This window comes from Salvelinus alpinus, chromosome 23 (genome assembly GCF_045679555.1).
Source record: "Salvelinus alpinus chromosome 23, SLU_Salpinus.1, whole genome shotgun sequence".
Taxonomy (NCBI): Eukaryota; Metazoa; Chordata; class Actinopteri; order Salmoniformes; family Salmonidae; genus Salvelinus; species Salvelinus alpinus.
In genome coordinates this window covers 23,289,221-23,577,578 of record NC_092108.1, presented here as the reverse complement: position 1 = coordinate 23,577,578, position 288,358 = coordinate 23,289,221, and the positions used below count along the sequence as shown (strand labels likewise).

At 42.1% G+C, this 288,358-nt stretch overlaps 8 protein-coding genes, 2 long non-coding RNA genes and 1 pseudogene across 18 annotated transcripts in view; 7 read left to right on the top strand and 4 right to left on the bottom strand.

The window, feature by feature from the left end:
- Positions 1–33,402: 33,402 nt before the first annotated feature.
- LOC139550613 (coiled-coil domain-containing protein 178) lies at positions 33,403–56,529 on the bottom strand. 3 transcript variants are annotated; one of them, XM_071361610.1, is made up of 20 exons: positions 56,319–56,529; positions 56,050–56,133; positions 55,087–55,223; positions 54,414–54,472; positions 53,803–53,888; positions 53,288–53,491; positions 52,869–53,089; positions 52,635–52,777; positions 49,275–49,428; positions 48,961–49,056; positions 48,705–48,841; positions 48,428–48,611; positions 47,661–47,723; positions 47,325–47,486; positions 47,111–47,224; positions 46,705–46,850; positions 46,264–46,423; positions 40,242–40,391; positions 37,444–37,578; positions 33,403–34,600 (listed from the first exon to the last, which is right to left on the bottom strand). In XM_071361610.1, the coding sequence occupies exons 2-20, from the start codon at positions 56,105–56,107 to the stop codon at positions 34,424–34,426; spliced, it is 2,586 nt and encodes an 861-aa protein (XP_071217711.1). In that variant the 5' UTR covers positions 56,108–56,133; positions 56,319–56,529; the 3' UTR covers positions 33,403–34,423. The 3 variants fall into 3 exon arrangements, with proteins under 3 accessions (XP_071217711.1, XP_071217712.1, XP_071217713.1); XM_071361611.1 differs by lacking the exon at positions 48,961–49,056; XM_071361612.1 differs by lacking the exons at positions 33,403–34,600; positions 37,444–37,578; positions 40,242–40,391 and adding an exon at positions 41,981–42,180.
- Positions 56,530–61,360: 4,831 nt separating this feature from the next.
- On the top strand, positions 61,361–95,133 carry LOC139550612 (dystrobrevin alpha-like). 4 transcript variants are annotated; one of them, XM_071361607.1, is made up of 21 exons: positions 61,361–61,599; positions 67,482–67,549; positions 67,876–67,956; positions 68,324–68,537; positions 70,700–70,785; positions 71,385–71,539; positions 71,753–71,858; positions 72,410–72,576; positions 72,929–73,053; positions 74,290–74,373; positions 81,410–81,497; positions 81,925–82,019; positions 82,375–82,488; positions 84,089–84,185; positions 84,885–84,905; positions 90,541–90,700; positions 90,809–90,898; positions 90,994–91,093; positions 91,205–91,339; positions 91,455–91,488; positions 91,666–95,133. In XM_071361607.1, the coding sequence occupies exons 2-20, from the start codon at positions 67,483–67,485 to the stop codon at positions 91,465–91,467; spliced, it is 1,998 nt and encodes a 665-aa protein (XP_071217708.1). In that variant the 5' UTR covers positions 61,361–61,599; position 67,482; the 3' UTR covers positions 91,468–91,488; positions 91,666–95,133. The 4 variants fall into 4 exon arrangements, with proteins under 4 accessions (XP_071217708.1, XP_071217710.1, XP_071217707.1 ...); XM_071361606.1 differs by lacking the exon at positions 61,361–61,599 and adding an exon at positions 63,469–63,689; XM_071361608.1 differs by lacking the exons at positions 61,361–61,599; positions 84,885–84,905 and adding an exon at positions 63,470–63,689.
- Positions 95,134–107,439: 12,306 nt separating this feature from the next.
- LOC139550611 (microtubule-associated protein RP/EB family member 2-like) lies at positions 107,440–119,779 on the top strand. Of its 2 annotated transcripts, none has more exons than XM_071361605.1 (7): positions 107,440–107,579; positions 114,357–114,484; positions 115,043–115,188; positions 115,398–115,617; positions 117,139–117,302; positions 117,781–117,939; positions 118,233–119,779. In XM_071361605.1, exons 2-7 carry the CDS (start codon positions 114,364–114,366, stop codon positions 118,317–118,319), a joined length of 897 nt encoding a protein of 298 aa, XP_071217706.1. In that variant the 5' UTR covers positions 107,440–107,579; positions 114,357–114,363; the 3' UTR covers positions 118,320–119,779. The 2 variants fall into 2 exon arrangements, with proteins under 2 accessions (XP_071217706.1, XP_071217705.1); XM_071361604.1 differs by lacking the exon at positions 107,440–107,579 and adding an exon at positions 112,242–112,542.
- Positions 119,780–139,781: 20,002 nt separating this feature from the next.
- LOC139551245 (nuclear pore complex-interacting protein family member B11-like) lies at positions 139,782–183,615 on the top strand (annotated as a pseudogene).
- A 224-nt stretch (positions 183,616–183,839) lies between these two features.
- LOC139550610 (uncharacterized) lies at positions 183,840–189,708 on the top strand. Its single transcript, XR_011670090.1, has 4 exons — positions 183,840–183,969; positions 187,903–187,988; positions 188,620–188,673; positions 189,593–189,708. It is a non-coding gene; the product is annotated as an uncharacterized lncRNA (long non-coding RNA).
- A 581-nt stretch (positions 189,709–190,289) lies between these two features.
- Positions 190,290–191,844, bottom strand: LOC139550606 (CCAAT/enhancer-binding protein delta-like). The gene has a single exon (XM_071361601.1). The coding sequence runs from the start codon at positions 191,581–191,583 to the stop codon at positions 190,660–190,662; it is 924 nt and encodes a 307-aa protein (XP_071217702.1). The 5' UTR covers positions 191,584–191,844; the 3' UTR covers positions 190,290–190,659.
- A 1,402-nt stretch (positions 191,845–193,246) lies between these two features.
- Positions 193,247–203,792, top strand: LOC139550605 (DNA replication licensing factor mcm4-like). Of its 2 annotated transcripts, none has more exons than XM_071361600.1 (17): positions 193,247–193,355; positions 193,936–194,042; positions 194,128–194,283; positions 194,654–194,817; positions 194,943–195,044; positions 195,184–195,279; positions 195,429–195,524; positions 195,784–195,922; positions 197,771–197,991; positions 199,164–199,284; positions 200,289–200,548; positions 200,927–201,292; positions 201,550–201,677; positions 202,083–202,290; positions 202,629–202,857; positions 203,189–203,322; positions 203,493–203,792. In XM_071361600.1, the coding sequence occupies exons 2-17, from the start codon at positions 193,979–193,981 to the stop codon at positions 203,583–203,585; spliced, it is 2,577 nt and encodes an 858-aa protein (XP_071217701.1). In that variant the 5' UTR covers positions 193,247–193,355; positions 193,936–193,978; the 3' UTR covers positions 203,586–203,792. The 2 variants fall into 2 exon arrangements, with proteins under 2 accessions (XP_071217701.1, XP_071217700.1); XM_071361599.1 differs by having other exon boundaries at positions 193,249–193,355; positions 193,961–194,042.
- A 414-nt stretch (positions 203,793–204,206) lies between these two features.
- LOC139550607 (ubiquitin-conjugating enzyme E2 variant 2) lies at positions 204,207–207,345 on the top strand. 2 transcript variants are annotated; one of them, XM_071361603.1, is made up of 4 exons: positions 204,207–204,361; positions 205,735–205,883; positions 206,225–206,350; positions 206,504–207,345. In XM_071361603.1, exons 1-4 carry the CDS (start codon positions 204,307–204,309, stop codon positions 206,648–206,650), a joined length of 477 nt encoding a protein of 158 aa, XP_071217704.1. In that variant the 5' UTR covers positions 204,207–204,306; the 3' UTR covers positions 206,651–207,345. The 2 variants fall into 2 exon arrangements, with proteins under 2 accessions (XP_071217704.1, XP_071217703.1); XM_071361602.1 differs by having other exon boundaries at positions 205,735–205,904.
- A 1,020-nt stretch (positions 207,346–208,365) lies between these two features.
- Positions 208,366–226,867, bottom strand: LOC139550608 (uncharacterized). Its single transcript, XR_011670089.1, has 2 exons — positions 226,616–226,867; positions 208,366–208,739 (listed from the first exon to the last, which is right to left on the bottom strand). It is a non-coding gene; the product is annotated as an uncharacterized lncRNA (long non-coding RNA).
- A 47,045-nt stretch (positions 226,868–273,912) lies between these two features.
- Positions 273,913–276,794, bottom strand: LOC139550604 (zinc finger protein SNAI2-like). The gene is made up of 3 exons (XM_071361598.1): positions 276,549–276,794; positions 275,730–276,251; positions 273,913–275,112 (listed from the first exon to the last, which is right to left on the bottom strand). The coding sequence occupies exons 1-3, from the start codon at positions 276,625–276,627 to the stop codon at positions 274,931–274,933; spliced, it is 783 nt and encodes a 260-aa protein (XP_071217699.1). The 5' UTR covers positions 276,628–276,794; the 3' UTR covers positions 273,913–274,930.
- A 2,715-nt stretch (positions 276,795–279,509) lies between these two features.
- LOC139550599 (gamma-1-syntrophin-like) overlaps positions 279,510–288,358 on the top strand; it is a 37,125-nt gene continuing 28,276 nt past the window's right edge. Inside the window, exon 1 of the mRNA XM_071361582.1 lies at positions 279,510–280,327. The gene's annotated coding sequence lies outside the window, so the exon portion shown is untranslated. The remainder of the gene's footprint in view (positions 280,328–288,358) is intronic.

Sequence of the window (288,358 nt, the reverse complement as noted above, 5' to 3'; positions counted from 1 at the left end):
TCTCAAATTACCCCTTCACCTGATGTCTAACTGTAAACTCCATACTACCCCTGCACCTGAGGTCTACTGTAATCTCAAATTTCCCCTGAATCTGTGTACTGTAATCTCAAATTGACCCCTGCACCTGCCTTCTGTAAACTCAAATTACCCCTTCATCTGTCTACTGTAAACTCAAATTTCCCTTGCACCTCATGTCTACTTTTAAGTCAAATTACCCCTAAACCTGTCTACTGTAAACTCAAATTACCACTGCACCTGATTTCGACTGTAAACTCAAAATAGCCCTGCACCTGATGTCTACTGTAACCTCAAATGACACCTGCACCTGATGTCTACTGTAATCTCAAATTACCCCTTCACCTGTCTACTGTAAACTCAAACTACCCCTGCACCTGTCTACTGTAATCTCAAATTACCCCTTCACCTGTCTACTGTAACCTCAAATGACCCCTGCACCTGATGTCTACTGGAACCTTAAATTACCCCTGCACCTGATGTCTACCGTAACCTCAAATTACCCCTGCAATTTATATCTACTGTAAACTCAATTTACCCCTGCACCTGTCTACTGGAACCTCAAATTACGCCTGCAACTGATGTCTACTGTAACCTCAAATGACCCCTGCACCTGTCTACTGTAAACTCAAATTACCACTGCACCTGATTTCGACTGTAAACTCAAAATAGCCCTGCACCTGATGTCTACTGTAACCTCAAATTACCCCTGCACCCGATGTGTACTGGATCCTCAAATTGACCCCTGCACCTGCCTTCTGTAAACTCAAATTACCCCTTCACCTGTCTACTGTAACCTCAAATTACCCCTGCACCTGATGTCTACTGTAAACTCAAATTACCCCTGCACCTGTCTACTGTAATATCAAATTACCTCTTCACCTGTCTACTGTAAACTCAAACAACCCTGCACCTGTCTACTGTAAACTCAATTTACCCCTGCACCTGTCTACTGGAACCTCAAATTACGCCTGCAACTGATGTCTACTGTAACCTCAAATGACCCCTGCACCTGTCTACTGTAGTCTCAAATTACCCCTTCACCTGTCTACTGTAAACTCCAACTACCCCTGCACCTGTCTACTGTAATCTCAAATTTCCCCTGAATCTGTGTACTGTAATCTCAAATTGACCCCTGCACCTGCCTTCTGTAAACTCAAATTACCCCTTCATCTGTCTACTGTAAACTCAAATTTCCCTTGCACCTCATGTCTACTTTTAAGTCAAATTACCCCTAAACCTGTCTACTGTAAACTCAAATTACCACTGCACCTGATTTCGACTGTAAACTCAAAATAGCCCTGCACCTGATGTCTACTGTAACCTCAAATGACACCTGCACCTGATGTCTACTGTAATCTCAAATTACCCCTTCACCTGTCTACTGTAAACTCAAACTACCCCTGCACCTGTCTACTGTAATCTCAAATTACCCCTTCACCTGTCTACTGTAACCTCAAATGACCCCTGCACCTGATGTCTACTGGAACCTTAAATTACCCCTGCACCTGATGTCTACCGTAACCTCAAATTACCCCTGCAATTTATATCTACTGTAAACTCAATTTACCCCTGCACCTGTCTACTGGAACCTCAAATTACGCCTGCAACTGATGTCTACTGTAACCTCAAATGACCCCTGCACCTGTCTACTGTAAACTCAAATTACCACTGCACCTGATTTCGACTGTAAACTCAAAATAGCCCTGCACCTGATGTCTACTGTAACCTCAAATTACCCCTGCACCCGATGTGTACTGGATCCTCAAATTGACCCCTGCACCTGCCTTCTGTAAACTCAAATTACCCCTTCACCTGTCTACTGTGAACCTCAAATTACCCCTGCACCTGATGTCTACCGTAACCTCAAATTACCCCTGCAACTGATATCTACTGTAAACTCAATTTACCCCTGCACCTGTCTACTGTAAACTCAAGTTACTCCCGCACCTGTCTAATGTAAACTCAAATTACCTCTGCACCTGATGTCTAACGTAAAATCATATTAAGCCTGCACCTGAGGTCTATTGTAAACTCAAATTTCCCCTGAATCTGTGTACTGTAATCTCAAATTGACCCCTGCACCTGCCTTCTGTAAACTCAAATTACCCCTTCACCTGTCTACTGTAAACTCAAATTTCCCTTGCACCTCATGTCTACTTTTAAGTCAAATTACCTCTAAACCTGTCTACTGTAAACTCAAATTACACCTGCACCTGATGTCAACTGTTAAGTCAAATTACCCCTGCACCCGATGTGTACTGGATCCTCAAATGACCCCTGTACCTGTCTACTGTAATATCAAATTACCTCTTCACCTGTCTACTGTAAACTCAAACAACCCTGCACCTGTCTACTGTAAACTCAATTTACCCCTGCACCTGTCTACTGGAACCTCAAATTACGCCTGCAACTGATGTCTACTGTAACCTCAAATGACCCCTGCACCTGTCTACTGTAGTCTCAAATTACCCCTTCACCTGTCTACTGTAAACTCCAACTACCCCTGCACCTGTCTACTGTAATCTCAAATTTCCCCTGAATCTGTGTACTGTAATCTCAAATTGACCCCTGCACCTGCCTTCTGTAAACTCAAATTACCCCTTCATCTGTCTACTGTAAACTCAAATTTCCCTTGCACCTCATGTCTACTTTTAAGTCAAATTACCCCTAAACCTGTCTACTGTAAACTCAAATTACCACTGCACCTGATTTCGACTGTAAACTCAAAATAGCCCTGCACCTGATGTCTACTGTAACCTCAAATGACCCCTGCACCTGATGTCTACTGTAATCTCAAATTACCCCTTCACCTGTCTACTGTAAACTCAAACTACCCCTGCACCTGTCTACTGTAATCTCAAATTACCCCTTCACCTGTCTACTGTAACCTCAAATGACCCCTGCACCTGATGTCTACTGGAACCTTAAATTACCCCTGCACCTGATGTCTACCGTAACCTCAAATTACCCCTGCAATTTATATCTACTGTAAACTCAATTTACCCCTGCACCTGTCTACTGGAACCTCAAATTACGCCTGCAACTGATGTCTACTGTAACCTCAAATGACCCCTGCACCTGTCTACTGTAAACTCAAATTACCACTGCACCTGATTTCGACTGTAAACTCAAAATAGCCCTGCACCTGATGTCTACTGTAACCTCAAATTACCCCTGCACCCGATGTGTACTGGATCCTCAAATTGACCCCTGCACCTGCCTTCTGTAAACTCAAATTCCTGATGTCTACTGTAACCTCAAATTACCCCTTTACCTGACTTCTACTGTAAACTCAAATACCCCTGCACCTGATGTCTACTGTAAACTCAAATTACCACTGCACCTGATTTCGACTGTAAACTCAAAATAGCCCTGCACCTGATGTCTACTGTAACCTCAAATGACCCCTGCACCTGATGTCTACTGTAATCTCAAATTACCCCTTCACCTGTCTACTGTAAACTCAAACTACCCCTGCACCTGTCTACTGTAATCTCAAATTACCCCTGCACCTGTGTGCTGTAAACTCAATTTATCCATGCACCTGTCTACTGTAAACTCAAATTACCCCTGCACCTGTCTAATGTCAACTCAAATTACCTCGGAACCTGATGTCTAATGTAAACTCAATTTACGCCTGCACCTGAGGTCTATTGTAAACTCACATGTCCACTGAACCTGTGTACTGTAATCTCAAATTGACCCCTGCACCTGCCTTCTGTAAACTCAAATGACCCCTTCACCTGTCTACTGTGAACTCAAATGACCCCTGCACCTGATGTCTACCGTTACCTCAAATTACCCCTGCAACTGATATCTACTGTAAACTCAATTTACCCCTGCACCTGTCTACTGTAAACTCAAGTTACTCCCGCACCTGTCTAATGTAAACTCAAATTACCTCTGCACCTGATGTCTAACGTAAAATCATATTAAGCCTGCACCTGAGGTCTATTGTAAACTCAAATTTCCCCTGAATCTGTGTACTGTAATCTCAAATTGACCCCTGCACCTGCCTTCTGTAAACTCAAATTACCCCTTCACCTGTCTACTGTAAACTCAAATTTCCCTTGCACCTCATGTCTACTTTTAAGTCAAATTACCTCTAAACCTGTCTACTGTAAACTCAAATTACACCTGCACCTGATGTCAACTGTTAAGTCAAATTACCCCTGCACCCGATGTGTACTGGATCCTCAAATGACCCCTGTACCTGTCTACTGTAACCTCAAATTACCACTACACCTGATGTCTACTGTAACCTCAAATTACCCCTTTACCTGACTTCTACTGTAAACTCAAATACCCCTGCACCTGATGTCTACTGTAAACTCAAATTACCACTGCACCTGATTTCGACTGTAAACTCAAAATAGCCCTGCACCTGATGTCTACTGTAACCTCAAATGACCCCTGCACCTGATGTCTACTGTAATCTCAAATTACCCCTTCACCTGTCTACTGTAAACTCAAACTACCCCTGCACCTGTCTACTGTAATCTCAAATTACCCCTGCACCTGTGTGCTGTAAACTCAATTTATCCATGCACCTGTCTACTGTAAACTCAAATTACCCCTGCACCTGTCTAATGTCATCTCAAATTACCTCCGAACCTGATGTCTAATGTAAACTCAATTTACGCCTGCACCTGAGGTCTATTGTAAACTCACATGTCCACTGAACCTGTGTAGTGTAATCTCAAATTGACCCCTGCACCTGCCTTCTGTAAACTCAAATGACCCCTTCACCTGTCTACTGTGAACTCAAATTACCCCTACACCTGATGTCTACTGTAACCTCAAATGACCCCTGCACCTGATGTCTACTGGAACCTTAAATTACCCCTGCACCTGATGTCTACCGTAACCTCAAATTACCCCTGCAACTTATATCTACTGTAAACTCAATTTACCCCTGCACCTGTCTACTGTAAACTCAAGTTACCCCTGCACCTGTCTACTGTAAACTCAAATTGTCTCTGCACCTGATGTCTAATGTAAACTCTAATTACCCCTGCACCTGATTTCTACTGTAAACACAAATTACCCCTGCACCTGTCTACTGCTACCTCCAATTACTCCTGAACCTGTCTACTGTAAACTCAAATTACCCCTGCACCTGATGTCTACTGTAACCTCAAATTACCCCTGCACCTGATGTCTACTGTAAACTCAAATTACCCCTGCACCTGTCTACTGTAATATCAAATTACCTCTTCACCTGTCTACTGTAAACTCAAACAACCCTGCACCTGTCTACTGTAAACTCAATTTACCCCTGCACCTGTCTACTGGAACCTCAAATTACGCCTGCAACTGATGTCTACTGTAACCTCAAATGACCCCTGCACCTGTCTACTGTAGTCTCAAATTACCCCTTCACCTGTCTACTGTAAACTCCAACTACCCCTGCACCTGTCTACTGTAATCTCAAATTTCCCCTGAATCTGTGTACTGTAATCTCAAATTGACCCCTGCACCTGCCTTCTGTAAACTCAAATTACCCCTTCATCTGTCTACTGTAAACTCAAATTTCCCTTGCACCTCATGTCTACTTTTAAGTCAAATTACCCCTAAACCTGTCTACTGTAAACTCAAATTACCACTGCACCTGATTTCGACTGTAAACTCAAAATAGCCCTGCACCTGATGTCTACTGTAACCTCAAATGACACCTGCACCTGATGTCTACTGTAATCTCAAATTACCCCTTCACCTGTCTACTGTAAACTCAAACTACCCCTGCACCTGTCTACTGTAATCTCAAATTACCCCTGCACCTGTGTACTGTAACCTCAAATGACCCCTGCACCTGATGTCTACTGGAACCTTAAATTACCCCTGCACCTGATGTCTACTGTAAACTCAAATTACCCCTGCAATTTATATCTACTGTAAACTCAATTTACCCCTGCACCTGTCTACTGGAACCTCAAATTACGCCTGCAACTGATGTCTACTGTAACCTCAAATGACCCCTGCACCTGTCTACTGTAAACTCAAATTACCACTGCACCTGATTTCGACTGTAAACTCAAAATAGCCCTGCACCTGATGTCTATTGTAAACTCACATGTACCACTGAACCCGATGTGTACTGTAATCCTCAAATTGACCCCTGCACCTGCCTTCTGTAAACTCAAATGACCCCTTCACCTGTCTACTGTGAACTCAAATGACCCCTGCACCTGATGTCTACCGTTACCTCAAATTACCCCTGCAACTGATATCTACTGTAAACTCAATTTACCCCTGCACCTGTCTACTGTAAACTCAAGTTACTCCCGCACCTGTCTAATGTAAACTCATATTACCTCTGCACCTGATGTCTAACGTAAAATCATATTAAGCCTGCATCTGAGGTCTATTGTAAACTCAAATTTCCCCTGAATCTGTGTACTGTAATCTCAAATTGACCCCTGCACCTGCCTTCTGTAAACTCAAATTACCCCTTCACCTGTCTACTGTAAACTCAAATTTCCCTTGCACCTCATGTCTACTTTTAAGTCAAATTACCTCTAAACCTGTCTACTGTAAACTCAAATTACACCTGCACCTGATGTCAACTGTTAAGTCAAATTACCCCTGCACCCGATGTGTACTGGATCCTCAAATGACCCCTGTACCTGTCTACTGTAACCTCAAATTACCACTACACCTGATGTCTACTGTAACCTCAAATTACCCCTTTACCTGACTTCTACTGTAAACTCAAATACCCCTGCACCTGATGTCTACTGTAAACTCAAATTACCACTGCACCTGATTTCGACTGTAAACTCAAAATAGCCCTGCACCTGATGTCTACTGTAACCTCAAATGACCCCTGCACCTGATGTCTACTGTAATCTCAAATGACCCCTGTACCTGTCTACTGTAACCTCAAATTACCACTACACCTGATGTCTACTGTAACCTCAAATTACCCCTTTACCTGACTTCTACTGTAAACTCAAATACCCCTGCACCTGATGTCTACTGTAAACTCAAATTACCACTGCACCTGATTTCGACTGTAAACTCAAAATAGCCCTGCACCTGATGTCTACTGTAACCTCAAATGACCCCTGCACCTGATGTCTACTGTAATCTCAAATTACCCCTTCACCTGTCTACTGTAAACTCAAACTACCCCTGCACCTGTCTACTGTAATCTCAAATTACCCCTGCACCTGTGTGCTGTAAACTCAATTTATCCATGCACCTGTCTACTGTAAACTCAAATTACCCCTGCACCTGTCTAATGTCAACTCAAATTACCTCGGAACCTGATGTCTAATGTAAACTCAATTTACGCCTGCACCTGAGGTCTATTGTAAACTCACATGTCCACTGAACCTGTGTACTGTAATCTCAAATTGACCCCTGCACCTGCCTTCTGTAAACTCAAATGACCCCTTCACCTGTCTACTGTGAACTCAAATGACCCCTGCACCTGATGTCTACCGTTACCTCAAATTACCCCTGCAACTGATATCTACTGTAAACTCAATTTACCCCTGCACCTGTCTACTGTAAACTCAAGTTACTCCCGCACCTGTCTAATGTAAACTCATATTACCTCTGCACCTGATGTCTAACGTAAAATCATATTAAGCCTGCATCTGAGGTCTATTGTAAACTCAAATTTCCCCTGAATCTGTGTACTGTAATCTCAAATTGACCCCTGCACCTGCCTTCTGTAAACTCAAATTACCCCTTCACCTGTCTACTGTAAACTCAAATTTCCCTTGCACCTCATGTCTACTTTTAAGTCAAATTACCTCTAAACCTGTCTACTGTAAACTCAAATTACACCTGCACCTGATGTCTACTGTAACCTCAAATGACCCCTGCACCTGATGTCTACTGTAATCTCAAATTACCCCTTCACCTGTCTACTGTAAACTCAAACTACCCCTGCACCTGTCTACTGTAATCTCAAATTACCCCTGCACCTGTGTGCTGTAAACTCAATTTATCCATGCACCTGTCTACTGTAAACTCAAATTACCCCTGCACCTGTCTAATGTCAACTCAAATTACCTCGGAACCTGATGTCTAATGTAAACTCAATTTACGCCTGCACCTGAGGTCTATTGTAAACTCACATGTCCACTGAACCTGTGTACTGTAATCTCAAATTGACCCCTGCACCTGCCTTCTGTAAACTCAAATGACCCCTTCACCTGTCTACTGTGAACTCAAATGACCCCTGCACCTGATGTCTACCGTTACCTCAAATTACCCCTGCAACTGATATCTACTGTAAACTCAATTTACCCCTGCACCTGTCTACTGTAAACTCAAGTTACTCCCGCACCTGTCTAATGTAAACTCATATTACCTCTGCACCTGATGTCTAACGTAAAATCATATTAAGCCTGCATCTGAGGTCTATTGTAAACTCAAATTTCCCCTGAATCTGTGTACTGTAATCTCAAATTGACCCCTGCACCTGCCTTCTGTAAACTCAAATTACCCCTTCACCTGTCTACTGTAAACTCAAATTTCCCTTGCACCTCATGTCTACTTTTAAGTCAAATTACCTCTAAACCTGTCTACTGTAAACTCAAATTACACCTGCACCTGATGTCAACTGTTAAGTCAAATTACCCCTGCACCCGATGTGTACTGGATCCTCAAATGACCCCTGTACCTGTCTACTGTAACCTCAAATTACCACTACACCTGATGTCTACTGTAACCTCAAATTACCCCTTTACCTGACTTCTACTGTAAACTCAAATACCCCTGCACCTGATGTCTACTGTAAACTCAAATTACCACTGCACCTGATTTCGACTGTAAACTCAAAATAGCCCTGCACCTGATGTCTACTGTAACCTCAAATGACCCCTGCACCTGATGTCTACTGTAATCTCAAATTACCCCTTCACCTGTCTACTGTAAACTCAAACTACCCCTGCACCTGTCTACTGTAATCTCAAATTACCCCTGCACCTGTGTGCTGTAAACTCAATTTATCCATGCACCTGTCTACTGTAAACTCAAATTACCCCTGCACCTGTCTAATGTCATCTCAAATTACCTCCGAACCTGATGTCTAATGTAAACTCAATTTACGCCTGCACCTGAGGTCTATTGTAAACTCACATGTCCACTGAACCTGTGTAGTGTAATCTCAAATTGACCCCTGCACCTGCCTTCTGTAAACTCAAATGACCCCTTCACCTGTCTACTGTGAACTCAAATTACCCCTACACCTGATGTCTACTGTAACCTCAAATGACCCCTGCACCTGATGTCTACTGGAACCTTAAATTACCCCTGCACCTGATGTCTACCGTAACCTCAAATTACCCCTGCAACTGATATCTACTGTAAACTCAATTTACCCCTGCACCTGTCTACTGTAAACTCAAGTTACCCCTGCACCTGTCTACTGTAAACTCAAATTGTCTCTGCACCTGATGTCTAATGTAAACTCTAATTACCCCTGCACCTGATTTCTACTGTAAACACAAATTACCCCTGCACCTGTCTACTGCTACCTCCAATTACTCCTGAACCTGTCTACTGTAAACTCAAATTACCCCTGCACCTGATGTCTACTGTAACCTCAAATTACCCCTGCACCTGATGTCTACTGTAAACTCAAATTACCCCTGCACCTGTCTACTGTAATATCAAATTACCTCTTCACCTGTCTACTGTAAACTCAAACAACCCTGCACCTGTCTACTGTAAACTCAATTTACCCCTGCACCTGTCTACTGGAACCTCAAATTACGCCTGCAACTGATGTCTACTGTAACCTCAAATGACCCCTGCACCTGTCTACTGTAGTCTCAAATTACCCCTTCACCTGTCTACTGTAAACTCCAACTACCCCTGCACCTGTCTACTGTAATCTCAAATTTCCCCTGAATCTGTGTACTGTAATCTCAAATTGACCCCTGCACCTGCCTTCTGTAAACTCAAATTACCCCTTCATCTGTCTACTGTAAACTCAAATTTCCCTTGCACCTCATGTCTACTTTTAAGTCAAATTACCCCTAAACCTGTCTACTGTAAACTCAAATTACCACTGCACCTGATTTCGACTGTAAACTCAAAATAGCCCTGCACCTGATGTCTACTGTAACCTCAAATGACACCTGCACCTGATGTCTACTGTAATCTCAAATTACCCCTTCACCTGTCTACTGTAAACTCAAACTACCCCTGCACCTGTCTACTGTAATCTCAAATTACCCCTTCACCTGTCTACTGTAACCTCAAATGACCCCTGCACCTGATGTCTACTGGAACCTTAAATTACCCCTGCACCTGATGTCTACCGTAACCTCAAATTACCCCTGCAATTTATATCTACTGTAAACTCAATTTACCCCTGCACCTGTCTACTGGAACCTCAAATTACGCCTGCAACTGATGTCTACTGTAACCTCAAATGACCCCTGCACCTGTCTACTGTAAACTCAAATTACCACTGCACCTGATTTCGACTGTAAACTCAAAATAGCCCTGCACCTGATGTCTACTGTAACCTCAAATTACCCCTGCACCCGATGTGTACTGGATCCTCAAATTGACCCCTGCACCTGCCTTCTGTAAACTCAAATTACCCCTTCACCTGTCTACTGTGAACTCAAATTACCCCTGCACCTGATGTCTACCGTTACCTCAAATTACCCCTGCAACTGATATCTACTGTAAACTCAATTTACCCCTGCACCTGTCTACTGTAAACTCAAGTTACTCCCGCACCTGTCTAATGTAAACTCAAATTACCTCTGCACCTGATGTCTAACGTAAAATCATATTAAGCCTGCACCTGAGGTCTATTGTAAACTCAAATTTCCCCTGAATCTGTGTACTGTAATCTCAAATTGACCCCTGCACCTGCCTTCTGTAAACTCAAATTACCCCTTCACCTGTCTACTGTAAACTCAAAATTCCCTTGCACCTCACGTCTTCTTTTAAGTCAAATTACCTCTAAACCTGTCTACTGTAAACTCAAATTACACCTGCACCTGATGTCAACTGTTAAGTCAAATTACCCCTGCACCCGATGTGTACTGGATCCTCAAATGACCCCTGTACCTGTCTACTGTAATCTCAAATTACCCCTTCACCTGTCTACTGTAAACTCAAACTACCCCTGCACCTGTCTACTGTAATCTCAAATTACCCCTGCACCTGTGTGCTGTAAACTCAATTTATCCATGCACCTGTCTACTGTAAACTCAAATTACCCCTGCACCTGTCTAATGTCATCTCAAATTACCTCGGAACCTGATGTCTAATGTAAACTCAATTTACGCCTGCACCTGAGGTCTATTGTAAACTCACATGTCCACTGAACCTGTGTACTGTAATCTCAAATTGACCCCTGCACCTGCCTTCTGTAAACTCAAATGACCCCTTCACCTGTCTACTGTGAACTCAAATTACCCCTACACCTGATGTCTACTGTAATCTCAAATGACCCCTGCACCTGATGTCTACTGGAACCTTAAATTACCCCTGCACCTGATGTCTACCGTAACCTCAAATTACCCCTGCAATTTATATCTACTGTAAACTCAATTTACCCCTGCACCTGTCTACTGGAACCTCAAATTACGCCTGCAACTGATGTCTACTGTAACCTCAAATGACCCCTGCACCTGTCTACTGTAGTCTCAAATTACCCCTTCACCTGTCTACTGTAAACTCCAACTACCCCTGCACCTGTCTACTGTAATCTCAAATTTCCCCTGAATCTGTGTACTGTAATCTCAAATTGACCCCTGCACCTGCCTTCTGTAAACTCAAATTACCCCTTCATCTGTCTACTGTAAACTCAAATTTCCCTTGCACCTCATGTCTACTTTTAAGTCAAATTACCCCTAAACCTGTCTACTGTAAACTCAAATTACCACTGCACCTGATTTCGACTGTAAACTCAAAATAGCCCTGCACCTGATGTCTACTGTAACCTCAAATGACACCTGCACCTGATGTCTACTGTAATCTCAAATTACCCCTTCACCTGTCTACTGTAAACTCAAACTACCCCTGCACCTGTCTACTGTAATCTCAAATTACCCCTGCACCTGTGTGCTGTAAACTCAATTTATCCATGCACCTGTCTACTGTAAACTCAAATTACCCCTGCACCTGTCTAATGTCAACTCAAATTACCTCGGAACCTGATGTCTAATGTAAACTCAATTTACGCCTGCACCTGAGGTCTATTGTAAACTCACATGTCCACTGAACCTGTGTACTGTAATCTCAAATTGACCCCTGCACCTGCCTTCTGTAAACTCAAATGACCCCTTCACCTGTCTACTGTGAACTCAAATGACCCCTGCACCTGATGTCTACCGTTACCTCAAATTACCCCTGCAACTGATATCTACTGTAAACTCAATTTACCCCTGCACCTGTCTACTGTAAACTCAAGTTACTCCCGCACCTGTCTAATGTAAACTCATATTACCTCTGCACCTGATGTCTAACGTAAAATCATATTAAGCCTGCATCTGAGGTCTATTGTAAACTCAAATTTCCCCTGAATCTGTGTACTGTAATCTCAAATTGACCCCTGCACCTGCCTTCTGTAAACTCAAATTACCCCTTCACCTGTCTACTGTAAACTCAAATTTCCCTTGCACCTCATGTCTACTTTTAAGTCAAATTACCTCTAAACCTGTCTACTGTAAACTCAAATTACACCTGCACCTGATGTCAACTGTTAAGTCAAATTACCCCTGCACCCGATGTGTACTGGATCCTCAAATGACCCCTGTACCTGTCTACTGTAACCTCAAATTACCACTACACCTGATGTCTACTGTAACCTCAAATTACCCCTTTACCTGACTTCTACTGTAAACTCAAATACCCCTGCACCTGATGTCTACTGTAAACTCAAATTACCACTGCACCTGATTTCGACTGTAAACTCAAAATAGCCCTGCACCTGATGTCTACTGTAACCTCAAATGACCCCTGCACCTGATGTCTACTGTAATCTCAAATTACCCCTTCACCTGTCTACTGTAAACTCAAACTACCCCTGCACCTGTCTACTGTAATCTCAAATTACCCCTGCACCTGTGTGCTGTAAACTCAATTTATCCCTGCACCTGTCTACTGTAAACTCAAATTACCCCTGCACCTGTCTAATGTCATCTCAAATTACCTCGGAACCTGATGTCTAATGTAAACTCAATTTACGCCTGCACCTGAGGTCTATTGTAAACTCACATGTCCACTGAACCTGTGTACTGTAATCTCAAATTGACCCCTGCACCTGCCTTCTGTAAACTCAAATGACCCCTTCACCTGTCTACTGTGAACTCAAATTACCCCTACACCTGATGTCTACTGTAATCTCAAATGACCCCTGCACCTGATGTCTACTGGAACCTTAAATTACCCCTGCACCTGATGTCTACCGTAACCTCAAATTACCCCTGCAATTTATATCTACTGTAAACTCAATTTACCCCTGCACCTGTCTACTGGAACCTCAAATTACGCCTGCAACTGATGTCTACTGTAACCTCAAATGACCCCTGCACCTGTCTACTGTAGTCTCAAATTACCCCTTCACCTGTCTACTGTAAACTCCAACTACCCCTGCACCTGTCTACTGTAATCTCAAATTTCCCCTGAATCTGTGTACTGTAATCTCAAATTGACCCCTGCACCTGCCTTCTGTAAACTCAAATTACCCCTTCATCTGTCTACTGTAAACTCAAATTTCCCTTGCACCTCATGTCTACTTTTAAGTCAAATTACCCCTAAACCTGTCTACTGTAAACTCAAATTACCACTGCACCTGATTTCGACTGTAAACTCAAAATAGCCCTGCACCTGATGTCTACTGTAACCTCAAATGACACCTGCACCTGATGTCTACTGTAATCTCAAATTACCCCTTCACCTGTCTACTGTAAACTCAAACTACCCCTGCACCTGTCTACTGTAATCTCAAATTACCCCTGCACCTGTGTGCTGTAAACTCAATTTATCCATGCACCTGTCTACTGTAAACTCAAATTACCCCTGCACCTGTCTAATGTCAACTCAAATTACCTCGGAACCTGATGTCTAATGTAAACTCAATTTACGCCTGCACCTGAGGTCTATTGTAAACTCACATGTCCACTGAACCTGTGTACTGTAATCTCAAATTGACCCCTGCACCTGCCTTCTGTAAACTCAAATGACCCCTTCACCTGTCTACTGTGAACTCAAATGACCCCTGCACCTGATGTCTACCGTTACCTCAAATTACCCCTGCAACTGATATCTACTGTAAACTCAATTTACCCCTGCACCTGTCTACTGTAAACTCAAGTTACTCCCGCACCTGTCTAATGTAAACTCATATTACCTCTGCACCTGATGTCTAACGTAAAATCATATTAAGCCTGCATCTGAGGTCTATTGTAAACTCAAATTTCCCCTGAATCTGTGTACTGTAATCTCAAATTGACCCCTGCACCTGCCTTCTGTAAACTCAAATTACCCCTTCACCTGTCTACTGTAAACTCAAATTTCCCTTGCACCTCATGTCTACTTTTAAGTCAAATTACCTCTAAACCTGTCTACTGTAAACTCAAATTACACCTGCACCTGATGTCAACTGTTAAGTCAAATTACCCCTGCACCCGATGTGTACTGGATCCTCAAATGACCCCTGTACCTGTCTACTGTAACCTCAAATTACCACTACACCTGATGTCTACTGTAACCTCAAATTACCCCTTTACCTGACTTCTACTGTAAACTCAAATACCCCTGCACCTGATGTCTACTGTAAACTCAAATTACCACTGCACCTGATTTCGACTGTAAACTCAAAATAGCCCTGCACCTGATGTCTACTGTAACCTCAAATGACCCCTGCACCTGATGTCTACTGTAATCTCAAATTACCCCTTCACCTGTCTACTGTAAACTCAAACTACCCCTGCACCTGTCTACTGTAATCTCAAATTACCCCTGCACCTGTGTGCTGTAAACTCAATTTATCCATGCACCTGTCTACTGTAAACTCAAATTACCCCTGCACCTGTCTAATGTCATCTCAAATTACCTCGGAACCTGATGTCTAATGTAAACTCAATTTACGCCTGCACCTGAGGTCTATTGTAAACTCACATGTCCACTGAACCTGTGTAGTGTAATCTCAAATTGACCCCTGCACCTGCCTTCTGTAAACTCAAATGACCCCTTCACCTGTCTACTGTGAACTCAAATTACCCCTACACCTGATGTCTACTGTAACCTCAAATGACCCCTGCACCTGATGTCTACTGGAACCTTAAATTACCCCTGCACCTGATGTCTACCGTAACCTCAAATTACCCCTGCAACTGATATCTACTGTAAACTCAATTTACCCCTGCACCTGTCTACTGTAAACTCAAGTTACCCCTGCACCTGTCTACTGTAAACTCAAATTGTCTCTGCACCTGATGTCTAATGTAAACTCTAATTACCCCTGCACCTGATTTCTACTGTAAACACAAATTACCCCTGCACCTGTCTACTGCTACCTCCAATTACTCCTGAACCTGTCTACTGTAAACTCAAATTACCCCTGCACCTGATGTCTACTGTAACCTCAAATTACCCCTGCACCTGATGTCTACTGTAAACTCAAATTACCCCTGCACCTGTCTACTGTAATATCAAATTACCTCTTCACCTGTCTACTGTAAACTCAAACAACCCTGCACCTGTCTACTGTAAACTCAATTTACCCCTGCACCTGTCTACTGGAACCTCAAATTACGCCTGCAACTGATGTCTACTGTAACCTCAAATGACCCCTGCACCTGTCTACTGTAGTCTCAAATTACCCCTTCACCTGTCTACTGTAAACTCCAACTACCCCTGCACCTGTCTACTGTAATCTCAAATTTCCCCTGAATCTGTGTACTGTAATCTCAAATTGACCCCTGCACCTGCCTTCTGTAAACTCAAATTACCCCTTCATCTGTCTACTGTAAACTCAAATTTCCCTTGCACCTCATGTCTACTTTTAAGTCAAATTACCCCTAAACCTGTCTACTGTAAACTCAAATTACCACTGCACCTGATTTCGACTGTAAACTCAAAATAGCCCTGCACCTGATGTCTACTGTAACCTCAAATGACACCTGCACCTGATGTCTACTGTAATCTCAAATTACCCCTTCACCTGTCTACTGTAAACTCAAACTACCCCTGCACCTGTCTACTGTAATCTCAAATTACCCCTGCACCTGTGTGCTGTAAACTCAATTTATCCATGCACCTGTCTACTGTAAACTCAAATTACCCCTGCACCTGTCTAATGTCAACTCAAATTACCTCGGAACCTGATGTCTAATGTAAACTCAATTTACGCCTGCACCTGAGGTCTATTGTAAACTCACATGTCCACTGAACCTGTGTACTGTAATCTCAAATTGACCCCTGCACCTGCCTTCTGTAAACTCAAATGACCCCTTCACCTGTCTACTGTGAACTCAAATGACCCCTGCACCTGATGTCTACCGTTACCTCAAATTACCCCTGCAACTGATATCTACTGTAAACTCAATTTACCCCTGCACCTGTCTACTGTAAACTCAAGTTACTCCCGCACCTGTCTAATGTAAACTCATATTACCTCTGCACCTGATGTCTAACGTAAAATCATATTAAGCCTGCATCTGAGGTCTATTGTAAACTCAAATTTCCCCTGAATCTGTGTACTGTAATCTCAAATTGACCCCTGCACCTGCCTTCTGTAAACTCAAATTACCCCTTCACCTGTCTACTGTAAACTCAAATTTCCCTTGCACCTCATGTCTACTTTTAAGTCAAATTACCTCTAAACCTGTCTACTGTAAACTCAAATTACACCTGCACCTGATGTCAACTGTTAAGTCAAATTACCCCTGCACCCGATGTGTACTGGATCCTCAAATGACCCCTGTACCTGTCTACTGTAACCTCAAATTACCACTACACCTGATGTCTACTGTAACCTCAAATTACCCCTTTACCTGACTTCTACTGTAAACTCAAATACCCCTGCACCTGATGTCTACTGTAAACTCAAATTACCACTGCACCTGATTTCGACTGTAAACTCAAAATAGCCCTGCACCTGATGTCTACTGTAACCTCAAATGACCCCTGCACCTGATGTCTACTGTAATCTCAAATTACCCCTTCACCTGTCTACTGTAAACTCAAACTACCCCTGCACCTGTCTACTGTAATCTCAAATTACCCCTGCACCTGTGTGCTGTAAACTCAATTTATCCATGCACCTGTCTACTGTAAACTCAAATTACCCCTGCACCTGTCTAATGTCATCTCAAATTACCTCGGAACCTGATGTCTAATGTAAACTCAATTTACGCCTGCACCTGAGGTCTATTGTAAACTCACATGTCCACTGAACCTGTGTAGTGTAATCTCAAATTGACCCCTGCACCTGCCTTCTGTAAACTCAAATGACCCCTTCACCTGTCTACTGTGAACTCAAATTACCCCTACACCTGATGTCTACTGTAACCTCAAATGACCCCTGCACCTGATGTCTACTGGAACCTTAAATTACCCCTGCACCTGATGTCTACCGTAACCTCAAATTACCCCTGCAACTGATATCTACTGTAAACTCAATTTACCCCTGCACCTGTCTACTGTAAACTCAAGTTACCCCTGCACCTGTCTACTGTAAACTCAAATTGTCTCTGCACCTGATGTCTAATGTAAACTCTAATTACCCCTGCACCTGATTTCTACTGTAAACACAAATTACCCCTGCACCTGTCTACTGCTACCTCCAATTACTCCTGAACCTGTCTACTGTAAACTCAAATTACCCCTGCACCTGATGTCTACTGTAACCTCAAATTACCCCTGCACCTGATGTCTACTGTAAACTCAAATTACCCCTGCACCTGTCTACTGTAATATCAAATTACCTCTTCACCTGTCTACTGTAAACTCAAACAACCCTGCACCTGTCTACTGTAAACTCAATTTACCCCTGCACCTGTCTACTGGAACCTCAAATTACGCCTGCAACTGATGTCTACTGTAACCTCAAATGACCCCTGCACCTGTCTACTGTAGTCTCAAATTACCCCTTCACCTGTCTACTGTAAACTCCAACTACCCCTGCACCTGTCTACTGTAATCTCAAATTTCCCCTGAATCTGTGTACTGTAATCTCAAATTGACCCCTGCACCTGCCTTCTGTAAACTCAAATTACCCCTTCATCTGTCTACTGTAAACTCAAATTTCCCTTGCACCTCATGTCTACTTTTAAGTCAAATTACCCCTAAACCTGTCTACTGTAAACTCAAATTACCACTGCACCTGATTTCGACTGTAAACTCAAAATAGCCCTGCACCTGATGTCTACTGTAACCTCAAATGACACCTGCACCTGATGTCTACTGTAATCTCAAATTACCCCTTCACCTGTCTACTGTAAACTCAAACTACCCCTGCACCTGTCTACTGTAATCTCAAATTACCCCTGCACCTGTGTGCTGTAAACTCAATTTATCCATGCACCTGTCTACTGTAAACTCAAATTACCCCTGCACCTGTCTAATGTCAACTCAAATTACCTCGGAACCTGATGTCTAATGTAAACTCAATTTACGCCTGCACCTGAGGTCTATTGTAAACTCACATGTCCACTGAACCTGTGTACTGTAATCTCAAATTGACCCCTGCACCTGCCTTCTGTAAACTCAAATGACCCCTTCACCTGTCTACTGTGAACTCAAATGACCCCTGCACCTGATGTCTACCGTTACCTCAAATTACCCCTGCAACTGATATCTACTGTAAACTCAATTTACCCCTGCACCTGTCTACTGTAAACTCAAGTTACTCCCGCACCTGTCTAATGTAAACTCATATTACCTCTGCACCTGATGTCTAACGTAAAATCATATTAAGCCTGCATCTGAGGTCTATTGTAAACTCAAATTTCCCCTGAATCTGTGTACTGTAATCTCAAATTGACCCCTGCACCTGCCTTCTGTAAACTCAAATTACCCCTTCACCTGTCTACTGTAAACTCAAATTTCCCTTGCACCTCATGTCTACTTTTAAGTCAAATTACCTCTAAACCTGTCTACTGTAAACTCAAATTACACCTGCACCTGATGTCAACTGTTAAGTCAAATTACCCCTGCACCCGATGTGTACTGGATCCTCAAATGACCCCTGTACCTGTCTACTGTAACCTCAAATTACCACTACACCTGATGTCTACTGTAACCTCAAATTACCCCTTTACCTGACTTCTACTGTAAACTCAAATACCCCTGCACCTGATGTCTACTGTAAACTCAAATTACCACTGCACCTGATTTCGACTGTAAACTCAAAATAGCCCTGCACCTGATGTCTACTGTAACCTTAAATGACCCCTGCACCTGATGTCTACTGTAATCTCAAATTACCCCTTCACCTGTCTACTGTAAACTCAAACTACCCCTGCACCTGTCTACTGTAATCTCAAATTACCCCTGCACCTGTGTGCTGTAAACTCAATTTATCCATGCACCTGTCTACTGTAAACTCAAATTACCCCTGCACCTGTCTAATGTCATCTCAAATTACCTCGGAACCTGATGTCTAATGTAAACTCAATTTACGCCTGCACCTGAGGTCTATTGTAAACTCACATGTCCACTGAACCTGTGTAGTGTAATCTCAAATTGACCCCTGCACCTGCCTTCTGTAAACTCAAATGACCCCTTCACCTGTCTACTGTGAACTCAAATTACCCCTACACCTGATGTCTACTGTAACCTCAAATGACCCCTGCACCTGATGTCTACTGGAACCTTAAATTACCCCTGCACCTGATGTCTACCGTAACCTCAAATTACCCCTGCAACTGATATCTACTGTAAACTCAATTTACCCCTGCACCTGTCTACTGTAAACTCAAGTTACCCCTGCACCTGTCTACTGTAAACTCAAATTGTCTCTGCACCTGATGTCTAATGTAAACTCTAATTACCCCTGCACCTGATTTCTACTGTAAACACAAATTACCCCTGCACCTGTCTACTGCTACCTCCAATTACTCCTGAACCTGTCTACTGTAAACTCAAATTACCCCTGCACCTGATGTCTACTGTAACCTCAAATTACCCCTGCACCTGATGTCTACTGTAAACTCAAATTACCCCTGCACCTGTCTACTGTAATATCAAATTACCTCTTCACCTGTCTACTGTAAACTCAAACAACCCTGCACCTGTCTACTGTAAACTCAATTTACCCCTGCACCTGTCTACTGGAACCTCAAATTACGCCTGCAACTGATGTCTACTGTAACCTCAAATGACCCCTGCACCTGTCTACTGTAGTCTCAAATTACCCCTTCACCTGTCTACTGTAAACTCCAACTACCCCTGCACCTGTCTACTGTAATCTCAAATTTCCCCTGAATCTGTGTACTGTAATCTCAAATTGACCCCTGCACCTGCCTTCTGTAAACTCAAATTACCCCTTCATCTGTCTACTGTAAACTCAAATTTCCCTTGCACCTCATGTCTACTTTTAAGTCAAATTACCCCTAAACCTGTCTACTGTAAACTCAAATTACCACTGCACCTGATTTCGACTGTAAACTCAAAATAGCCCTGCACCTGATGTCTACTGTAACCTCAAATGACACCTGCACCTGATGTCTACTGTAATCTCAAATTACCCCTTCACCTGTCTACTGTAAACTCAAACTACCCCTGCACCTGTCTACTGTAATCTCAAATTACCCCTGCACCTGTGTGCTGTAAACTCAATTTATCCATGCACCTGTCTACTGTAAACTCAAATTACCCCTGCACCTGTCTAATGTCAACTCAAATTACCTCGGAACCTGATGTCTAATGTAAACTCAATTTACGCCTGCACCTGAGGTCTATTGTAAACTCACATGTCCACTGAACCTGTGTACTGTAATCTCAAATTGACCCCTGCACCTGCCTTCTGTAAACTCAAATGACCCCTGCACCTGATGTCTACCGTTACCTCAAATTACCCCTGCAACTGATATCTACTGTAAACTCAATTTACCCCTGCACCTGTCTACTGTAAACTCAAGTTACTCCCGCACCTGTCTAATGTAAACTCAAATTACCTCTGCACCTGATGTCTAACGTAAAATCATATTAAGCCTGCATCTGAGGTCTATTGTAAACTCAAATTTCCCCTGAATCTGTGTACTGTAATCTCAAATTGACCCCTGCACCTGCCTTCTGTAAACTCAAATTACCCCTTCACCTGTCTACTGTAAACTCAAATTTCCCTTGCACCTCATGTCTACTTTTAAGTCAAATTACCTCTAAACCTGTCTACTGTAAACTCAAATTACACCTGCACCTGATGTCAACTGTTAAGTCAAATTACCCCTGCACCCGATGTGTACTGGATCCTCAAATGACCCCTGTACCTGTCTACTGTAACCTCAAATTACCACTACACCTGATGTCTACTGTAACCTCAAATTACCCCTTTACCTGACTTCTACTGTAAACTCAAATACCCCTGCACCTGATGTCTACTGTAAACTCAAATTACCACTGCACCTGATTTCGACTGTAAACTCAAAATAGCCCTGCACCTGATGTCTACTGTAACCTCAAATGACCCCTGCACCTGATGTCTACTGTAATCTCAAATTACCCCTTCACCTGTCTACTGTAAACTCAAACTACCCCTGCACCTGTCTACTGTAATCTCAAATTACCCCTGCACCTGTGTGCTGTAAACTCAATTTATCCATGCACCTGTCTACTGTAAACTCAAATTACCCCTGCACCTGTCTAATGTCATCTCAAATTACCTCGGAACCTGATGTCTAATGTAAACTCAATTTACGCCTGCACCTGAGGTCTATTGTAAACTCACATGTCCACTGAACCTGTGTAGTGTAATCTCAAATTGACCCCTGCACCTGCCTTCTGTAAACTCAAATGACCCCTTCACCTGTCTACTGTGAACTCAAATTACCCCTACACCTGATGTCTACTGTAACCTCAAATGACCCCTGCACCTGATGTCTACTGGAACCTTAAATTACCCCTGCACCTGATGTCTACCGTAACCTCAAATTACCCCTGCAACTGATATCTACTGTAAACTCAATTTACCCCTGCACCTGTCTACTGTAAACTCAAGTTACCCCTGCACCTGTCTACTGTAAACTCAAATTGTCTCTGCACCTGATGTCTAATGTAAACTCTAATTACCCCTGCACCTGATTTCTACTGTAAACACAAATTACCCCTGCACCTGTCTACTGCTACCTCAAATTACTCCTGAACCTGTCTACTGTAAACTCAAATTACCCCTGCACCTGATGTCTACTGTAACCTCAAATTACCCCTGCACCTGATGTCTACTGTAAACTCAAATTACCCCTGCACCTGTCTACTGTAATATCAAATTACCTCTTCACCTGTCTACTGTAAACTCAAACAACCCTGCACCTGTCTACTGTAAACTCAATTTACCCCTGCACCTGTCTACTGGAACCTCAAATTACGCCTGCAAATGATGTCTACTGTAACCTCAAATGACCCCTGCACCTGTCTACTGTAGTCTCAAATTACCCCTTCACCTGTCTACTGTAAACTCCAACTACCCCTGCACCTGTCTACTGTAATCTCAAATTTCCCCTGAATCTGTGTACTGTAATCTCAAATTGACCCCTGCACCTGCCTTCTGTAAACTCAAATTACCCCTTCATCTGTCTACTGTAAACTCAAATTTCCCTTGCACCTCATGTCTACTTTTAAGTCAAATTACCCCTAAACCTGTCTACTGTAAACTCAAATTACCACTGCACCTGATTTCGACTGTAAACTCAAAATAGCCCTGCACCTGATGTCTACTGTAACCTCAAATGACCCCTGCACCTGATGTCTACTGTAATCTCAAATTACCCCTTCACCTGTCTACTGTAATCTCAAATTACCCCTGCACCTGTGTGCTGTAAACTCAATTTATCCATGCACCTGTCTACTGTAAACTCAAATTACCCCTGCACCTGTCTAATGTCAACTCAAATTACCTCGGAACCTGATGTCTAATGTAAACTCAATTTACGCCTGCACCTGAAGTCTATTGTAAACTCACATGTCCACTGAACCTGTGTACTGTAATCTCAAATTGACCCCTGCACCTGCCTTCTGTAAACTCAAATGACCCCTTCACCTGTCTACTGTGAACTCAAATTACCCCTACACCTGATGTCTACTGTAAACTCAAATTACCCCTGCACCTGATGTCGACTGGATCCTCAAATTACCCCTGCACCTGATGTCTAACGTAACCTCAAATTACCCCTGCAACTGATATCTACTGTAAACTCAATTTACCCCTGAACCTGTCTACTGTAAACTCAAGTTACCCCTGCACCTGTCTACTGTAAACTCAAATTGTCTCTGCACCTGATGTGTAATGTGAACTCAAATTATCCCTGCACCTGATGTCTACTGTTAACTCAAATTACCCCTGCACCTGATGTCTACTGTAAACTCAAATTACCACTGCACCTGATGTCTACTGTAAACTCAAAATAGCCCTGCACCCAATGTCTACTGTAACCTCAAATGACCCCTGCACCTGATGTCTACTGTAATCTCAAATTATCCCTTCACCTGTCTACTGTAATCTCAAATTACCCCTGCACCTGTGTACTGTAAACTCAATTTATCCATGCACCTGTCTACTGTAAACTCAATTTACCCCTTCACCTGATGTCTATTGTAAACTCACATTTCCACTGAACCTGTGTACTGTAATCTCAAATTGCCCCCTGCACCTGCCTTCTGTAAACTCAAATGACCCCTTCACATGTCTACTGTAACCTCAAATTACCCCTGCACCTGTCTACTGTAAACTCAAATTACCCCTGCACCTGTCTACTGCAACCTCAAATTAATCCTGAACCTGTCTACTGTAAACTCAAATTACCCCTGCACTTGATGTCTACTGTAACCTCAAAAGACCCCTGCACCTGATGTCTACTGTAACCTCAAAAGACCCCTGCACCTGTCTACTGTAAACTCAAATTACCCCTGCACCTGTCTACTGTAATCTCAAATTACCCCTGCACCGGATGTCTACTGTAACCTCAAATTGACCCCTGCAACTGAAGTCTACTGTAACCTCAAATTTCCCCTGCACCTGATGTCTACTGTAACCTCAAATTACCCCTGCACCTGTCTACTGTAATCTCAAATTACCCCTGCACCTGTGTACTGTAAACTCAATTTACCCCTGCACCTGTCTACTGTAAACTCAAATTACCCCTGCACCTGTCTAATGTCAACTCAAATTACCTCTGAACCTGTCTACTGTAACCTCAAATTACTCCTTTACCTGATGTCTACTGTAACCTCAAATTACTCCTTTACCTGATGTCTACTGGAACCTTAAATTACCCCTGAACCTGATTTCTACTGTAAACTCAAATGACCCCTGCCCCTGATGTCTACTGTAAACTCAAATGACCCCTGCACCTGATTTCTACGGTAAACTCAAATTAACCCTGCACCTGATGTCGACTGGATCCTCAAATTACCCCTGCACCTGATATCTACTGTAAACGCAAATTACCCCTGCACATGTCTACTGTAACCTCAAATTACTCCTGAACCTGTCTGCTGTAAACTCAAATTACCCCTGCACCTGATGTCTACTGTTAAGTCAAATTACCTCTGCACCTGTCTACAGTAACCTCAAATTACCCCTGCACCTGGTGTCTACTGTAAACTCAAATACCCCTGCATCTGTCTACTGTAAACTCAAATTACCCCTGCACCTGTCTACTGTAAACTCAAAAGACCCCTGCACCTGATGTCTACTTTAACCTCAAATTACCCCTGCACCTGATGTCTACTGTAACCTCAAATTACCCCTGCACCTGTCTACTGTAATCTCAAATTACCCCTGCACCTGATGTCTACTGTAAACTCAAACTACCCCTGCAACTGTCTACTGTAAACTCAAATTACCCCTGCATCTGTCTACTGTAATCTCAAATTACCCCTGCAACTGATGTCTACTGTAACCTCAAAAGACCCCTGCACCTGATGTGTACTGTAACCTGAAATTACCCCTGCACCTGATGTCTACTGTAAACTCAAATTACCCCTGCACCTGTCTACTGTAATCTCAAATTAGCCCTGCACCTGATGTCTACTGTAACCTCAAATTGACCCCTGCAACTGATGTCGACTGTAACCTCAAATTACCCCTGCACCTGTCTACTGGAACCTCAAATTACGCCTGCAACTGATGTCTACTGTAAACTCAAATTACCCCTGCAACTGTCTACATTAACCTCAGATTACCCCTGCACATGATGTCTACTGTAACCTCAAAAGACCCCTGCACCTGATGTCCTGTAACCTGAAATTACCCCTGCACCTGATGTCTACTGTAAACTCAAATTACCCCTGCACCTGTCTACTGTAATCTCAAATTACCCCTGCACCTGATGTCTACTGTAACCTCAAATTACCCCTGCACCTGTCTACTGTAATCTCAAATTAGCCCTGCACCTGATGTCTACTGTAACCTCAAATTGACCCCTGCAACTGATGTCGACTGTAACCTCAAATTTCCCCTGTACCTGTCTACTGGAACCTCAAATTACGCCTGCAACTGATGTCTACTGTAAACTCAAATTACCCCTGCACCTGTCTACTGTAATCTCAAATTACCCCTGCACCTGTCTACTGTAATCTCAAATTACCCCTGCAGCTGTGTACTGTAAACTCAATTTACCCCTGCACCTGTCTACTGTAAACTCAAATTAATCCTGCACCTGTCTAATGTCAACTCAAATTACCTCTGCACCTGTCTACTGTAACCTCAAATTACCCCTTTACCTGATGTTTACTGTAACCTAAAATTACCCCTGCACCTGATGTCTACTGTAACTTCAAATTACCCCTTTACCTGACTTCTACTGTAAAGTCAAATTACCACTGCACCTGATTTCGACTGTAAACTCAAAATAGCCCTGCACCTGATTTCTACTGTAACCTCAAATGACCCCTGCACCTGATGTCTACCGTAAACTCAAATTACCCCTGCACCTCTCTACTGTAAACTCAAATTACCCCTTCACCTGTCTACTGTAAACTCAAATTACCCCTGCACCTGTCTACTGTAAACTCAAATTGTCTCTGCACCTGATGTCTAATGTAAACTCAAATAACCCCTGCACCTGATGTCTACTGTTAACTCAAATTGCCCCTGCACCTGATATCTACTGTAAACTCAAATGACCCCTGCACCTGTCCCACCTACCTCTTCGTTTAATCTCTCACTGTATGCTTTCATTAAATCTGATAAGAGCTTCACAACTGGAGTTATATTGTTAGTGTGAATAAAGAAAATTGAAGATGTAGTGGGGTACAAATCCAGTTCACTGCTCCAGAACCCTATTCATTGTTAATTGTCTCAGACACTAGTTTACCAGTTGAATCATCTGTCCTTTGCACAGTCTAGTCATAAAAAGAGCAGGTGGAGTTTGCTGGAGACAAAATCATTCCATTTATAAAATTCAGTTTTTCGATAAGGCCCGTTATTGGCCTGAACTGTTTTTGAAAATGATCCATAACCATAGGAAGGAGATTCATTGTTTATAGATTGAAAGGTGCTGTTGTCTGTATAGCACCAGTTGCTAATTATTCACTTTAAGGAGAACTAAAGCGGTGCACTAAATAACATGATAAACTCCTGTACCATGTAGACCATAACCCTTGTGAATTATCAACATATCTACAGTACAGCTTCCCTTCAGCTTCCCTTCAGCTTCCCTTCAGTTCAAAGTTAGTGTTAGTACTCATCCAAAGTCTACTGTGTATTAATTATTGTGCTCTTATTGGTTGCTGTTTCAAACCACCAGATCTTCACACATGACATAGTGTAGGCACCACAGACACATGGCGTAGTGTAGGCACCACAGACACATGGCGTAGTGTAGGCACCACAGACACATGGCGTAGTGTAGGCACCACAGACACATGGCGTAATGTAGGCACCACAGACACATGGTGTAGTGTAGGCACCACAGACACATGGCGTAATGTAGGCACCACAGACACATGGCGTAGTGTAGGCACCACAGACACATGGCGTAATGTAGGCACCACAGACACATGGCGTAGTGTAGGCACCACAGACACATGGCGTAGTGTAGGCACCACAGAAACATGGTGTAATGTAGGCACCACAGACACATGGCGTAGTGTAGGCACCACAGACACATGGCGTAGTGTAGGCACCACAGACACATGGTGTAATGTAGGCACCACAGACACATGGCGTAGTGTAGTCACCACAGAGACATGGCGTAGTGTAGGCACCACAGACACATGGCGTAGTGTAGGCACCACAGACACATGGCGTAGTGTAGGCACCACAGAAACATGGCGTAGTGTAGGCACCACAGACACATGGTGTAGTGTAGGCACCACAGACACAGACAAGGCTCACAGAGTCAGCCAGCAGCCGGGAGGTGAGCAGAGGGATGAACAGGCGGTGTCCCCTCCAGACTGAGCACAGAAGCATACGTGTGTGTGTGTGTGTGTGTGTGTGTGTGTGTGTGTGTGTGTGTGTGTGTGTGTGTGTGTGTGTGTGTGTGTGTGTGTGTGTGTGTGTGTGTGTGTGTGTGTGTGTGTGTGTGTGTGTGTGTGTGTGTGTGTGTGTGTGTGTGTGTGTGTGACTGAGGCATTCTATTCTCAAATGACAAAGGAGAGTGGATGAGCAATAGAGGAGGGAGAGAGGGAGGGAACAGGGAAAGTTGTACGGAGGGAGTGAAGACTCACCTTGGGAGCGGCTAGCTGGACTACTGGGACAGGAAGAGGTGTGGGGGAGACTGGAGAGGACACCAAGGTGTGGAGGACTGGGCACAGGGGGCCAAGCCAAACCATGGTGGTAGTAGTCTAGAGTGGAGAACTGTGTGGGGGCTGGGGGGAGTAAGGGGGTGCCGATGTGCATTCTCCCCAGCGTGATGCATCTACCTTCAGGGTGGCAGCAGGCGTGGAGTGGGGTGCGGTGGAGCGAGCACAGGCTCACTGGCGCGGTCACCTAGGGACGCTGGAGCTGCTGTTGCATGACTGATAGTTATTCCTTGGGAGAATTGGGAGATGAGCCCCATTGTATTACCATCTCCCCCCCACTAACACAACCCAAATTGTATCAATGCTGTTGAGCCTTGAAAGTGTGATTTTTTTAGGGGTCCAAAGAAATTGTGGTATCCACAAAGAAAATGGTGTATTCCAGATTTTTTTAAATGATGCATACTTTTTTAACCATATTATATAATCAATAATTTCATTTACAGTATGAATGTCAATGAAAACCATAGTAGTATGAAAGGGGATGTATTGCATAATTTGGTATCTCAAAGCCGACTGAAAATATAACCCCCTTAGTAAATTCCCTTGGCAACAAGGAAATTTTTGCCACTACTTTTGTTTCTGACTCTCGCAGTCGTATCTTCTAGAAAATTCTCTGTGTCTAATATGGTCAGCACTCCCAATTATTCACTCCACTGACAAGTGAAACAAACAGGGGCCAACCAGTGCATTCTGTATTATCGACTCCCCTTGGATTCCTCCGACAATAATTAAGACAATGGCAAGCCGCTGTTACCGACCCCGGCGACATAAGCTCAAGAACATAAGCTCTCCCATTTAGAACAATTGTCGAGAAGAAACTACTACCTCCAGCTACACGTGAGGTTATAGCTAATGATGTAGTCACCACACAGTCCGTGAGGTCATCATAGCTAATGATGTAGTCACCACACAGTCCATGAGGTCATCATAGCTAATGATGTAGTCACCACACAGTCCGTGAGGTCATCATAGCTAATGATGTAGTCACCACACAGTCCATGAGGTCATCATAGCTAATGATGTAGTCACCACACAGTCCGTGAGGTCATCATAGCTAATGATGTAGTCACCACACAGTCTGTGAGGTCATCATAGTTGATGATATAGACACCACACAGTCCGTGAGGTCATTATAGCTGATGATGTAGTCAGAAGTCTGTGAGGTCATCATAGTTGATGATGTAATCACCACAGTCCACACCATGGACAGACATGCCTGTACAGTCTGGTTTCCTGTCCATAGAATGGATATAAATCCCATTACAAGAGCTCATTAATAACATGAGGTTATTACCAGGTTATTACTCACACCATTACATAGCTAATGCTGTGGCTCTGGTGGATGCCAAGAAACATATGAATACAGCCTGACCATAAATATACAGTACAGTACATACAACTTCCAGCAACTCAAGCAGGGTCACCACTGACCACCACAGAGGCATGGTGCTGTACATACAGGCGCATAGGTAGCACAATCACACATAAGAGCACAGCATAGACAGACACAACACAGACATATAGGACATAAATATAACACACGCTCAAAATACAAGCACACAATCACAATATCAACACACAAGACATAAAGTTTGAGGGGTTGTGGTAAGAGTTGCCATTACACTTACTGCAGATAAAGCTTTTCCTATATAAAATCAAAGGATTACTTGTAATGTGTTGATCAACCAACCAATATCGACATGCAGTTTTACCATGGGAGATGTTGAAAGGTTTATTTAAAAAATGATTGTGGATCACTTTTTTCCCTTCCAACATCCATTAAAAGAATGTCACACCATGTTTAAATCCTCACAGCAGGACTTGGCATCAACAGAAAGAGTGGATGGGTTTCTCTTTAACAGCTGTAATTTGTGTTTTCCAATCACCATGCTGATTTCTGCTCATTATACTCTGGGTTCACATCGGTAAGTGAGCAAAGTTTGGATTGATTGACTCTAATTAACAAAAAAATGTTCCGAGCCATGGATTTATTATCATGCTAGCTAGCCACAATGTCACAGACATTCACAAATTACTATCCTGTTAAGATAAATGTCTTGGAAATCAAAGGAGTGTGTAAACACAGGGAACATGTAATATTATTTCCGTGATCATTTTTGTTTGGCATGTTTTCCATGTGGTTACCACACGATGGAAAAAGTAGCCTACAAAGCTTATATGCAGATTTCACATTTATTCTCAAAATATGACAAGATTGGTATTAGTATCAATGAATGGAAACTTGTGTACTATCCAAACTTCAGTTGTCTAAGTCGTACAGTGCTTTCCAACTCCGGTCCTCAAGTACCCCCAACAGTAGGTAATTTTGTTGTGGCCCCAGGAAAGCACACCATATTCTACTTGTCAACTAATCATCAAGCCCTTGACAAGTTGATTCAGGTATTTTTGTCCGGGGATACAATAAAAAGGTATGCTATATGGGGTACTCGAGGACCGGAGTTGGGAAACACTGGTCTAAGAAACGACAAATGGCAATTTGTAAATGGTTTCCCACTGAGACGATGGGAAGACAGAAACTGACAACTCTGCTTAGCTCCACTGTCTGCACGACTAAAAGTTTGAAACAGTTAATCTAGGAACCTTCACAGTACTATTTGGTCATCTCTTTGTCAAGTCCAGGCCCTATCCTTGTTGTGTCCACTAAAACAAAGCAGTGTCTCACTCATTGATATGTTAGACACAGTAGTACCTCTCTCCACTCAATTATTCCTTTGCCCCCATGGCTCAATTCTCTACTCTTAGAAAAAAGGGTTCCAAAAGTGTTCTTCGGCTGTCCCCATAGGATAACCCATTTTGGTTCCACATAGAACCCTTTTGGCTCCCAACTCTGGCCATTTTGAAAAGTACATAAATCCATATTGTGTTCTTTCTGTAAATACCCTGCTGAAGGCTTGCACTGAAACACGTTGGCTTTAACAATAAATACATACTTTTTTTAAGCAACATTCAAATGTGCATTGTATATATTTACTGTATTTTGTATGGAAGTGGTGTTGGAAGGCCAGTAGGAGGCACTCTTTCCTCTTGCTAAAAATTATAATACCCCAATGCCCCAGGGCAGTGTTTGGGGACATTGCCCTGTGTAGGGTACTGTCTTTCAAATGGAACGTTAAACGGGTGTCCTGACTCTATGTGGTCACTAAAGAGCCCATGGCACTTATCATCATGGCCACCTAATCATCCCCAGCTTCCAATTGGCTCATTTATCTCCACTCCCCTGTAAATATTCCCCAGGTCGTTGCTGTAAATGAGAATGTGTTCTATGTCAACTTACCTGGTAAATTTTTTTTTTTAAAGCATACTGTCAAATATGCTGAATAATTTTTCATCTTCAACTTTTTCTCTTTCACAAACAACTAGAGATGATGGCTCGAGGGTACGGGTAGCAAACTGACCCCCATTATCCATGATTCCAAACAAACACCCAGTAATAGATAACCTGTAAATCAGGTCCTACCACAATATCTGTACAACCTGTCTGTGTGCTATAGTGAAAGCCCCTTCACTGACTGGCATGTCACAAATGATTACAATGAAATACCAGAGGTACTGTACAGTGTATGCCCGCTGTGTTGTTTGTGACGCATTTTCTGAATTGTATTTACTCATCATAGACTTTACATAATAACACCAGTGTGTATAACATGTAATAAACATAAAATACTGTACAGTAGGCCTAGCAATTTTTACATCAATATCTCCACACACTACAGTAGTACACACACACACACACACACACATACTAAAAAGTAGCAACATTCAGGTGTGTGTACCTAGTCTTGTCTCCAGACAAATGTGATGACAGCCAGCTCTGGTTCAGTGTCATTTATTTGGGGGATTGATTAGATGCAAGGAAAGGTGATGAATGTTTTGGGATGTAGCCTTCATTTGAGATATTGCTATAATGTTTAAGAGATACAGATGTAGGATCTTGATTTGATCACCCTGTTGCAGGAGAACTTTAAAACTTGTAGTGTATTTAACGTTTAAAAAGGCTTTTGAAGCAAACAGGCTCAAATTAGGATCATACATCTGTAGCAGAGTCAGTGCATTTTTCTAAATACTCCTATTTTCTCAAGGTGTTTTGGGGGAAAGAGCTGGATCCCAGCTTAGTAAGGCGCTGATCTGAAAGACTGTGTTAGATCCATTAACCTGCATGGCCATCTTAGACAACAGGCCTGTTGAGGAATCACACAATACAACAAGCTATAGTAAACTAATTTGCTACCCTTGACATGTGATGAAAATAACACAACTCAGTAGTAGTGCACCTAGAGTGCCTTACTCCCCAAACAGGAACATCTTTAAACTACTGGTCTTTACAGTCAAAAAGATCCTAGTAAACACACACTTTCATAAGGCCAACTTGACTACCAGGTGATTCAATAAGATGCTATTCTATGGCATGGCAGTGGAAATGGAGCATGTGTTGCTAAAGTCAATGGTGATTTCAATAACCACATTTCCATCCATAGGTTTTTATGTGAGTAAAGTCATAATTCTATTTTAAAAAACACCACAGCTGTGATAGAAACAGGACGTTTCCGTACAATTTTATAAATGGCAACAGATAATTCCTTTGTTTGACATCTTTTTATCTGTAAAATTAATTTTGCGAGAAATGGACGTGGAAATGCCTTTACGCACAAATATTGATATAATAATCATCATATGGAAGTAAAGTTGGGAGTCATGCAATATGTTGTGTGGTTCAAACACGAGGACTCGGGAAACCATGCAGTTTATTAGGCTACAGATTCAATCACTTATGATGAACTTCACAGGGTGGTGAAAGTGCACGGTAATCTTGATGCTCCTTTTCAATAAATATCGATGGTCTGATTCTGGTGACATGATGATCGATACTTGACTGCCGTTTGACAAATAAAAATATTATCCATAATAATCTCATTATGTAGGCCTAGAGCACCTGTTTCTGCGACTTGTTGACTAGAGAGCAAGTGCTTAGACCAGAGCAGGCAAATGTTCTATTTTAACGCAACAGAGTTGAAAATGTGAGGGAAACATTGAACTTTTGAACATATTTTCTTTATGCAGATTTTTGAAAATTAGCATGGAAATCTTTCCCCAATTGGATGGAAACCGAGCTACTGTCTCCCTCTCTCAGCTTGTTGTTTCATACTGCCCCCCTCTGCCCTGGCTGGCTGGAAGGGAGGAGATAGGTGTCATCAACATACAAACGTCTCTATCAACCAGAAGACTGCAGACCCGGACCAACAATATCTATCACCTGGCTGAGTGACCTGATAGGAAATCACTGTCACTACTAGAGGTGAGTTCAAGAACATCTTGGTGAGAACAGATCTTACATGAATCCAATGGCCATCTCCATAGCTTAATAGCCCATTTCAGCCATAGTCTGAAATTGTCCCATCACAATAATCAAAATATAAACAATGCAGTGGTAATAATACTTGTATCACTAATGTTTATGAAAGAGGAAAAAAAAACTTTTGAAGTGTGTTTAATAAATATGAATGTGCCACATCATTGTTAGGCCTGTGAAGCAATGGGAACATGCTTGATGAAATAATAAACATATTTTTTCTCTTCCAAAGAAATACTACGTGTGATTCAGGTGAGATGTGGCAAATTGAAAGCAGCGTTACCTGGGGGTTCTTCCGTTAGAAAGCCAGTAGGCTACTGCACCCCGCTACACAACATCCTTTGGTAATGTGCACACTATTTACCCCTGGATTGCTCCAGGCTAATGTCTCAATAATGTTCACTCCTTTCTCAGGTCCTTCCCACAAAGGACTTAACTAATGATCCATGGACAAAATGAAGCATTTAAATTTATTCATTAATCATTCATCTCCAGCTCATTGAAAATGCTAAACTTCCACAAAATTAAGATTGAATATTGAAAAGTGATTGAGGGAGACAGCTTTCTAGAAGAGGGAGAGAAAATGAGAGGGAGAAAAAAAATGAAACAACAAAAACAAGTGTGCTTGTCTCCTGAGAGGAAGTGTTTTGCTCAGGCATTGGTCCGGGTGGTCGAGGTAGTGTACTAAGTGGTAGTTAAGGTCACGGTGGGTTTTAGTAGTCCTGATTAGATCTCCAAATCTGGAGAAGCTTAGAATTTCTGTCAACACTGCCTGTAATTATTCTCTTTTCCAATTAATGGTGACATAGATTAATTATCTGATGAGGCAAAGCCAATTGCAATCATTCACCCTGCTAAAATTAGATCAGTCCTGGCAGCAGCATGAAAGTCACCTGTTTCATTGTTATGGATCTGCTGCTAGTAAGAGAGAGAGAGAGAGAGAGAGAGAGAGAGAGAGAGAGAGAGAGAGAGAGAGAGAGAGAGAGAGAGAGAGAGAGAGAGAGAGAGAGAGAGAGAGAGAGAGAGAGAGAGAGAGAGAGAGAGAGAGAGAGAGAGAGAGAGAGAGAGAGAGAGAGAGAGAGAGAGAGAGAGAGTGAAGCGTGCTGGGGTAAGTAAGTTGTCTGGCACCAGGTGAATGTCCAATTACACTGTTATCTGAACTGTAGGCATCTTCTTCTTGTTCAACCCAATGGCATCCAGACCCGCTTGTTTGTTCCCTGCTGCTGTCTCCATCGTCGCAGCATCATCACTGGTTGTTGAGTCTTCTGCCAGAGAGTGCAGAAAGGCAGAAATGCGCCGGATTGCTTCTGACAACTCCTCCTGTTTGAATAAGGGAGCAAATAGAATCAATGAATACATTCTAATTAAGAAAACAGAGTGACGACAGTAGTCAGACGACGTTGAGTTGGGGAGATTAGAGAGGGAGAGCAGCAGCTTTGATGACAGACATACAGGAGACAAAGACAACTCCAGTGTTGATGTGATGCTTTCTCCGTTCTCTGTCTGTTTCACTACTTGCTGCTTGCTCGACGTGCTGTCTAGAGATAGTGAGAGTAAGTTACGCCCAGCGTCTTGTTCTTTATTTTGTGGAAGGAGAGAGCGAGAACAAGTACAAGAGAGAGAGGCTCCTGGTTGAACCATGGTGCAGGTTCAGTGCGCCTGTGTTTTAAAAATCTCAGCATCCAGTTTTTCTATTAAACTGCCTGGCACTGTCAACCAACTTGGGAATCTGAACCGGCCTAGCCATGCAGAAATTCTCTGACTAACAATTATATCAGAAACAGGATCTTGGATTACTGTCCCTGGAGACTGGGGCTAGTGGGCGTCTGCTACTTTCATTACTGGCCATTCAACAAGCACTCTGTACTGTGAGCCTCGCCGCTGTTAGCCATTGTCAATTATGCCATCCCTGGTGTAAACTGGCAGAACACAAAAACTCAACTGCCAGTTCTGGCAGCGGTGTTACAGGATGACAGCGCCCCCACCACCACACACACCCACCATCCCACACCCACCATCCCACACCGCCCATTGCCTCCTCCTCTGTAGCTACTGCAAAGCAAGAAAATAAGTTACATTTGGCTTCATAATGCTAGTGTGCCTTGGTGGTGGAAGTGCAGACCTGACCTTTCTGATCTTCTGCCAAATAGGTTAAGTGGACATGATGGATTTGTATAGTACCCAGCAGGATTCAGTCCATGAAGACTCCATTTTGGTACATTTGTTTCATTATGGTTTGTTCTGTTGGTGGTAACTGCTATGAGGCCATCACCATCAGTATGTAAAATATGCAGTGCATCACTGAGGGGCTTTTGGTTTTAACATAAACGTTACTCGGAGGGTCTTTCTGTTAAAAGTATGCACTGCATTATTTGTAGGTGTGCACTACTTAGAGGGTCTTTGATTTTTAAGTGTGTACTACTCTGAGGGTCGTTGTGCTTAAAGTGTGCACTACTCTAAGGGGTCTTTCTAAGGGGTGTGCACTACTCTTAGTAAGGACCCTGAGTAAGGAAGCTTAGTAAGGAAGCTGTGCATAGTGCGTAGTAAAGCCTGCTTTAGTCAGCAGGAGCCGGGTTGGGGGTTTAATGTGAGTAGCTGCTCTGCTCTGAGGGACCCTGTGCTGGGCTGTGACGGGTGACGGTGCGCTGCGCTTCAATACACCAGCTCTTTTGTCCTTCACACTCTGCAGCTCCCAGATAGCTCCTCCCTCCTCCTCCTCCTTTTCCTCCTCCTCCATGCTCCACTCCTCCCTGCTCTGCTCTACCCTCTGCTCTGTGTTCAGCTGCCTAGGGCCTCCCCTCCTCTCTTCGGGGCTAGACCTGGGAGACATGACTGCTCCCTCCCTCCCTGACTGACTGGCTGTAATGTCTGGCTGGATAAGACCAATCAAAAAGCATGTCGGCAATACAAAGGGGGAAGGAATGGATGGATAGGGAAATAATGACTGAATGTGTTATTGCTCACTGTGTAGAGAAGACTAGACACAGAGGGTCTGAAATGATGTCAAATCAATTCTATCTGGGAAGAAGTCTGATCGAATCAAATCAGTTGAATTATAATTTGAATCGCAATGAAGACCTAGACAAAACTTGTATTGTCTAAGTCTGTGGGACTGTGACATAGGTAATGGTAGTGCTAGCTTGGGAAAAGCTGCCGATAAACATGGCTGGCTGTCACACCTGGATAGAAAGCAGGGGCAAGGAAACAATGCTGAATGTAAACACCTCTGTATAAAAAATATAATGGGTGAGAGAATGTGAATGGTTCCATGGTTGAATGGCACCTGCCTGCTACACTATGATGGTCGGTGAGGGTGCTACAGGACAGGACATTTGATAAAGATTCATCACTCTACTTCTGTCCGCTTTGACCTCCTCTCAAATCTCACTACATATTAGCCACCCATTATCCAGTAATTGAAGATCTCCACTTCTCCATGCACCCCTGCAGATTCAGAATACGTGCCTACTACTTTTTCAGCAAAACATGAGAAAGGTAGCTAGGGGTTATTCAACATAGGAACACAGGAGGGTTTGTAGTTGTACCATAGATAGTTATCCAGTAGTAACAACACAATAAACATAAGGCAGCCACACAGCCAAACGTGAATAAATATGCGCCCTAACAGAGTGAATGTATAGTTCTCTGGAGAGGAGAAAGGGCTAGCTTCAGATGCCGGGTCGCAGCTTGTCATAGGCACTCACACCGAAACATCGTCAATCACGTCACTGTGCCGGCGTTGTGACGACTGGATATATGGAGGAAGGGTGATGGTGGTGTCTTTAACTCTAGTGTGATGACACTACAGACGGCTGTGGTGACTGGTGAATGTTTTACTGTGGGTTAGTGGACTGGTTAGTTCCCTGCCAATGGAGGCATGACGCTCAGCTCAACATGTTTTAACTTTGGGATGCCACACATGCTCAGCATTACATGAAGGCATTACATGAAGTCATTATACTGTCATAAATTATTATACTCCCATTAAATTAATAAAATCTACTCATCCAATGAATCCTCCCAACGCTTAAAAAAATGATTGTGATATACTGCAGGACTAGGCAGGCGGATTGAAGAATTGAAGAAAACTCCATTGAACTGGAATGGTTGTAATGTTGTATGTGTGTGGATTCACAAGGAAAAAGTCTGTGAAACATACATACCTGGACAGTTTTTATTTTCTGGTTGTTCTCATTAGAGAGGGTCTGGAAGCGGGCCAGTTCAGCCTGGCTATAGAGGTTGCGTTGTCTGAAGTATTTCACCACAGCTTTGTGCATCCTCTTCTGCAACAAAGAAATCTAGGAGGGGGCAGACAGGAAGAAAGAAGGAAGGGAAGAGAGAAGAGAGAAAAAGGAATTGGTAAGGCAGGAGAGGAAATTAATGGCAGTGTTCAAGAAGAATGATGGAGGGGAATAGAGAAAGCAGTCAATAGCCCATTCTGCAGTACACAGGCCTGACAGGAATTTCACAGTCTCTTGGTTTCTCTGCCCACTCGTGTGCAGTCATCAGAATCCAGTCACATCTGGCTGCCAGGATGGGGGGTTAATTTTCTCTAAATGCTTCAGCAGTTTTGTTCTAGCTGAGGCAAACTCTGTGACTGCAAAGCTGATGAGTAAAATATTTCTACTTCACCCAGTTTAACTTTATATCAATCCCCTCAAGACATATTTTACACATACACACAGAGTCATGAACCCCCCACCGAAACTAGAAATTATTCCTAGTCTATTGGAAAGACATGATGCTCGCTTGCTTTATTATTTGAACACAGTTTCAAGCAAAGAGGTTTCTTTCAATTCTGATAGATGCCATTGCTTTTTCTCCCTCCATCTCTGTTTTCTTCCTGCAAAGCTTATCATTGCTTGGCAATGTGTTCCCCAGTGCATAGAGAAACTAAAGCGAATTAGCTCAGCCATCTACTGCTGAAGGAAAGACAATAACAGGAATTTTCTTCATAGCATGCCCTGTTAAAAACCTGTGCTGAGAGCTCCATCCACATAAACAAAACAATGCTTACATGCAGTGATGAGGCCACTTAAATGAACCATAAGGTAACTGATGCTACTGGAGGAGAAATAACACATCGCCATTGAAAACCACTTTTAGGTTAGTGCTATCCTAGTAGATGGGGGTAGGTATGGTAGGTAACCATTATACAAAATATATTGCTAAATATATTGCTATTGATAATGATATTGCCTAACATTTGAGGAAAGTGTTGGGTTGGAGCATTGAAGCATTCAGCTATGTGCAGGTGATTAAAACATGTACCAATTGTAACAGGAACTTACTGTATAATGTCAACTAATAACAAATGCCATACATTCAGAATGTATCTTTGTGTACAATGTCTTATTACTATGGTGCTAACTACGTCTGTATTATAACAGGCCAAAGCCTGTAAACCTTGGCTCGCTGAGTCAGGCCAGTAGAGCGCCTTAGCAGGAGCTTCCATTGGCTCCCTCTGCTGAATATCAAATATTTTACAGGCTCTTCAAACAACTGAGAGCTTCTTCCATGTTTGGAGTGAATCAAGTCATTCCAGTACACAGTATTGCTATGGGCTGTCAAAACATGTGTGTTATGTTATGATCCCACCAGTGTGCTGGGTCCTTTGAAGCTAGTCTTTCTTCTCTGGGACAGAAGCAGGTGAGTTAGCCACTATGAATAAAACCCTGTAACATTGGGTATTGAGAATAACAACTGTTAGAAATTAGATTGTCAGAGGGATATGAAAATCAGCAACAAAAAAACTAAAAGGAATTACATTACATTAAATCTGTTTCTATTTAGAATGAGAAAATGAGAGATGTTGGTAGGTGGTTCTGTACTAAATGTCTATGTCTAGAGCTGAAACAAACAGAAATGGTTAAGGAAGGCTAAATCAGGCTTTGATCATGAGCGTGGAGAATCCTGCCCACAGGATTTTATTTCTGCATTTTTCACTTGATAACATTCATTCAGTTAGATGAGGAATTGCTCAAGTAAAGGTATTAGTCATTTTGGAGAAACAAATCATGTCTATTGCTTATTGCCTGAAGCAGTGCATGTTTTATTTCCTGTTTAGGCTATAGAATATGGTCTTCACTTGCAATTTCTTTTAAGATCAAAGTTAAATTGCGTCCCGGACCATAAAAACCGAAACAGTTGAAATGTTGTTTTCTGTAGCCTCTCTCACAATGATTCAACACCTTTAGGAGTAGACGTTGTTCTGTAGTTTCCATTTAAGACCTTTGGGAGTATTAGCATTGAGAGTGTATTCTCTTTTTCTATTATTGACCTGTGCCTGCTATGTGTCTCCCTCCCATTGGCCAACCTAGCCCATTGGCCAACCTAGCCCTTTGGCCAACCTAGCCCATTGGCCAACCTAGCCCTTTGGCCAACCTAGCCCATTGGCCAACCTAGCCCATTGGCCAACCTAGCCCTTTGGCCAACCTAGCCCATTGGCCAACCTAGCCCTTTGGCCAACCGAGCCCATTGGCCAACCTAGCCCATTGGCCAACCTAGCCCATTGGCCAACCTAGCCCATTGGCCAACCTAGCCCATTGGCCAACCCAGCCCATTGGACAACCTAGTGAACAGAAGCAAACATAATGAAACATGTCACCTTGGAACACCTGTATAGTGAGCTTAGTCTTTATGTGTTTGCATGAATTACATCCACCTATCCTCTCTCTAATCTCCCCCTGGGCAGAAATACTACTATATCACATCCATCATCCTCCTACACTAAGGTTATCTCATCAAGATCAGATTACTGCAGTCATCTCATTGGTTACCCAACTAAAACAATCTGAAAATGACTGACCATGCTAAGAAACATTCCAATCAAACGGCAAACTGGATATAATATCATATAATGATTTAAATGTATGATTCAATGATAGTGATTATGATTCAATATGTAAAGCTCTATAATTTTATAACATTAGGAAGTAGACACGTTCAGTAGAGAGCCTACCTGTTTGTGATCATAAAAAGATGCCTCTGCTCGATTCCTCTCGTCAAACACCCCAACAGCCCCCTGCTTGGCGATCATCAGGACTTTCTGAAGGGCTCTGTACTCGTGGGCCAACTCAACGTTCTCTCTTAGGGCTACCTTTAGGTCAGACTACAACACATACACATACAAACACACGTTCAGTTACACGGTTTCACATATATTGATAACAAGGTGTCCTGACAATTTTAAGCACTTGACAGGACTTATGAGTGTGGTCCACAGTCAGAAAATATTGAGGAGACATGGCAGGTTGCAGCATAGTATGACTGAGGAGGCCATCATGGTGGATGGTTCCATCAACCCCTAGTGGAGGAGAGCTGCCAAGGACCAAGGAACAATACATGCTGAAGTAGCAGTTATACTGCACTGTATACAGTACATGTTGAATGTCAGCTACTGTTATGAGCGATCAAAGATATGGATCACTGTCCCAGGCTATGGCTATAGATAAACATTCTTATGAACCAATAGGCCTGGGAGTGAATCCATAGATGTACAGTGTGTATTTAGGGCATACTGTATACTCAGAATTATGACAGACTTAAAATGAATTTCCAATAACATATTTTGTCATAGGTTATTTAGTAGGGGGAACAAGTACACCTGTGTGAGACTATATGTGTGTGCATACTACTGGATGTGTGAGTCTTACAATCTAGGGCACACAGGGACAAATACAGACAAACACTGACTGGACACTATTCTGGAAATCAAATAAATAACAATGACTGAGTAACTGTCTCTCTCTCTGCCTGCCCTCTTGTCAAGTCTCAACACCATTCATTCCCAGAGTATTTGATCACTGTGCTGCTGTATCCATTGTGCTGCTGTATCCTGTTGGTCTCGACTGTACTGTGCTGTACCTGCAGAACGAAGGAACATAATGATGTGTGTCTCTGCAGTAAAACACAACAGCAGCACTAAGGTGATGAGTTTAACCCAGCAGAAAGAGGGGGGGGGGGGCTGTAAACATGACAAATGCTTTCTATTGATTCCAGTTTTAATTACAGCAGGCAAGGCATGCAGCACTACTGACTAAGCCCATCTGATGGCTGCTGTTATCTGAAGTGTAAATGGAACGAATTACACTTCATTGCCCAGAAGAAACTTATGGAGTCTGTAGTTTGGTTGCGTTGTTTACTTTATCCACGGTGACAACTACACAGAACGCCAGCTAGCTGTTTGATTACATTAATGAAGGAAGACACTATGTTGATGGTGGAAACGCTTTGGAAACGTTTGGGTTTGAAGATCATGACAGACATTTACAGTGCCTTCCGAAAGTATTCATACCCATTGACTTATTCCACATTTTGTCGTGTTGCAGCCTGAATTCAAAATGGATTAAATAAATAAAAAAATTCTCATCCATCTGCACACAATACCCCATAATGACAAAGTGAAAACATGTTTTTAGAATTTTAGCTAATTTATTGAAAATGAAATACAGAAATATCGAATTTAGAGTATTCACACCAGAGTCAATATATGTTAGAATCACTTTTGGCACTGATTATAGCTGTGAGTCTTTCTGGATAAATCTCTAAGAGCTTTGCACACCGGGATTGTACAATATTGGCTCATTATTATTTTCAAAATTCTTAAAGTTCTGTCAAATTGGTTGTTGATTATTGCTAGAGTCTTGGCATAAATATAATGACACAAGGCGAAACCCAGATGCAGACACGGGAGGCAGATGGTTTGAGCTCTGATATTTATTATAGTCCAAGGGGTAGGCAAAAGGCAGGTCGGGGACAGGCAAGAGTTCATAACCAGGTCAGAGTCCAAAACGGTACAGGGCGGGAGGCAGGCTCGAGGTCAGGGGCAGGCAGAATGGTCAGGCAGGCAGGCTCAGAGTCAGGACAGGCAAAGGTCAGAACCAGGAGGACGAGAAAAACTGGGGAAAAAAACAGGAGCTAGTAGAAAAACGCTGGTTGACTTGGCAAACAAGACGAACTGGCACAGACAGACAGAAAACACAGGTATAAATACACAGGGGATAATGGGGAAGATGGGCGACACCTGGAGGGGGGGGGGGGGGGGGTGGAGACAAGCACAAGGACAGGTGAAACAGATCAGGGTGTGACAATAGATGTCAAAGCAGATTTATGTCTAAACTAACTCGGCTATAAAATTGCAAAATTACAGATAGATTGTGGATTCTATCATTGTAATTGTTTGCATAATTTCCAATCCCCCATATATACTGTATATATTTTTTTATTTACTGTCTTCTTGGCAAGCAACTCCAGTGTAGATTTGGCCTTGTGTTGTAAGTTAATGTCCTGCTGTGTCTGTTGGAAAGCAGACGAACCAGGGTTTCCTCTTGGATTTTGCCTATGCTTAGCTCCATTCTGTATTTTTTTTTATCCTGAAAAACTCCCCAGTCCTTGATTACAAGCATACCGATGACATGATGCAGCCACCACTATGCTTGAAAACATGGAGAGTGGTACTCAGTAATGTGTTGTATTGAATTTGCCCCAAACATAACACTTTTTAGTTAGGACAAAAAGTGAATTGCTTTGCCACATTTTTGCAGTATTACTTTAGTGTCTTGTTGTAAACAGAGTGCATGTTCTGGAATATTGGTATTCTGCACAGGCTTCTTTCTTTTCACTCTGTTAATTAGGTTAGTACTGTGGAGCAAATACAATGTTGTTGATCCGTTCTCAGTTTTCTCCTATCACAGCCCTTAAACTCTGTAACTGTTTTATAGTCACCATTGGCCTCATGGTGAAATCCCTAAGCGGTTTCCTTCCTCTCCGGCAACTAAGTTAGGAAGGACGCCTGTATCTTTGTAGTGACTGGGTGTATTGATACACCATCTAAAGTGTAATTAATAACTTCATCATCCTCAAAGCAATATTCAATGTCTGCTTTTTTTATTTTTACACATCTACCAATAGGTGCCTTTCTTTGCGAGGCATTGGAAAACCTCCCTGGTCTTTATGGTTGAATCTGTGTTCGAAATTCACTGCTCGACTGAGGAACCTTACTGTCACGCCTGCTCCCGCTCCCCCTCTCTGGCGCTCGAAGGCGCCAGGCTGCCCATCATTACGCACACCTGTCACCATCATTACGCACATCAGCACTGCATTGGACTCACCTGGACTCCTTCTTTTTGTTGATTGCCCCCCCTATATCTGTATGTTCCTCAGTTTGATCCCATCAGCATTAATGTTGTTTTGTTTCCCCTGTCCAGACGCTGTCCGTGTTTTGTTTCATGTCCGTTATTTATTAAATGTTCACTCCCTGTACTTGCCTCTAGTCTCCCAGCATCTGTCCTTACACTTACAGATAATTGTATGTGTGGGGTACAGAGATGAGGTAGTAATTAAAAAATAATGTTAAACACTATTATTGTAAACAGAGTGAGTCCATGCAACTTATTATGTGACTTGTTAAGCACATTTTTACTCCTGAACTTTTTTAGGCTTGCCATAAGAAAGGTGTTGAATACTTACTGACTCAAGACATTTCAACTTTTCATTTTTAATTAATTTGTTAAAATTTTGAAAACCATAATTCCACATTGACATTATGCGGTATTGTGTGTAGGCCAGTGACACAAAATCGAAATTAAATCTATTTTAAATGCAGGCTGTCACACAACAAAATGTGGGAAAAGTGAATACTTTCTGAAGGCACTGTACCTGCTGAATAATTGGACTTCAGCTGATTTTGATTCATTTAATTTCAATTGACTCAGTGTATGGGGCGACTTCATGAGTTCAATGGAACTGTTTGTAGATACACAATAGTATTTTGGTGAAAATTAGGTTAAGATTAGGGTTAAGGGTTTTGTTAAGGTTAGTGTTAAGGTAAGGGTTAGTTATATATTTTGGCTAGTTGGGCTGTCAATGGGATGCAGGTCAGAAAAGTCCCCTTAGTGTCTCCCCACACACAAACACAAGCCTCCTCTGAGCTGTTAGCAATACTAATGTGCTCTACCTGACATTTAACATCCCAACAGTCAACATCCATGGTGACCTCTGGGGCCTTCCAATGACAATATGAGGTCAGCATCTTTCTCCTGTGTAATTTTATATCTCAATGTGTCCAGTCATTACTGTGTTTACTCGTTCACTGAGTCACGCACGGCGGTTTCCAAATGCTTAGTGTGCTTATTACGTTATGCTAATGTGGACATTATGTGTGTGCTTTATATTCAAATCAAATCGAAGTGTATTGGTCGCGTACACAGATTTGCAGATGTTATTGCAGGTGCGATTTGCAGCTTGTGTTTCTAGCTCCAACAGTGCAGTAATAATACCTAGCAATACAAAACGATTACGCACATAATCCAAAAAGTAAAAAGAAAGAAGTTAATACATTTCAGAACGCGTATAGAAAGTATGGACAGTATATGAATAGAAACTGTGTACAGCATTAGTTATATAGGACCTAATGAACATAATGATCAAATTAACCAATTTCCTTATAACTTAACACTCGCTCTAACTCTTGATCTTTTTATTTGGTGAGAGGGGCGATAGGCCTATTGTTGTTTCCATTACATTTTTTCAAGTGAAAAAGGCTAAAGCTATTTTTGCATGATTGCCTTTTATCAGGCTAATGGGACTTGTGTCTATGAGGAAGACTTCCTAATTCTTAAATTGTCTCACGCCAACAACTTCTTTAAAGTTGCTGCGCTCGCGGATGCATGGCGGCCTAGCTCCATTGCCTTTTCTTGTTTTGAACTAATGCATTCTTGATCACCGTTTAATGAAACTCTATACCACATGGCGATTTCACATTAGATAAGCCATGTGAGACTCCCATCAGCCACGAGGCGGTGGCTGGGCTGATAATCCTGCATGCTGCAGATGAAAACCTTACAATAAATTGGGCTCTCCCATTAAAGTGGCAATCTGCAGTTGCTACATCCATTTTTGGACTCATAAATTAATGATATATACCTATAAGTTTATTGAAGAATATAACTGATAAATGCCTCATGAGCTTAATTCAACTGTCTTACCCCACCAGAACCCAAAATATAAGCTTGTTTTACTGCAATGTTTGTAAACAAAGTAAATGTAAACAAACTCTATAGCCTCTAAACATGGTTAAAACTATAATGTTGATATCATTGATGGTCACTCCTTGCATCCATAGCTCTGTCTATGAATTTGAGAGTGGTAACATTTCTCCAGTCCCATTCCTCACCTTTTTACCGAAACAGGAGCGGGGACACCCTTGGTTTTTCTTTCAACTGCTGATTGCCACTTTAAAACAAAGCTTAAATATAAAATAATGTACACCACAGACATTTTTTACACTCCTTTTCGAGGTGAATACAAAAAATATTACATTGGTAAAAATGTGTTTTGTCAATGGTGTGAGGTTGGGAAGAATAGGTTTGTATTTAAATTAATATGATGATTAAACATACAGGTAACTGAATACAGCAAATGTCCAACCAAGAAAGATTCACCAATACAGGAGAGGCCTTCCCACTGGGCACAAACTGGGTGAATCAACATTGTTTTCACAATTACATTGAACCAACGTGGGATACATGTTGAATTGACGTCTGTGCTCAGTTGCTTATCAGTTTGGAAAAATACTTTCCAACAGTTAGTTGTCACTCCTTTAAAAAACACAACACGATTGACCTTGACTTATAATTCTAATTGCTTAGGACGCTGTTGTGGTCTTCTCACAACGGATTGTAGCGAGTAATTCTAGTGACACTAATCCACAAATAACTACACAATAAGCTGAGGACCCTTTCAGACTTTCTCTTGTGTTTGTTACCAATATACCACTTTGAAGACAATTGCCAATGGGCATGTTTGGAAACTAACAAATATTTTTAGCCTACCTGCTTTTAGCCTACCTAAATGTTACTGTGCATGGTCTCAATTCCAGTAAGATTAGCTGTATGAGGAATAGCAGTAACACTAACATCAAATACAATGAGTACAACATAAACCAAACCACCTTGTATTAACCAAATGACCCAGTGTTTTACCTTGGTTTCCTCCATTTTTTGCTGTCTGGTTGTGAATAGAGTAGTGTGAGTTTGCACTGCTTGCTCAATCCGTTGTTGACAGTTGGTGATATCACGGTCTAAGGTGTTCATGATCAACGTAGCTGTTTGGTTTTTGAACTCTACGGCATCAAAGACGGACCTGATAAATACAGGTGAACGACAATCAATTGATTTGGAATAATACCAAGCTGATTCCTGTGCTAATATCAATGATGGAAAAGCCAAGGCTTCAAAGTTAATGGTGACGCTTCACGCTCTGAGCACAGCATGAATCAAACTAATACATTCAAGCTTTCCAGGGTCTCTGGTGCAGCAGGCTTACAATGATAATACATTCTAAATAATCTAGATAGGGTAGAAGACCTATTATATTATATTGGCAGAGCAGAGGGTGGTTGTGAGGAGAGGAGAGATTCTTACTGTAGTTCTTCAATGACATCTGGCATTGTGGCTGCTGTTTCCTCCATCCTGTCAGACTCTGTTCTGTACTCTTTGGACTTAGCAGTGAGGACTGTGATTCTGCTCAAGGCGTGGTCAAACCTCTTGGTAACATCTTGGTGTAATTCCTGTCAACAATAAACAAGATTGAAATGAATGAACCATGCGCCACAATGAAACTTGGCAGCATGATTTCAACATCAATAACTTTTATTAAGTCCCACCACCCACCTTGTGATTTCAAATACATTACACTATCACTTGTAAATCATGCGTGTGTATTAGGTGTAATACATTATATCATGAAATGTGTTGTGCTAATATCTATTACATTTCTCACCATTTTTTAAAATATGGTGACTGAGTGTAAATCCTTGCTTTATCTTACCTTGACTGTATTTAGATGGTCAAGTTTCAGGTTTCTTTCCTTTTTCAGACAATTTGTAGTGTTTTTGTGTTCTGTTAGAACATCACAGAGTTTCTCCCTTAAACGTTCAATTTTCTGAAACAGAGAAATGAATAATCAATTGAATTTAAAACACTCAACATATCTCACTAAAACATTTGAAATACAGTAAACTGAACATAAAATGTTAGATTACCTCAGATTTATCATTGTAAATCTTTCTCAGTTTTTCCATTTCAATTTCCAGTTGTTTTGTAGCTGATGACACCTCTTCAAATTCCTTATGAAGTTCCCATCTGGCGTTTTCTGTGTTGGTTTGCTCCTGATGTAATTCTGCTTTAAATGTTGTTAATGTATCCTGAAATACAGTTTAAAAACGTAACAAAACTGTTGTACACAAGGAATCATATCACCTTCCAAGATCAGTCTTACGAGATTACTGGTTTTAGAACACAGCTGATTGCAAAAAGATGCTTGACAGAACCAACCATGAAAGTCGAAACTCTACAGAAGACAGACAGAAGAGATTTACCTTCAGAATGGCCATGGCTTTCATCTCGCTCATCATGTCTTTCTTCAGATTCTCAATCACTTTCTGAGGAGATATGTATATGTGTTGCATCAGTAACACTAGTAAAGAAGCCCACTTCATCATGGTACATGAATCTACTAGTGCATATCTGAATGTCTATCTGCAAGGGCTCTTTTCACAAACCCACCTTGATAGAGCCTCCAAGCATGGATGAATCTCTAAAAGCATGTGCTTCTGTCACCGACAACTAATGCAGATTATGTGATTGACAAAATCTAACGGAATTTGAATCTAAACATCAGACACTTGTGTCAATGAGGATATGCAACCTTCTCTTTATGTAGGATTCATTTATAAATCAGTGTCTCTCTAACTTACCCTCATAAATTCTGATAAAATGGATCTCTAGTTATGTGCATGGTACTACAGGTAAGAGTGCATGGATCTCTACAGATGTAAGATCTTCATTTGAGCCAGTTTGCTACAGCAGGAAATTAATCCTGCAGCAACAAGAAATGTAAATTATTATGTGGATTATAATTCATGGACATTTTTGTAGTGGTTGATACAATTTTCATAAGGGAAAATCAAGTCTGAAATCTCAAAGTGGAAATTACAAACCTCACAAGCCTTTTTAAACCTCAAATACACCACAAGTTTTAAATGTCCTGCATTGCAAATTAAGATCTTACATCTGTAGCCTTGATCATACTACAGGTAAGAGTGTATGGATGTCGAGTTAAGTGCATGTCTCTTTCCACACGGACCCTCATCCTCTGCTCCGCCATGAAGGTCTGCTGCTCCAGCTCCTCCAGGTTGACCTTGGTGTTAGCGTGCATTGCTGCCACCTGGGACAACTCCTCCTTGGCCTCTTCTCTCTGTTCCTCATTCACACTGATCTTCTGTAGCATGCGCTTCCTCTCCTTCTGAAGCTGCTTCACTGCCTGTTCACTGATGGACACACACAGACGTACGTAAGTATGCACACACACACAGCTACGTAAGTATGCACACACACACATACACACAAATTACATGCAGTACCTCTCATAGATCATGTTACTGTAGTCCTCAGTCTCTAGTTCATACTCTTTGTTTTCCTCGTGGAGAGCCAAGATGTCCTGATGTTTCTTACAGAACACCTCCTCGGAGTGAGAGACCGCCGCTTCACCTGCAAGTCTCTGGAATATGCCCCGGATGCAACGTTAGGAAGCAATAAATATGCAATAAGTCGTATGCAATAAATAAAGTATTGTGAGAAATATTCAACATCAACAATAACTATCATGACATCACTTACAGTTGCATGGACTTCTTTCTGCAGCTCTGAAATCTCTTCCTTTAATTGTGCAATTTTTCTACCTTCAACCTCAATAAATATGTTCAACTCCACAACCTGTGACCAAAAAATAACTAGACATTGTATTCTCAATGTGTAAGGAACATTGGTGCATGTTTCAGCATATTCCTTAAGTAAAATTCCTCATTCATTCGTTCATTCATTAATTATGATAAATGCAGTTGTTCACAGTGATGAAAATCATTTAAGTTACAGACTGGCTCACATGTGCTGATGTAACATACAGTACACAGTTAGCACAGTACAGTACTCACCAGTTCATTGACTGCAGTCTCCTTCACCTCTAGCACAGGGATACGTTGTGACATGTCTCCCCACTCCTCCTCCTTCAAAGCCACCATCTCCTCTGTCTCCTTCAATGTAATGCAGTAGCCATCCCAATAATCTATCAGCTGCTGGAATTCAGTTCTGGACAAAATAATACAATCATCTTTTGAAGTGAAATTATTAATAAACTGCAAGCATGGCGCAACAGTTGTAAGTACTTTATAGCAACACTGTCAGGTTAAGTTACCGCGTGATTACAGAAATATTTGAGATTTAACAGGACAGATTACTTGGACAATTATTCCTTTGGTTCCTTCTGGTTCCTTCTAACCTTTACCTAAAATAGGTTAGGTTGGGTAAGGTTGGGTAACTGTCAGATACTGTATGTGAGGACAGACACTGGGAGATGAGAAGAAGGTACAGGGAGTGAACATTTAATAAATAACAAACATGAAACAAAACACGGACAGCGTCTGGATAGGTGAAACATAATGACATTAATGCTGACACAGGGATCAAACTGAGGAACAGATGCAGTTGAAGTTGTAAGTTTACATACAATTATGTTGGAGTCATTAAAACTTGTTTTTCAACCACTCCACAAATGTCTTGTTAACAAACTATAGTTTTGGCAAGTCGGACAGGACATCTACTTTGTGCATGACACAAGTATTTTTTCCAACAATTGTTTACAGACAGATTATTTCACTTATAATTCACTGTATAAAAATGTCAGTGGGTCAGAAGCTTACATACACTAAGTTGACTGTGCCTTTAATTAGGGCTAGGCCCCTTTTTTCTCAATTTCTGCCTGAATGACGTGCCCAAAGTAAACTGCCTGTTGCTCAGGCCCTGAAGCCAGGATATGCATATAATTGGTACCATTGGAAAGAAAACACTTTGAAGTTTGTAGAAATTTTAAAATAATGTAGGAGAATAACACAATAGATATGGTAGGAGAAAATCCAAAGAAAAACCAACCAGAATTTTTGTTTTTTGAGAGACCATCCTCTTACAATGGCAAGAATAAGGTCATACTGATAATTAGCTCCCTGGATGCTTCCACAGGGTGTCAGCAGTCTATGTTCAAGGTTTCAGGCTTGTAACTTCAAAAACAAAAAATAAATATCAGTTTTAGGACAGGGACACAGTCTTGGAAATTTGTGTTTGGGCGCGCCATGAAGACCTGCTAAAATCGTTTTCCTATTTAACATACTTCTTTTCGTAGAAATATTATAGTTTGATTACATTTTAGGGTACCTGAGTAGTAAATAGAAACGTATTTTGACTTGTTGAAACAAAGTTTCGGGGTAGATTTTCAGATTCCTTTCTCCGCATGTTGAACGAGTGGACTACTCAAATCGATGGCGCCAACTAAACTGCCTTTTTGTGATATAAAGGATTTTATCTAACAAAACGACACTACATGTTATAGCTAGGACCCTTTGGATTACAAATCAGAGGAAGATTCTCAAAAAGTAAGTAAATATTTAATCGCTATTTGTGAATTTATGAAACCTGTGCCGGTGGAAAAATATTTTGATATGGGGCGCCGTCCACAAACAATCGCATGGCATGTTTTCGCTGTAATAGCTACTGTAAATCGGACAGTGCAGTTAGATTAACAAGAATTTAAGCTTTCAACCGATATAAGACACTTATATGTACCTAAATGTTTAATATCCATCATTTTTGGGATTATTTATTTGAAGTGCGCGCCCTCCAGTTTCACCGGAGGTTGTCCCGCTAGTTGGACGCATAGCCCTAAAAGGGCCTATAAACAGCTTGGAAAATTCCCGAAAATTATGTCATGGCTTTAGAAGCTTCTGATAGGCTAATTGACATAATTTGAGTCAATTGGAGGTGTACCTGTGGATGTATTTCAAGGCCTACCTTCAAACTCAGTGCCTCTGCTTGACATCATGGGAAATCAAAAGAAATCAGCCAAGACATCAGAAAACAAATTGTAGACCTCCACAAGTCTGGTTCATCCTTGGGAGCAATTTCCAAACGCCTGAAGGTACCACGTTCATCTGTACAAACAATAGTACGCAAGTATAAACACCATGGGGCCACGTAGCAGTCATACCGCTCAGGAAGGAGACGCATTCTGTCTCCTAGAGATGAACGTACTTTGGTGCGAAAAGTGCAAATCAATCCCAGAACAACAGCAAAGGACCTTGTGAAGATGCTGGAGGAAACAGGTACAAAAGTATCTATATCCACAGTAAAACGGGTCCTCTATCGACATAACCTGAAAGGCCGCTCAGCAAGGAAGAAGCCACTGCTCCAAAACCAACATAAAAAAAAGACTACGGTTTGCAACTGCACATGGGGACAAAGATCGTACTTTTTGGAGAAATGTCCTCTGGTCTGATGAAACAACAATAGAACTGTTAGGCCATAATGACCATCATTATGTTTGGAGGAAAAAGGGGGAGGCTTGCAAGCCGAAGAACACCATCCCAACCGTGATGCACGGGGGTGGCAGCATCATGTTGTGGGGGTGTTTTGCTGCAGGAGAGACTGGTGCACTTCACAAAATAGATGGCATCATGAGGTAGGAACATTATGTGGATATATTGAAGCAACATCTCAAGACATCAGTCAGGAAGTTAAAGCTTGGTCGCAAATTGGTCTTCCAAATGGACAATGACCCCAAGCATACTTCCAAAGTTGTGGCAAAATGGCTTAAGGACAACAAAGTCAAGGTATTGGAGTAGCCATCACAAAGCCCTGACCTCAATCCTATAGAAAATCTGTGGGCAGAACTGAAAAAGCGTGTACGAGCAAGGAGGCCTATAAACCTGACTCAGTTACACCAGCTCTGTCAGGAAGAATGGGCCAAAATTCACCCAACTTATTGTGGGACATTTGTGGAAGGCTACCCAAAACGTTTGACCCAAGATAAACAATTTAAAGGCAATGCTACCAAATACTAATTGAGTGTATGTAAACTTGGGAATCTGATTAAAAAAATAAATGCTGAAATAAATCATTCTCTCTACTATTATTCTGACATTTCACATTCTTAAAATAAAGTGGTGATCCTAACTGACCTAAAACAGGGAATTTGTACTAGGATTAAATGTCAGGAATTGTGGAAAAACTGAGTTTAAATGTATTTGGCTAAGATGTATGTAAACTTCCGACTTCAACTGTAGATATAGAGGAAGCAATCAACAAAGTAAGGAGTCCAGGTGAGTCCAATGAAGCGCTGATGTGCATAATGATGGTGATAGGTGTGCATAATGATGGGCAGCCTGGCGCCCTTGAGTGCCAGAGAGAGGGAGTGGGAGCAGGCGTGACACTGTAATACTATTTAATATGCTGTATACTGTACTCACAGTCTGTCATTTAGCAGATTCCTGATGCCCTTAAGTTCATTGAACATCAAACCTCTATCCTCATCTGCTTTCAGTTCTTCCTTTCTCATGTCTTCTTGAAAACTCTTCAGTTCACTGAAGGTCTTTGAAAATGTCTCAAGGGCCTAAAATAAAAATATATATAAATATATGCAATATATATGTGACAATAACAGTGTAGAAAAAAACTAGAACAAAATTCATTGTGAACAGTACCTTACGTTGAGCCGTATTAATTTGGATCATGAAATCACTCTCCAGCTGCAGTTTTTCCTTCACAAGAGGCCCATTTTTCTTGATGAAATCAATGTCCTCATTTAACCGCTGATTCAGAACCTCTGTCTTGATCATTCTATCTGTCACTTGGTGAAGTTTATCTCTTCTCAATTTCAGATGCCATTTCAATTCACTGATGTCTCTGGTACAGGCCTCATGCTCTGGAGAGAAACAGCACATATCCAGGTTTCAAGTAAAGTTGCACTGTAAGCAATATATAAAGAACTTACCAACTACTAGATTACAGTTTATTTTGTCTTCAACAACAAGTGTTACAGAATAATACTCCTAATAAAAGAGTGATAATAACATGAATGACCTTTCTTTTAGGGATCTTTGTCTTTATGCCACTGACTGACCTTTCTGGACAGCTACAGGGAACTCCTGCTGCTTCCACAGTGAAATACTATACATTTTCCCCCCTAAAGTTCTCCTTCTCTTCTTCTCCGACTGTAGAGCCTCCTCTGCATCCTGGCGATCAGCTTCCAGACGTTCAATCAGATACACTACTTCTACCAGGACGTCCGTGGTTTCCTTACGCAGCGGAGACAACAGGTCACCCTCTGTATGAAGGAAGAGAGATGCTCGTATAGTATACCAGTAGCCTTATCTATTGAAAAAGATTGATAATTGTCACATAACCTAAGCTAAAATATAATAAACTACAAGAGGACTCATAGTACAGAAAGCATCTGCAAACAATAGGGGCTGTACTGTATATGGTTGATTCAAAATAGTGCGCATGTTATAGATGCCATTACACTGTACATTTTTGTTCCTAGACACATTCTGTTGTGTTCATGGACTTCATCACGTGACACAAGGCTGTGTACTGTATCCCTCTCATTTGAGAAAATAAATAAAAAATATTTACCTCTTTCACCTCTTGCACTTAGTCCAATGCCTTCGATGTATAACTCTGTAGGTATCATTGAAGACACAGATTCACTGGAAATCAATCTGGAAAACATGGAACACATTTCTTCACATACCTGAAGAAATAGGAACATTCAATGCTGTAAATGTAAAGCTTAAAATGAAGACTAATAAAAAAAAAATGGAATCAAATTGTATTCATCAGGTACATAGTTTAAAGAAGGTTTGAAAGGGGCAGTGAAATGCTTGTGTGCTAACTCCCTCAACATTACAGTACAATAATCAATAATAAATATCAATAATAAGAGTCAAGTCAAAAACAACAAGTAATAGAAGAGGTAGTATGCATAGATCAGTATAGATCATGAATGTGCTATGTCCAGTATGACTGTATTTACAAATATCCTGTCTTGGTCACTCAGTTGACAATAGTATATAATAGAACACCACCGTTGACTCTGTGTGTGTGTGTGTGTGTGTGTGTGTGTGTGTGTGTGTGTGTGTGTGTGTGTGTGTGTGTGTGTGTGTGTGTGTGTGTGTGTGTGTGTGTGTGTAAGGGTTGGAGGTGACACATAGGACATAACATAGGACCAAAAAGATACATCTTACCTAAAAGTTTTGCTTTTTTGCTGTTTTTCATGAGACATCTGATGCTGAACATTTCCTGACTGGTAGAGGAGACAGGCAGACAAATGACAGAAATGTTTTTTTTTTATTGTTTTTTAAATATTTTACCCCCTTTTCTCCCCAATTTTCGTGGTATCCAATCGCTAGTAATTACTATCTTGTCTCATCGCTACAACTCCCGTACGGGCTCGGGAGAGACGAAGGTCGAAAGCCATGCATCCTCCGAAGCACAACCCAACCAAGCCGCACTGCTTCTTAACACAGCGCGCCTCCAACCCGGAAGCCACCCGCACCAATGTGTCGGAGGAAACACCGTGCACCCGGCCCCCTCGGTTAGCGCGCACTGCGCCCGGCCTGCCACAGGAGTCGCTGGTGCGCGATGAGACAAGGATATCCCTACCGGCCAAACCCTCCCTAACCCGGACGACGCTAGGCCAATTGTGCGTCGCCCCACGGACCTCCCGGTCGTGGCCGGCTGCGACAGAGCCTGGGCGCGAACCCAGAGTCTCCGGTGGCACAGCTAGCGCTGCGATGAAGTGCCCTAGACCACTGCGCCACCCGGGAGGTCCACCATGTTGTTGTTTTTTAAATATATTTTTGGCCCATAATAATTAACTCAAAAAGCTTTTTTGCATGATCACACTTTGAATCTTACCTGTTGACACCAGTTCTCCACTTTCCTCTTCAGCTCCTGAATATGGCAAACAGCTTTGTTGACGCACGGTGAGGGGGTGTTAACCAGGGCACAACTGCGACGTCTGCTGGGGCACACTGCTTGAAGATCTACCTGATCTTAAAAGATATCAGAAATGACCAGCCGTAAATCAAATTGAAGAGTTAGACCTATGCCCCGATTCATGATCATTTTGGGTTGGCTTGATGAAAAGCCAAAAACACATTACTGCTTCCATAAATATGATACATACAAACAACAGTATGACAGTATAACATAAGGAATAATTAATATGACATTTGTATCCCTTAAAATCTGACACAAAGATATAGTATATCGGACACGTATTCCACCTTGTGTGAAAGAGACTTACTGTACACAGTGTTATGACAATACGACAATGATCTTATGTCATTTTCACTATCACCCATAAATGTCCATATAACCAATCAATGTATTGTAAGCATCAGTGAATAGGCCAAGGGCCAGGGAAGCCTAATTTGAGCCTCCTGTGGCAGACTCAAGGGCGATATAGGCTTAGCGGTGGAAGGGTGCCATCTGGCTGCAGTATGGCTCCTGGCCTAAATGCACAATATTGAAACAGATATCCTACTCAGGCTAACATACACTTTAGGCCAGTGCTTTCAAGGCACAACATAGCCCACTCTATGTAAGATGATGCTGCAGCTGGAGCGCTCATAGGAAATATGATTAAGCAAGTGGGCGACTTTCACCTTTTGTTATGGACTGTAATGTGAGAGTACATTACCTGCTGTTGTGGCAATCTGTATCAAGTGTCTCTTTAGAAGCAAGACAATGTGTGATGACAGACAGTATCCCCATTGTATAACAATGCTACCACCTGTATCTCTGTTCTGTTTCAATTGCCTTTCAAGTGTTTAGGTGTGTGAGGGGGTTATTATTTGTGCAAAATTTCTTTCAAACCTTGTAAACTTGGCCCGTCCTCCCTTGATGGAAATCTGAGTGGTTCAACTTCAGGCATTGTCGCAATATGCAATCTCCACAATACTGTACAAAAAACAAATTATTGTTAGTTAGATCAATGTTGGTGAAATTAAATCACTTTTTGCTACCTTTACATCTTGCCACTGTGCAAACTAATGGAAAAAAGCAGGCTAGCTGTGTGTCATGTCTTATGTTATGGCATGGAAGAAAGTCGAAGCGTGAGCGAGTTGGCTATCAACTTAACTTACTTGTTCCCAGAATGGATAGGCCTTCGTTCTTTTAAAATTATAACATCCTGATTCAGGCGCTACTGTAACTACCACCGATACGTTATCTGGAAACAATATATCCGATGAAATTTTCAACAAACTTTATTTTATGACCAGAAAGTTACAAAAAATTAGTTGTTATGTCCCGTATGATTCTATTCCGTCTTGAATGGCTGCGTAAACTACCCGTGTCACATGGTTGCTAAGCAACAAGCAAAGGGCTGCATTCAAGAGCAGTAGCAGAGGTTTGTTCACTGTACTTTATAAAATGACAAATAATAACCCCTTTTGTAGTTTTTCACGGCTTCTCGAGGCCCTTTGCATGGCACAGGCATTGTTCGTCTGCCATCTAAGTTATAGGGACATATTATGCGTTGTATTAATTCAGAGGAACGTTTTCACCAAGGTTAGGCTAAAGTCTAGACATTTTGAGACACTATAACAGCATTTTAGGATGATAAGTTGCAGGAAGTTTTGGCTGACTAGATTAACAAATGTAATTATACTAGGGTAAGTAAGGCTTGTTGTAGAAATGAGTCATGAAGCGAGTTAGCATATGAATGAAAGGACAATGGGGCATCACATTTGTGCTGAAGCAGCAATTGCACATGTATTCATTACAAGTACAACATAAAAATGATCTGTTTGTTGATCATTAATTGATGAGATACCAACACAATACATGTCACTTCCTACTGGCAATCAATGCCATTTCCACTTAAAGCACAATTGAATGCTCTAGAAGTTAAACAAAATAAGGAGCAGATATTATATGCCTACCATTCTTAGATCTGTGAGACAGGTTCTAAGATAGGGCAGGGTCAATAAGACCTTAACTGGATACTGGTATGGAGGCATGCAAGACAGGACTATCACAAAATATATAGATTGTATTACAAATATAGTACAGTACGCCAGTTTACTGGGCAGGTGTAATTTGGATGTCACCAAAGGTAATTTACAGTTTTACAAAGGCCTGAAACAAAACACAGCAAATTTTAAGTGGAAGCACAGCAAAGGTCTAACAGACTAAAGTGTTACTTGCATAAAACTGCACGCTCTCTCAATCTCCCCCCCCAAAAAACAGTAAGCTATTAAACACAATACACACCTCTGCTGCCTCAGCTGTCTCAAGTCCACTCCACTCGACACAGCCACCATTTATTCTTTAGGTTGTTTTTTAACCTTCATTTAAGCAGGGAGTCATGCTGAGAACGCAGTCTCTTTCGCACATGAGCTCTGCATGAACACATCAATAAACAACAATTACACTATACATATCTATAAACACATCAATTACACCCCACTGGCACAGACGTCAATTCAACGTCTATTCCACGTTGGTTCAACGTAATTTCCTTGAAATGACGTGGAAACAACGTTGATTCAACCAGTGTGTGCCCAGTGGGACAAAATATGAAAAGTAAAACAACCATATGAAACAAACACATTCTTCAGTAAAGTTTCAAGTTGTAATGTCACGTGCACAAGTACAGTGAAATGTCTTTCTAAACCCAACAATGCAGTAATCAATATCAATGTAGTACTAAAAATAACATAAGGCAGAACAAAAACACACACATACAAAGAAATAAGAAGAACACAATAAGTAAGTAAGCTATATACAGGGTCAGTTCCAATCCCATATTTACAATGTGCAGGGATACTGGAGTAATAGACATCAGGATACATGATTAACAAAGTAGCAGCAGCGTTTATGATGATTTTATGTGTGTGTGTGTGTGTGTGTGTGTGTGTGTGTGTGTGTGTGTGTGTGTGTGTGTGTGTGTGTGTGTGTGTGTGTGTGTGTGTGTGTGTGTGTGTGTGTGTGTGTGTGTGTGTGTGTGTGTGTGTGTGTGTGTGTGTGTGTGTGTGTGTGTGTTGGAGTGTCAGTGTGCATGAGTGTGTAGAGTCCTGTGAGTGTGCATAGAGACTAAAATATAAAATACAAGGGTCAACAACCCCATGTGTAACTCTGTTGTGTGTGGCACTGCTTTGCTTTATCTTGGCCAGGTCGCAGCTGTAAATTAGAACTTGTTCTCAACTGGCCTACCTGGTTGAATAAAGGTGAAATAAATCAAATAAAAAACTCCGTTTGTGTAGCCATTTTGTTAGCTATTTAGCAATCTTATGGCTTGGGGATAGAAGCTGTTCAGGAGCCTGTTGGTGACTTGATGCACCGGTAGCTGTGCTGAAGCAGAGGCCCTCTGACATCAAAGCAGAGGCCCTCTAACATCTGCCTAAATTGGAAACCTGGTCTCAGAGCATTTTGTGTTATTCTGTACGTAAATCTGAGACATTTGGGCTAAGTTTAGGAGTTAGGTTAAAGGGTTAGGGTTAGCTAAAAGGTTAAGGTTAGGGTTAGGGGAAGGATTAGCTAAAAGGGTTTGTCACGTTCTGACCATAGTTATTTTGTATTTTCTTTGTTTTAGTGTGGTTAGGGCGTGAGTTGGGTGGGTATGATCTATGTTTTCTGCTTCTATGTGGGGTTTCTCGTTTGGCCTGATATGGTTCTCAATCAGAAGCAGGTGTTAGTCATTGTCTCTGATTGGGAACCATATTTAGGTAGCCTGTGTTCTATTGTGTTTTGTGGGTGGTTGTCTTCAGTCTTTGTGTGTCTGCACCAGATAGAACTGTTTCGGTTTTCACGTTTGTTGTTTTTGTATTTGTAGTGTTCAGTTTTGAATTTATTAAAATAAGATGAACACTAACCACGCTGCGCTTTGGTCCGATCCTTCTACCACCACAGACGATCATTACAGGGTTAAGGTTAGCTAACATGCTAAGTCCGTAATGAGATTCGACCTCACAACCTTTGGGTTGTTAGACGTTTGTGTTATACGCCCACCCAGTTGCTAATTAGCTAAAATTCAAAAGTTGTCCATGATGAGATTTAAACTCATAACCTTTGGGTTGTTAGACGTTTGTGTTGGGTCACTAGACAGTTGTTAATTAGCTCAAATGCAAAAGTTGTCCATGATGAGATTCGAACTCACAACCTTTGGGTTGCTAAACGTTTGCGTTGGGTTGTTAATTAGCTAAAATGCTACAGTTGTCCATGATGAGATTTGAACTCACAACCTTTGGGTAACTAGACATTTGTGTTATACACCCACCCAACCACCCTACTTTAGTTTTTGGCTTAAGTAACCAACTGTCTTATGTAACCATGCCAAACGTAACATATCATACTCTTTTGAGTATCCCGGGTGTACATTTACTATGTTATGTCTGGTCTATGAGACCAAGCTGGAATTGACCTACAGGCACCAACTCCACCACCGTTAAGGACTTTTGGAGATCATTCCATATGAGGGGCGCAAAAAAAACCTAAAAGCAGATATACCTAACTCAGTAGAGATTGACGGGATCTCCAGTGTTTTCCATCCCTGAGTCTGGTAACTTATGTCTGAAGGTTAACAATGAGGTAAGATATGGTGGAAGTTTATGCAAGAGGGCTTTATTGACAAAAATACTGCAATGCATCCGTCTACGAGACTTCAAGGATGACCAGCCTACTTTCTGATACAAAACATAATTATGTGTACTGAACCTATCGGCCGTAATAATGGCTTCGATACAGCATTCATATAGACGATATCGCCATATAATAATAACCAGAATGAATGTTGACAAAATTATTTGTTTCCTACTATTTAAGAAAAGACAGGACCTGTTCCTATAGAAGAAGCCTATTTTAATGATTAATTTCTTAACTCATCAACATGCTTTTTAAAAGATAGCTTTTTGTCAATCCAGATACCCAGATGTTTATAAGCAGGGCGATCAATGAGGGCACCATCCAAAGTACCCATGCATAAATCATCAGATACATTTTTACTTGATTTGGAAATAACATATACTTGGTTTTACCTGCCCCAGTGCACAACTGAGCAAGAGGACAAGTACATTAGAGTGTCTAGTTTGAGAAACAGACGCCTCACAAGTCCTCAACTGGCAGCTTCATTAAATAGTACCCGCAAAACACAAGTCTCAACGTCAACAGTGAAGAGGCAACTCCGGGATGCTGGCCTTCTAGGCAGAGTTCCTCTGTCCAGAGTCTGTGTTATTTTGCCCATCTTAATCTTTTATTTTTATTGGCCAGTCTGAGATAATGATTTTTCTTTGCAACTCTGCCTAGAAGGCCAGCATCCCAGAGTCGCCTCATCCCTGTTGACGTTGAGACTTGTGTTTTGCGGGTACTATTTAATGAAGCTGCCAGTTGAGGACTTGTGAGGCGTCTGTTTCTCAAACTAGACACTCTAATGTACTTGTCTTCTTGCTCAGTTGTGCACCGGGGCCTCCCACTCCTCTTTCTATTCTGGTTAGAGCCAGTTTGCGCTGTTCTGTGAAGGGAGTAGTACACAGCATTGTTCGAGATCTTCAGTTTCTTGGTAATTTCTCGCCTTCATTTCTCAGAACAAGAATAGACTGACTAGGTTCAGAAGAAAGGGCTTTGTTCCTGGCCATTTTGAACCTGTAATCGAACCCACAAATGCTGACGCTCCAGATACTCAACCAGTCTAAAGAAGGCAAATTTGATTGCTTCTTTAATCAGAACAACAGTTTTCAGCTGTGCTAACATAATTGCAAAAGGGTTTTCAAATGATCAATTAGCCTTTTAAAATTATAAACTTGGATTAGCTAACACAACGTGCCATTGGAACACAGGAGTGATGGTTGCTGATAATGGGCCTCTGTAAACATATATATTCCATAAAAAATCTGCCGTTTCCGGCTACAATAGTCATTTACAACATTAACAATGTCTGTATTTCTGATCAATTTGATGTTATTTTAATGGACAAAAAATGCGCTTTCATTTAAAAAACAAGGACATTTCTATGTGTCCCCAAACGTTTGAACGGTAGTGTATATATAATGATAATAATACAACAATGTGATGGGGATTGTTTCCAGACACGGCACGTATACTTCCTGTGCATTGTAGTCATGGTGGGTTGAATCATTATGTGTTTTATGTTTCTTTTGTCAACTTCTTAACGCAAGTTAAGAGATTCCGCATTACGTCATCGGCAGAGGCCACATACTCGAAGCAAATGTTGGGTAGTGCTAACGTTACGCGAACATTTCGAATACAGCACCACTGCAAAAAGCGTTAGTAATAACAGGATTAGCAGCGTTCTAGGTGTAATGGTGAATTGATCTAAATGAATCGTAATCATATATATGGATACGGCTAACACTTCAATTCCTGGATGTAAACAATGCAGTTTTATGACCATGCCTCGATGTTCTGGTAAGTATAGACAGCACAAATGCACTGCAACATCGGTAGTGAAACGACATTATCACTCGTTTAAAATCCAAGTTACTGTGTAGTGGGAACTAGTGAGATCGAGATTTTTTTTTATCACGAGGCAAAATGCATGCCAATTAATAGGGTTAAACTATTGACTATTTGGATGTTGTAAAAATGACACCGTTATATCGCTCATTTGTAGAGATGCTTCTGTCGTTACAGGGATACAGGTTATTTTGCAATCGATGTGCATATAAATCTGTCATCTGCTGCCTGTTGCCTTTCTTCACTCATCATGTGTGTTTGACAGAAAACATTGAAATATCACACGGTTTCTCAATTATCTCTGAAATACACGAGAGCTGAGCATGATCCATTCTAGATCAAATAATCTCGTCATTGACATGGCCGTCATGGCTGGTTGTAAAACTGTAATGGCATCATTAACCAACAGTTTGGTATATAGCGCATACATTTCCTACCCATCCAGTTGTTTCTGTTGTTGCAGAGATTACCTGAAGCAGCTTCACTAATCACCAGGGTAAAGCTGCCAGTATCAGAGTTTTTTTTTCCTCCACCAAGGAGTTCACGTTAGAACACAGTGTCAGTTCAGGAACCACACAGTTCTATTCAGGAACAACAACCATAAACACGGAACACAGTGTCAGTTCAGGAACCACACAGTTCTATTCAGGAACAACAACCATAAACACGGAACACAGTGTCAGTTCAGGAACCACACAGTTCTATTCAGGAACAACAACCATAAACACGGAACACAGTGTCAGTTCAGGAACCACACAGTTCTATTCAGGAACAATAACCATAAACACAGAACACCGTGTCAGTTCAGGAACCACACAGTTCTATTCAGGAACAACAACCATAAACACGTCAAGAACACTCAGGAGTTTTTGTCTTGTGGAGCAATGACCCATGGCCTCTTTGCAATGTCTTTGAGTTGTACCAGTTCAGTGCTGTCTGCCCAGGCCAGAGGCCCCACAAGCAGATAACTGACTGGTGCAACTCAGAGACAGTGCAGTGTCCAGTGTAATAGACTCCCAGACAGACAACATAAGACCGTTTAGACTTCTTATTAACTGACTATATAGGCTGCTATAAATACACCATTTCAATATGTGATGGGTGTTTTTGTTGGTGATTTCTGTACAGTTAACTTCATAACTGAACAAAGTAGACAGCTCTACACTGTGGTTGGAAATCAGATGCCAACATCAATTATATTCTAATGATGTAAAAATAACACTGGGCAATCAGTGGATGAAAGTCAATACATGAACAGCTGCAATATGTAGCTTATGACTCAGTCTGCTATGGGGATATGCAGGGTCACAACTCAAGCAACTGCTCGTGTCCCGGAAATACTGTATGACAACCTGATCCAAGTAGTTTAAGAATATAAATTAAAAACACCACAGTCTCCTGTGCTTTTCTTTCTTCGCCTGTGGTAAAAATAGAGCCATAATATAAATAAGAGACTTATAAGGGAATGGTTCAGTGGGCCTGGAACTCAGTTAATAACTGGGCAAGAGAGTATCTAACCACTGCAGCAATAAATGTGATCATTTTAATAACGCTGAGAGAAACTGACTTTATAGCCTCAGTTTGATTCTGGCAGAGGTGGAGAGTTACAAGTCATCTGCAATATTTAGTTTATGGTGTACGATGATTTGCTCATTTCAGGGCAGTTGTTTTCTAATACTGCAAGTGTATTTGACACTGGCACAGAGCAAGAGTAATGCTTGCTGGGCAGGCGCCAAGCGAGAGGTTGGAAGGGACTGCAACTGGAGAGCCAGCAAATCTGTACAAGAATGTGGAGCCTGCTCATTTGAAGTTAAAGATAGAGGCAGCAGCACAAGCTGTGTCCTGACAGTTTCTAATTTCAGATATCTGACTGTAGCTAAGCTAACCACCGTCCAACTGAGGCTGGCTGCTTTTGTTGTCATGCTTGTCTGGTTGAGAGGGCTTTATACTCTGTACAGTTGTTGTTAAGAAAGACAAGCCTTTGGAGTAGCACACAGACAGACAAGGAGAAGGAAACAGAGGAACATGGTACATTCTGAAGGGTAAGTTCAACATTGACAAGTTTGTCATCTCCAGATTTGTGTTGTTGAGAAGTTTGTAATCTCCTGATTTGTGTTGTTGAGAAGTTTGTAATCTCCTGATTTGTGTTGTTGAGAAGTTTGTAATCTCCTGATTTGTGTTGCTTGTAGTTTTCAATCTTCACCAGGGGAATAGTAGTTGTGTCAATCTTAGCTATTTATTTCACAGTTTAAAAATAGCCTTTGTAAGGTCAAATACTTAGCACAAGAACTTGTCTCTTACTTTTGTAATATGAAAAGGGAGTTTGAGTATGTTAACATGTTATTATTAGTTAGTTATGTGTTTCTGCACTGCTGTATATGAGACATCTACCGTAGATTGTTCTTGGATGATTAATTAATTATTAACTGAAAAGTGTTTAACATTGTTGTAAATTACTTAAACTAAAACTTTACATAACAGACAGATAGTTTTTGTTTACAGTCATCTTTATTCTATAAATACAGTGTCTAATGAATTCAGTATTTTTTTAACCAATTTTACCCAGTGTTACCAGTAACTCTGCAGAAAAGGACCTGTGTGCAGAAAAATAGTTGTCATCTTTGTTTGTGTACAGTACCTTGAATTAGAATTTGTAATGAAATATTTAGAAGTTCCTGCATGTAACCTGAGGCCACTGCATAATATTTGCATATTTATCACTTTCAATTATATAAATTCTAAAGCCTTATTTGTTGAAAAGTGGCCAGTCTAAGTAGAACGAGTGTAATGAGTCAAAGTTGTTTATAATGTCTGTTCTCATTGTATAATAGACAAGTTCTATTCTAGTTTTATTCTATTTGTAATTACAATGTATTCAAATCTTGATTCAAACATTAATGGTGCCTGTTAGATCTTCAAGAGAAGATGTATGACGAGAGGGTGATGAAAAACATTGCTCCACAAACTTGGACCATTCTCTAAGGGGATACGAAGACATTGCACCCTATTTTTTTTTAAATGGACAATGGAGTGACTAGATTCTTTGCTACTATGGCAACTTAGCACATGACTATGTGTATTAGATTGCCTTGGACAGTGCAGCGAGGCATGATGTGAGCGTTCGCTAGCTCTGCCACTCTGCCCCTGTGAAACACTCTTCCTTGTCTGACTCAAGTTTTTCAATGCCCTGACTTTTGTTTACATACTTACATTTTTTAGTGTGTCCTGAAGGTCAACCGGTAAGAACTTATCTGTCATCAGTGTTTCCCCTAGGATTTTAGAGTCCCTCTTGGCTGCACAGACTGTTTTTTTGCTGTTTTAAAGCTCATTTCCTGCAATTCTACACATTTTACCATGGGGCAAAGATAATATTTTACAGTTTTAAAGCTAGTTTCCTGTAATTCTACAAAAAAAAGAACATTTTCAGTTAAAGCTAATTTCCTGCAATTCTACACATTTGGACTTTTGAAGTAACTGTCCAGTGAAAATCTAACTTTTAAAAGTTCATATTCTGTTAACTCATACCCAAATAATGTTGTTGACTCAACCTATACTCGCATTTGTGGCCAAAGCATAAATTGGAGATGAACCCCATCTCAAACAGACTGTTTAAAAAATGCTTGCTATTTTCTCTTAAGCCTTGTTCACATTGGCAGTTTGAAGGGACTCAAATCCTATTTTTTGGCATATCCGACTCGAATCTGTTCTTTTTCCTGCATTCCGAACAGCCAAAAAGCACATGGAATTGTATATTTCAAGCCACATTTCAAACCACTTTCGTAGGTTCTTTTGAAATCAGATACAAATTTGATTCCTGGCCATACGGCTTGTGTCTGAACGGTCAAATCTGATTTATTTGCCCTAAAGTGGGTTTTTGACTGTAATTTGGTATATCTTGTTGCTTGCTAGTTACTCTGTTGACAGTCTGACAAGAACATGTGGTAGCTAACTAGCTTGTTCATTGTTTACAAACAAATTAGTTAATGTGCTAGAAAGCTAAACAGCTACCTAGCTAGATAGTTGACTGCTGTGGCTAGACAAAAATGACTCATTTTGAAAGTTGGATCATCTTATCCTTTGAGGCTTTAAAAGTGTTCTTATACTTTGATTTTGAAAATTCAAAGCAACTGGGACTCGTCCATGGCAGGCATTGTTGTCACCTTAGTTTGCTACAGAACTTCTGAGTGATAGGAAGCACGAGCACCACCACCAATCAGCCTACACCACTGCGCACACACCCGTCATTACTCTGACAACTAGCGTAGCCATGTTAGCAAATAACTGCTGTCTGAACACACACAAATCCCATTTGCCACTTGTAATTTGCCATTTGGACAGTCAATATTCCAAAACCGATTTGAAAAACAAAACCGATTTGAGCATTAAGTCCTGCAGTGTGACCAAGGCTATAGAATATGATGTCATACTCCTGAGGAAGATAAGCTGTCCAATCAGTGGTCTTGGGGAGGATGAGCTGGCCAATCAGTGGTCTACTGTATTAATATTTTTAATGACTGGTATATGCCCACACCATTCTGTTGTTGGGGTACACCCATTGTAACGGCTGTTGGAAGGAGAGGACCAAGGTGCAGCGTGGTACGTGTTCATATTATTTATTGAACACTGAAATAACAAAAATAACAACGAGAACGACCGTAACAGTTCTGGCTGGTGCAGACACAAAACAGAAAACAACTACCCACAACACATAGGTGGAAAAAGGCTACCTAAGTATGGTTCTCAATCAGAGACAACGATAGACAGCTGCCTCTGATTGAGAACCACACCCGGCCAAACACATAGAACTAGACAACATAGAACAAAACATAGAATGCCCACCCCAACTCACGCGCTGACCAAACCAAAATAGAGACATAAAAATATCTCTAAAGTCAGGGCGTGACACACATACCATTCCGACATAGAACATCTGATTTTTAACATACTTAGCTACCAGTTTTTGGAAGGAAAACTATTTCACTCATATTGTAGGTAATTATAGGTCATATTTCATAGGAATCTGGAAACACTGGACAGTTTTGTTAGTTCTCAAAGATGACCTTATTTAAAATGCATAGCTCCATTATCTTTTCTACATACGTTACAGTATATCTGGTTTTAGTCGTTTAAGTTTACAATGAAAACATTTTACATAATATTTTTTGGTGTGGCGGACACAATTTAAGTAAATATAGAGGAAACACTGGTCATGCATGCCACCATTTATTCAAGTGAAGATGGGCAGTGTGAGGAGGCCAAAAATGCTCAGCATTGATGAAAAAAATTACCCTAAGTGTCAATAATTTTACAGATAATGTTTAGTGATGGCCTCTTGGAACTACTGATACAGTATCTTGTGCGGATTCAGGCAATGAAGTGAATTTAGAAAATAGTGTGTGGATAGTGACATCAAGTGGATGATGATACAGTATGTAGAGTGTAATGGTGGTGATAGCCAAGGGGATAGTGTTGCGCTTGTTGAATAGTGTGTTTAACTCTGTACTGAGGGCTTGCTAAATGCATCGAGTCAGTCAGTAGGACCGTAGGACGTACATTACATGATAGAAGTTACAGCTGAGCAGTAGCACTACTATGTGAATAATACTACAACTACTAACAAGCTGTTGAGTTAGTAGTGTTACATTCATGTATTCTAATGACAAAATTATTACCTGGGAAGCACTATATTTTGCTGCACACAATATTTTGCTGCACACATTCATCCATTACAAAGGTATCACTATTAAAAAGTAAACTGTCATGGCCCAGTAGGTGTAATCCTGCTAAGTCATTACTAATGAATAGTCACTCTGTTTTCCTCTCCTTCTGATCAGAATGATTGAAGATTGTGGGAGGAGTGGCGACATCATGGCGGAGAGACGACAACTGTTCGCAGAGATGCGTAAGTGTCCAGGGCCATCTCTAAAGAGAGACACACATTCAAAGTATTATAACTATAGTATACATAATAATGTTATTAATGACATTTACCAAGTCATTTACTAGGTTACTTCTACAAAATATGAATATCATTAACATCCAGTATAGGCCTACACAGAAGAACAGCGTTCATTGGGAAAACTAGACAGACATCTAGTGTTAATGTCCACATGAATAGCCTATGAGCAACACTTTTCTCCCAAGAGCCCCGCACAGTCTATCCTCAGCAGCATTCCTGTGTTACTGTCTTTCATATTGCCTTTCACAATTAATGTATTTTTACTACAGGGGCGCAAGAGTTGGATTCCATAAGATTGTCCACGTATAGAACTGCTTGCAAACTCAGATTTGTTCAGAAGAAATGCAATCGTGAGTATGGTGTGATATCCTATGTTTGATAGTAATAGTCGTGAGTATGGTGTGATATCCTATGTTTGATAGTAATAGTCGTGAGTATGGTGTGATATCCTATGTTTGATAGTAATAGTCGTGAGTATGGTGTGATATCCTATGTTTGATAGTAATAGTCGTGAGTATGGTGTGATATCCTGTGTTTGATAGTAATAGTCGTGAGTATGGTGTGATATCCTGTGTTTGATAGTAATAGTCGTGAGTATGGTGTGATATCCTGTGTTTGATAGTAATAGTTGTAAAGTTCTCTCTAAAAAATTACCGCTAAAAGAGAACAGTGTCCATGCATTTCTATTGGATTCTACTCCATTCTGTTCTTTTACAGTCCATTTGGTGGACATATGGAACGTGATCGAGGCGTTCAGAGAGAACGGTCTGAACACCATGGACCTCAACACAGAGTTCACTGTGGCTCGCCTGGAAGCAATACTATCGACCATCTTCTACCAGCTCAACAAGCGCATGCCCACCACACACCAGATCAATGTGGAACAGTCCATCAATCTGCTACTCAACTTTCTCCTGGCTGCCTATGACCCGTGAGTATCCACCATCACCTCATTACTGTGGGACGTTCACTGAGCATGATGATGGGCCGTTTATCTCTAGTTGAGAGTGTGTGTGCGCGTGTGTCATTTAATTGAAGTGAAGTGTTGATATGTGATAAATCTGTCCACAGTACACACAGTCTTTCATGGGAGAATGGAAGTCCAGACTGACTGTTGTTATAACGATGCAATGGTCTCACAATGTTCTTGTGCCATTGATTCTTCTTTACTTCTGATGAAAGACAAGAGAAAGTAAACAGTAAAAAGTGACGTGCAATTGGGTCCTTTTTGCTTGTTTTAAGTGTTTTTTTGTTTTTTTTAACTAGGCAAGTCAGTTAAGAACAAAGTCTTATTTACAGCCTAGGAACAGTGGGTTAACTGCCTTGTTCAGGGGCAGAAGGACAGATTTTTACCTTGTCAGCTCGGGGATTTGATGTAGCAACCTTTCAGTTACCGGCTCAACACTCTAACCACTAGGCTACCTGCTGCCTCAGGCAGGCTGCACAGGTTGCACAGAGCAACTTAAAGGGATAGTAAGGATTTTGGCAATGAAGTCCTTTATTTACTTCCCCAGAGTCAGATGAACTCATGGATACCATTTTTAGGTTTCTGAATCCAGTATGAAGGAAGTTAAACATAGTTTTGTGAACCAATGCTAACTACGGTTAGTGCAATGACTGGAATTCTATGGTATTTACTAGCATGCTAGCAGTTACCATAGACTTCCAGTCATTTCTCTAATGCTACACTACATGACCAAAAGTTTGTGGACACCTGCTCGTCGAATATCTCATTCAAAAATTATGGGAATTAAAATGGAGTTGGCCCCCCCCTTTGCTGCTATAACAGCCTCCACTCTTCTGGGAAGGCTTTCCACTAGATGTTGGAACATTGCTGTAGAGACTTGCTTCCATTCAGCCACAAGAGCATTAGTTAGGTCAGGCACTGATGTTGGGTGATTAGGCCTGGCTCGCAGTCAGCGTTCCAATTCATCCCAAAGGTGTTTGATGGGGTTGAGGTCAGGGCTCTGTGCTGACCAGTCAAGTTCTTACACACCGATCTCGACAAACCATTTCTGTATGGACCTCGCTTTGTGCACGGGGGCATTGTCATGCTGAAATAGGAAAGGGCCTTTCCCAAACTGTTGCCACAAAGTTGGAAGCACAGAATCATCTAGAATATCATTGTATGCTGTAGCGTTAAGATTTCCCTTCACTGGAACTAAGGGGCCAAACCATCCGACTGTCAGATTGTGAAGCGTAATTCATCACTTCATAGAATGCGTTTCCACTGCTCCAGAGTCCAATGGCGGCTAGCTTTACACCACTCCAGCCCTTCACTTGGCATTGCGCATGGTGATCTTAGGCTTGTGTGGGGTGCTCTGCCATGGAAGCCCATTTCATGAAGCTCTCGACGAACAGTTCTTGTGCTGATGTTGCTTCCAGAGGAAGAGACGATTTTTAAATATATATATTTTTAAAATCCTAATACTGTGCCAGGTTGAAAGTCACTGCGCTCTTCAGTATGTTTGTCTATAGATATTGCATGGCTGTGTGCTCGATTTTATACACCTGTCAGCAACGGGTGTGGCTGATATAGCTGAAACCACTAATTTGAAGGGTTGTCTATGTAGTTTTGTATATATATTGTAGCTCTGGCACCCCAATGGTGGAACAAACTGCCTCACGACGCCAGGTCAGCGGAGTCAATCACCACCTTCCGGAGACACCTGAAACCCCACCTCTTTAAGGAATACCTAGGATAGGATAAAGTAATCCTTCTAACCCCCCCCCCCCCCCCCCCCCTTAAAAGAGTTAGATGCACTATTGTAAAGAGGTTGTTCCACTGGATATCATAAGGTGAATGCACCAATTTGTAAGTCGCTCTGGATAAGAGCGTCTGCTAAATGACTTAAATGTAAATGTAGTTAGCAGTTATGCTAACGCTAGTTAGCAACTTCCTACAAACTGCACGCAGAGACATAAAAATGGTATTGACGAGTTCATCTGACTGTGGGGAAGTAGATAAAATCTTGAAGTATTCTTTTAATGTTAAAGTGTTTAAATCATTGCACGTATTATTCTCAAACTGTATATTCTTGACCTGTTCAAATTATAAAAGTGCACAAGTACTAAACACATTTCCTCTTTTAGGGAAGGCCTCGGAAAAATGTCTGTCTTTGTTGTGAAGATGGCCCTGGCAACCATCTGCGGAGGAAAGATTTTGGATAAATTAAGATGTAAGCTCACCCGTTCATCTTTGTTAAGAATAATACATTGGAGAGAGAATTAACCATTTGCAGAGAATTAATTGTCAATGTTAGCTTTTTGTTAACTTATTAATAGTTATCCTGCACAATTTAAAATGTGTTTAGTCAGTGAAGTCTCTCTCTATTGAGGAATTTAGTGATACAACAAAATTTGGTTCCAGTGGGTTTTTTCCTTGAAGTCTGTCTGCCTGCACTATTGTTCCTAGATGAAAAAGAGAACAGTGGCCCTTAACACTCCACGGCTGTGAGAAGTCATTATTTATAATTTGAAGGATAGGGTTTATTACATAATCCACCAAATCTAGTGCATCAGACAGCCGCAGCAACTCATGGGGAAAGTAAATGGAAGGTTAGGGTATTTTAGCTTATGTTTTGTGGTAATTACTATGTATTGCTACACAGCTTTAATTTGTTTTTGTTCTTTGTAAATGCAATACACAGCATGATTGCACTGTCTAATGCTGCAATTAGCTAACAATGGTGACAGCTGACAATTAATTTGATACATTTTTTATATATATATATTTATATATTTTGCAGTAATGCCTCCCCTCCCATTTTCTTCCCAGATATTTTTTCACAGATATCAGACCCTGGTGGCATAATGGTGTATTCCCAATTCGACCAGTTTCTGAGGGAGGTTCTCAAATTGCCAATGACTGTTTTTGAGGGGCCTTCCTTTGGCTATACTGAGCAAGCCACAAGAACCTGCTTTACACAGCAGGTAAGAGTCCTCATCTACACTGAAAATGAACATACATTTTCAAGTAAATGAATGAATGAATGAATAACACACTCTAGGTATAGAGACTGGATGTATGTTGTAATTGTGTATAAAACATCCTTTATAAAACTATATTTTCTTTGTAGTACTAGCTACCCCATATGCATAACCTGCATGTGATGTGTAACCCTGTCCTCTACTGCATGTCGACAGAAAAAGGTCTCCCTCAACACATTCCTGGACACGATGATGTCAGATCCTCCTCCTCAGTGTCTGGTGTGGTTACCACTCATGCATCGCTTGGCTAATGTGGAGAATGGTGAGCCATCACCGCCACCACGGCATATTTAACACGTTACTGGGTAGCACTGGGTATGAATTTTGTCTCACACCATCACATTGAGCCACCACATAGTAGACACACTTGCTCAAACACACACACACATACACACCCTTCCACCATCACATCACCCTGCACAATCCCTCGTGATTGACAAGGTACAGAATTAGTCATTAGTCTCACCACACACACTGATGTTCACAGAACACCCTTCTTTATTTGAAGAATGCTGTCTGAGAGACCTGCAAAACATCCCAGTGCTGTTGTCTTATATAAAGATATCAGTTGCAAACCAATTTGTGTTTGTATTAACAACTTTTGGGGTGTGTGTGTATATGTACGCCGTGTGTCTGTGTGTGTGTGTGTGTGTGTGTGTGTGTGTGTGTGTGTGTGTGTGTGTGTGTGTGTGTGTGTGTGTGTGTGTGTGTGTGTGTGTGTGTGTGTGTGTGTGTGTGTGTGTGTGTGTGTGTGGACATGCATGCACATGTTGGTGTGTGTGCCCCCCCACCTTGCTCCCTCCGCCCCTGCAGTGTTCCACCCGGTCGAGTGCTCCTACTGCCACAGTGAGAGTATAATGGGCTTCCGCTACCGCTGCCAACAATGTCATAATTACCAGCTCTGTCAGGACTGCTTCTGGAGGGGGCATGCCAGCGGTTCCCATAGCAACCAACACCAAATGAAGGAGTACACGTCATGGGTAAGGGGGGTGACCAGCCAGCCAGCGATTTCTGCTCCGCTTCACCCAACACAATACAGTGCTATGGGGATGATGATGAGACTGTGGTTTGATTCCCTCACCTGTGGCAAGGAATATTACATGCAGTGTATTTCCCTTGATCTCTGATGTTCTACATGTGGCCAGATACATTTAAATGATATGGATAGGCAGTGGAGAAATGCATTTTAGATATGGATTGTACTGTATGTGCTGTGACATTTTGGTCAGTGGCATCTACTCCTATATAATATTTTGAACGTAATTACTCTGTTTTAAGTACCTCTTCTTGCCCTCGGAAATCATACATAGCATATGTTTGTGTTTCTCCCAGAAATCGCCTGCTAAGAAGTTATCTAATGCTCTCAGCAAGTCACTGAGCTGTGCATCCAGCAGAGAACCTTTACACCCCATGTTTCCTGACATGCCAGAGAAACCTCTGAACCTAGCCCACATTGTGTAAGTATGGGGCTATTCTATTCATACAGTATCACTTGTATTCAAGACCACAGTCATCCTTTTAAATTCCAGTCAATTTCAGATCCATCCCATAATCCCATACTACAGCCCCGTATCCCCAAAGTAATAACCACAATTGGTAAAACAGATGTTTCATCTTTGCTCCATTTTTCTTTGTGTTCTGGAAAAGAACAATGACAATATGAAGCCACGGTCTTGTAGTGCTACAGTATCTCTTTGATGCGTTACTTTTCCAACCCTTAACAGCTAAACCAAGTCATATGTAGGGTTGCTAAATCCCGGGAACTTTCAATAAATGTCCTGGTTTTCCCGAAATCCCTGTTGGAAGATACCCGGAATCAGGAGAGAATAAGCAGGAAATGTAAGCCTCCAACCAGGATTTCTGGAAAACCAGGGAATTTATTGAAAGTTCCCAGAATTTAGCAAACCTAGTCAGATGTCTAAGCTGTAGTGTGGAAAGGAGTGGCAATGCATTCTAAGGGCTGAGAATCTGAGACAAATGTTGATTTTGACACCTACGTAGATTATTTTCATGTGAAAGTGAATTCAGTTGTACCACTCACTGTGGCCGTTGTAGTGCATGCATGGGTGATTGTAACAAATCTCTTTGTTCTTTTCTTGCTGCAAAATAGAGATACTTGGTAAGTTTGCTTTGAATACTTGCTAGAATATGTAGAATATGCTGCTATTCCTTTTAATTAGATCAACTCAAGTTCTATAGAAGGTAGTGTATTATATTACTAGTAGCTAGTGCCATATTATTTTGTCTGTTGTTTAAATCGGATCATGTTGATCCTCCAGGGTCAATCCTTATATACTATGCCCTGTAGTTCCTCAAAGTGGCACCTTCATTTTAACACAACCAACTTGTGTGCAGTTCACTACAGGTTTCTGCATCAATTATCCCGTTCCTCCTTTGCGCCACATGTGAATACCTTTTTAGGTCATGTAAACAATAAGATTATGAGGAGTTAATGACCTTCGGATGAGTGAGGAGGAAATCCACACGCAGCACACATTCTTTATGTGACGTGTCACAATCAGAAACTGCAGCTATTGTGTCCCGACTCCCTAGCCCCATTCAATGCTCTTTCGGCCCTCTGAGATCTCGATGCACGCACACACAGACAAACACACACAGTTATGCGACAGTTGCTTCTCTTCCATATGATGATGGCTGTTTGAACATGATCATGTTTGTCTCCTGCACTACAGGCCTCCCAGACCAATGAATAGCACCAATGACTTCATGCTCTCCCACTCCATGCCCACGTCAGGGAACCCTTACTCCACTAAGAAGTGAGTATCTGATATATCAGTCAGAAAGACTGCAATAATGCCGGGTATGCTGAATTTTCAAAGACAGAATCAAGTTAGGTTACCTAACTGTACATATTTGTCATGAAAATGAACACTTCTAAGCCCCCTTAAAATCCACACGTCAGTATGAATCCTACTAACCAATCTTTATTTTTCTAAACATTTTTGGATGTATGCAGCTAATTTGTGGAGGTTTGTGTTGTATCACTCTTTTGTCTGGTGTAAATAGCTGCCTTATAGTACCAAGAATAATGAAGTTGAGCAGAAAAAAAACATTGGCTAGGGCTGCTTCAGATCTGTTGAAAGGAAGGGGGTAAGTGACCCAAGCGGGCGTACTGCCTTGGAGAATGGTTTGGTGGTATCAGGGATCAAGGTAAGACCAAGTGCAGACTGTGTGAAGTAACAATGTTTATTGTAACAGGGGCAGGCAAACGACAGGTCAAGGCAGGCAAGGGTCGATAATCCAGAGTAGGAGCAAAGGTACAGGACGGCAGGCAGGCTCAGGGTCAGGGACAGGCAGAGTTCAGTAATCCAGAGGTGGAGCAAAGGTACAGGACGGCAGGCAGGCTCAGGGTCAGGGACAGGCAGAGTTCAGTAATCCAGAGGTGGAGCAAAGGTACAGGACGGCAGGCAGGCTCAGGGTCAGGGACAGGCAGAGTTCAGTAATCCAGAGTAGGAGCAAAGGTACAGGACGGCGGGCAGGGTCAGGGTCAGGGACAGGCAGAGTTCAGTAATCCAGAGGTGGAGCAAAGGTACAGGACGGCGGGCAGGGTCAGGCTCAGGGACAGGCAGAGTTCAGTAATCCAGAGTAGGAGCAAAGGTACAGGACGGCGGGCAGGGTCAGGGACAGGGACAGGCAGAGTTCAGTAATCCAGAGGTGGAGCAAAGGTACAGGACGGCGGGCAGGGTCAGGGACAGGCAGAGTTCAGTAATCCAGAGGTGGAGCAAAGGTACAGGACGGCGGGCAGGGTCAGGGACAGGCAGAGTTCAGTAATCCAGAGGTGGAGCAAAGGTACAGGACGGCAGGCAGGCTCAGGGACAGGCAGAGTGGTCAGGTGGGCGGGTACAGGGTCAGGACAGGCAAGGTTCAACAACCAGGAGGACGAGAAAAATATAGGCTGGGAAAGACAGAAGCTGACAGGACAAACGCTGGTAAGCTTGACAAACAAGATGAACTGGCACAGACAGACAGAAAACACAGGTATAAATACCCAGAGATAAGTGGGAGAGATGGGCGACACCTGGAGGGGGTGGAGACAAGCACAAGGACAGGTGAAACAGATCAGGGCGTGACAGGTAGCTCAAATGCGTACGTGAACTAATTTAAATGGATAGAGGCTGGGGCCGAAATGGCATGCTATTCCCTACAGTATATAGTGCACTACTTTTGACCATGGCCAGGACTGGTCTAAAGTAGTGCTCTATTGTAGGGAATATGGTGCTTCTTCAGATGCAGACATAGTCATTATAGAGCATACAGTGGAACCAGTCACTCTTCTGATTTCCTATGTGTTTACAAAGTGATACTCAAGGATATATCTGAAATATGCTAGATGGTGCATGCATAGTAAAGACCATTAACCGTTCATTAGGGTAGAGTATCTATTACAATACTTTTCATAGGCATCCCACATTACCTGGGAGAATTAAACTAACTGCTACAAGTCACTAATATTAGCTTTGAGTCTCTCTCAAGTTCCTTTTTTCTGTTCTCAGTATACTGAACATGTACTTAACTTAATCACTCTCTGTAATTCTTTACAATGATTGACATACAACTACAGTCCTTTTTACATACTTGTAAGTTATTTTATTTTCTGTTTTGCTGGCTCGTAAATGTCAGCTTTGGACTCAGGAATAATATAAGTACACGGTAGATACACACGCACACACATACTTTAGATTTGTGTGTATTGTTGTGAATTGTTAGATATTACTGCACTTTTGGAGCTAGGAACACAAGCATGTTGCTACACCCGCAATAACATCTGCTAAATATGTGTATGTGACCAATAACATTTGATTTGATTTGACTGAGCGAGCCAGGTAGAACCAAGGAAAGTTACAGGAGAAGTTACACACATAGTTTTCTGGCATCAGTGAGTCCTCCATCTCTACATATAGGAACTGTACCTGCGCTTGATGAGACAAAGGCTACATTGGTTTAAACACGGACTCCATTCATAGAGCCAGGTTTGTAAAGATATGTACCTTCTAGGGATGGGCTTTGACATTGTTTGACTGTTCAAGTATTTGAATTTTTTTAATTATATATTTTTAGAACTCAAGGCCTGCACTGGAAATAAATATGTCCGCATTTATCTATATATAGGCCTATGCCAATAGTGCTCGACGATGCCAAATTGATCATGACCATTACAAATATCAAATCCTAATTGCTAAATTGCTCCATATATATATTCAGTCAATAAAAAAGCAAGTGCCATTTAAGATACATTTATTGAATCCTTGATATCAACTAGTTATATTATATCTTGAACACAATCTTCAAAAAGGCAGTAACCTCAGCAGTGGCGCTTGCTTGTAGAAGAAGCCTGTGACCGTGCAATTGCATAGCCTTGCTTTTTTAATTTAGCAGACAAGACGCTCTTATTTCCCGAGCCCTTATCACAGTCAAGACACCTATTTTATAGTAAAAAAAACGATGTAATATAACAGAATATTTTCCAAAAGGAAAAAAGATGCCACTGCGAAGTGATGCGCATCTCCCGTCTGGAAAAGTTATTCTCAAAGAGTGATACTTTATTATCACAGGCAAACTACATTTTCTTCATATGATGTTTCTTTAGACCTCTCTAAAATAAATAATAGATTTATTGTGATGGTGTAGGCTATATTACATGGATTGTTTTTACTTTTAAAAATGTAGATGTTCCAAAGGTCAGCATCAGTGTCTTGTAGGCTATGTGTGGAAGACAGAAGATGCTAAATGTGTTTATCTTAATTAACGGTCAATTACCATGAGGCCAACAGTTATTTGCTTGACAATCACCGGCTGACAAAATGTCATGACCGCCACAGCCCTAATCATGCTGATCCATAGTACCTTGCGTGGATGTGATGATTAGTAGAGTTTGAATGGTGGCATGTTCTCTTCTTCTGGCATTTCAGGGCTGTTGACAACGTGGTTAACGTTGGGTTTTGGTCTTGGGAGTCTGTAGTAAGCAAACAGTACTTAGCAAAAATCACTCATTCAATCTTGAAATGCTTATTGAAATCATTAGCCTTATTAGACAGAGTGGCAGTTAGTGCATGACTAGGCTTTGCATCTTGGAGCTATAGGTCACTTGGGAATTTTTCTAAATGTCAAACCAATGACATATTAAAGTTTTGACATTAATTTACTTACAATACTTTCACTGTTGAAAACACAAACACTGACTATTTAGATCAAATTCCCATAAGGAGATTATGATACAAGATATAAATGCCTATTTTTTCTGTCTGTGTACTGTAGATTATTTGAAAATGCAGTACAGGTTCAGTATCACATTCATATCTATAGTATTTGTTTCACAGGAGAATTCAACAGACGTATCCCAAAGGGATAGCTTAACACAGCTTTGTTTTCATCTTTTGACTCATTCAATGACAGACAAGGCATATTGCTCTCTCCAGACCTGTGCTTGCCCAGTACTCTCTTCCCCTCCCTATTCTCATCATGTGTGTCATTTGTGTTCTGAAACCCTACACTGTTCCAGGTTAAACTACAGCCTTGATGTGGCCGATAGACTGGCTGATGAACATGTTCTCATTGGGCTGTATGTGAATCTCATGCAAAACAACCCCACGTCATGGTTAGTCTGGATTCCTCTGTCTGTAAAGTAAACACAGTGGGAACTACTAGCTAGAGTATTCACACAGTATTTACACCACCCCTGGCACTGTTCTCCCTTTTTTTAATTTAGCTACAAGCATTAATACTCCATACACTACTCACATCAAACTGAATAAAGGAAGTACAGTGCCTTCCAAAAGTATTCATCCCCTTGGCGTTTTTCCTATTTTGTTGCATTACAACCTGTAATTTAAATAGGTTTTTATTTGGATTTCATGTAATGAACATACACAAAATAGTCCAAATTGGTGAGGTGAAATTAAAAAAATAACTTGTTGAAAAAAATCTAAAAAGTAAAGTTATGCATACATATGTATTCACCCCCTTTGCTATGAAGACCCTAAATAAGATCTGGTGCAACCAATTACCTTCAGAAGTCACATAATTAGTTAAATAAAGTCAACCTGTGTGCAATCTGTGTCACATGATCTGTCACATGATCTGAGTATACCACTAAGCAAGGGGCACCACTAAGCAAGCGGCACCATGAAGAGCAAGGAGCTCTCCAAACAGATCAGGGACAAAGTTGTGGAGCAGTACAGATCAGGGTTGGGTTATAAAAAAAATATCTGAAACTTTGAACATCCCACGGAGCACCATTAAATCCATTATTATAACCTTCCAAGACTCACAGACCAGGCATGGAGGGCATTAATCAGAGAGGCAACAAAGAGACCAATGATAACCGTGAAGGAGCTGCAAAGCTCTACAGTGGAGATTGGAGTATCTGTCCATAGGACCACTTTAAGCTGTACACTCCACAGAGCTGGGCTTTACAGAAAAGTGGCCAGGAAAAAATCCATAGCTTTTTTGGGGAAAAAATAACCTTTTGGTGTTTACCAAAAGGCATGTGGGAGACTTCCCAAACATATAGAAGAAGGTACTCTGGTCAGATAAGACAAAAATGTAGCTTTTTGGCCATCAAGGAAAACGCTATGTCTGGCTCAAACCCAACACCTCTCATCACCCCGAGAACACCATCCCCACAGTGAAGCATGGTAGTGCCAGCGTCCTGCTGTGGGGATGTTTTTCATCGACAGGGACTGGGAAACTGGTCAGAAATGAAGGAATGATGGAGCTAAATACAGGGAACATCTTGAGGGAAACCTGTTTCAGTTTTCCAGAGATTTGAGACTGGGACAGAGGTTCACCTTCCAGCAGGAAAATGACCCTAAGCATAATGCGAAAGCAACACTTTAAGGGGAAACATTTAAAGGTCTTGGAATAGCCTAGTCAAAGCCCAATCCAATTGAGAATCTGTGGTATGACTTAAAGATTGCTGTACACCAGCCGAACCCATCCAACTTGAAGGAGCTGGAGCAGTTTTGCCTTGAAGAATGGGCAAAAATCCCAGTGGCTAGATATGCCAAGCTTATAGAGACATACCCCAAAAGACTTGCAGCTGTAAATGCTGCAAAAGGTGGGGGGGGTGAATAGTTATGCACACTCAAGTTCTGTTTTTTTGTCTTGTTTCTTGTTTGTTTCACAATAAATAATATTTTGCATCTTCAAAGTGGTAAGCATGTTGTCACAACCATCGTAGAGAGGAGACCAAGGCGCAGCGTGATTAAAATACATACTTCTTTTAATAAAGAAATATACTGAACAAACTAATAGAAAACGAACGTGATCGCTATAAACACTGAGTGCAGACATGCAACATCACATAGACAATAACCCACAAACCAAACTGGAAAATGGCAACCTAAATAGGATCCCCAATCAGAGACAACGATAAACAGCTGCCTCTGATCTAGGCCACCATAGACCTACATATGCCTAGACTACACACACACACATAGACAAACAAAAACCCTAGACAATACAAAACAATCATATCCACCCTCGTCACACCCTGACCTGACCAAAATAATACAGAAAACATAGAATACTAAGGTCACTAAGGTTTACACGTGTAAATAAAATGATACAAACCCACAAAATATTCATTTTAATTCCATGTTGTAAGGCAACAAAATAGGAAAAATGCCAAGGGGGTGAATGCTTTCGCAAGCCACTGTATGTGCATTCACAAACCATTGACTTGTCTTTTAAAAGTTGGCATACAGTAATGTAGCTAAACACTTTTCATAAACTATACTGCTTTCACCAGCTGTTACTAAGCAAGAGGTTTTGAAGGCTAAATTAACGCTATTTTGCTCATTAAGTTGTTACAGGGCTGTACAAAGTTGCATTTGTTTTGCTCTTCATATAGTAAAAACCTAGTTTCTTGCCCTAGAATTGTCATTTTAATGTGCTTATGATGACAGATTAGACTTTGCTGCGTTTCCTTATTTGCTGTGGCAGTAATCAGTTATTTGTAGAGAATATCTGTGTTTATGTTTGTCCTTTATTATAACATCTTGGACTGTTACAGTAAATACTTTGATTGGATTTTGTTTCTTGGACTTTAATGCGTCTTTATGAGTTTCAATAAATGCTGTATGATAAATCTCAACTATTTCTACCCGTAATGTTGTTCATTTCTCTGAAAGGAAACTCAGACCTTTACAAAATTATCACATGGAAGCTACTGACCATTTACTGAAGTAGCCATCTGAAAGGACTATTTCGTGAGGGTGCTAAGATTAGTAGGAATCATCTGCTTGGGTCCTTCCTGCTCTTCTCTCCTGCTTCGCTCCGCCTCTGTGGACTCTGTAGTAGCATCATCTTAGAGATCTTTCTGCAGATGGAAAATACTTACAGATTCAACTGCATGTAACTTTCCTTAGCATTTGTATAAGCTGAATGTTGTTCCTTAGTGCTTATAGTGTGTGTGCGTGTGCGCGTGTGCACGCACGCATTGGTATGTAGCTGCTATAAGGCTTCAGCAAAATGGCTGTGATTTTGTCCCAAAAATGTGCAGCCGAGACCCTTTTTATAGATTTATCTGTAAATAGCATCAACAATTGACATGGGAGTCAATACAAACTACTCTCCAGTGTTTGCATGTAAATACATTATAATTAACTAACCAATCATACAGATACTGTTCCAATTATCATTTGAAATTGATGTACAGTAATGTAAGTAAGTACAGAACTACTCTTTATATTTGGCAGCAGTATTTTGTGTCTGTGTGTCTAGTTACCTCACTGCAGTAGATATGTAGATGACAGATGACTGTCTCCCCTCCTCTCTCCACCTGTTGATTAGTTTGCTGGAGAGCAGTTCCCACCAGGAGGAAGAGCACAGTCTCGTCGCCCGCTACGCTGCTAGACTGGCCTCTGACGCAGCCGCCGCGGTGAGACACACATGCTATCTGAGGTCATAGTGGGAGAAAATACCATGAATAGCATCCTGACATGTGCTCAGCACAAATACACATTTGTTCCAAATGCCTGTTTTCCTTAGTCAGGTTATCCATTCAGGAAAAGCTTGTGCCTGTAATCTTGACCCATCTGTGTTCGCTGTGGCTGCTTATGTCACTGCTATGTAGTAGTGTATAAGGAAATAACATCAGCCAGATGACCTCAGTACTGTAGATAATGTAATGTGTCTCTGTATGTAATGATAATGTCATGTCTCTGTGGGTAATGATGGTGTCATGTGTCCCTGTGTAACGATGATGTCATAATGTCCCCATTTGTAATGATAATGGTATGTGTCCCTGTGTGTAATGATAATATCATGTGTCCTTGTGTGTAATGATAATGTCATGTGTCTTACAGCAACAGCAGCAGAGGGTCCCCAACGACATCTTTTTCTCTCTGGATGCCAACAAGCAGCAGAGGCAGCTTATTGCTGAGCTAGAGAGCAAAAACAGGTCAGGGATGGTTTCCATCTGAATTTGCTTTTCTCTCTCTGTTCACCTATTCTTTCCAGCCCTGCCATCGTTCCAAATTACATGAAAGGAATGTGATAGGTTATTTAATGTGGTACTCAATGTGCCAAAGGGCTGTAGCCCTGTTTGCATGGTAGTACCAGAAAAATACAAAAGCAACTCAAGTCTTAATGTCGTCAAGCTAGCTGGTAGACCCCCCTGTAATCCATCACACCATCTAAATCACACAAACAAAACTACTTCAGAAAGCCTACATATGTGACATACTATAAATTTTTCAATCAATCAATCAATCAACATACTAGTTTCAACTGGCCTGTGTTTGTGTGTGTCACAGAGAGATCCTGCAGGAGATCCAGCGTCTGAGAGTGCAGCACGAGCAGGCCTCCCAGCCTCCCACATGCACGTCCCAACAGAACCCCACTCTGCTGGCCGAGCTACGGCTTCTCAGGTAGACCCATCTCAAATTTTTCTACAAAACAATCTGACCATTTAAATGGACAATTAAATGCGTATATAAACTCAGCAAAAAAAGAAACGTCCTCTCACTGTCAACTGTGTTTATTTTCAGCAAACTTAAGATTCAACAACTGAGACATAAACTGAACAAGTTCCACAGACATATGACTAACAGAAATTGAATAATGTGTCCCTGAACAAAGGGAGGGTCAAAATCAAAAGTAACAGTCAGTATCTGGTGTGGCCACCAGATGCATTAAGTACTGCAGTGCCTCTCCTCCTCATGGACTGCACCAGATGTGCCAGTTCTTGCTGTGAGATATTACCTCACTCTTCCACCGAGGCATCTGCAAGTTCCCGGACATTTCTGGGGGGAATGGCCCTAGCCCTCACCCTCCGATCCCACAGGTCCCAGATGTGCTCAATGGGATTGAGATCCGGGCTCTTCACTAGCCATGGCAGAACACTGACATTCCTGTCTTGCAGGACAGGTACAGGACAGGTACAGGATGGCAACAACAACTACCCGAGTTACACCAGGAACGCACAAGCAGTATGGCTGGAGGCGTTGTCATGCTGGGGGGGTCATGTCAGGATGAGCCTGCAGGAAGGGTACCACATGAGGGAGGATGTCTTCCCTGTAACGCACAGCGTTGAGATTGCCTGCAATGACAACAAACTCAGTCCGATGATGCTGTGACACACCGCCTCAGACCATGACGGACCCTCCACCTCCAAATCGATCCTGCTCCAGACTACAGGCCTCGGTGTAATGCTCATTCTTTCGACAATAAACACGAATCCGACCATCACCCCAGGTGAGACAAAACCACGAGTTGTCAGTGAAGAGTACTTTTTTCCAGTCGTGTCTGGTCCAGCGACGGTGGGTTTGTGCCCATAGGCAACGTTGTTGCCGGTGATGTCTGGTGAGGACCTGCCTTTACAACAGGCCTACAAGCCCTCAGTCCAGCCTCTCTCAGCCTGTAGACAGTCTGATAGTCTTGTAGACAGTCTGAACACTGATGGAGGGATTGTGCGTTCCTGGTGTAACTCGGGTAGTTGTTGTTGCCATCCTGTACCTGTCCCACAGGTGTGATGTTCGGATGTACCGATCCTGTGCAGGTGTTGTTACACGTGCTCTGCCACTGCGAGGACAATCAGCTGTCCGTCCTGTCTCCCTGTAGCACTGTCTTAGGCGTCTCACAGTACGGACATTGCAATTTATTGCCCTGGCCACATCTGCAGTGCTCATGCCTCCTTCCAGCAGACCTAAGGCACGTTCACGCAGATGAGCAGGGACCCTGGGCATCTTTCTTTTGGTGTTTTTCAGAGTCAGTAGAAAGGCCTCTTTAGTGTCCTAAGTTTTCATAACTGTGACCTTAATTGCCTACCGTCTGTAAGCTGTTAGTGTCTTAATGACCATTCCACGGGTACATGTTCATTAATTGTTTATGGTTCATTGAACAAGCATGGGAAACGGTGTTTAAACCCTTTACAATGAAGATCTGTGAAGTTTTGGATTTTCCGAAATATCTTTGAAAGACAGGGTCCTGAAAAAGGGACGTTTATTATGGTTGTTTTTCCTCTACCAGGCAACGCAAAGATGAGCTGGAGCAGAGGATGTCTGCTCTGCAGGAGAGTCGCAGGGAACTCATGGTACAGCTGGAGCAGCTGATGCTGCTGCTGAAGGTGCGTGAGAAGTCATACAGTTTCATTTCTACTGTAATGTAGGCCTGCTAATGAGAAGGGTAGAAAATCCAACACACTTTTCATTATCCCACCACTAGAGAGAGCACTTCTTCAAATCTCACTGGGCTTCATCATAAGGAATTTTCCATATCTTCAGTAAATCCTGAGTTGCTCTGGTTTGACAAGTCTTCCTTTCTCATCTTCTTACCATAATCCATACGCCTCTTTACAAAAAATGTGTTTGTGTTCCCCAGTTTCTTCATGTTAAAATGTTTGAGATATAACCTTTTCCAGACCTTCTACTGGTCATTCTACTAAGGACAGTGTTTTGATCATATGTTATGACCACTGACAACATACAAACAACAAAACTCACATAATAAAACTGGATATAGGATACAATTCAGTCAGTCAGACACAACAACAGTCAATGGAGAAATGGTTTAAGAAGCCTTACATAAACTGCTTACTGTACTGATTTAAGTGGTAAGGCTATCAATCTAATTACTCCAATGAAGGGATCAATGCTAATCCAGTTAGCCCCACCTAGCATAACCATGCTAGCATCAGACTTGCTAAAGCCTACTATATGGGGGAAAATCCCAATAAGTTTTTACATATGAAAGAAATTGTCTTCATTGAATGATTATACTATTGTGTGCTTTTGGGACAGTACATGAATAACGTTTTTCTCAACAGGAGGAGGAAAGGAAGCAAGCTGTAAGTTTGTCAGTGAAACCTAAAATAACTAATGCTTCTTACAAAGAAACTTCTGAATGTGATGTTTGTGGTTTTGCTGACAATATTTGATCAGTTCTCATGGGAACTGAAAATGCAGCAGTCAGATGAACTAACAGCATGTTAGATATTTAAATAATATTGACTTAATGTAAAGTGCTGCTAAATGGACCTAAAATGCATTATGGCACGTGCTCAATGTCTGTTGCTCACCAACCATGGATGTGTTTTTGGATAAACATGCTTAACGTAACAGCTTTTTCAGCAGAAAATTCTATTAGCCTGAACTTGAGCAATTTTTGCTCCATTACTGGGTCTTATAACATTATAAATCTGATTGGTTTATATACTGTCAATTGAGAAATATTGTGACTAAATATGTACAGTTGAAGTCGGAAGTTTACATACACCTTAGCCAAATACATTTAAACTGAGTTTTTCACAATTCCTGACATTTAATCCCAGGAAAAATTTCCTGTCTAGGTCAGTCAGGATCACCACTTTATTTTAAGAATGTGAAATGTCAGAATAATAGTAGAGAGAATGATTTATTTCAGCGTTTATTTCTTTCATCACATTCCCAGTGGGTCAGAAGTTTACATACACTCAATTAGTATTTGGTAGCATTGCCTTTAAATTGTTTAACTTGGGTCAAACGTTTCAGGTAGCCTTCCACAAGCTTCCCACAATAAGTTGGGTGAATTTTGGCCCATTCCTCCTGACAGAGCTGGTGTAACTGAGTCAGGTTTGTTGGCCCCCTTGCTCGCACACGCTTTTTCAGTTCTGCCCACAAATGTTCTATACGATTGATGTCAGGGCTTTGTGATGGCCACTCCAATACCTTGACTTTGTTTTCCTTAAGCCATTTTGCCACAACTTTGGAAGTATGCTTGGAGTCATTTTCCATTTGGAAGACCCATTTGCGACCAAGCTTTAACTTCCTGACTGATGTCTTGAGATGTTGCTTCAATATATCCACATAATGTTCCTACCTCATGATGCCATCTATTTTGTGAAGTGCACCAGTCCCTCCTGCAGCAAAGCACCCCCACAACATGATGCTGCCACCCCCGTGCTTCACGGTTGGGATGGTGTTCTTTGGCTTGCAAGCCTCCCCCTTTTTCCTCCAAACATAACGATGGTCCTTATGGACAAACAGTTCTATTTTTGTTTCATCAGACCAGAGGATATTTCTCCAAAAAGTACAATCTTTGTCCCCATGTGCAGTTGCAAACCATATAGTGTGGCTTTTTTTAATGGCGGTTTTGGAGCAGTGGCTTCTTCCTTGCTGAGCGGCCTTTCAGGTTATGTCGATAGAGGACTCGTTTTACTGTGGATATAGATACTTCTGTACCTGTTTCCTCCATCTTCACAAGGTCCTTTGCTGTTTTAGGATTGATTTGCACTTTTTGCACCAAAGTACGTTCATCTCTAGGAGACAGAACACGTCTCCTTCCTGAGCGGTATGATGGCTGCGTGGTCCCATGGTGTTTATACTTGTGTACTATTGTTTGTACAGATGAACGTGGTACCTTCTGGCGTTTTGAAATTGCTCCCAAGGATGAATCAGACTTGTGGAGGTCTACAATTTTTTTTCTGAGGTCTTAGCTGATTTCTTTTGATTTCCCCATGATGTCAAGCAAAGAGGCAGTGAGTTTGAAGGTAGGCCTTGAAATACATGCACAGGTACACCTCCAATTGACTCAAATGATGTCAATTAGCCTAACAGAAGCTTCTAGAGCCATGACATAATTTTCTGGAATTTTCCAAGCTGTTTAAAGGCACAGTCAACTTAGTGTATGTAAACTTCTGACCGACTGGAATTGTGATACAGTGAATTATAAGTGAAATAATCTGGAAGTAAACAATTGTTTGAAAAATGACTTGTGTCATGCACACAGTAGGTGTCCTAACCGACTTGCCAAAACTATAGTTTGTTAACAAGAAATTTGAAATGACTCCAACCTAAGGATATGTACATTTCCGACTTCAACTCTATATACAGTACCAGTCAAAAGCTTGGACATGGACATCCCGAGTGGTGCAGTGGTCTAAGGCACTGCATCGCAGTGCTAGCTGTGCCACTAGAGATCCTGGTTCGAGTCCAGGCTCTGTCGCAGCCGGTCGTGACCGGGAGACCCATGGGGCGGCGCACAATTGGCTCAGCATCGTCTGGGTTAGGGGAGGGTTTGGCCAGCAGGGATGTTCTTGTCACGTACTAGTGCCTGTGATGGGCTGGGTGCAATGCATGCTGACATGTACTGTCGCCAGGTGTACAGTGTTTCCGTAGGTAGTCTTCATGAGGTAGTCACCTGGAATGCATTTCAATTAACAAGTGTGCCTTGTTAAAAGTTAATTTGTGGAATTTCCTTCTTAATGTGTTTGAGCCAATCAGTTGTGTTGTGACAAGGTAGGGGTGGTATACAGAAGATAGCCCTATTTTGTAAAAGACCAAGGCCACAAGAACAGCTCAAATAAGCAAAGGGAAACGACAGTCAGTCATTACTTTAAGACATGAAGGTCAGTCAATGCCGAACATTTCAAGAACTTTGAAAGTGCAGTCGCAAAAACCTATGATGAAACTGGCTCTCATGAGGACTGCCACAGGAAAGGAAGAACCAGAGTTACCTCTGCTGCAGAGGATAAGTTCATTAGAGTTACCAGCCTCAGAAATTGTAGGCCAAATAAATGCTTCACAGAGTTCAAGTAATAGACACATCTCAACATCAACTTTTCAGAGGAGACTGCGTGAATCAGGCCTTCATGTTTGAATTGCTGCAAAGAAACCACTACTAAAGGACAACAATAAGAAAAAGAGACTTGCTTGGGCCAAGAAACACAAGCAATGGACATTAGACCGGTGGAAATCTGTCCTTTTGGTCTGATGAGTCCAAATTTGAGATTTTTGGTTCCAACCGCCGTGTCTTTGTGAGACGCAGAGTAGGTGAATGGATGATCTCCGCATGTGTGGTTCCCACCGTAAAGCATGGAGCAGGAGGTGTGATGGTGTTGGGGTGCTTTGCTGGTGAGATTGTATAGAATTTATTTAGATTTCAAGGCACATTTAACCAGCATGGCTACCACAGCATTCTGAAGCAATATGCCATCCCATTCCAGCAATCCAGGTGAAGCTGGTTGAGAGAATGTCAAGAGTGTGCAAAGCTGTCATCAAGGCAAAGGGTGGCTACTTTGAAGAATCTAAAATATAATTTGTTTGAAATGTTTTGGGTTACTACATGAGTCTATATGTGTAATTTCATAGTTTTTATTTATTCACTATCATTCTACAATGTAGAAATTAGTAAAAAAAATTGAAAAACACTTAAATTAGTAGGTGTGTTCAAACTTTTGACTGGTACTGTATATTTTACCAAAACAAAATAAATGATAAAAATAATGACATTATGGGCAGAAAACCCAAATAATCGTTCATTGAAGTTGATGGGTCATTTATCACAAAACCTTTTGATATAGACAATCATTTCAATTACTATTTCACCGGTGAAGTGGACAAACTGAGAAGTGAAATGACAATATTGAACAGTGAACCATCATATTTGTGTATTGAAGATCTAATAATGAAAGAGAATGATTGCTGTTTTGGATTTTGACAATGTTGTGTGAAAGAGGTGGAAAAACAGTTGTTATCCATCAATAATGATAAGCCACCAGGTATAAATAACCTAAATGGGAAAATATTGAGAATGGTTGCAGACTGTATTACCACCCCTTTCGCCAAAGCCTAAAGGAGTGTGTGTCCACAGGCGTGGAAGGAAGCTAAAGTAATTCCACTGCCTAAAAATAGTAAAGCACCCTTTGCTGTCTCTTACAGCCGCCCAGTCAGTTTGCTGCCTGTTCTTAGTAAACTGATGGAGAGAATTGTGTTTGAACAAATACAGTGCTATTTTTTTTTTTTAAGTTAACTACTGACTTTCAGTATGCATATAAGGAAGTGCACTCAACTTGTACTGTACTGACTCTGATAGTAAGATTATAGTTGGAGCTGTAGTGTAAGATTTCAGTGCAGCCTTTGATGTTATTGATCATAATTTGTTATTGAAAAAGTTCACTTGTTATGGCTTTACATCACCTGTCATCACATGGTTGGAGAGTTACTTATCCAACAGAACTCCGAGGGTATTCTTCAATGGAAGCTTCTCGAACATCAGATATGTACAGTGTGGTATCCCTCAGGGCAGTTGCCTTGGGGCGTTACCCTACTCTATTTTTTACAAATGATTTGCCACTTGACTTACAAGAAGCCAAAATTACTATATATGCTGATGATTACACACTCTACACATCAGCACCTACAGCCAGTGAGCTCAATGAGACTCTTAGGAGTTATAGTCAGTGTCAGAATGGGTAATTAACAATAAACTGGTCTTACATACATCTTAAACCAAAAGCATTGTATTTGGTTCAAAGCAGCTGAACTCCTAGGAGTAACATTGGATGGTCAGTTATCAGGGTCAAGTCATATTGACAAAGTTATTGTGAAGATGGTAGAGGTATGTCTGTTTTGGGTTTGTTTTGTTTTGGGTTTGACACAAAAATCAACTGTACTAGTTGTTCAGGCTTTGATCTTATCTTGTCCGATCTTGATTACTGTCCGTATGGTCAGGTGCAGCAAAGAAAGACCTAGCAAAGCTGCAGCTGGTTCAAAACAAAGCAACAAGCCTTACCCTTAACTTCACAAACTGAGCTAACATCAACAACATGCATGATAGTCTCATGGTTGAGGAGAAATTGACGACTTCTCTTCTAGTCTTATTAAGAATCATTTGTGTGTTGAAAATGGCTAATCACTTAAATAATCTATTTGCATACACTTTGAACAGACATACATACCTCACCAGACATGCCACTATGGGTTTCTTCACGGTACCCAAACCAAAAACAGATTTAGTTTTGTATAGAGCCATGTCATTGTATAATGCTCTGCCACCAGATGTTTATCTTTATAAAACAGATACAAAACATATTGTACCACAGCGCCTCTCCTCTTTCTATAGATCTAATTTAACTGAGGTGAAGGTCGAGTCATGCGTCCTCCAAAACATGACCCGCCAAGCCGCACTTCTTAACACCCGCTCGCTTAACCCAGAAGCCAGCTGCACCAATGTGTTGGAGGAAACACCGTTCAACCGATGACCGAGGTCAGCTCGCAGTAGCCCGGCCTGCCACAAGGAGTCGCTAGAGTACGATGAGCCAAGTAAAGCCCCCCCGGCCAAACCCTCCTCTAACACTGCTCGACACTGGGCCAATTGTGCGCCGCCCTATAGGACTCACAACACTGTGATGTAGTGCCTTAGACCGCTGCACCACTCGGGAGGCCCCTATTTTATATTTAATGTAATATCTTATGTTGTTCTTGTCTATTACTGTTCTGTACCTCGTCATGTATGTGTACCCCAGGAAGAGTAGCTGCTGTAGCTAATGAGAGTCCTAATAACTGAGTCATTCAGTGTAGAAATAGCTCCACAAACATTAGATAGATCAATGTGGATGATCACTGGTTGTTACTGCACTGGTGTACTACTGCTACTACTGACACAGTGACAGGAAGTGACACCTAGAGTCACACTAAACCCATGCTTCCTGTTTCCTGTTTCAGACTCAGGGACCTGGCTCCCCCCGCTTGTCTCCCAGCCACACAGTCAGTCGGTCCATCCCCATGCCAAGCCAGTCAGAGTCTGCCGGCACCACACCCACTCACACCCCTCAGGACTCACTCATGGGTGTGGGAGGGGACGTGCAGGAGGCCTTCGCTCAGGGTAATACACACACTCACACACCTTTACAGTTAGGAGTGCAGTAGCCTCCTCAGGTTCTGGAATGCCAGTGTGTGTAGGCTTATGTACCAGCCTCTGTTCTATCTCCAGGCCCCAGGAGGAACTTGAGAAATGACCTCCTTGTTGCTGCTGACTCCATCACCAACACCATGTCTTCATTGGTTAAAGAGCTCAATTCAGGTGATACTATAGTCTCACTGTGTCTCTGACTTATGAAAATATACCTTTCATATCCTCTGAGCATTTTCAAGCTGTGTGTGTTTTGTCTTCTCCAGAGGCTGGAAGTCAATCAGAGAGCAACATGGACTCTCAGACAGATGAACTGTTCTCCTCTCCCACTTCCGATCTTCCAGCACAGATGACCACTAAACCACGGTAATGGTATGAAGTATGCACAGTGTGTAGATATGCTGTATGAATCTCTATAAAAGCTCAAAATCATATACAGAAGATTGCAGTATGGTAATGTTGGATTTACCTCCATAGTGTTGGTGGCAGGAACCCTGGTGGAGTTGAGGAGGAGTGCTATGAGAACGACTTGGTTCAGGTGCTGGAGGATGAGCTGAAGATGGGGGAACTACTAAAACACAGACGGGAGCAAGAGAAAACCCATATGGTGACCTATGGTTTGAGTTATTATTATGGAAAATAAGTGCATTTCAAAACACATTCCTTACAAATTCCTTGAATTATTCTCTCTTAATTTTGGTTGTTTTCTTGGTGCGGTACAGGTGACTTTGCAGCAATGACCTTGTTTAACAAGTCTCCTGGTAAGAAGACTAATTCATTTATTTGACATGTTCTTACCATTTGATGTTCACTGCGCAAAAATAATAACTATTCCTCTTCTGTGTCTATTTGATTCACTGCCTGGAATGTATTTTTTCTCACTACGCTATATTCCAGTACAAATGGGCAGAGTATTTAACTCCCTGTCCTCTCAATAGGTAAGCAATATGAAAAGCCACAAAAGTAGAAAAACACTGGAAGATGGATGAGAAGAGAAGGCATATAGAGAAGGCTGTGAAGAGATGATGGTCCACATGCATGCAAGACGAGCTAAAAAAGAAGTGACAAGGAGGAAGGATCAAAGTTATGACACTGCTAAATCCAACAATAGAATACATAGTTATATTATGTAAAAATCTATTTTTTAAACCAACAGCATTTTTAAGTGAATACTGTGAACCGATATGGAGGGATTATTAAACAAAACAGCTGTCTATTATACCACCGGTGCCATAAAATCAAATAACTTTGTTGAGAATTATTTGATTTTTAATCATATTATTTTTGGGTATGAGTCGTTGAAGAATTGTGCAAGTATATGCTGTAGTTCATTTTTCCCTGGAGCCACATTCGGTCTTCAACGAGGGTCGCACTGAATTGTTTAAAATATTTCCTTGATGTCTAAATTTGCAAAAAATTGTCCTCTATCCATAATTTTCGGAATTTTCTATGCTCTCTGACTGTTTAGTGTTTATTAGCAAGCTGGACTGTCAAGAAACTGTATGAGTATAGGTCCAATATCATTTCTACACAGTTTTGCTTAGATTTTAGTCCTTTTTTTCATTTTAAAGTATATTTTTACTCAAACCACCCACGGGCCTGATTGGACACCCTCCGACCTGCGGGCCGTATGTTTGACACTCCTGCTGTATTTGTATTGCTGGTGAGATTGCTTTTTAAACCAAATAGTAAACTTGGTATATGTGTAAACTGAGGCACAACTGTCTATAACCCAGAGGGTAGCTACAGTATGTCTGACGCTATGACCTGGTTGGCCCATCAGTCGAATGATACTGGTGTTGTATCGCTTTTGTATTTGTTGTTTGACCGTTTAGCTTTTTGATTGACCTATTGAAAGAGTGGCTTGTCAGATAGTTTATTTTATTTGCCTTAGCTGGTTAGCCTAGCTCACCTTTGGATGGGGTACAGTCAGACCATCAATGCAGCATGTACTGTAGCTAACATTGTTCCAGCCACTGATAAATTTACATTCACTGTCAAAATCACTTTGTTTATTTCACCCACAAGTATTGCCTAGTAGTTAATAGTACTGTATTACGTAATACAACTTTGCAGCAGAGGAACAATGTTATTTGCCTTCTTCTGCATGTTGTGTTTGCCACATTGCAAATTTTATTTAATTCCTCCTGGAGTATTAAGCCGTTAGGCGATACTAAGAGAATGAGACAGTAAAAGACAAAGAAGCTGAACCTATGATACATCTAATGCTGGAAAGTGATATTGTCTACTGAAGGATTTTGTTAACTAATAGCTATACATTGATTAAGAGTTATAGTTGAGTTTATTTTATTAATAGCTGCTTGAGATTTGAAGATGTGACGACATAAATTAAATTGGAGTAGGGAGTACAGTACGTAGACAGTACATAGAATGGACAGTACAGTACATACAGTGAGGGAAAAAAGTATTTGATCCCATGCTGATTTTGTACGTTTGCCCACTGACAAAGAAATGATTAGTCTCTAATTTTAATGGTAGGTTTATTTGAACAGTGAGAGACAGAATAACAACAACAACAACAAAAAAACGCATGTCAAAAATGTTATAAATTGATTTGCATTTTAATGAGGGAAATAAGTATTTGACCCCTCTGCAAAACATGACTTAGTACTTGGTGGCAAAACCCTTGTTGGCAATCACAGAGGTCAGACGTTTCTTGTAGTTGGCCACCAGGTTTGCACACATCTCAGGAGGGATTTTGTCCCACTCCTCTTTGCAGATCTTCTCCAAGTCATTAAGGTTTCGAGGCTGACGTTTGGCAACTCGAACCTTCAGCTCCCTCCACAGATTTTCTATGGGATTAAGGTCTGGAGACTGGCTAGGCCACTCCAGGACCTTAATGTGCTTCTTCTTGAGCCACTCCGTATGTTTTGGGTCATTGACATGCTGGAATACCCATCCACGACCCATTTTCAATGCCCTGGATGAGGGAAGGAGGTTCTCACCCAAGATTTGACGGTACATGGCCCCGTCCATCGTCCCTTCGATGCAGTGAAATTATCCTGTCCCCTTAGCAGAAAAACACCCCCAAAGCATAATGTTTCCACCTCCATGTTTGACGGTGGGGATGGTGTTCTTGGGGTCATAGGCAGCATTCCTCCTCCTCCAAACACGGTGAGTTGAGTTGATGCCAAAGAGCTCCATTTTGGTCTCATCTGACCACAACACTTTCACCCAGTTGTTCTCTGAATCATTCAGATGTTCATTGGCAAACGTCAGACGGGCATGTATATGTGCTTTCTTGAGCAGGAGGACCTTGCGGGCGCTGCAGGATTTCAGTCCTTCACGGCGTAGTGTGTTACCAATTGTTTTCTTGGTGACTATGGTCCCAGCTGCCTTGAGATCATTGACAAGATCCTCCCGTGTAGTTCTGGGCTGATTCCTCACCGTTCTCATGATCATTGCAAATCCACGAGGTGAGATCTTGCATGGACCCCCAGGCCAAGGGAGATTGACAGTTCTTTTGTGTTTCTTCCATTTGCGAATAATCGCACCAACTGTTGTCACCTTCTCACCAAGCTGCTTGGCGATGGTCTTGTAGCCCATTCCAGCCTTGTGTAGGTCTACAATCTTGTCCCTGACATCCTTGGAGAGCTCTTTGGTCTTAGCCATGGTGGAGAGTTTGGAATCTGATTGATTGATTGCTTCTGTGGACAGGTGTCTTTTATACAGGTAACAAACTGAGATTAGGAGCACTCCCTTTAAGAGTGTGCTCCTAATCTCAGCCCGTTACCTGTATAAAAAGACACATGGGAGCCAGAAATCTTTCTGATTGAGAGGGGGTGAAATACTTATTTCCCTCATTAAAATGCAAATCAATTTATAAAATTTTTGACATGCGTTTTTCTGGATTTTTTTGTTGTCATTCTGTCTCTGTTCAAATAAACCTATCATTAAAATGATAGACTCATAATTTCCTTGTCAGTGGGCAAACATACAAAATCAGCAGGGGATCAAATACTTTTTTCCCTCACTGTATAGCGGACAACATTGTTCATAACACTCCAGATTCTAAGGTTTACACTTGCAAGAACAGAGGACATTGTTTGTTTACCATGTTTTAGAATCAATATCCTCTGTTTTACCATAGATTTTGAAGTTGCATTGTCATTTAAATGTTCAGACAAATTATTAGCGTTCTTATACTCACTCACACACAAATCTCTCAGCAACATACACTTAAAGACACTCACAGTCACACACTTGGTAACCAAGCTCATTGTGTGCAAATGATACCCAGTTACTTTAAAATATGTGGTGCAAGCCAATAAATGTGTGAAATATATCTAGTATGATTTTCAAGCTAGTTCGTATAAGTGATTTTGCATGGTGGTGATGATGCATAATAAAGAATTGACACAACATGATAATGTTGTTGCCTATGAGCTCTTTCTCTTCTTTTTATCCATCACTTATAAAAGGCACCTGCATAGCCTGGAATCCAAACTGATATCTGTTTGAAACAATGATGAAACTGAGAAAATCCGTTTGGATTCCAGGATAGCACTATGAATTCCAATAGGTTTGCTTTACTGCCCCACAATTTATTATCTGTCACTAGTTCAATGCTCCCAGCTCACTGCATTTAATTCATCACACACCCTCCCAGTTAGAACAAAAGAGCAGACAACCATTGCTAGATAAGATCACTACTTGTGTATAACCTCACACAAACTGTAGGTGTATCCCTTGGCTACTGTCAGTAAGATAGGGTCTCTGTCGAATTCAGAAGTAGCCTTCAAGTTGACATGATTCCCTAAGAATTTATATCAGTAGAAAAATTGCACGCAGCAGCTGGGTACTGAACGTTTGAAAGTATGTCAAATAACCCCTTGGGCCAAAGAAAAGGCCTTTGCCGAAGCATTTCAGCCAAGGTAATCTTAAATGCTAATGACATTTCATGCTTTCTTGCTCCTAACTTATTTATGAAACTGACACCATCGTTTCATTGCTTTGCCTGCTCTGTCCTCTGTTTCTGCTCTCCTGCTATTGCTTGACATGCCACTCTATTGTTCTGTCTTCCTCCCTCTAGGTAGGACTTGAGTGCCCCCTGCTGTTCAACAAGTATCTTCTTCTTTGGTATTATGGCTGTCCGCAAACAAATGTTATAGGTGCATCACTCCGCCTGCTTTCTTGGCTGTATATCAGCCTAATATTCTGGAGAATGAATTCATTACACTTTGTGAAAAAGTTGCCCTACCAACTAACCCTACACCCATTAAAACCTCATCACTATTCCACTACTTTGGCTCTATCTGATCCTACATCAGGCCAACAGCCTGGGAGGACAGGACACTATCGTTCAAAACACCTTGTAACTCTTCTGCAGTAAAATCTCATACACCCAAGTACTTCTCCGCAGCGGCCATCACAACATCTATCCTCTGTGATTTATGTTCCATTCCTGCTGTACAGTTGACAACCATGGCCATGAACGCCAAAAATACCAATCTTACTGAAGCATATTTTATTCCTATCACTCTCTATTGACCTCTGCCTACTCACAGGGGATCCTCTTAGGATCTCTCACCCTGGACCCATTTTCCTCTACTACTCTCATCACTGCCTCAGCATACGACACCTTCTGCACTACTTTGATCCTAGTAACCTCAACATGTCTTTGTCTCACCAGACACCTCTGATCTCCAACACCATGCGTAACCCTACAGTTTACACACAACTTTTTCCACCGTTACTACAAATTCCTTTGCCTCATGTCCTCCTGCACACTTCTCACATCTAGAAATTTCCCTCCTACAGACTGTTGCCAACACCATAAGCTTGACATCTAAAACACCGTAATGGGTTTGGGACAAAATCTCTCACGGGATAACTCGCACATCCTACCTTGACTTTATCTGGTAAAAACTCTGCATCAAACTTCAGTAGTACAGGCAGTGTCTTCTCTGTTTCACCACACTCTCCACCGGGTCTGTGTCGCACCAAACGGTGGTCATCACAGACACCGGGAATCTTCAACTTCATCTTCAACAAACCCTCCTCAACACTTAATGCCAGTCCAGTTATCACTCCTTTCAACAGAGGCGCCCTGCTCAGGAGAGAAAAACATGTCACAGTTCTTGTCCCCAGTCAATTTTGCTGTGACTCTTACATGGATGATGTTAAAAATATTTGTTGGTCTAATGTGATTAATAAGGAGCATCCAGACGCTGCACTTGATGAATTTGCTTCTTCCAATTATTGATAAACATGCACCTATTAAGAAACTGACTGTTAGAACTGTTAAGGCTCCATGGATTGATGAGGAATTAAAAAACGGTATGGTGGAAAGAGATGGGGTAAGAAGAGTGGCTAATAAGTCTGGCTGCACATCTGACTGGCTTACTTACTGCAAATCGAGAAATTATGTGACTAAACTCAACAAAAAGAACAAGAAACTGTATTATGAAGCCAAGATCAATGATATAAGGAATGCTGGGGAAAATGTTGAGTATTTCAATTAAATTATGATCAGAAAGACTAATTCAACTCCATCTTTCATCGAATCAGATGGCTTATTCATCACAAAACCATTTGATGTTGCCAATTATTTTAATGATTACTTCAAGTGGGCAAACTTAGGCAGGAAATTCCAACAATGAACAGTGAGCCTTCGTATTCATGCATAGAAAAACAAATAAGAAAGAAAAGCATTGCAAGTTTGACTTTTGTAAAGTTAGTGTGGGATAGGTGGAAAAATTATTGTTATCGAACAATAATGACAAACCTCCTGGCATTGACAATTTAGATGGAAATCTACTGAGGATGGTAGCTGACTCTATAGCCACTCCTATCAGTCATATCTTTAATCTGAGCCTAGAGGAAAGTCTTTGTTCTCATGCCTGGAGGGAGCCAACGTAATTCCTACCCAAGAGTGGTAAAGAGGCCTTTACTGGTTTTAACAGCAGACCTATAAGCTTACTACCAGCTCTTAGCAAACTGTTGGATTTATTTTTCTTTCTCTGTAAACAAATTAACAACAGACTTTCAGCATGCTTATAGAGAAGGGCACTCAACATGTACAGCACTGTCACAAATGACTGATAATTGGTTGAAATAAATTGATAATAAGAAGATTATGGGAGGTGTACTGTTAGATTTCAGTGCACCCTTTGATATTATTGACCATAACCTGTTGTTGAAAACAATTTATGTGTTATGGCTTTTCAACTTCTGCCATATTGTGGATTCAGAGCTATCTATCTAATAGAATTCAACGGGTTTTCTTTAATGGAAGCTTCTCTAATGTCAAACATGTAAAGTGTGGAGTACCGCAGGGCAGCTCTCTAGGCCCTCTACTCTTTTCTATTTTTACCAATGACCTGCCACTGGCATTGAACAAAGCACGTGTGTCCATGTATGCTGATGATTTAACCAAATACGCATCAGCAACCACAACTAATAAAGTCGCCAAAACCCTTAACAAAGAGTTGCAGTCTGTTTTGGAATGGGTGGCCAGTAATAAACTGGTCCTGAACATCTCTAAAACTAAGATAATTGTATTTGGTACAAATCATTCCCTAAGTTCTAGACCTCAGCTGAATCTGGTAATGAATGGTGTGGCTGTTGAACAAGTTGAAGAGACTTAATTACTTGGTGTTACCTTAGATTGTAAACTGTCATGGTCAAACATATAGATTCAATGGTTGTAAAGATGGGGAGAGGTCGGTCCTAGTTAAGCTGCAGCTGGCCCAAACAGAGCAGCATGTCTTGCTCTTCATTGTAATCAGAGGGCTGATATAAATATGATGCATGCCAGTCTGTCTTGGCTAAGAGTTGAGGAGAGACTGACTGCGTCACTTCTTTTTTATAAGAAGCATTGTGTAGAAAATCCCAAATGTTTTGCTCCCTCTGGATGGCAGAAATGCAAAAATTCCACATGATTCAACTTCGAGTCACTTTCACTGACCCAACATTGCCCAAACTCTTCTCCACCCAACCTGACACCACATATGGATCAGCCAGAAGGCAAGGATCCATATTCTCCAAAAATCTCACTCGCACTGGGCAAAAAACATCTTTATCACCATAAGGACGAGGCTCGAACTTGGCGGTCTTCACTGCACCTGCCACCATAGTTAATTCATTCTCACTCTTGTCATGTTAAATTTCTTTCTGCAGGACTCCATATTTATTCTTAATATGGACCATAGTCTTTTTAAATTATTTCCTGCCTGCCTTCTTACCGACCTCTATGGGTTCCTCTGACTCCATCCCCAAGTCCGACAACCATTCGGGGACGTACCTGCCATCTTGTCATGTCACGGCTGTCGTAAGAACGGGACCAAGGCGCAGCGGATGTTGAGTTCCACATATTTAATTCAAAAAGAGAAACTTAAACAAAACATATTAATACACGAACAACTAAACGTGACTACGTGGTGCACATGCACAAACACAAAACAATATCCCACAAACACAGGTGGGAAAAATAGCTACAACGATTACCAGCTGCCTCTAATTGGGAATCATACAAAACACCAACATAGACTAGAACACAACAATATTATACTAGAATACCCCCTAGTCACACCCTGACCTACTACACCATAGAGAAACAAGTGCTCTCTATGGTCAGGGCATGATATGTCAACCACGCCTCTCCGTTACGTGGGTTTAATGACAAGACCCAAAGAGGGACAAACATTTTTTTTAACAAGTATCTCAGCCCCCAGAACCAAATATTGTCTGCCACGAGAGACCAACAGGGTTTTAACAAGATGGGATACAGGTTTAGTCAGATTTGACTTTTTGTAGCAGGTTAGAAGTACTTACTTACCTAGCAAGTTAGGAGAATTAGGTTAAGGTTATAAAAAGGGTTAGGGTTAGCTCACCAAGTGAGGAGATTATGTATGGAGGTCAATGAGGGTGTCAAATTTGGTTAAAAAAAATGTAATGGCTTATTTGCTTGAATATACTTTTTCTAATGCTTAGGTTGTTATGCGTGTACTGATATAAGTAGGACACGTGACATCCCGGAGACTTTGAGAAAAAAACACTTTCTATTGAAGATTATGGACATACTGACAAGATGCATGTCTCACCTCCCTTTTTTGAATATTCAATGAGAGTAGTTGACATCAACCGCCTGTATTCAATGGAGAGATGCTATGCTACTAGCCTCATACCATGAATATGCATAGCCATCTCTAGACAACTCCCACATAAAGGGATGTTAATCAAACTTTCCGGGACATCACGTGTCCTACTTATATTAGTACACTAGCAACAATTTAAGCATTACGAAACTTCTATTCAATCAAATAAATATAATGTAGCAAATAAGCCATACATACTCCTTGCTTGGCCGAAACAACGAGTCACCTGCTGGAGGGAGACAGATTTTACCCAGAGTTGGGCCTCTCTTCCTCTTCCTCTCTGTTTATATCGGAGGTCATGTTAGTGTTATCTACAATCCTTGGGACGTACCTACCCTAAATCCTAACCCTAACCTTAACCCTTACCCTAACCAGTAGCAATTTTAGCATGTAAATCTTGGTGGGGCAAACTCCCCCAATTTTTTTTAGATGCATGCCAGCTAAGCCATTACACAACACAACACTGAACAATACATTAATTGCACTATAATGGTGACAAATGATACCCACAAACTGTTAGGGCCTACATAAAGCTGCCCCAACAGCAGAGCTTTCTTTTCAGCACCTTTGAATTAATCCTTACCACTTCTTCACTTGACTATCAGCGGAGCCTTGTCTGGCAGCGAAACAGTTAATTCAGTCTAATTTACTGCCTTTAAAAAACATAGCTGATATGGCTGACTTGCTTAAACAAATGTGGTTTCTACTGACAATTGAGATGTAAAAACTATGGCATAAGGGGCAAATAAGAGGTAATCTGTAATTTCCATTAAGACATTATTAATGAGCGAGCTAGGACGAACATAGTCAATAACTATACGTTCAGCACTTTTGAAATGTACAGCGACAGAATTCAAATCAAATCAAATGTTATTAGTCACATGCGCCGAATATAACAGTAGACCTTACAGTGAAATGCTTATTTACAAGCCGTTAACCAACAATGCAGTTTAAAAAATATGAATAAGAATAAGAAATAAAAGGAACTGGTAATTAAAGAGCAGCAGTGAAATAACAATAGCGAGACTATATACAGGGGGTACCGGTACAGAGTCAATGTGCGGGGGCACCGGTTAGTCCAGGTAGTTGAGGTAATATGTACATGTAGGTAGAGTTATTAAAGTGACTATGCATAGATAATAACAGAGAGTAGCTGCGGCGTAAAAGAGGGGGGGGGGGGGGGGGGGGGGGGGCAATGCAAGTAGTCTGGGTAGCAATTCGATTAGATGTACATGAGTCTTATGGCTTGGGGATAGAAGCTGTTTAGAAGCCTCTTGGACCTAGACTTGGTGCTCCGGCACTGCTTGCCGTGCAGTAGCAGAGAGAGCAGTCTATGACTACGGTGACTGGGGTCTTTGACTATTTTTAGGGCCTTCCTCTGACACCGCCGGGTATAGAGGTCCTGGATAGCAGGAAGATAGACCTCAGTGATGAACTGGGCCGTACGCACTACCCTCTGTAGTGCCTTGCGGTTGGAGGCCGAGCAGTTGCCATACAAGGCAGTGATGCAACCCGTCAGGATGCCTTCGATGGTGCAGCTGTAGAACCTTTTGAGGATCTGAGGACCCATGCCAAATCTTTTCAGTCTCCTGAGGGGGAATAGGTTGTGTCGTGCCCTCTTCACGACTGTCTTGGTGTGCTGGGACCATGTTAGTTTGTTGGTGATGTGGACACCAAGGAACTCGAAGCTCTCAACCTGCTCCACTACAGCCCTGTCGATGAGAATGGGGGCGTGCTCGGTCCTCCTTTTCTTGTAGTCCACAATAATCTCCTTTGTCTTGATCAGGTTGAGGGAGAGGCTGTTGTCCTGGCCCCACACAGCCAGGTCTCTGACCTCCTCCGTATAGGCTGTCTCGTCGCTGTAGGTGATCAGGCCTACCACTGTTGCATCATTGGCAAACTTAATGATGGTGTTGGAGTCGTGCCTGGCCATGCAGTCATGAGTGAACAGGGAGTACAGGAGGGGACTGAGCACACACCCCGGAGGGGCCCCTGTGTTGAGGATCAGCGTGGCGGATGTGTTGTTACCTGCCCTTAGCTCCTAGGTATGGCCCATCAGGCAGTCCAGGATCCAGTTGCAGAGGGAGGTGTTAAGTCACAGGGTCCTTAGCTTATTGATGAGCTTTGAGGGCACTATGGTGTTGAACGCTGAGCTGTAATGAATAGCATCCTCACATATGTGTTCCTTTTGTCCAGGTGGGAAAGGGCAGTGTGGAGTGCAATAGAGATTGCATCATCTGTGGATCTGCAAATTGGAGTGGGTCTAATGTTTCTGGGATAATGGTGTTGATGTGAGCTATGACCAGCCTTTCAAAGCACTTCATGGCTACAGACGTGAGTGCTACGGTTCGGTAGTCATTTAGGCAGGTTACCTTAGTGTTCTTGGGCACAGGGACTATGTTGGTCTGCTTAAAACATGTTAATATTACAGACTTGGACAGGGAGAGGTTGAAAATGTCAGTAAAGAAAGACAGTTGCCAGTTGGTCAGCGCATGCTCGCAGTACACGTCCTGGTAATCTGTCTGGCCCTGCGTTCTTGTGAATGTTGACCTGTTTAGGGTCTTACTCACATCGACTGTGGAGAGCGTGATCACACAGCTCTCCGGAACAGCTGGTGCTCTCATGCATGTTTCAGTGTTATTTGCCTCGATGCGAGCATAGAAGTAGTTTAGCTCGTCTGGTATGCTCGTGTCACTGGGCAGCTCTCCGCTGTGCTTCCCTTTGTAGTCTGTGATGGTTTGCAAGCCCTGCCACATCCAACGAGCGTCAAAGCCGGTGTAGTACGATTCGATCTTAGTCCTGTATTGATGCTTTGCCTGTTTGATGATTTGTCGGAGGACATAGCGGGATTATTTATAAGCTTCTGGGTTAGAGTCCCGCTCCTTGAAAGCGGCAGCTCTAGCCTTTAGCTCAGTGTAGATATGGCCTGTAATCCATGGCTTCTTGTTGGGGTATGTATGTACGTTCACTTTGGGGGCGATGTCATCGATGCACTTACTGATGAAGCCAGTGACTGATGTGGTGTACTCCTCAATGCCATCGGAAGAATCCCGGAACATATTCCACTCTGTGCAAGCAAATCAGTCCTGTAGCTTAGCATCTGCTTCATCTGACCCCTTTTTTATTGACCGAGTCACTGTTGCTTCATGCTTTAATTTTTGCTTGTAAACAGGAATTGGGAGGATATAATTATGGTCAGATTTGCCAAATGGAGGGCGAGGGAGAGTTTTGTACACATATCTCTGTGTGGAGTAAAGGTGGTCTAGAGTTTTTTTCCCTCTGGTTGCACATTTAACATGCTGATAGAAATTTGGTAAATCTGATTTCAGAACATGGGAACATGGGCTATTCTTACAGTATTCTGCCTGAATACCAAGTCAGGCCTGTAGGATAAATAAAGGGGGCATATAAGAAGACAATGCAAGCTCTTATAATATTCGATGATGACATTTCTCTAGAACAGGCTATAGACTACAGGTGCACCACCAAGTCAGAACAGTAGGCTAAGTTACGAGGGGGAAATGGACTTCAATTGGTATGATGTGTTACGTTTCATATCAAATCAAATCAAATGTATTTATATAGCCCTTCTTACATCAGCTGATACAGTGGGGCAAAAAAGTATTTAGTCAGCCACCAATTGTGCAAGTTCTTCCACTTAAAAAGATGAGAGAGGCCTGTAATTTTCATCATAGGTACACTTCAACTATGACAGACAACATGAGAAACAAAAATCCAGAAAATCACATTGTAGGATTTTTAATGAATTTATTTGCAAATTATGGTGGAAAATAAGTATTTGGTCAATAACAAAAGTTTATCTTAATACTTTGTTATATACCCTTTGTTGGCAATGACAGAGGTCAAACGTTTTCTGTAAGTCTTCACAAGGTTTTCACACACTGTTGCTGGTATATTGGCCCATTCCTCCATGCAGATCTCCTCTAGAGCAGTGATGTTTTGGGGCTGTTGCTGGGCAACACGGACTTTCAACTCCCTCCAAAGATTTTCTATGGGGTTGAGATCTGGAAACTGGCTAGGCCACTCCAGGACCTTGAAATGCTTCTTACGAAGCCACTCCTTCATTGCCCGGGCGGTGTGTTTGGGATCATTGTCATGCTGAAAGACCCAGCCACGTTTCATCTTCAATGTCCTTGCTGATGGAAGGAGGTTTTCACTCAAAATCTCACGATACATGGCCCCATTCATTCTTTCCTTTACACGGATCAGTCGTCCTGGTCCCTTTGCAGAAAAACATCCCCAAAGCATGATGTTTCCACCCCCATGCTTCACAGTAGGTATGGTGTTCTTTGGATGCAACTCAGCATTCTTTGTACTCCAAACACGACGAGTTGAGTTTTTACCAAAAAGTTCTATTTTGGTTTCATCTGACCATATGACATTCTCCCAATCTTCTTTTGGATCATCCAAATGCTCTCTAGCAAACTTCAGACGGGCCTGGACATGTACTGGCTTAAGCAGGGGGACACGTCTGGCACTGCAGGATTTGAGTCCCTGGCGGCGTAGTGTGTTACTGATGGTAGGCTTTGTTACTTTGGTCCCAGCTCTCTGCAGGTCATTCACTAGGTCCCCCCGTGTGGTTCTGGGATTTTTGCTCACCGCTCTTGTGATCATTTTGACCCCACGGGGTGAGATCTTGCGTGGAGCCCCAGATCGAGGGAGATTATCAGTGGTCTTGTATGTTTGCATATTGCAGTTTATACAAAATGTTACGAATTTGCTAAATGTATGATATGTTACGAATTCCAATGTGTTGTTGCTAACGTTAGCTAGGTGCCTAGGTTCGGCTTAAGGTTATAGGGTTAGGAGTTAGGTTAAAGGGTTAAAGGGTTAGCTAACATGCTAAGTAAACTCAGCAAAAAAAGAAATGTTCTCTCACTGTCAACTGCGTTTATTTTCAGCAAACTTAACATGTGTAAATATTTGTATGAACATAACAAGATTCAACAACTGAGACATAAACTGAACAAGTTCCACAGACATGTGACTAACAGAAATTGAATAATGTGTCCCTGAACAAAGGGGGGGTCAAAATCAAAAGTAACAATCAGTATCTGGTGTGGCCACCAGATGCATTAAGTACTGCAGTGCATCTCCTCCTCATGGACTGCACCAGATGTGCCAGTTCTTGCTGTGAGATGTTACCCCACTCTTCCACCGAAGCATCTGCAAGTTTCCGGACATTTCTGGGGGGAATGGCCCTAGCCCTCACCCTCCAATCCAACAGGTCCCAGACGTGCTCAATGGGATTGAGATCTGGGCTCTTCGCTGGCCATGGCAGAACACTGACATTCCTGTCTTGCAGGAAATGATGCACAGAATGAGCAGTATGGCTGGAGACATTGTCATGCTGGATGGTCATGTCAGGATGAGCCTGCAGGAAGGGTACCACGTGAGGGAGGAGGATGTCGTCCCTGTAACGCACAGCGTTGAGATTGCATACAATGACAACAAGCTCAGTCCGATGATGCTGTGACAAAACGCCCCAGACCATGACGGACCCTCCACCTCCAAATCGATTCCGCTCCAGAATACAGGCCTCGGTGTCAACGCTCATTCCTTCGACGATAAACGCATATCCGACCATCACCCCTGGTGAGACAAAACCACGACTGATCACTGAAGAGCACTTTTTGCCAGTCCTGTCTGGTCCAGCAACGGTGGGTTTGTGCCCATAGGCAACGTTGTTGCCGGTGATGTCTGGTGAGGACCTGCCTTACAACAGGCCTACAAGCCCTCAGTCCAGGCTTTCTCAGCCTATTGCGGACAGTCTAAGCACTGAGGAGGGATTGTGCGTTCCTGGTGTAACTCGGGCTGTTGTTGTTGCCATCCTGTACCTGCCCCGCAGGTGTGATGTTCGGATGTACCGATCCTGTGCAGGTGTTGTTACACGTGGTCTGCCACTGCGAGGACGATCAGCTGTCCGTCCTGTCTCCCTGTAGCGCTGTCTTAGGCATCTCACAGTACGGACATTGCAATTTATTGCCCTGGCCACATCTGCAGTGCTCATGCCTCCTTCCAGCAGACCTAAGGCACGTTCACGCAGATGAGCAGGGACCCTGGGCATCTTTCTTTTGGTGTTTTTCAGAGTCAGTAGAAAGGCCTCTTTAGTGTCCTAAGTTTTCATAACTGTGAACTTAATTGCCTACCGTCTGTAAGCTGTTAGTGTCTTAACGACCGTTTCACAGGTGGATGTTCATTCATTGTTTATGGTTCATTGAACAAGCATGGGAAACAGTGTTTAAACCCTTTACAATGAAGATCTGTGAAGTTATTTGGATTTTTACGAATTATCTTTGAAAGACAGGGTCCTGAGTTTAGTTGCAAAGTAGCAAGTACTTCCAAAGTTGCTAATTTCCCAACATTTTTGTTTTTGCCTTAACCTTCTGTCTTGTGTAACCATACCAAACATAACAAATCATACTAATTTGAGTGTCCCGGATTTACATTTACTATGTTACATCTAGTCTTGAGACCAGGCTGTTCCTACAAGCAGTGGTCCAACCAGTTGTTGGGTCCAATACAAATTCTAAAAACGACAAAAAAACATTCTCAATGGAGATGATTTATTGAACTTAATTTGTGCCTAGGAACTGGCACCAAGAGTACATAATTTTGATAATGATACATCATGACTTGTCAAATATCTGAGATACATTTTTAGTGCCCCTTATATAATTGCTGTGTGCTAAGGGAAATGCTAAGGGGAAATCTGAACTGCTAAACTGTTAACTTCTTACAAACAAATCAAGGTGCTCAGTATGCAGACCACTTATTGCAGTCAAGCACAGTCAATGCTGAATGCTGAAATATGCTCTTTGACTCAAATCTCTAGCAAGTCTGCTTATTAACCTACACATATAATGGAAACTGTTTGTAGATAAGATCTCAACCAAGGAACTGTGGACCTTACGTCTTGCACACACTTGTGGGAATATCTCATTTGTTTTGTTTGACATATTTTGATATGATATTAAATTAGTTGACCAAGTCAGCTCTGGTGAATGTTTACTTTTTGGCCTGAAACCAAATTCCTTACAAGCCTCAAATCATAGATTCCTACTAAATGTGTCTGAAAGCCTTTGCTCTGGACCACAGCTTCTCTCTCCAAGGAGATTGATTTGTGATGAGAAAAATCTATATATGGTTTTCCTAGCCTCACACTATACATTTTAAGTTTGTTTTAGAGCTTGATTTTGCACATTTGGAAACAAGATAAGTCTTATCATATCCAATGTGGTATAGGAACCTTGAAGGTGAAACCCTTCATTTGAAGTACAAAAGTACTAGTTGGATAATTTAAAATAAAAAATGTAATATATAAAAAATAAGAATTAAGAAATTCAATGACATACTGCATTTTCTCTGTATACATTGCATATTGTCTTATTGTGTAATACTAAAAGGAATGCAGGAATACATTATCATGTTACTTAAAAAGGAGAGTGCAGAGGCAACTTCAATGCCCACGTACATTAGCTGTCAGTTGTGTCAGTTGTACTCAATGAGCAACGCATCAAGTTATGACTGGTCGAAATCACACCAGATGTTACAATCAAGCCAATCGACTTCAGCAACGCTAGTTCCTTGTCGAATGAAACATGTGTACGTTGTCGGCGTCATCAGCTCCTACAATGAGTGGAAAGAGGGTGGGGTGACTCAGGAAAATAGCAGCTTTTGAACACCGAATAACCTGAAATCTGAGTTCACTGGTGAGTCAAAAAATCTACGGTTGCAATGTGTAATTTTTTGTCAAACTTATTGAACATGTTTTAGGGCATGTATGGCGGGCTGTACACCTCAGTATATTGTTGAATTGTACTCGATGTAATGTGGTTAATACTGTATATGTTGGCTACCGGTTTCTGTCAAAGTGGGCTTGTAATTATTGCTAGCTTGCTAGTCCAGCAGTGTACGTTACCGTGGTTAGTGCTAGCTACCGGTATACATTGATTAGCCAGCTAGCTAGCTAGCATGCTAGCTATGTTTGGTTTGACTGCTAGCCACCTACTAGTTTGGAAGTTTCACTCACTACTCCACTTTCACTTTGGTTTGTGTGTGTCTTTTTAGCATGTGACATTTTGCACATTTGAACCACTTCCCGCGAGAAAGGGGACTGCAAATTGTAACCAAAACTCTCTACAACAACGTGGATATCAAACAAGATAATGCTTGTAAAAAAGATATTCAGCTATGAAGTCCTTTGACAAGTCTCAGCCACCAGAGAGAAACTTCTTCATTTGTGCACTGTACTGACTGCTGCTCGGGTTTAACACAACAACAGCATGACACCACAATGGTACAGTGCAAATCAATACAGTAATTCAGTACCAGGCAGCTAGGTGTCCAAGACAGCTGATGCCCCTAAGCAGCTGCAAAAGAGATCTGAAATGGCATATTCAACTTGGCATTTTTTCCTTATGTTATGATTTCTGCAGTCATCATTATCCATATTTGCCCGGTGTAGATTTGAGATGGAGAACAACTATGTGTTTAATCATCAGAACGTTTTCATGTTGTGTCTTTGGCAATGTTTTCATTCCTGCTTTTCTTGAGGGCATATGTGCACTGACTGAATATTTATTCAGTCAGTGCACAGAGGAGTACACTGTGTTCTAGTTGTACCAAGAATAAACAGTGTGTGCACTGTCAGAGGATTACTACTCAGGCTGGCTTATATTTCATTCATATACAGTACGAGTCAAAAGTTTGGAGACACTTGTTCATTCAAGGGTTTTTCTTTATTTGTACTATTTTCTACAGTTTAAAATAATAGTGAAGACATCAACACTATGAAATAACACACATGGAATCATGTAGTAACCAATAAAGTGTAAAACAAATCAAAATATATTTTAGATTCTTCAAAGTAGCCACCCTTTGCCTTGATGACAGCTTTGCACACGCTTGGCATTCTCCCAACCAGCTTCATATGGAATGCTTTTCCATCAGTCTTGAAGGAGTTCCCACATATACTGAGAACTTGTTGGCTGCTTTTCCTTCACTCTGCAGTCCAACTCATCCCAAACATCTCAATTGGGTTGAGGTCAGGTGACTGTGGAGGCCAGGTCATCTGATGCAGTACTTCATCACAATCCTTCTTGGTCAAATAGCCCTTACACAGCCTGGAGGTGTTATGGTAGCCATGCAGGTTGTGTCCCTTGAATTCTAAGTAAATCACATGGTGTCACCAGCAAAGCAACCCCACACCATCACATCTCCTCCTCCAGGCTTCACGGTGGGAATTACACATGTGGAGATCATCCGTTCACCTACTCTGCGTCTCACAAACACATGGTAGATGGAACCAAAAATCTCAAATTTGGATTCATCAGACCAAAGGACATATTTCCACTGGTCTGATGTCCATTGCTTGTGTTTCTTGGCACAAGCAAGTCTCTTCTTCTTATTGGTGTCCTTTAGTAGTGGTTTATTTGCAGCAATTTGACCATGAAGGCCTGATTCACGCAGTCTCCTCTGAACAGTTGATGTTGAGATGTGTGTTACTTGAACTCTGTGTGAAGCATTTATTTGGGCTGCAATTTCTGAAGCTGGTAACTTTAATGAACTTATCTGCAGCAGAGGTAACTCTGGGTCTTCCTTTCCTGTGGCAGTCTCATCATAGCACTTGATGGTTTTTGCGACTGCACTAGAATAAACTTGAAAAGTTCTTGAAATGTTCCTCGTTGACTGACCTTCATGTCTTAAAGAAATGATTGACTGTTTGTCTTTGCTTATTTGAGCTGTTCTTGCCATAATATGGACTTGGTCTTTTTACCAAATAGGGCTATATTCTGTATACCACCCCTACCTTGTCACAACCGATTGGCCGATTGGCTCAAATGCATTAAGAAGGAATGAAATTCCACAAATTTAACTTTTAACAAGGCACACCTGTTAATTGAAATGCATTCCAGGTGACTACCTCGTGAAGCTGGTTGAGAGAATGCCAAGAGTGTGCAAAGCTGTCATCAAGGCAAAGGGTGGCTACTTTGAAGAATCTCAAATAATAACACTTTTTTGGGTTACTACATGATTCCAAATGTGTTATTTAATAGTTTTGATGTCTTCACTTTTATTCTACAATGTAGAAAATAGTAAAAATAAAGAAACCTTTGAATGAGTGTGTGTCCAAACTTTTGACTGGTACTGTATACAAATAAAAAGGTATATTGTTCCCTGAGGTATATAAATTCTGCATGACTGTAACAGTGTGTTTCTGTCATGGAGACTCAAGGCATGCAGGCTTTTGTTCTAGCCCAGCACTAACACCTGAGGGTTTGGCAGGGCGGCAGTTAGAGGATGGCTGGTAATCTGAGGGTTGCAATCATAGTTTATGTCTGACACTGGGAGAATCTTGCGGGATTCACAGTAATCAGTCAACTGCATCACTATCTCTGGTGCAACCTACAACCATTGTGCCCTAGAGCAAGGTATATCTTAAACCAGGCTGGAAAGGCGTCGGTTTCCACTTCAAGTCGATTTAATGGGCCACCAGCCTAAAAAAACAGAGGAAAATATGCGTTCTGTCTTAATAAAACACTTTTCACCACCATGTTAGTGGTTAATGCTGCTTCCGGATGTTGTGTACCGCATTCAGCTAATCAGGTTCTAGCAGTCTGTTTACCCCTGCTGAACAGTGTACGCAACATCAGGAAGTGGCATTAGCCACTAGCATGGTGGTGGAAAAAGGGGTTTTATTAAGAGTGTATGTATATTTTCCCAGTTTTGTTTTTAGACCGGCGCACCATTAAATCAAATCAAGGAGGAAACCAAGTAACCGACGCATTTGCAACCTGAATGGAGGATGTTTTATGAACGAACCGGTCGCCGGGGGACACGAGTGTATCACCATCTCGGCAGATTACAGTAGGACACCAACTTGACAAATGAGGGGTACAGCCTGCCATGTGGTGTGTTAGTGGGCCAGTGCAGCCCTCTATCTATATAAAAATATGGTTGTGGTAGGTACTGTCTCAGCAAAATGACAAGTTTCAGTTGAGCTAATTGATAAACTGGCTTATATACAGGTATTCTGTTTCAACTAATCTATTTATTACCAGTAGTTGAATCAGAGTTAGTGCTGGGTTGGAACGGAAGCCAGCACACGCTCAGTAGCTCTCCAGGACCAAGGTTGGTGAGTGGTGACCTTATAGTATGGCTAACAACAAAGGCTTTTGTTCTGCTACTTGTGTTTGCAGTACAGCACTTTAGAAGGCAATCCTTTTAAGCCATAGTGCGGAGCGATTAGTCCTTTTTTGAGGTCGGTTTTGGTTCGATTATCAAACTAAAAAAATCAGGTTTTTGGTTTCAATTTTGCTTTTTTTACATGAAATGCACTATGCATTATGTGGTTGAATGCTGTAACAACACAGAATAAAACAATTAATACAAGTCCCATGATGGTAGTGACTGCCAATTTCTGCTTATCACTTATTAACCATCATTTATTCACATTACTTTTATAAAATATTTCAGTTCTGCATATTGCATTTGTTTTTGTCAATGACTTTATTTTATTGCAAGTCATCTCATCTCTAGAGCTACTGCCTATGCTGTCTGACAACACTATTTTAGTAGTTCTTCAAAGTAAATAAAGCATACTTTTATGACTGCTGGATACCAACTATCAAATACTTGGATAATGTATTTTCAGGGAGAGATACCTTGTGAAGCAACTGCTCACTATCCCTCTCCATCGCATTTTTCTCTCTTCTCAGTGTCTGTCCCATTTAATGTAGCAGGCATAAAATAAACACACTGGACAAGTAGGTGTGCAGTAGATGATGGTCATTGTAGTTAATTACCACATTTTCTGAGCTAAACTATGTAGACTGTTGGCCTGTTATCTAAAGCATTGAGCTCACAGGAAAAAAAGAACAAAATGGAATTTAAGTAATTGAACCAACATCAATCAATTAGTTGTTTAAAAAAATAATAAAAATAAATTGGTTAATGCTCAGCACTAGCCATCACTGGAAGAGGGTTGGTTTTCAGTGCAACATTAATGAAACTGCTTACCAGTATGCAAAATAAAAAATTAACTAGAGTTCCAGTTCAGAATTGGTCCCATATGTCCCGGTCACAGATCCACTATTATTCTTCTGCATTTCAACAATATAATAACCATTAATATTGTTATGTAAATTAAATCCAACAAGCAATAGAATTCTCACTAGCCCAAATAATGAGAAGATAGAAAACAAAGAAGCACAATAGATGCATAATTTTATAATAAAGACCTGGCATTTAAATGTCTACAAGTAGGCCAACTCCGAGGCACGAAATAAACAAACATTTTGCGTTTGAGAGAAAGGGTGAGAAAGGGTCCCAATGTCCCTTCATTTCTATTAGTGGAATTCGCCGTCCGCCTTCCAAGAAGCGCACCGCAACCCCATCAGTCACGTGATTGGTTAGGGTGCAGTGACGTCACCAGAGACAGATTTGTGAAGAATAAGCAGACTAGAGAACGAGCCCGAGGTGCGTCACTTTATATTGCATCGTCCTTTCATAGAGAGAGAGCAGATAATCTGTTCAATATTTTAGAGACCCAATGCCTGGTCCCACCCAAGCACTGTCCCCAAATGGAGAGAATAACAACGACATCATCCCAACGGACGGATCCAACTGCATTCCTTACAGAAAAAATACAGTGCGAGGAGAGCGCGCCTACAGGTAAATCAGTGCAAATGCCGCAGTTGGCGTGGTTTCATAGCAAGGCTTTGAGCACAAGGTTGCTGCAAAACCCAGAACATTTGTTTCACGAGCATTGAATGTTTTCCATGCCACGGTCTAGCGCTATTTCGATTCCGTTACAATGAATCGGCTCGTGCAATAGTGCATGTATTGCCTTCTCGTTGACTTGTCATTATCAAATCCAACATGTACGTGCTGTTTCTTCACCATGGGTAAATCGTTTTGAGGAGGCCTCTGCAAGTTAACAATTCTGCCAGAGCGAAATATGTGACATTTACTGTGATAAAACGGCACAAATTATGTGGCGAGTTGGAAATAAGACCGTTGTCAAAGAGACTACCCCGTTAGCTTGCTTCATTATCACATACACAGTCACTGTCTTGACTATAACGTTAATGATTGCAAGTAGCTGCTATACTATTTTTGTTGGTCCTACCCTACCTAATCGTGTGTTCTGGGAAAAGGTGCACCTTTACTGTGTTAGTTATTCCTTGTATTATATGACATGGTTTTAAAACCAGTCTGTTCAAATGATAAACTCTAATGTCTAGGTCAAGTATAGCCAATGAGCTAACTGGCTAACAAAGCTAGCAGTACATCGGCTTTGTTGACACGAGAACGGCTGTCCTTTTTATCCGTGCGCAATCAATGAAAGAGGATAGTTCGAAACCGAAACTCCAGTCCAAATTTGGTCATTGGAATAAATTACGCGCTTGATGTGATTGTAGCCTAACGTTAGCTGTTACGGTAATGGAAATGCATTGTCCGTCTGCCGCTAAGTGGCCAGCCCTCCTTGTTATCTGTGACAGTGGGATGTAAGATTATTAGCTAAGTGTTTGGTATGGTGGAGCGATAGAACACTAGACATTAGTAGGCCCGTTTATTATTTCTGATACCAATCTGAGAATATGAAATGGTGCAATAACAACTCGGGTCTTACATTTTGACATTATGGGCTCCAGCCTCATCATTTAGAATGAAATAATTCCAAATACCTAAAAGCGGTGAAAAGCCTATTTTGTTGCACTTTACAATGTTCTTGCATAATGTAGGCTACACTCGTCAAAGACCATGTTTGAAGTTACTGTGATCACTATGGTGATCAACAGTTTCACACGTTATACTATTCATGCTTTTTTTTGCACTGAGAGCTTACACTACTTTCATTTCACTTTGCTCCATTGATGTTTCTTAACACTCACAATAGCCAGCTTCATTATGAAGATACGTTTTTTTTTATCCTCATGCAATGTCTCATCACATGTAGATTTTGTAGTACAACTATACTCAAACTTCGCTCAAATTCAATACTCTCCTGAATGCTTTTTTCATATTTGTTTGAGCCCTCTCCTGTTATGATTGTATTTGCATGTTTAGTGTTGATAGTGTGTATCCATTGCTGTTAAATTGGACATTCTTTATATTTGCGTTACTAAGATGTTATCATATTACTAGACCTAACATGGGATATGTGTGGCTTAATTTCGTACAGTATCTAGTAGCTGTGGTTATATGCCTAGGTTTACTTGCTTTCTGTCAAATCAGTGAGTTTCCCTTTGATGGTTTGTATTGTCGTCTGCCTTGCTTACTCTTTGCTACTGCATCTCTCTGTTTAATGGCAGTAGTTGAAAATTATATGCAGGTTTTTATCTGTTGGTCAACAATTGTGTGTAAAGAATGTTGGCTAACCATTATGTAAAAGAGAGACACAAATTTTTCCTTATTTTGAGATGGTAATGTTTTGTAGAAAATGAATTATAACTGACTGAGAGATGCCTTCCTGTCTTTTGCAGTTGGGGGATGGCGGTCAACGTATATTCTACCTCAATAACCCAGGAGACTATGAGCAGGCATGATATCACTGCCTGGGTTAACGATCTTCTCGGTCTGAACTACACTAAAGTGGAGCAGCTCTCCTCAGGTAAGAATAATTACCCTGTTAACTCTGCTGCAAACTGTGCTTCCTCCCAGAACCAAGGACCTCAGGATATAGGCCTAGCATAAGAAGGGAGATCCAGGATGATACTATAGGTATTGGATGAGAAACAGATGGCCATACTTTTCCTCTCTTATATGCCCAACTTCTGCTGATAACCCTCTAATAGGCATAGTAATATGTATAATCAAAGACACCTGGTGTAACCCCAACCTTAACCTAACCTTGCTCTGACAGAGAAGACGGACTGTGCTATTAATAAAATTAGTTTGCGCACTTGCTGTGCCTACCATGCCATGGCTACCCCAAGTAATCCAATCTCTCCTGAACCACACACTATCCTGTCGCAAGGTGTGCTAATGGTACTAATTCCATGGTCTCTAGTCTGTCTTTCAATTGAAAGGATGTGTCGTGCACAGGTTTGCTAATGGCAGTACCGTGAAACACTTCCATCAAGCATATGCCTGAAAAATAGAATTAGTTTGCACTTGTATCAGAAGAGAAACAAGCAGTAATTTTTGTCACATCTTCATTCCCTTCTAGGAGCGGCCTACTGCCAGTTCATGGATTTGCTATTCCCTGGCTGCGTCCATCTTAAGAAGGTTAAGTTCCAGGCTAAATTCGAGCATGAGTACATTCATAACTTCAAGCTGCTGCAGGCCTCTTTCAAGAGAATGAATGTGGACAAGGTGAGAGGATGAGGTCAAGTAGTGTCCTGACGGGACCTACCGTAGCTGCTAATGACAGTTAGTTGCATTGGCAAGGCTATATTAGATAGAACACACACAACGTTCATTTTTTTTCTTCTAATTTGTCATGTCACATGAAGTCCAGATTATTAAACAATTACCCCAATTATTTTATCTTGATCATTTATTTCCACTTCTCCTCTTTAAAGATTATTCCTGTGGAGAAGCTTGTGAAAGCCAGATTTCAGGACAACCTTGACTTCATCCAGTGGTTTAAGAGGTTCTTTGATGCCAACTATGACGGTAAAGATTATGACCCACTTCAGGCCAGACAGGGTCAGGATGCCATCCCCCCACCTGACCCCGGTGAGCAGATCTTCAACCTGCCAAAAAAGTCCCAACACCACGCAGCCAGCTCCCCCACTGCAGGTAAGACCATCTACCTGAGGCGTCTAATAGAAAGCAGGATCAATGTGTTAGCCAGATAACTTGCCTAAATATTAGCATGATCTAACTGACTCAACAACCAAAAACACATAAGTTTAGCTTTCTTAATGAACCAGAACATTTGTTTAATTCTGGTTGTTTATCAAAGTTAGCCTGCTAACTCATTGATCCTGTTTTGTAGGACACCCCTCTGGACAGCAGACATTGTTTATGTAGATTAAGAAACTGACTGAGGGTGTTTTCACTTATAGTCCTCTTTAACCTATATCAGTCCTCTTTACTCTGGGGTAAAATAAAAAGCTAAATAATTATGTTCTCTTTGTATTCACACTGCCCTTGCCTTTGAATAAGGACTCAACTCTTTTGCCAGTTCACTTGACCTGGTCTGAGTCCTCTTCGCATTCACATTGCTATGTTTATAAAGGAACCAAGAACTTTTTTCAAAATTCACTCAATGCACTCTGGGTTTTTACAAAGCCATTCTATCAGATCATGTTATTGGACATCTAGATATACTTTTTGGAAGCTAATAGATTGCATTTAGTTAAAAGATGAGATTTATAATTTGAAGATAATATTAACATGTAAAAATGATTGGTAACAGAATAAATGGTAGAAGAATACAGCAGATTAAATAATGCTGTGATTGAACATTTTACACCCAATATAGGCCACTGGCCCTTTACGAATGACTAGTTAAATAAATAAAAAGAGCTAGCGTTGATTTTATGGTTAATGCTATCGAGGCTCTTTGGGACGTTCCTATCCTAAACTTAACCCTTACCTTTCCTTAACCCTTAACTATTTTAAATGTCAACTTCCATGGGGTAACGTCAGAGTTGGGACGTCCCAACGATCCCGGATAGTACGTCTCTTGATTTTGTATCCTATGTTGTGATTATCGCCAAATATGTTGTCTTCTCACATTATTCAAACCCCACAAACAAAATAAACAGCGTATGAAGCTTTCTTAGCCTATAGATCACATAGTGCAAACAAATAATCTGAACGTCGTGTCAGTACAAAACTCCACACATAATTTGGAATTTCTGTGCGTTCTTGACAATCGCTAATCAATATCCAAAAACGGCACACGTTTTCTTCCACTAACCTTATCATCTTTTCTCTTTTGTAGCACCAATGTGAGGGATTATGGCAGGGGAAACGGTGTTGCATTAATGTAGTGCAGTAATAATGACAAGCGAACCTGGGAAGCTTTGTGTTCGCATTGCCCTAAAAACGGGAACCGGACCACGGAATTCAAGCGAACTGAACTCAGACCACCTCTTGTTGGTCTCAGTTTGGTTCGCTTCGGGGGCTCTTTTGAGGGTCTGACTTCCTTTTTTAAATTGTACCTTTATTCAACTAGGCAAGTCAGTGTTCACACTGAACAAAAAATTAACAAACCGCGTTGAGTTCACACAAATTGGCTGAAAGGGACCAAGTGTGAACACCCTGGCATGACCAGATTATTTACATTTTCTAACCTATCTTTGTGTTCAGGAGCCACCAGGGCAAGTGCAACAACCCCGAAACAAAACCCCTGCAGCCCCCATCCATCCTCCAGACCCTCTTCAGCGAAAAGAATCCCAGTTGCAACTCCAACGACAACTCCGGCCAAAGGAGAGCGGGAACTGGAAGCACAGGTCACAGGGCTCAACGACCAGGTATAAAGTCACTACTACAGCATAATTACAACTTAATATATGTAATTTACTACAACAGTGTCATTACAATTTAATATATCTAAGTTCGACTCACTGTTTAGATTCGTAAGAAGGATGTGTATGTATTGTTTTTGGCAAAACCAAAATGACAAGTAATTACAAACTGCATTGAATGATCATTCCATAGGATTAGATTACTGTTAAACCCTAAACATGAAAACGATTCAAGTAATAAGCAGTTGGGGATCAGAGGAACAGTGGTGTATTACAGCTAGATTTTTAAGATGATGCGCTGTCCAACTTTGTGACCATTTTGTATTTTATTGACAATGGAAAAATCATTAATACTGCTCATCATTATACAAAACAGTTTCCACACAAAGAAAATGTGGTGTGTGAAGTAAAACAAATAGATGATGATAAGAATATCAACTTGTCTGTGCAATACTAATACTACTTTGCCTCATTTTGTGTACAGGTGAACACATTAAAACTTGCACTTGAGGGTGTGGAGAAGGAGAGGGACTTTTACTTTGGAAAGTTGCGGGATGTGGAAGTGTTGGCACAGGAACAAGGTCAGGAGAGCGCCCAGTTTGTGGAGCGGCTAATGGAGATTCTGTACTCTGCAGACGAACAGGTCAGTCGGCTGTATTTGATTGGCTCTTCATTGATTGATCATTCATAGGAATTTCCCAGAGGCGATTGGGTGTGGGTTGCTGTTATGCAACATTTGTTTTAGGTTCCAGAAGGTTGGTACTGGATTGGATAGCAAATGTTTTGCTAATCGTTCAAGGACCTCATTTTCTTTGTAATCACAGGCCTTTGTTTGATTGATCAATTGATTTAGGTTGCTGGTGCTGTTAATTACTTGAAAATATCTATGGTGGCTCTGGCCCTGACATTTTGCTATGACTGCTTGTGTCCCTTCAGGAAGGTGCAGGAGAGGTGGAGGGAGAAGATGTGGATCTAGGGGTCCATGAAGAGGATGTTCCTGATGATCAGCAGGATGAGTACTGACTGCCATCACTCCCTGTCCTTGCTCCTGGCCACAGCCCTGGCCCCACCACAACACCATGCCCTTTTGTTTTGTGAGAATTTTGTTACAGGTTTTATTTTTTATTTGTTTCTCATTTGTATTTTTTCCCCTCGTGGTTTGTTTATTTTTTTGTTCTCCTGAAGACTGAGCACATGAAACAACCTCATGCAAAGAAACACGACCCTAGTTTTTTAAAATATATATTCCTCTGCTGTTCTACATTCTGTGTGTTATTGTGACTGTTGTGAAATGCTGTGGGCAGGTTGCAAGCTCAGAACATCACAGAAGTTTCCAAGGACAGTGACAAAGGGTGAAAAAAATAAGTCATCCAAATTTCTAGATGTGACAAAATGTTGTAGTATGGAGTGGACAGATAGTGTTTTTATCTGTCAGCAAGTGTTATGTATGTTGCCAGCTTCGGTCGGTCCCGTGATCCTTCCATTATGTACGTTGTTTCAAAGTTATTGTTTATTTTATTTTTTATTACATATCAACCATATTAATCATGAGAATGCAATAAGAAAATGCCCTGAAGGGCTCGTAGTATCTCCTATTTAACCTTCCTCCATATGTTGCACTGACATTTGACTCTGGAATGGATAATACTGTATGTCCATAGACTCACAATTCACACAATTACAAATTAATTACAAAAACAATTAAAGCTTAGAAGACTCGATATTGCCTCTCTACATGAAGTGAGCCACTACGGTCCATGAGAATCATAAATGAAAAGCAGTAGTGAGTTAGTCACATACTAGTCATAATTTGTCTATCTTCATGAATTCTAAGAATTCTGATAAATTGATCGGTGTACTCAAAAATGCCTAATTTGCACCAGATTTGGGGCTTCAGTGACAGAAACAAGGTTGTTTCAGTATGGCTTCATCATAAGGGAAGGGAGCTCATTTTAGTGTAGCCTAGTATGACCACAATGAACATTATTTTCAACTTTAGTTTTAACAGCAACTAACCACCTTCGTATTCAGTGGAAGTCAGGTATATTTCAGATGTTTTCATAAGACTTTTGAACCACATGTCTTAGGGAAAGTTGTGAGTCAGTTCACTGAGTAATTTGACATACTATATTCCAAGTACGTACATTGTATACTTTTTTTTATGTTGCATTTATTCTTATTGAACTTGGCAGTGCACCATAATGCTTTAGTCATATATTGTGTAAATGAAAAGGAATGTAAACATGTGCTGTCAATAATTATATATATTTTTTCTGACGTCCCACTCATTATGCATTCCCCAAAACGTGTTGCATGTTTGCATTTTATTTGTGAATAACTTGACCTGCTTTTTAAATATTTAATAATAATAAAAAATAACTATGTGAAGTGAGATGTGTTTTTGTATGTTTAACCTGCGTTTTGAAAGCTGTTGAGATTTGGATGGATTTACTGTAATAAAACCTTTCACCTTTTCAGTCAAATTGAGTTTTTCATTATGTTGTATCATCCATCAAAATACCAACCTTCAATATAATTCACTGCGACAGTTGAGATTTTTTTTTAAATGTAAGGAACGAAAACTATTCATTTGGATTTGGCAGTGCAGTGGTCAATGACGTATTGATGCCCAAAACAGGCTCTGTCTGTTTGATGTGTTTACTGAAGGAACCGACTCCATTTGGGTTTGCTTTGCACCAAAATAGTACACTTTGTCTAGTGTTTCTGTTCCAGTCTATTTATTTTTTATTTATTTTTTATTTATTTAACCTTTATTTAACTAGGCAATTAAGTTAAGAACACATTCTTATTTACAATGATGCATTGCAGTAACAGTAGGGCACTGTAGAGTTGATTGAAGTCATTAAAATTACATTTCCTCAATGAATCCTCTAACATTTGCCAGCTTAGAACCAAGTTCTCTGCTGCAAACTCAGAGGCCTGACAAGTGGTAGATATATAGCCTCTTGCTATTTACCTACTAAGTAATTAAACATAAATCAACAAATAATGGAGTTTTTCAGTGTCGAACTGCTTCCAGCATTTTCTATTTAATGAACGTAAGCACTGTACTACAAGCAAATGACTGGAGTACAAGGTGCGTCACCAACGTTTAGTACTACATTTCCCAGAAGTCAACAAAAAGTCAATATCGTAAAAATTCATGAAAACAAAATTGTGCTTATTGGTCTTCATTTAAGGTTAGGCATAAGATTAGGAGTGTGTTTAAGGTTAGGTTTAAAATCTTATTTTAAGAAGAGAAACTGTATAATTGCCAGGGTTTATGACTTCGTGGCTGTGGAACCACAAACAGAAGGGGTAACCCAGACAAGGCACAGGGGCTATAAAGCTGACGCATCTGTTCAGAACGTTTTCTCACCACCAAATGTGGTAGTGAGAGGAAGTCTGGGACTTTTCTCATCGATGAAACATCTGATCTTAATAAATGTTTCTATTTACAGCACAGTGCACAAAGTTTTATAGACTTGAGGCTTTGCCAACGTTTTTAAAAAATTGCGCGATTTAAGAAAGAGAGCAAGGTCGAATTGAGTTTGTGCACACGCGCACTTCACCGAGGAGGCGTTCCCTAACGGAAATATGCAAAGATATGCTACAACGCGCCAATAGGTTCTCGCAAGCTTGCCACGCTTGTTTTGCCCACTATGCATCATTTGCTCCCACTGCAAACGACACAGATGAACTGTCTTGGGTTAGTTATAAATATATTTGATGGGACCTTAGAAAATGTAACCACTTCTTGAACGCGGTGCGCCAATAAGAAAAGTTGTGGACAGTCAGCTGGTCATTTCATATTAGTGCTGGGCGATTAAATGAATTGTCAGTTATTTTTTGTTTTTTAAACAACTGATTGACCGATGTCGGTTCAATTATTTGAATTCCGTTTCGTTCATTTTTTTAATGTAAGCTTAATGCGCATATTGCACAGTTTGGTTTCTCTAGAGAAAAATCTACTCCATCATGAACTCTGCGATTTAGTAGGGAGTTGTAGTTTCCAACAGACCAATATTGTATATAGTTTAGAGCAGTAAACGTAGTTATTAACTACAATGACCGTAATCCATTGCGCATCTACTTGTTCTGTTTTTATTTTATGCCAGCTAAAGAGGAGCCAGAAGAATGCGCAATCATGAGGGAACAGCTGCTGCTTTGCGAGGTATCCCCACATATCTCATAGTTTTTTTCTGTTGTGTCCCTACCTGAAAATACATTATCTAAGTGATTGATAGTTGGTATTCAGCAATAAAAAATATGCCTTATTTACTTAGAAAAACTACAAAATAGTGATTTTGTCAGAAAGCATAAGCAGTAGCTCAGTAGATATGAGATGACTTAGAATGAAATAATGAAATCATCAAATAAAACAAATGCAATATACACAACGACAGAAATATTTTATTAAAGTAATGTGAATAAATAATGGTTAATAAGTAATAAGCAGTAATGGGCAGTCACAACCATCATGCGACTTTTATTAATTGTTTTATTCTGTGTTACAGCATTTAACTCAAATAATTGATACGTAAATAAATAAACTAACCGAAACCGAACCGGCCTCAAAAAGCATTAATCGCTCAGCACTATTTCATATAGTCCTACTGGCTAAACTGTCGTATCTCACAAAATTGAGGTATGATTAGACCTATCATGTCCTATAACATAAACTCACCCAATTCCGTACAAATGTGCGCAACCGCAACATTCAGACGAGGCTACAAAGAAGACTAATGGGACTGTGTTGACTTCAAAATCGGGGGTGTGAACTAGGTTTCTATTCAAGCGTTGATCGACATGGTAATGGCTCTATAGTATTGGAGAAAAGTTGAAAAAATGGACCCTCCGTTACATCGTGACGTGTCATGTCGTAACGTACAGCAAGCATAAAGCAACTATTTCTGTCTTACAATCTCTCTCCACCAGGTGTAGCACTTCTCTCATCGTTTAAAAATAAGAAATTGACAGTGACGGGGGTCATTCTCAAAGCCGCTGATTACTTCTAAGATCACTTTAGCACCGCCCTAAAAACCCGATTCAAATTCGACACAAACCTTCAAATAGGTATGTAATGACACATTATATAAACTCTTTATAGTGTTTTATTTACATTTTAGAGGTGATAAGGTGATAAGTTGGACAGATCGAGTGAAAAAAAGCAATTTTCCCACACAACATCTCTCCTTCTGACTATCACGCATTAGTTTCGCTTCCCCACCCGCCATTTTTAAAAAGACCCGACGGGGCTCATTGCCTGCTTGAATTATGCAGAAACGGGCAGCGTTTAGGTCATGTAATTGATCATGTTGGAAAGGGGAGAAGTTGTGCTTTACAATGGTATTGACATTACAGTTGATCTGGAAGTATTACGTTTTTGGGGCGCTAAAATAAGGGCAATTGTACGGACCAAGGCGATGTACGAGTTTACGTGAGTTTACGTTACCACTCACACAAAATGGCATGTAGCTATTTGCCAACATTACTTTTCAAGGAAAGGTAATTTTCTCTGAATATTCTGCTTTCTTTCTAGCTAACTGTTAGCTAACTTTATCTTGCTCTGGTTCCATTGCGCTGCGACAACAAGGCTCCATTGATTCTTTCATAGAAAATAAATTTTGTTTAGTGACATTATATCACCAAAGTGAAGAAGTGTCTAAAGTGTTAGTCAAGGTAGTTGAGGTAATATGTACATGTAGGTAGAGTTCAAGTGACTATAAACAGAGAGTAGCAGCAGTGTTGAAGAGGGGGGAGGGGGCAATGCAAATAGTCTGGTTAGCCATTTGATTAGCTGTTCAGGAGTCTTATGGCTTGGGGGTAGAAGCCTTTTGGAACTAGACTTGGCGCTCCGGTACCTCTTGCCATGCGGTAGCAGAGAGAACAGTCTATGACTAGGGTGGCTGAAGTTTTTGAAAACACCACCTGGTATAGAGGTCCTGGATGGCAGGAAGCTTGGCCCCAGTGATGTACTGGGCCGTACGCACTACTCTCTGTAGTGCCTTGTGGTCGGAGGCCGAGCAGTTGCCATACCAGGCAGTGATGCAACCAGTCAGGATGATCTCGATGGTGCAGCTGTGGAACCTTTTGAGGATCTGAGGACCCATGCCAAATCTTATCAGTCGCCTGAGGGGGATTAGGTTTTGTCGTGCCCTCTTCACGACTGTCTCGATGTGCTTGGACCATGTTAGTTTGTTGGGGATGTGGACACCGAGGAACATGAAGCTCTCAACCTGCTCCACTACAGCCCTGTCGATGAGAATGGGGGCGAGCTCGGTCCTCTTTTTCCTGTAGTCCACAATCATCACCTTTGTCTTGATCACGTTGAAGGAGAGGCTGTTGTCCTGGCACCACATGGCCAGGTCTCTGACCTCCTCCCTATAGGCTGTCTCGTCGTTGTCGGTGATCAGGCCTACAACTGTTGTGTCATCGGCAAACTTAATGATGGTGTTGGAGTCGTGCCTGGCCGTGCAGTCATGAGTGAACAGGGAGTACAGGAGGGGACTGAGCATGCACCACTGAGGGGCCCCTGTGTTGAGGATCAGCATGGCGGATGTGTTGTTAGCGACCCTTACGACCTGGGGCGGCCCGTCAGGAAGTCCAGGATCCAGTTGCAGAGGGAGATGTTTAGTCCCAGGGTCCTTAGCTTATTGATGAGCTTTGAGGGCACTATGGCGTTGAGCTGTAGTCAGTGAATAGCATTCTCACATACCCTACCGTTCAAAAGTTTGGGGTCACTTACAAATGTCCTTGTTATTGAAAGAATAGCTAATTTTGTCCATTAAGAATAACATGAAATTGATCAGAAATACAGTGTAGACATTGTTAATGTTGTTTATGACTATTGAAGCTGGAAACGACAGATTTTTTCTGGAATATCTACATAGGTGTACAGCGGCCCATTATCAGCAACCATCATTCCTGTGTTCCAATGGCAAGTTGTGTTAGCTAATCCAAGTTTATAATTTTAAAATGCTAATTGATCATTAGAAAACCCTTTTGCAATTATGTTAGCACAGCTGAAAACTGTTGTTCTGATTAAAGAAGCAATAAAACTGGCCTTCTTTAGACTAGTTGAGTATCTGGAGCATCAGCATTTGTGCGTTCGATTACAGGCTCAAAATGGCCAGAAACAAATAACCTTCTGAAACTCGTCAGTCTATTCTTGTTCTGAGAAATGAAGGCAATTCCATGCGAGAAATTGCCAAGAAACTAAAGATCTGGTACAACGCTGTGTACTACTCCCTTCACAGAAAAGACGCAAACTGGCTCTAACCAGAATAGACAGATGAGTGGGAGGCCCCGGTGCACAACTGAGCAAGAGGATAAGTACATTAGAGTGTCTAGTTTAAGAAACAGATGCCTCACAAGTCCTCAACTGGCAGCTTCATTAAATAGTACCCGCAAAACACCAGTCTTATCGTCAACAGTGAAGAGGCGACTCTGGGATGCTGGCCTGTCAGGAGGATGGATTATCTTGGCAAAGGAGAAATGCTCACTAACAGAGATGTGAACAAATTTGAGAGAAATACGCTTTTTGTCTGTATGGACAATTTCTTTTATCTTTTATTTTAGCTCATGAAACATGGGACCAACACTTTACATGTTGCATTTATATTTTTTTCAGTGTAGTTGGTTGGTTTAGTTATATACTTTGCAGTATTTTACAAAGGTGGTCATTTATTTTTCTGAGCAAAATGGAGGTGCAAAATATATTACAAGGACATCAATTGTATGTTCTGTGGTTAGTGTCAGAAAAGTGGGGAGAGAGCCTTCAATCACTGCCACTTCTGCTACCAAGTCCTGGGAAAGATGTGTAGCCAGCTTTTTGGACACTCCTGTGATGTACGGTTGAAGTCGGAAGTTTACATACACCTTAGCTAAATACATTTAAACTCAGTTATTCACAATTCCTGACATTTAAACCTAGTAAAGATTCCCTGATTTAGGTCATCAGTATGGATCACCATTTTATTTTAAGAATGTGAAATATCTGAATAATAGTAGAGAGAATTATTTATTTCAGTTTTTATTTATTTTATCATATTCCAAGTGGGTCAGAAGTTTACATGCACTCAATTAGTATTTGGTAGCATTGCCTTAAAATTGTTTAACTTGGTTCAAACGTTTCAGGTAGCCTTCTACAAGCTTCCCACAATAAGTTGGGTGAATTTTGGCCCACAGGGCTAGTGTAACTGAGTCAGGTTTGTAGGCCTCCTTGCTCGCACACGCTTTTTCAGTTCTGCCCACAAATGTTCTATAGGATTGAGGTCAGGGCTTTGTGATGGCCACTCCAATACCTTGACTTTGTTGTCCTTAAGCCATTTTGCCACAACTTTGGAAGTATGCTTGGGGTCATTGTCCATTTGGAAGACCATTTGCAACCAAGCTTTAACTTCCTGACTGATGTCTTGAGATGTTGCTTCAATATATCCACATAATGTTCATTCCTTATGATGCCATCTATTTTGTGAAGTGCACCAGTCCCTCCTGCAGCAAAGCACCCCCACAACATGATGCTGCCACCACCGTGCTTCACGGTTGGGATGGTGTTCTTTGGCTTGCAAGCCTCCCTCTTTTTCCTCCAAACATAACAATGGTCATTATGGCCAAACAGTTCTATTTTTGTTTCATCAGACCAGAGGACATTTCTCCAAAAAGTACGATCTTTGTCCCCATGTGCAGTTGCAAACCGTAGTCTGGCTTTTTTATGGCGGTTTTGGAGCAGTGGCTTCTTCCTTGCTGAGCAGCCTTTCAGGTTTTGTTGATATAAGACTCTTTTTACTGTAGATATAGATACTTTTGTACCTGTTTCCTCCAGCATCTTCACAAGATCCTTTGCTGTTGTTCTGGGATTGATTTGCACTTTTCGCACCAAAGTACGTTCATCTCTAGGAGACAGAAAGTGTCTCCTTCCTGAGTGGTATGACGGCTGCGTGGTCCCGTGGTGTTTATACTTGCTTACTATCCATTCGTATTGAAAATGCATCATTATTATCCATTATTCATGAACATCCATTATCACTCTGTATCGCTTGAGACTGACTGTCTTTCACCTTGTCCACCCCTGTGTGTGTCTAATGTAGTGCTGTGTGATGAGAACCCATTGCACATCGCCTGGAGCTCCAGTGAGTGAGCTGTCTCACAGTGAGGCCCAGGCCCAACAGCCTTCACCATCCCCAGCAGCAATGTGGCTCAGGACACCGCCGGACCCGGAGACATGCAGCCCCCACTCAGTTCTACAGTAGAGCCCTATGCATGCTCAGCACTGGAACAGGCACTTAAAACATGGGTGAAATGCTTATAGTGCTCTGTTTGCATTCTGCTTGCATCACTTGCAAGGCTTTATCCATCATATGACACAATCTGTGGTTGGTATTTTGTTTTCAATATGTATTTGTCTTTGAATGATATTCAGAGAACATTCATCACTGCTCCTTCATCAGTGCAAGTATTGCAGTGAAGAAAGTTTGTAATTAAGAATTGAATATACTGCGTATGTTCATCATTTCATCAGCCGCACATGATAATGTTTTAAATTACATTTTTAGAGGATCTTCCGACAATAGACATAGATAGTGATGAGGCTGAAGATAAAGATGAGAGAGAAGGAGAAGGACAGTGTGGGGAAAATCTCTGACTGTGAGTCGGAGTCCTACGCTGAGGAACCAAAATAATCATCACCTAAACCTACGACGGTGAGTAAACTAGAGCTTTACTCAAAAAACCTTACCAATGCTATATAAAACAGCAAGACAAAATATATATAAACACATCTAGATTTTTTTTAAATCATGTTTATTTAAATAAATAAAAACGCAGACATTTCACATAGTGGTTTAAGACAAATATACTATTTTTTTTAAATCCATAATGATACACAAACAATACAGTACACAAACTTTACAGTACAGACTACAAAAATGTACAGCGGTGAATGAAGAGGCATGGCATTCTAAGTTTCAGTCATGTTCAATGACACTAGGTGGTGCTATGCACCTTCCAGTGCATTGTTTTCTTCCTTCTGCGTTTATGTAACAGTGTGACGTGCTAGATGTATCATTATCTATCCAGTTGAATCTATTTGTAAATATCCTTCCTTCACTCAGTATGAGCATAATGGTAAACATGTGCACGTGTATAGCAACATGTAATTAGTGTCATAGTGGTTTCCCGTAACACATGTTAGATGTCATCAGGGCCACATTAGGCACATTCCCCATTAGGCTATAACTGATACATTTTTGGCATATGCCCTACGCAGCTCATATCAAGACACATGTAAACAGAGATGTACACAACAACACACCACTGTTATATACCTTTAAGGCAACATGACTTTGCATTTATACATTTAAGGCAACATGATTATTTAATCTTAACATCAACAGGGTCTAGGTAATTATATTTATATGTAAGACCTTTTTAGATATTCTACCATTGGGTGGATTATTCAAAAACAAACTGACAGTCTAAGTCTGGCAGGCCAATACCAACACAGTTCAACATAGTGCACTTTCCTTTGTAGCTTAGTTGGGAGTGCATGGCTCTTGCAACACCAGGATAGTGTGTTCAATTCCCCGGACCACCTGTATGTAAAATGTATGCACGCATGACTATATGTAGCTTTGGATAAAAGCATCTGCTAAATGGCATACTGTATATTATATCTTCAGGTCATGCTCTAAATTGTCCCAGTGGTGTTGCTGAATGGAGCACTGTCTATGTAGGGAGAGGGTAGGGCACATTCCAAAATAGCAACCAGCCACTTAACCCTTTACACTCGTGGGAATTGGCCTATATGGATAGGGCTACATTGAAATGTTCCTTAAATAATAATTAAGATAAGCATATGCATAACCATGGTAGCAATTGAAAGGGAACAGTTTGGAGATAATGTGAAAATTATTAGACCAAAGGTGAGGACACAAAAGTTCACCTGACACAAGACTGAATCCAAACATTACATTGTACATTTTATGTGCATTTTACATTTACTGTACTTTTCGTCGCATTTGTTGATAACGAAATCTGAAAATACTCTGGTTACATTCAGTAACATGATAAGACTATTCCAGGAAAATGTGGGGTAGGTGCAACATAACAAATAATGTTTTTTTTAAAGTACTAAATTACAAGACAAATCATTTTACGCAATCCAAAAAACAGTCCATTATAAATCGCTATCTGGTTCAGGTGGGCATGATTTGAAAGCGTGTTCTATTGCCAACATGACTAGCTAATTTATCAAATACGATCTTACAGTGTTAGGCTTCCACAAGGCATTTCAGAGAAACATTGTAATTTTGGTGCGCATAGAAAGGAGTCTTGTGCATTCAGGTGTCTGTGGCCCGACAAATTTTCTTCACAATAAACAAAAATAGGCTAATTCTGTTCAGAACAACCCAGGTAAATTCAATTCATTGGACATGATTTGGAAAAGCTCACAACTGTCTGTATAAGGTCCCACAGTTGACAAAAACCAAGCCATGAAGTTGAAGGAATTGTCCGTAGAGCTCCGAGACAGCATTGTGTTGAGGCACAGATCTGGGGAAGGGTACCAAAACATTTCTGCAGCATTGAAGGTCCACAAGAACACAGTGGCCTCCATCATTCTTAAATGGAAGAAGTTTGGAACCACCAAGACTCTTCCTTGAGCTGGCTGCCTGACCAAACTGAGCAATCGGGGGAGAAGGTGACCAAAAACCCGATGGTCACTCTGACAGAGCTCCAGAGTTTCTCTGTGGAGATAGGAGAACCTTCCAGAAGGACAACCATCTCTGCAGCACTCCACCAATCAGGCCTTTATGGTAGAGTGGCCAAACGGAAGCCACTCCTCAGTAAAAGGCACATGACAGCCCGCCTGGAGTTTGCCAAACGGCACCTAAAGGACTCTCAGACCATGAGAAACAAGATTCTTTGATCTAATGAAACAAGACGCAAACTGGCTCTAACCAGAATAGACAGATGAGTGGGAGGCCCCGGTGCACAACTGAGCAAGAGGATAAGTACATTAGAGTGTCTAGTTTAAGAAACAGATGCCTCACAAGTCCTCAACTGGCAGCTTCATTAAATAGTACCCGCAAAACACCAGTCTTATCGTCAACAGTGAAGAGGCGACTCTGGGATGCTGGCCTGTCAGGAGGATGGATTATCTTGGCAAAGGAGAAATGCTCACTAACAGAGATGTGAACAAATTTGAGAGAAATACGCTTTTTGTCTGTATGGACAATTTCTTTTATCTTTTATTTTAGCTCATGAAACATGGGACCAACACTTTACATGTTGCATTTATATTTTTTTCAGTGTAGTTGGTTGGTTTAGTTATATACTTTGCAGTATTTTACAAAGGTGGTCATTTATTTTTCTGAGCAAAATGGAGGTGCAAAATATATTACAAGGACATCAATTGTATGTTCTGTGGTTAGTGTCAGAAAAGTGGGGAGAGAGCCTTCAATCACTGCCACTTCTGCTACCAAGTCCTGGGAAAGATGTGTAGCCAGCTTTTTGGACACTCCTGTGATGTACGGTTGAAGTCGGAAGTTTACATACACCTTAGCTAAATACATTTAAACTCAGTTATTCACAATTCCTGACATTTAAACCTAGTAAAAATTCCCTGATTTAGGTCAGTATGGATCACCATTTTATTTTAAGAATGTGAAATATCTGAATAATAGTAGAGAGAATTATTTATTTCAGTTTTTATTTATTTTATCATATTCCAAGTGGGTCAGAAGTTTACATGCACTCAATTAGTATTTGGTAGCATTGCCTTAAAATTGTTTAACTTGGCACGTTCAGGAGCCCACGCCCCCGTCCTGGCTCCCCGGCCCCACCCCGGTCACCACCCCGCGGCTCTCACCCCCTCCTCCCCCGACACCCGGCGGCGCAGGCGTGTCCGCACACCGGATAACGGTTGGGGTGAATTTTGGCCCACAGGGCTAGTGTAACTGAGTCAGGTTTGTAGGCCTCCTTGCTCGCACACGCTTTTTCAGTTCTGCCCACAAATGTTCTATAGGATTGAGGTCAGGGCTTTGTGATGGCCACTCCAATACCTTGACTTTGTTGTCCTTAAGCCATTTTGCCACAACTTTGGAAGTATGCTTGGGGTCATTGTCCATTTGGAAGACCATTTGCAACCAAGCTTTAACTTCCTGACTGATGTCTTGAGATGTTGCTTCAATATATCCACATAATGTTCATTCCTTATGATGCCATCTATTTTGTGAAGTGCACCAGTCCCTCCTGCAGCAAAGCACCCCCACAACATGATGCTGCCACCACCGTGCTTCACGGTTGGGATGGTGTTCTTTGGCTTGCAAGCCTCCCTCTTTTTCCTCCAAACATAACAATGGTCATTATGGCCAAACAGTTCTATTTTTGTTTCATCAGACCAGAGGACATTTCTCCAAAAAGTACGATCTTTGTCCCCATGTGCAGTTGCAAACCGTAGTCTGGCTTTTTTATGGCGGTTTTGGAGCAGTGGCTTCTTCCTTGCTGAGCAGCCTTTCAGGTTTTGTTGATATAAGACTCTTTTTACTGTAGATATAGATACTTTTGTACCTGTTTCCTCCAGCATCTTCACAAGATCCTTTGCTGTTGTTCTGGGATTGATTTGCACTTTTCGCACCAAAGTACGTTCATCTCTAGGAGACAGAAAGTGTCTCCTTCCTGAGTGGTATGACGGCTGCGTGGTCCCGTGGTGTTTATACTTGCTTACTATCCATTCGTATTGAAAATGCATCATTATTATCCATTATTCATGAACATCCATTATCACTCTGTATCGCTTGAGACTGACTGTCTTTCACCTTGTCCACCCCTGTGTGTGTCTAATGTAGTGCTGTGTGATGAGAACCCATTGCACATCGCCTGGAGCTCCAGTGAGTGAGCTGTCTCACAGTGAGGCCCAGGCCCAACAGCCTTCACCATCCCCAGCAGCAATGTGGCTCAGGACACCGCCGGACCCGGAGACATGCAGCCCCCACTCAGTTCTACAGTAGAGCCCTATGCATGCTCAGCACTGGAACAGGCACTTAAAACATGGGTGAAATGCTTATAGTGCTCTGTTTGCATTCTGCTTGCATCACTTGCAAGGCTTTATCCATCATATGACACAATCTGTGGTTGGTATTTTGTTTTCAATATGTATTTGTCTTTGAATGATATTCAGAGAACATTCATCACTGCTCCTTCATCAGTGCAAGTATTGCAGTGAAGAAAGTTTGTAATTAAGAATTGAATATACTGCGTATGTTCATCATTTCATCAGCCGCACATGATAATGTTTTAAATTACATTTTTAGAGGATCTTCCGACAATAGACATAGATAGTGATGAGGCTGAAGATAAAGATGAGAGAGAAGGAGAAGGACAGTGTGGGGAAAATCTCTGACTGTGAGTCGGAGTCCTACGCTGAGGAACCAAAATAATCATCACCTAAACCTACGACGGTGAGTAAACTAGAGCTTTACTCAAAAAACCTTACCAATGCTATATAAAACAGCAAGACAAAATATATATAAACACATCTAGATTTTTTTTAAATCATGTTTATTTAAATAAATAAAAACGCAGACATTTCACATAGTGGTTTAAGACAAATATACTATTTTCTTTAAATCCATAATGATACACAAACAATACAGTACACAAACTTTACAGTACAGACTACAAAAATGTACAGCGGTGAATGAAGAGGCATGGCATTCTAAGTTTCAGTCATGTTCAATGACACTAGGTGGTGCTATGCACCTTCCAGTGCATTGTTTTCTTCCTTCTGCGTTTATGTAACAGTGTGACGTGCTAGATGTATCATTATCTATCCAGTTGAATCTATTTGTAAATATCCTTCCTTCACTCAGTATGAGCATAATGGTAAACATGTGCACGTGTATAGCAACATGTAATTAGTGTCATAGTGGTTTCCCGTAACACATGTTAGATGTCATCAGGGCCACATTAGGCACATTCCCCATTAGGCTATAACTGATACATTTTTGGCATATGCCCTACGCAGCTCATATCAAGACACATGTAAACAGAGATGTACACAACAACACACCACTGTTATATACCTTTAAGGCAACATGACTTTGCATTTATACATTTAAGGCAACATGATTATTTAATCTTAACATCAACAGGGTCTAGGTAATTATATTTATATGTAAGACCTTTTTAGATATTCTACCATTGGGTGGATTATTCAAAAACAAACTGACAGTCTAAGTCTGGCAGGCCAATACCAACACAGTTCAACATAGTGCACTTTCCTTTGTAGCTTAGTTGGGAGTGCATGGCTCTTGCAACACCAGGATAGTGTGTTCAATTCCCCGGACCACCTGTATGTAAAATGTATGCACGCATGACTATATGTAGCTTTGGATAAAAGCATCTGCTAAATGGCATACTGTATATTATATCTTCAGGTCATGCTCTAAATTGTCCCAGTGGTGTTGCTGAATGGAGCACTGTCTATGTAGGGAGAGGGTAGGGCACATTCCAAAATAGCAACCAGCCACTTAACCCTTTACACTCGTGGGAATTGGCCTATATGGATAGGGCTACATTGAAATGTTCCTTAAATAATAATTAAGATAAGCATATGCATAACCATGGTAGCAATTGAAAGGGAACAGTTTGGAGATAATGTGAAAATTATTAGACCAAAGGTGAGGACACAAAAGTTCACCTGACACAAGACTGAATCCAAACATTACATTGTACATTTTATGTGCATTTTACATTTACTGTACTTTTCGTCGCATTTGTTGATAACGAAATCTGAAAATACTCTGGTTACATTCAGTAACATGATAAGACTATTCCAGGAAAATGTGGGGTAGGTGCAACATAACAAATAATGTTTTTTTTAAAGTACTAAATTACAAGACAAATCATTTTACGCAATCCAAAAAACAGTCCATTATAAATCGCTATCTGGTTCAGGTGGGCATGATTTGAAAGCGTGTTCTATTGCCAACATGACTAGCTAATTTATCAAATACGATCTTACAGTGTTAGGCTTCCACAAGGCATTTCAGAGAAACATTGTAATTTTGGTGCGCATAGAAAGGAGTCTTGTGCATTCAGGTGTCTGTGGCCCGACAAATTTTCTTCACAATAAACAAAAATAGGCTAATTCTGTTCAGAACAACCCAGGTAAATTCAATTCATTGGACATGATTTGGAAAAGCTCACAACTGTCTGTATAAGGTCCCACAGTTGACAAAAACCAAGCCATGAAGTTGAAGGAATTGTCCGTAGAGCTCCGAGACAGCATTGTGTTGAGGCACAGATCTGGGGAAGGGTACCAAAACATTTCTGCAGCATTGAAGGTCCACAAGAACACAGTGGCCTCCATCATTCTTAAATGGAAGAAGTTTGGAACCACCAAGACTCTTCCTTGAGCTGGCTGCCTGACCAAACTGAGCAATCGGGGGAGAAGGTGACCAAAAACCCGATGGTCACTCTGACAGAGCTCCAGAGTTTCTCTGTGGAGATAGGAGAACCTTCCAGAAGGACAACCATCTCTGCAGCACTCCACCAATCAGGCCTTTATGGTAGAGTGGCCAAACGGAAGCCACTCCTCAGTAAAAGGCACATGACAGCCCGCCTGGAGTTTGCCAAACGGCACCTAAAGGACTCTCAGACCATGAGAAACAAGATTCTTTGATCTAATGAAACCAAGATTGAACTCTTTGGCCTGAATGCCAAGCTTCATGTCTGGAGGAAACCTGGCATCATCCCTACAGTGAAGCATAATGGTGGCAGTATCATGCTGTAGGGAGGTTTTTCAGCAGCAGGGACTGGGAGACTAGTCAGGATCGAGGAAAAGATGAATGGAGCAAAGTACAGAGAGATCCTTGCTGAAAACCTGCTCCAGAGCGCTCAGGACCTCAGACTGGGGCGAAGGTTCACCTTCCATCTGGACAACGACCCTAAGCACACAGCCAAGACAACACAGTAGCGGCTTCGGGACAAATCTCTGAATGTACTTGAATGGCCCAGCCAGACCCCGTACTTGAACCCGATCGAACATCTCTGGAGAGACCGGAAAATAGCTGTGCAGCGACGCACCCCATCCAACTTGGTATTTGGTATTTTATTAGGATCCCCATTGGCTGTTGCAAAAGCAGCAGCTACTCTTCCTGGGGTCGCTGCACCCCTCCATATACCCCTTATATACCCCCCCTCTACTGTGGGAAGAACTGCATTCGGGTCTCATGTGCAGTCTGGCAGTGTCAATTATGCGTGTGGTTTGAATTGATGGCGACTTTGTGTAAAGTAAATAAGATAGGCTAAAGGCTTCCAACAACCTGTTTGGATAATATACTGTTTTATTTTTTTGCCAAAATGCTGCTATGCATGTTGTGTATTTTGTGAAATTGCATTAGTGTGACATTGGGGGAAAGCTTTGTAATTTCCCGGGTCTTGACATTTAATTTTGTGGGAAAATGTGAAGAATGGGCCTGGGACATGATGGTTACCGGTGTTAATCCCTAATTCATTGTTTTCTAAAGTTCCAGAATATTCTACTATTTGGCTTTGGGTATGTTCAGTTACAGTGTTGACAAGTCAAAATGTGACAAGCCTCTTGAGGGGCTCTCTGTAAGTATACTGAAGAAAATGTAAATGCAATAAATGCAATAATTTCAAAGATTTTACTGATTTACAGTTAATTTAAGGAAATCAGTCAATTGAAATAAATTCATTAAACCCTAATCTATGGATTTCACATGACTGGGAATACAGATATGCATCTGTTGATTACAGATACCTTAAATAAAAATGTAGGGGCTTGGATCAGAAAACCGTCTTGGTAAGCAAATTCAGTGTATATTTGGCCTTGTGTTTTAGGTTATTGTCCTGCTGAAAGGTGAATTTGTCTCCCAGTGTCTGTTGGATAGCAGACTGAACCAGGTTTTCCTCTAGGATTTTGCCTGTGCTTAGCTCTATTCCGTTTCTTTTTATCCTAAAAAACTCCCTAATCATTGCCGATGACAAGCACACCCATAACATGAAGCAGCCACCACCATGCTTGAATATATGAAGAGTGGTACTCAGTGAAGTGTTGTGTTGGATTTGCCCCAAACATAATACTTTGTATTCAGTACATTAAGTTGATTTCTTTACCACATTTTTTGCAGTTTTACTTTTGTGCCTTATTGCAAATAGGATGCATGTTTTGAAATATTTGTATTATGTACAGGCTTCCTTCTTTTCACTCTGTCATTTAGGTTAGTATTGTGGAGTAACTTCAATGTTGTTGATCCATCCTCAATTTTCTCCTATCACAGCCATTAAACTCTGGAACTGTTTTAAAGTCACCATTGGCCTCAAGGCCAATGAGTTAGGAAGGATGCCTGTATGGCCAACTGAGTTAGGAAGGATGCCTGTATCTTTGTAATGACTGGGTGTATTGATACACCATCCCCCACCATCCCGCAATGCCATCGGCGGTAAACCAAATAAAAATGTGATTCACATTTAAAAAATGAAATAAAAAATCTATTTATATTTTCCAACGGGGCTATACATTTGGGTGAGTACAAATTAATTTAAAAAAATCTCGCCTGAGTAGCCTCGTTTCACTGCCAAAAATAAAATGAAACCATCTAGTGTTCAGCGAAATAACAACACAATGTCAAATACAGGTAGCCTTGTCAAATAATTAACATCCAATCACATTAACCGTTATTCTCTCGCGGGAATTCCACTAACGGTCCGTATGTAGCCAAACGTAGCTGCAGCTCATGTTGGTATCTGTACTGATGGCGCAAAAGCCATGACAGGCAGTTGCTCCCGACGCCACTTGTGTCACGGCTGTTTAAAGAAGAGGACCAAGGTGCAGCGTGATGAGCGTACATTTTCTTTTAATAGTAGATGTCGCCAAACAAAACAATAAACACTACAAAAACAAACCGTGAAGTTAAAGGCTATGTGCCCTAAACAAAGTCAACTTCCCACAAAGACAGGTGGGAAAAAGGGCAGCCTAAGTATGGTTCTCAATCAGAGACCATCAGAGAATTGAGAACCACACCCGGCCAAATACAAAGAAATAGAAAACATAGAAATAAAGAAACTAGAATGCCCACCCTAGTCACACCCTGGCCTAACCAAAATAGAGAATAAAAGCCTCTCTATGGCCAGGGCGTGACAACTTGGGTACACTGCAGCATCCACGAGAGGCTCTTGCTGCCAAGGGAATGCCTGACAACTTGAAAGACGTTTTGGACACTACAGTGAAAATGGTTAACTTTGTTAAAGCAAGGCCCCTGAACTGTCGTGTATTTTCTGCACTATGCAATGATATGGGCAGCGACCATGTAATGCTTTTACAACATACAGAAGTGCGCTGGTTATCAAGGGGCAAAGTATTGACACGTTTTTTTTAATTGAGAGACGAGCTTAAAGTTTTCTTTACCGACCATAATTTTCACTTGTATGACCGCTTGCATGATGACGAGTTTCTCACACGACTGGCCTATCTGGGTGATGTTTTTTCGCGCCTGAATGATCTGAATCAAGGATTACAGGGACTCTCCACAAATATATTCAGTGTGCGGGACAGAATTGAGGCTATGATTAAGAAGTTGGAGCTCTTCTCTGTCTGCATTAACAAGGAGAACACACAGGTCTTTCCATAATTGTATGATTTTTTGTGTGCAAATGAACTCAAGCTTAAGGACAATGTCAAATGTGATATAGCGAGTGAGTTGGGTGTGCAATTATGCAGGTACTTTCCCGAAACGGATGACACAAACAACTGGATTCGTTGTCCCTTTCATGCCCTGCCTCCAGTCCACTTAACCGATATCTGAACAAAAGAGCCTCATCGAAATTGCAACAAGCGGTTCTGTGAAAATGTAATTTAATCAGAAGCCACTGCCAGATTTCTGGATTGGGCTGCGTTCAGAGTATCCTGCCTTGGCAAATCACACTGATGCCATTTGCAACCACGTACCTATGTGAGAGTGGATTCTCGGCCCTCACTAGCCTGAAAGCTAAATACAGGCACAGACTGTGTGTGTAAAATGATTTAAGATTGAGACTCTCCAATACAACCCAACATTGCAGAGTTATGTGCATCCTTTCAAGCACACCCTTCTCATTAACCCGTGGTGAGTTATTCACAATTTCCGATGAACAAATAGGTTTTATGTGTAAGATGGTTAAATAAAGAGCAAAATAATTGATTATTATATTATTATTTGTGCCCTGGTCCTATAAGAGCTCTTTGTCACTTCCCCCGAGCTGGGTTGTGACAAAAATTCACACTCATTCTTATGTTTAATAAATGTATTGTATAGTGTGTGTGTGGCAGGCTTACAATGATGTCAAAAAACAACATTTGAGAGTGCACTGACCCTGGTGCTAGAGGGGGTACGCAGCTGGAGGTTGAATGTTTGAAGGGACTATATGGGACTATGAAAAGTTTGGGAACTGCTGCTCTAAGGGATATTCAATGTCAGATTTTTTCATTTTTACCCACGAATCGGTACGAATGGGTGGCATTCTTTGCGAGGCATTGGAAAACCTCCCTGGTCTTTGTGGTTGAATCTGTGTTTGAAATTCACTGCTCGACTGAGGGACCTTACAGATAATTGTATGTGTGGGGTACAGAGATGAGGTAGTCATTAAAAATCATGTTAAACACTATTGTTGCACACTGAGTGAGTCCATGCAACTTATTATGTGACTTGTTAATCAAATGTTTATTCCTGAACTTATTTAGGCTTGCCCATAACAAAGTGGTTGAATACTTATTGACTCAAGACATTTCAGCTTTTCATTTTTAAATAATGGGTAAAAATATGTAAAAACATAATTCCACTTTTACATTATGGGTTATTGTGTGTGTGTTGGCCAGTGACACAAATCTCAATTTAAATTCAGGCTGTAACACAACAAAATGTGGAAAAAGTCAAGGGGTGTCACTACTTTCTGAAGGCACTCTATTAGTGTGAAAACTACTACTTTTGATATGAATGGATGCAGACGTAACGATGGCCATTATTTATAAACTAAAAGCGAGTGTTTCCACATCCTATTCTACTCAGTGGCTATCAGTTTCCCTTTCCTTTGAATACAGTTTGGGTCAGTAGGGTAAGAGTTAGTTGTTTTCTACTCTCTGCGGAGGATGGGATGGTTACTGCCGATAGTAAATCAAATTCAATCTAACAGGATATAGATTTTGAGATCTCAAATTCATTGTTTCATTTCAAGCTGAAACAAAACACACGGCTCGGCTGACTCACTTTATCTGTGTTTGCCATGCCAGTGTAGTGCTCTTTAATTTGTATTATTGTTCTAGAACTCTGTGGTCGGTAGATAAGAGGAGGAGCATGCATGGTGACAATGTATTTCAAGGCCAGAGAGTTAGCCACTTGCCAGATGAAGGCAAATCCACACCCAAGCCTAATCGTCCAAAGCCAAGACCTAGGTTCAAAAACAATTTGAAATAATTTCAAATAACTGTGCTTGATTGAGCTTACTGGTTGCAATGGAACCAAAAAGGTCCCAAAAGTACAAGCACCGCCCATCTGGCACTCCAGGCACTAAAGCAATCACTCAAACTATTTGAAAGAGAGAGTTCAAATAGCATTTGAACCCAGGTCCGCCGCAGCCTTTCTGCAGCCAACATGGTTAATAAGTTCATCAGTACCACATCTAGGCGGTATCAGCAGGGTTGTAAAGCAGCCTTTTACTACTGTTGGTTCAGCAACAACATGCTAGTTAGGAGGCAGGTCCTGGCCCTCATAGGTCGAGAGAGAGGGAGAGCTGTGTGAGCTGTGTACTTACTTCCAATGCATTCAGTGCAGACAGGGTAAATGAACACATGTTTTAGCACAAGCCAGGAACATCGTGTTCCTGCTCTCTGTAGCTAGTTAGAGTGTGACGTCTGCTGGCACTTCGCCTAGCAGGGCCAAGTTGATTCAAATAAGAAAGCGTGCTGCTGGGCTGCTGCTGCGTGGGCTAGGGTGGGTTGCTGACAGGGTAGGGGGCTGGTAGGCTGCACTGGGGTGGGTGGGTGGCTGACAGGGAGAGGGTTGGTAGGCTGGACTGGGGTGGGGTGGGTGGCTGACAGGGAAGGGGGCTGGTAGGCTGGGCTGGGGTGGGGTGGGGTGGGTGGCTGACAGGGAAGGGGGCTGGTAGGCTGAGCTGGGGTGGGGTGGGTGGCTGACAGGGAAGGGGGCTGGTATGCTAGTCTTGTCTGCACATGACAGGGTGGAGAGAGAGTGTCTTGGATTTTTCCACATGGGAACTTATATCCAGGTATGCTGTGTGTGCCCAACAAAACAGTAGTAAAACACAGTGTTCTGTTATTGTTAGTGTAACAGCATGTTCCTTTGTGCCCATCCTTTATAATTCCACATGAGTTCCTTAATCCTCATTGATGACAGTTTAAGAGAGGTTTTTGATCCTATTGTACATAATACTTTATACGTGATAAAATGCCACATAAAGGCATCCAAGTGTTGGATCAAATATTTGAATGAAGGAAAAGACCTGCCAAAACAATGACAGTTGGAATGAACATATTACATTGATATCATGGTATGATGTGTAAAGCTTTTAATAATAGACTAATGACAGACACTGACATCTCCAACTACCCGTCTGATGGGGAGAGAGAAGGAAAGAGCAATGACACCCTGACCCAGAGCAGACTGGAAGCTGGGGTGGTGCTGAGTGTCCTATGCAGACTGGAGGCTGGGGTTGTTGCTGAGTGTCCTATGCAGACTGGAGGCTGGGGTTGTTGCTGAGTGTCCTATGCAGACTGGAAGCTGGGGTTGTTGCTGAGTGTCCTATGCAGACTGGAAGCTGGGGTTGTTGCTGAGTGTCCTATGCAGACTGGAAGCTGGGGTTGTTGCTGAGTGTCCTATGCAGACTGGAAGCTGGGGTTGTTGCTGAGTGTCCTATGCAGACTGGAAGCTGGGGTTGTTGCTGAGTGTCCTATGCAGACTGGAAGCTGGGGTTGTTGCTGAGTGTCCTATGCAGACTGGAAGCTGGGGTTGTTGCTGAGTGTCCTATGCAGACTGGAAGCTGGGGTTGTTGCTGAGTGTCCTATGCAGACTGGAGGCTGGGGTTGTTGCTGAGTGTCCTATGCAGACTGGAAGCTGGGGTTGTTGCTGAGTGTCCTATGCAGACTGGAGGCTGGGGTTGTTGCTGAGTGTCCTATGCAGACTGGAGGCTGGGGTTGTTGCTGAGTGTCCTATGCAGACTGGAAGCTGGGGTTGTTGCTGAGTGTCCTATGCAGACTGGAAGCTGGTGTTGTTGCTGAGTGTCCTATGCAGACTGGAAGCTGGGGTTGTTGCTGAGTGTCCTATGCAGACTGGAAGCTGGGGTTGTTGTTGAGTGTTCTATGCAGACTGGATTCTGGGGTTGTTGCTGAGTGTCCTCTGAAGACCGGAGGCTGAGGTTATGGCTGAGTGTCCTCTGCAGACTGGGGAGGGAGAGGGCAGCAGATGGTCAGTCACTGACTGGGTCAGGTCCACTCAGGCAGTGCGGCAGACGCCCCAGAAACATACCAACAGGAACTCCAAGGACCCATAGGACTCCAACAAAAAGAAAAGGACATTTCAAAGGTTTGAGTGCTAAAGCCAAAATTAACATTTTACATACATACACTTAGGTTGGAGTCATTACAACTCGTTTTTCAACCACTCCACAAATTTCTTGTTAACAAACTAAGTCATTTTTCCAACAATTGTTTACAGACAGATTATTTCCCTTCTAATTCACTGTATCACAATTCCAGTGGGTCAGAAGTTGACATACACTAAGTTGACTGTGCCTTTAAACAGCTTGGAAAATTCCAGAAAATTATGTCATGGCTCTAGAAGCTTCTGTTAGGCTAATTGACATCATTTGAATCAATTGGAGGTGTACCTGTGGATATATTTCAAGGCCTACCTTCAAACTCAGTGCCTCTGTGCTTGACATCATGGGAAAAACAAAAGAAATCAGCCAAGATCTCAGAAAAAAAATTGTAGACCTCCACAAGTCTGGTTCATCCTTGGGAGCAATTTCCAAACGCCTGAAGGTACCACATTCATCTGTACAAACAATAGTACACAAGTATAAATGCCATGGGACCACGCAGCTGTCATTCCTGCTCAGGAAGGAGACGCGTTCTGTCTCCTAGAGATGAACGTACTTTGGTGCGAAAAGTGCAAATCAATCCCAGAACAACAGCAAAGGACCTTGTGAAGATGCTGGAGGAAACGGGTACAAAAGTATCTATATCCCCAGTAAAAGGAGTCTTATATCGACTTAACCTGAAAGGCCGTTCAGCAAGGAAGAAGCCACTGCTCCAAAACCACCATAAAAAAGCCAGACTACGGTTTGTAACTGCACATGTGGACAAAGATCGTACTTTTTGGAGAAATGTCCTCTGGTCTGATGAAACAAAAATAGAACTGTTTGGCCATAATGACCATTGTTATGTTTGGAGGAAAAAGAGGGAGGCTTGCAAGCCAAAGAACACCATCCCAACCGTGAAGTACGGGGGAGGCAGCATCATGTTGTGGGGGTGCTTTGCTGCAGGAGGGACTGGTGCACTTCACAAAATAGATGGCATCATGAGGTAGGAACATTATGTGGATATATTGAAGCAACATCTGAAGACATCAGTCAGGAAGTCAAAGCTTGGTTGCAAATGGGTCTTCCAAATGGACAATGACCCCAAGCATACTTCCAAAGTTGTGGCAAAATGGCTTAAGGACAACAAAGTCAAGGTACTGGAGTGGCCATCACAAAGCCCTGACCTCAATCCTATAGAACATTTGTGGGCAGAACTGAAAAAGTATGTGCGAGCAAGGAGGCCTACAAACCTGACTCAGTTACACCAGCTCTGTCATGGAGGAAGGGGACAAAATTCACCCATCTTATTGTGGGAAGCTGTATGAAGGCTACCCGAAACATTTGACCCAAGTTAAACAATTAAAGGCAAAGCTACCAAATACTAATTGAGTGTATGTAAACTTCCGACCAACTGGGAGTGTGATGAAATAAATAAAAGCTGAAATAAATAATTCTCTCTACTATTATTCTGACATTTCACATTCTTAAAATAAAGTGGTGATCCTAACTGACATAAGACAGGGCATTTTACTATGATATAATGTCAGGAATTGTGAAAAACTGAGTTTAAATGTATTTGGCTACGGTGTGTGTAAACCTCCGACTTCAACTGTATGATCTCTCTCATAATAAGCTAGATCTTGGACATTGAGAAACAATGCGAGGGAAATAATCATCATTGCATGGCACGCACACAAACATACACAACGTCTGCAGATGTTTCCAGGACGATGCTGCTGATCAAACGGCTACCTGGGTGACATCATGTCGGTGCCACATGTCACTATCATAGTTAAGACCCTTAGATAAGACATCCTTTCTCCACAGAGTATAACTACTAGCCTAGCTAACTACTTTCTTTTGAAATTCTACAGTTTCATGTACAGAATCATGTATGTGGACTTTTCACAAATCCATTTAAAGTACCTCAACCTGAATTGAGTGCTATTTATGTTCAGGATACTGAAGGTGGGGTCTGTGTGTGATGCTGTGTGTTGTTTCCTGCAGGGGCGGCCTGGCGGAGCGACTGAACAGGCTCCAGTGCAGACAGAGGTCAGCCATCAGCTTCTGGAGGCACCAGTCCATCTCTGACATTACTACTACAGCCACAGGTAATACAGACAACAAATGAACAAACAAACTGTAACCACATGTAATATAGACAAACCCCAAAATATTTTTTTACCTTTAGTATGCATGTAAAAACAAGGAAACAACAAACATACAGAAGTAAAATGAAACTGTTGTAGCCACTTGCATGATCACAGACATTGAATATTAGAGCAGCACATGAATAGAACACAGAAATTGGTTATAAGAAAAGCACAAACATTAACATTTCCATTACAAAACATAATTGTGCAGGGTGGGGAAAGAAACCTAGTGGTGCTTATGAAAGGGTCCTCATTCTTACCACACGTTCCTACATACGCTGGCTACTCTCTGTTTAGGGTTCAAAATGAACTTTGATTTTATGCTCTCTCTCAAGCGGGCATGATTTTCTGCTCTGATCTGTGGTCTCGTGAAGACTGAGGGCGCATGGAGGAAATGCTGGTTGCGGCAACAGTAAACTTGGTCGCGGCCAGTATGTAGGTGACAGGAAACGTTCTGCTTGCTGACTTGTTTTTTGTCTTTCCATGGTGTAACCGAAGCACAAGTTTGTCACTCAATGTCATTGGCTCTCAGATAATTAGGTTGAACAACTATTGTAACGTGACAGTTGATCGTGGAAAAAACAACACAAAAAACGCCCACCTTTTCCAACTCACGTTCAGTCAGTACGGATGACTTGGTTTTCTTTTGACAGAGTGAGAGAAGAACATGAATATAGATGTTCAGGTAAAGAGTTTGCACAAATTTCGCAGAGTTTTTAGCAGGGCTGGGAGTTGCCAGGGATTTCACAATACAATATTATCATGATACTTAGGTGCCGATATGATATGTATTGCGATTCTCACGATTCTATATGTATTGGGACTTCGATTTTATTGCGTTTTGATGTTCCAAACATATTGCTCACTATACAGTGCATTCAGAAAGAATTCAGACCCCTTGACTTTTACCACATTTTGTTACGTTACAGCCTTATTCTAAAATGTATTAAATACATTTTTTCCATCAATCTACACACAATACCCCATAATGACAAAGCGAAAGAGGGTTTTAGAAATGTTTGCAAATTTATAGAAAAAACTAAGACAGAAGTACCTTATTTACTTTCAGACCCTTTGCTATGAGACTCAAAATTGAGCTCAGGTGCATCCTGTTTTCATTGATCATCCTTGAGATGTTTCTACAACTTAATTGGAGTCCACCTGTGGTACATTCAATTGACTAGACATGATTTGGAAAGGCACACAACTATCTATATAAGTTCCCACAGTTGTCAGAGCAAAAACCAAGCCATGAGGTCGAAGGAATTGTCCGTAGAGCTCGGAGACAGGATTGTGTCGAGGCACAGATCTGGGGAAGGGTACCAACAAATTTCTGCAGCATTGAAGGTCCCCATTAACACAGTGTCCTCCATCATTCTTAAATGGAAGAAGTTTGGAACCACCAAGACTCTTCCTAGAGCTGGCCGCAAGGCCAAACTGAGCAATCGGGGGAGAAGGGCCTTCGTCAGGAACCAAGAACCCGATGATCACTCTGACAGAGCTCCAGAGTTTCTCTGCGGAGATGGAAGAATCTTCCAGAAGGACAACCATTTCTGCAGCACTCCACACTTTTTTGAATTTTTTTGAATGAATCCTTTATTTTACTAGGCAAATCAGTTAAGAACAAATTCTTATTTACAATGATGGCCTACCAAACCCTCCCCTAACCCGGACGATGCTGAGCCAATTGTGCTTCCCTTGGGCCTTTACGGTAGAGTGGCCAGACGGAAGCCACTCCTCAGTAAAAGGCACATGACAGCCCGCTTGGAGTTTGCCAAAAGGCACCTAAAGATGCTCAGACCATGTGAAACAAGATTCTCTGGTCTGATGAAACCAAGATTGAACTCTTTGGCCTGAATGCCAAGCGTGACGTCTGGAGGAAAACTGGCACCATCCCTGCGGTGAAGCATGGCGGTGGCAGCATCATGCTGTGGGAATGTTTTTCAGCGGCAGGGACTGGGAGACTAGTCAGGATCGAGGGAAAGATGAACAGAGCAAAGTACAGAGAGATCGTTGATGAAAACCTGCTCCAGAGTGCTCAGGACCTCAGACTGGGGCGAAGGTTCACCTTCCAACAGGACAACGACCCTAAGCACACAGCCAAGACAACGCAGTAGCGGCTTCGGGACAAGTCTCTGAATGTACTTGAATGGCCCAGCCAGACCCCGTACTTGAACCCGATCGAACATCTCTGGAGAGACCTGAAAATAGCTGTGCAGCAACGCACCCCATCCAACTTGGTATTTAGTATTTTATTAGGATCCCCATTGGCTGTTTCAAAAGCAGCAGCTACTCTTCCTGGGGTCCACACAAAGCATGAAACATGACATAATACAGGACATTAATATACAAGAACAACTCACTCAAGGACAGAACTACATAAATGTAAAAATATTTTCAAAAGGCACACATAGCCTACATATCAGTACCAATACATACACACAAACTATCTAGTTCAAATAGGGAAGAGGTCCTGCTTTATCTGTTTTTTTTAAACCAGGTTTTCTGTTCATTTGAGCAATATGAGATGGAATGGAGTTCCATGCAATAATGGTTCTATATAATCCTGTACACTTTCTTGAATTTGTTCTGGATTTGGGGACTGTGAAAAGACCTCTGGTGACATGACAGAGCTTGAGGATCTGCAGAGAAGAATGGGGGAAACTCCCCAAATACAGGTGTGCTAAGCTTGTAGCGTCATACCCAAGAAGAGTCGAGGCTGTAATCGCTGCCAAAGGTGCTTCAACAAAGTACAGAGTAAAGCGTCTGAATACTTATGTAAATGTGATATTTCTGTTTTTGTTTTTTTATACATTTGCAAAAAACAAAACAATTTTTTTTGCTTTGTCGTTATGGGGTATTTTGTGTAGATTGATGAGAGAAAAAAAAGGGTTCTGAATACTTCCTGAATGCACTGTATATCTGCTGCAGATAGACAAAAGAGAGCCTGAGAAAACGATCAGTCAAGGTAATAATAGTGCTGAAAACATTTTAGCTCACTATTTAAAAAGAAGATGGAGAACAAGCTATAGGACGACAAATACCAGAGTTTTGGCACAGGTACAGCCGAATTGCGCTAGCTAACGCTATCTATTATTAAATATTAAAAATAATATTGCGATATGTAACTGTATTGATTTTTTCCCCCCATCACTGGTTTTTAGAGTCATGTGACATCTAGTGAGTATTTGGTTTTCCTGGATCTTGCTATACTACTGTTGACACTTGTTTGCTGACTTTCTCGCGTTGTATTACGAGCAACTTCTCGTAAACAATTATACCGGCAGTTATTAGAACATGACTAGCTTGAGCTATTATAAGACCCCTGTTTGCGTTCATTCTCACAGGAATTAACTGTATGTGTGTGTCTGTCATTTATGTTATTTCTTCACACACACTTAATTAGATTGATTCATTAGTTTATTACAGAAAGAGGACTCAGTTCACTCTTTCCTGTATTCACCTGCTGTCTAATAAAGCAGGGGTTCCCAAACTTTTCCACTCGGGGCCCACCTTCCAACATTGGGGAACGGCAGAGTTGCAAAGAAAAAGTCATATCTCAGACTGGCCAATAATAATAAAATATTAAGATGGGCAAAAGAACACAGACACTGGACAGAGGGCCAGCATCCCTGAGTCGCCTCTTCACTGTTGACGTTGGGACAGGTGTTTTGTGGGTACTATTTAATTAAGTTGCTAGTTGAGGACTTGTGAGGGGTCTGTTTCTCAAACTAGACACTCTAATGTACTTGTCCTCTTACTCAGTTGTCCACCGGGGCCTCCCACTCCTCTTTCTATTCTGGTTAGAGCCAGTTTGCGCTGTCCTGTGAAAGGAGTAGTACACAGCGTTGTACGAGATCTTCAGTTTCTTGGCAATTTCTCACATGGAATAGCTTTAATTTCTCAGAACAAGAATAGACTGACAAGTTTCAGAAGAAAGTTATTTTTTCTCGACGTTTTCAGCTTGTAATCGAACCCACAAATGCTGATGCTCCAGATACTCAATCAGTCTAAAGAAGGCCAGTTTTATTCCTTCTTTAATTAGAACAACAGTTTCAGCTGTGCTAAAATAATTGCAAAAGGGTTTTCTGATGATCAATTAGCCTTTTAAAATGATAAACTTGAATTAGCTAACACAACGTGCCATTGGAACACAGGAGTGATGGTTGCTGATAATGGGCCTCTGTACGCCTATGTAGATATTCCATAAAAAATCTGCCGTTTCCAGCTACAATAGTCATTTACAACATTAACAATGTCGACACAGTATTTATGATCAATTTTATGTTATTTACAAGGTTACAAGGACATTTCTAAGTAACCCCAAACTTTTGAATGGTAGTGTACTTTATTCATTCACAACATCTCTCGCCATAAGAGATATTACATCACGAGTGACACTGACAGTGAAACTGTTATGAATTGATTTTTCTGATTCAGAAATTGGAATTGCTATTCCTCAGTTGAAAACTGAATTGACCCCAACCCTGCAATACAAGGTGCCCCACACAGACACTGACACCATCTGTGCTGTTCTTGTCCTTTCTCCATTGCCTGGAATTCTGGAGGTCCTGACAGTCCAGGTGGAGACCTGCATGCAGCTGGCCCTGTGTGAGCAGCACTACCCCCCTGCTACGGACCACCGCAGACCCCCTCTCACCACCAGAGCTAACCAGAACCACTCCCCCTGCTACGGACCACCGCAGACCCCCTCTCACCACCAGAGCTAACCAGAACCACTCCCCCACTACGGACCACCACAGACCCCCTCTCACCACCAGAGCTAACCAGAACCACTCCCCCACTACAGACCACAACAGACCCCCTCTCACCACCAGAGCTAACCAAAACCACTCCCCCACTACGGACCACCACAGACCCCCTCTCACCACCAGAGCTAACCAGAACCACTCCCCCACTACGGACCACCACAGACCCCCTCTCACCACAAGAGCTAACCAGAACCACTCCCCTACTACAAACCACAACAGACCCCCTCTCACCACCAGAGCTAACCAGAACCACTCCCCCACTACGGACCACCACAGACCCCCTCTCACCACCAGAGCTAACCAGAACCACTCCCCCACTACAAACCACAACAGACCCCCTCTCACCACCAGAGCTAACCAGAACCACTCCCCCACTACGGACCACCACAGACCCCCTCTCACCACCAGAGCTAACCAGAACCACTCCCCCACTACAGACCACAACAGACCCCCTCTCACCACCAGAGCTAACTAGAACCACTCCCCCACTACAGACCACAACAGATCCCCTCTCACCACCAGAGCTAACCAGAACCACTCCCCCACTACGGACCACCACAGACCCCCTCTCACCACCAGAGCTAACCAGAACCACTCCCCCACTACAGACCACAACAGACCCCCTCTCACCACCAGAGCTAACCAGAATCACTCCTCCACTACGGACCACCACAGACCCCCTCTCACCACCAGAGCTAACCAGAACCACTCCCCCACTACAGACCACAACAGACCCCCTCTCACCACCAGAGCTAACCAGAACCACTCCCCCACTACAGACCACAACAGACCCCCTCTCACCACCAGAGCTAACCAGAACCACTCCCCCACTACGGACCACCACAGACACCCTCTCACCACCAGAGCTAACCAGAACTACTCCCCCACTACGGACCACCACAGACCCCCTCTCACCACCAGAGCTAACCAGAACCACTCCCCCACTACAGACCACAACAGACCCCCTCTCACCACCAGAGCTAACCAGAACCACTCCCCCACTACGGACCACCACAGACTCCCTCCCTCCACCTTCACCACTCCCAGCAGCAGAGCCCGGGTCCTGGTACTGTTTATTAAGGAGACTGCTGCCCAGCTCATGCCTGAACCTAGAGACATCATCGATGTGTACCCACCATGGTGAGAGTGCACCAGTCTGCAGTAGTTACTGTATTGGTAATGCACAGCTATGGTGTCATGTTATAATTTTAATGGCACGGGAAATGCCAGAGTCATTATGTCATCTATCATCGAGCACGTATCCTCCTCATGCAGTAAAGCTATGGTCATATCTCACGTTGAACCCAGTTTATATGTTTTTATATAGGCCTACCAGTACTTTTCTGTTTTAAAATGTGTTGTAACGGGAAGCACTATTCGGCTAGTGAGAGGCCCAATAACCCTCTGGTGTGGTGCAGTAGTGTTATACACACAGAGTAATTGGGGGGTGTGAGGTTGTTTTGGAACAGGAGAAAGGCAGAGGCTGGTTCCAGCTGTTGAGGGTTTACTTTGGGAGTCCAGCGGTCAGCTCTGGAATATCCAGGCTGGGGCCTGGCCTGGCGGAAGCCCAGGGGCCTACTGTCAGCTCTGGAATATCCAGGCTGGGGACTGGCCTGGCGGAAGCCCAGGGGCCTACTCTAAGCTCTGACGTCACCAGCTGCTCCAGGGAATGATGCTTCACATTCCTCTTCCTGGCAGTAGAGTAGTTAGGTCATTTCCAGCAAGCCGGCCTGGGAAAAAACACACTGGGATTATTTTCTGGAGCGTTTGGGAACAATGTGGAAGAAGCCAAAAGGACCGGATTAAAAACACATGCTGCTCTGCTGCACACACACACACGAATGTGCGCACATGCACACACACACACACACACACACACACACACACACACACACACACACACACACACACACACACACACACACACACACACACACACACACACACACACACACACACACTGTGTAATGTACTGTAGAGAACAGTAGTCTCCCGCTGACTGTTATTGAAAGCAAAATAATTTCAGCATTTATAAACAAGTTCATTTATTTATTTGAATGCTCTTTCTACTCATTGTCCTTGCCATTGTCCTATTTTGTAAATTAAAATATAGGCCTACAAATTTTCCTTAAATACCCCCCCCCCCCCCCCCCCCCCAACTTTACTCAAAATATCCTATTGGCTGTTTGCAGAAAGAAATAGAGATTTTTAGAACGTCCAAAAGGGGAAAACGCACGTAATTCATAGAATCCTCGATGCTGGTTAAATTTATTTTTCTTATCTACCAGCTTCCTGTGTGACATGTGAATGGTTCCCACCCCCATACTCCTTCACTGATTGGGCCCCTCCATCCGCCTAGCCGCCTACCACTCCTTGTGAAACAGTGGAGCGGAAATACCTGCCAGCATTATTCACCTTTGCTCTGACGACAGCAGCCACTCCTTAACCTAACTACCTGTCTGATGACACATGTACTAGTTCCCAACAGTCACCTGCACTGTGCAGGGTAACACTTCCTGTACTGTTGTTCCTCCAAGAAAGCCTTTATCACTGATAGTTGAGAGATTTAGGTACAGATTCAATTTACAATATGGAGTCTTTGAAACCTTGATACTGACACTGATTGAGTGTGATGAGGCACCCTATATACCCTTTATATTAAGAGGGTTTATTAACATTGAGAAACCTTAGGCTAAACTATAACTAAAACATTGCACGTGTGTAGCTAGAGTGTGTGCTGCACTCGTTCACTTCTGGCCAACATCTCAAACATTAGTCTATTCTTGATCATTTCCTGATGATTCGACACAACAGAAATGTACACCTTTTGAATAGCAGATAACATATTATTATTTTTTAAGTGAACTCGATTACATGAAATTGCTCATTTGTTATATTGACAGCAACTGTAACCTAAATTTTTATGAAGTGTGATTAATTATCCTGCCTCCTCTATCATATCACCAGTCAGAGGCAGGCTGGAACATGTAGGCCTAGCTGGATCCACAGAGCCTGTGGTTGTCTCTGAGTCAACTATAAGCCATGTTGTTATTACCTGTGCCACATCCCCCAAAAATATTGAGTCAGAACATTGCCTTATCCACATAATAGAGAGGATGCGATCTAAATAAGATTGCTTGTTTTTAAAGGCTGGATATTTCTTGGTAATATTGACGTTCAGGAAAGCTTAAAGTGAATCTCCTCTACGAGCTGTAATGCTTGACTGTTGATTTAAAAAAAGTTTATTCTCTCAGTATTTTATTAATATGAGCATTTGTTCTCCTGGTAAAAAAGCAAGACCACATGTTTCTCCATGATTAGCCTCCCCAAAAAATATAATAATTTAATTTCACTGCAGCTATCATTGCACCTATGGTGCATTTGGAAAGTATTCAGACCCTGTAACGCTCGTCGTTAGGTGGAAGAGAGGAGGACCAAATCGCAGCGTGGTACGTTTCCATATTTATTGGAACACTTTATAAACACGAACAAAACAATAAACAGAATGAAACCAACGACGCTACAGACCTGAACATGAGAACCTAGTGAAAACAAAGAACGCAATGAACAGGAACAATCACCCACAAACAAACAGTGAACACAGCCTACCTAAATATGGTTCCCAATCAGAGACAACGTAATACACCTGCCTCTGATTGAGAACCATATCAAGCCAATCAGACACACCTAAACCAATGAAACACAAAACATAGAATATACCCACCCAGCTCACGTCCTGACCAACTAAACAAAGACTAAACAAACGAAATAAGGTCAGGATCGTGACAGACCCCTTGACCTTTTCCACATTTTGTTACGTTATAGCCTTATCCTAAAATTGATTAAATGAGTTGTTTTCCTCATCAATCTACACACAAAACCCCATAACGACAAAGTGAAAAAAGGTTTTTAGAAATGTTGGCAAATGTATTAAACAATAAAAACAGAAATACCTTATTTACATAAGTATTCAGACCCTTTGCTATGAGACTCGAAATTGAGCTCAGATGCATCCTGTTTCCATTGATCACCCTTGAGATGTTTCTACAACTTGATTGGAGTCCACCTGTGGTAAATTAAATTGATTGGACATGATTTGGAAAGGCACACACCTGTCTATATAAGGTGTCAGAGCAAAAACCAAGCCATGAGGTCGAAGGAATTGTCCTTAGAGCTCCGAGACAGGATTGTGTCGAATTGTATCGAAAAAATGTCTGCAGCATTGAAGATCCCCAAGAACACAGTGGCCTCCATCATTCTTAAATGGGAGCCGTTTGGAACCACCAAGACTCTTCCTAGAGCTGGCCGCCCGGCCAAACTGACAGAGCTCCAGTGTTCCTCTGTGGAGATTGGAGAACCTTCCAGATGGACAACCATCTCTGCAGAACTCCACCAATCAGGCTTTTATGGTAGAGTGGCCAGATGGAAGCCACTCTTCAGTAAAAGGCACATGACAGCCAGCTTGGAGTTTGCCAAACGGCACCTAAAGGACTCTCAGACCATGAGAAACAATATTCTCTGATCTGATGAAACCAAGATTGAACTCTTTGGCCTGAATGCCATGTGTCACGTCTGGAGGAAACCTGGCACCATCCCTATGGTGAAGCATGGTGGTGGCAGCATCATGCCGTGGGAATGTTTTTCAGCGGCAGGGACTGGGAGACTAGTCAGGATCGAGGGAAAGATGAACAGAGCAAAGCACAAGAGCGATCCTTGATGAAAACAGAATCAGGTTCACCTTCCAACTGGACAACTAAGCACACAGCCAAGACAACGCAGGAGTGGCTTCAGGACGAGTCTCTGAATGTCCTTGAGTGGCCCAGACAGAGCCCGGACTTGAACCCGATCGAACATCTCTGGAGAGACCTGAAAATAGCTGTGCAGCGAGGCTCCCCATCCAACCTGACAGAGCTTGAGAGGATCTGCAGAGAAGAATGGGAGAAACTTCCCAAATACTTGTGTGCCAAGCTTGTAGCGTCATACCCAAGAAGAGTCGAGGCTGTAATCGCTGCCAAAGGTGCTTCAAAAAAGTATGAGTAAAGGGTCTGAATACTTATGTAAATGTAAAATTTCAATTGTTTATCGTTATACATTTGCTAAATCTTGAATAACCTGTTTTTGCGCAATATCAACCCAGAGCATATTGGACTGCTTTTCTCTATCACATCACCGGATTCCTGCCGCAAGCTCTGGACCATTCCACCGGATCATCGCAGCTAGCTAGCCTCAACCGAGTGGCTATTGCTGGCTAACGCCTCTGTCCCGAAGCAAGCACCAGTTAGTCTTGAGCTAGCCTCGAGCTAGGCCCATCTCCCGGCTAGCCGAAGAGGTTTACCAGCTAATTCTTGGGCTACAATACCTCTTTTGCCAATTGGCCTGGACCCTTTATTGCTGACACGGAGCCCCGCCGATCCATCATGACTGGTCTGCCAGTGAAATCGTTCGAGGTGGTTTCAACAAGCTTTTCCGTTGCGATGTCGCCGAAGACCCATCTGCTAGCCCCGGCCCACTAGCTTTCTGAATCGCCGTGTCTCCCGCTCGCCTAGCATAGTAGCGACTACCGAACGGCTCCCTGACTCACCTATTGCTGCTCATTGGACCCTATGATCACTCGGGCTACACATGTCTCTCCCTAATGTCAATATGCCTTGTCTACTGCTGTTTCGGTTAGTTATTATTGTTTTATTTCACTGTAGAGCCCCCAGCCCCGCTCAACATGCCTTAGATAGCTCTTTTGTCCCACCCCCACACATACATGCGGAGACCACACCTGGCTTAACTGGTGCCTCCAGAGACACAATCTCTCTCATCGTCACTCAATGCCTAGGCCGCCACTGTACTCACTACCTACTATACCCTTGTCTGTACATTATGCCCTGAATCTATTCTACCACACCCAGAAATCTGCTTATTTTATTTTCTGTTCCCAACGCACTAGACGACCAGTTCTTATAGCCTTTAGCCGTACCCTTATCCTACTCCTCCTCTGTTCCTCTGGTGATGTAGAGGTTACCCCAGGCCCTGTAGCCCCAGCACTACCCAGACGCTCTCATTTGTTGAATTCTGTAACTGTAAATGCCTTGATTTCATGCATGTTAACATCAGAAGCCTCCTCCCTAAGTTTGTTTTATTCACTGCTTTAGCACACTCCGCCAACCCTGATGTCCTAGCAGTGTCTGAATCCTGGCTTAGGAAGGCCACCAAATATTCTGACATTTCCATCCCCAACTACAACATTTTCCGACAAGATAGAACTGCCAAAGGGGGCGGAGATCTTCTGTCATACTATCCAGGTCTGTGTCCAAACAGTTCGAGCTTCTACTTTAAAAAATCCACCTTTCCAGAAATAAGTCTCTCACCATTGCCGCTTGTTATAGACCCCCCTCAGACCCCAGCTGTGCCCTGGACACCATATGTAAATTGATTGGCCCCCATCTATCTTCAGAGTTCGTACTGTTAGGTGACCTAAACTGGGATATGCTTAACACCGCGGCCATCCTACAATCTAAGCTAGATGCCCTCAATCTCACACAAATTATCAAAGAACCTACCAGGTACAACCCTAAATCCGTAAACATGGGTATCCTCATAGATATCATCCTGAACAACTTCCCCTCTAAATACACCTCTGCTGTCTTCAACCAGGATCTCAGCGATCACTGCCTCCATTGCCTGCGTCCATAATGGGTCCGCGGTCAAACGACCACCCCTCATCACTGTCAAATGCTCCCTAAAGCACTTCAGCGAGCAGGCCTTTCTAATCGACCTGGCCTGGGTATCCTGGAAGGATATTGACCTCATCCCGTCCGTAGAGGATGCCTGGTTGCTCTTTAAAAAGTGCTTTCCTCACCATCTTAAATAAGCATGCCCCATTCAAAAAATGTAGAACTAAGAACAGATATAGCCCCTGGTTCACCCTAGACTTGACTGCCCTTGACCAGCAAATCAAATCAAATTTTATTAGTCACATACACATGGTTAGCAGATGTTAATGCGAGTGTAGCGAAATGCTTGTGCTTCTAGTTCCGACAATGCAGTAATAACCAACAAGTAATCTAACCTAACAATTCCACAACTACTACCTTATACACACACACAAGTGTAAAGGGATAAAGAATATGTACATAAAGATATATGAATGAGTGGTGGTACAGAACGGCATGGCAAGATGCAGTAGATGGTATAGAGTACGGTATATACATATGAGATGAGTACTGTAGGGTATGTAAACATAAAGTGGCATAGTTTAAAGTGGCTAGTGGTACATGTATTACATAAAGATGGCAAGATGCAGTAGATGATATAGAGTACAGTATATACATATGAGATGGGTAATGTAGGGTATGTAAACATTATATTAAGTAGCATTGTTTAAAGTGGCTAGTGGTACATTTTTACATAATTTCCATCAATTCCCATTTTTAAAGTGGCTGGAGTTGAGTCAGTATGTTGACAGCGGCCGCTAAATGTTAGTGGTGGCTGTTTAACAGTCTGATGGCCTTGAGATAGAAGCTGTTTTTCAGTCTCTCGGTCCCTGCTTTGATGCACCTGTACTGACCTCGCCTTCTGGATGATAGCGGGGTGAACAGGCAGTGGCTTGGGTGGTTGTTGTCCTTGATGATCTTTATGGCCTTCCTGTGACATCGGGTGGTGTAGGTGTCCTGGAGGGCAGGTAGTTTGCCCCCGGTGATGCGTTCTGCAGACCTCACTACCCTCTGGAGAGCCTTACGGTTGTGGGCGGAGCAGTTGCCGTACCAGGCGGTGATACAGCCCGACAGGATGCTCTCGATTGTGCATCTGTAGAAGTTTGTGAGTGCTTTTGGTGACAAGCCGAATTTCTTCAGCCTCCTGAGGTTGAAGAGGCGCTGCTGCGCCTTCTTCACAACGCTGTCTGTGTGGGTGGACCAATTCAGTTTGTCCGTGATGTGTACACCGAGGAACTTAAAACTTTCCACCTTCTCCACTACTGACCCGTCGATGTGGATAGGGGGGTGCTCCCTCTGCTGTTTCCTGAAGTCCACAATCATCTCCTTTGTTTTGTTGACGTTGAGTGTGAGGTTATTTTCCTGACACCACACTCCGAGGGCCCTCACCTCCTCCCTGTAGGCCGTCTCGTCGTTGTTGGTAATCAAGCCTACCACTGTAGTGTCATCCGCAAACTTGATGATTGAGTTGGAGGCGTGCATGGCCACGCAGTCGTGGGTGAACAGGGAGTACAGGAGAGGGCTCAGAACGCACCCTTGTGGGGCCCCAGTGTTGAGGATCAGCGGGGTGGAGATGTTGTTACCTACCCTCACCACCTGGGGGCGGCCCGTCAGGAAGTCCAGGACCCAGTTGCACAGGGCGGGGTCGAGACCCAGGGTCTCGAGCTTGATGACGAGTTTGGAGGGTACTATGGTGTTAAATGCTGAGCTGTAATCGATGAACAGCATTCTCACATGGGTATTCCTCTTGTCCAGATGGGTTAGGGCAGTGTGCAGTGTGGTTGCGATTGCGTCGTCTGTGGACCTATTGGGTCGGTAAGCAAATTGGAGTGGGTCTAGGGTGTCCGGTAGGGTGGAGGTGATATGGTCCTTGACTAGTCTCTCAAAGCACTTCATGATGACGGAAGTGAGTGCTACGGGGCGGTAGTCGTTTAGCTCAGTTACCTTAGCTTTCTTGGGAACAGGAACAATGGTGGCCCTCTTGAAGCATGTGGGAACAGCAGACTGGGATAAGGATTGATTGAATATGTCCGTAAACACACCAGCCAGCTGGTCTGCGCATGCTCTGAGGACGCGGCTGGGAATGCCGTCTGGGCCTGCAGCCTTGCGAGGGTTAACACGTTTAAATGTTTTACTCACCTCGGCTGCAGTGAAGGAGAGCCCGCAGGTTTTGGTAGGGGGCCGTGTCAGTGGCACTGTATTGTCCTCAAAGCGGGCAAAAAAGTTGTTTAGCCTGTCTGGGAGCAAGACATCCTGGTCCGCGACGGGGCTGGTTTTCTTTTTGTAATCCGTGATTGACTGTAGACCCTGCCACATACCTCTTGTGTCTGAGCTGTTGAATTGCGACTCGATTTTGTCTCTGTACTGGGACTTAGCCTGTTTGATTGCCTTGCGGAGAGAATAGCTACACTGTTTGTATTCGGTCATGCTTCCGGTCACCTTGCCCTGGTTAAAAGCAGTGGTTCGCGCTTTCAGTTTCACGCGAATGCTGCCGTCAATCCACGGTTTCTGGTTTGGGAATGTTTTAATCGTTGCTGTGGGTACGACATCGTCAATGCACTTCCTAATGAACTCGCTCACCGAATCAGCATATTCGTCAATATTGTTGTTGGACGCAATGCGGAACATATTCCAATCCGCGTGATCGAAGCAGTCTTGAAGCGTGGATTCAGATTGGTCGGACCAGCGTTGAACAGACCTGAGCGCGGGAGCTTGTTGTTTGAGTTTCTGTTTGTAGGCTGGAATCAACAAAATGGAGTCGTGGTCAGCTTTTCCGAAAGGGGGGCGGGGGAGGGCCTTATATGCGTCGCGGAAATTAGTATAACAATGATCTAGGGTTTTTCCAGCCCTGGTAGCACAATCGATATGCTGATAGAATTTAGGGAGTTTTGTTTTTAGATTAGCCTTGTTAAAATCCCCAGCTACGATGAATGCAGCCTCAGGGTGTGTGGTTTCCAGTTTACAAAGAGTCAGATAAAGTTCGTTCAGGGCCATCGATGTGTCTGCTTGGGGGGGAATATATACGGCTGTGATTATGATTGAAGAGAATTCCCTTGGTAGATAATGCGGTCGACATTTGATTGTGAGGAGTTCTAGATCAGGTGAACAGAATGACTTGAGTTCCTGTGTGTTGTTATGATGATCACACCACGTCTCGTTAATCATAAGGCATACCCCCCCGCCCCTCTTCTTACCGGAAAGATGTTTGTTTCTGTCGGCGCGATGCATGAAGAAACCAGCTGGCTGCACCGACTCCGTTAGCGTCTCTTGAGTTAGCCATGTTTCCGTGAAGCAGAGCACGTTGCAATCCCTGATGTCTCTCTGGAATGCTACCCGTGCTCGGATTTCGTCAACCTTATTGTCAAGAGACTGGACATTGGCGAGTAGTATGCTAGGGAGTGGAGCGCGATGTGCCCGTCTCCGAAGCCTGACCACGAGACCGCCTCGTTTTCCCCTTTTTCGGCGTCGCACAGGGTCGCCGGCTGGGATCAGATCCATTGTATTGGGTGGAAGGCAAAACACTGGATCCGTTTCGGGAAAGTCATATTCCTGGTAGGAACGATGATGAGTTGACGTTAATCGTATATTCAGTAGTTCCTCCCGACTGTATGTAATGAAACCTAAGATTACCTGGGGTACCGATGTAAGAAATAACACAAAAAAACAAAATACTGCATATTTTCCAAGGAACGCGAAGCGAGGCGGCCATCTCTTTTCGGCGCCGGAAGTTGGACAAACGCATCCTGTGGCGTAGTGCATTAGCATCGAATAGCCCCCGCGATATGCAACTTTTCAGGGAAGTCAGGAACCAATATACACAGTCAGTTAAGAAAGCTAAGGTAGCTTTTTCAAACAGAAATTTGCATCCTGTAGCACTAATTCCAAAAGGTTTTGGAACACTATAAAGTCCATGGAGAATAAGAGCACCTCCTCTCAGCTGTCTACTGCACTGAGGCTAGGAAACACTGTCACCACCGATAAATCTACGATAATCGAGAATTTCAATAAGCATTTTTCTACAGCTGGCCATGATTTCTACCTGGCTACCCGTACCCCAGCCAACAACTCTGAACCCCCCGCAGCAACTTGCCCAAGCACCCCCCGCTTCTCCTTCACCCAAATCCAGATAACTGATGTTCTGAAAGAGCTGCAAAATCTGGATCCCTACAAATCAGCTGGGCTAGACAAACAAATTCTATCAGCATATCGATTGTGCTACCAGGGCTGGAAAAACCCTAGATCATTGTTATACTAATTTCCGCGACGCATATAAGGCCCTCCCCCGCCCCCCTTTCGGAAAAGCTGACCACGACTCCATTTTGTTGATTCCAGCCTACAAACAGAAACTCAAACAACAAGCTCCCGCGCTCAGGTCTGTTCAACGCTGGTCCGACCAATCTGAATCCACGCTTCAAGACTGCTTCGATCACGCGGATTGGAATATGTTCCGCATCGCGTCCAACAACAATATTGACGAATATGCTGATTCGGTGAGCGAGTTCATTAGGAAGTGCATTGACGATGTCGTACCCACAGCAACGATTAAAACATTCCCAAACCAGAAACCGTGGATTGACGGCAGCATTCGCGTGAAACTGAAAGCGCGAACCACTGCTTTTAACCAGGGCAAGGTGACCGGAAGCATGACCGAATACAAACAGTGTAGCTATTCTCTCCGCAAGGCAATCAAACAGGCTAAGTCCCAGTACAGAGACAAAATCGAGTCGCAATTCAACAGCTCAGACACAAGAGGTATGTGGCAGGGTCTACAGTCAATCACGGATTACAAAAAGAAAACCAGCCCCGTCGCGGACCAGGATGTCTTGCTCCCAGACAGGCTAAACAACTTTTTTGCCCGCTTTGAGGACAATACAGTGCCACTGACACGGCCCCCTACCAAAACCTGCGGGCTCTCCTTCACTGCAGCCGAGGTGAGTAAAACATTTAAACGTGTTAACCCTCGCAAGGCTGCAGGCCCAGACGGCATTCCCAGCCGCGTCCTCAGAGCATGCGCAGACCAGCTGGCTGGTGTGTTTACGGACATATTCAATCAATCCTTATCCCAGTCTGCTGTTCCCACATGCTTCAAGAGGGCCACCATTGTTCCTGTTCCCAAGAAAGCTAAGGTAACTGAGCTAAACGACTACCGCCCCGTAGCACTCACTTCCGTCATCATGAAGTGCTTTGAGAGACTAGTCAAGGACCATATCACCTCCACCCTACCGGACACCCTAGACCCACTCCAATTTGCTTACCGACCCAATAGGTCCACAGACGACGCAATCGCAACCACACTGCACACTGCCCTAACCCATCTGGACAAGAGGAATACCCATGTGAGAATGCTGTTCATCGATTACAGCTCAGCATTTAACACCATAGTACCCTCCAAACTCGTCATCAAGCTCGAGACCCTGGGTCTCGACCCCGCCCTGTGCAACTGGGTCCTGGACTTCCTGACGGGCCGCCCCCAGGTGGTGAGGGTAGGTAACAACATCTCCACCCCGCTGATCCTCAACACTGGGGCCCCACAAGGGTGCGTTCTGAGCCCTCTCCTGTACTCCCTGTTCACCCACGACTGCGTGGCCATGCACGCCTCCAACTCAATCATCAAGTTTGCGGATGACACTACAGTGGTAGGCTTGATTACCAACAACGACGAGACGGCCTACAGGGAGGAGGTGAGGGCCCTCGGAGTGTGGTGTCAGGAAAATAACCTCACACTCAACGTCAACAAAACAAAGGAGATGATTGTGGACTTCAGGAAACAGCAGAGGGAGCACCCCCCTATCCACATCGACGGGTCAGTAGTGGAGAAGGTGGAAAGTTTTAAGTTCCTCGGTGTACACATCACGGACAAACTGAATTGGTCCACCCACACAGACAGCGTTGTGAAGAAGGCGCAGCAGCGCCTCTTCAACCTCAGGAGGCTGAAGAAATTCGGCTTGTCACCAAAAGCACTCACAAACTTCTACAGATGCACAATCGAGAGCATCCTGTCGGGCTGTATCACCGCCTGGTACGGCAACTGCTCCGCCCACAACCGTAAGGCTCTCCAGAGGGTAGTGAGGTCTGCAGAACGCATCACCAGGGGCAAACTACCTGCCCTCCAGGACACCTACACCACCCGATGTCACAGGAAGGCCATAAAGATCATCAAGGACAACAACCACCCAAGCCACTGCCTGTTCACCCCGCTATCATCCAGAAGGCGAGGTCAGTACAGGTGCATCAAAGCAGGGACCGAGAGACTGAAAAACAGCTTCTATCTCAAGGCCATCAGACTGTTAAACAGCCACCACTAACATTTAGCGGCCGCTGCCAACATACTGACTCAACTCCAGCCACTTTAAAAATGGGAATTGATGGAAATTATGTAAAAATGTACCACTAGCCACTTTAAACAATGCCACTTAATATAATGTTTACATACCCTACATTACCCATCTCATATGTATATACTGTACTCTATATCATCTACTGCATCTTGCCATCTTTATGTAATACATGTACCACTAGCCACTTTAAACTATGCCACTTTATGTTTACATACCCTACAGTACTCATCTCATATGTATATACCGTACTCTATACCATCTACTGCATCTGCCATGCCGTTCTGTACCACCACTCATTCATATATCTTTATGTACATATTCTTTATCCCTTTACACTTGTGTGTGTGTGTAAGGTAGTAGTTGTGGAATTGTTAGGTTAGATTACTTGTTGGTTATTACTGCATTGTCGGAACTAGAAGCACAAGCATTTCGCTACACTCGCATTAACATCTGCTAACCATGTGTATGTGACTAATAAAATTTGATTTGATTTTGATTTGATTTGATCTGGACCCTCTCTTTCTAAAATTATCCGCCGAAATTGTTGCCACCCCTATTACTAGCCTGTTCAACCCTTCTTTTGTATCGTCTGAGATCCCCAAAGATTGGAAAGCTGCCGCAGTCATCCACCTCTTCAAAGGGGAGACACTCTGACTCAAACTGTTATAGACCTATATCCATCCTGCCCTTCCTTTCTAAAATCAACAAACAGATCACCAACCATTTTGAATCCCACCGTACCTTCTCCACTATGCAATCTGGTTTCCGAGCTGGTCATCGACATCTTCATCGACCTGGCCAAGGCTTTCGACTCTGTCAATCACCGCATTCTTATCGGCAGACTCAATAGCCTTGGTTTCTCTAATGACTGCCGCGCCTGGTTCACTAACTACTTCTCAGATAGAGTTCAGTGTGTCAAATCGGAGGGCATGTTGTCCGGACCTCTGGCAGTCTCTATGGGGGTGCCACAGGGTTCAATTCTCGGGCCGACTCTTTTCTCTGTATATATCAATGATGTCGCTCTTGCTGCGGGTGATTCTCTGATCCACCTCTACGCAGACAACACCATTATGTATACATCTGGCCCTTCTTTGGACACCTCCAAACGAGCTTCAGTGCCATACAACACTCCTTCCGTGGCCTCCAACTGCTCTTAAATGCTAGTAAAAATAAATGCATGCTCTTCAACAGATTGCTGTCCGCACCTGCCCGCCCGACTAGCATCACTACTCTGGACGGTTCTGACTTAGCATATGTGGACAACTACAAATACCTAAATGTCTGGTTAGACTGTAAACTCTCCTTCCAGACTCACATTAAACATCTCCAATCCAAAATTAAATCTAGAATCGACTTCCTATTTCGCAACGAAGCCTCCTTCACTCATGCTGCCAAAGATACCCTCGTAAAACTGACTATCCTACCGATCCTTGACTTCAGCGATGTCATTTACAAAATAACCTCCAACACTCTACTCAGCAAATTGGATGCAGTCTATCACAGTGTCATCCGTTATGCCACCAAAGCCCCATATACTACCCACCACTGCGACCTGTATGCTCTCGTTGGCTGACCCTCGCAACATATTCGTCGCCAAACCCACTGGCTCCAGGTCATCTATAACTCTTTGCTAAGTAAAGCCCTGCCTTATCTCAGCTCACTGGTCACCATAGCAACACCCACCCATAGCACACGCTCCAGCAGGTATATTTCACTGGTCATCCCCAAAGCCAACACCCCCTTTGTTCGCCTTTCCTTACAGTTCTCTGCTGCCAATGACTGGAACGAATTGCAAAAATCACTGAAGCTGGAGACTTATATCTCCCTGTCTAACTTTAAGCATCAGCTGTCAGAGCAGCTTACCGATCACTGTACCTGTACACAGCAAATCTGTAAATAGCACATCCAACTACCTCATCCCCATATTGTTATTTTAATTGTTTTGCTCTTTTGCACCCCACTATCTCTACTTGCACATCATCATCTGCACATCTATCACTCCAGTGTTAATGGTAAATTGTAATTATTTCGCCATTATTTCGACCTATTTATTGCCTTACCTCCCTAATCTTACTACATTTGCACACACTGTATATCGATTTTTCTATTGTGTTATTGACTGTACGTTTGTTTATCCCATGTGTAACTCTGTGTTGTTGTTTTTGTCACACTGCTTTGCTTTATCTTGCCCAGGTCGCAGTTGTAAATGAGAACTTGTTCTCAACTGGCCTACCTGGTTAAATAAAGGTTAAATAAATAAGACATTTTTAAAAATGGGGTATTGTGTGTAGATTGATAAGGGGAAAACATTTTTTTAATCAATTTTAGGATAAGGCTCTAACGTAACAAAAAGTGGAAAAAGTCAAGGGGTCTGAGTACTTTCCGAATGCACTGTAGGCTATTATTCAGAATTTGAATTGAGCGTGTTATCAAAAGAACAGCGAAACAAAGAACCAGGGCTCGACTTTCTCTGACTGAGAGTTTTGGATCGTACTGTGAAGTACGTTTGGTCGGGCTTTTGCTTTTCACACTATTCTCAGCAGCCCGTGTCTGAATTCACTGTTCTGGAAAATAAAAAGGCACCTTTGTATACAGTGAAAGATTCCGAACTTATCAGTTCAGTTGTATTTTTCCATGGAGCATGAGGGCGTTTAACCTACCTGAACCTGCTACGTGCCTGGGGGAGGGTGTTTAGAGAGTGAGGAGACCAATGGAGGTGGAGGTGGCTGCCTTCTTATCAATCTATCTACATTTGATATCATACATCTTCTTCAGGCTTCCTGCCTCTGCCTGCAGTCTTATGCAAGAACAGAACTCCCCTCGTCCCCTCTATACAATTATTCAACCCTTTCCACACCCCTTAAAACCTCAATATTGCTTATCTACCTTAAATTCCTTCTGTAGTTTTATGTCAGTTTGGAATTATGTTCTGTATTTCAAACAGATCCCCCCTCCACTCTTTGCAGTCAAAGTCTCATGATCGAGGGTGAACCCAATACCATTATTCTCAAAACACACTTCAGCCAGAAGGTCTACTCTGACACCAAACAAGCCAGCATGTCCCTCACCAGGGCCTTGGTCCTGGTAGAGAGAGATGCATCCCATACTGTCTGACCAGGTCGTTTGGCAAGCTGGAGATCAACAAGAACTCACCAGAGGGAGACAGCACGGTCAACCAGGTAGGTTGGGTTTCATTACATTTATTGGCAGATATCTGACCTTGGATGGACAATAAAGTTTTATTCAGTTCTATTATTTTCTATTCTATTGCTGTGAACCTAGGTTTGATTTATCATATCATTTTGATGGTCTGCCCTGCACTTTACAAAGCGTGGGGTGTGACTCCCTCCTGGAGGCCATAGAGGGGCCAGGCTAGGTTGGTGCAGATGGTAGTCCAGAGGGTTTACGTTACCCCTGGCAGATCCCGCTCCATAAAGGCAAAAGCAGGTAGAGTATAGACGTCACATCTTATCTTGTTGTACAAAACCCATCCAGCTCTTTATAATGGTCTTTCGAGACGGATTTGAACCAACGATCTCCCATCCGCTCTTTTCTTCTTTTTTTGAGATCTGGTGCTCTTGTTACTGAAGCCCAAACTGTGTGTTACTCATGTAGGCCATGTACTTCCTCCTCTGAATTTGATTGAATTTAACTGTATAATATCGTTTTGGTTTTTGATTACATGCAAAGTTTATGCCCTCAATTAGGGTTGCAAAGGGTCGGAACCTTCCGGAAGTTAAGCCCGGGAATTTTGCTTAAATTCATCAAAATTTTGCTTACAACAGTGAACCTTTTTTGTGGGATACACAAGGCAATTCTAGGTCTTGTGGCATATTTTGGTTAAACTATCCCCAATTCAATGCAATTGTAACCCTCTGCATGCACAGTGCATTCTTCCATTACATATACAGTGCATTCTTCCATCACATGTGCATTAAACTCTTCCATCACATGTACAGCTGATTCTCAAGATCTTGCACACTAATGAGATGCTATTGAGCCCACACTACTACACTGTCTGAGCCAAGGACTACATGCTTTCTGGTAAATTTTGATTACAAAACTGGGTGGGGTGAATATATTTTATATGACATACATGATTTTTTGTTAACTAGTAAATAGTAGCCTACAGCAAAGTGTGTTTAAATAATTTCTAACTTGTTAACAATTTCTGCTAGTTTGTTTTTGCTATCATGTGGGTTTTAGCTTGCTTGAGCCTGCTAACTGAGGAGTGTTAATTGTTTCCATACATTTTGTAACGTGGGAGTCGGGAAGCAAGTTCAGGGAGTGAATAATTTAATCAATAAATGAAACATAATACAAAACAAGAAACACAAACAACGCACAGACAAGAAACAGTGACGCCTGGGGAAGGAACCAAAGGGAGTGACATATAAAGGGCAGGTAATCAAGGAGGCGATGGAGTCCAGGTGAGTGTCATTATGCACAGATGCGCGTAACGATGGTGACAGGTGTGCGCCATAACGAGCAACCTGGTGACCTAGAGGCTGGAGAGGGAGTAGACGTGACACGTTTAATTTTAAAACATTTATCTTACAAAGGAGTTGTTTAATCTAACTGCTTAACTATTTATCTGTACATGGAATTGTATTTGTACTAATTTTTTTCTCATCTTTACAGGAAAATACCACGGGCACTATCTGATGTGTAGAGACATTTCACTGCACCTAATGTAGAAGGAAAAGCTGTGTACATTTGCAAATACTGTGCCAAATCATATGTGAAGAATGCAACAAAGATGCAGAATCATCTGGCCAAGTGCATAAAGTTCCCTCAGCGCTCACAACAAGCAACCTCTGACAAAAGTCCCTCTACTTCTATTCGAGGTGAAAATGATGAATCAGACACCTTATCGATAGCAACAGCTCATGGTCCTCCTGGAATCAGAAGTTTTTTTTAGTCAATGGAGGAACGTAGTTAGAGAAATGCTGATGAATGTCTTGCTCGAGCTGTGTATGCAACTTGTTCACCTTTGATGCTCACAGGCAATGTGTATTGGAAGAAATATCTGAATGTTCTTTGCCCTGCATACACCGCTCCAACCAGACATGGTTTATCTACTAATTTGCTGGATGCAGAGTTCATCAGAGTTCAAGTGAAGGTCAAGCAAAATAGAGAAAGCAGACTGTATTGCAATCATCTCTGATGGGTGGTCGAATGTTCATGGGCAAGGAATAATTAACTACATCATCTCCACCCCACAACCAGTATTCTACAATAGCACAGACACAAGGGACAACATACGCACCGGTCTCTACATTGCAGATGAGCTGAAGGCAGTCATCAATGACCTTGGACCACAGAAGATATTTGCACTGGTGACAGACAATGCTGTGAACATGAAGGCTGCTTGGTCTAAAGTGGAGGAGTCCTACCCTCACATCACACCCATTGGCTGTGCTGCTCATGCGTTGAATCTGCTCCTCAATGACATCATGGCACTGAAAACAATGGATACACTCTACAAGAGAGCCAAGGAAATGGTTAGGGATGTGACATGTCATCAAGTTACAGCAGCAATGTACCTCACCAAGCAAAGTGAGAATAGGAGCACCACATTGAAGCTGCCCAGCAACAACCGTTGGGGTGGTGTTGTCATCATGTTTGACAGTCTCTTAGAGGGGAAGGAGTCTCTCCAAGAAATGTCCATATCACAGTCTGCCGATATGGACAGCCCCATCAAGCGGATCCTCCAGGATGGGAGAGAGTGGTAAGCAGCCTGAAACTCCTGAAACCTATACTGCCCTACTAAACATTAACAAATTTTCGACCAAAATAGCAGTTACTGCCTTTTTGCTTGGTAGGGCAGTATAGCAGTAGCCATTGCACGGATTGAGGGAGACAATGCCATCCTGTCTGATGTTCAGACTCTGCTTGCAGATGTAAGAGAAGAAATCTGTACTGTCCTGCCAACTTCACTGTTGCTCCAAGCAGAGGAAACTGCAGTTCTGAAGTACATCAAAAAGCGTGAAGACTTCTGCCTGAAGCCCATACATGCCGCAGCGTACATGTTGGACCCCAAATATGCTGGCAAGAGCATCCTGTCTGGTTCAACGTGGTGTCATCATTACCATGTCTTGCCACCTTGGCCTAGATGAGGGCAAGGTTCTTGGAAGTTTGGCGAAGTACACTTCCAAGCAAGGGCTTTGAGATGGAGATGCAATATGGTAGTCGTGCCAACATATCTCATCAGCCACCTGGTGGAAGGGACTTTGTGGATCTGAGGCTCTTTCCCCTGTTGCTTCCATCATTTTCCAAATCCCACCAACATCAGCTGTTTCAGAGCGCAACTGGTCCTTGTTTGGGAACACACACACCAAAGCACGCAACAGGCTGACCAATACAAGGGTTGAAAAATTGGTGGCCATCCGGGCAAATTTGAGGCTTTTTTAGCCTGACAACGAGCCATCCTCAACAAGGTTGGAAAGTGACAGTGAAAATGAGGCCTCAGACTCTGATGTTCAAGAGGTGGACATTGAGGAGGTCCAGGGAGAAGACATGGAAGCCTGAGAGGAAGACAACCAAAGCTTTAGTTCCTAGACTATCATTTTACAGATGTACGTTGATAACGTTTTTGGGAGATGCGATGGATCATTGGGGATCATTCAATATTCCCTTTCTTTTGTTGTTCAGTGAAATCCTCCCATGTGAAGAGTCAATTCATTTAATTAAAGTTCAATTTGTAACTAAATTGTTTTTAAAATGTATATTGGAAGGATTTAATCATTTGCAATTATGTCTACTTATGATAAGGTAAAAGGTTTATGTTTCTGTCTCCATATGATATGGTAAATATATCCCATGCAAAAAACATCTACATTTAAATGGTATTAATATTAATTTGCATATATTCCCGTTAATTCCCATATATTCCCGTTAATTCCTACGGAAAGTTTCCACCTCTGAATATTCCCCAAAATGTGCAACCCTACCCACAATGATTCTTTTCGCCAGTAAGTTTCTCTGCCTCTTCTCTGACATTTGCCTTGGCTCTCCTTGGTGGCAACATGTGCCCCAGTTAAGTTTCTAGCTTTTGTTAACTGAGAAGACCCCCTCCACAGAGGGCTCTCTCTGTCTCCACTCTCCAGCCATATGGCATTGCTTGACAAAGGACACAAACATTTCTAATTTAATCCAGCCCTGCTGTGCTGTGAGTCGTGTTCCACCAGGCCAATTCTCTGGAACTCAAAACAGCATGCTGTGTTGTGGAGCTTTAGGGAGGGTCCTGTTGGGGCCTGGCTGGGCTGCAGCATCCCAGAGATGAGGGAGGGGATGCCCAGTATTGCCCACTCTAACCTTTGATTAAATGGCAGCCTACATGAAACCAATTTCCATGTATTGATTTTTATAATGCTTTATTGTTAATGTTTTATATATATTTTTTCACACCAAATACAAACGAACAACAACTTATAGATGCACACACACGACTACTTCTCATCTGCCCAGACCCGCAGGCTCACACCCCCATCCCTAGTGCCTGCATTATTGTTTACCACATCGTCTGAAACCACCATTTTGTTTCTCTTCGTAGTCCAAGCACTTTCAATATTTAAGTAATAAATAATTAGATTTTCCATTGTGTTAATGATGGCGGATTGATTGATTTCCACATTTTATTACACTTTTTTTCAAGATGAGTGATGAGAAGAGAATCGTCTAACACATCGGCTACCTCATGTAATGTCGTTGTTCAGAGAGCAATGGGTATTTGCTTTAGGGGATAGCTTTTTATTTTATTTTATTTTAGGCAGGCTTGACAGTTGCCTGAATATGGATCCTGGACTGGAGCTCAAAATGGAAGGGATGGGCGTTAAAAGTACTAGTTGTAGTTCACTTTATTATCCCACAATGGGAAATGGCTTGCAGCAGTTTTAAAACAGACAAACATAAAAACCATACATCTACAGTATATATATATATATATATACAAATTGCACTGGAAGGAATAAAGTGCTGGGATGTGAGAGCATGTCTTCTGCCATTTGCAGTATTATGTTTGTTTAGGAGTCATATTGTTGAATCGCTACCATGCTTTATTACTTTTAGTACTCCCGGTGACTTTAAAGTCTTGTCGTGTTGGTTAATGAACACACAAGCACACTTCAGCCAAACCCTGGCCTGCCTGCCTTACGCATGCATGTAGTATATGACCTTTTGTTCCCTTCCCTGGCCCTCCCCTGGCCTGTTGTTTTTGTTCTATCCTGCTGCTGAAAAGTACGACTGTGGTTTTTGGGGCGGGGTGTCTGTGTGTCTGTGCGTTGGGAACGCAGTGAGGCACACGTGAGGACTGGAGTGGTATGTTAGGGTATAAGGAAGGGGAGAGTCCCGGTCAGCTGACTAAGCTGTCACCTGACCGGCAGTAGTAATTTGACACCTCTGCTCCTGCCATGCTGCTACCTCTGGTAAACACAGGAAACACACACACACAGGCACATGCACGCACACATTGGAACACAATGCACAGGCACTCACTAGTCCACAACCAGATTGAGCTGGCTCAGGTGGGGGGGTCAAGAATATGGGATATGGCATTGAGGTCTGGGATTTCAGATTAAACCCCTGCCTGCCTGCCTCTCTGCTTGAGCCTGTTATTCAGTGTCCAGTGTTGAGTAATAGGAATTTGCCCAATTTTAAAATATTGTTTCCATTTAGTCAACTGAAGTGATAATGTTGTCATGTGTTTTTTGGGTGTAGTAATGCAATATTTGAAGGAATCTTGGTTCTGTTTTTTTATTTTGTGTTTGTTTTAAGAAATCATTATTGATGGATTGGGAGCGGAGTATTGTTGATGGATTGGGAGCGGAGCTATTATTCTACAATGTAGAAACTATAAAAAATAAAGAAAAGCCAGTTAATGAGTAAGTGTGTCCAAACTTTTGACTGGTACTGTATGTTAGTGTAATGTTGGCCTAGTCTATAACCCAATGTAGGCCTAGTCTGGCCCAATGGCCCACTTAAGTCGTCTAGCTCAGGGATGGGCAACTGGCGGCCGCCGCATTCCCCCTTTTGTAGGCCCACCAATAAACCCCCCCCCCAAAAAACTTTTTTTTTTCAAACAATTTTGGAACTCAGTCATGGTCTCAACTTACTGTTGAGAGTTAGAATAGTAGAATACACAAGCTTCAATTTCGACATTTGGTTGTGCATAAGCATTTTTTTTCTGTCACTGACAGTCACCAAATTAGCCCATGTCTGCTAACATGTTTTATACTAGTAAGTTAGTCTAGTGGCAAGCTATCTAAACTTGTAGTAACATGGTCGGATTACCGACCGGTGGGCCCCCAATGATTTTGTTAGTCACTTTCACTAAGATATTATATAAAAAACTGCAAATGTTTCTCTCCACCCTATGGCAAACTGTGTAGAATTGCAGGAAATGAACTTAAAAATGTAATTTTTTCTCTCCGCTGTCAAGAGGGGGGCCGCTAAGTGTTTTTTTCACAAGGTGGGGCCCAACAAAATTTCACTTAGGACCCCCAAAAGGCACATCCATACTCACACATGCTGACTGCATGTGTGAGTATGGATGTGGGTTTGCAAACCCGCGAGCCACTGTGGCCCCTCATGATGAGTTCAGATTTTTTTGTTGCCCCCACCCCCATGGAAGTTGCCTGTCCCTGGTCTGGCTAAAGGAAGTAGGATGGGTGACCTGAAGACCTTGTACTCAGTCCCCAATATATATGACTCACTCTTCTGTTCAGCTAATTTTCTCTGGTCCTGTTGTTGTTGGATTTATAGACTGTTCCTTTCACATACACATGGGACAGAGGAATCCAGGATTTTATTTATGCTCGAAGAAGAAGATGTTTAGTTCCAGTAAATTCGGAATTGAATAAACAAGAAGATTAACTGTTTGCAGAGAGGGAGTGAGGAGTAGAGAGGAGAGGAGGGAGAGAGGAGGACAAGATGGGCGGGAGAAGAGGATGAAGGGGGAGAGGAGGGGAGTGAGGAGAAGGAGGGAGGGAGAGAGAGAGAGAGGAGAGGAGGAGGAGGGTGGGTATTTTCGCAGTAGAGCAGGGAACACAATGTGCTGCAGGGATCCAGTTACATGCATGTTTATCACACTCTGTGACATGATTGGTGGACTGCACAGAGGAAGGAATCCCGCCTCCACACCTCCTGCCAATGAGGCCTCTCGGCTGTGTTCTTAGTGTGTGGGTCGCTTACTTACTGTGGGGCCTGCCAAGTGGTGTGTGGGTGAGTCAATGTGTGAGGAGGTATGTGTGCTCAATGGATCTTAATTCCTGGAAGAACCCCCGAGGTGCTGAGAATTCCTGTGATTGCTCACAAATTCCCAAAATCAGCCTGTGACTGTTTGAGGAAGTGGTTCTGGAGAAGGCTAAAAAGAGGGGCTGAATGGGGGATAGTTTTAGTTTAGAGGCTGGGTGGGTGGGTGGTTGTTTATGTCAAGATGGTAATACCACGAGACTCCTCTCTCTCTCTCTCTCTCACCCCTCTCACCAACTCTATCTCTATATACTCACTTTAGGTCTTCAGGTTTGAACATGCTCCGCTGTTGACAAAATTCTAAACTTGTTTTGCCTTAAGTTCTGTGCCACAGTTAACTCTAAAACAGTGACTGTTTAGACTGGCCATTGTGTACAAAGTGAGAAATTCTGGATCAGACTCTGATTTCAGGTCAATTTTGTTAACATTCAAAAATGAGAAGTGATTGTCAGTTTAAATCAGAGAGTAAGGGGTCTTTTTATTTAGTTCCACCCAAAATGATCAATCTTCCAAATGAATGTAGCTATAAATATGTGTTTGGTAACTAATATGCACTAAGATACACAAATGCACAAATGTCTTGACCACAGCACAAAGACATTCTAGCTGTAACAGGAGACATGTCAACACTATATTTAGTGTCACTGTAAACAATTTAATATTAGACTGCTTCTCTGTCCCTGACTTCGTTGTTTGTTTGTTTATAAATCACAAAAGTCCAGAAGTGGTGGGCGGAGCTAAAAAGTTGGCTGTCAGAAGTATTACAATGTAAACTTACTTTTAATCCATCGGTCTGCTTCATTTCAAGGCATGGTACATGGGGGAGTAGTGAGATAGCTAATGGGCTGGACGATTCTCGTCTCATCACTCATCTTGAAAAAACATGGACTAAAAACGTGGAAATCAATTAATCCGCCGTCATTAACACAATGGAAATATCTAATTATTTATTATTGAAATATCGATATGCAGTTGAAGTCGGAAGTTTACATACACTTAGGTTGGAGTCATTAAAACTCGTTCTTCAACCACTCCACAAATTTCTTGTTAACAAACTATAGTTTTGGCAAGTCAGTTAGGACATCTACCTTGTGCATGACACAAGTAATTTTTCCAACAATTGTTTACAGACAGATTATTTCACTTATAATTCACAATTCCAGTGGGTCAGAAGTTTACATACACTAAGTTGACTGTGCCTTTAAACAGCTTGGAAAATTCCAGAAAATGATGTCATGGCTTTGGAAGCATCTGATAGGGTAATTGACATAATTCGAGTCATTTGGAGGAGTACCTGTGGATGTATTTCAAGGCCTACCTTCAAACTCAGTGCCTCTGTGCTTGACATCATGGGAAAATCAAAAGAAATCAGCCAAGACCTAAGAAAAAAAAATGTAGACCTCCACAAGTCTGGTTCATCCTTGGGAGCAATTTCCAAATGCCTGAAGGTACCATGTTCATCTGTACAAACAATAGTACGCAAGTATAAACACCATGGGACCACGCAGCTGTCATACCGCTCAGGAGGGAGACGCGTTCTGTCTCCTAGAGATTAACGTACTTTGGTGCGAAAAGTGCAAATCAATCCCAGAACAACAGCAAAGGACCTTGTGAAGATGCTGGAGGAAACGGGTACAAAAGTATCTATATCCACAGTAAAACGAGTCCTATATGGACATAACCTGAAAGGCCGCTCAGCAAGGAAGAAGCCACTGGTCCAAAACCGCCATAAAAAAGCCAGACTATGGTTTGCAACTGCACATGTGGACAAAGATTGTACTTTTTGGAGAAATGTCCTCTGGTCTGATGAAACAACAATAGAACTGTTTGGCCATAATGACCATCAATATGTTTGGAGGAAAAAGGGGGAAGCTTGCAAGCCGAAGAACACCATCCCAACCGTGAAGCACGGGGGAGGCAGCATCATGTTGTGGGGGCGCTTTGCTGCAGGAGGGCCTGGTGCACTTCACAAAATAGATGGCATCATGAATATATTGAAGCAACATCTCAAGACATCAGTCAGGAAGTCAAAGCTTGGTCGCAAATGAGTCTTCCAAATGGACAATGACCCCAAGCATACTTCCAAAGTTGTGGCAAAATGGCTTAAGGACAACAAAGTCAAGGTACTGGAGTGGCCATCACAAATCCCTGACCTCAATCATATAGAACATTTGTGGGCAGAACTGAAAAGGTGTGTGCGAGCAAGGAGGCCTACAAACTTGACTCAGTTACACCAGCTCTGTCAGGAGGAATGGGCCAAAATTCACGCAACTTATTGTGGGAAGCTTGTGGAAGGCTACCCGAAACATTTGACCCAAGTTAAACAATTAAAGGCAATGCTACCAAATACTAACTGAGTGTATGTAAACTTCTGACCAACTGGGAATATGATGAAATAAATAAAAGCTGAAATAAATAATTCTCTCTACTATTATTCTGACATTTCACATTCTTAAAATAAAGTGTTGATCCTAACTGACATAAGACAGGGAATTTTTACTAGGATTAAATGTCAGGAATTGTGAAAAACTGAGTTTAAATGTATTTGGCTAAGGTGTATGTAAACCTCCGACTTCAACTGTAGCATGGGTGACCAAGGAAAAACAAATTGATACAATGTTAGGCCAAGTGGCAAACAATAATGCAGGCACTAAGGATAGGGGTGTGAGCATGTGGGTCTGGGCAGAATAGATGTAGTTATTTTTTATGTGCGTCTTTAAATGGTTGTTTGTATGCGTAAGTTTGTATATGCAGTGTTTTTTTTTTAATGTTTAAATGAAAAAATATTATTAAAAGAAAATTGTCACAATACTATTCTCTGATAAGTATATAGTCTTATAAATAATGACAGTATAAGCATGGATGATGATTACCTTATTTGCCTTATTGAGTAATTGAAACTTTGCCAAAGAGTGTAGTAGACTGATATTTCTTCTTTGTTTATTGGACTCATCCATTGTCTCCTATACTTGAGTATGATTTAGATTGGTAATTGTCAATTACCAAACAAGTTAAAACAACACCTTAATTAAACACTATACCGTTCCCTAGGAAAGTAATGTGATGTGAAGAATGTAGTGAGATATTTTCAGGTCCCTTGAAATGAACACAATGTTTACCAACACCGTTTATATATCCAATCATGTGACTAGAATGGAAACTAACAGACTCAAAACGTTCCCCATGTCTGGAAAATAAAAATTTAACATTTGTCTGTTACGAGCCTATCCCTCCTCCTCCTCCCCCTATTTTTCCTCCCTCTCTCCTAATGGAGGGCATAGAGCACTAAGAGAAGCAGTCCCCTCCCTGTTGTCTTTAACCTGTCTTTCACCTCCCTCTTAGGACTGGTAAGTACAGGGGCTGTGTCTGGACTTGAAGGGCTGACTCCTATCTCTTTCTGCCATCTCATTCTGCCAAAACTTACTGCTAACTCCTCATATTAACTTCTCCTACTAACTCCTCCTGCTGACTCCCTCTGATATCCATCTGTTAGTCCTAGTAACTCCTCCTGCTAACTCCCTCTGATATCTCTCTGTTAGTCCTAGTAACTCCTCCTGCTGACTCCCTCTGATATCTCTCTGTTAGTCCTAGTAACTCCTCCTGTTGACTCCCTCTGATATCTCTCTGTTAGTCCTAGTAACTACTCCTGCTAACTCCTCCTGCTGACTCCCTCTGATATCCATCTGTTAGTCCTAGTAACTCCTCCTGCTGACTCCCTCTGATATCCATCTGTTAGTCCTAGTAACTCCTCCTGCTGACTCCCTCTGATATCTCTCTGTTAGTCCTACTAACTCCTCCTGCTGACTCCCTCTGATATCCATCTGTTAGTCATACTAACTCCTCCTGCTGACTCCCTCTGATATCCATCTGTTAGTCCTACTAACTCCTCCTGCTGACTCCCTCTGATATCTCTCTGTTAGTCCTAGTAACTCCTCCTGCTGACTCCCTCTGATATCTCTCTGTTAGTCCTAATAACTCCTCCTGCTAACTCCCTCTGATATCTCTCTGTTAGTCCTAGTAACTCCTCCTGCTAACTCCCTCTGATATCTCTCTGTTAGTCCTAGTAACTCCTCCTGCTGACTCCCTCTGATATCCATCTGTTAGTCCTACTAACTCCTCCTGCTGACTCCCTCTGATATCTCTCTGTTAGTCCTAGTAACTCCTCCTGTTGACTCCCTCTGATATCTCTGTTAGTCCTAGTAACTCCTCCTGCTGACTCCCTCTGATATCCATCTGTTAGTCCTAGTAACTCCTCCTGCTGACTCCCTCTGATATCTCTCTGTTAGTCCTAGTAACTCCTCCTGCTGACTCCCTCTGATATCCATCTGTTAGTCCTACTAACTCCTCCTGCTGACTCCCTCTGATATCCATCTGTTAGTCCTAGTAACTCCTCCTGCTAACTCCCTCTGATATCTCTCTGTTAGTCCTACTAACTCCTCCTGCTGACTCCCTCTGATATCCATCTGTTAGTCCTACTAACTCCTCCTGCTAACTCCCTCTGATATCTCTCTGTTAGTCCTACTAACTACTCCTGCTAACTCCCTCTGATATCTCTCTGTTAGTCCTAGTAACTACTCCTGCTATGTCCTTCTACTCCTTGGTCGCTGGGAGCAGCAGTATGCAGTAGCAGAGCAGCACATCTTGTTTACTAGGCCAAAGGTCCTCTCTCTCAGCAGCCAGCCTGTCAAACCAGCCACCAACCTCACACAATTCAACATAAACCCTATTCACAAAGCAGAGGGTTTGGGTTTGGTTCAAAGCAGTGGTTTTGGGTTTGGTTCAAAGCAGTGGGTTTGGTTCAGAATGTTGGTTCAATTAATATTATATTCTTACGCCATCACCAACATAAATTATTATATGAATAAAGATTATAAATGATAGTCAATGGACTGGCAAACGACAACCTTTTCTTGCAACCCTCAATTTATTTCACTCCATTCTCCCTGTTCCTATGTGGATTGATCCCAGGCTGTGTGAGCTGGTCCAGGACGGCTAGGGGATGTTCAGTGTGGTCCAGCTCCACACCCTGCCAGGACCTCCTTCACCTCTACACCAGGAGGTCGGAGAGAGTCGCACACACACCTACGGACACAGATTCACACACACACACAGACACACACATACACACCATCTAATGTAGGCCGTTTCACCTGAACTTCAACTTAGGGCTACAGACTATTGTTAGTCCAAGGTTTGTATTTTCCTATACACATGTATTTATTAAGATTTTGGTGATTATTTGCGAGTCTCCCTAGCAGGGCCAACACAGCTCTGGACTAAGGCTTGTGATATCTGATATCCGAGCCTGAAGCTAAAGCTACAAAAACAGGTGTGAACTGTGAATGATCAATAGCTGCCAAATGTGTCGCCATTATGAAAGCCATGGACAGTTTCCACTGCACTCATTTAACCTATGTACCTCTCATAAGAACTTTCCATCCTGAGTTCAAAATGGCCGCCCACTGATCCTCCTGCCATGTCACTGTCCCATGTTTACATGTAAAGTGATACATCATCGGTGCACGCACTGAACCTATGAGTTACTTTTCACAGTCAGGAGCTCAGATTAGTAACAGTTTAGGAACTGGTGTGGGGACATTTAGAGGAGGGGTTAGAGTGCATCCCATAATGCCGCAGGGTGTTGTCTACAGTCAGCCATGATGGATATATCACCTTCAGGAGCAAAAACAAAGGCCCAATCCCAAATCGACCCCTAAGCCCTGTGCACATGTGGAGATCTGAGAGGATTGGACAGGTGAAAGCAATACGGTGAAACTTCCACCTAGCCTATCAGAGGTCAAGGTGGTGTGATAACCATATTATGTACAACTGTTAAATCCTCTCAGATCTCCAGAAGTGCATAGGGTTTAGGGGTCAATTTGGGATTGCACCAAACACATGTAGCCACCATCTTATACTCTGTGCAAAAGAAAACATCCATGTCATATACAATAGCTGGTGTTCAATCTTTTAAAAAGCCTCTCAAGGCTTAAACAAGTGTTATTAATAATTTGTTGGCACTTAAAAACCTCCACATTTTAACCATCATTAAATCAACAATTACATAACGCTGATATAATGATGTACAGTCAGTTTATGATAAATGTTAATGTTGTCCTTGACTCCCCCTTTTCAGTACTCACATACTCCCACATGTAGAAAGCTACAATAACGCTACAATCAGATCTCAGTAACAAAATAATGTGTGAGGTGAGCTCAGTCTTTACCCTGACCTGTTGGACCAGCCTGGGCTGCAGAGCCAGTTATGTACACAGATACCCTGTGATTAGGACCTGGGGAACTGGTTCCTAACAACAGACTGAGTGACAGCATGAGCAGGAATAGCAACGTCAACTCCACCTTTCACACACTGACTAACTGGTGGTCCTGAACTCAAAAAGGACAAGTTTAATTTATTTTGGTTTTGGGGTGGGGATGCTATCGCTTGTTTTCAGGTTTTGCAACATCCAGACGCTCAGCCATCAAAACTGTCAATTGAAACCAATAGAAGCCATACTTGTTTTTGTGTGTGATTTACATAGGGTGTTTGTTCTAAGTTCCACTTTTCAGTGTGTGTGAGATTCATAGTGATAAAGGGAGGTGTGTGTGTATCGCACCAGTCTCAGCATGCTTTCTGTTGATTCTGTGAAACTATAAAGTGCCCTGCCTTAACAGATCTGTGATTCCATAGAAGTGAAATGAACTGTGATGTTGTTGCATCTCCCTCTCTGTATAGCTTGTACCTCATTGTCTTCTTCATCTTCTCTCTCACAGGTATAACAGACTCTTAAACCTGATAGACAGTCTGGCCACCTGTAATACCCCTCTAATTTATGAGAGTTCCAAATTAAGCAGCAGCAGCTGAAAAGATGAGCTCCTACAAATATTGAAATTTAAATGTTTTTTTAGAGTAAAGTACATCGAAAAAAAATCAAAAGAAAACTGCAAACTGAATAGGAGACCAAACAAGCAGCAAACAAAGAAGAAAGGCTTTTGAAAAAGTAACAATTTTTCATAAAATTATACCGTTTTCTTAGCTAGCTAAGTTGTTTACCTGTTGCTAGGCAGTTGCTAGGGACATTCCTGAAAGAAGCTAGCTAGCTAACAAGGAGTGTCTAGTTGGCAGAAGAGAAGAAGGGACAAAGAAGGGACAAAGTGGGACAAAATAAGGACAGAAGAAAAGGGAAAGGGGACATTAAGGTGAAGCAGTCCTCTAAAGACACAAAAGACAATAATACAAGAAACAACACTTCTATTGCCTCTCCCTCTACGATACGCACTCCCGGTTTGGTTTGGAGCGAGTAGTTGCATTCCGCTTTGCTCCACAGGTAGTATTACAGGTAGTATTACATTTCATTTCATTACAGTACAACAGTTTGATTTGTTTGATCTTAGCTGGCTACATAGCCGTCTTTGTATCCAAGATAATTGTGTAGTCTAGAGTAATTGTCGAGGTTACCTAGCCAGTTAGAGGTTACCTAGCCAGCTACACTTTCAAACAAAGTCAACAACGCAGCCACTGCTAGCTAGCCTATTTCACCAGCCAGCAGTACTATATCATTTTAGTCAATAAGATTTTTTGCAACGTAAGCTTAACTTTCTGAACATTCGAGACGTGTAGTCCACTTGTCATTCCAATCTCCTTTGCATTAGCGTAGCCTCTTCTGTAGCCTGTCAACTATGTGTCTGTCTATCCCTGTTCTCTCCTCTCTGCACAGACCATACAAACGCTTCACACCGCGTGGCCGCTGCTACTCTAACCTGGTGGTCCCAGCGCGCACGACCCACGTGGAGTTCCAGGTCTCAGGCAGCCTCTGGAACTGCCGATCTGCGGCCAACAAGGCAGAGTTCATCTCAGCCTATGCTTCCCTCCAGTCCCTCGACTTCTTGGCACTGACGGAAACATGGATTACCACTGATAACACTGCTACTCCTACTGCTCTCTCCTCGTCTGCCCACGTGTTCTCGCACACCCCGAGAGCTTCTGGTCAGCGGGGTGGTGGCACTGGGATCCTCATCTCTCCCAAGTGGACATTCTCTCTTTCTCCCCTGACCCATCTGTCTATCGCCTCCTTTGAATTCCATGCTGTCACAGTTACCAGCCCTTTCAAGCTTAACATCCTTATCATTTATCGCCCTCCAGGTTCCCTTGGAGAGTTCATCAATGAGCTTGACGCCCTGATAAGTTCCTTTCCTGAGGATGGCTCACCTCTCACAGTTCTGGGTGACTTTAACCTCCCCACGTCTACCTTTGACTCATTCCTCTCTGCCTCCTTCTTTCCACTCCTCTCCTCTTTTGACCTCACCCTCTCACCTTCCCCCCCTACTCACAAGGCAGGCAATACGCTTGACCTCATCTTTACTAGATGCTGTTCTTCCACTAATCTCATTGCAACTCCCCTCCAAGTCTCTGACCACTACCTTGTATCCTTTTCCCTCTCGCTCTCATCCAACACTTCCCACACTGCCCCTACTCGGATGGTATCGCGCCGTCCCAACCTTCGCTCTCTCTCCCCCGCTACTCTCTCCTCTTCCATCCTATCATCTCTTCCCTCTGCTCAAACCTTCTCCAACCTATCTCCTGATTCTGCCTCCTCAACCCTCCTCTCCTCCCTTTCTGCATCCTTTGACTCTCTATGTCCCCTATCCTCCAGGCCGGCTCGGTCCTCCCCTCCTGCTCCGTGGCTCGACGACTCATTGCGAGCTCACAGAACAGGGCTCCGGGCAGCCGAGCGGAAATGGAGGAAAACTCGCCTCCCTGCGGACCTGGCATCCTTTCACTCCCTCCTCTCTACATTCTCCTCTTCTGTCTCTGCTGCTAAAGCCAATTTCTACCACTCTAAATTCCAAGAATCTGCCTCTAACCCTAGGAAGCTCTTTGCCACCTTCTCCTCCCTCCTGAATCCTCCTCCCCCTCCTCCCCCCTCCTCCCTCTCTGCTGATGACTTCGTCAACCATTTTGAAAAGAAGGTCGACGACATCCGATCCTCGTTTGCTAAGTCAAACGACACCGCTGGTTCTGCTCACACTGCCCTACCCTGTGCTTTGACCTCTTTCTCCCCTCTCTCTCCAGATGAAATCTCGCGTCTTGTGACGGCCGGCCGCCCAACAACCTGCCCGCTTGACCCTATCCCCTCCTCTCTTCTCCAGACCATTTCCGGAGACCTTCTCCCTTACCTCACCTCGCTCATCAACTCATCCTTGACCGCTGGCTACGTCCCTTCCGTCTTCAAGAGAGCGAGAGTTGCACCCCTTCTGAAAAAACCTACACTCGATCCCTCCGATGTCAACAACTACAGACCAGTAGACCATCCCTTCTTTCTTTTCTCTCCAAAACTCTTGAACGTGCCGTCCTTGGCCAGCTCTCCTGCTATCTCTCTCAGAATGACCTTCTTGATCCAAATCAGTCAGGTTTCAAGACTAGTCATTCAACTGAGACTGCTCTTCTCTGTGTCACGGAGGCGCTCCGCACTGCTAAAGCTAACTCTCTCTCCTCTGCTCTCATCCTTCTAGACCTATCGGCTGCCTTTGATACTGTGAACCATCAGATCCTCCTCTCCACCCTCTCCGAGCTGGGCATCTCCGGCGCGGCCCACGCTTGGATTGCGTCCTACCTGACAGGTCGCTCCTACCAGGTGGCGTGGCGAGAATCTGTCTCCGCACCACGTGCTCTCACCACTGGTGTCCCCCAGGGCTCTGTTCTAGGCCCTCTCCTATTCTCGCTATACACCAAGTCACTTGGCTCTGTCATATCCTCACATGGTCTCTCCTATCATTGCTATGCAGACGACACACAATTAATCTTCTCCTTTCCCCCCTCTGATAACCAGGTGGTGAATCGCATCTCTGCATGTCTGGCAGACATATCAGTGTGGATGACGGATCACCACCTCAAGCTGAACCTCGGCAAGACGGAGCTGCTCTTCCTCCCGGGGAAGGACTGCCCGTTCCATGATCTCGCCATCACGGTTGACAACTCCATTGTGTCCTCCTCCCAGAGTGCTAAGAACCTTGGCGTGATCCTGGACAACACCCTGTCGTTCTCAACTAACATCAAGGCGGTGACCCGTTCCTGTAGGTTCATGCTCTACAACATTCGCAGAGTACGACCCTGCCTCACGCAGGAAGCGGCGCAGGTCCTAATCCAGGCACTTGTCATCTCCCGTCTGGATTACTGCAACTCGCTGTTGGCTGGGCTCCCTGCCTGTGCCATTAAACCCCTACAACTCATCCAGAACGCCGCAGCCCGTCTGGTGTTCAACTTTCCCAAGTTCTCTCACGTCACCCCGCTCCTCCGCTCTCTCCACTGGCTTCCAGTTGAAGCTCGCATCCGTTACAAGACCATGGTGCTTGCCTACGGAGCTGTGAGGGGAACGGCACCTCCGTACCTTCAGGCTCTGATCAGGCCCTACACCCAAACAAGGGCACTGCGTTCATCCACCTCTGGCCTGCTCGCCTCCCTACCTCTGAGGAAGTACAGTTCCCGCTCAGCCCAGTCAAAACTGTTCGCTGCTCTGGCACCCCAATGGTGGAACAAACTCCCTCACGACGCCAGGTCAGCGGAGTCAATCACCACCTTTCGGAGACACCTGAAACCCCACCTCTTTAAGGAATACCTAGGATAGGATAAAGTAATCCTTCTAACCCCCCCCCCCCCCTTAAAAGAGTTAGATGCACTATTGTAAAGTGGTTGTTCCACTGGATATCATAAGGTGAATGCACCAATTTGTAAGTCGCTCTGGATAAGAGCGTCTGCTAAATGACTTAAATGTAAATGTAAAATGTAAAATTTATATTGAGAACCCATGGTATTATGGTTCATTTATGTGAGCATAAGAAACTGCCTATGCAAACTCTCTGTACTGACTAAATTAAAACTCAGACACACCGGTAGGATTGTCAAATGTTTGCCTGCCGACAGTACTTAGCACCTCTGAACAGAGTGTCGGAAGTCAATCTCTTTTATGTTCAAACAGCAAAGACCTTGGAAGTCGACAGCTTTTATCCCCTCTATACCTGCCTCCTACACAACAAACCCTGAGACATACTGCAGGTAACTAGTGACACACACACACACACACACACACAAAACTGAAGTCTAACCCAACTCAACAGTTTTAGATGCTTTTGTCTCTCCTCCTTGTTTTCACCTCCCCAACTATTCCTCCAAACATGTATTGAGTTGTTAACTTCAGATTACGCCTTTTTCCTTTACTCTGACTCTTTGTTGAACCTGTAGAAATCAAATATGAATTGTAGTAAGTAACTAACTACCTGTTATATGTTTCAGTATGAGCTCAGCAGCCATCGCTGTAGCTGTCATCCACCAAAAAATGCAGGTACTTTCAAATGCATGTTGGAATTCAATAAGAATGTATAGACATCACTGAGAGACTGTCCTCTGTGATATGTATCTTATTAGAGACGTATAGATGTAAATCAACTGAAGAGTTGACAGGAACATGATCACGTCCTGTTGTGGTGGACAGACGCTGGTGATTTGAACTGACTGTTGATAAGAGAAGAGGCAACAACTGACGTAGAGAGCAGCCTTCACTATCTGTATGCATACTAAAATATCTACCAGGAATTATTTTCCATTGATCTGTGAAACCTTTACACTTTGACCTCTGGGAGGGAGAAACAGTAATAGCCCAGAACAAAGTGAGTGGCAAAGTCCAATGCTTCCTGTCTATACAACTCTTTTTCATGTCAGTCATCAAATAAATGAATCAGAGCAACCACACTGAGCCAGCAGAGCCTTGTGCTTTTTATTTGATGCACAAACAGTTAGACAGAAATGTGTTTATTCACTAAGACACTTGATAAGTGTGTCTGACACTGACTAAGGGACTGGAGTCAGCTGTGTGTGTGTGTGTGTGTGTGTGTGTGTGTGTGTGTGTGTGTGTGTGTGTGTGTGTGTGTGTGTGTGTGTGTGTGTGTGTGTGTGTGTGTGTGTGTGTGTGTGTGTGTGTGTGTGTGTGTGTGTGTGTGTGTGTGTGTGTGTGTGTGTGTATGTGTGTGTATTGAGGCAGCACATAAGGGAGTGCTGCACACTTAGAATTGTACTTTCCAAGTAAGCTCATAGTCTCTCACACCCATTTATTTCTCTCCCTCTCCCTCTGTCTCCGTCTCTCTTTCTCCCTCCCTGTCTATCTCTGTGTCTCTCCCTCTCTGTCTCTGTCTCTCTCTCTCGCTCTCTCTCTCTCTCTCTCTCTCTCTCTCTCTCTCTCTCTCTCTCTCTCTCTCGCTCTTTCTCTATTAATCTGCAGTAATGACTGATCCCCTCTCGCTTTTTCTCTTGTTCTCTTTATTATGATATTGGCTAATATATGAATGATACCTCCTATTCCCATCCCCCACTATATATCTCACTCTCCACCCGTCCCTCTCCCCTCCAGTCTCAAAGTAGTGATGTGGGTCAGAGCCCAGGGGAGGTTTAGCTGGTGGTAACTGAGCCCAGTCTGCAGCAGCAGCCCGGGGGTGTGCATTCATCTTAAGACCGCTAGGTGAGACAACCACATATCATAGTCGTAGTAGTACACTATCTCAATAAAGAAAATATCAGCAAAGTCAGTACTAGTAGGAAAAGACAAGTGCCAGATTGTTGTCATTTATCACCTCCAATGTTAGGTTCAAACTACTTTTTTATGATGCTATGCCATTATTTCTCTCCATGTTCAGGTGTGTGCGTGGATCCTGTGCGTGGAGCAGTCATTTGTGCAGCCTTTGGTATCTGTGTGATGCCCAGATACTGAGAGCACAGTGGGCCCATGGTCACTAGCATTGTCCCAGACCCAGTACTTATCCCCTGATCCCAGAAACACCACCTAACTCTCTTTGCATGTTCTCAGGTCAGTATATATACTGTACACATCATTCACCTTTGTGGCTTGAAAGTCACGCTGTTTTCCTTAATCAATTATTTTCAGGGTTGGCCCAGATGCTGTTTTGTTACAGAAACACGAACAGTTGTTATTTTGAGTGTTTTGTGGCTGTAGCCTATCTGTATGTCTTGCTTTGTGAGAAACAGAGAGGCGTTCTTGTGGTTAGTCGAATGCATTGTGTTCTTCCGCTGTTATTCACATTTACCCTCAAGCAGTTGAGCCACTGATTCTGATAACCTTTTAAGGCCCACCATTGTAGCTAGCTGTGGACTGAAGAACAAATCATTCAAGGAATGTACTTTATAACACTCACACCTTGTTGGTATAAATGCAAAGTCATTTGTGAGTAACATTTACTTGGTTTGTGTTCTTTTTATTGGATTAATCCAATATGTTTTGGTATGTGTTTATTGAATGACTTATCAATCAGGACAAGCTGCTCTTTCTCTATTTACTAATGGTAATTAAGATAAGATAATAGACAACCTTCCAAGATATGTAACTTTCAAAACACAGAAATCTGGCCATCATGCATAATACGGGCCAGAGTTCTGTTTTTTGAAAGTTACATATCTTGAAAACTTGATTGCTGACATGCAAAACATTTTGGGACTATATCAACAATGGACTATTGAAACAAATGCCAAAATATATAGTTTTTGGGTGGAGTTGTCCTTTAAGTGATCAAATAAAACTAAAGAGTAATGTAAGCCCTTAAGGTACTGGAAACAAATCCATTCACTGTCTGTCTGCACTACAGCCTATTTTATGTGCAAATGTAGGGAAAGTTGAGTAAATCACGATAAGCTGCATCTGTTAACATCCTGTGTCACAGCAGAGATCAAAGGTGAAACTGTTAACCCTCTGGATTAGTTCAGGTCTCCTTCCCTTGTCCTCCATGTTGGATCAAACTGTGAACCCTTTGGATTAGTTCAGGTCTCCTTCCCTTGTCCTCCATGTTGGATCAAACTGTTAACCCTCTGGATTAGTTCAGGTCTCCTTCCCTTGTCTTCCATGTTGGATCAAATTGTTAACCCTCTGGATTAGTTCAGGTCTCCTTCCCTTGTCTTCCATGTTGGATCAAATTGTTAACCCTTTGGATTAGTTCAGGTCTCCTTCCCTTGTCCTCCATGTTGGATCAAATTGTTAACCCTTTGGATTAGTTCAGGTCTCCTTCCCTTGTCTTCCATGTTGGATAAAATTGTTAACCCTTTGGATTAGTTCAGGTCTCCTTCCCTTGTCCTCCATGTTGGATCAAATTGTTAACCCTTTGGATTAGTTCAGGTCTCCTTCCCTTGTCTTCCATGTTGGATAAAACTGTTAACCCTCTGGATTAGTTCAGGTCTCCTTCCCTTGTCTTCCATGTTGGATCAAATTGTTAACCCTCTGGATTAGTTGAGGTCTCCTTCCCTTGTCCTCCATGTTGGATCAAACTGTTAACCCTCTGGATTAGTTCAGGACTCTCTCACTGGTCTTCCATGTTTGATCAGCTGGCAGAATAATACAACAAACGCCAATGCCTGAATCACACTATTTACACGAACCCGAACCTTGCCGTCCTGGCTCAGATAGTTTTTTTTCTTCAAATTGTCCTTTCCAGCACGGTTCCAGCAACTATGGTAACCAGGCCAGCACGGTACAGCTCTGCTTGGCTCTGTAGCATAGAAAGGGGTATAATATATCTTTATCTACACTCTTAAGTACCTTCTAACTTCTGGCAGCTTGCCTGGCTCTGTGTGAAGGCTCAGAGTTTTTATGATCAAGTTGGAAATGATCTTCAGTGCCTTCAGAAAGTATTCATATCCCTTGACTTATTCCACATTTTGTTGTGTTGAATTCTGAATTCAAAATGTATTAAATGTATTTGTTTTTCACCCATCTACACACAATAACCATAATGACAAAATGAAAAAGTGTATTTAGAAATGTTAGCACATTTATTGAAAATGAAAAGCAGAAATATCTCATTTACATAAATATTTACACCCACGAGTCAATACATGTTAGAATCACGTTTGGCAGCTTTTACTGCTCTGAGACTTTCTGGGTAAGCTGGTCTTGTCCTTTCCAGCACGGTTCCAGCAACTATGGTAACCAGGCCAGCACGGTACAGCTCTGCTTGGCTCTGTAGAATAGAAAAGGGTTTAATATATCTTTATATACACTCATATACTTGGGCGGAAGGTAGCCTAGTGGTTAGAGGCTGAAAGGTTGCTGGATCAAATCCACGGGCTGACAAGGAAAAAAATATGTTGGTCTGCCCATGAACAAGGGGCAGCGTTGTACAATATTAGCACATTATTATTTTTATAATTCTTCAAGATCTGTCAAGTTGCTTGTTGATCATTGCTGGACAGCCAAGTCTTGCCATAGATTTTCAAGCAGATTTAAGTCAAAACTGTAATTAGGCCACTCATGTCGTCTTTGTAACGATCGTCTGTGGTGGTAGAAGGATCGGACCAAAGCGCAGCGTGGTAAGTGTTCATGATGATTTTTTATTAAAACTCAGAACACTAAATAAAACAATAAACGATGAACAAACGAAACAGTACCGTGTGGCGACAAACACTGACACGGAAACAAACACCCACAAACCAAAAGTGAAACCCAGGCTACCTAAGTATGATTCTCAATCAGGGACAACGATTGACAGCTGCCTCTGATTGAGAATCATACCAGGCCGAACACAAACCCCAACATAGAAAAACACACATAGACTGCCCACCCCAACTCACGCCCTGACCATACTAAATAAAGACAAAACAAAGGAAATAAAGGTCAGAACGTGACAGTCTTGGTAACCAACACCAGTGTATATTATTTTTATTCTGTACAGGCTTCTTTCTTTTCACTCTGTCATTTAGATTAGCATTGTGGAGTAAATACAATGTTGTTGATCCATCCTCAGTTTTCTCCTATCACAGCCATTAAACTCTGTAACTGGTTTAAAGTCACCATTGGCCTCATGGTGAAATCCCTGAACTGTTTCCTTCTTCTCCGGTAACTAAGTTAGAAAGGACACCTGTATATTTGTAGTGACTGGGTGCATTGATACACCATCCAAACTATACCGTACTCTAAGGGATATTCAATGTCTGCTTTTTTTTTACCCTTCTACCAATAGGTGCCCTTCTCTGCAAAGCATTGGAAAACATCCCTGGTTTTTGTGGATAAATCTGTTTGAAATTCACTGCTTGACTGGGGACCTTACAGATACTTGTATGTGTGGGGTACAGAGATGAGGTAGTCATTCAAAAAATGTATGTTAAACACTATTATTGCACACAGAGTGAGTCCATGCAACTTATTATGTGACTTGTAAAGCACACTTTTACTCCTGAACATATTTAGGCTTGCTATAACAAAGTGGTTGAATACTTATTGACTCAAGACATTTCAGCTTTTACTTTTTAAATAATTTGTAAAATTTTCTAAAAACATAAGTCCACTGACATTATGGGGTATTGTGTGTAGGCCAGTGATACAAAATCTAAATTTAATACATTTTTAATTGAGGCTCTAAGAAAAAATATGGGGGGGAAAAGTCAAGGGGTGTGAATACTTTCTGAAGGCACTGTATCTTACATAAGTTGGTGTGCATGTGTGTGTCCCAGCCGCATCTCGGGCCATTACCTGAGAATGTGTCAGTTTGGTTAAGGGAGTAAACGCTTGCTATCCAGATCATCTCACAGATAAGAATTACATTTTTATTTTCTTACAGAGCTAGTTATATCTTTCTTTTTTAAGCCAAACCACAGTGGAATATTGATAAGATGGTTAAACCGCTAAGTCCCAGTTCCCGCCCTTGTTGCTTCCCTATGTGAGCCAGGTTGGTCAGTGTGGTGTCCTGTAGTGGTTTGTTTCTCTGGCTGGTGCTGATGGTTGTGTTGGTGTTTGCAGGGTGTGATAGTTGGTGTGAATGAGGACATGGCCTACTCCTGGGAGTGATGTGGGAGTGACTGCTTGGAGATGGCACCCCAAAAGCTGTAAGTCTTCAATTCACTTGCTGATAAGCTATAGTGGATAAGCCTAATAAACTGATTGAATTATTGGTTTACCAATACAATAGAATATAATAGCTGAATTTTACCCAGAGGGGTCTCGGGAACTCGGGATGGCCGGGAAATGTGAAGTCATCATCTGCATTATAACACCTTATGTCTGTGCTGTCTCTAGTCAAGCATTCGATTGTGTGGCTTGTGATTCCCTGGTGAGAGTCTGTGATTTTGAGTTCTAGTTATGTGAATGTGTATTGGCAAATGTCTGTATTTTCAATGTGTGATAGCAGTGTATACGCATATAGTAGCAGACATTGAAGTATGATCAAATCTAATCTTAATCAAGGTGTGAGCTCAAAACATCTTATCACTTTAAGGGTATCCTCATACTTCTGTATTTCCTTACAGTGTTGCTGTCAAATAAAGTATTTGATTGTATCGTTATGGGAACGTGAAACTGTCGAAAAAAGGCTCTGAAATAAAGTCCATGCTTATAATATCTAATAACATTCTTATAATGCATGTGCTGTAATATATGAAGAACTGTAGTTTGATGGACCAGTACGGACCATTCAAACACCTAGTATGGTGACTATTCTCTCTCTCTGCTGTTTTCTAGCTCCAACAGAGCACCATCATGTCTGTGTTGTACTCTGCAGCCTCTGGCTATGAGGTGAGTTCTCTCTCGCTCACCTGTTATGTAATATACGGTACATTACCTTCCTTTTATTTATGTAGACAGTGCTTATCTCTCAGTTAAGTGTGGTTAAGTGCACCTGTACAGCATCTGGATCCTCCCATGTGTCAGAACAAACTCAGTATATTTGCTGACACAGTGACATCATTGTCATCTGTCCAATGTCCCATAGTTAGACTGTGATAAGAGATCTGTGTCATATTGGTAACAATGATTTGGGAGACAGGCGCAGGAATGCGTAATAGTTTGTTTTATTATACCCCAAATTACGGCGTGCCGTGTAAAGGCACAGGGACGAACACCAAACAAACACGTACACAAAACACAGTGTTGAAACCCAAACAAAGGTGTGCGCAATGAAAGTTCCGGAGGGATCCGTGACAATCTGTTTAGAACAATGGCCTCACTCACTCACACAGATCAATAGTGTAAGAGAAGCCACATGATACTAGTGTCGCTGAAGTTGGATCTATATTGCCTTCTAATATACAACAACTAGTTTCACCACATACCACCATCAGAGCCATATATCTAAATGTATGGCTCTGACCATCATATACCATCAAGCATTCTTGGTATATTCTTGGCTTACATCCATTATTGAGAATCCGGGCAACCCAGGTTAACTGAAGTGGATCAGCACCACATACCGTACCCAATACATATATTGTCTATTGAATTTTTGCATTAGGTGTTTTCCCCCCGCCAATCTAATAATAACAATACTGTGTTTTGTCGTCAGAAACTATATGATAAGAGTAACATTGACATTTGATGGTTAGCTTAGCTCCCAACTTTTGTTCTCATTGAGCATGTCTAACTTGTATGTAAGACAATAGCCTAAGACTATTGATCCATGGTTAGGTTTTGATTGCCCATGTGCTGGAGTTTCCAGGTTACAAGGTGGAGAATGTGTTGGGGAGGGAGGTGGGCCCCATCAGCGCTTACGTCCGTGTGGTCACCAGGAAACCTGCCCTGTGCATCGGCCTGGAAGACATCTGCCTCTGAGGCTGTCAAAGTGGGGAGTGGGACCCCATGAAATAAATATGTAAGACTGAGGCCTCCTCAGCCCAGCCCCACAAGCTCTCTCTGTACAGAATGTGAATAATTGGTGAAAAATAGATCTGTTTGTGTGTTACTGATGCGTTAGGACCCAGGAGCTGACAGCCCAAGGTTAGAACTGACAGACCAGAGGAGCAACATATGTCAAACTTGGCCCACGTGGGTCCAACTGGTGACTGTAAAATATGCCTGTTTGCTGTAAATAGCCACACGTTTCTCTGTGTTTCCTTGAATATCTACCTCCTAATATATCTCTGAAGATGAATGGTGCTTATACTCAGTCAATAAACCTTGTATTATGCTAGTGTATGTATAGTTATTATAAAAATAAAAAAAATGATATTACCTTTTTCTGGTCTTTATTTAAATAGCTGTGAAAATGTCATTCTACAGAGGTGGCCCAACTCCAACTGAGGTAGATTCTTGGCACCACCAGATCCAAATAAAACCCACTTTAACCATTCCAAGTTATTTCTAATCACTGATGTGTATTAATAATCTATGCATCCCAAACACACACATAGACCAGATGATTTGTATGACTTTTCAGCCCTTTTATTAGAGATTCCATATAGACAAACATTTCAAGTTTTTTATACAAACTATATAAAAATGTGAGCATGCTCTGGCTCTTATACAAAGTTTGGAATTATAAAAACATGTATCATATCTGCTATAACAATATGTAAATGAAGTGGTAAAATAATTTAATATACAAAAACATTTTTCCCAAAAACGATTATGGCAGCAACATGGAAGTAGGCCTCCAGTTTCCAGTACATTTCCAGTGCCATAAATGTACGCTTGTTTGTAATGCATCTGTTACACAGATGGTAATAAAAGTCTGTTGAGGTATGTATTTCAAAAGTTCAGTTCAGTTCATTAGAAAGTGACCATTTGTCACCGAATGTCCCCACCCGTGGTCCCCACAAACGAGGAATTGTGATTGGGAAGCTGCTTGAAGAAATCCCTCAGCCCAGTGAGCTCACGGTTTAGCTGATCGATGGTTTTGTGTAATCTGTCATTCTCTGAACCCAGTTCAAGCATATTTTGCTGCATTTCCACGTTGCGTTGCTTTGCCTTGTCCCTGCTTTTCCTCACCGCAACGTTATTCCTCTCGCGTCTCTGGCGGTACTCATGACTGTACCTGTCAACATTCTTTTTCCCTCTGTCCTTGCCGACCTTTCGAGGAGAGGACTGGGTTGAGCTGACACTGGAGTGGCTTGAGATGGGCTCTGGGGTTGTTGGCGGAGTTGGTTGTCCCATGAGACGGCTCACGGAGGTCTTTTCGCAGGTTTCTATCTGGGAAGGTAACGACGAGGACATGTCACTGTCGCTCCAGTCCGATTCCTGCTTGATCGGTGCGCTGAAGGCCCCCTTGTCAAATCCCCCCTTGGGCTTCCTCTCGAACTCTTTTTGGCTTCCAAATGCGTATGCGTTGGTTGAACAACTTGACATATGTTGCATGTTGCTGGACGATGTAGTCGAGGCTGACATGCAGAAGTCGGTCTTTTCTTGCTTCACAGTGTTGAATAAGTCAAGGAAAAGTTCATCGTTGCAGAGTTCCAGGTGTGGCACTGCTGTCATCGACTCGATGTAGGAGCTGAAGTCGATGGCACTCTCGTCGTTGTACATTGCAGGGGCTGTACTTAGCTCGGCCATGGTGCTTTCCTCGCCCGTGCCATGATCACCTCTACCGGGTTTACAGATCCCCTGGAGACCGCTGCTCAGTTTATTGTCGTAGAAGTTGATAGGCTCCACCGCCCAACTCATGTTGCATTGTGAAGACACGCACTGAGAATCCAGGCTGTATATGTCGCACATGAACTCTGCTTTCTGCCCTCGTGGGATCGGACGTCAATATATTTCGTTAGTAGTCAAGTAGTTGGAACAAGTTTGATACAATGCAACAATGTATCACGCTCACTCTGTATTAATGGAGCTTCTTTTTATTTTCCACACCGTTGCTTCTTTCAAGTGGTGTTTAGGTTTATCCTAAAATAGTGGCTGTATAGTCACTGTAGGTTATGACCTGTTTCTATCTTCTCTGAAGCGTCTGTATTTCGCGGAGTGTATTTTGTACTTTCCCCTGCTTACGTCAAAGGTTTAACTCCCCCTTTGACAAGCCAGTAGAGTTGAGTTTGAATCACGTGGTCGCCTCTTTACTACGCCACCCTCTTTACTACGAGTGTATTGATTTACAAGTGCATCATTTCATGCTGCGTATACCAAGCCAGTTTATAGACCCTTTTGTATTTGCAAACTTTACCGCAAGAGGGCGATGCGGGCAAGTTGGTGGCAGAACACGGGGGAGTTCTTATAGAACGCCAGCAAAAAAGCCTCTATTTACATGTTGTTTATTAGTGCATTTCACACTACTTTTGGATTATAATTGGATGTTAAAGGCTCGTATGAATGTCCTGCTTAATATAATGTGTGTGTCATAATTGCAAATCAACTGCATTATGCTTAAAAAACACTTCAACTTCAACCAGTAAAATGGCGCTTTGGCTAACTTTTGCTAGTTTATGCCAATGAGCATAAGCATTCTAGATAACAACTGCTGCATCCAAAATAATTATTTTACAAAAAAACATTTGGAGATGGCTTTCTTACTGCAGCCAAGAGTCTCGCGTGACGTCAGTGTGTAGCGTACTGAAAAGGGTCTACGGGCATCAATCACCTGTAAACAGAGAAGTGAGGTTCGAGGTCATGCTGAGGAGTATTTCTGTCTGTAATAAAGCCCTTTTATGGGAAAAAATGGGTCGGTCCTTGTTTCCAAGTGGGTGGACCTATGCTCTCCCAAACCCAACCACGGCTGCACCCCTGCCCAGTCATGTGAAATCCATAGATTATGGCCTAATTATTTTATTTCAATTGATTGATTTCCTTCTATGAACTGTAACTCATCGAAATCATTGGAATTGTTGCATGTTACGTTTATATTTTTGTTCAGTATATTTGTAATCACACATTTGGTGTTAAACAATTGCTGTTCAATATACGCAGTTATCTACGTGAATGAAATTCAATGTCCATGATGACCCTGGAAATTATTATTAATTTATTTTATATATATATTACTATATAGCAGGGAATGCAGTCATTACTTATAAGAGCAATTCTGCATGTTTGATGTGTTCCCACGGATATGCATTCGGTATTTTTCCAGTGATGATATTCAGAACACATAGATATTTCTAGTGGCACAAATGCAACCTTCTGGCAAACATTGACACTATGGCCCCTGAGTGGAATATATGTAGGGCTAAACGAAATCAGAAGGGGTGATTACCCAGCCATTTTAGGTACACACACAGTTATTGCAGTGAAAAGAATGGGTCTAGTACTGAAAATAAGAATTAAAGGCTACAACAAATACAATTATTAATGTACTTCATGAAAAATTTTAACAACCGTATTTACTGATCTAAGACATTGACACCTGAACCCCCTCGATGTGCAAGTGCTAATGGTTAGCGCTCAAGTAGTTTTGCTTTGCTATTGGTGCAAAGTTTCCCGGGAATATTACGTGTCAACCACAATTTCGCGCCAAATTCATTGCAGCCGCACGACATAGATACATCCTACAGAAGGTAAGATTGTAAGATATTTCTATAGTATCAGAAGATCAATTAACGATATGGGTCATTTCGTATTGAATCTTTTATGTTATTAAAGCGAATTCAGATTACCTATATGTGTTTGGGAGTTAAAGTAAAGTCACTCAGTAATCTACTGGGTTTCCTCGGCTAAGTTAGTGTCTTGCACGCTATAACGTTAGCTAGCTACTGTTTACAGTTGTCTTGAACATGCCAGCCATTATGTTATTTTATTCAACATGATTAGGATGATGATGCTTAATTTAGAGGAAGTAGTTAGTTTAGGATTTAGAATAAATATTTTCTTTATAGTTTACAAGTTTTTCGGAAGTTTCTAGTAAACTACTCATCTAGCTAGCTAGCTAGCTAATGTTGTTAGTTAGCTGGCTAGTATGCATTGTTTCACTTTCATTGCACATGTCAAAAGGATGCAAGTACCAACAACTAGCCTGGCGTTGTTATTATTATCTAACTGTAGCTCAACTCAGCTATGTTACATGCTGGCTGCATAATGTTTTTGTAAAAGTCAATTACGCATGCATGTATTTCACTTTTTTGTTTTTGACTGTTTTAGCTAATCAACCAGATTTTATATCTAGGACCTGTGATCATTCAGGATGTCTTCACCAACATCAACTCCCGGTGGAAGCAAGCGCAGTAGGGATGACATTCCAGTCACTCGTAAGTTGTACAGAAACAGGTTATCTGAGTCATATTTAGAGTTATGTTGATTGTTGACTTGGATATGTATTTTTTCTGTCTGTAGCCAGCAGTGATGGCCTGGTCTCTCCTCCTTCCCAGCGGCGACGAGGTCAGGACTCATCCAACATGGATCTGCCAGCCATGCCCACATCTCCAGCTACAGATATTGCCAGCCCTGCAGTCCATGACACCTCTCTGTTCTCCAGCCCACGCCGTTCAGGTAACTGCCTTACCATCATTGACACACAGAATGCTGCTGGATGCTATTTGAGAGCCCTTTTTGCAGTTACAATTTGTATTTTTTTCTGCTGTATTGCCATTTCTGGTACGGAAACACTTCTCCTGGCTTTGTGACATCTGGGCCCTTATCCACAAAGTGTCTCAGAATAGGAGTGCTGATCTAGGATCAGTTTTATATGGAAAGATCCTAGATCAGCACTCCTACTCTGATATGCTTTGTGGATACGGGCCCAGATCATTTGTGCAACAACTGCAAAAAATAAACTGGAACTGTACTTGAAAGAACTGAGATGCTGACCCTAGGATATCACTCTGAATGTCATGTCAATGTCCTATCTTCTTCTCCCCAGTTCTCCCCAGTGAGGTGGACATGAGCTCCCCTCTGATGTACGGGACTCCTAGCTCCAGGGTGGAGGGGACCCCCCGCAGTGGCGTGCGTGGCACCCCAGTCAGACAGCGCCCTGACCTGGGCTCTGTCAGGAAGGCCCCCCAGGTGGACCTCCACACCGAGCCGGTGAGTAGGGAAACTCCTATATGGAGAATGATAGTCAGGAATTCTATAACTGCTAATGCTACATAGATATAGAATGATACCATTAGCAAATCTCTAACCGTTTAGGACATTTTCTACTCCACCAGCCAAGAGAAGATGGTGCAGTAGCCAGTGAGCAGGCAGCGGGACAGAAGCTGGTTATCTGGGGCACTGATGTCAACGTGGGAACTTGCAAGGAGAAGTTTCAGGTATGGAAGTTAAGTGTGCCTTCATTGGTGTAGAAAAATAAATAATGAAAATGTAATTGATAAAGAAAAGTTTAGTTAAATCTATTTAGATCGATAGAAGCTAGTTATCTGAATGCTTTTATTGTACATTTTCCTACAGAGATTCCTGCAGAGGTTCATTGACCCCACTTCTAATGAGGATGAGAATGCTGGTTTGGACCTAAATGAGCCTCTCTACATGCAGAAGCTGGAGGAGGTAGGGTCTCCCATCTGTGTGACACCATAACAGTGATCAACCATTTACCTCTAGTTCATCTTGTATTTGGTTTTCTTGAGAAAAGTAATGCAACATTTTGCTTGTAATTTTGCAGTGATGTTAATTTTCTTTTTCTGTTGTCCCTCTAGATCAGTGTGATTGGTGAGCCTGTGCTGAATGTCAACTGCAGCCATGTGCAGTCCTTTGATGCAGACCTGTACAGGCAGCTCATCTCCTACCCCCAGGTAAATACACATGCGTACATGTACCAGATAGTCTTGCACATTAATATTAATGGAGGATAGTGAGCTATGAATGCAAAGTTTAAAAAAAATCCCTTATGACCGTATTAAATCCAATTGTGACAGCAAGCACAGGCGGTTTTCATTATTTATCTGCCATTTATTACCATAAGCCTGCCCATAGAGATACAATATGTTTAATGATGTGGGCATACCAATATAAATGGTGATTCATAACGTTTCTCCTAAATCTATATCACAGGAAGTCATACCTACATTTGACATGGCCGTCAACGAGCTGTTCTTCGAGCGTTTCCCAGACTCCATCTTGGAACACCAGATCCAGGTGCGGCCGTACAACGCCCTGAAGACCAGGAACATGAGGAGCCTGAACCCTGAAGGTAATAGTCTTGACCAGGGGTCTCCAACCTTTTTTTAGCATGAGAGCTACAAAAAAAAAATTGTTGAGAGCTACTGTGTCTTTTTAAAAATAGCTTTCAAATAGGCACATTCTTTGGTGTACAAGCTGTGTTTTCTGTCAATATAGCTGTCAATATAGCTGGTAAAATAAATGGGTTTGGGATTTTACTCTAAATATTACCATTATTCATAGACAAACAACTAAAATGGATGGTCTGAGCATAAACACCTTACATAAGTATTCAGGCCCTTTGCGATGAGACTCGATATTGAGCTCCTGTTTCCATTGATCATCCTTGATGTTTCTACAACTTGATTGGAGTCCACCTGTAGTAAATTCAATTGATTGGACATGATTTGGAAAGGCACACACACCTGTCTATGTAAGGTCCCACAGTTGACAATGCATGTCAAAGCAAAAAATAAGCCATGCGGTGGAAGGAATTGTCCGTAGAGCTCCGAGACAGGATTGTGTCGAGGCACAGATCTGGGGAAGGGGACCAAAAAATGTCTGCAACATTGAAGGTCCCCAAGAACACAGTGGCCTCCATCATTGTTAAATGGAAGAAGTTTAGAACCACCAAGACTGTTTTTAGAGCTGGCCGCCCAGCCAAACTGAGCAATCGGGGAAGAAGGGCCTTGGTCAGGGATGTGACCAAGAACCCAATGGTCACTCTGACATAGTTCCTCTGTGGAAATGGGAGAACCTTTCAGAAGGACAACCATCTCTGCAGCACTCCACCAATCAGGCCTTTATGGTAGAGTGGCCAGACGGAAGCCACTCCTAAGTAAAAGGCACATGACAGCCCGCTTGGAGTCTCAGACCATGAGAAACAAGATTTTCTGGTTTGATGAAACCAAGATTGAACTCTTTGTTCTGAATGCTGGAGGAAAACTGGCACCATTCCTATGGTGAAGCATGGTGGTGGCAGCAGCATGCTGTGGGGATCTTTTTCAGTGGCAGGGACTGGGAGACTAGTCAGGATCGAGGGAAAGATGAACGGTGCAAAGTACTGATAGATTCTAGATGAAAACCTGTGCCAGAGAGCTCAGGACCTCAGACTGGGGCGAAGGTTCACCTTCCAACAGGACAACGACCCTTAGCACACAGCCAAGACAATGCAGGAGTGGCTTTGGGACAAGTCTCTGAATGTTCTTGAGTGACCCAGCCAGAGCCTGAACTTGAACCTGATCGAACATCTCTGGAGATACCTGAAAATAGCTGTGCAGTGACGCTCCCCATTCAACATGACAGAGCTTGAGATGATCAGCAGAGAAGAATTGGAGAAACTCCCCACATACAGGTGTGCCAAGCTTGTAGCGTCATACCCAAGAAGACCCGAGACTGTAATCTCTACCAAAGGTGCTTCAACAATGTACTGAGTTAAGGTTCTGAAATACTTATGTAAATGTGATATTTCAGTTTTATATTTTTATTAGTTTGCCAAAATGTATAAATACCTGGTTTTGCTTTGTCATTATGGGGTATTGTGTGTAGATTGATGAGAAAACCCCCCAATTTATTCAATTTTAGATTAAGGCTGTAACGTAACAACGTGGGGAAAAGATCTAGCTGTTGGAGACCCCTTTTTTAGGCTATGTCATATTATGGATGTCTAGCTTCCCTGAACAACCCATGCAGATCTGTTGCACAATCATATGAAGAGTGAATCATGTATTTGTTTTCTTTCAATTTCAAGCACTTGATCATGCGGCCTAGAGTGCCAAATGGTTTGCACTTTTGGGACTAAATATCTATTTGAACCCAGGTCTGGTGCTTAATGATTAGTTTTTAATACAATCTTGCCTCGCTGTCGCTCTCCTCCCAGACATTGATCAGATGATCACCATCAGCGGCATGGTGATCAGGACCTCCCAGCTGATCCCAGAGATGCAGGAGGCCTTCTTCCAGTGCCAGGTGTGTGCCTTCTCTACCCGTGTGGAGGTGGACCGCGGCCGCATCGCAGAACCTGCCGTGTGCCGCAACTGCAACACCACCCACAGCCTGGCCCTCATCCACAACCGCTCTGCCTTCTCCGACAAACAGATGGTGAGCTATGGGGAGAGGAAGAAGGCACCAGTAGTTGTTTTTTTATAATAGGACAAGACACCAATACATGAACTACTGCACCATCTGCAACTAGAGCCGTTCCGTATAGACCTGGTCGATCCAGGGGCCGTGCTGTGTGTGTAGGCTACTGTGAATGTGAGCAAGTGACGCGTGGGAGAGACGACAACCAACCAAGCCGACTCGTGCTACAGTAGACTAATATCTGCCCATAGCTAGGTTATTTATCATCCAATATGATTACGTAGTATCTGTCTTGACTGCATCAAACCAGGAGAAGCTAGCTAGGCCAATCGAGGCATGCGTTTTCTCGTCCTACACAAATAACAAACCACTCCATTCAAAATATTAAGTAGCAGCCTGTTAGCCTGTACTAACTTTTCACTTTGAATTCCGTCATTTTAATTCCATCTTCCATTTATTAGATATCTCATAACTTTTGCCACATGCGGAGGTAAAATGTACCCCCGCACATTGACTCAGTACCAGCACCCCCTGTATATAGCCTTGTTATTGTTATTTAATTTTTTACTTTCATTTATTTAGTAAATATTTTCTTAACTATTTCTTGAACTGCATAGTTGGTTAAAGGGCTTGTAAGTAAGCATTTCACAGTAAGGTCTACACCTGTTGTATTTGGCACGTGACATGATTTGTAGCCTATTGCCGCTTTGACTAATGATTGTCCAACAACAAGTTACACGCGCCACTATTGTGAAAAGAGCAGCAGCATAAATGTATACAATTTCTCTCTCTCTACTGCTGCAGTCTTGTTCAGCTGTGTACGGGTCCTTCCAGGCAAGTCAGTTAAAGTTACACATACCCGTGACAATCAGATCCAACCCAGACCTTTGACATTATTTAGAATTCTGGATCCGGACCCGCTCGGGTCTCAGCTATTCGGGTACAGGTGGATCCTTGAATACCTCTACCAAGGAGAGGGGATGGATGACTTTATACTGTACGACAGTCTGCTTACTTTCAATGGAAGATATGCTGCTGAACAGAACTGATGAGATAATGGTTTAGTTACCCATTAGAGCTTATCTTCCTGGGTTAGTTCACAAATACAATACTAGTGTGTTCCCTGCCACAACTAAAGAAGCAGAGCTCCTTTTTTCTCACTGATTAATTTTCTCCTCGCTCTTTTTCAGGTCAAAGTTCAGGAGTCTCCTGATGACATGCCTGCTGGGCAGACCCCTCACACCACCATAGTGTACGCTCACAACGACCTGGTCGACAAAGTACAGCCAGGAGACCGCATCAACATCACTGGTGAGCTGTTTGACCTGCAAAAGAAATAGCTGTGAACCGATGGCTGTATAGCTTTGCTGTTGGTGATCTGGTCACACAGGCTATGAAGGGCTAAGAGTTTTAACTTTCCATGTGATCTGACCAAGAAAGACTCTGCTCTAGTTAAAGGGGCCATCCGCAGTTGCTCCACCAATTTTTTTGATTGTAAATTAATTATATATACTCATTGATTTTTGAGGGATATAACTTAAGTGCCTCATGAGCTTAGTTTAACTGCCAGAAACCAAAATATAAACTTTTTTTACTTCAATCTTTGTATACACTGAAAAAACTCCAAATAAAGCTATCATTTTGATATCTTGGATGGTTACATTTCTCTAGGTCCATCCCTGAGCTTTTTTTTATACCAAAACAGAGGCGGGGTGGTCACTTTATTGATTCAACTGCAGATTGCCCTTTTAAAGCCTATAACCATGGGCCTAGTTTTCCTAGTCCAGTCACGTGTCAGGTAAAGCTATTGGCCCTAGTCATGCATACTGCTGCTGTGACTTACTGTAGTTTGGTCCTATAGACCCATTTTCTGTCGACATCATGAAAAGTTGCGCGCGCAGTTCATCAGAAACATCTTTGTTTACCCAGCAGTGGATATGATCACGTGCAACATAAAATGCAGCTTGTGCAAGTTAAACAACCATTTGATTACGTGTTTATCTACAATATTGCAGATGTCATCAGAGGATTGATTACCTAGCAAGCCAGCGAGGGCAGGGTAATATATCCCAAATAGAGCTAGATAAAGCCAGATGAATAATATACTTGTTGAACATGGCTATAGCCATCAGCCTTGTGTGTTTTTATGGTGATCGCTCACTCAGTTTGTCAAGGTCATGATACTCCCAACAACAGTGTTAGCTATCCTTCTGCGGAGCTTTTTGATGTCAGGATGCGCGTACATCACTGTAACGTGACATTTGATGGTAAACAGAAAATGACTATCGTCATTACTAAACTGATCTCCACAACAGGTATCTACAGAGCGGTTCCTATGCGTGAGAACCCTCGCCAGAGCACTGTGAAGTCGGTGTACAAGACCCACATCGACGTCATCCACTTCCGTAAGACGGACGAGAAGCGCCTTCACGGACTGGATGAGGATTCAGACCAGAAGCTTTTCACTGAGGAGCGTGTCCAGACACTGAAGGAGCTGGCCGCCAAACCAGACGTGTACGAGCGTCTTTCCTCCGCCCTGGCCCCCAGCATCTACGAACAAGAGGATATCAAGAAGGTCAGTGGGGATGGTTATCAACTATCAGTCAAGGATGAGTTTCCCAGAAGCAACATTGCAGCTCTAAGATCATATTTTCTACATTGCTTGCTGTGGTTATAAGATGTTTGTGCGACAATGCTTTTGGGAAACTCGCCACAGGACAACTGTCCCATCGATCCCTTCAGATGACCATAGCAGTGTGGCGTCCTCTGCTGCCAGGGATGTGTAACTGCAGTCTTTCATATTAGTGGATTTTGCTTTTATTCAACATCCATGAACAGTACTATAAAGTTTGTAATTCTTTTCCCAGGGCATTTTACTGCAGCAATTGTTTGATTTTGCCTGCGTTTAGATTTTAATTAAAGTCATGACCAGGACAAACTTTCTCTTCCACAGGGTATTCTTCTCCAGCTGTTCGGGGGCACCCGTAAAGACTTCAGCCAGACAGGCCGCGGTAACTTCCGTGCCGAGGTAAACATCCTGCTCTGTGGAGACCCCGGTACCTCCAAGTCCCAGCTGCTGCAGTATGTGTTCAACCTGGTGCCCCGCGGTCAGTACACGTCTGGGAAGGGCTCCAGCGCCGTGGGCCTCACAGCCTACGTGATGAAGGACCCAGAGACAAAGCAGCTTGTACTGCAGACCGGAGCCCTGGTGCTCAGTGATAACGGGATATGCTGTATTGATGAGTTTGACAAGATGAGCGACAGCACACGCTCTGTGCTGCATGAGGTCATGGAGCAGCAGACTCTCTCCATTGCCAAGGTGGGTTTAGAAAAGGACAAAACAAGTTGAGACTGAAGTTTCAGCGCAATGCTCAGGACTAGTCCTAATGACCAGTGCACTTCTGAGAAACGTATAGGCCTCTGTTAAATTTTTATGTGTTGAATGTGGTGTTGCTAACAGAATGATTAAATCGTTTTACTACTGTAGAAGCATTCTGATTTTGTTTCTGTTTTGATAGATTGTTAGTAACGGTGAACGACAGGCTAGTTTCTCACAAAGCTCTTCTCTTTTTACAGGCTGGAATTATTTGCCAGCTCAATGCTCGCACCTCCGTCCTGGCAGCAGCCAATCCCGTGGAGTCTCAGTGGAACCCCAAGAAGACGACCATCGAGAACATCCAGCTCCCTCACACACTGCTGTCAAGGTAAATATTATCCGATAGCTTAACAGCACTGAACACTGTTGATATATGGTGTTGATTGTCAATAATATCCTATTTGGGTCGCTTCACTCACGGCCACTGAACCTCAAACAACTGAGCCTTGTTGGCATAGGTAAATGTTGCACTCACAACATGCATATAATTTACATTTTAGTAATTTAGCAGATGCTCTTATCCACAGCGACTTACAGGAGCAATTAGGGTTAAGTGCCTTGCTCAAGGGCCCATCAACATACTTTTTACTTAGTCGGCTCAGGGATTCAAACTGGCGACCTTTCGGTTACTGGCTCAACGCTCTTATGAACTGTTGTAAATCAATAAGGTTTAAGTATGTTAGCTATTAAACATTATATATATATAATCAAAATGCCATTTTCTTCGCTACAGATTTGATCTGATCTTCCTGATGCTGGATCCTCAAGACGAGGCGTACGACCGTCGCCTGGCTCACCACCTGGTGGCGCTCTACTACCAGAGCGAGGAGCAGATCGAGGAAGAGTTCCTGGACATGGCAGTGCTGAAGGACTACATTGCATACGCTCGCACTTACATCAACCCCAGACTGAACGAAGAAGCCAGCCAGGCACTCATTGAAGTACGATATAATTTAAATAAAATGCTCCAAATGAAAAGTGGTTGTGATGTAGATGTAACTTCAGGGCCTGACATTAGCACCATGCCACCAGATAAATGCGGGTAAAAAAAGTATTGAGTGACTGGCTAGTAAACAAATGTCATCCATCCACTGGCTGCTGGAGGAAAATATTTGATTCTGGCCCCGAGTTGTGTGAAAGTGCTGGTTCCAGGTTTAGGCCAGACAAAGACCTTCTGGTCAAAACATTGCACTAAAATATCATGCGAGAGCATTCAAAAGTGTAAAAGGACTTTATGAAGAAATTGGATTGACTGTATGGGTATCTTTCTCTCTCCCAGGCCTATGTGGACATGAGGAAGATCGGCAGCGGGCGGGGGATGGTGTCTGCCTACCCCAGGCAGCTGGAGTCTCTGATCCGACTGGCCGAGGCCCATGCCAAGGTGCGCTTCTCTGACAAGGTGGAGACAGTCGACGTGGAGGAGGCCAAGAGACTACACCGTGAGGCCCTCAAGCAGTCTGCTACAGACCCCAGGACTGGCTTCGTAGACATCTCCATTCTCACAACTGGTATGGAAGCCTTTGTCTAAAACAACACTTTTTCCACTAGCACTGACTGCTGATAAATAATTTAAGGGAAAATTGACTTGATACGATTTGTGATGTTGTCTCACCGAGCTATCTTAAGATGAAAGCACTAATTGTAAGTCGCTCTGCTAAATGACTAAAATGTCTGTGTAGTTCCTGGTCATGTACTATGACAGCTCTTCAAATTCCTGTCTGCCATGCCATGTTTAATGTTTAGAATTGGTTGACTATGCAAACCCAACCTTAGTCAGTATCTTTAAAAAATGTGTATTGTGGAGCAAGTATTAACCTGTCTTGTTTTTACTCAATCCAGGAATGAGTGCCACGGCACGTAAGCGTAAGGAGGAAGTGGCCCAGGCTCTGAAAAAAATTATCCAGTCCAGGGGAAAGACCCCTGCAATGAAATACCAGCAGCTGTTTGATGACCTCAGAGGACAGTCTGAAGCCGTATGTAGTACCTACCAGCTCTGCTTTTCCTATTGATGAGAACTAACTATACAGGAAAACCCTTAAACTATATTTAGATATGTATTTTAATTGGATGGCAGGCATATCTTCTGAATATGGTGTATATCTGACCCTTGTGTTTTCACCCCAATTATTTATCTTTTTTTCAGGCAATAACGAAGGACATGTTTGAAGAGGCTCTGCGTGCCCTGGCGGATGAAGACTATCTGACCGTCACTGGAAAGACTGTTCGCCTCCTGTAAAGAAACACACGCATCTCCATTCTTTCCTTGTACAGTCATTGAATTCACACGTATTTCCCTGTAGCAACAGCTTTCTCTCTGTACTGAATACTGGTGTGTAAAGAATGTTTGACTGTGTTGATGGCTAGCATTGTATGCTTTGTGATTCCTGGTAGTGCTTTGTGTCTCAGATGTTATTATGGTGTGCAATAAATATATGCTTTTGTATGTTTTGAGGGTTTCTTTATAATTTTTTAAAATTGACTTGTCTATAATATTTAAATGAACATTGGACCAACAGAGAAGGGTGACTCAGTTTTAATCATGGATGAATGCTGATGAAACATGCCAGTGCTACAATGCACAATTCTGACAAGGTGTGCCATGGTGACCGGTAGTTTGCACTTTGGAATACTGTATATCATTTTATAAAGACCTTTCTTAGCAGTCGGGTGTTAGTTACCCGGCATAGACCAAAAAGAGCGAGCAAAAACTCCCTAAATTTAGTCTATGGGTGGTCCATCCTCTTCTGGCTGTACCAGCTAAGGTCCTGTATATACTCAAAGCATTATTCTTAAGCTTATTTCGTAGCTGTGTAATGCTCACCTCCTGCTATTGATCACCTTGTCAGCCACATGCATCTTAAAATATTGTCCAGAATCTAGTAGTGTATAGTCGAATACGAGGAAGGAACCGGTGAGAGAGTTTTCTGCAGACACCTAACCTGACACACCCCTCGTTTATGGCACTTTTTGTGTGCTTCTGGATTTGGCTGAAGAAGATGGCGGCCTCCTCAGGTTTGTCTGCTTCACTCTGGGAAATATGTAAAGATTTAAGTATTATTTATATAATTGGAGTCATAGAATATAAAAATACTATGTGCTGTTTATGTGAAAACAATGTTTAGAAGATAAACCTGGGGTCTGAAATGCTTGCAGCATGCTAGCCAGCAATCGAGTGGTGGCTAACATTAACTAGCTAGGCTAGTTAGCTAAATTCAGTGGTGTATTCACTACTCTGTAATTTAGCCAAACCAGAATGTTATATTTTCATTATCTATACAAAGTTGGTCACAAACTGGCATAATGATTTGCTGGGATTAGGATAATTTAGCTAGCCTACCACCAGTAGCATATATTTACGTTTAGCTAGTAACATTACAGTAGTTAGGTAGGTAGCTTGGGTGCTTTGGTTATAAAGTTGCAGATGTTTACAATTAGCTCGCTAGTTAGTAGCAAACAGAACTTGCATAATTTTAGAAGAGACCACTGGTTTTCATAATAGTTCGCTAGCTACTCACATGCAGCAAGGAGAGGAAGCTAACTTAGTTTAGCGCTCGTGCAACTGTTGTACTAGCTAGCTAACTAGATTTGTATATACTAGCCGTGGAGCGTGAAGTTGCTGCAGTTTATTATGCATGCCAGACCAAAGTTTCGTATTAATTGAAGGAAACGTCATATCACACATTTACTATGCAACCCTTTTTATTAACACATGACCTTTCTCAGTTCGCTGTTTGTATTGCGCCTGTAAGAATATAGGAAGTTGGCCCATGTCGGGTCTGATATTGCACTGGTGGATTTTGAGGAATCATGACGGCTGCATCCCATAAATTTCATAGCCAAGCACGGGGGTTCCATATCTCTGGTTCCACCCTGGCATACAGAATGATCCAGAACACAACACCCACTCAAAATCTCACATATGCATCTTTGAATCTCATCATTCCCTCTCTGGATCCATGTAGGATGAGGTTAGTCCAGGCCATCATCACTAATTATCCAGTGTTCAATATGCTACATATAGATAAGGTTCATGACTGTTAGGATGATCTCTTAATTATGAACTTTCATGGGTTCAGATAGGGAAGATCATGCCAGGTCAGACTGATGTTTTACCATCAGTGTACAGTTGAAATGGTACCCTGCATTGACATCACCCATTAGAAGGAAGTATTCATTCCAGTGACATACAGCACAAGGGATAGTGACAGTTGGTTGCCTTTTTTCAGCCACAAGCAAATAGCAAGTTCTAAGAATTTGTTGCATTTAACTTGAGTGAGCAGTTTGATATGATATTGTGTGGCCTGAACAGTTGAGGGTAGCATGGACAAACCCTCCCCAGGATCGCCTCTTCTAGTTTTTAAAATCTTGTCTTGTTTTTATTTCAGGAGTTAAAGTTCCACGTAATTTTCGCTTGTTGGAAGAGCTTGAAGAGGGTCAGAAAGGTGTTGGAGATGGGACAGTCAGCTGGGGCCTTGAAGATGATGAAGATATGACGCTAACACGGTGGACAGGCATGATCATCGGACCGGCACGAGTAAGTGTGACCGCAGCAGGAGTAAGTAAGAGACATCTGCGCGCCACATGACTGTGTTAGCCAGCTGAGCTAAAGTAACAAAAGTCTCAGGCAAGGTTACACCGCACTCAAGGTTTGACTACCAAACTACCTCTGTAACATAAGCACCTCACCGTGCCATTCCCACCAGGAAGTGGAAATGTAATAGTTGTGTGTTCTAAGACCACGCTTTGGCAAAATGTTGTTGTTGAAAATGCTATTTCTTTTTTTTAAACAGAAAGTCTAGACAGGCACAGTAATGAGCATAGCTCATCACCATTACCCGGACCAAGCAATGTTTGTTTCTGTGTTTTGTTTTCCAGACTAATTATGAGAACAGGATATACAGTCTGAAAGTGGAATGTGGTCCTAAATATCCTGAATCACCTCCAATTGTTAGATTTGTAACAAAAATTAGCATGAATGGCATAAATAATTCCAATGGGATGGTAAGTAACATCACATTTACATTTTATGCCCTTACAAATTATACAGGTCTAAATATGTATATATAATTATTAATGTACATATGTTTTTGGTAAACCCAGTGCCTAGTGCTCATCAAAGGATGATCACTAATTTGCCTCTCTTCTCTCTCTCAGGTGGATACACGTAACATACCAATTCTATCTAAATGGCAAACCTCTTATAGCATTAAAGTTGTTCTTCAAGAGTTAAGGCGTCTAATGATGTCCAAAGAGAATATGAAGCTTCCACAACCACCAGAAGGACAAACCTACATTAATTAATTGTTCATGGATTGTTTACTTTTGACCCCTATTGTCTTAAACCTTATTCTCCTAGAAATGATTGTGTAGGCCATCACAATCATGTGATGATTCTCACTCTACTATTTTAAGAATTTAGACTGAGCAAGATTGGACATTCCTTTTAGTTAGCCTATGGTCATTCTAGAATGTCCCCACTGCGAGTGAAATTATGTTTTTAAGACCACAAGTGCACACAGTTATTCCTCTTCTATTGAAGTTAGTGTGACCATTCGCTTTATGATCGTGAGATGTATCAAGTTGGCTTTACAAGAGAAGCATGGCACCAATTTATGTTTCGAATGGCAGGTCACTAAAATAAATAATTGAAATGTGTGTATGATGGCATGCTTTAACTAATACATAGTTGACCAAAAGCCACATTTAAGTTGTAATTTAGTCAAATGTAGGAGGTATGTTGACATATCATGCAGATGAAGATTAAAATATGGCTTTAGGCCAGAAGTAGTGTCACAAGGTTTGAAGGATTTAAAAAAGTATACCTGATTTTGACACGATTCCAATAATGTTTCTGTTCTGCAGCTCTTTGACTCGTAACATATGGTCAAGCCTGTTCTGTTCTGAAAAAAATACCCCTTGTATTTAACTTCTTGAGAAAATGCCAAGTTTATGACATTGCGATTTCTCGGACATTAAAATCACTGTCTTGAGAAATACTGTATGTTGCAAACTGGATTCCTTTTTACTCGATCTATAATGAAATATCTGTGGAAGATGAAGATTATACAGCAGCAGTTATATTGAATACATTCTGAATAATGCCTTGGACTATCAACGATTCTCATAGATCAGCAATATATTTTCTAGCTTTTTTATCTCCATCTATGATGCTGTATAGAATGCTTTATAGAATGGTTTGGCACTTGTTAGCCTTAAGACATTTGCTTTCATGCTTTAAGTGGGGTTCGGGGATTAACCACTGGCAATTGGCACCTAAACAATTACAAGGGGGATGTCAGGCCATTTGGACAGTGTATAATAGCCATTTGCCAAGCCATAGTCAAGTTATTGTATTATCAGATAATTATAAAACTATCCGTTAGCTTGAGTTTTTACGAGCCCCTTTTTCTTCTTCATACAGTTATGAGCTGTATGTGTTAAAGGCAATCCATTCTGATTAACAATACTGATTAATTCATGATTTTGGACAGTTATTTAACACCTTTTTCCTATACTGTCTGTCAGAACTCTGGATTGCAGGAGAGGGTCAGTATCAGTACAGTACAGCTTTCATGTTACAGAGGATTGTGTGACGTTAGACTCGGGGGTGACTGTAATGGTTAGTGACTGCAAGTCCACCGTGCCAGTCCTCCACATGACCTGACCACATAAATCTCCCCCACTGCAGTGGCCTGACTGAGAGCAGCTTGACTGTCTTGTGGCTGAGCATCACATTCACTGCAGGGTAGACCGCCCATATCGTTGTGGACTGGACATCACACACACATACACATAGTGTACACACACACCACATAACCTCAGTATGGGAGAGCTCAATGTCAGCATAACCACAAACATTTCCTTTGTTAAATGTATTCATGCCTTCTCTGCTGTATTTGTTTATAGATCTCAACTCAAGCTGATAGGTTTACATAAACAATGGATATATATTCTCAGCAGAAAAAAAGGGTAAATGGTATCCCAAAAGATGAGGAAGAAAACAAAGAAATATCCCATTTCTGAATATTTCCTTTACTGTAAATAACACTGGTGTTGAACTATACACCAGCATGGTCATCTCAGTAACAGCATAATAACTCATTAAAGCAACCTAAATATACAAAGGAAATATCTCCTGGGGGAGTACACAGGAAAAATGTCAGCAATGTCTTGAGTCCATATTTTGGTATGATTTACACATCATTTACAACTTATCATTTGTCTGTTCATTTGTACTGATGCTGGGAAGAAACCAGCTTTGAAAAGGTGCTATGGGAAGACCTGGTGGAGGATCTCTTCTCCCTGATGGACTGAATCTCAATGATCTTTCCTTGATTCCTTGCGCCCTCTCCATCCTGGACCTTCCCCTCTGGTGTGAACTGAGAAGGAGCTAAAGTGGGAATCAAGGGAAAAATTGAAATTCTTGACGAATCAAGGAAATACTATTAAAGATTCACCCCGTCTTGTTACATACTGTAGCTTCAGCCCTTCTATAATAAATCAGCTGTTACATCATCATCCCCTAGAGGGCGCTATATACCTGTGAGATAATACTACTGGGTGATCTAGCTGTGGTTTCTGCTCTAGGGGCCATGCCGGTTCTAAAAGGCAGGGGCAGCAGTGTGGTGCTGCTTAGGTTTGTCTCCAGGCTTCCATTGCTGCATGTTTACATTACTCTTAAGAAAGAGACATGTTTTAGACTGAGCTGCTTGCCAAAGGGAAGTATGATTGCACTAGCTACTCGTGCTGTGCAGTGCAGCCAGCCTGTTAGCCAGCAGTCACCGTGTGTCCTCCACGTTGTGTCTTTGAATTGGTGTCCAAAGCACAAGCTATAAATTATTAATTGATGTGATTAAGTCATCATTCTGGACACCCGCAAGTGATTATTTGGTAACACTTTATTTGGATAGTCCATCTGTAGATGCTCTACAGACTGTCAGTAACATTTCAACTAATTATTTACTAGCTCTAACCTTAACCCTTATCCTAACCTTAACCCTTACCCTGACCTTTATTCTAAACCTAACCGTAACCTTAGCAAGTAGTTGCTTATCCACAGATAGTTTGTTGAAAGAATGGCCATCTAGCGCATCTAAAGATGGCAAAATCCGGACTATCCAAATAAAGTATGACTGATTATTTCTCTCAAAAGATGTCCTCAGTGGAGACTGACATGCAACCAGATAGAGAACACAATTATTTCATAATTTTGTCAGGAGGCTTTGAATGTACAGTACCAGTCAAAAGTTTGGACACACCTACTCATTCAAGGGTTTTTCTTTATTTTTACTATTTTCTACATTGTAGAATAATAGTGAAGACATCAAAACTATGAAATAACACATGGAATCAGGTAGTATCCAAAAAACTGTTAAAAAATCTAAAAAATATTTTCTCTCAACCAGCTTCATGAGGTAGTCACATGGAATGCATTTCAATTAACAGGTGTGCCTTGTTAAAAGTTAATTTGTGGAATTTCTTTCCTTAATGCGTTTGAGCCAATCAGTTGTGTTGTGACAAGGTAGGGGTGGTATACAGAAGATAGCCCTATTTGGTAAAATACCAAGTCCATATTATGGCAAGAACACCTCAAATAAGCAAAGAGAAAAGACAGTCCATCATTACTTTGACTGACCTTCATGTCTTAATCTGGAAAATCTCTAGAACTTTTAAAGTTTCTTGAAGTGCAGTCCCAAAATCCATCAAGCGCTATGATGAAACTGGCTCTCGTGAGGACCGTCACAAGAAAGGAAGACCCAGAGTTACCTCTGCTGCAGATAAGTTCATTAGAGTTACCAGCCTCAGAAAATGCAGCCCAAATAAATGCTTCAGAGTTCAAGTAATAGACACATCTCAACATCAACTGTTCAGAGGAGACTGCGTAAATCAGGCCTTCATGGTCAAATTGCTGCAAAGAAACCACTACTAAAGGACACCAATAAGAAGAAGAGACTTGCTTGGGCCAAGAAATATTAGCAATGGACATTGGACCGATGGAAATCTGTCCTTTGGTCTGATAAGTCCAAATTTGAGATTTTTGGTTCCAACCGCCGTGTCTTTGTGAGACGGATAATCTCTGCATGTGTGGTTCCCACCGTGAAGCATGGAGGAAAGACGTGTGATAGTGCGGGGGTGCTTTGCTGATGACACTGTCTGATTTATTTAGAATTCAAGGGACACTTAACCAGCATGGCTACCACAGCATTCTGCAGCGATACGCCATCCCATCTGGTTTGCGCTTAGTGGGACTATCATTTGTTTTTCAACAGGACAATGACCCAAAACATACCTCCAGGCTGTGTAAGGGCTATTCGACCAAGGAGAGTGATGGAGTGCTGCATCAGATGACCTGGCCTCCACAATCACCTGACCTCAACCGAATTGAGATGGTTTGGGATGTGTTGGACCACAGAGTGAAGGAAAAGCAGCCAACAAGTGCTCAGCATATGTGGGAACTCCTTCAAGACTTTTGGAAAAGCATTCCTCATGAAGCTGGTTGACAGAATGCCAAGCGTCTGTAAAGCTGTCATCAAGGCAAAGGGTGGCTACTTTGAAGAATCCAAAATATATTTTGATTTGTTTAACACTTTTTTGGATACTGCATGATTCCATATGTGTCATTCCATAGATTTTTAGATTACAATGTAGAAAATAGTAAAATGTAGAAAAACCCTTGAATGAGTAGGTGTGTCCAAACTTTTGACTGGTACTGTAGTTTTGGTCCGTGTGCTGATATATTTCTATTTACCAGGTTTTGTGTCCATAGAGGATGTGATGATTGCATGGGGAAACGATGGAAGTATGGTACAATAGTATTAAAGGGATGGTAACCTACTGAAAGTATTGCTAGTATAATGTCTGACCTGATGTGACATGCGGGTTGTGGAGTGGTTGACAGTACTCTCAGGGAAGTCCCAGGCCAGTAGCACTATGAGTAATTTGAAACACAACCAAAACCCACTGCAAATGCATCCAACTAGTTTGTCGCTTGATGTAAGTCATTGAATGCAAGAAATATGGGATCAAATATTAAATGTTTGACTACTCTAATACACTATAAGTGCATTTTTCCAAATACTTATGACTTCTTCAAATGGGGGGGCACTAGATACATAAAGTGCTTTAATTTCTAAACGGTAAAACAGAAGGTGACATTCTGTACTGTCACATCTCATATGAAACATTTGATCTCAAATCCAAAATGCTATGCTGTTGGTTGGTATATGGATTAGCAATCACTGGAACAGAGTAAGGTCAACATGTATTTTTACTAGTAATTTTCCATTACAATACAATGCTATTTATACTTTATTCAAACATGCAATAAATAATTTTCTGTCTGGACAAGTACAGTATGTGCTGCTGAGGCTGGATGACTAGACGCTTCTCTTTCAAATATACTAGTGGGAGGTAGGGACAACCAGCATACTTTTATTATAAGTCATTAATCTGAAGTCTTTACTGTAACTCTGATTTACTCAACCCAAATCTGAAGAGCTCTCCACCAATTCCCAGTTACACACACAGGAATATATCTCTGCATACAATTCACCATACAAATAATGTTTTATTGTCACATACACAGGATAGGTGCAGTGAAATGTGTTGATTTACAGAGGTGGTATTCAAAGTCGGGTTCGCCAATATACAATAAAAAATATATAATTTTTTTGGAACAAAAAATGAAGAGTACAGATTATTGTTTGGTACAATATACAATTGTTTTTGAGAAAGATTATTTGAAAAATATTATTTTATTGAGTAATGGAATTTATTGGTTTCATTTTGATAAGAGAACCTTCAATTCATTGCATTTTCATTTGTTGATGTAAAAATCTAAATTCACTGATTTCAAGGTTGTGTCCTTAGATTTGGGCTGGGGTGGTGTCGAGAGAAACTTTGTGGGTATAAATGGGGTCCCCAGAAATTCTGGGGTAAAAAATGGCGTCCCCGCTGAGATAGCTGTGGCACAGGCAGCAGTTTGAAGATAATCAGCACTGTATTTTTACCATTTAACCTGTCGTACAACAAGCTTTCCATATAATAAAGTATTTAACCTGAGAGAGATTCATCTTAATAATAGGAGCCGCAAATCCACACTTGACTCTTTAACCATTCTAATCTGAATTTCAGCTCTGAACAGCTGAACAAAGACATCAATTTAATCCATTTTCTTATTTTCTTCTGCTCTTTCTCTCTGCAGGAATCTCAAATGGAGGCTTATACTGAGATTATTTCACTTTTTACACCCACAGTGTCTCTGTCCGCTCAGTCTCAGCTCTCCAGCCATGCAGTCAGGCAACCAGTATCTCACCGTTCAAAAGCGTGTGAAATTAGTAAATCTTGGTTTGGGTTTGAGTGACTGATTTGAATGCAGCCTGAGAGTGTTTCAGTGATCTAAGTTAGGAAGGAATGTGGTGAGGAGGACATGAGGCTAGTCTACAGACTGGCTGCTGGAGCCAGCCCTCCTTAGTGGGTTCCCAGAGATCTCACCTTCTGCCCCCCGGGGCCAAAAGGTCACGTCTTCCGTCTGTCAGTACTGTAAAAAGCATTTGGCTCTTTTACAGCCCACAGGATAGGAGGAATGAATGGAAATGGAGAATGTCTGTCTATCAGAAGCACACTTTTGTATACATTTCACAGGATTTACCCATGATTGTCTGAGGCCGAGTTTGTGCAAATTGAGTCTGAACATATAATAGGCCTAGTTGAAGTGAATAAACAAACAAAAAGATCAATTCAAAAAAAATAAAGATAATTTACTTGTTCTGAGCTTGAAGCAATTTGAGGCCCATTTTCAAAGAATGGATGCACAGACTGTATTTGTTACAACAATGGCAACGTGGAACAACAGAGAACATGATATTTCCCAGTATTAGGGTAATTGTTTATCTATTTTTTAGATGTGAAAAAATGCTGTTGATAATAACAAAAAATGGCATTGTTTACTCCCAATGGGGGAATTGCTCACATATAAAATGTGTGGTGCTGTGAAAACAAGGAAGGTCTGTTGTGTGTTTTAAGTGCTGTATTTACAGTGAGCTAGTACATGAATGGCCTCTTCTCACTGTGAGAAAAGGGACAGATTGGAACCACATGTCTGCTTGCACTCTTGGCTCCCTGTGCAATTGACATGCACTTCACAGGCAGAGTGCAATAATCATGCAGATAGCTAGGCTTCAGTCAGCTTGTGTATACTCTGACCCATTGTGCTTACCGCTCACGGCTATTGGAATCCATAGAACGATATATCAGCTAGTCAAAGGGAAGTTCTCTATCTCATGACCAATGTTGTTTTATGATAATAAACATACTGTCTGAAACATCAATTCAAATTGCCTATTTATTGCCACTTAATATGTGGACAATGTAATATTAAAGAGGGTCTCACATCAACTGACAGAATTTTGAAAAAGGGTGTAAGATAAAAAAATATATATTAGCAAATGAGCTGTGTTCTTATTGCATTCCAAGCTATTTATACGGACGAAAGAAAAGTCACTAGACTTCATGTCTCTACTCTGCGGGAACTATTAAATTACAGCTGGATGTTTCTAATTACCTCACTATAAATGTTGGAACACAACACTTCTCTAGTGTTAGAGGGCCCTTATATTGTCTCCTCACATGTTTAGGGAAACACTAGCTCATGGTGCTCCCTGTATGTGTGTTTCTGGCATTGGAATTGTGGCTTAGTGAGAGAAAAGTGAGCATTCCTGCTGCTGGCGCAAGGGGAAAGGAAATGGGTAATAAAACCCAGAAAAAGAAAAACTCCCTCGCTCCGCTGCGCGCTGGAGCCAGTGATTCTGACTGGTATCCACTTAATTGCTTTTAAATTAAAAATATGTTTGACTTCCCATTTTGCTGTGTTTAAGAGAGTCAAGTCAAATCCCATATGTATAGCAGCCAAAGCAGGGAGCGCTGCGGCAGGCCACTCTCATCCAGCAGTATAAAGACTAATCCTGCTCTCTCAGCGCGGTGCCATCAGTAATATTATTATTAATATTGAGGGGAGGACTGTGTGCAACGGTAACCAAAGTCTGGAGGAGTCAGACTGACTGTCCAGCCTGCTTTTCTCTTAGCCCTACCGCCACATGGATTGTGCAACATGTTGAGATGGTTCAGTGCATCATGTCATTTCCCTCAGTGTTTTATATAATGTAGCTTATGTTTCAAATGTTTGTTATTCTATATCCGCATTGATCTGTGCCATAATTGTTTTTAAGGACATTTATAAGGGGAGCACATTTTGTCAGTATTCAGCACCAAAATATGTAATAGTATGTGGCCACTTGTACATACTGCGTGATAAACAGTTTGTCTTCATAGTACTGTAGACCTATCTGTCAGCCAGAGTCCATCATGACTATAATGTTACGTTAGACTTTCATGTCGTGTCAGGCGTTTTGCTTTGTAGTGTAGTTAATTGTTGACGAAAAGAATTGTGTCACATCCCCAACAGTCATTGGTTACATCCCGTCAAGCTGAGCTGACTGCTGCTGTCTGTCCCCGTGGTCACCCCTCCATGCCCAGGGCCTACTGGTTGGTTGGTTGGTTGGTTGGTTGGTGCTATTGTGGCATGCAGCGTCCACAGGGCCTGCAGGATGTCAGACAATGCTGGGAAGGAAGAGGAGGGAATCCTGGGCTTTGTGTTGGATGGAAGCTGATGGTCATCATCAGTCCTGTTTGTCTTGAAGAGAAGAGCCTTCCCCCCCTATGACTCCTTACTCACTGTGCCCCTGGGCTTGTCCTGAAGAGAAGTGAAGAAAGGATACGAGGAGAAGAGCTTTCCACCATGAATGACTCCTCACTGTCCCTCGGGGCTTGGTTTGAGTTAGCTTGGTCATCATTCTGCCTGTCTCGTTGCGTGCTCTGTGAATGATAATAAAGGCTTCTCTGTCTTTGGTACCTCCCAATGTCTTTGATTTAATGTTTCATGATTTGTTGTTCCTTCATTCTTTTCAAGAGACTATTCCAATGCATTGACACAGAGCTGACATCACAACATTAAGCTGTCGTTGTTCTCTTCAATGAAATTCACCTGTCATTTAGTAACAGGCCCATATCTGTCATATCAAATACATTTTTATTTGTCACATACAACTGTTTATCAGATGTTATTGCGGGTGTAGCAAAATGCTTGTGTTTCTAACAGTGCAGTAATATCTAACAAGTAATATCTAACAATTTCACAACAATACACACAATCTAAAGTAAAGGAATTGAATTAAGAATATTTAAATATTTGGACAGGCAATGTCAGACTAAGATACAGTAGAATAGGATAGAATACAGTATATACATATCTTTTTTTATTTCACCTTTATTTAACCAGGTAGGCCAGTTGAGGACAAGTTCTCATTTACAACTGCGACCTGGCCAAGATAAAGCAAAGCAGTGCTACAAAAACACACAGAGTTACACATGGGATAATCAAACGTACAGTCAATAACACAATACAAAATCTGTAAACAGTGTGTGCAAATGAAGTAAGGAGGTAAGGCAATAAATAGGCCAATAGTGGCGAAGTAATTACAATTTAGCAATTTACACTGGAGTGATACATGTACAGATGAGGATGTGCAAGTAGAAATATGGGTGTGCAAAAGAGTAGAAAAACAAATATGGGGATGAGGTAGGTAGTTGGTTTGATGGGCTATTTACAGCTACAGCAATCGTTAATTAAGCTGCTCTGACAACTGACGCTTAAAGTTTGTGAGGGAGCTATAAGTCTCCAACTTCAGTGATTTTTGCAATTCGTTCCAGTCATTGGCAGCAGAGAACTGGAAGGAAAGGCGGCCAAAGAGGTGTTGTCTTTGGGGGTGACCAGTGAAATATACCTGCTGGAGCGCGTGCTACGGGTGGGTGTTGCTATGGTGACCAGTGAGCTGAGATAAGATGGAGCTATATCTAGCAAAGACTTATAGATGACCTGCAACCAGTGGGTTTGGCGACGAATATGTAGCGAGGACCAGCCAACGAGAGCATACAGGTCGCAGTGGTGGGTAGTATATGGGGCTTTGGTGACATAACGGATGGCACTGTGATAGACTGCATCCAATTTGCTGAGTAGAGTATTGGAGGCTAATTTGTAAATGACATCGCCGAAGTCAAAGCTCGGTAGGATAGTCAGTTTTACGAGGGTAAGTTTGGCAGCATGAGTGAAGGAGGCTTTGTTGCGAAATAGGAAGCCGATTCTAGATTTAATTTTGGATTGGAGATGCTTAATGTGAGTCTGGAAGGAGAGTTTACAGTCTAGCCAGACACCTAGGTATTTATAGTTGTCCACATATTCTAAGTCAGAACCGTCCAGAGTAGTGATGCTAGTCGGGTAGACGGGTGCGGGCATTGATCGGTTGAAGAGCATGCATTTAGTTTTACTAGCATTTAAGAGCAGTTGGAGACCACGGAAGGAGTGTTGTATGGCACTGAAGCTCGTTTGGAGGTTTGTTAACACAGTGTCCAAAGAAGGGCCAGATGTATACAGAATGGTGTCGTCTGCGTAGAGGTGGATCAAAGAATCACCAGCAGCAAGAGCGACATCATTGATATATACAGAGAAAAGAGTCGGCCCGAGAATTGAACCCTGTGGCACCCCCATAGAGACTGCCAGAGGTCCGGACAACAGGCCCTCCGATTTGACACACTGAACTCTATCTGAGAAGTAGTTAGTGAACCAGGCGAGGCAGTCATTAGAGAAACCAAGGCTGTTGAGTCTGCCGATAAGAATGTGGTGATTGACAGAGTCGAAAGCCCTGGCCAGGTCGATGAAGACGGCTGCACAGTACTGTCTTTTATCGATGGCGGATATGATATTGCTTAGGACCTTGAGCGTGGCTGAGGTGCACCCATGACCAGCTCAGAAACCAGATTGCATAGCGGAAAATATACGGTGGGATTCGAAATGGTTGGTGATCTGTTTGTTCACTTGGCTTTCGAAGACTTTAGAAAGGCAGGGCAGGATGGATATAAGTCTGTATCAGTTGGCCACTTTAAGAATGAGATGAGATGAGTAATGCAAATATGTAAAGTGTTAGTGTTCCATTATTAAAGTGGCCAGTGATTTCAAGTCTATGTATATAGGGCAGCAGCCTCTAATGTGCTAGCGATGGCTATTTAACAGTCTGATGGCCTTGAGATAGAAGCTGTTTTTCAGTCTCTCGATCCCAGCTTTGATGCACCTATACTGACCTCGCCTTCTGGATGATAGTGGAGTGAACTGGCAGTGGCTTGGGTAGTTGTCCTTGATGTTCTTTTTGGCCTTCCTATGAAATCTGGTGCTGTAGGTGTCCTGTAGGGCAGGTAGCTTTCCCCCGGTGATGCGTTGGGCAGACCGCACCACCCTCTGGAGAGCCCTGCGGTTGCGGGCGGTGGTGTTGCCATACCAGGCAGTGATACAACCCAACAGGATGCTCTCAATTGTGCATCTGTAAAAGTTTGTGAGGGTTATAGGTGCCAAGACAAATTTCTTCAGCCTCCTGAGGTTTAAGAGGCGCTGTTGCGCCTTCTTCACCAAACTGTCTGTGTGGGTGGATAATTTCAGTTTGTCAGTGATGTGTACTCTGAGGAACTTTAAACTTTCTACCTTCTCCACTGCGGTCCTGTCGATGTGGATACGGTGGTGCTGTTTCCTGAAGTCCACGATCAGCTCCTTAGTTTTGTTGATGTTGGGTGAGAGGTTATTTTCCTGGAAACACACTCCCAGGGCCCTCATCTCCTCCCTGTAGGCTGTCTCGTCATTGTTGGTAATCAGGCCTACTACTGTTGTGTCATCTGCAAACTTGATGATTGAGTTGGGGGTGTGCGTGGCCATTGCAATCATGGGTGAACAGGAGGAGGCTGAGCACGCATCCTTGTGGGGCCTCAGTGTTGAGGATCAGCAAAGTGGAGGTTGTTTCCTACCTTCACCACCTGGGGGTGGCCCATCAGGAAGTCCAGGACCCAGTTGAGCAGGGCGGGGTTCAGACCCAGGGCCTTGAGCTTAATGATGAACTTGGATGGTACTATGGTGTTGACTGATGAGCTGTAGTCAATGAACAGTGTTCTTACATAGGTATTCCACTTGTCCAGATGGGATAGGGCCGTGTGCAGTGCGATGACGATTGCATCGTATGTGGATCTATTTGGGCGGTAAGCAAATTGAAGTGGGTCTAGGGTGTCAGGTAAGATAGAGGTGATATGATCCTTGACTAGTATGTCAAAGCACTTCATGATGACAGAAGTGAGTGCTACGGGGCGATAGTCATTTAGTTCAGTTATCTTTGCTTTCTTGGGTACAGGAACAATGGTGGGCATCTTGAAGCATGTGGTGACAAGAGACTGGGATAGGAAGAGATTGAATATCTCCGTAAACACTCCAGCCAGCTGGTCTGCGCATGCTCTGAAAATGTGGCTAGGGATGCCGTCTGAGCCAGCAGCCTTGCGAGGGTTAACACGCTTAAATGTCTAACTCACGTCGGCCACGGAGAAGGACAGCCCACAGACCTTGGTAGCGGGCCGCGTCGATGGCACTGTGTTATCCTCAAAGCGGGCGAAGATGGTGTTTAGCTTGTCCATAAACAAGACATCGGTGTTCGCGACGTGGCTGATTTTCCCTTTGTAGTCCATGATTGTCTGTAGACCCTGCCACATACGTCTCGTGTCTGAGCTGTTGAATTGCGACTCCACATTGTCTCAAAACTGACGTTTTGCCTGTTTGATTGCCTTACGTAGGGAATAACTACACTGATTGTATTTGGCCATATTCCCAGTCACCTTGCCATGGTTAAATGAGATGGTTCACACTTTCAGTTTTGCGCGAATGCTGCCATCTATCCACGGTTTCTGGTTAGGGTAGGTTTTAATAGTCACAGTGGGTACAACATCTCCTATACACTTCCTGATGAACTCAGTCACTGTATCAGTGTATTTGTCTATGTTGTCTCAGAGGCTACCTGGAACATATCCCAGACCGTGTGATCAAAACAATCTTGAAGCGTGGATTCCGATTGGTCAGACCAGCGTTGGATAGTCCTTAGCACAGGTACTTCCTGTTTGAGTTTCTGCCTATAGGAGGGGAGGATCTAAATCGAGTCGTGATCAGATTTTCCTAAGGGAGGGCGGGGGAGTGCTTTGTAGGCATCCTGGAAGTTGGAGTAGCAGTGGTCGAGTATTTTAGCAGCGCGAGTACTACAGTCAATATGTTGATAGAACTTCGGTAACGTTTCCTCATATTTGCTTTGTTCAAATCCCCAGCTACAATAAATGCAGCCTAAGGATATGTGGTTTACAGTTTGCATAAAGTCCAGTGAAGTTCTTTGAGGGCTGTCGCAGTATCGGCTTGAAGGGGAATATACACGGCTGTGACTATAACCGTAGAGAATTCTCTTGGGAGGTAATACGGTCGGCATTTGATTGTAAGGTATTCTCGGTCGGGTGAACAAAAGGACTTGAGTTCCTGTATGTTATCACAATCACACCATGAGTAGTTAATCATGAAACATACACCCCCTGTAACGGCAGCCTTCCTCCTCTTCGTCCGAAGAGGAGGTGTAGCAGGGATCGGACCAAGACGCAGCGTAGTTTGTGCTCAACATGATTTAATAAAGACGATAATGTGAACACTTACAAAATACAAAAACAACAAACGTGGCAAACCGAAAACGGTCCTCTCTGGTGAAACGAACACAAAGACAGGAAACAACCACCCACAAAATCCCAACACAAAACAAGCCACCTAAATATGATTCCCAATCAGAGACAACACAAAACACCTGCCTCTGATTGAGAACCATATTAGGCCAAACATAGAAACAGACAAACTAGACACAAAATAGAATGCCCACCCAGCTCACGTCCTGACCAACACTAAAACAAGTAAAACACACAAGAACTATGGTCAGAACGACCTTCTTCTTCCCGGAGAGATATTTATTCCTGTCTGGGTGATGAACTGAGAACCCAACTGAGTGTACGGACTCAGACAGTATATCCCGAGAGAGCCATGTTTCCGTTGAACAGAGTATGTTATAATCGCTGATGTCTCTCTGGAAGGAAATCCTCGCCCTGAGCTCGTCAACTTTATTATCCAGACACTGAAAATTAGCGAGTAATATACTCGGAAGCAGTGGTTGGTGTTCGCGCCTCCTGGTCAGACTAAAAGTCCAAAGAGTACCTCTTGTCTGCCTGCGGTGTTTTGGAACATGATCTGGAATCAGTTAAATTGCACAGGAGGGTATAAACAAAGGATCCGATTCGGGAATGGTGTATTCCTGGTCGTAATGCTGGTGAGTTACCGCCGCTCTGATATCCAAAAGTTCTTCCCGGCTGTATGTAATAACACAAAACCATTTCTGGGCTAATAATGTAAGAAATAAGACAAAAAAATATATACTGCAAAGTTTCCTAAGAGCTAGAAGCATGGCAGCAATGTCCGTCGGCGCCATTTTCCAGTTCCTTTTTATCTGCAGCATTACGGGTTAGTCACATTGCTAAGGAAATGAAACCTACATGGAGCACTGATTTTCATGGTACCTCTCATGTGCTCAGAGGAGTGGCCAGACTAGACCCCATCTGCCACAGAAGGGGGCAAAGTGGATTATGTCAATGTAATTCTCATGTTTTCATAACCATTTCTAGCGGGAGTCTCTACACACTAGAAAACACCAAACAAGGTCAAACGGTGACCTTTTACAGCTAGTTGCCAAACAGACGCTATGTTTACAGTTTGTAGCTCTTTACTGTTGTTTCATTGTGCAACATTATGGTATATGCTGAATCAATGTTCATTATTGACAGTTATGAAAGGACATGGTATCATGGTTGATTGGAGAGTTTGTAATCAAACAGACATATGGGTTGACCTTATGGGACGATGGTTCAAATGCAATGTCATTAGACAAAAACACGAGACCAAACTTCTGAACGCTCTGCCTCCCTCGAGCCACATGAAAACGCCTCTTAACCATAAAAGATGATGCAGTTGGTATCATCGCAGACGAGCAGAGGGAGCAAAAGAATATGTCAAAATATTTCCATGGCTCCTGTGGCCTTCTGCTAGCATATTTCTGGGATGAGCTCATGTGTGCTGTGGCTAGTTTGAGCTCTCTCAGCACTGTTCCCTTCCCAGTCTCTTGAAGTACTAGTGTCTGAGCTCAACTAGACATTTACATTGTCATTCAAGATGCTTTTCTCCCCTACACCCTTGGGAGTGTTGTTCCAATGAGAACCGAGGGTGGGGATTTTTAGTGAGAGGGCCTACATACAGTAGTTGTTCCATTACACTGAAACTGAACATGTGCAGCCAGAGTATCAGCTTTATCTCGATATTCATTCAAAATTAGGTTTCTAAACTTTGGTTCTCAGAGTACAGTGGTCCTCAAGGGTTCAGTAGTCCTTATTGTTATTATAATATAAGACTTGGAGTCAACTGTTTCAATAAACTGTCTGCACTTTTAGTGCCTGTAATTGACAATAAGTAGGCTATGAAACACTTATTCTTTTAATTCTTCCAGCAGTTATTTTCATGAGCCCTGCATGATCCAAATTGGAAAAGTTGTTTGAAAATGTGACCGAAGCTTTTTGTTTTTCAGGGGCGGGGGCTTAAGGTTTTTCTTCTCAACTGGATCGAGAGAAAATCTCAATAAAAAAGTATATGGTATTAACCGACCATAAATTGACATGAAATGTATTCCTAATAATGCAAACATTGGGAACAGAGGAGCCAGAAATAACCCTCATGCAAGATGTGTAAGAGATTGGGACTGAACCAAGCAGCAAGCAAGTGGAGGCGGGGGGCTAGAGAGAGAGGTGGAAGGAGTTAGGGGTAGAGGGGCGTCTGTGGAGGGTTAGAGAGAGAGGTGGAAGGAGTTAGGGGTAGAGGGGCGTCTGTGGAGGGTTAGAGAGAGAGGTGGAAGGAGTTAGGGGTAGAGGGGCGTCTGTGGAGGGTTAGAGAGAGAGGTGGAAGGAGTTAGGGGTAGAGGGGTGTCTGTGGAGGGTTAGAGAGAGAGGTGGAAGGAGTTAGGGGTAGAGGGGCGTCTGTGGAGGGTTAGAGAGAGAGTGAGTCGGCGAGAGGAGTGGAGGGGGTGGCCCTGTGTAAAGGAACTCATAAAAGTCACATTTGTTGGTGATGCATGAGGAAGTGAAGCCAGCTTTGGCACATGTGTCTGTGGTGCTACATTAACTGTTAACACAAATAATCAAAGTGCAGGGCCCATTGAGAGCTGGCGCCAGTGAAATGAGGGGGAGAGGCTGGCTTTGCAGGCGCCTCCCTCCCTCTCTCCTTCCCTCTCTCCCTGAGCCTAGCTAGCAGGTGGAGGTCTACCAGGGGCTTTCACAGGATGGAAGTGCTTACAAAACAGGCGGGCCAGCCCACTGACGGAGGAAGCACCGCCACACTCCTGCTTTCCAGCTATTGTGTAGAAGTGTGCTTCTCTTTTTAGAACCTCGCCTTTGTACTGTTAAGCACCGACAGAGCTCTGGGAGCCAGAAGAGACATGGCACCGGCGGTAACTACGTCACCTACTGTAGTTACATGCTTGCCTCAAGCTAATTAACATGTCACTGTTGTGACCTTGACTTTATTTGATTTTTTACCATTTTAGCTGTAGATGGTACAGTCAAATCACTGCCCTAATTCACTGGAACAGAAAGCTTTGCTGTATTATCAGTGATCATTTGAAGGGTACCTAGGACTTCATAACACATTCATAACCTATACATAACACATTCATAGGCTGTTTAAAATTTCATTTACGCTTATGTCAATAACTGCAATGTGTATAATATGGGGAGGACTGTTGTCTGCTAGAGGTAGTTTGGGGGCAAACTGTGACCACAGAGCTGTTTCCTGTGTTGAAAAAGCCCCTCAACTCTTGTTGCCAACGGGCTGTAAAGAGAGGCTCCACAAACACATTGATTTTGGAAAGTCAGACTTAATAAAAAATCATTCTGCAGTCTTCAGGGTCTGATAAAATCTAAGTTTGTTACCCGTAATCATAGAAAATAAATAGCTATTGTCAAATGTATTTACTTTCTATTCTTATTCTTATTGTTTTAAAGTAAATACACAACATTAGTATTCAAATAAATGATGAAATGTTGGGAATAATGGGGTTTAAACTATGAAAAAAATGAATGTTTTATGGTTTTATATATATTTATTACCCTATGACACTGTTTCCATTGTTCACATACTGTCTGGATTTAGGTTGGAAAATCAACAAAGAGAAGATGTATCATCAGAGAAGCTGTTGTACTTATGCTTTCCATTACAGATTTCGAAAGCTTTTCTATCAGATTGAATTAGCAAAAGTATTATGCTGCTGCTACTCTTTCTTTTTACAAGACCATTTGAGTTGAGCTGAGTTCTGTTCTCTTCCAAAAACAGTCAGTCCAAGTCATGCGGGGAAAATAAATATCACAATTTGGAAAAAGTAATACCCTGCAGCCTTGTAGCCTCTATGCTATGTGACATCGGCACAAAGGAAGCATGGCCTGGGTCCCCGATGCTCCCCACTTCCCATGCAGCCCAGGCAGCAGCCCAGGCAGCAGCCCACAACTGGGCCCTAGACCGAGGTTCCCTGGCGCCACAGTCATCATGTGTGTCAGTCACTTGCAAAACTCTCTTTTTTCCTTAGAGGATGAGCTAAGATCCTTCTTTAGCACTAGCGATTTATTTTAGACTCAGAGTCCAGAGACCCTCTTTCTTGAAAATCTTTCGTTTATCTTTGCCATGTTGTTTCAATACGAACCAATCAGCTTAGCCTTCACTGGAATGTCCCCTGAGACCCAGCTTTGGTTTCCCAATAGGCCCATTCATTTTGAGGACACAAGTTTAACATCTGGTTCGTATTAGCAGCTCTTACAATAGCTCTCATCTAGGGGCTCCCTCCGCTGGCATTGCTCACTGGGACGAGAGGGCAATCATTCCCTCCAGAAACATTATTTGATACTAAATCTTAAAGCAGAAATGATTGACTATTCCCTATTTATGTTCACATAACAGTCTGTGTTTTTGTTCTACTTGTTAACTGTTCCAGCTTACTAGATGTCAAATTAGTGGACTAATTTGACATCTAGATATTTGCCATTTGCTACAATATGTGCTGAAATACTTAGACAAGTCAGACAGACGATAGATCATACCAATTTTGTGATGAAGCTGTCACATGGGGGAAATAAACCAATGAATATACACACAAGCAGTAAATGATGTTCATGTTCAAATAGTATAGAACCACAGTGAGAGCATTTGAGTTCATATCTTTGAGGAGTCCCATAACATGAGCATTCGGAAGTACACTCTTAGAAATAAGGGTTCCTAAAGGGTTCTACAGCTGTCCAAATAGAACACCTTTTGGTTCCACGTAGAACCCTTTTTGGTTCCTGGTAGAACTATTTTGGGTTCCATGTAGAACCCTCTGGAACTCAAAAGGTTTCTACCTGGAACCAAAAAGGGTTCTTCAAAGGGTTATCCTATTGGGACAGCTGAAGAACCCTTTTTGTTTCTAGACAGCACCTTTTTTTCGAAGTGTGTACCTGAACGATAGGTGACTCGCCATTGAAGATGGGTGAATCAAATCCCTAGTATGATGTGAACTAAATCCAACTTCTTTGTGTATTTATTATGTATTTACATGGTGAGTGCTTTGTAATCACTCTTTTCAATCTTAGTGTTATTGCCATTCAAGGTGCCTGGATGGGCAGCCATTCAGTTCAATGAGAACTTGCTGATCCAGCAGGTGTGTGTTTCATGTAATCTCTGCTCCCAGCCATGGACTGATAAGATGCTCTTTCTCTCACGCTCTCTACCCCCTCTTTCTCTCACTCTCTCTATCCCCTCTTTCTCTCGCTCTCTTTCCCCTCTTTCTCTCCCTCTCTCTTCCCTCTTTCTCTCGCTCTCTCTCCCCTCTTTCTCTCGCTCTCTCCCCTCTTTCTCTCACTCTCTCTCCTCTCTTTCGCTCTCCCCTCTTTCTCTCACTCTCTCGCTCTCTCTCCCATCTCTCACGTCACTCTAGCAGTCAAGGTATGGGCCTAATGTTCTTTTACTTTGCTGCTAGATCATCATCATCCCTCTCTTATCCTGCGGACCACACTGGAGAGAGAGGCACACTGAGGTGCTTGCCAGAGTCTGCTGCTTGCCAAATGATTAAAAAGGAAGTTGAGAGGGAAAGCTTGTTAAGTTTCTTATCTATGTGTCTGTCTGTGAAATTTCATTTATAAAACGTTATAGGGAACGTCAGATTAATGTATTGCTTAATTTGGGCATTGATCAGTGCAGCCTTTCTGTTGAAAAAGTCTGTAGAGCTTTATTATAATGGTTTTAAACACATTTTCTCATAAAGCATTTTCTCTTATCAAGTCTGCATCTCAGACACACACACAGTGGCTATTGTGCTTCCCATTATTTGAAATTCCCCTGTCGGCCGTAGTTCCCGTTGAAGTCCTTCTGGATTTTCTATTTTGGATAACATGGATGGGATCATTCACCATCTATCATTTTTTAATTTATTTTTTAATTTGAACCTTTATTTAATTAGGCAAGTCAGTTAAGAACTAATTCTTATTTTACAATGACGGCCTACTGCTGTCTCAGACTAAATTCTGTTGGTTTCTAATTCATACACTTGGACTGGCATGTTGTTGATGTCCATTTATTTTCTATTTGTTCTACAGTTTCTGGCAATTGTTATTGGTCTAATCTTTTAACAGATTGAGACTTTGATCACTACAGTACGGTAGGCCTACAGGCTCTAGTCTAGAATATATTTTTATGCTATGCCATTCCATCAACACCTACCATGGCTGGGCCCACAGAACAGGAATGAGATTCTATTTCTATGGCAGCTGCACTTGTCTTGTCTGGCTTTACATGTGACTATCTGAGTTAACCTCCACCTATCTCCCTTTGCCACACTCTGTAATCTAGCATTTGCCCAGGGGATTACTGCCTCCCTTATTTTGAGGCAAAACTATTGATAAAATTGAATTGACTATTTTCTTACAGTAATTTCACAAATTCTAGACTTGCATGGTCCCAACCAAGAAAGCATAGGACTAAATGAACAACAGTTCAGTAAGTTGAGTTCACATTACAGTATGTGAAACACAACACAGCTCGATAAGGGTAGGACCAAAAAACAGATTAAATTAAATCCATAAACTAACCCAGGTTAGATACGTAGAATGTCAACCTAAACATCACAGATGGCATACATTCAAACATCATCTCTGTTAGATGAAGTGTAATCACATAACTAAGAATCCTAACTGACAACTGTAACTCACCAACAGCATTACATCATTGGGTGTCATTATGAAGTCGAGGCACTAGTATTCCTTCCAGCCCTTTCAGTGGTCATGGTTTTAAATTTCATGACCAAATGAGTTTGTTATTATCATTCCATGCTGTAAATTTGAGATAGTCTGACAACAACAATCCACATCAGTCTTTAGATTATTCCTTATCATCTCTGTGCTTTCTCCGCTTTCTGTTACGTTGTGTGTGTCCGTACGCGTGTGTGTCTGTTTGTTATGTGTGCGCGCACGTTTTTGCCTTCGTGTGTGTGTGGTGTAGTGTGTGTGTTTCCTGAGAATGGAACTCCCTGATGGCCGAGGTTGGGGCTGGGGAGAGGTCATTGGCGGTAACTATGTGTCAGGCTTCATTGTAAATCCTGGCCATGCTTCACCCATTGGCGTCTCTCTGAAGCCCGAACATTTCAACCTTTGACCCCCGGGGAGGTTTGGTTTACAGCCAACGTTAACAACCTTGATAGCCTGCTGAGAACCTGCCCATTTGATCCAAGGGACAGAGACCCTATTTACAATGATTCTCATTGGACACTGGGACCATTTTGTTGACCTGGTTAGAGAATGTATTTTTTTTTTCACATGATTGAATTTATTAATGTTGTTAGATGTATTTGTATTTATTGGCTCTTAACCAACCGTGCTATTTTGTTAGTTTTTTCGCATTGTTCGTAACTTGTTTTGTATATAATGTTGCTGCTACCGTCTTTAATGACCGAAAAGAGCATCTGGACATCAGAACAGCGATTACTCACCTCGGATTGGATGAAGAGTTTTTCTTTAATGAGTCGGACGGGAAGGATATACTCCAAACACCCAAACAGGCCCTCATCCCCGTCATTCGCTGGAGAAGGAAACTGAAATTTAGCGGAAAGAGATCCGGGTGCCTTGTGAGGATCAGGCGACGAGTGGCTAATCTGCCTTTGCCCTCCGTACTGATAGCTAACGTTAAATCGCTAGAAAATAAATGGGACGAACTGAAGGAACAAATATCCTACCAACGGGACATTAAAAACTGTAATATCTTATGTTTCACCGAGTCGTGGCTGAACGGCAACATTAATAACATACAGCTGGCGGGTTATGCACTCCATCGGCAGGACAGAACAGCAGCCTCTGGTAAGACACGGGCGGGGGCCTATGCATATTTGTAAACAACAGCTGGTGCACAATATCTAAGGAAGTCTCAAGGTTTTCCTCGCCTGAGGGAGAGTATTTCATGATAAGCTGAAGACCACACTATCTACCCAGAGAGTTTTCATCTGTATTTTTCGTAGCTGTCTACATACCACCACAGACCGCTGCTGGTACTAAAACCGCACTCAATGAGCTGTATATCCCGCCAAAAGCAAACAGGAAAACGCTCATCCAGAGGCGGTGCTCCTAGTAGCCCGGGACTTTAATACAGGGAAACTTAAATCAGTTTTACCTAATTTCTATCAGCATGTTAAATGTGCAACCAGAGAGAACAAAACTCTAGACCACCTTTACTCCACACACAGAGACGAGTACAAAGCTCTCCCTCGCCCTCCATTTGGCAAATCTGACCATAATTCTATCCTCCTGATATCTGCTTACAAGCAAAAATGAAAGCAGGAAGTACCAGTGACTCGGTCTGTAAAAAAGTGGTCAGATGAAGCAGATACTGAACTACAGGACTGTTTTGCTAGCACAGACTGGAATATGTTCCGGGATTCTTCCGATGGCATTGAGGAGTACACCACATCAGTCACTGGCTTCATCAATAAGTGCAGCGATGTTGTCCCCCCCACAGTGACTGTATGTACAGTACATACCCCAACCAGTAGTCATGGATTACAGGCAACATTCGCACTGAGCTAAAGGGTAGAGTTGCCGCTTTCACGGAGCGGGACTCTAACCTGGAAGCTTATAAGAAATGTTGCTCTGCCCTCCGACGAACCATCAAACAGGCAAAGCGTCAATACAGGACTAAGAACGATTCATACAACACCGGCTCCAGGGCTCGTCGGACGTGGCAGGGCTTGCAAACTATTACAGACTACAAAGTGAAGCACAGCCGAGAGCTGCCCAGTGACACGAGCCTACCAGACGAGCTAAATCACTTCTATGCTCGCTTCGAGGCAAGGAACACTGAAGCATGCATGAGAGCATCAGCTATTCCGGACGACTGTGTGATCACGCTCTCCGCAGCCGATGTGAGTAAGACCTTTAAACAGGTCAACATTCACAAGGCCGCAGGGCCAGACGGATTACCAGGACGTGTACTCCGAGCATGCACTGACCAACTGTCAAGTGTCTTCACTGACATTTTCAACCTCTCCCTGTCTGAGTCTGTAATACCAACATGTTTCAAGCAGACCACCATAGTCCCTGTGCCCAAGAACACAAAGGTAACCTGCCTAAATGACTACCAACACGTAGCACTCACGTCTGTAGCCATGAAATCCTTTGAAAGGCTGGGTCATGGCTCACATCAACACCATTATCCCAGAAACCCGAAACCCACTCCAATTTGCATACCGCACCAACAGATCCACAGATGATGCAATCTCTATTGCACTCCACACTGCCCTTTCCCACCTGGACAAAAAGAACACCTATGTGAGAATGCTATTTGTTGACTACAGCTCAGCGTTCAACACCATAGTGCCCTCAAAGCTCATCACTAAGCTAAGGACCATGGGACTAAACACCTCCCTCTGCAACTGGATCCTGGACTTCCTGACGGGTCGTCCCCAGGTGGTAAGGGTTGGTAACAACACATCCGCCACGCTGATCCTCAACACGGGTGCCCCTCAGGGGTGCGTGTTCAGTCCTCTCCTGTACTCCCTATTCACTCATGACTGCACGGCCAGGCATGACTCCAACACCATCATTAAGTTTCCCGATGACACAACAGTTGTAGGCCTGATCACCGACAACAATGAGACAGCCTATAGGGAGGAGGTCAGAGACCTGACCATGTGGTGCAAGGACAACAACCTCTTCCTCAGCGTGATCAAGACAAAGAAGATGAATGTGGACTACAGGAAAAGGAGGACCGAGCACGCCTCCATTCTCATCGACGGGGCTGTAGTGGAACAGGTTGAGAGCTTCAAGTTTCTTATCGTCCACATCACCAACAAACTAACATGGTCCAAGCACACCAAGACAGTTGTGAAGAGGTCACAACAAAACCTATTCCCCCTCAGGAGACTGAAAAGATTTGGCATAGGTCCTCAGATCCTCAAAAGGTTTTATAGCTGCACCATCGAGAGCATCCTGACGGGTTGCATCACTGACTGGTATGGCAACTACAGAGGGTAGTGCGTATTGCCCAGTACATCACTGGGGCCAAGCTTCCTGCCGTTCAGGACCTCTATACCAGGTGGTGTCAGAGGAAAGCCCAAATAATTGTCAAAGACTCCAGCCACTCTAGTCATAGACTGTTCTCTCTGCTACCGCACGGAAAGTGGTACCAAGAGACTTCTAAAGTGGTAGCAAGAGGCTTCGCCAAGTCTAGGTCCAAGAGGCTTCTAAACAGCTTCTACCCCCATGCCATAAGACTCCTGAACAGCTAATCAAATGGATACCCAGACTATTTGCATTGTCCCCCCACTACGCTGCTTCTACTTTGTGTTATTATCTTTGCATAGTCACTTTAACTCTACCAACATATACATATTACCTCAACTAACCGGTGCCCCCGCACATTGACTCTGTACCGGCACCCCCTGCATATAGCCCCGCCATTGTTATTTTACTGCTGCTCTTTACTTATTTACTACTTTTATTTATTATATTTTTTTACTTAATAACACGTATTTTTCTTAAAACTGCATTGTTGGTTAAGGACTCGTAAGTAAGCATTTCACTGTAAGGTCTACACCTTATGTATTCGGCTTATGTGACAAATAAAATATTGCTGTATTGGTAAAGGCACCTTTTGGCAGTCAAACAGAATACATCGAAACACAATTACCAATAATGGTGTTGAACATCCTATGCGTAGTGTTTAATTTGTAATATTTCAAAAAGTCCACAACTTTTTATTTTTCTACCAAACAATGTCTGTGTGAGAAACATGAACATTAAGTGACCATTTAAGGCCCCACATTAAAACCACCTATTTATTACACACCTTTATTACCCAATTAGCAGTACCTAGTCCTCTGAATGGCTAGCGGAGAGAGCGGGGAAAGAGGGGGGAGAGAGGGGGGTGGACTAAAGTGCTAGCTGGCCACTTGGAGTTCGAGCTACAATTAAATTAGCATTGTGAAGTCTTTAAGGCCTGGCCTACTCCTGTGGGGGATAGTGTTTTATTTGTCACCTGGGAGCCCTGCTCAGAGGGCCAGGTCACAGTTCCACGCAGCAGGGACCTTGTAGATTGCCTGTTGCTGCCGCCTAGGCTGACATGCAACAGGGCTGCCATTCAACCATCCTGCTGTAGGAATGTCTCCCACACCGGGAGTGGGGGGGTCGGTGGGGGGGTTGGACGGAAGTCAGATCTGGTTTAAAGAGAACAGACAGAAGGATGGGATGAGCCTCGTGTGCAGACAGTGGTTACTTTGAAAAGAGCACTCAAAGAATCCTTTGACAGACAGGGTCCTCCCTGTGTCTTTTTAGTAATGCTTTTATCTGTTGGTTAACTGAAATGCGTTTAACTGTAAAAGCCCCCAGCGCCCACCATGCAAGATCATCTGTCTTGTAAATTAGGTCAACAACTACCCTATTGTGGATTATCTGCAAAAGTAGACAAATGCTGAATACATAAATAGGCAACTGATACATTTCTGCTTTGATTTCTTGCTATTGAAATCAGAACTGGGTTCAAATACTATTTCTAATATCTAAATTACCTTCACATACATTTCAAAGTAAGTATTCAGATATGTTTTATTTCAGACAAGTAGTTGAATATTGGAATGTATTTGGGAAAAAACTTGGAAAGTATTGGCATGTATTTGAAAATACTCAAATACATTGACTCAAATACACTATCATGCATTTAACCTAGGTATTTGAAGATAGCATTTCAATTAAGTATTTTAAAATACTTTCAAATTGTAGGCTATTTATAGGAAATTATTTGAAAATACTTTCAAATACTTCCAATTGAAGTAGTTGATTCGGGCCACATTATTTGAAAATACACATTTATACTGAACAAAAATATAAACACAACATGTAAAGTGTTGGTCCCATCTTTCATGAGCTGAAACAAAACATCCCGGAAATGTTCCATACGTACAAAAATCATATTTCTCTCAAATGTTGTGCAAAAATTAGTTTACAGCCCTGTTAGTGAGCATTTCTCCTTTGACACGATATCCATCCAAGTGACACGTGTGGCATATCAAGAAGCTGATTAACCAGCATCATCATTACACAGGTGCACCTTGTGCTAGGGACAATAGAAGGCCACTCTAAAATGTGCAGTTTTGTCACACAACACAATGCCACAGATGTCTCAAGTTTTGAGGGAGTGGGCAATTGACCTGCTGACTGCAGGAATGTCCACCAGAGCTGTTGCCAGAGAATTGAATGTTAATTTCTCAACCATAAGCCTTCTCTAACGTTGTTTTAGAGAATTTGGCAGTACGTCCAACCGGCCTCACAACAGCAGACCACGTGTAACCACGCCAGCCCACATCCAGCTTCTTCACCTGCGGGATCGCCTGAGACCAGCCGCACCTACAGCTGATGAAACTTTGGGTTTGCATAAGCAAAGAATTTCTGCACAAACTGTCCGAAACCGTCTCAGGGAAGCTCATCTGCATGCTCGTCCTCCTCACCAGGCTCTTGACCTGACTGCAGTTCGGCGTTGTAAACGACTTCAGTGGGCAAATGCTCATCTTCGATCGCCACTGGCACTCTGGAGGTGTGCTCTTCACGGATAAATCCTGGTTTCTACTGTACCGTCCAGATGGCAGACGTGTACAGCGTTGTGTGGGCGAGCGGTTTGCTGATGTCAATGTTGTGAACAGAATGCCCCATAGTGGCGGTGGGGTTTATGGTATGGGCAGGCATAAGCTACAGACAACGAACACAATTGCATTTTATCGATGTCAATTTAAATGCACAGAGAACCCATGAGGAGATCCTGAGGCCCATTGTCATGCCATTCATCCGCCGCCATCACCATGTTTCACCATGATAATGCACAGCCCCATGTTGCAAGGATCTGTACACAATTCCTGGAAGCTGAAAATGTCCCAGTTCTTCCATGACCTGCAAACTCACCAGACATGTCACCCATTGAGCATGTTTGGGATTCTCCGGATTGATGTGTACGATAGCATGTTTCAGTTCCCGCCAATATCCAGCAACTTTGCACAGCCATTGAAGAGGAGTGGGACAACATTCTACAGGCCACAATCAACTACCTGATCAACTCTATGTGAAGGAGATGTGTCGCTCTTCATGAGGGAAATGGTGGTCTCACCAGATATCGACTTGTTCTCTGATCCACGGCCCTACCTTTTTAAAAGGTATCTGTGACCAACAGATGCATATCTGTATTCCCAGTCATGTGAAATCCATAGATTAGGGCCAAATGAATATATTTAAATTGACTGATTTCCTTATATGAACTATAACTCAGTAAAATCTTTGAAATTGTTGCACGTTGCGTTTATATTTTTGTTCAGTGATTTGAACCCATGTCTGATTGAACTGGTACACAATCAATAGTAGAAAAACTAGCACCAACAATATACATGTGTATATATAGTTACCTTACATAGAATATCCTATTTTTGTACTGAGGGAAAGTCTCAGAGAGTGAGAGGCTGTGGGTCACTCCAGGGTAGACTGCTGGCTGAACATGTCCATGGAAAAGGGATGTGAGACACACAGCCCAACTCCTGCCAAGAGCACCAAGATTTGTGCGTCATCAAATTACCAAAAAAAGTGTTGCCAATCGCAATCGCTGGGTAACGTAATGACTGTGCTTTCGCTGTAATAGGGAATGATTACATTTTTAACGGGGTGGCGTGTTTTTCTCAACTGTACCTCATATTGTTAATTTATCTTTAGTTTCACCACTGACACACAAGACTGTCTAGTTTGGTTTATTATTGGGGAGAAGTTTTTATAAGTCTTGAAGAAGTACGAGGATAGTATTGCCATGCGACATCGATGCTGAGTAAAATTGTTACCTTATAGGGGCAATCAGCAATTGCTAAATCCATTTTTGGACTTGAAGAATATAACTTAGAAATGCCTCATGAGCTTAATTCAACTGTCTTACCCCATCAGAACCTAAAATATAAGCTTGTTTTACTGCAATGTTTGTAAATAAAATAAATGTAAACAAACACTATATAGCCTGAAAACATTGTTCAAACTATAATGTTGATATCATTGATGGTCACTCCTTGCATCCATAGCTCTGATTTTGAGAGTGATTACATTTCTCCAGCACTCAGCTTTTTACCTAAACAGGGGCGGGGAAAACACTTTGTTATTGTTTCAACTGCTGTTTGACACTTTAAAGTGGCCTCTGTAGAATTCTTATAACATAGATGCTATCTAAAATGTTCAATCATTCAGCATGAATGTGTACAATTAGCTGTAACAGCAGAGGGCAAACCTTAACCATTTTGCTTGCCATATAGGGTGTTTTATAACCATCATAATGGTATAACTTGGTTCCCTGTATATGGCAATAAGTAGCATCTCATTTTGCATCTAAAATCTAAAACTGTAAGGCGTTAGTCCATTCCCAGCAATTTTGTTTGTTTTTCAAAAAACTATTTCCTGGCTCTTGGTTGAGGACCTTGGTTGGCTGATACTGAGAGCAGCAAATGGTTTGCAAGTCCCTTATGTAGGCTATGTATTGGCAGAGGCAGAGGTGGAAACATTGGTGTTGAGGAACAGATAAATTGTGACTTCAAGAAGTTAAACTTGTACCAGACAATCTACCCTGGGTAGCTAGCACTCTGGGAAAATGAAATCTTTAGCAATAGGAAAAAGTTAAATGGAAAGGTTTCATTCTGGGACTTAATCCTTGCTTAGCTTTCCCAATCTTTCCTGTTTGGCATCACTTTCTTAGCACTTTGTCGTCATCAATTTTACTTTTTTTGTAGTCAGATGCGAAGTGTGATCTCTCTGCCATATAGCCCACTGATACACTGTTTACTTTTGGAGGACGTTGTTATCTCCTCATCGATGTTCTGGAGACATCTCCGGTCTTCGTGATAGATACATTTCACTCATATCTCAGAATCTGCCAATATGATGTGTCAGGTGTAGGATGGATTTCTCTTGTAAACATTTAGCTGGAGAACATTAGGATCATAGCAACCTGCCAATAACATCTTGGATACAAACTGAGTGTCCTGTTTTCCTGTCCAGTATGTCAGTTTGTGGTGGACTTAGCCTAGCCAGCGTGTGTGTGTCCATTTTGCCAGTTTGTGGTGGGCTTAGCACTTAGCCTAGCCAGTGTGTGTTGCCTGGGTAAAATCAGGCCAGTCAGGCCGTGAAAGGGTTGAAAGGGTGAGGGAGGTGGAGGTGGACAAAGCAGTGGTATGGAGGATAGACCCTCAGTGTTTATGGAAAGAGGCCGGCCAGCCAGCTCTGCTTCGGGGGGCTGAGCCCGGGGGCTGAGGGGGCTCGACGGGGGGAGGGGGGGAGGGAGAGAGGGCTGTAGCCCAGAGACTGTAACTCATTGTAGCCTGACTCTGCTGGCTTGGGTGGCAAAGATCGGGAAGTCCTGGACATTCATCAACCTGCCGAGGAGGGCCGCCTGACTGGAGCCAGGGCCTGTTTTCTTCCCCCCTTCCTCTCCTCTCTCACTCTCCTCTCTCACTCTCCCTTCACCCTTCCTTCCCTCTCTCTCTCTCTCTCTCTCTCTCTCTCTCTCTCTCTCTCTCTCTCTCTCTCTCTCTCTCTCTCTCTCTCTCTCTCTCTCTCTCTCTCTCTCTCTCTCTCTCTCTCTCTCTCACTTCACCCTTCCTTCCCTCTCACTCTCACTCTCACTCTCACTCTCACTTCTCTCACTCTCACTTCTCTCTCTCTCTCTCTCTCTCTCACTTCTCTCACTCTCACTTCTCTCTCTCACTCTCACTTCTCTCTCACCCCCACGCTCTCTCACTCTCTCACTCTCTCACTCTCTCACTCTCTCACTCTCTCACTCTCTCACTCTCTCACTCTCTCACTCTCTCTCGCACTCTCGCACTCTCCCTCCTCTTTCCCTTGCTCCATGTCAATGTGATCCAATGCAACTGTGTCCTGGTCGAGGCTAGCCGCCTGGCCCTGAGGAGACAGACCTAGGTCAGTGCAAATAATCAGGTCTCAGACGCCTTGGCTTGTTACTGGCAGGGAGGGGGCGGAGGGGGGAGGAGAGGGATGCCCAGTAGGCTGCAGAGCAGAGGGGATCCCACAGGAAACCTACTTTCCCGGTGATAGCCTGTCAGCCAGGGGAGGAGAAGGTTAAGGCGTGGCCGGGCCGACTGGCCGTCCTCGCTGGGCAAAACATGCACACAGGGGGAGTGCTAGAGCGCAGGAAGCCTTGCTAACCCTAAATTATCATTAAAGTAAGGATATAGTTAAACCCTACATTAACAGCTGACTCGGAGATGACTAGTGTGATAGTTTACTGAATGACACATCTAACATTTAAAAAATATATGGATATCATCATCTTTATCATTCTTTGGAATTATATATGGGAGCCACAATATCATCATGTTTGACCTTTGATTTAAAGAATGCCTCTGGTGGGAAGATACAATGAAAATATAAAAACTTGTAGACTAGTATTGGCTTCACACTGTAAGTCATCAATGGCTTGTTTCCTATGACATGGTCTCAGTGATAGCTTAACCATGCTGAGTCAGGCCCTTTGCAGTAAGCATGGGAAAATCCGTAGGCTTGGAATGTGTGGGGGAAAGTCTGTCTGAACTGAAAACACTCCAGAGTCTGCTCAGCATCCTTTTTTAAATCAGAGCTCATCTCTCTTTTTTCACAACATTTTGGGCTTTCACAACAATTTTCATCATCATCGGGCCTGGCTTCTTGCCACCTCCTTTAGATTTTTTGTTGACATTGGCACCAATTGTCAGTTAGAAGTATTGCAGTGGATTGAGAACCATGTATTTGATGAGTTTTATTTCAGTATACATGGCAGCTAAAAGCTAAATTACATATACAGGAAATTCAACATAGTAAATCAGGCTATTTGAATTGTTTGCAGACAATATTGTGTTAGTGTTACTGTTGTATTTATATTGTATTTACTGCTTGTCTGATCAATGTGACAGTGAGCTAATTTTATCTGGCTTTCTTTAGGAGGGAGGCCATTGAGATGGAGTATCATGTGTTTTATTGTGTTTGGAAGCTGGATTGATTTAAAACATTTTACAAAATGCTCCAACAAAGCTCCACTTCCGCAGCTTCACTTTCAAGTTAAAACATGAATACGTTTTCCTGTGTAAGTCGTCATTGCATTGGCTTCTCCTTTGTAGGCCTAATTTTTCAACTCTTTTAACACTATCTGATCGAGCCAACAGATCACTTCCCCCACCCCCTTGCAAAATAATATTTAGACCCCCCCACCACCACCTCCCCTAAGACTCATAGGTCCTCGGCAGTACAAATGTCCATTTATGCCAGTGGCTGGGGCTGACAACACCGCAGCGCTCTGCCCCACAGATTGACAAGGCCTCAGATGCTGATTTACTGTACATGACAGCCACTATGGAGCCTCCACACATCTGGAGTGGAGTATGCTGACCGAAAAACAGGGGCCAGCCTTGGCCCAGCAAGTGTAGCAGAGCACAACCGATGAAAGGCGCCCTCTCCCCCCTCTTCCTCGGCTCCTAACCCCCCAAGCTCTCACTCTCTCTCTTTCTCTTTCTCTCCTTTCTAGTCTCAAGCCATTACAAAGACCATGGGAGTACTCAGTTCTGTAAACAAAAACTTGAGAACTATACATTTTAGAAAGGAGGCTGCAGGCTAATGATGTGATTGTGCTGCTGCAAATGTCTTCAGAGGGCTTGCTACTGAAATCTTCACCTTGTGTGTGTGTGTGTGTGTGTGTGTGTGTGTGTGTGTGTGTGTGTGTGTGTGTGTGTGTGTGTGTGTGTGTGTGTGTGTGTGTGTGTGTGTGTGTGTGTGTGTGTGTGTGTGTGTGTGTGTGTGTGTGTGTGTGTGTGTGTGTGTGTGTGTGTGTGTGTGTGTGTGTGTGTGTGTGTGTCATGGTAAATGCTTTCCAGGATTGCAACAGCAGACTTTTACTTATATTGAAATATTAATAGAGGTCGAATGCAGTCCACTGAATATATTTAAATCATGTATTTAAAAATAAAAAAATCTGGCCACATTTCATCTGGTTTCAAATCTTATCAAATTTAGTTCATGTGCACAATTAAATGATTGAAGTATTCTAAAATCACAGGTTAAATGTATAATCTATCAGTCGATACTAGTCAGTTGATTGCAATTTTATCAAGGAAATACACATTCATGCACTCTAATACATACTTCTTTAGAGTGAAAAATCTTCAATCAGAATGAGCTGAATTGGTTTTAGAATATGCAATAAATGTCTGATCTATGCTTTCAAATTTATTAAAAGCTAACTGGACAGAATATCCTCTGAGCTGCTCTTCATTCCTCAATTTAAAGTTCACTCTAAACCTTGGAAGTGTTGGTGTTATCTCTGCTTGATGCATAGGAGAAGGGGGGAAAAGAGGGAGAGACGGCATCAGAATTATTTGTGTGTCAAAAGTGTGTGTTGGTTGGACAGAGAGAGCGTGAGAACGTACGCCCGTGTGTGTGTGTGTGTGTGTGTGTGTGTGTGTGTGTGTGTGTGTGTGTGTGTGTGTGTGTGTGTGTGTGTGTGTGTGTGTGTGTGTGTGTGTGTGTGTGTGTGTGTGTGTGTGTGTGTGTGTGTGTGTGTGTGAGGAGGTAAAGTGTCAAGGAATTCATTGTCTGTTCTCCACCTGTTATTATTCTGGTCCCAATCAACCTGCTAGCCAGTCTGGAGCCAGTGGCCATCTGGAAACACTGCTCTGTTTATAAACTTGGCAAGGATCAGCACTCCGGGGCCCTGACCTCCCACACAAATCTGGAAACAATTAGAGCAAGACAGTCTGGCTGATTACTGCAAACGGGCCCAGTGTGGATCCCACTGACGGTTGTGGGGACGCCATGGTCTTGTTAGAGAAAAACGCAAACATACACAGAATCACAGTATAGAGTATACACAGAACTATTTGGTTACACGGTATACTCTTCTAGCTCTCTCTCTCTCTCTCTCTATCTCTGCTGTGTTCCATTTCCATGTATTATTTTTACTAGTCTCTAACCAACCAATCATTATTCATGGTAGATTTTTGTTGTTGTTGTTGATACTGTAAAAAATACCCATGTTGTCTATTTAAGGAAGCAGAACCCAATAACCCCATCCACACAATGAGTAACACTAGACTAACTGCCAACATACCACCCAACCAGTCTAAATATAGGAACTTCTCAACTCTTTCTATTCAGCGCCTTGGGTGTGAGAAAAGAGCTTTACAAATGACATGAATTCCTGTTATTATTACATTCGTTGGAATAATATTTTCCATACATTGGGTCTGCATACATACACATTATATGACCTATTTTGCTAGTACCCCTCGACCTTGTCACCATCTGTCTGTTTAATAACAGTATGGATTTGGATCCAGTACTTCAGAGAGTTTCAGAGTACAGAACACATAGTCAAACACTTTCATGGAGTGGAGTTCCATGGAATTTGAAGAAGGGTTTTCCCCTTGTGACTGAGCAGCCAGAGAGGCTTCCCAATCAGTAATTACAGTTACCCATTATCTTACTGTCCTGTCTAGCTGCCTGTCTGCCTGCTCTCTGGATGGTCTCTGAATGTTGAGAAGTTCAAGCAAGCATTTTATTAATTTGAGATTTAATGCTTTTTTCCCCAGTGTAATTTGTGGGTCTCAAATGCATTCATGGCTAACAGAAATAAAAACAAAGTCTTGAAAACTAATGTTCTCATAGCCAAATGATTCCCAAACAGTTATAATGAAATGGTCGTCTGACTGTGCTTTGATCCATTTATTAAATCAACACCCAAATCCTTAGGAATGAATAAACTAGACATCTTTCATAGCTGCTGCTGGTTTCTCATGCAGCAATGATACTGATCCTTACCCTTCAGAAAACCAATTTTAACAATCTGGATTGAGGAACAATATGACTAAGAATACACCCACACCCATTACTGCCAAATATGGACTGAGTCCACATATGTTGTCTCTTGCAATATTACACACCAAATCTGTGAATGGAAAGTACAGTAACATGGTAACCAACATACTGGTTTGTGAATAGTGGTCTCCAATTCGTTGTCTATGTAACCTGTAAATCTACAAGAACTAAATCAAATATTAGTATTTTGATAGTTACTTTTGTCATTACAACTAGGCTACTACTGAATAATCACTGTTACTGTACTGAAGCGACATTTTACAACACATACTTATCCCAATGCAAAACTACATTTACATTGATATTTTAGTCATTTAGCACAGGGTTTCCCAAACTCTGTCCTGGGGCCCCCCTGGGTGCATGTTTGGGTTTTTGTCCTAGCACTACACCGCTACACACTAAGTCAACTTTTCCTTTAACGAGTCGGACCAGAGAGATTTACTCCAGACACCCGACAAGGCCCTTATCCCCGTCATTCGCAGGAGAAAAAGATGGAGATATCGAGGACGATGATTGGGGTGCCTTGTGAGGATCTGGCGGCGAGTGGGTAATTTGCCTTGGTACTATTAGCCAATGTAAAATCATTGGACAATAAAATAGATGAACTACAAGCATGTATATCCTGCGAACGGGACATTAAAACTGTAATATCTTATATTTCACAGAGTTGTGGCTGAACGATGACATGAATAACATACAGCTGGCAGATTATACACTGTATGGGCAGAATAGAACAGTAGCCTCTGGTAAAACAAGGGGTGGCGGTCTATGTATATTTGTAAACAACAGCTGGAGCACGATATCTAAGGAGGTCTCGAGGTTTTGCTCGTATGAGGGAGAGTATCTCATGATTAGCTGTAGATCACACTATTTACCAAGAGAGTTTTCATCTATATTCTTCATAGCTGTCTATTTACCACCACAAACCGATGCTGGCACTAAGCCAGCAATCAATGAGCTGCATAAGGCCAAAAGCAAACAGGAAAATGCTCATCCAGAGGCGGCGCTCCTACTGGCCGGGGACTTTAATGCAGGGAAACTTAAATCCATTTTACCTAATTTCCACCAGCATGTTAAATGTGCAACCAGAGGGGGAAAAAAAACTCTAGACCACCTTTACTCCACACACAGAGACCCGTACAAAGCTCTCCCTCGCCCTCCATTTGGCAAATCTGACCATAATTCTATCCTCCTGACTTCTGCTTACAAGTACAAACTAAAGCAAGAAGTATCAGTGACTCAGTCAATGAAAAAGTGGTCAGATCAAGCAGATGCTAAGATACAGGACTGTTTTGCTAGCACAGACTGGAATATGTTCCGGGATTTTTCCGATGGCATTGAGGAGTACACCACATCAGTCACTGGCTTCATCAATAAATGCATCGATGACGTTGTCCCCACAGTGACTGTATGTACAGTACATACCCCAACCAGAAGCCATGGATTACAGGCAACATCCGCACTGATCTAAAGGGTAGAGCTGCCGCTTTCACAGAGCGAGACTCTAACATGGAAACTTATAAGAAATCCCACTATGCCCTCCGACGAAACATCAAACAGGCAAAGCGTCAATACAGGACTAAGATCGAATCGTACAACAACGGCTCCGTCACCAGCTCCGACGCTCGTCGGACGTGGCAGGTCTTACAAACTATTACAAAGTGAAGCACAGCCGTCAGCTGCCCAGTGACACGAGCCTACCAGACGAGCTAAATTATATTCTCGTTTTGAGACAAGTAACACTGAAACACCATCGAGAGCATCCTTACTGGTTACATCACTGCCTGGTATGGTAACTGCTCGGCCTCCGACCGCAAGGCACTACAGGGGGTAGTGCGTACGGCCCAGTACATCACTGGGACCAAGCTTCCTGACGTCCAGGACCTCTATACCAGGCGGTGTCAGAGGAAGGCCCTAAAAATTGTCAAAGACCCCAGCCACCTTAGTCATAGACTGTTCTCACTGCTACCGCACGACAAACGGTACCAGAGCGCCAAGTCTAGGTCCAAAAGGCTTCTCAACAGATTCTACCCCCAAGTCGTAAGACTCCTGAACAGCTAATCAAATGGCTACCCAGACTATTTGCACCCCCCCCACCCACCTCTTTTACCTGCTGCTATTCTCTGTGTATTATCTTTGCATAGTCACTTTAACTCTACCTACATGTACATATTACCTCAATTACCTCGACTAAGCGGTGCCCCCGTACTTTTTTTTATTTTATTTTTTAACATTTTTACAAAACAGTTCAGGAAACCCTGATTTAGCAGACACTCTTATCCATACCGATTTACAGAAGCAATTAGGGTTAAGCACCTTGCGCAAGGGCACATCAACAGACTTTTCACCTAGTCAGCTCAGGGATTCGAACCAACAACCTTTAAGTTAATGACCCAATGCTCTTAACCACTAGGCTACCTGCCACCCTACTATTGCCATTAGAAAAACAAATGAAAAGATATCAATCCAAACAATAATAATGATGATTTAGATTTTTGTACCCAGTATTATTTTCTCCCTTATATAAGGCCTTGTGGTGAGTTGTGCAATGCATGTGAATGACTGAGGAAGGGCTGTTTGTAATAAGCAAAGATTATAGGAAATGGGACCAAAGCCCAATAGAACATTTCCAGCTGGAAGTCCATCCTCTCAGCTCAAAGAAGAGCAGAACACCAGCTCATAGGGGCTCAGCCCAAGGGAAAGAGAGGGCTGCTGCATTTACTCCAAATGTACTGTATCATACTGGGAACTTTCTTCAAGGCTGCATTACTACAGCAACATATAGTACTGCATAACATATGAATTCCTATAGAAAATGAGACCTTACAGATTCTTCTGCTTTTTCATAAAGTAATGTATAACTAGTAGACCTGTGTTCAAATAGTATTTATTGTCTTTAAAATACTTTGAGTGTTATTGAGCTTGACTGGAGTTCAAGATGGGCAGGGTTGGCACTTTTGGGACTATTCTATTTCTGTAATCACTGGGTACTCTCCCCAAAACTGTATTTCTATACCGTACAGTTATTACATGTATTATATTACTGTGAGTTTTTCCTACAGGCCTTGCTGTGGTCACACAAGATGCCCTTGCCTTAGTCATGACCAGACAGCTATCACAAATCCCAGATTCCAATTACAGTTGAAAGACATTGCAAAATATGCTGATCGTTGAGTCAAGTGACTTGATGACACATGACTCCTACTGTGACTTTGACGCAGCATGCCTACATACTGTAGCTATTGAAGTTTGAAATGAGACAAGGGTAAAGGGCAAGGTAATGAGTGTTATATTAATAACTTAAGGAATATCAAATACCCACACTAAAGTCACTGATAGGAGATGAAACGTGAGTTGATAAGCTGTAAACAACATGAGTATTACTTTACACTCAGAAAACAACAATAAAACCCCATGTAGATGCTAATTATGCAAACAGGACAAGAAACATGAACACGACCAATTAAAATCATGTCATCAGTCATTGACATTATCATCCAGTAGTCATATCTATTATGACATTTTTGAAACCGTTCCATTCCCTAACTTCCGTTTTACCCCAGTCTTTCAGAGTTGCACAAACCACCCTACATGGACAGCCAGTGACAGAGAGAAAACAGGATCTTGTGCAGAACAGAGTACTTTTTAAAGAGCTGCTGCCTGGTGGACAAGGTGAGGCAAGGCTGATGTATCTTTGAAGAGGCAGCAGAGGAAGAGCATAGGGCAGTGTCCTTCCTGGTTCCTGGCTCACTACAGCTTCCTGTAGCGAGCAGAGCCAATTGTTACAATTCATACTCACCTTCTATGCCTCCTATGCCATTGTTTCAACTGCCCATTGGTCTTCTGACTGAGAGTGTCTTCCTTTGACTTGACAACCCAACCCTGTTGACTAACTCAGTGGTTCAGTCCTCCCTAGAGATAGATATGTTACTAACAACCAAGTGAATCACTGGTGTCTACTGTAACATGCCCCCCATTAAGGGCACTCCCAGTCACCCCACCCCACAGGCTGCCATGCCATGACCAATATCCTGTAGGCCCGAGTAAAAGGGAAACTCAGACAAGAAGTCAATATTCTCTGAGGTATTTTGACACCAGGCACATGTGTTAGGGTCCACTATTTGTAACTTCAGGTGTGTACTTTGTGAGCCAGCGTTTTTTCAGTATTACTGTTAGTGATCATTTCTACCTACTGTAGGGTGACCTCTGAGAAACATCCCCCATTTTCCCTTACAACCATCTAATGGAGTGAAAACAACAAGGGTCCCAAAATAAGAACCGTTCTGGAGTTATTTTTTCTCTTTAAGAAAGTCATTCATTACAGGCGTTGTACTACAGCACAGCTCCAGGTGGTGGCAATAAGACCTTATCTATCCAGGTACAGAACACACCATCACCTCCTCTTAGGGGAGCTCTCCTGCTTGTCTCCTAACTGACCCAATAGCTGTTGGTTTAACACTGTCAGGGTTTAAAATATGCTAAATATTTTCTCTTAACTTCTGTATCTCAAACATCAGAAATTAGTTATAGCCTAATTCCAATCTCTTTTATAGACAGCCATCCCCAGTGGCGCCAAGAAGTGTGTGTTAATTATTTGGCACAGTATCGAAATATAAAGTGACACAAAGATAGCACATGACCAGATTATGATATCAACTGTCATTCTTATTATTCAAGTCAAGCCAAATAGGATTCATATACAGATGCTGGGGTTTAAAAGCTAAATGTGTTGTGCAGTAGGTAGGCCACATAACAACAATCTTGTCTCTGTCATAGCTACAGTAGTATAAACCTGTAGAGGGAATCAGTTAGTATTATGATCCATTATTCCCTGGAACTGGAAGACAATTGACTGACCAATCATATTTCAGTAATCTGTCTCAATGATGCTCTCTCTGTCCCTCTCACTGTGAATATTACATGTTAAAAGTCTAGTCTGTCATTCAAATGATTGTCACAGAGGTACAGCTAGAAGAGGAGTTGAGTAAATCTAAATGGACCCTGGAACAGGTGGAATTGGATGCATTCTTACTATGATTATATTGGCTATGAGTTGAGGAAATCATTATGTGGGATTAATATTCATTTGGGCCACAGCTCAACACAGCCTTGAACAGTGCAGCTGGGCTGAACATGAAAAAAGGAGCACAGCTTGGCAAGGGATGAGGATTCCCGAATTTGGGAAATATTAGGAGGTATGTAAGATACTATAAACATTTATACTATTAGGTGTTTTGTGTCAGTTCAGTGGGGAAGTGTCATGGTAGTTCTGGTTTGAGTTAGCTCGATATTTCTATAATCAAATAAAAATATGAGGTCGGTTTTCTTCCTCAGCCTAGACAGCTGGCGATGGACACCCTTGAGGAAGCAGGTGTTTTGAATTTGAATGACAGGTGGTATCTACCGTGCTTCCTGTATCTTGGTTGGTGTAGCTGGACTGTCTGTAATGTCTCTGGATCCTCCAAGTCTCCATAAAAAAAATGTTTTTAGAGCCAAAACTGTCATAGAAGATTTAGATAATAAATTAACAGAAGAAAAAAAAAATCTGAGGATACATTTTTTATTTACACTATTCAAAGAACTGTTCATGTTTTGTGTATGTCATTAGTTAGAATTTACAATAATATAATAATCTGTCCGAAAGCATAGTTTACAAATTAAAATAGTATCAAACTTCAGCCAAATTTGAATATATTTAATAGACAGACTTTATTAACGATGCTATGCCAGATCTTCAGCAGGTGTACCACTTTTCCATTGAATTCAAAAACTTCTGGGAAACCAAACCCATCTTGGTGTCCTACAGCAATGCCTCTGTCCCAAACACCACTAACTATACAAATATTTACTAAAACAGTGATGGTGCTTAGTGCAGCGTGTTTTAACTTGCTGTGGGTGCTACTCAGAATCACAGCCTGGAATGTAGGGCTTTTCTTCTGGTTAGGGGTAGTGCTACCTGCCTCTCCTCTCCTCTCCTCCTCTCCTGCCTTTAAGTCTATCATTATGATTACAGGAGTCACACAGTTATGTGGGTGTGAAGCACTTGGAAAAATGTCCTACTCAGGATGATATAGTTACAGTAGACTACCTCACACCACACGCATGTGCTTACAATGAACTCAGACCTTATGTCGTTTTATACTCTCAAAAGAGCTGATCAAATAATTACATTAATCAAAATGTGGGGGAATGTACTCTGAAGATTTGAACAATAACACTTTATTCTAGCAAGTCAAAAGCTGACCTCAAACCACTGTGAGTGCACGTGTGCATTTGTGTGTGATCAAGTGTGTAAAGCCTTGACATTATCATTTTGACTGAAGAGGATCTAGGTTGTGGGTCGTGAGGTGAGGTGACAGGGGGCTAACGCCATTCTCCCTCCAGGACAGGTAATCCCAGGTTCAGGTCATCACCTCTGGATTTAAACCACTTCTCAACAAGAGCTACCAGGCAGCTCAGACATCCTCCGGTCTCCCCTTTCCACATACCATCTAGGTAGCGCTTCACATTACTGCAGGGAATAAAGTGATAATAACATGGTAATAGCTTGTTGCTAATATAAAGATATAAAGTGCTAACCTCTCTATGAAGTAGGAAGACTAGGGACAGGGAATGAGGTGATAATATACTTAATAATTTTCATAAATGGCCCTATAAGTGAATCAGAACAAAGCTAGGGGGGTATAGTGAAGGTACTGCAGCCAGCTATTGGTTATATGGTCCTATTTATGTTATGGGGACATTACAATATGCCCACATGGACAAGCTACTTTTTATGTCATACATGTTCAATGTTTCTACTTACAAGGTTTTCTCATATAGAAGTATAAAGACTGTTACAAGGTAAATAGTGATAAAATAACATTGTAAGCTACAGTATAGGAACTTTTCACCTGCCTTGGGCACTTCACAAAATTACTTCCTGTTGTTGTCTTTGTCACCCTGTTTGAAAGCTCTTCGAGGCTTTTGAAAATAAGCCACCCTTTCTCTCTCCGCCACAGGCTATGATTCTAAAACGCTAACGTTAGATAGCCAGGAGCTACATTAAGATGCCTTCCAGATAGGAGCTGGTTTAACCTGTCTATACTCAAGACAGATTTATTCAACAGGGGACAAGACAGCATAAGATAAGGGCTAATTATTTGATCAAATGTATGAAGCACTACAGTATGGCCTTGGAAAGCATTACAGTATGGCTGAGTGGAAACCATGTGCATTGGACTAGTAATGTCACTCAATGCAATTGTGTGGGCTAGGCTAGAGTTATGATTATTTAGGGTTAGTGTTAAAGCTAGGGCTAGGAGTTAAGTTGATATCAGGATAATTGACCAAGTTTGATCTAAACTATGAAGTGTAAGATCCAGAAGTTGTTTGAGCCTGTGATGATAAAACCTGAGAGATGTACTGGGAGATTTCTAACCACCATGCTGCTTTTGAAATTCAAAGATAAAATGAAAACCAACCGACATGCAATCACATGAATATAAATATACCTTCAAGCAATATTATTTTCTCTGCCTGCAAGGCACCTGTGGGGAACTTGTTCGTTTTAACTAGTAGACCTGTCATTGATGTCTTACAGCTCTATTCTTAAAAAGGCAACAAAAAAATTCACACATACTCTAAATGTAGACTTAGGAATCCTTGTTGTTCAAGAAAGACTCCAGAAGTAAAGGAATATCAAAGACTGACAAGCATGCTCTCCCTTCTGCTTCCCTTGTTCTGTTGACTTAGGGTCAATGAATAGCAGATCCACCCCCATGGTGGTGTCAGAAGAGATTAGCAGCACAGTCCATCTCCCAGGCTTCAATAAACAAAACACTGTTTAAAGCAGGGGATGTCACTCAATCTCTCAGGAGACATGTACCTGTATGGATTACTGAAGCACTCTGACAGCTGGAAACTACCTGCACAAATAGACTAGAGGAAGTTTGAAAACTGACAACCAAGTATTTGTAACAAAGTTATAACACATTTATAAAAATGTATTGGTAACAATGTTGACTTTTCATTTAGACAAAATAAAAAGAAAGTTCCACCTTAACCCTAGCTTCATGTCCACACCCTGGCACAACCCCAGCAATAACCATAACCCTTACCTTAACCATAGCTTCATGTCCACACCCCAGCTCAACTCTAGCCATAGTCATAACCATAACCCAGGGTTCCAGACTAACATTTTCCCCACTTTTCAGTTGGTGTCTCAGCCCATGATTTGGTCACACCAACAACAAAAAACGTTCTCTAAATATAACACCTATTGTACCCATGTATTAATCTAACAGTAAATGTAGTGTCCTAATAAACCTTTGCATCAGTAGTAGACCTATTACCCAATGTGGCCTAGTGAACTCGCTATGGCCTATTCGCATTTTGTGCACTCCTTATTTCAAAGCCATATCTCGATTGTAAATCAGTGTGCTTTGAACTCAATATTGAGAGTTGAGAAAAAAAGATATACTTACAGAAAGCTGAGATCCTCCTCTCTTTAACATGGACAACAGTAGTTGCTTCCAAAGTTGTGTTTTTTCCTGCAATTGCATTTTGAAATGTTGTAAAATCAGAATGCATTTTTCAGTGTGCACGAGGGGGGGGGGGGGGGGGGGGGGTCAGTGTGAGGATTGCTCATTACAGTAGCCGGGCCCAGGCACCAGCAGCAGGGCAGACACTTTCATTAAAGGAATCATGAGGATAATGCAGTTGATCAAATCAGGATTTTATCTGGCAAAAAAAATAGGATGCTTTGATTGAGGTGACAAGGTCAAATGTGCAACTTGCACCGGTGCGACCAAATAAAGGTTTTACTCGCACAGCCAAGTCAATGGGTCTCAAAATGCTACTAATTAGTTGCAGTCTGGAGCCCTGACATAGGCTCAACCCTAGCCATAGCTTCATGTCCACACATAGGCTCAACCCTAGCCATAGCTTCAACCCTAGCCATAGCTTCATGTCCACACATAGGCTCAACCCTAGCCATAGCTTCATGTCCACACATAGGCTCAACCCTAGCCCTATGTCCACACATAGGCTCAACCCTAGCCCTAGCTTCATGTCCACACATAGGCTCAACCCTAGCCCTAGCTTCATGTCCACACATAGGCTCAACCCTAGCCATAGCTTCATGTCCACACATAGGCTCAACCCTAGCCCTAGCTTCATGTCCACACATAGGCTCAACCCTAGCCCTAGCTTCATGTCCACACATAGGCTCAACCCTAGCCCTAGCTTCATGTCCACACATAGGCTCAACCCTAGCCATAGCTTCATGTCCACACATAGGCTCAACCCTAGCCATAGCTTCATGTCCACACATAGGCTCAACCCTAGCCATAGCTTAATGTCCACACATAGGCTCAACCCTAGCCCTATGTCCACACATAGGCTCAACCCTAGCCCTAGCTTCATGTCCACACATAGGCTCAACCCTAGCCCTAGCTTCATGTCCACACATAGGCTCAACCCTAGCCATAGCTTCATGTCCACACATAGGCTCAACCCTAGCCCTAGCTTCATGTCCACACATAGGCTCAACCCTAGCCCTAGCTTCATGTCCACACATAGGCTCAACCCTAGCCCTAGCTTCATGTCCACACATAGGCTCAACCCTAGCCATAGCTTCATGTCCACACATAGGCTCAACCCTAGCCATAGCTTCATGTCCACACATAGGCTCAACCCTAGCCATAGCTTAATGTCCACACATAGGCTCAACCCTAGCCCTAGCTTCATGTCCACACATAGGCTCAACCCTAGCCATAGCTTCATGTCCACACATAGGCTCAACCCTAGCCCTAGCTTCATGTCTACACATAGGCTCAACCCTAGCCCTAGCTTCATGTCCACACATAGGCTCAACCCTAGCCCTAGCTTCATGTCCACACATAGGCTCAACCCTAGTCCTAGCTTCATGTCCACACATAGGCTCAACCCTAGCCCTAGCTTCATGTCCACACATAGGCTCAACCCTAGCCCTAGCTTCATGTCCACACATAGGCTCAACCCTAGCCATAGCTTCATGTCCACACATAGGCTCAACCCTAGCCCTAACTTCATGTCCACACATAGGCTCAACCCTAGCCCTAGCTTCATGTCCACACATAGGCTCAACCCTAGCCCTAGCTTCATGTCCACACATAGGCTCAACCCTAGCCCTAGCTTCATGTCCACACATAGGCTCAACCCTAGCCCTAGCTTCATGTCCACACATAGGCTCAACCCTAGCCCTAGCTTCATGTCCACACATAGGCTCAACCCTAGCCCTAGCTTCATGTCCACACATAGGCTCAACCCTAGCCCTAGCTTCATGTCCACACATAGGCTCAACCCTAGCCCTAGCTTCATGTCCACACATAGGCTCAACCCTAGCCATAGCTTCATGTCCACACATAGGCTCAACCCTAGCCCTAGCTAACCTTAACCCAAAAACAACTAGGCTACGGGCCTGTGAAAAACAGGGCGACAATAGCTTTGTAACCCAAAGTCCATCCCACAGCACTTCAAAATAACAAGACAGTATTATGAATTGTGAGTGTACAGTAACACCTTATGAATCATATCACCGCTTCTTCTAAAATATTATTTAACTACAAACATTGCTCTTGTTTAACCTTTTCACTCTTGTTTTCCCCCTCAGTCAGCTCCATAAAGATCATTACTGTCAGGCTGTGATTAGAGGAACCCCTCCCAACACGATGGGACATGCTTGCTTACATAGCTTTGAGGTTTACTGCACCGTACAGGTACAGGTGCCTGCCTTTCACAGCACAGTAACTACAGAGAGAGATGGCAACAATATTTTAATTGTTTCTTTATTACATGTTGGGTATTCAAAGTCAGCTGAATGGCACATTAGATTTAGGTGAATAGAATGGGTATATTATAGTGACCACTGATGAGAACATGTAGGTTGAAGTACAGTGGACCAACTAAGCTACAGTGGCCCTTGCGTGAACTGGATCAGTGAAGGTCATTAAGGTACTCTTCCTGCTTTGTTGATGGACTTTTGTCTTAATCTGTTTAGTATCCAAAAGTTTTATAATTGGATTGTTCATTTTGGCAAACGACTAGATGACACAAAATAAGTAAGATACTACTTTTCCCCACTGTTGGAGAGTGCATTATAAAAGCATTCTCAGACAATGTAATAACTATGTGTTATTTACTCACATTACATGACAAGCATTTTGCTACACCCGCAATAGCATCTGCTAAACACGTGTATGTGACAAATAACATTTTATTTGATATCAAATAAGAGAAACCTTCAAGTGTTTGGTGAAGTTAAACATCCTGGGATTTTCCCATTGTTATTGCTGAAGCTTGGAAGTGCAAGTGGCCTTTTATTGAACCGGGTGGTTGCTGACTGAGTTTCTGACTTGTCCTGACAATTCCACATGTTGGGTACCTCTTAATAGGAACAGCTCAGCGGCTCAGCTTCGTCATGTCTGCTCCCTGCACCTGCCACAGGCAAGTGCTTCAGCCTTTACAAAGGCATAACTTAATGCCGGAGCAGGTCTCAGCCTGTGTCCTCAGTCACTCCATCCTCTTACTCAGCCCTGGCTTGTTGTTCCTTCAATGTTCCATTGTCAACAGGCTAGGGTATAGAAAAGAGCCTACTTGACCCTCTTTTTGGGGCGTTTTCATGGTATTGCAATGGCTTTCAGGGGAAATATGGGGATTGCCCCTGGACTGGAAGAAATAGGGGGCGTTTCCAAGAAGACAAGGTTGTTTGAGAAGTTATTCTGAGAAATCTTACTCCAAGCTCAGCTGATGCTAACGAGTGAATGAGGAATGGCGGATAATGCACTCTATGCCCAGTACATAGTGTTTCTGCTGTATTAGCATATCCAGTTCATTTTCTACATTTCCTTGCATGAGCCACGATCAGCTGGAGATAATACAAAATCATTCTCAAAAAAACCACTCTTTTGTCGTAGCAAGCCTCCATATTAGAAACAAGTTCAACTCTGATTTCCCCAACAGTATAATATATTATATACATTTTTTGGGGCATTGAAGCTTAGAGCTAGATGTCTTAGAAGAGTCCCCTTGCCCCTCCTGTCCTGACAACTCCATGGTACATGTATGCCAAACAGATATTATTTAGCATTCCTCTTTCTTTATCTCCATCTTCCTCTCCATCTGCTGCCAATTACATCATCAAAACGCCGCAGTTCCTGTGATTTCCTCCTTCAATGGCTGAGTAAACAGCATGGTGGGGAAATGCTTGAATCTATTGAGGCAGAAATGGAGGAGGAGGTGTATGAATGAACTAAGCTAAAAAGAAAAAGAGGCAGATTTCTGCAGCATGGTGGGGAAATGCTTGAATCTATTGAGGCAGAAATGGAGGAGGAGGTGTATGAATGAACTAAGCTAGATTTCTGCCTATGCTTCTCATCTACTAGTCATCTGAGCCAGCGAAATAACATTATTTTGCTTGGGTGGCAGTTGATTAAATTAAATTCAGATCTATACAATTGGTCGGATAAAATTCTTTTTTTAAATGACACATGCTTTCATGCCTGCCCTTATGCCTATCCCATTGGAGATTTCAGAGTCGAGGGGCCTAACCGGGGAAGTAAGACCGCATACTGTATAGGGCAATTGTGGATTTATTTGAAATGTGATAGGATGGTTACTACACAAAGTAGCCTGATGAAAATGCTCAACACACTGTGTACAACACATACAATATCAATCTTGAATGAGCACTCTTGCAAATAAAAATGAATGGAGAAAAAAAGTAATTAACAGAAGCAACAACAAAAAAAGAAGCTGCCTCTGGCTGCTCTTTTCCACTTCGCTCCTTGAGGTTGCAAGGTCATTTGTCATTGACTTCTTCCTCTCTTTTCTTCTCAATGATTAGCCATAGTGTTCTTCCACTCCACGAAGCCTCGCCCAGTCGTCTACCTCTGGTGAAGCAGCAGAGAGTCAGAGAAAAGGAGGGCAGGTACACCTGCGGATGGCTGGCTGAACAAGTGTATCAGTGTCTTTGGGGTGCTGTGTCTCAGCTTGTTTGGCCCTCTCGTCTGGAATGTGCAGATGATTCAATCAGGTGCAGGAGGCGTGTGTCAGCTTGCTGCTGGAGGAGATAACCTGCTCTGAGACACGGGTGGGGAGGGAGGGAGTGCCGGACGATTCATAAACCAACTATTTATCGCCCCAATCAACTCGCTATGCAAACTCAGAGAAGACATGCAGAGATCAGTGCAGGTGACACACCTCTTGCGAAGGGGTTGATTTCACAACATTGTATTATATATATTTTTTTATGATGGTAGGACTGTACAGTATACAGTACCTTCAGAAATGATTCACACCCCTTGACTTTTTTCACATTTTGTTGTTTTACAGCCTACATGTAAAATGGATTACATTTCGATGTTTTGTCACTGGCCTACACACATAATGTCAAAGTGGAATTATGTTTTTAGACATTTTTACAAATTAATAAAAAATGAAAAGCTGAAATGTCAATAAGTATTCAATCCCTTTGTTATGGCATACCTAAATACGTTCAGGAGTAAAAATTAGCTTAACAAATCACATAATAACTTGCATGGACTCACTGTGTGCAATAATAGTTTTTAACAGGATTTTGAATGACTAGCTAATCTCTGTACCCCACACATAAAAAATAATTGTAAGGTCCCTCAGTCGAGCAGTGAATTTCAAACACAGATTCAACCACAAAGACAAGTGCGGTCAGCCAATGCCTCGCAAAGAAATAACCTATTGGTAGATGGGGTGGGGGGGGGGGGGGGGAGCAGACGTTAATTACACTTTGGATGGCGTATCAATACACCCAGTCAATACAAAGATACAGGCGTCCTTCCTAACTCAGTTGCCAGAGAGGAAGAAATCCGCTCAGGGATTTCACCATGAGGCCAATGGTGACTTTAAAACAATTACGGAGTTTAATGGCTGTGATAGGAGAAAAATTAAAATGGATCAACAACATTGTAGTTACTCCACAATACTAACATAATTGACAGTGTGAAAATAAGGAAGCTTGTACAGAATAAAAACATTCCAAAACATGCATACTGTTTTTACAATGCACTAAAGTAATACTGCAAAACATTTGTAAAAGCAATTTACTTTTTGTCCTAAATATAAAGTGTTATGTTTTGGGCAAATACAATACAACTTACAAATTTTCCAGCAGAGTGGTGGCTGCATCATGTTATGGGTATGCATGTAATCATTAAGGACTAGGGAGTTTTTCAGGATTAAAAAAAATGTATGGAATGGATATTAGCACAGGCAAAGTCCTAGAGGAAAACCTGGTTCTGTCTGCTTCCACCAGACACTAGGAGATTAACCTTTCAGCAATAATATAAAACACAGGGCCAAATATACACTGGAGTCGCTTACTAAGAAGACAGTGAATGTTCCTGAGTGGCTGAGTTAAATCTGCTTGAAAATCTATGGCAAGACTTGAAAAATGCAATGATCAGCAACCAATTTGACAAAGCTTGAAGAATTTTGAAAAGAATAATGGGCAAATATTGTACAATCCAGGTGTGCAATGGATAGAGACTTACCCAGAAAGACTCACAGCTGTAATCGCAATACTTATGTAAATTATATATTTCTGTATCTCATTTTCAATACATTTGCAAACATTTCTAAAAATAAGTTTTCACTTTGTCATTATGGGGTATTGTGTGAAGATGGGTGAGATTTCTTTTTATTTAATCCATTTTGAATTCAAAATGTGGAACAAAATGTGTAATAAGTCAAGTGGTAAGAATACTTTCTGAAGGCAATGTACTCTTAGAAAAAAGGATTTAAGTTCTACCTATGTAGAATCCTCTGTGGAAAGGGTTCCGTGTAGAATCCTCTGTGGAAAGGGTTCTACATGGAACCCAAAAAGGTTCTTCAAAGGGCTATCTTATGAGGACAGCAAAGAACCCTCTTATGTTCTGGATAGCATCTTTTGTTACCCACCTTTCTTTCTAAAAATGTAGGAACATACTGTGCATTTATGCTGGAGTGACTCACTCTGTTATTGAAAATAGGGTGGAGTTTGGGAAGATTTTGTTTAGCTTCAGGGGATGAATTCATCGCTCTTGAGAAAAATGTAATGAGCCATGTTTCAGCTTGACAGGAAACAGCAGCAACACACATGATTGGAGAACTCATTTTTTTGTAACACCCAGCCACCTTTTTGGTAAATTTCAACAACACACCAAAATGGAAGGGAATCAACTATTGTTCACAAACTTTAACTGCTATACCCATATTGACCTTTCCGAAATGTTTCTTTATCTTTTCATCTGTATAATTCTACTTCTCAATTTTCTTACAATTCTCTTAGAGTTGTTGTTCTAGTGACATGCTTCCCTACCATTATTTGACTATGCTGTGGTCTTCAATTGGTATTTCCTCAAGCAAGCCATAGCTAGCTAACCCCCCATAGTTAAAGCACATATGTCTGGGGTCACTATGTGGTTATGTGGATACTTTCGTAATACCAAAACATTTATTTTATCAAGGCATGCCATGACATCACAACCGATCACCTCTGGCCGTGAACCTAGATTAATTGGTTATTAACAACATGGTCATATGTTATCTCCAGACATATTTCTCTGAAATTCCCAAATGTTACTCTTTCTAAAGAGGGAATATTATTTACCACTGAAACCCAAACCAAAGCACACTTTGAGGAGAAACGGGCCCTTCTTAAATTCTCAAATGTTCATTTTTCCAGAATGTGTGTGTTTTTGTTGTCTTAAGTTTTCCTTGGTGGCAGGGAACAAAGCGTTCTACTGTGAAGTAGTGGAGTCGATCGCAGACACAGTGTCTGTACTGGGAGTTCCTGTCCCTGGACCAAAACCCACAGACCCACAGCAGAGAAGGACAAGGTCAGCTATTGCCTTTCTGCTGCTGCTACTTTCTCCAACGCACAGGAGATTTACCTCGCTTTAAAAGCCAAATTGCTAATGTTGTGTTTATTTCTAAGTTTATACTTTTGCTTTCATTATGGAATATTAAAGTCGTAAAGCAAAACAAACTCATCAAAATATTTATATTTTTTATTTTTTTCAACGAACTTCTGCGAACTACATGCCACACATCACTTTTTTTGCAGTGAATATTTTATGCTCCACACATTTCTGTCTGTTTGTTTAACTCTTTCCTCACATCACATTACTGATAAAGACATTTATCAGCTGTTGGAATTCCAGACGGTGTTGCACGTGATAAGGGAAGATCAGCAATTGTGGGAGATTAAAGCAGAAACACTCACAAATGAAAACAGCACAAGTCTTATCAGATTGACATTATGGCTTTGATGATTCTTCCCTTGTCACTGGGATCCCTTTGAAATCCATTTCACTGTCACTTTTACAAGCTCTGGTTTATATTGTTGTTCATCAGGCATAATTTGAAGGGAATTCACAATCCTTTGTTCTTTTCTAAATGGCAAAGAAATATAATGTAAAGTTCTCTTGACGGTAGTTCAATTTACATTTAGAATGTATGTTCTACAGTGTGGTGGTATCAAAATGTACAGAATTATTATTTGGCAACACATTACCTAAAGAACAAAATAAGAATACTAAAGCCAATGAAAATGTAGTTAGTAAAGCAAAGTGACACTAGATTGCATTTAGACCAGGTCTCTCTTGAAATAGATTTGATCTCAATGATAAAAACCTGTATAAATAAAGGTTAAATAAAATAAATGTAACGTGGCACCAAAAAAACAAGTTAAAACGACTGACAAGAATACAGAATCAAAAATTGGAAATTAAAGCTTGGTATTAGCATATATAACTCAAATATACCATCAGATGAGATGACCCTCAACATCTAGATATGCCTCAACAGCTCAGACCCATGACAGAGGCCTTCCTAAAGTATATGTACACTTGGTTTCCTTATTCTTACCTCATTTGCACACACTGTATATAGACTTTTTCTACTGTATTATTGACTGTATGTTTGTTTATTCCATGTGTAACTCTGTGTTGTTGTATGTGTCACACTGCTTTGCTTTATCTTGGCCAGGTCGCAGTTGTAAATGAGAACTTGTTCTCAACTAGCCTACCTGGTTAAATAAAGGTGAAATATATATATTTTTAAATAAATATATTCTTGGCATCCAACTCGCTGAGGGCTTGCAGCACGTCTGCAATAGCAACTGAAGTGAAGGATTGGAGGGCTTGGAGGGATTGGAGGGCTTCTATGGTTCTATCTGGCCTTTGCGGTGCAAGAACGCCCAGACCCCTAGATGACATCACTAGAGATTACAGGGTCCATGTGTTGCGCTGGTATCTGGGGGAGGGGGTGCGTTCACAAGGCCTAATGACCAGGACGGAATGATGTGGAATCTGACCCTTGACCTCAGACTAGCTGTCTGACATCATCAAGCCTGTGTCCAAACTGAAGCTATAAGAAATATGAAGCCATCTCATTCAATTTTACACCAATGTTATTGTCGTTAATGATGGAATTATATCAAGGTATGTAAATATAAAGCACTGACATTCAATAATTTAAAATAAATAAATTGCAGTCTCAAGGGTACATGTTTCCTGCATCCCTCAGGCGACAACAAAAATACTAAATTTTGGCTACTGAGAAGGGGGGAAATCTCATTATCATCCCTCACTAGGGATATTGTGCTATAGGAATAAAGTGGATATAATTACTTGTTTTTTCATATTGCCTTCATTATACAGAATGTTTCAAATGCTAACCTATTTACCATGAGTAGCCAATCATTCTCTTATTGGATAATGGAATAGGACATGTTCTATTGACAGCAAAATACATACGAATGAAAAGGATTGTTTAGTCTATATCGTTGACACAATAGAGTACAGTTGCCAGGTAGAGTTTCCGTATTCAATGTTGCCTTCTTAACATTGATATCATTGAATGTAGTGCTGGTAACTGCCTTTTTATGAATCATGTCCACGTAGGCAACACTCCCCCATGTGAACTCCCCTGCCTGTCTATCTGTCTCCACCACATCCTAGTGAGTAAGAGGAGCTCCAGTCGGTACTCATCACAACCCTGCCTGGTCCTAGGCCCGTGTTCACAAAATGTCTCAGAGTAGGAGTTCTGATCTAGCGTCAGGTCTCTCCTGTCCAGGTAATTTGATTCATTATGACCTTAAAAACAAAACTTGGTCCTAAATCAGTACTCCTGTTTTGAGGCGCTTTATAAATATGGGCCCTGGTCTCTCCTATCCTCTCCTCCTGTCCTACCTCAGCATGCCATCATCATACTACAGACAGCCATAGCCAGGGCCATTCTACCACTCTGCCTTTATCATCTCACCCTTCCTGACACACAACAACAAGAGGATGCCTCACTTGCCTGCCTTCATGCCTTCAAGTAAACACAGTCCAGATTTTGGCCTTCACTTGTTCACTTCAAAGCTGCAGCATGCTGATAACAAAGCAGTGGCCTGGAGTGTCCCTCTCCTCCCCCTCCTCCCCCCTCCTGCAGTGAGGATGGCTGGTGGCTAGGACAGACACACACAGGGGTGTGAGCAGGGGAAGGGAAGGGAGTGGGGGGGAAGGGAGGTGTGAAGGGCCTTTTGACAGCCACAGCACCTGCTGCTTCACCACCACCAGGCATAGAAGACACAGCCATTTGTCTTGGCTGACCAGAGAAGATAGCCCAGGCCTGGGATTAGTAGGAGGACTCAGTGGGGAGGCGTGGAGGTTTGGGCGTTGATGGGTCAGGAGAAGCTGTTTCCTCTCCTGTGTTCAGCCTGCCCTGCCAGTCCTTCTGTCATCTTAGTGGAACATTCCTGTTATCTGTGGCAAGTAGCGTGACTGTTGTGGGATGATGCCGTGTCCCCGGTTCCTACAAGCCCTCGTGTGTCTATCGTCTCCACTTCTGTACTCATTGTAGTGACATAGTGGAAGAAAAATCATGTCTAATTGATAAAGATCTCCAATGATCCCTGGTTACAGACAGGGAAACGAACAGGCTCAGTTAAGAGGCTTAAATTAGTATTCATCAGAAAGTCATTACCTTTATCTCTTAATACATTCCAAATGGCACTTGTTGTTGGCTATAAAGCCCAAGTTTATTCTACATCAATCTGTCTTCCCCAAATCCCTTATCAGCGTCTGTTTTCTCTGCAGCTTACGACAGTTTGATCAGGTTCCCTTCGGGTCAGGGCAGTGGAATGAGAGAGCAGTGGTGCAGAGACAGCAAACCAGACCAGGCCAGACCACGTCATCTCTTTTCAAATCCTCAAAGGTTGTGGTAGGCCCAGGAATGCAGCAATGACAAGAGAATATTTATGGCAGTCGAGATTGTGACCACTAACTGAAAAGACAAACTATCTCTTGGAAGTTTCTTGGAAAATGCCATTGTGATGTTGATGCACTGTTTCTAAGTGTTGTAATTGCAACATGTCCACTTGTAGAACAGAAATATGTAACCCCCCACCCCCTTCAGTTTGTTATCGTAGAAACATAAGAGTGCTGCAACACTCCCCTTTTCTTAGGAAACAGGATAATAGCAATTACAGTAAAAGCTCTAGTAATACTAATATTATTAGGTCTAATTAAGTTTCTCTGTAGAGGCATCTGCCTAATATCTTTAACCTGACTAATAACTTGTTGTACTGCATCATATGTGTTACTGTACATACTATACATTTATTCAGATATTCTATTTGTTATGCATGTCCTTGTAACCCTTTTGAAAAACAATTAATAAAAAAAAAATAAGTTAACTGGATCATGTCTCCTTGAATGTGAAAACGCACAGTTCACAATCAAAGAAACTTAAAGAGGTGTATCTACAATTGCATTATACTATACCATACACTATCCTATAGCATCTAATTGCTGTCCAAGTTAAAACCACCTTGAATGCATGATGAGTTGTGTTGTCATGTGCTGCTGTCTTGCTATGTTCTTGTCTTAGGTCTCTCTTTGTGTGGTGTTGTCTCTTTGTCGTGTTGTGTGTTTTGTCCTATATATACACATATATACAGTATATATATATATTTTTTTTATATATTTATAAAATTAAATACACATTACCTGTGATTATGTTGTTCCTGAAGAAGTGTGACCATCTGGTTCATGGTGCATGAATCCTGCGAAGCCAAGCCCCACTAGAAGCAGCTTCTCAGGAGGTATCTGTCCTGTTGGGACTTGTCTGCTCAACACAATGCCCAGAGTCTGTATAATAGTAGTAGTATTTAGTATTTATTGGGATCTGTTGGGTGTAACCCTAGATAGCAAGCTGTCATGGTCAAAACATAGACTAAATGGTTGCTAAAATGGGACGAGGTCTGTCCATGAGAAGGCGTAGCTCTGCTTTCTTGACATCTCAGTCGACCAGACAGGTTGTACAGGCCCTATTTTTGTCGCACCTGGACTACTGCCCAGTAGTGTGGTCATATGCGGCAAAGAGGGACGTAGATAACTTGCAGTTGGTCCAGAGGAGAGCAACACATATTGCACTAAGAATGTCAGTAACCAGCCTGGTCTCATAGACTAGACGTAACATAGTAAATGTATATCCACGACACCCAAATTAGTATGAGATGCTACGTTTGGTATGGTATGGTTACATAAGGCAGATGGTTACTTAAAGCATAATGAAAGTAGTGGTTAGTCGGGATGTCTGGGTGGGTGTATAACGCGAACGTCTAGCAACCTGAGGCTTGCAAGTTCTTTGCAACTACTTAGCATGTCAGCTAACCCTTCCCTTAAACCTAACCTAACCTTAACCCTTTAACCTAACTCCTAAACTTAACCCTAACCATAACCCATTGCCTAGCTAACGTTAGCCAGCTAGCCACCTAGCTAGAATTCCTAACATATCATAAGTTTTACAAATTCGTGACATTATTCATTTTGTAAATGTGTTACATACAGTGCATAAAGGTGAAATAAAAAATAAAAAAATTGTTACGTTACGGCCTTATTCTAAAATTGATTAAATCGTTTTTTTTTTGTGCAAATGTTTTAAAAATAAAAAACTGAAATATCACATTTACATAAGTATTCAGACCCTTTACTTACTTTGTTGAAGCACCTTTAGCAGCGATTACAGCCTCGAGCCTTCTTGGGTATGACGCTACAAGCTTGCACACCTGTATTTGGGGAGTTTCTCCCATTCTTCTCTGCAGATCATCTCAAGCTCTGTCAGGTTGGATGGGGAGCGTTGCTGCGCAGCTATTTTCAGGTCTCTCCAGAGATGTTTGATCGGGTTCAAGTCCGGGCTCTGGCTGGGCCACTCAAGGACATTCAGAGACTTGTCCCGAAGCCACTCCTGCGTTGCCTTGACTGTGTGCTTCGGGGTTGTTGTCCTGTTTGAAGGTGAACCTTTGCCCCAGTCTGTGGTCCTGAGTGCTCTGGAGTAGGTTTTCATTAAGGATCTCTCTGTACTTTGGTGCGTTCATCTTTCCCTATATCCTGGCCAGTCCCCCAGTCTCTGATGCTGAAAAACATCCTCACAGCATGATGCTCCCACCACCATGCTTCACCATAGGGATGGTATTGGCCAAGTGATGAGCGGTGCCTGTTTTCCTCCAGACATGATGCTTGGCATTAAGGCCGAAGAGTTCAATCTTGTTTTCATCAGACCAGAGAATCATGTTTCTCATGGTCTGAGAGTCCTTTAGGTGCCTTTTGGCAAACTCCAAGTGTGCCTTTTACTGAGGAGTGGCTTCCATCTGGCCATTCTACCATAAAGGCCTGCAGAGATGGTTGTCCTTCTGGAAGGTTCTCCCATCCTCACAGAGGAACTCTGGAGCTCTGTCAGATTGACCACTGGGTTCTTGGTCACCTCCCTGACCAATGCCCTTCTCACCTTATTGCTCAGTTTGTCCGGGCGGCCAGCTCTAGGAAGAGTCTTGGTAGTTACAAACTTCTTCCATTTAAGAATGCTGAAGGCCACTGTGTTCTTGGGGACCTTAAATGCTGCAGAAATCCTGTCTTGGAGCTCTACGGACAATTCCTTCGACTTCATGGCTTGGTTTTTGCTCTGACATGCACTGTTAACTGAGGGACCTTATATAGACAGGTCCCACAGTTGACCAATCAATTGAATTTACCACAGGTGGACTCCAATCAAGTGGTAGAAACATCTCAAGGATGATCAATGGAAACAGGATGCACCTGAGCTCTAACATTAATGGCACCTGATCCAATTCTGAGGTCCAATGATTTCATGCTGGTCTCCAGGGCTGGTAATTTTCAAGCCCCTGCCGCATTCTGTTTCACTATTTACCCATTCAGTCAAGAGAGGTCATGCTGTAATATTGTTGTCTCTGAACAGATGTTCTTTGATGTTGGTACCTTGGAATTGGCCGGGAAGCCGGGGACTGGGAACTATTCCCAGGGGACCCCCCCTGGGGTTTGATCCTGTTACTTCTATAGACTAGCAAACGTCAATCTGCCAAACTCAATTTTATCCATATCCAAATTTCTACTTAAACTATTATAAATTGCCCACCGTTCATATGCTATGCTGTGTTTGAAAAGCTTTAGGAACTGTTTAGCCTAGCTATGATAGCTTATGACATTCAGTCACCTTTTGCAAACAAATATCTCAAGGTAACATTAGCTAATTCTGAATCAAAATCGAAACACATTTTTGGCCCCCCAATGTTTTGTAAATTGTAGTTGTGCATTCTGTTGCTGTGGAATGGAGTGGAGAACCACTTACTAAGCGGCTAGTGGCCAGGCAGCCAGGCATCCAGGCAGTTCTCCCTAGCTCTGATTCATTATAATTAGATCACTGGCTCGGCCTCCCTCCCCTCCCTCCCTGGGGATGCTCTCACACACTCCACCGTGCCCCAGCTACACCCCTGTACCCCTGTCACTGTATGGCCAGGTTTGTGTTTAAGCAGCTACCCGCATAATCAGCGCTAAAAAAATAATGATGATGGACCCAGAGATGTTTTTATTTTTATTTATTTTATTTCACCTTTATTTAACCAGGTAGGCCAGTTGAGAACAAGTTCTCATTTACAACTGCGACCTGGCCAAGATAAAGCGAAACAGTGCGACACAAACAACAACACAAACGTACAGTCAAAAACTAAATAGAAAAAATCTATATACTGTGTGTGCAAATGAGGTAGGATGAGGGAGGTAAGGCAATAAATAGGCCGTAGTGGCGAAGTAATTACAATTTAGCAATTAAACACTGGAGTGATAGATGTGCAGAAGATGAATGTGCAAGTGGAGATACTACGTTCAATGTGCTCGGAAATAATGTGTATTGCTTCATCGCAGTGGCAGACGAATGTAAACACTTCAAGAAGAGTTTTTCACCAAATTCTTGTTCACATTGGCAGTTTGAAGTGACTCCAATCAATTTTTTCTTCAGATCTGATTAGAATCTGTTATTTTGCCTGCAGTCTGAACAGCCAAAAAGCAACATGGAATCAGATATTTCAAGCCACATTTCAAACCACCTCCGTAGGTGGTTTGAAATCAGATACAAATCTGATTCCTGGCCATGTGACTTTTTCTGAAAGATCAAATCTGATTTATTTGCCCTCAAGTGGGTTTCAGACTGTTATTTGGTATATCTTGTTGCTTGCTAGTTACTCTGTTGACAGTCTGACAAGAACATGTGGTAGCTAATTAGCTTGTTCATTGTTTACAAACAAATTAGTTAATGTGCTAGAAAGCTAAACAGCTACCTAGCTAGATAGTTGACTGCTGTGGCTAGACAAAAATGACTCATTTTGAAAGTTGGATCATCTTATCCTTTGAGAGTTTAAAAGTGTTCTTACACTATGATTTTTAACATTCAAAGCAAATGGGAAATGTCCATGGCAGACATTGTTGTCACCTTAGCTTGCAACATAACTTGAGTTGAGGAATCACAAGCACCACCACCAATCAGCTTACACCACTGCGCACACACCTGTCGTTACATTGCCAACTAGTGTAGCCATGTCAGCAAATAACTGCTGCCTGAACACACACAAATCCCATTTGTCACTTGTAACTTGCTATTTGGACAGTCAATACTCCAAAACGGATTTGAAAAACAAAACTGATTTGAGCATTAAGGCCTATAGAGTGAACAAGGCTTAAATGACCTGAAATCTTTTCATAAGAAACAGCAGAAGTAGTCTATAAACAATATAGCATATGTATTGAGAGTAACATGGTTTATTTCTCACAATTTGTTTTCATTTCCTGTTTGGACATGAGCTGATGCAATTATAGGGGTAAAAGTCACAGCAGCTGGTGGTATAGTCCTCTGTGAGATCTGAACTGGCATACACACATTTAGCAGGCATACTGTATCACCTATCTGTGGAGAATACATTATTGTGAAGCACCATGTAGCCTATCTAATGGGTCTGTGTGTCAGTATTCTAATAGTAGAGGTATACTGTGGAATGGCCTCACTGCCAAGTTGAATGAAGTTCACCTTGAAAGATCCCAGAATACACATTTCTGTGTGTCTTTTAATCTAAAAGTAAACTGTATTAACTAAACACAATGAATAGTAATGAATTAGCTGCTCTGGGTATTTTGTGCAGTTAGGATTTACTGTTGAGAGGGGATGGTAGCTTATGTACTGCAGTCGTAGAACATGTCATTCTGATGAGATTCATTCTAATTAGTTAAGTGACATGTGATTCAGGTTGTCACAGTCACATGATCACATGATGGATCAGACCAATTTGTCAAGGTTGGGGGGGGGGGTTACTGATGTTTGGAAAGTCTGTCTCACTGTAAGATATCAAACTCAGCACAGAAAAGCAGTGCAGGTTAAAAGATGGAAGCAGTCAGAACTTTTGTAATGAATGATTTAACAGTATTGTCAGATACATGATTCTTTATGACATTTACCGTTTTGTCACCCTTTATTTAGCATAACTTTGTTCTGAATTATTTCTGAATCATCTACATATGTCTCATAAAATGGTTATAAAGGCGTCATTAAGCCTTAATTAATAGTTGTAGTCTGTCTACGTTCAACCTGTTTAACATATAGAACTAAAATAGATGAAAGAATCCATCACAATCAATATCATTATTCAAACGCCACTACTAATATAATCAATAGGCCTATAACATTGAAGAACAAGTCTTGGTTAACTTAGGACATGTTTCAGCTCTGCCAAACACTCCAAGGCCACAGGGACATGTTGTTTACTGAAATGTTCTCTTCTCTTGCTGTAGTCATGAGATTTTGCGACTTGCACATCGAGGAGGAAATACAATCAACTAAGTATGATCACAGGACCTTCGACAGTTGACCTCTGTTCGAATGAAACTGCATCTTGGAAATATCAGAGTAGCCTCCTATTGACTGGAACATAGCATTGTTCGTCATCACTTCCAACTCTTCTTAGAGCTTCTGTAACGACATGTTGACCTAAATTATTCCTTGACCTGGTTGTAAGGGCATCACTCCCCTTTCACAATCATGGATGTACACATCAAGTTAAATGCAAATCAAATGTGTTTGTTTGTTTGTTTCCCAAGTGTTTAGACACTCAGAGAAATTGCTCATACAGCCAAAATGCATAATAAGATTTTAAATGTCACCTATCACCTTCACCTATTTGACAGCACTAACTTGATGTGTATGTGCACGTTGAATAAAACTCTTTAACAGCTAGCCTGCTACATTGCTGGAAGTTGAAGGGTCTGAGGCACCAAGGCTGTGTTTACACAGGCAGCCCAATTCAAGTCTTTTGACCAATCAGATTAGCCCTGAAAAATAACTGATGTGAAAAGATCTGAAGGGATTGATCAAAAGACCCATTAGTGGAAAAAATGTAAATAATAATTGGGTTCTGTGTGAACATAGCCCAAGACACGTGGACCACTTTCAGCAGAAATAATTTAAAACATGTATTGAAAAAAGCTATCCATACAGTCAGTTGGAAGTAATAGTGAAATTTGATATGAAAGGGGGGCTGAACATAGTGATTTAGCCTCAGTTTTAATAGTTCTCATTAGAAAATGCAACTGAGAACGAGATTTGGGTCTTGGAGGTGTGCTTTGATTGTGCTTGTTTTCGTACGTCGGACACATTTGTACATTCACTCTGCCAAAACAATACACATGTCACGAACGTCGTAGAGAGGAGACCAAGGCGCAGCGTGATTATTATACATACTTCTTTTAATAAAGAAATATACTGAACAAACTAATACAAAACAACAAAACAAATGTGACCGCTAAAAACCACTGAGTGCAGACATGCAACATCACATAGACAATATCCCACAAACCAAACTGGAAAATGGCAACCTAAATAGGATCCCCAATTAGAGACAACGATAAACAGCTGCCTCTGATTGGGAACCAATCTAGGCCACCATAGACCTACATATGCCTAGACTACACACACACACCTAGACATACAAAAACCCTAGACAATACAAAACAATCATATCCACCCTCGTCACACCCTGACCTGACCAAAATAATACAGAAAACATAGAATACTAAGGTCAGGGCGTGACAACACAGTTACAGTCACTCACCCTTCTAGATAACAGTCTAACCCGGTCTAACCAGGTCCTGTGTCTGGAAATATCCTCGGCTTGCTAGCAAGCTAGCCAACTTATTTAGCCAATTATCTTCAACTGGCCGGTGTGCGACCATGACAAAGTTGGTTTGACATTGGATAGCGTATCCGTGGGACTAGTTAGGGACTGTCAATATATTACACAATTTAAATGGGACAGTATTTTCATTTTGCACACCTTTCAGTTCTCTCATTAAAGGGATACTTCAGGATTTTGGTAATTGGCCATTTATCTACTTCCCCAGAGTCAGATGAACCCGTGGATACCATTTTTATGTCTCTGTGTCCAGTATGAAGGAAGTTGAAGGTAGTTTCGTGAGCCAATGCTTACTAGCGTTCGGGCAATGACTGGAAGTCTATGGGTATCTGCTAGCAGATACCATAGACTTCCAGTCATTATGCTAACACTGGTTAACAATTGCTATAAGACTAGTTGGTAACTCCCTTCAAACTGCACGCATAGGCATAAAAATAGTATCCACAAGTTCATCTGACTCTGCGGAAGTAGATAAAGGGCCTCACTGACAAAACCACAAGTATCCCTTGAAAGGATTTAAATATTTATATACACTGAATAAAAATATAAATGCAACATGCAACAATTTCAAAGATTTTACTGAGATACAGTTCATATAAGGAAATCAGTCAATTGAAATATATTCATTAGCCACGAATCTATGGATTTCACATGACTGGGAAGACAGATGTGCATCTGTTGGTCACATATACAGTACCTTAAAAAAAAGGTAAGGACATGGTTCCGAAAACCAGTCAGTATGTGTTGTGATACTCATGCAGCACGGCACATCTCCTTCACATAGAGTTGATCAGGCTGTTGATTGTATCCTGTGGAATGTTGTCCCACTCCTCTTCAATGTCTTTGCAAAGTTGCTGGATATTGGTCGGAACTGGAATACGCTGTCGTACACGTTGATCCAGAGCATCTCAAAGATGCTCAATGGGTGACATGTCTAGCGATGCAGGCCAAGAACTGGGACATTTTCAACTTCCAGGAGTTGTGTACAGATCCTTGCGACATAGGGCTGTGCCTTATCATGCTGAAACATGACGTGATGGCGCCAGATGAATGGCACAACAATGGGCCTCACGATATCTCTGCATTCATATTGCTAACGATAAAATGCAATTGTGTTCGTTGTCCGTAGCTTATGCCTGCCCATACCATAATCATACTGCCAACATGTGTGACTGTTCACAACACTGCCATCTGCCCGGTACAGTTGAAACCGGGATTCATCCATGAAGAGCTCACTTCTCCAGTGCCAGTGGCCATCGAAGGTGAGCATTTGCCAACTGAAGTTGGTTACAATGCCGAACTGCAGTCAGGTTAAGACCCTGGTGAGGACGACGAGCACGCAGATGAGATTCCCTGAGATGGTTACAGACAGGTTGTGCAGAAATTCTTTGGTTGTTCAAACCCACAGTTTTATCAGCTGTCCGAGTGGCTGGTCTCAGACAATCCCACAGGTGAAGAATGTGGATGTAGAGGTCCTGGGCTGGAGTGGTTACATGTGATCTGCGGTTGTGAGGCCGGTGGGACGTACTGCCAAATTCTCTAAAACAACGTTGGAGGTGGCTTATGGTAGAGAAATAAACATGACATTCTCTGGCAACAGCTCTGGTGGACATTCCTGCAGTCAGCATGCCAATTGCACGCTCCCTCAAAACTTGAGATGTGTGGCTTTGTGTTGTGTGACAAAAATGCACATTTTAAAGTGGCCTTTTATTGTCCCCAGCACAAGGTGCACCTTTGTAATGAGCATGCTGTTTAATCAACTTGTTGATATGCCACACCTGTCAGGTGGATGGATTACTTTGGCAAAGGAGAAATGTTCACTAACAGGGATGTAAACTAATTTGTGCACAAAATTTGAGAGAAATAATTGTTTTGTGTGTATATGTCACGTCTACTCCCGCTCTTCCCCCCCGTTGTTCGACGTTGCCAGTTTACTGACCACCGGTACTGGCATTCATCATTATGTGCACCTGTGCTTTATCATTAGGCATACCTGGACTCCATCACTTCACTGATTACCTCACCTCTATCTGTCACTCCCTTAGTTCCATTCCCCAGTCAGTATTGACTATGTGTTTCATGTCTGTACGCTACTCGTGTTTCTTGTTTTGGTGCATGTTCCATTTATTATTAAACTCACCACCTGCACTTGCTTCCCGACTCCCAGCGTCCACGTTACAGTATGGAACATTTTTGGGATCTTTTATTTCAGGTCATGAAACTTAGGACCAACTCTTTACATGTGGATTTCATTATTTTTTTTCAGTATATGAATTTCTCTCATTTACAGTTGGCTTGAGGTTTATATGTCATTGAAATTTGGAGCAATTGAAATTGAAAATATTGTCCCATGTACATTGTGTAATTTACTGATGGTCCCTAACTAGCCCCATCGGGAAATCCCAAGGCAAACCAAATTTAACATGGTCAGTGTGCTGGGTATGCAGCTGTGCTCTGAATTGATGATTACTTGGTTGCTGCCAGCGTAGGGCATGTGGACAGTACTGACATAAACCCAACCCAAGGAAAATTGTTACAATCCCTTCATTCCGAGACATAACCTTTTTTCCTAATAATATTTCAAATCTCAGTATTGAACGAGACTGACGTTGTAACCAAAATTATCCTATTTACACATTGTAGTCAATTTTGACAATAGAATAAATGCTTCTGACTCATATTGACGCCACATAGGCCGTTTTCAACTAGATACGTTTTTGTTTGTTTGTTGCTCTTTAACAAGATGTGTGAGGTCTTTAAACAGGCCAGGGTAGCATCCCTGCAGGCGGGCGTAGGGAGTAACAGAGAATACACAATCAGGTCATTCTTCTGAGCCAGGGTTTGGAGAGGAGCTGGTGGATCACGTTGTGGCTGGCTGGACAATCAGGCCTCAGAGGACACCCTTAACTTTATTTGTTCCACTTGACGGTCACAGAGGAACCACACTCCTCATTCACCATTAAGTCAGCAGCTTTCAAAGAATGTGCCCCCCTCACATCTATCTGACCATCACAAGCAGTCAGTGCTCTATGTGTGTGTCAGTGCTCTATTTCTCGTGTCAGACATTCTGTGGTGTTTATATAGAACATATGTTATAGGACAATGACATGGATTTGAATTGGGTAACCATATACTAGAACAAACAAATAATAGTCCTGAAGTTATTTTGAAAGCACCTAAAATCAAATGGATTCAACCTTGTCATGCAGTGCATGATTATGTCATTGTTTAAATCTTCAGGTTTGGTAATTATAGGGGAAAGTGGTGTAACTTGAGCCATTTTTTACATTCAGCATCACTCCATATTCTTTCTAACAAGGATATCTACCTATATTTCAGGATGTGGTGTATCCCTGGAAATAATCAGAATTCATGTAAACATTATAGTTTTGAAAACAGCTTGTCTAACAAAAGTGGTCTCTTGGCACTGCTCACTGTTCTGCACTGAATGAAAAATTACTGCTAGCTTTTTAAAACCATGTCTATCTTTATTTCCAAAAAACAATTCAGCAGAATTGTTTTTTTGTGTTTTAATCATTTTAAGCATCTTTTAACACAGGCTTAACACCTAACAAACTCTTTGTACTTAAAAAAAAACACTATTAACATAGGACAGGCACTGTTGTTACCTCATATCCTGTCAATATTGCCTTGCATGGGAAGAAAACATTTCAATTTGCTCAACTTACCCTATGACCATTGGCTCAACTTACCCCAAGGCAAATATTTTGACTATATTAGTCCCCACAGCTACAAGGATGGTTGTCGCTCAGGTTATGGATGTGTCACTGCAACCTTAAAGGTCCTCAATGATGTCACCATTGCACTTGATTCTAAGCAATGTTGTGCTGCTATTTTTATTGTCTTGGCCAAAGCTTTTGATACGGTAGACCATTCCATTCTTGTGGGCCGGCTAAGGAGTATTGGTGTCCCTGAGGGGTCTTTGGCCTGGTTTGCTAACTACCTCTCTCAAAGAGTGCAGTGTATAAAGTCAGAACATCTGCTGTCTCAGCCACTGCCTGTCCCCAAGGGTATACCCCAAGGCTCAATCCTAGGCCCCACTCTCTTCTCAATTTACATCAACAACATAGCTCAGGCAATAGAAAGCTCTCTCAAGCATTTATATGCAGATGAAACAGTCTTATACTCAGCTGGCCCCTCCCCAGATTTTGTGTTAAACGCTCTACAACAAAACTTTCTTAGTGTCCAACAAGCTTTCTCTGACCTGAACACGTCCAAAACAAAGGTCATGTGGTTTGGTAAGAAGAATGCCCCTCTCCCCACAGATGTGATTACTACCTCTGAGGGTTTAGAGCTTGAGGTAGTCCCCTCATACAAATACTTGGGAGTATGGCTAGATGGGACACTGTCCTTCTCTCAGCACATATCAAAGCTGCAGGCTAAAGTTAAATGTAGACTTGGTTTCCTCTATCGTAATCGCTCCTCTTTCACCCCAGCTGTCAAACTAACCCTGATTCAGATGACCATCGTACCCGTGCTAGATAACGGAGACGTAATTTATAGATCGGCAGGTAAGGGTGATCTCGAGCTGCTAGATGTTCTTTACCATACAGCCATCAGATTTGCCACCAGTGCTCCTTATAGGACACATCACTGCACTCTATACTCCTCTGTAAACTGGTGATCTCTGTATACCTATCGCAAGACCCACTGGTTGCTGCTTATTTATAAAAGCCTCTTAGGCCTCACACCTCCCTATCTGAGATACCTACTGCAGCCCTCATCCTCCACATACAACACCCATTCTGCCAGTCACATTCTGTCAAAGGTCCCCAAAGCACACACATCCCTGGGTCGCTCGTCTTTTCAGTTCGCTGCAGCTAGCGACTGGAACGAGCTACAACAAACACACTGGACAGTTTTATCTCTTCATTCAAAGACTCAATCATGGACACTCTTACTGACAGTTGTGGCTGCTTTGCGTGATGTATTGTTGTCTCTACCTTCTTGCTCTTTGTGCTGTTGTCTGTGCCCAATAATGTTTGTACCATGTTTTGTGCTGCTGCCATGTTGTGTTGCTACCATGTTGTTGTCATGTTGTATTGCTACCATGCTGTGTTGGCATGTGTTGCTGCCATGCTATGTTGTCGTCTAAGGTCTCTTTTTATGTAGTGTTGTGTTGTCTCTCTTGTCGTGATGTGTGGTTTGTCCTATATTTTAATTTAATTTCTTTTTAATCCCAGCCCCCGTCCCCGCAGGAGGTCTTTTGCCTTTTTTTAATCCGTCATTGTAAGTAAGAATTTGTTCTTAACTGACTTTCCTAGTGAAATAAAGGTTAAATAAAAATACATAAAAATAAAAGGACGCACTTTCATGCTAGGTTTAGGACCTCAAATTGAAGACCCCAAATGATGTATCGAACAATCTTAAAATTATCTACTTTGGTTTAGATACATTCATCATGAAACCTGTAACACAATAAAATCATAGACTTGGTGAAAATCATGTTTTTGGACCTAAATTGCTTACCACTTTTTCCATGTGGTTTCTTTTTTCACAGACTCCATGAAATGATGACCCCTACCTACATCTTTGGTCAAATCATTAATTTTGTGTATGGTTTCCTAGCAACAAGGGTGGCTCAGCTTACCCCACTCTCCCCTGCACAACAGGATAACTACCAACATTAACAGTTTCCACCCCCCACAAATATTTGATTTCACACGTTACCATAATAGCCATATGTTGCAAACCTCTTCTTCTCCTCCTCCTACCACCACCACAGCTGCTACATTAAATATTCATGCCAGGATGAAAAGCATTGCATGTCCTTTTCACAGATGATAAATCAGCCAGGCTATTAATAATCATTGTAATAAAAATAAATGGTAGGCCCTATTTCACAAGAGAAGGAGATAGCAAGTTATGGAAATATTACATTGAAAATACAACATTGTACAATGCAGTGTGCATTAAGTAGAAAGAAACCATGCTTTTATCTTATGGTGGCATTTCGAGTATACCCAAGAGCTGCTGATTAATTAGTATTCCTTTGGGACATGTTCCTCGTATTCTCTCATATACACTATGTTACTGATATTTCAATATGAAATCAGGGCCTTATTCCCCATAGCTATGAGATAATATTATGTGGTGTATATCAGTGCATGCACCTGCTTCTCTCACAGAGAGGTCTGACATAAAAGCCTGGAGCCACCTGGTTCATACCTGATCCAATCAGAGGAGCCCAGGAGAGCACCTGGAATAGTTTGATGATGACTCATAGTGTATGTATGGATTTAGAACCTACCTACAGGAAAGACTAGCTCATCAGCCCTTCAAAATTACCCAGAAAGGAGCACAAGTGTCTGTTTGTCAAGTCAGATCACTCGGGTCAGCAGCTTTTGGGAATTACAGAACATTGAAAAAGTCTGGCTTGTTAGAGAGAGTTCAATGCAAATGGTATCCTTTTAGGTATTGTACTACTTAGCCTGGTTTCTCTCTAGGTTTCTTCCTAGGTTCCTGCCTTTCTAGGGAGTTTTTCCTTGCCACCATGCTTCTACATCTGCATTGCTTGCTGTTTGGGGTTTTAGGCTGGGTTTCTGTATAGCACTTTATGACATCTGCTGATGTAAAATGGCTTTATAAATACATTTGATAGATTGATTGACTGGTAAAGATGTAACCCGAGGAATTCGTTGGTGGCACACATCCCAGAATCCTTGGAGGTTGTCAAAGCAATAATGCAAATCTGGGAATTAAACTATTCCAGTGTCTCTGTAGTGATTGCTGTGAATTAAGCATTCAGTATTAGACCTCAGTTTATGCATTAGCAGGAAGACAGATTCAATCAACTCACTGCCTGAGAGCATTCACCACACGGTCAGACAGAGAGACAGACAGAACCCTGAGGGATCCAGTTGATTGGCCAATTAGAATTACAATAGATAGCTGTCCACAAGAAATCAGCTCTTCCATTTAAAAAGTAAAACTGGCTGCAGGCAGGAAAATGAAGGGCCGTGGGCCCTCAAAGGGTGTAACAAGTGAGTGCTGATCAATATAGCCAGCATGTGTTAAATTTCAAGTTTGTTTGGACAGGTTCACAAGGAGCAGGTCCAGCCTTGAGTCTGGGTTGAGTCATCCTTCGTTCTTTCTACACCTCCACCATGGAATGAAAGCATGAAAGCAGACTGGAGCAGGAGCCTGACTTCTGCTGTTGTATGTTTATCTTTGAAGCAGTTGGAAAGTTACCATATAAAGTTGTCTATGACTCCACAAAAAGGTTGTTACCATAGTAATGCCAGGCTAGTAGTTTCAGAGAAAGTAATACAAATATTTTTACTTGTATACTGATAAAAAGCTAAGGTATAGACATCGTACATGATGTGATACATGTGATTTAGTATATTTCTTTGATTAATAATCTCATAAAGTTAAATTAAGAAGACATTTTATATCCAGCAAGTGCATGGATATAGTGAATATCCAGTGAATATCCAGCAAGTGCATGGCACCATGCCATGATGGATCCCTGATAACAAACTATTCACAGTCCTTGCACAGAAAAAGAAAATCAAGCATTACAAACATTTCATGAACCTTTATTTTAAAAAGCATCTTAAAAATAATCAAATCATTCATTCAGTATCACAATTCACACTGTCAAAAATACAATAATCTTATTCACACTTACATTCAAATATATAAAAATATAAATGCAACATATTTTTTTAGAAAAACTACATAATTGCCAAGGCGAAGTGAGGCACTTGATAAAAGTATTGCTATCTTGAGCAAAACAGTTGCTGTGTCATGATTGTGCAGGAATTGTAATACTTTCACCCTAAAAATACATCTTTGCACTTGTTCCCTAAGTTATGATGGCTTCTAATATTTCATTGGTTGTGCACTGCTCTGTCTCTATCGTTTGTTTCCATACACCATGTCCACTTGGAATAACTATGTGGTTTCTTAAGAAAACAAAAAGAATATGACATAAGCAGAAACATATCCTCTAAGAGAGATTGGTCAGAACATCAAAATCTTTGAGAAGGCACATTATTTCATATCTCTCCACTTCCCAAATGCATGGGCGCAACTTCCCTGGGGACGGGGGACATGCATTTTTGACCCCCCCCAGTTTTATCATTGGAATGTGATACCAAACGAGGCAACGGTGTGCTTATGGACCATACAGACTCCTCCAAGCGGTCGGGTAGACTGCTTGGAGTGTTTATCCGACTGGATAAAAAAAATATATATAATTATGTCCCCCCACTTCTAAAACCAAAGTTGCGCCCCTGCCCAAAAGTACATGAAATGTACAGACAGAATGGCACATGGTATAACTAACATACTGTATAGTTCAACACTGCACAACATTGCAATAGGAGAAAAAAAAACTGCTTAAAATGAAAAGCACATGACAGAGAGTATTTGTTTTTACACTGGTATTAAATGGATTGTCATTCAGGCAGTCAGTCAAAGAAAGTCTTGCATATTTGGAAACAAAGCCTCAGTATGTAATATCCCCTGAACAGTTATTGAGGACTGAAAAGTACCAGAGGTCTCTGGCGGTGGCACTGTATCCCAGCCCAGCAGTCTCAATGTACTACACAACAACCAGATTCCTCATGCTTGTGCAGAAGAGACATTCTGGAAAAAGTTTTGGAACAGTTCTTGCATTGGTATTTTTTCACATCCGAATGGGTTTGTAGGTGTGCCCTGAGGTTGGACCTGTCCGCAAAAGCCCTACTGCAATGGGGGCAGGAGAAGGGCTTCTCTCCTGTCAGAGGGGAAAGGAGAAGAAATGTGTCAGTATTCACAGGCAGATAAGATATACAAAACAAACACAGCTATCCACTCCACTAAACTGACATAGGCCTAATACTGTATGAACTATTTGCTCCATAATCAACTGTAATAATTTAACTAGAGCATGGACTTATACAGTTACTCTTAAAGTGCACTGTAAAAGTTAGGAATCACTAGAGGAAAGCCAAATTCCTTCTTCCCTGACTTTATGTCAAGCATGAGATATGGCTTGACATAGGAGTAGGAATCTTTTAGGCTACTTAGTGAAGAGTATGAACCAGAACATGGAACAACACAAGCATGTCCCAAGTCTTGTAAAGTGGTGTGAAAACCACTTCTTTAACATGAGTTACCACTTATCACATATCTGTTTTGACAGGCATATAGGGAATTTCAGCATTGCAATGCACTTTGCAATATGTATATGATAAATACATTTACAGTCTGTTAAAACCCATTATCATAAATAATATATCCCATAAATTGCACAGTTATCCTAAATTGGAATAGCCCACCAAGCAGCTATCTTCAATATTTCCAAGTATAGGCTACAATACAGTATGGCACTCCAAATCTTTAGTCACTCACCAGTGTGCGTTCTGATGTGTCCCTGAAGCAACCACGGTCTTGAGAAAGCTTTGCCACATATTTTACAGACACAAGGCAAAGTGTGAGTTCTGATGTGCATTTTTAGCGCTCCAAGACTGACGTACTCCTTTTCGCAGTATTTACAACTGAATGATTTCCTCGTCTGAGCGTCACAGTGCAGTTGCTTATGCTTCAGCAGTCCAGAATAAGTAGAATAGGACTTTTTACACAAACTACATTGGAATTTCTCTGCCTCCACTCCATGAGGGTCTGTTAGTTTGGTAAGCATCCGCTCGTCTTCATCGCTCCTGGGACTCTCAGAGCCGCTGTGGTCTTTGGATGAGGTGTCAGAGAGCGATGAGGGGTATCCAGAGATGGGAGACAGGTCACTTGAAAGCGGAGATAACGGCAAGCTGCTCGTAGTCCATACCGTGATAGGGTTGTAAACCACGGAGCTAAGGATCTCCGGTTGAGGGATGACAGGCAATGGAAGGCCCTTGTAGAGATACGGTGAAATAAATACTGAAAATGGAAATAAAGACAACATTCATTTAGGTGATTAAAAGTAATTTTATCTCACAGTAATAATAAGCCTATATATGTCAATTTATAATTTCCTTCAAAAAGAGCTGAATAACATCGCCTCACTGAATTGCACGGATTAGAAAGTTACAAAGTAACACTAACTTTGACATAGAGATACAATGAAACGACATATCAGCATAATAGCCTGACCGCAGTCAATTTGTAAACTTTGTAGCATGTCAGTGTAATCCATGTATCTGTTGAGCGATTCATTTAGAAAAGGTTGTTGCTTACCTATAGGGCTTTCCAGCTCGCTATAATTTGGCTTCTTAGATGAGTTGAAATGTTTCTTGACAAGAAACGAGCGTGGCATCTTGGAAAAATAAATGGGACTGGAAATGTGGTATAAAACTTTTTTCGTAAATATAACGGTCCCCTCAGGGCGCGACAAATCACTGCAGAGACGGAAATCCTTATTGCATAGTCCAGTGAAGTGTCATCGTGTAGTGCAGAGAGCGCTGTTGTAACAGTACAGCAGGCAGCAGTAAAGAGCTGTAAATACTCCCTATCAGGTGCATGGGAGGAGTCTCACAAAATTAATTTACATAGCAGGGGTCTTCAAACCAATTAAAAAAATTTTTTTTACACGTACATTTGTAATGGGTGGAGTCAAGACCCACCCTCTTGCTAAACACTAAACAGGTGTTTTTGTGTGTGGAGTGGGGAGGTTTGTGGACTAGTGGTGGTGGTGGTGGTGGTGTTTGGGTGTGTAGCTAAGCACAGCTCTGATCTAAGGATGCATACCAGTGCAATCATCGGAATGTGCAGATTGTTGGTAATGAGCGTTGTGTGTTGCATAGCTCAGAAGGCATGAAAATGAATAGACGGTGCAATGACATGGAGGACTCATTCAATTTAATAAGGGATAGAATTGTAAAAACACATCTGCATGGTATTACATTATATTGATCCCTATGTGCTACAGCATACACACGTTTGATTTTCTATTTATTTAGGCCTATAAAATATATGTTTCCCATTTCCCCAATACAATAATGGCATGTAGCTAAATACATGCAGTAAAAGGTGGAAACAAACTCTGTTCACATTGTCATTGAATGTGATTGTCCTCAGGGAGGCGTCCTCTGACGTCGGTGTGTATGCAGGCAGAAAGTCATACATTTCCTTTCCAATAATCCAATAAGGTATTCTTCCTTAAAATGTAAATCTAACTACAGTTGGTTTTCAAGGTCAATCTCAACAGCATAATCACATTTACCTCTTCCAAGTCTGCTGAGCTGAGGCTGAGAAGGGGAAGGGAACGTATCACCCTACGCCCCCTTGTGTCCAGTTAACTCTTGGCAATGGCTTTATTTGGCAAAAATAATAAAACAAAGGAGGAATATTAATAGTTAGCATAGGAATTAAGACTGGCAAATTCATCCGATTTTTAAAATCTTATTGTGGTGCTAACTTAAAGTTAATTGTGAACTGGTTATATTATCTTCAAAACCTATTTGGAGACAAATAATTTCCCTTTGTTACTGGCTAAATTATAGAGGGGAGGAGGGGTTATCTGTACATAATTAGTTGGATGGCTCAATATTTGATCGATGTGGTCACCGACCTAATGTTCCAGCATGTTGGATGAAGCTGTCTTGAACAACATTTGTCTGACAACACACTGTAAATGGATGTGCGGCTCCATATGTTTATTTATGTTTGTATTTTTGCATGTTGAATGTTGGTGCGTGTTATGTTGTACTTTCTGATATATCGTTTTTTATAAATAAAAAACGACAACAACAACTAAAACACAAAGTAAACTTGCCTACTTTTTACAAGGTAAGAAAGCAACAATGTTTCACAAAGGTAAACTGAGATTTTGGATGAACTATTCTGCACTTAAAACAAAGCTTTATTGAGAAATCACAAGTCAAAACTGCAGGTTTCCACATATACATCAACATGGATACCCAATATACAGGTGTTACTGTAACAGTATTGCTTCCGTCCCTCTCCTCGCCCCTACCTGGGCATGAACCAGGGACCCTCTGCACACATCGACAACTGCCTCCCAAGAAGCACCGTTACCCATCGCTCCACAAAAGCCGCAGCCCATGCAGAGCAAGGGGAACAACTACTTCAAGGTCTCAGAGCGAGTGACGTCACCGACTGAAACGCTATTAGTGCGCACCACGCTAACTAGCTAGCCATTTCACAACGGTTACACTCAACCCCCTTTTGACCTCCTGCTTTTCCACAGCAACCAGTGATCCGGGTCACGGCACCAATGTAACAGTATTGCTTCCGTCCCTCTCCTCGCCCCTACCTGGGCTCGAACCAGGGACCCTCTGCACATATCAACAATTACCTCCCACGAAGCATCGTTACCCATCACTCCACAAAAGCCACGGCCCTTGCGGGGCAAGGTCTCAGAGCGAGTGATGTCACCAATTGAAACACTATTAGCACGCACCCCACTAACTAGCTAGCCATTTCACACTGGTTACATTACACACAGGTTGTACTGTAGGGGGATGTGATGCTAAAGCATATTGGTGTGCATCCTCTTCAATCTAATCAGGTCATGTTCAGGGCAGAAAAGTGATAAGTTGATTACATTTTCTATAAATATTATCAACAATCATTTTGAAAATCACCTGAAATGACAAGAACTCATTTGTGAAAAGAGGATCAAGTGTTTACCTGTGAGATGACATCATGACTAGAATGGCTTGCTATGTGGAGCATAAAATAATAGCGTTCACATTCACATGACTGTTTTATAAGGGCCATTTTAACTCTCAGGTCTATGATCCTCAAATTGGTTGCACTTTATATCAAGTGTGTATAAAACTGATAATTAGAATGGCAATGCAATACACTTACAAAGCTGAATGCAATTACATGGTAACGCAATACACTTACAAAGGTGAGTGCAAGATTTATGTAACAACACAATTTTATTACCATGTAATAACACCATTATTACACAGGTATAATATCAACTTCATGCAAAGTGTTAGACTTTGGGGCAGTGTGTTGTGCAGAACAAAACAGAGACACTATTGCAATCATCTAGGCCTACATATTGGGCTGTAATCTATATGGCTACAGCCTAGATAGCTCTGATTGCATGACACCTGCAACTGGAAAACCTGCACAGTTGCTTACGCAATAAGGGCTGCAGGGTAGAGGATCTCGAGGCACTGAAAACAGCTGTCAATGTATTGAGGAGCTCCAAGTGAGTTTCCTGATCTGCTGTGAGATACACACTGAATCCTGAATAGCCTACAGGCATAACTGAGAGGGAGACCATATCTAGCCCTGATAACGGGTTAGGAATACATGTTATTGATATGTATTCCAAGCTAATATATTGCACAATAGACTACTTTAAAAATCACAGTTTTGAAGAAAAAGATGTTGGAACCGGTTCATTTGAATCTGCTTTTGCATTCATTCGCCTTCACTGCAGGCTGATAGCAGCCCCGGGTCCCATTCAACAAAACCATACCGCAGTGCTCGCCGATCATTTCCTTTAAAAGCGCTCCTTGCACCGGATACCTTTGGTTGGATGTATCTTAGGCTATGTACATAGTAGATGCTCTTATTCAACACTGAAAGTAATTTCACATCGGGAGTATCCGCGAGAGCTCCGCGAGTATCCTAAACGAATAAATGAGGCGATTGACGTGAGTTGCAACAAATCGCATGTGATTTTCAGCCAGTCATTTTGGCACCAGAGCGCACAGTAAGGAAACATGTGAAACAGTATTCCATGCCATGCTGGAAATTACTGTCGACGAAAAGGATGCCGTGTCTTGTTTCTGCATGAGAAATATGGAAAAAGACACGTTTTTCGTGTAAGTGTGGGATGTTTAACGGTTTTTGCACATTGCCTCAGTGTATTGGATATCGTGGGCGACGGTGCCAGGATACGTTGAGATTTTGCAGAGATTCTTTTGAATCTGTAGCCATCACTGAATAAATGAACACATTTCAGGACAGATTGATGTGAGGAGCCGACTGGATCCAATATTACATCACACCTGTTACCAGAAAATCAGGTAAGCTAGACATTCTAGTCAACCACTAATTTGTATATTGTATAATAGCCTACAATGCAATTTACATGTAAGATAATGATGGTTATTCACAGTAGTGGGCTATCGTGTAGCCTATGATACCTCGAAAAACGTTCACTTTTATTCATACGCCATTTGTAGCCTATCGCTACTATATAGGTTCATTTCAGTATAATACTCTCATGATCCATCATCTAATATCTAATAAGTAGACTAACAATACATCATCATTGGCTCTCACATTGCGTAATGCACAATGGGGAACAGTTCATTCAGATTATGATAAAGGACCTATTAAGTGTAAAATATGCAATTACTTCAGGTTTCAGCATGCAGTAAGTAGACCTTCATATTGCCTCCGAGGCTCCGACGTGTCCAAATGTATAGGCACCCGCAGTTCCCCCAGCTAAGTGCGGTGTCAGTCCTCTTTCTGTCCACAATGATGTAAAGCAAGGTTGAAGTATAGAGGCTATACACTGCCCATATCGACATTGTCAGTTTTAAATAGACTGGTAGATGAGGGAATGCTGCTGTTACAGTGAATTTATTGTTGGTATTAATACCATTCCAATGTTCTACGTGGTTATAGCCTGCTGGTTGTTAGTCTTCTGCACCTAATAATGTGGAATGCATGCAATCAAACCAGCTGGGCATAATATGACCAGTCCCATGGCAACCCAACTATAGTCTGCATTCTGGTTTTAATACTTTTTAGGATGTTATCTAGATTTACCTGAATAGCCCTTTGGAATATATCTGATCTATTATAGAATAGATATATACAATTTCCACTCTTCTTACAGTAGTAACAGTTTGATAAAGACAGGGCAAGTCAACTTAATAACTAGGGCAAGTCAACTTAATAACTTGAGGGGTCAGATACAGTGGGTATCAGAAGTATTCACACCCTTCAGATTGCTTTCACATTTTGTTGTTTCAAAGTGGGATTGAAATATATTTAATTGTGATTTTTTTGGTCATTTATCTACACAAAAAAACTCCATAATGTCAAAGTGAAAAGAACATTCTCCAAATATTTACAAATTAATAACAATTAAATAACTATAATATAGTTGTTGCAAGCCTAAATTAGTTCAGGAGTCAAATTTGGCTTAACAAATCACATAATAAGTTACATGGACTCAATCTGTGTGAAATAATAGGGATTGACATAATTTTTTTAAATGACTACCCCTTCCTCTGTCCCCCATACATACAACATATGTCAGGTCCCTCAGTCAAGTGTTAAATTTCAAGCACAGATTCAACTACAAAGACCTGGGAGCTTTTCAAAAGCCTTATAAAGAAGGGCAGTGATTGGTAGATAGGTAATAATAACAAATCAGACACTGAATATCTCTTTAAGCATGGTCAAGTTAATAATTATACTGTGGATTATGTATTAAACCACCCAGACACATCAAATATACAGTTGTCCTTCTGAACTGAGCTGCAGGACAGGAAGGAAACTGCCCAGGGATGTCACCATTGATTTTAAAACAGCTACAGAGTTCATTGACTGTGATGGGAGAATACTGAGGTTGGACCAACATTGTAGTGACTCCACAATAATGACCTAAATGACAGAGTGAAAAGAAGAAAACAGATATACAGAATACAAATATTCCAAAACATGCATCCTGTATGCAACAAGGCACTAAAGTACTACTGCAAAAAAACACGGGAAAGGAATAACATTTTTGGCCTAAATGCAAAACCTTATGTTTGTGGCAAATCCAACAGAACACATCTCTGAGTAACTACCTCCTTAATTTCAAGAATAGTGGTGCCTGCATCATGGTATTTGTATGCTTGACGTCGGCAAAGACGGTGGAGTTTTTCCAGATAAAAATAAACGGAATGGCTCTAATCACAGGCAAAATCCTAGAGGAAAAACTGTTTCAGTCTTTACAGCAGACACTGGGAGAGGAATTCACCTTTCAGCAGGACAATAACCTACAACACAAGTCAAATCTACACTGAAGTTGCTTACCTAGAAGACAATGAATGTTCCTGAGTGGCCAAGTTACAGTTTTGACTTAAATCTGCTTGACAATCTATGGCAAGACTTGAAAATTGCTGTCTAGCCATGATTCCCAACACCTTGACAGAGCTTGAAGATTTTTGAAAAGAATAATGGGCAAATATTGCACAATCCAGGTGTGAAAAGCGGGGGGGGGGGAATACTTGTCTAATAAAGGTATATTACTGTTTTGTCTTTCATTAATCTTTTAAAAAATGGAAATGTTAGAGTATATTGTGTAGATCATTGACAAAAAAATGACAATTTAATCAAATTTAATCCCACTTTGTAACATAATTAAATGTGAAGAAATCCAAGGGGATGAATACTTATGATACCCACTGTGTCTTGTTACTATCCATTGGCTTTGAAGTGGATGTTAAGATCCTAGATTTGATCGTCACTCTCTCATAAGTAGTATTCAAGGTATGCTGCCCGCTGAGCTCAATGAGCCTAACAGCTACACCTATTAGGGCTGTATCAAGGCTTTATCATCAATATTCTGTAATTGTTACAAATTCTTGTGAAAGGAGTATTGAGCAGTGCAGGTCAATGGTCAAATGTAGCAATCTAGTTGATGTATTGAGGCAGATCCCAGTTTCTATTAAATGCAAAGGTGGTGACATATCATTGACATGTTTATGTTCCGAATATACCCCCTCTACCCCATACAGCTAATACCATAAATCAAAGATCTGTAGGTCAAGTTAAGAATGTCTTTGTCAAGAAAATCAGGCTTGAGGGAAATTGGCCAATAAGGTCCTGTGACAAGGTGTCAAACAGCCTACACTATGACTAGCTCTCTCCTACCTACAGTGCCACATTGTATACCATGAAGTTGGAAGGAGTATGATAGATTAACACATGCACATAACATAAAGCAGGGTTCCCCAACTGGTGGTACGCGGGTGATTTTATTTGGCCACCCATTGTTGGACATAAAAGACTGTAAAACACCAGCAAATATAGCTCCAAATGATTTTAATTTTGGAAATCTGTTCCAAAGTTTTCCCACGTTTAATAGAGAGATATACAGTATGTGATCGTATAAATGTTTTTGTCAAATATTATATCTGTTTGGGATTCTTGCAGTCAATTTGCAGTCTACAATTGATTTGTAATTATGTTCTTGCCCTCTGGCCATCCCTTCAAGAAAAAATCAGCTGAATCTACTATAGTTGATGATCCCTGACATAAAGCATTGTTAATTAAGCACACCCAATCCAATCTTGGTATGGTTTCTTATGTCCATTTTTGCAAAACACCTATACTGACACTATTACCAAAGACAGTACAGTTTGAAGATAGGCAGAAGCTGCTTCTCCAGTAGAAATCCTTGAAAATGATTGTAGGCGATGTCATGGTGACATTGGCTAGCTAAGCTAATGCGCAAAAACATGTAATCGCGCAGAATTGCGCATCTGCCGTCAAATCAAAAGCACTCCTTTGATATAAAGTAGTTTTTGACAGAAATGTAAGTTTGTCACTTTCGAGGTTGGAGTAAAAACATGTTCAGTTACTTAAGACATTGGCTTGAATCTACGTAGGTTGTCCCTTTAGAAATCGAGAAAATTAACAACTAAGGAGGAATTTTTCACTTCTCTCATTGACTTCTCAAACCTCAAACCCTGGCCTGGTACGTTGAGTCTGCTTCACAAGTGTTAACGGAAGTCTTGCGATGTTGCGCCTCTGGGTTTAGAAACTGTGCTATTACCATTATTAGGCTTACTACAGATATTATTTGATTAGCCTACTACTGGCAATACTACCACCATTATCATCTCTTTAACATTTGATTCACAAATGTTGGTTTACAATATCAACTTGGCCTTTTGGGTGCATCAATGTTACCTTTGAAAGTTATAAGTAAAATGTTAAAACTGCTAAATGTTCTCTCAGCCTCATGGCAAAATGTGAACAATAGCATGCGATGAGCAATAAAGCAGCACATTTTTCTCTCTGACCCATGGTAAAAAAGTGTAGAATTGCAGGAAATTAGCTTTTAAACTGCAATATTTTATCTTAGCGTCATGACAAAATGTGTAGAATAGCATTATACAACTGCTAAATGTTTAACAAATGTGTTGAAATGCAGAAAGTTAGCTATTTTCACAAAAGGAAATCTGAAGAAAAAAAAAACATGTAAAAAAAGATTGTTGCCCCAGGTTCCCAAATGCGGTAGTCGGTCCCTGAATGAAAGCCAATTCCACTGTGAAAAGACAAATTAGAAGCACTGATCCTGATGTTGCCCTTTAGCTATGGCTGCTGCCTCTGAAGGAAAAATGTAGAGGGTAAAGAGAGGCTATATGTCAAGGAGAGGCTGTAAGTCTCTCTGGATGAGAGCGTCTGCTAAATAACTAAAATGTAAATGTAAAATGTAAGGTGAGGTTGTGGCCTTGGTCATCTTCATCCCAATTTACTGCAGTTCCAGAGCTGAGCATGGGAAAGAGGAAGACTATCACACCTCATATTTCTCTGGGGGGCCGATTCGGTCGACCATCCATCCGTATGAATTGTCCCAGATGTTGACTGGTTTTACTGAGAACGTATGCTACAGTTGAAGTCGGAAGTTTACATACACCTTAGCCAAATACATTTCAACTCAGTTTTTCACAATTCCTGACATTTAATCCTCGTAAAAAGTCCCTGTCTTAGGTCAGTTAGGATCACCAATTTATTTTAAGAATGTGAAATGTCAGAATAATAGTAGAGAGAATTATTTATTTCAGCTTTTATTTCTTTCATCACATTCCCAGTGGGTCAGAAGTTTACATACACTCAATTAGTATTTGGTAGCATTGCCTTTAAATTGTTGAACTTTGGTCAAACGTTTCGGGTAGCCATCCACAAGCTTCCCACAATAAGTTGGGTGAATTTTGGCCCATTCCCCCTGACAGAGCTGGTGTAACTGAGTCAGGTTTGTAGGTCTCCTTGCTTCACACGCTTTTTCAGTTCTGCCCACAAATTCTCTCTAGGATTGAGGTCAGGGCTTTGTGATGGCCACTCCAATACCTTGACTTTGTTGTCCTTAAGCCATTTTGCTACAACTTTGGAAGTATGCTTGGGGTCATTGTCCATTTGGAGGACCCATTTGCGACCAAGCTTTAACTTCCTGACTGATGTCTTGAGATGTTGCTTCAATACTTCCAAATAATTTTCCTACCTCATGATGCCATCTATTTTGTGAAGTGCACCAGTCCCACCTGCAGCAAAGCACCCCGACAACATGATGCTGCCAGTGGCGGTTCTAGACCATTTCAACTGGGGGGGCCAAGCTGGGGCCAGTTGTACTGTTAGAGGGGCCAGTTACATTATTGTTGTCATCGTTTTCTTCACTGCATTGCAGGCATTAGCAGGCAAAAGACCATGTTTATAATCATTAGTGTTCCGCGTTGCCACTGTCTAATAACGGATGTAAAAAAAGAACGATAGCAAAAATTAGTTATGTAAAAATTATTTCATACTCCACATTTAGGGGGGCCACAAGGGGGTCCAAAATTGTTGTCACAGGGGCACTGGCCCCCCTGCCCCCCAGAACCGCTCCTGGATGCTGCCACCCCCGTGCTTCACGGTTGGGATGGTGTTCTTCGGCTTGCAAGCCTCCCCCTTTTTCCTCCAAACATAACAATGTTCATTATGGCCTAACAGTTCTATTTTTGTTTCATCAGACCAGAGGACATTTCTCAAAAAAGTACGATCTTTGTCCCCATGTGCAGTTGCAAACCGTAGTTTGGCTTTTTTATGGCGGTTTTGGAGCAGTGACTTCTTCCTTGCTGAGCGGCCTTTCAGGTTATGTCGATATAGGACTCGTTTTACTGTGGATATAGATACTTTTGTACCTGTTTCTTCCAGCATCTTCACAAGGTCCTTTGCTGTTGTTCTGGGATTGATTTGCACTTTTTGCATCAAAGTACGTTCATCTCTAGGAGACAGAACGCATCTCCTTCCTGTGCGGTATGACGGATGTGTGGTCCCATGGTGTTTATACTTGCTTACTATTGTTTGTACAGATGAACGTGGTACCTTCAGGCGTTTGGAAATTGTTCCCAAGGATGAACCAGACTTGTGGAGGTCCACAATTCTTTTTCTGACGTCTTGGCTGATTTCTTTTGATTTTCCCATGATGTCAAGCACAGAGGCACTGAGTTTGAAGGTAGGCCTTGAAATACATCCACAGGTACACCTCCAATTGACTAAAATGATGTCAATTAGCCTATCAGAAGCTTCTAAAGCCATGACATCATTTTCTGGAATTTTCCAAGCTGTTTAAAGGCACAGTCAACTTAGTGTATGTAAACTTCTGACCCACTGGAATTGTGGCACAGTGAATTTTAAGTGAAATAATCTGTCTGTAAACAATTGTTGGAAAAATGACTTGTGTCATGCACAAAGTAGATGTCCTAACCGACTTCCCAAAACTATAGTTTATTAGCAAGAAATGTGTGGAGTGGTTGGAAAATGAGTTTTAATGATTCCAACCTAAGTGTATGTAAACGTTCAACTTCAACTGTATAATGGTTTGTGTGATGAATAAACAATAACACAAACAGATTTTACTGTAGATGCTTCAGTCAGTCTGTCAGTCAGTGTACCTCCGAGTTTTACCTCTCTCTGTTTGCTACAGAGTCGCTGTTGTATAAATATAAAATCGTTAGTCCTCTAGCCCAGGCAGCGCAGAGCGATGAGTAAATTAGTCAATCCTCACGAACTCTCATAGCTCAAAACACACAACACTAATAGTGCTATGTTTGTTTCTTAATTACTTTTGTACTGTATTGCAACTCAAAAATAGAGATTGATTTCAGCTGATGTTAGCCCAGTGGTGTTATTAATTGTGTAATATCAATGTGGGAATGAGTTAAAATGCACATTGTTTAATTAGAGCACGTACAGCACATTGGCTCAAGTTATGATGTTATTTGCTTATTACAGATAGTAGGTTGTGACTTCATAATTTTCCTTAAAGGGCAAGGGTGTCAGTTATATATTAGACGCCAGGTAAATGCCATACAGAGTCTTGATGCATTGTTTGTTGATTGTTCATTGCTTCATTTGTGATATATGTTTTCAAATCATTCATGAAATTGCAAAATGTCTAGGAGTACTATTTGGGAACAACTCCACATAATTACACAATTCATCTGGGAGGTATAAATGTACAGAATTAGAGTTCTGTCAGATTTAGCTCAAACTAAAATGAGAAGTTTCTTATTTTCCCCTATGACGTACATTAAATGTAGGCTATTATAAGACCATTATTTCTGGTAATGTGCTGTACATCCTTCAGACAGTATACCCCCATTTGACAAATTTGTCACTTGTCAAACAAATTGCTTTTCGTGCACAACCATGTCCCTTAGCATTTCAAGTTTTTTGCTGATTTAATTTCCCCCCATAGATACAGTCCTTTATTTCAGAAAATAATAGGCTACGTCATCTGACAGTGCAAAGCTGTTTCTATCAGGCCGATGCTCACTGCAATGCACTTAGGTTATTCATCTTTCATATTTGTGTATCCTCACAGCATGATATCCCCCCCCCCTCTCATGTAGGACTGACTTGTTACACTGCTAATGGCTGCTACTTGAATTTCATGTTGTACTTCATGTTATTCTCATTTTTAAAAATGAATTAGGGGGAATGAACTATCTATTATAAGAGGCACTGTAATGTGCATGAATACCTATGAGTTAAATTAATGCGTTAATGTTAATTGAGACAACAATGTCCGATTATTTGCTTCACTTCACTCAAGCCATTGGCTTATATGTTAGCATATTATCCTGTGTTGTTAATGGGACAATTTATTCATTTTAATTAAGAAACTCACTGGAGAAAAGTATATGAAACCCACCAGATGGTAAACGCTTGAACTCTAAACAAAATGTACCCCTCTTTAAAGCCACAATCTGGAGTTTGTGTTTTAGCCCCACCACTTGGTTTGGTATAAATCTGAGAGATGGGGCTGGGGAAACGTAACCAACACTCTC

Coding starts and splice junctions, on each gene's coding strand:
- LOC139550613 (XM_071361610.1), bottom strand. CDS start 56,107: ATGCCTGAAGTTGAACCACTCAGATTTCCATCAAGGGAGGACGGGCCA. Junction 46,424..46,704: donor GATGTCATTGAAGAACTACA/GTAAGAATCTCT, acceptor TGTATTTATCAG/GTCCGTCTTTGATGCCGTAG. Junction 34,601..37,443: donor AGAAAATAAAAACTGTCCAG/GTATGTATGTTT, acceptor TTATTCAAACAG/GAGGAGTTGTCAGAAGCAAT.
- LOC139550612 (XM_071361606.1), top strand. Junction 81,498..81,924: donor CCTCTGACGCAGCCGCCGCG/GTGAGACACACA, acceptor TGTGTCTTACAG/CAACAGCAGCAGAGGGTCCC. Junction 84,906..90,540: donor AGGAGGAAAGGAAGCAAGCT/GTAAGTTTGTCA, acceptor TTCCTGTTTCAG/ACTCAGGGACCTGGCTCCCC.
- LOC139550611 (XM_071361604.1), top strand. CDS start 112,421: ATGCCTGGTCCCACCCAAGCACTGTCCCCAAATGGAGAGAATAACAAC. Junction 114,485..115,042: donor AGTGGAGCAGCTCTCCTCAG/GTAAGAATAATT, acceptor ATTCCCTTCTAG/GAGCGGCCTACTGCCAGTTC. Junction 115,189..115,397: donor AGAGAATGAATGTGGACAAG/GTGAGAGGATGA, acceptor TCCTCTTTAAAG/ATTATTCCTGTGGAGAAGCT.
- LOC139550606 (XM_071361601.1), bottom strand. CDS start 191,583: ATGTGCGACATATACAGCCTGGATTCTCAGTGCGTGTCTTCACAATGC.
- LOC139550605 (XM_071361600.1), top strand. CDS start 193,979: ATGTCTTCACCAACATCAACTCCCGGTGGAAGCAAGCGCAGTAGGGAT. Junction 194,284..194,653: donor CTCCAGCCCACGCCGTTCAG/GTAACTGCCTTA, acceptor TCTTCTCCCCAG/TTCTCCCCAGTGAGGTGGAC. Junction 195,923..197,770: donor GAGGAGCCTGAACCCTGAAG/GTAATAGTCTTG, acceptor CTCTCCTCCCAG/ACATTGATCAGATGATCACC.
- LOC139550607 (XM_071361602.1), top strand. CDS start 204,307: ATGGCACTTTTTGTGTGCTTCTGGATTTGGCTGAAGAAGATGGCGGCC. Junction 204,362..205,734: donor GAAGATGGCGGCCTCCTCAG/GTTTGTCTGCTT, acceptor TTTTTATTTCAG/GAGTTAAAGTTCCACGTAAT. Junction 206,351..206,503: donor TAAATAATTCCAATGGGATG/GTAAGTAACATC, acceptor TCTCTCTCTCAG/GTGGATACACGTAACATACC.
- LOC139550604 (XM_071361598.1), bottom strand. CDS start 276,627: ATGCCACGCTCGTTTCTTGTCAAGAAACATTTCAACTCATCTAAGAAG. Junction 276,252..276,548: donor CGAGCTGGAAAGCCCTATAG/GTAAGCAACAAC, acceptor TTCCATTTTCAG/TATTTATTTCACCGTATCTC. Junction 275,113..275,729: donor ACACATCAGAACGCACACTG/GTGAGTGACTAA, acceptor CCCCTCTGACAG/GAGAGAAGCCCTTCTCCTGC.